Source organism: Prionailurus viverrinus, chromosome C1 (assembly GCF_022837055.1).
Source record: "Prionailurus viverrinus isolate Anna chromosome C1, UM_Priviv_1.0, whole genome shotgun sequence".
In the NCBI taxonomy this organism is placed as follows: Eukaryota; Metazoa; Chordata; class Mammalia; order Carnivora; family Felidae; genus Prionailurus; species Prionailurus viverrinus.
This window is the reverse complement of record NC_062568.1, coordinates 138409434-138668817: the sequence shown is the minus strand read 5'-3', so window position 1 is coordinate 138668817 and position 259384 is coordinate 138409434. Positions and strand designations below refer to the sequence as shown.

Sequence of the window (259384 nt, the reverse complement as noted above, 5' to 3'; positions counted from 1 at the left end):
CCTGAGACCCAAATGACCAGGGCAGGTGAGACCAAGAATATGAAAAATGGGAGATGGACATGCATCTCTCTAGAAGATTGGTACTCAAGGCAGATGTGGCTGCTGCAAAAGATTATGCCACGCCAACTGTACTTAGAGCAAAATGCCTTCTGTCTAATACCTCTCCATGGTTGCTTTTTTCAGAATATTTGTTCCTAGAGATAGAGATCTGTCTTTGTGCAATAGTCCTGTCTGGTATACACGGTCGTATTTAAATAACTGTGCCTCCAGAGTGAAATCAATATTTAGATAACTGTAGATACACACCCCCGAAAGTGTATCTTTGATCTCTTGCTCCAGAATTAAGGCTCTGAACACATCAGAATGAACTTGCTAGCCCACGGGGCTCACATTATGTGGAAAGGATCAGTGGCCACAGAATCTCTGAAGTTGGGAGTTTCTGTTTGCGATTGTGTTTGTACGTGAAAAAACCTGCATAAAGTGGTATTCAAATACTGTAATTTTATAGTGATAGAGACATGCTCACCATATTGCACCTTATGCTATAATTGTAGGTTAAGCAAAAAGCCTGTTTATGTTCCAAAAATAATTCCCAGTCCCTATGCATAAATGCACTCTTTATTCCTCAACAATTTGTAGTAAATGCTAGAAATAGTTCTCTAGTACATTAGTTTTCATGTCTTATCCAGTGCCAAGTATCAAAGATTACATCTGTCATTTTCATTAAAAATTACAATAGAAATTTTAGGAGACTTCAACAAATTTAGCATATGGAAGAATAAAAGTTCATGAGTACCAAAAATTATTTTTTACGTATAGAAAAGAGGATTCTGCCTATTAGAAATTAGCATGTACTATGTATTTACATGGTACTCACACAGGGATAGGCATATAGACCTCTTGAGTTCAGAAATAAATCCATGTGCATATGGAAACTTGCCTTATAATGGATATGGTCCCACAGGTAAGTGGAGAAAGGGTGTGTGGCTTGTGAGGTGGTATTAAGAAAACTAATCAATAGAAAATAGTTAAGTTGGATCTCTACCTCATGCTGTACACAAAGGTGAGTTTGGAAGGTTTAAGGAACTAAAAAGAGAAAGAACTATTTACAGATAATAGAAGAAAACATACGAGAGCATCTCTGTTATCTTGGAGTGGGGAGGAAATTTTTAATAAGACCCCAAAGTCATACACCATAAGGAGGAAAATTATTGAGTTTATTTTCATCCAAAGAACCTATTAAAATACAGGTGATTGGGCAAAGAATATATCTAGAATATATATCATAGATAAAGTTAATCAAAGGATGAGAATTTGGACAAGAAATTTGAAATGTCTAACTCCAACAAATAAATAGCAGTTAGAAGATTCAAGGAACACCAGTACATTAACAAAAAGCAATAACAAAAAGCTAGTTAAGCCAAAAAAGAAATGAGCAAAGAATTTCTATCCATGTAGATTTTATAATTAGTATCTATAGACTGGAGAAACCTGAAAACCAGCAAGAATATAAAGCTATGTTTGACACCACTAGTGCTTAAGGAAAGTAAAAAATAAATGATAGCCCTTTGTACCCATCAGATGGCAAAAAGCAGAGTCACAGAACAACAAACATTGGCAAAAAAGGAGTGAACAGGAACACTCGTCCTCTGGTGGAAGAAGAAACGGTGTGGCCTTTCTGGGGAGCAATCTGTCAATACGTATCCCATGACCTTTCTTCCAACTATGGTGTGTACATCCCAGAAAAACTCTTGTACAAGTCTATAAAAACGCATGCAAAGGATGTTCCTCTGTCGTAGATGCCCATCACCATGGAGTGGGTAACTAACATAACCTGGGTTAGACAATCTTGAACGATGCAACCGTGAGAGAAAAAAAGGTACTAGACACATTCTATGGTACAATATATAACGTTTAAAGACTTCTACGCGTGCCACACAATAGCGTATGTTTTATTTTATTTTTATTTTTTCATGTTTATTTATTTTTGAGAGAGAGAGAAACAGAGTGGGAGCGGGAGAAGGGCAGAGAGAGAGGGAGACACAGAATCCAAAGCAGGTTCCAGGCCCCGAGCTGTCAGCACAGAGCCCGACATGGGGCTCGAACCTATGAACCACGAGATCATGACCTGAGCTAAAGCCAGACACTTAACCGACTGAGCCCCAGTACATATTTTAGAAGAATAGGTGCAAATCCAAAGACACATACCAAACACATTAGAGAGTGTTTGTTGAGAAATCAATGGAGGAGATAGGAATGAGAACCAGAGGAAAAGAGATAAGACTATTAAAATTTAACCAAATTAATATTAAAAGTTTAACATTAATATAGACTAATGCTGCAGAGTACAATAAACTTAACTCTCCACTCAGGAATGTTTAAAAAGGAAAAAATGGACGAATTGTCTGAGGTCACACACCAAGTTAGAAGCAAGGCCTGGGCTCCAGCAGTGTCGATAACCTCATTTACTGAGACCTTGACCTATACTAGTTATTGTGCAAATAGCTCAACATACATAATCTCATTTAATCACACACACACACACACACACACACACACACACACATACACACACACACACAATCATGTTAGTATTCTCATTTTACAGATGAGGAAGCAGAGATTCAGAGAGGTTATATTATTTGCCCAAGGTCACCCAGCTAGTCAGTGGTATGTTTGGGATTTGAATCTAGGTCTATAGGTCTCTGATTCATGTGCTAAATTCCCTGCCATCTGCTCACAATTTGAAGAAATAAGTGAGGTTGCAAAAAACAAATTCATTCTTTCCTACTCCATCCCCCAGTTCTCGAAGACCACTTTGGTTACTGTGGTAGGCTGAATATTGTCTCTCCAGATATGCCCACATCCTAATCTCTAAAACTTCTAAATGCTTCCTGATTGGCAAAAGGGACTTTAAGAATTTTGATATAGGAAGATTATCCTGGATTATTCAGGTTGGCCCTGTGTAATCACAAGGGTACTTCTATGAGGGACATTGGAGGAGGCAGAGGGAGAGGTAGCAGATATGGTGATGGAAGTAGGAGATGGGAGGGATGCCAGGAAGGAGTCATGAGCCGATGGATATAGGCAGAGCCTCTAGAAACAGAATAGGACAAGGAGGTAGGTGCTCCTGTGACTCTCCAGAGGGAAACGACATCTTGATTTTAGCCCTGTAAGGCCATTTCAGACTTCTGACTTCCAGAACTATAAGAAAATAAATTTGTGTTGTTTAAAGCCACTACGTTTATGGCGATTTGTTACAACAGCGATAGAAAACTAATACCTTTGGTAAGATTTCAGACTCACTTTAAGATCTCCAGAGCTGTCAGAGAGGTGGTAGGTACATTTCCAACAAGGTTTAACAACTGGTTAATACCAAACGTGGAATCAGAATCTAGGTCTCTTGATGCCACGGCGCTAGGCTATTTCTGTTGCATCTTTCAAAGGACATACCTAAGTGTCTGGAGTAATAGCAACATGGAATTCAGAGTGAAATAAAATGTAGACATTAAAAGTGTGTGTCTTGTTTCTGAGAGAGCACAAGTTGAAACATCAAGCACAGAGACAAAATAATCCCTGTGGTTTTGTTACAGAGAATAGCCCAAGATACAAAAAGAAACGTCTCTATCCTTAAAGTCCTATACTTGTCTATATGTGAAGTAGAATAACTCAGGTTTGATTCAACTGCTCTAGCAATGCTCTCAACACTTACTTATGGGTTCTTTCTTTTTTTTTTTTTAATTTTTTTTTCAACGTTTTTTATTTATTTTTGGGACAGAGAGAGACAGAGCATGAACGGGGGAGGGGCAGAGAGAGAGGGAGACACAGAATCAGAAACAGGCTCCAGGCTCCGAGCCATCAGCCCAGAGCCCGACGCGGGGCTCGAACTCACGGACCGCGAGATCGTGACCTGAGCTGAAGTCGGACGCTTAACCGACTGTGCCACCCAGGCGCCCCTCTTTTTTTTTTTTTTTAAGTTTCTTTCTTTATTTTGAGAGCGAGAAAAAGTGCGACTTAGGGAGGGGCAGAGAGAGAGGGAGAGAAAGAGAGAATCCCAAGCAGCCTCCGCACTGTCAGCACTGAGCCCGATGAGGGGCTCAAACCCACGAACCATGAAATCAAGACCTGAGCCAAAGTCAGATGCTTAACCTACTGAGCCACCCAGGTGCCCCTACTTATGTGTTCTTAATAAAAATCACTTTCAGGGGCACCTGGGTGGCTCAGTCGGTTAAGCGGCCAACTTCGGCTCAGGTCATGATCTCGCGGTCCATGAGTTCGAGCCCCGCATCGGGCTCTGTGCTGACAGCTCAGAGCCTGGAGCCTGTTTCAGATTCTGTGTCTCCCTCTCTCTGACCCTCCCCCTTTCATGCTTTGTCTCTCTCTGCCTCAAAAATAAATAAACGTTAAAAAAAATTTTTTTAAAAATCACTTTCACAAGGTGAGGACAGGTATAAATAATGCTATTACTGAGATTACCGTAATATTATCAAAAGAAAAAAAAAGGACTTCTGGACTTGAAATCAGAATTAGGTTCAACTTCCAACTCTGCCATTAGCTCTGTGACCTGGGTAAGTCAGTTCACCTCTCTGGGTCTCAGATTCCTCATCCATGCAGGGACCCATATAGTCCATTAGAGTTCTTCCATGCTAGATGATTCGGTGCTCTCTCAGGAGACTGTGCTGTCCCGACACTGGCATGAGGATGGGGGCCGGAGAGAAGCTGGGGTACTTCCTAAGACTCTGGTCCTCTGCTCCGCACTTCATGTCGGTCATGCTGATCCATACAGCTCCACAAGGTCATCTTATGATACACATTTCACAACAGAGGAGACAGAGACTCAGAGAGTTCAAGTAACACACTCAAGTTCATGCAGCAATGTTGGTTAAAACCAGTTCTGTTGGACTCGAAATGCGGTGGTCTACAACACTGTGCCATCTACCATCTCCTCCCCAAAGATAAATAATGTGACTAACACACATTTTTTCAGGTTATAGACATTTCCACACCTATTTGTTCATTCACTCCTATCTGCAACCCTGCAACAGAGCCAAGGCAGGTGAGGAAACCAGCTCAGATATTTTTAAGAAACCTGCCCAAAGTCACAGAGCTAGGAAATGGCAGACATGACACACAGAACTTGGACATGAATTTCTCTCCCACCTTGGTCCTTTGATGTTGCCCCATTACCCTTCTCTGCCACCACTAAAGGGACCTTACCTGAGTAAGTCACTTAATATCTCTAAACTTCAGTTGCTACTACTGTAAGATCTTAATTATAACACGTGCTTCCCAAGCCATCCTGAGGATTACAGAAGTCTGAGAAAGTGCTTTACAAGCTTTTAAGAATATATAAATGGCAGGAGTTTTTCGGCTTCCCCTGAGCGGTCTATTTGTGCCATCTATTTTAGCTTCTTCCTTGAAAGTTTAGAGAGAATGATCATGACACATCAGGAACTAAATGTAATTCTGTAATTCTGTAGCATAGGCTGCAGGCTTACGAAACATGTGTTTGCTATTGTAGTAAGAGAAGAGCCATTAATCAGAGGCTGTCCAAAAAAGACAAGCCTAGCAAATGCTCAGATCATCAGTAACAGCATCTAGGATAATAGCTAGTCCATTAACTGGTAATGAAACCGCAATTTCATGTCACTGCCTTACAATGCCAGGGAAAAATCCGTTTGCCAAGAATGAAGTACCGTATACTACTGACAAAACTGAAACCAAATTAACAGAAAAATTAACAATTCTTCTGTTTCTGTTCATGTCAGCAAGTTCCTACTACATGAATGTACCCATCATATGGATCATATGAGATATAACCTGGGTTTTTTTCATGAGATTGACTTGGCTATTGTTAACCATTACATTTTCTTTCAGAGCGATAATGTAGGTTTTTTGTAAGTAAAGAGGCAATTTCTTTTGCTTTGTCTGAAGTGATGTATGTATTGCCTGCAGAAGAAGCAGGTGAGCTAGAGTAGAGAGAAGATAAAGAGGGGCACCTGGGTGGCTCAGTCAGTTGAATGCCTGACTTTTTAAAAAATATTTCTTTAGTTTTTATTTATTTTTGAGAGAGAAGGACAGAGTGAGTGGGGGAGGGGCAGAGAGAGAGAGGAAGACACAGAATCTGAAGCAGGCTCCAGACTCCGAGTTGCCAGCACAGAGCCCAATGCGGGGCTGGAAGTCATAAACCGTGAGATCATGACCTAAACCGAACTTGGAGGCTTAACCAACTGAGCCACCCAGGTGCCCCATTTTCTGTGCCATTTTATTTTTTATTTTTTTATTTAAAAATTTTTTAAACATTTATTCATTTTTGAGAGAGAGAGACAGAGAGACAGAGACAGAGAGACAGAGCACAAGCAGGGGAGGGGCAGAGAGAGAGAGGGAGACACAGAATTCCAAGCAGGCTCCAGGCTCTGAGCTGCCAGCACAGAGCCTGAGGCGGGGCTCAAACTCATGAACTGTGAGATCATGACCTGAGCCGAAGTTGGACGCTCAACTGACTGAGCCACCCAGGCACCCCCAGTTGAGTGCCTGACTTTTGATTTTGGCTCAGGTCACGATCTCACAGTTTGTGGGTTCGAGCCCCGCATCGGGCTCTGGGTTGACAGTGTGAAGCCTGCTTGGGATTCTCTCTCCCTCTTTCTCTACCCCTCCCCCCCTTCAAAATAAATAAATAAACTTTAAAAACTTTAAAAAAAAAAAGAAAGGAGATAAAGAGGACTCATCACAATAAATGTTTATTTCATGAAAAAAGTTACACTATTTCCATGGTTTTATTAATAACAGAGCCTCAAAATCAATTCTCAAACAAATTTCAAAGTATTGAAATCAGAGACTATACCTTTGGCTGCAATGAATTAAGCTAGTAATAAAAAGAAAAAGGTAAGTAGAAAAATATTCATGTATTTTAAGTAACCCATAGGTCAAAAAGAATTAACAGAATTGAACATCAGAATTCTTTTGAACACTTCTTTGTAATGACAAATGGTGCATATATTCTTCATCTGAGTGACAGTCTCTGGGGTTATTTTTTGCTATCTAAAATGCAGGACATATTTCTGTACAGTTGGAAAAATTGAGCATGGGGCTTTCACACCCTGCTTTGTGAAAACACATTCTGAGAATCAGGATGGAAGCTTTATTTGCCTAATGTTAATAACATCCCATTCTGTCTCAAGTTAATTCTTGTTGGCTAAAAGCTAAGTTTGTATTTTTAAGTAACAGTGGAAGAAAAAATAAATCCAATCACTTTATTCTAGTTTTGTACCATGGGTGTCAATTGCTGAAGGGGGAGAAGGTCTCTTTAATGTGATTTTCTGTATGCCTAATTACATGAGTTTATGAGTAAAGACAGTATGCCAATCAAAATAATTCCTAAACCAGATATATTAAGTATCAGCTTGCTATAATGGGAATAATTTTAGTTAAAAAAATCTTATAATGAATTAGCCAAAAGAACACTTTTAAAAATCCTTTCTTTAATGGAAGACTTACCTGTTGATGAGTTTCTCTGATTACCACTGTAGTCCACTTTGATTATGAATTCATAACTTATATATTGAAAACAAACCACAGATCTACTATGAAAAGATGCTGAAGAATCACAGATGGTGCATTTTAAAAGGATGTTACCAAAATATTTTAATTAGAAATTTTGAAATACGTAGAGTCACTTCAAATTATTTATGGTAACAAGAATCAGGACTAACTTAAATGTATGTACATCCCCAAAGCTGCTGCTTCTATCAAACCTTTTATTATTGTATAGATTCTGGAGGCGGAAGACGTGTCCTGGGGTTTTAACTCTACTGCGACTAGTTACATGCTTAACTTCTCTGAGCACGTTTCCTTTTCCATCATATGGGCACAATGATGATAACTCAAGGGTTCATCTTTACCAGATTCTGTAAAGACTATGAAAATGGTTTATAAATTATAAGTGTTAATTAGTATTAAATGTTCATAAGTAATAAAACATATTTGCTTATCCAAATTCTAATAGAAGTTACTGGTCTTAGAGACAAAGAAAATACTCACATTCTAAGTTCTTCCCTGTTCTATTACAGTATTGAAAAAGCAAAGAAAGGTATTTAGAACACTCAGAAAATGAAAGGCATGGGCTGACTTGGGTGTAACTGCATCTGTGAAACACCAAGGAGCTCTAAAGATTGTCTCCAGATTACTTCTCAAGCTAACTCTACAGGCAATGTGCTAACACAATTTAGTAAAAAATTATATGAATACTCTATCACATGGAGATGATAGATAGTGGTGTGTGTTATTGGGACTGGAAAGATAAATAAGGTAAAATCTCTGTCTTTGAGAGCAAAAAGTAATGACTAGTCCTTAGTCATCTGTCATCAGTTGGGATTATTTTGAAAATTATTCCTCCCCCTCACCTCTCTCTCTCTCTCTCTCTCTCTCTCTCTCTCTCTCTCTCTCCCTGGGTCTGCATGTCTTGCTATGTAGCTGTATACACCTAAATGTATGCATGTATATATGAATATATATGTACAATTGAGTATATGTTCATATATCATCTTAATAGCCTCTGGGATCATTTCCTACCTGCAAAATTACTTGTCCCCAAACAAATTCTAATCTAAGTCTTTTCCACCTCAATAAATGGCACCACCATTTGCCTCGTTGTTCAGACTATAGGGAGCCTTGAAAAATAAGAGTGAAAATAAACATTGTTGAATAAATGAACTTGAAATCAGAAGACAGGATAATAGTTAATAATGATTGAATGTTTATATACCAATATTGCCCATCTCATTTAAACCTCAGAACTAGGGGCGCCTGGGTGGCGCAGTCGGTTAAGCGTCCGACTTCAACCAGGTCACGATCTTGCGGTCCGTGAGTTCGAGCCCCGCGTCAAGCTCTGGGCTGATGGCTCAGAGCCTGGAGCCTGTTTCCGATTCTGTGTCTTCCTCTCTCTGCCCCTCCCCCGTTCATGCTCTGTCTCTCTCTGTCCCAAAAATAAAAAAATAATAAAAAAAAAAGAAAAATAGAAAAAAATAAATAAATAAACCTCAGAACTATGCTGTAAATAGATATTTCTGTCAATCCAATTTGCGGATGAGGAAAGTGAGAATCATAGTTTAAGTAGCTTGTCCAAGGCCATACAGGTAATGTGTGATAAAACCTGAAATTAAAATTTAGATCTGTCTTATGGTAGAAATCATTGTGTGTGTGTGTGTGTGTGTGTGTGTGTGTGTGCGCGCACGCGCGCACATGTGCGCATTTGTGGTGTTCGTGGAAGTATGTGTAATTATTACAAAAAATGTAATAAGGAAAGCAAACTTAAACATCTAATCTGTAATGTAACCTGTGCATATTGATGAGAATCAGATAAAAAGTAAAAGGTCAGATTCATCAAAGGACACATTTTATGGGAATGTGCTAATTCCTTTTTAAGAATAAAGGAATTCAGGGCACGTGGGTGGCTCAGTTGGTTAAGTGTCTGATTTCAGCTCATATCATGATTCCGGGTTTGTGAGTTAGAGCTCCATGTCGGGCTCTGTGCTGACAACTCAGAGCCTGGAGCCTGCTTCAGGTTCTGTGTCTCCCTCTCTCTCTGCCCCTCCTCTGCTCACACTCACTCTCTCTCTCTCTCTCTCTCAAAAATAAATTAAAAAAAAAAAAAACATTTAAAAAAGAGAATAAAGGAAATCATTGAGACATTCTAGTGGACTATCTCACTGTCTTGATATGGTAATTGTTTCCAAAGATAGCCACCATTTTCTCCTCTCTGCATACCCAGGCCACTTCATCCTGAAGAGATGGAGTCTATTTCTCTTCTCTTTGAATAGGGACTGTCCTTGTGACTTGTTTTGTCAAAAATTATATGAAAGAAGTGACTCTTTGACAGATCAAGGCCTAGGCTCTAAGAAACATGGTAGATCCTGTTACTTTTGGAAGGTAGCAGCCATAGAAAGAAGTTCGACTACCATGTTAGAGAAGAGCAGCCACTTGGATGAATAGGTGGGTGCATGGAAGAATGGATGGGTGGATGGATGGATGGATGGATGGAAGGAAGGAAGGAAGGAAGGAAGAATGGGTGGATGGGTAGATAGATAGATAGATAGATAGAAGACAGGTAATAGATAGATAGACTGATAAATAGATACATGGACACTAGGTGTATGGAGAGAAGCCCTGGGTAACAAGAGATTTTAAAGGAAAAGACAGAAGCCCAAGTCAGCCTCCAGCTGATCCAGCACCCCAGATGAGGTACCAGGCTTGCAACTGAAGCTTGTAAATGTTCCGTCTTCAATCGAACCACCCCAGGCAACATCATATGAGCAGACAAGCCATCCCCACTGAGCTCTGCCCCAAAAGCAGAATCATGAGAAAATAGTTGTTACTGCCTATTCTTTTAGTTATGAATTGCTGTGTAACAAACCACCCCAAATTATAAGCAATACATAACTGAAATGCTTAGAAAATTGGTTCATATTATATTTTACATTGAGCAACACAACCAAAAGTCATGAATGTATAATGACTTGCCCAGGTTTTTGATCAAACTAAAGCTAAATAACGACTTCCTATTACTTGCAGGTTAGTGGAAAGTATGAATCTTTTGTCAACATAATGCCTGTTGTGACTTATTTTTGATGTTCAGATTTGGAAATAGCAGGGCTGTGAGCAAACCTCCCATTTACCTCTCTCAAGGGTAATCTACAGATTTTGAAAGGTTAAGATAAAAAAAAAAACAAAAAAACAAAAAACCTGAGTCTTTTGAGAGGTATGATTAAGAAACTGGGATACCCGGGGGCGCCTGGGTGGCTTAGTTGGTTAAGTGTCCAATTTCAGCTTAGGTCATGATCTCACAGCTTGTGAGTTCAAGCCCCACATCAGGCTCTGTACTAACAGCTTAGAGCCTGGAGACTGCTTCCAATTCTGTGTCTCTGTGTGTCTCCCTCTCTCTCTGCCCCTCTCCTGCTTGTGCTCTGTCTCTCCTGTCTCAAAAATAAATAAACATAAAAAAAATTTTTAATGAAAATAAATTTTAAGAAAAGAAACTGGGATATCCAAACAAATTAGAAGTAGGAAATATTCCTCCCAAAGTCTTTTTAAGCTTATTTAGTTAAAAACAGCATAAATTAACTTTAGCAAATCTACAGAGTTTGAAAAGGATAATTTAAAAAGATTTTTAGGGGCGTCTGGGTGACTCAGTCAGTTGAGCGTCCAGCTCTTGTTTGGGCTCAGGTCGTGATCTCACGGTTCATAGATTGAAGTCCCCATGGGGCTCTGCACTGGGATTCTCCCTCTTCCCTCTGCCCCTCCCCCACTCACGTTGTCTCTGTCCCTCTCAAAATAAATAAATAAACTTAAAAAATAAAAAAGTACAAAAGTTTTTTAAAATGTCAAAAATCATTTGACAGTTGCTGCAGACAAGGTCAAGTTAATTTTTTTTGATTCCTGCCAACCTGTGGAAGACGTATATGAGTGAGCTTGAGCCAACCTCCATCCTCAGACTAGGCAAGTCATGATCCCATAGTCGTGAGACTGAGCCCTATGTCAGGGCCCTGTGCTGGGCCTGGAACCTGTTTGAGATTCTCTCTCTCCTTCTCTCTCTCTCTCTGCCCTTCCTTGGCTAGGATGCAAATGTGTGCACATTCTCTCTAAAAATAAATAAATAAATATATATATATATATATATATATGTATATGTATATATATGTATATATATGTATATATATGTATATATATGTATATGTATACATACATATATATACACACACATATATATATATACACACACATATATATATATGTATACACACACACAAACACACACATATATATATGTATTTTTAAAAGAAATTCTGAAGGTAAAAGCCATTTGTCTGGCATATGTGTCACTGCATTTATCATCAAATTTGATGATTGATTAAGAGGCCCCATCCTCTCTCATTAAGTCACATGCATCCCTATAAATGCTACAAGGCTAGCCCAGGAGGAAAATACTCCTCATCAAGGACACATGGGTAGCTGCACTCCCTGCTAGATGCCCTAAAAAAGATCTCTCTATTTGTAGCAGGATATTCAGAAATCCTTTCTAAATTATATTAAGTGACAAAGAAGTTCACATGCCAGAAATCTCTAGCTTTTTGACCCTTCCAAATCTAGTTACACAGTAATCTAACAAACCTAAACTATGTCCTGAAATTTAAGAAATAATCAATATATGCTCCAGGCTCTGAGCTAGAGTACACATATTAAAAGTAAAAACTTTCCACTAAATAAATGAATAAAAGTAGCTAATTCACAAGTTATTTAAACTTCTATCTATAAAACTAGCTGTTTAGATAAGGCTCTCAATCAACTGCAATCAACACAAAAAGTGTTTTTGCTGAGCCAACTACTCTGATATAAAACAGAGTAACAATACATTACATTTTCTTAAATTCTATTTATTTTTATTTCTTTTTAATTTTTTTAATGTTTGTTTATTTTTGAGAGAGAGGGACAGAGCACGAGCAGGGGAGGGGCAGAGAGACAGAGAGGGAGACACAGAATCTGAAGCAGGCTCCAGGCCCTGAGCTGTCAGCACAGAGCCTGATGTGGGGCTCGAACTCATGAGCTGCGAGATCTGACTTGAACTGACGTCAGCTGCTTAACCAACTGAGCCACCCAGGTACCCCAATTCTATTTATTTTTAATAGTTAAAATATTTTTATGGTTCAAAATTCAAATGGGTGTGTAGTATTTTTTAAGCTTATTTATTTATTTTGAGAGAGGGATTGGGGCAGAGAGAGGGAGAGAGAGAACCCCAAGCAGGTTCTGTACTCTCAACATGGAGTCTTACGTGGGGCTCAAACCCATGAACCGTGAGACATGACCTGAGCCAAAATCAAGAGCCAGACACTCAACCAACTGAGCCATCCGGTGCTCCAAACAGGCTTAGTGTTAAAAGTCAAGTTCCTGGGGCGCCTGGGTGGCGCAGTCGGTTAAGCGTCCGACTTCAGCCAGGTCACGATCTCACGGTCCGTGAGTTCGAGCCCCGCGTCGGGCTCTGGGCTGATGGCTCAGAGCCTGGAGCCTGTTTCCGATTCTGTGTCTCCCTCTCTCTCTGCCCCTCCCCCGTTCATGCTCTGTCTCTCTCTGTCCCAAAAATAAATAAACGTTGGAAAAAAAAAAATTAAAAAAAAAAAAAAAAAGTCAAGTTCCTATTCTGTCTACCTACCACCTCATTCCCTTGCCTAGAGTTTCTTGTATAGTATTTATCCTAAGGACATTTTATGCTTTACAGGCATATATTTTCCCCTTCATGTGTTTAAAACTATAAATGGCCACTTTGTATATTGTTTTGCAACACACATTAAGATAAATTATGTTTTTTCTTAACTTTTTTAAAGTTTATTTCTGAGAGTGAGAGCAAGCAGGGAGGGGCAGACAGAGAGGGAAAGAGAGAATCCCAAGAAGGCTCAGCACTGTCAGCATAGAGCCTGATTGCGAGGCTTCAGATCGCAAAGCGTGAGATCGTGACCTGAGCCAAAATCAAGTGACGCTTAACTGACTGAGCCACCCAGATGCCCCAAGATAAATTATGTTTTTAAGCTTCAAAACTCCCTGAGGTGGGTATTATTCTGATATTACAAGTGAAGATACCGAGAAAACATTTATAACACTTGCCCAAAGCAGAGATGAAACCTAGTTCTTCACGTTCCAGTCAACATTCCTTTCACTGTGCTCCAGCATCTTTATTTATTCATTCATCTCTCCATTTATTTAGCAAATACATATATGTACACACACACACACGGCTGCATACCCAATGTGGAACTTGAACTCATGACCCTGAGATCAAGAGTCACGTGCTCTAACCAATGAGCCAGCCAGGCTCCCCCATTTGGCAAACATATATTAAACTCCCTTCATCTGCAAAATATTATGTTAGATGTTTTAAAGTGTATATGTTTTGGTGAGACACAATTTCTTCTTCTGAAGAGCTTAAATTGTACAGTGAAAGTAAAAGATAGATGGTTACAGTATAGTTTTGCAGCTGTACAAATTAATATGGAAGTCCTAAAGAGGAAGCAACTATTTTGCCTTGAGATACCAAAAAAGGTTTCATGGTAGAAATGGCATTTGTGTCACACCTTGAACTGTAAGTACAACAGAAATAACAAACATATCTGTACAATTAAAATGCATGTATTTACAGGGGTTCCTGGCTGGCTCAGTTGGTTAAGTGCTGGATTCTTGACTTCAGTTCAGGTCATGATCTCATGGTCTGTAGGATTGAGCCCCACATCGGGCTCTGAGCTGACACCATGGAGCCTGCTTAGGATCCTCTCCCCGCCCCCCTGCTCTTCCCCCATTCATCCTCTCTCTCAAAATAAATAAGTAAACATTTTTTAAATGGATGTATTTACCAAGTATTATAAGCATGGCAGAGGCATTTAGTTAAGTAAATAAAGAATTTTCCATAAGAATAAAATGTGAAACCCTCCCAAATCATTAATTTGTTCATTTAGTTTTCTTTTACTCAAAATCAGACTTGCATTTTAGTTAAAAAGATGTGCTACTTTATGCAGAATATAGCATATTTTGGACATTGCATGAAAGATTAAAGCACACTAGTCTTGTCTTCCATGTCTTGCAATGACAAAGTAATCAGATCAGCCCTCCCACACAGAACGACTGAAAGAAGTGGAAAAAAATATGCAAACATATGTCTCAAGGCATCAGAGCACTAAAAAGGTAAAGAAAAATTAGGTGGCCAAATTCTAGATGAAGAAACCCAGGGAGTTAAACCAAGTAGTGGGGGCTGCTTTTCTCCAGAGGATATCGGCCATGTCCAGTAGCTACAAGTGAGAGGCTGAGAAGCCCAACAAAGATATAAAAAATTCACATGGTTAGTAGGACAAGATTAGGGTTCAAGACCTGCCAAGGACTGAGGATCCTGATAGCCCATTAACTTTTTATTGGAATCCCAAAGGACCCGTCAGTACAAATAGGGTATTATCCGGGATGGACAGGCCCTTCAGGGACTGATTGATGTTCAGTTTTGAATACATCAATTCCCGACTAGGTATCTGGGTTTGCAAACACAAACCCTCTCTAGAAGAATATGACATCATCTCGAACATCTGTCCCTATAATTTTCTAACACAATTCTCAATGTCCAATAATCAAAAGTTACAAGCCATATGATGAGGCAAATAAAAAAAAAAACACCAAAAAAGAGAAATAGGCCCCACAGGAGATATAAATAATGAATGACCAAATACATACTTTTTAAAAGTTATGATTAAGATGGTTAAAGAAATTGTTTTTAAAAGATTGAGGGGGACGCCTGGGTGGCTCAGTCGGTTAAGCGTCCAACTTCAGCTCAGGTCATGATCTCGCAGTCCATGAGTTGGAGCCCCATGTTGGGCTCTGTGCTGACAGCTCAGAGCCTGGAGCCCGTTTCAGATTCTGTGTCTCCCTCTCTCTCTGACCCTCCCCTGTTCATGCTCTGTCTCTCTCTGTCTCAAAAATAAATAAAACATTAAAAAAATTTAAAAAAAAATAAATAAAAGCTTGAGAGAGTTTTCGGAGAATTAGAAACTTTTTTTTTCCAGGATCTCGAAAGAGGAAGGAAATGCTGCCACATGATGCAATGTGGGTGAACCCTGGAGACATTATACTAAATGAAATAAACCGGTCACAAAAGACAAATACGGTGCGATTCCACTTCTGTGAGGTAAGTACAGTAGTCAAAACCAGAGACAGGAAGTGGAATGGTGGTTGCCAGGGGCTCGGGGAAGGGGGAATAAGGAGCCATTGTTTAGTGGGTATGAAGTTTCCATTTGGAAACATGAAAAAATTCTGGAGATGGATGGTTGTGGTGAAAGCACGACAGTGTGAATGTCCTTCATGCCACTGAACTGTACACATAAATAATGGTTAAAATGTGTGTTATGTATATTTTGCCACAATAAAAAACTATTTTAAGGGAGTGGAAATTCTAGAATTAGAAAAAATAAAATCACTGGAATTAAGAACTCAATGGATAAGTTAAGGGCAGATTGGAATCCCTTAGATTACAGCTGAAGAGGGATTTGTGAGAATGACAATAGATCATAAGAAAACAGCTGGAATAAATCACAGAGAGACAAAGGCTGAAAAATATAGTAAATTATATAAGAGAGAGAGGGGATACAGGGACATCTAACGTATACATGAAGTTCAGAAAAGGAAAAGACGTAAGAGAATAAGGCAGAAGTAATATTTGAAAAGATAACGAGTGACAAATTCCCACTTGATACAAGTACAATGTACACTTAAGAGTAAACAAGCTGGTGGTGCGTCTGGCTGGCTCAGTCTGGTAAGCAACTGACTCTTGATTTCGGCTCAGGTCACGATCTCACGGTTTGTGAGATCGAGCCCTGCATCGGACTCTGTGCAAACAATGCAGAGCCTGCTTGGGATTCTCTCCCTCCCTCTCTATCTCTGTCCCTCCCCTGCTCTGTCTCTACCCCCCTCACTATCTCTCTCAAAATAAATAAACATTAAAAAAAAAAAAAAAGAATAGAAAGAACAATGGACCAAATCAGAGGGCACAGAAAGCAGACTCACATATACATAGACCCTTGGTTTGTTCAAAAGGTAGCACTGCCCATTTGGACAAAATAGGTGAAGGGGATTAAAAAGCAAAACGTTCACTTAGAAAATGAATTAAGACTTTGGGATGTCATGTACAACATAGGAAATATAGTTAATAATATTGTAACAACTTTGGATGCTGACAGATGGTAACTAGACTTATTGTGGTGACCATATTGCAATGTATATAAATATTAAATCACTATGTTGTACACCTGGAACTAATATAATATTGTATGTCAATTCTTCAATAAAAAAAAATTTCTTTTTTGAAAGTAGCACTGCAGAGCATATGAGAAAGGCTGGTGCAGGATTAAGTCAATAGTAATGTGGAAAACACTGAACCATTACCTCTGCCTCACACCATAAACAAAAATCAATCAATTTTACAATCAATCAATCGATTGTAGACTTATATGTGAAAGGTAAAAAAGCTTCCAGAAGAGAGCATGAGAAAATACCAGGATTTGAGAATAGGGAAAAACATCTTCAAGAGGCCCCCAAAAGCAAAACCCAAAAGGGAAAAGATTAATGAATTGGACTCTATTGAAATGATGAATTTAAGTTCATAAAAAGACTCTGTTAAGGTAATAAAAAAGTAGAAGATATTTTCAACCCAGGAAATATGAGTGCACATCCAGAATATATGAAGACCCTAACTGATAAGAAAAGACAGATAAATCAATTAAAAAATGGTTCTCTTGGGGCGCCTGGATGGGTCAGTTGGTTGAGCATCCGATTCTTGATTTCGACTCAGGTCATGATCTCACAGTTTGTGGGTTCAAGCCCTGTATTGGGCTCTGCGCTGACAAAGGGGAGCCTGATGAGGATTCTCGTTCTCTTCCTCTTTTCTCTGACCCTTCTCCACTCACTCTCTCTTTCTTTCTCTCTCAAATACATAAACTTTAAACAGTGGTTTTCTTAAATAGACTCTTCCCAAGAAAAAATATCCAATGACCAATGAACATAGTAAAAGTTCTCAGTCTCATTGAACATCTGGGAAATGCAACACACACATCAGAATATCTAAAATTAAAAACACTGACACCAGTATCAGGTGCTGACAAGCTTATGACACAACAGGAACTTTTATCTCTTTCAAGTGTGGTGTAAATTCGTACAACCACTTTGAAAAACCATTTGCTAAAATAGTCATGCATACCCTAATGACCCTATGAAGCAGGGCTGGCTACATAATTTGTGGGTCTAATGCAGAATAAAAATACAAGGCGTTGCTCAAATAACAGGAGGAAAAAAGTGCTGTTAAAGTTACTAAAACATAAAAATGTTTCCTTTCTTCCACATTCTGTCTGGCATGTCATGATGTTGTTTATTTTCTTTTTAGTGCCATTTTAAGTGAAGAAAAAATAAAATTTTAAATGATTAGCATGAATTTCATCATTGAACTTATTGTGCGATGCCAGTTTTAAGCACAAGTATAAGGACATTTAACCCTGATGTGCAATCACCAAAATTTCCCAACTTGTATTTTATAGCCCATACAAGCACATGCATTTTATTCTACCAAAAACAGTGGATACTGCATAAAACTAACCCTGCCATTTCTATTCACTTCTCCATACACTCACATTCTCTACCTTTGGAAAGACTAAGAGGAAAAGAAACTAGAGTTTGCCCTGTCTTTCCCTTTCCTTCTCTGTCAGCATTTTCAGCGTGAATTGACTAATAAAGGGAAGTTGTGTTTCTTAGAAGACATTGCCTTCTTTCTGCATCTGATACCAGTTCTCAGTCGAAAGAAAGCACGGCCTCTCAAAGCTGTCAGTGCCCCGCTCATAGTTTATAGATGTAACATACTTACCTTAGACTCGTTTTGAGTCTTGTTGAACCCCATGAATATCACTCCCCAGAATTTCAGGCTTGTGGGGCGTTGGCCATATGCCAATGAAGGCACCCAGAGCTCGGAGCACCCATATTGTGCCCTTCTCCTCTGCTTATGCCCATGCTCATTATCTCAACAAACTTCAGTGACAAAACCCAAGTTTCAAGGTAAAATTATTAAGAATTTCAAGATAGTAACAACAAGAGCCTTAAACCAAGTGCAGAGTCCTTGGGAGCAAGCACAGCACCCCATGGGAGTGGACAAGTTGCATGCCCATGAAGCCAGCTCTGCCCAGCAATCTGCCCCCAGATTTATAGGCAATGGAAATGCATGTGTATGTGTACCAAAATACATGCTCAAGGGTATTCATAACATCCTTGTTTCTACTAACCCTAAACTGGAAATAATTCAAATATCTACCAAAATTAAGTGAATAACTATAATAAATATAGTCATAAAATGACATACTATATATATAGCAATTAAAATTGAGGAACTGGGGGTGCCTGGGTGGCTCAGTCGTTTGAGCGACCGACTTCGGCTCCGGTCATGATCTCATGGTCCTTGAGTTCGAGCCCCGTGTTGGGCTCTGTGCTGACAGCTCAGAGCCTGGAGCCTGCTTCAGATTCTGTGTCTCCCTGTCTCTCTGCCTCTCCCCCACTCATGTTCTGTCTCTCTCTGTCTCAGAAATAAATAAACATTAAAAAAAATTTTAATTGAAGAACTGTAGCTCATCCCAATATAGATGACTCACGCAAATACAACAATGAACAAAAGAAGCCAAACACTAAAGAGTACATGCTGTGTGACTCCTTTCATATAAAGTCATCAAACAGCAAAAATGATGCTAGAAGTCAGGATAATGTATATTCCTGGGAAGGAAGGAAGGAAGCATTGACTGGAGGCAAATGAAGATAATACTCTGTTTTTTGACCTGGATGGTAATTACACAGCTGAGTTTATTTTGTGATAGTTTATTGAGCTGAAACTTATAGTTTGTTCACTTTTCTGAATTAAGTCAATACTTAATTCTACCTTCTTTAATTAAAATCTGGCAATATGGGAAAATATGAGACAAAGTATTCCTTTATTTTTATTTATTATAATTCTTCAGTGGAAAGTATGGCTTCATAAAAAATTTTTATTTGACAAAATGTTAATGACAATATATAACATTTTCTATGATGATCATAGAAACTTCTTAGTAAATGAGAACATTACAGACTTTTAACTTTGACACTTAGGAAATTCCTCTTTACTATTTCAAATCACCATCAGACATCTTTACTTTTCTAATGACATTATTTACTTCTGATAGCTGTAGGTTGTTCCATATATATCAAAATATCGTGATAATGGAATGATTCGTGACAATTATTGAGATTTTTGTTAATGTTATTATTTCTTATAAGATTATGATTTTGTCAACATACACATATAGTGATTTCTTAAATTTCTGCTTATAAGTATCATCAATTAAGAAAAAAAAAGAGAATAAAGCTTGATTTCTTTTATGAAATCCAGGTACAAGAGAACAATACTAACAATACAACCAGTCAATGATGACAACAATGTCTTGATTCCTACAACTGTTGAACACATAAAGCATGTGAACCTATAATAACTAGGTTCCCACTTCTAATGAGTTGTTTGTAGGAGTAAGTAACAGTGAGAAACAATCTTTTATTTCTGGTGTAACTTGGAAGAAGGATCTGTGAGAAGCAGAGAAATTCTATAAGATGATTGAACTTTGGCCACAAGAGGGCGTTGTGAGGTACAGAATAGCTCATTCCCAGGCGTTGAAATCTGTGGCCATAAGCCACAAGTACTAACATCATCTCATCTCTAGCTGCAACCATTCCAAATCCTGTACCATTTGCTGTCCTGGACCGAGGAGGGTAAATAAAGGAAAATAGGCAATCGGAGCCCCTGGGTGGCTCACTCAGTTAAGCATCCAGCTCTTGATTTCAGCTCAGGTCATGATCTTATGGTTTGTGAGATTGAGCCCCACATCAAGTTCTGCATTGACAGCTTGGGATTCTCTCTTCTCCTTTCTGTTTGCCCCTCCCTCTGCTCACTCTCTCTCTCAAAATAAACAAATAAATAAACATGTTTTTAAAAAAGATAAATAAGCAATCAATGACAGTACTCTTCCTGTTTGTTGACTCTACTTGATAAATAGCCCTCTTCCTTTTTTAGGACCCAATGTTGAGTATGCATTTTAAACAGCCCATGTGAATATCTTAGGGAATACTGGAATACGTTCCTTTCTCCTATCCTCAATTCTAGTGAATTCCAGTTCTTACCAAAACAATGTTTGACAACAGAACTGTTCTAGAACCATTCCAACCTTTTTGGCCATTAAATGTTACCTATTTATTGGATTAACACTACCCTGCTCTGCATCTTTGTAAGAGAATAAAAAATGCAAATGAAAATTAAAACTGACAAGGTTCTATAACAATTCTGTACCTCTCTAAGGAATGAACAATTATACCATCTCTACACCATATCTGTAATAATATTTAATTATAGTTTTTATATAATTTTTGTATCTTTTTCAAATTCATAGAATTTGTCTATAGAAAACGTATTCAGGTTGTAATGCATTGATAGTTCAAAGTTAACTAGAAGTCAACAAAGAGGAAGTACTTATAATTATGACAAGGCAGGTGATGAAAACCCTTTGACCACATATTATTTAGCCACAAACATGAAAGAAAGAAGCTACCAGATAAAGCTAGCAGTAGGAGTTGTCCATTTTCACTGCTGATGCAAGAATGTACTCAATTCACTGATGTCAATGCTTTCTAAACCACACACACAAGATTTCTTTTTCCTTTTCTCTTTGCCTAAGCTAGATTGTGACATTTAGTAATCAATTCCTTTAATGCCTTCATATAACTAATATTAAGTCTTTTTTTTTAGAGGGTGGAGTTAGATGTTTTACATCTTAAATCAGACAACGGGGAAACAAAGAAGTTAAAACTATCTAAAACTGTCTTCTTCAGTCAGCATGTTGCCTGCAGTGGTTTTGAACGTATGCCCGCAAGTTCTTTGAATCTCCTCCCTTCAAGAAGTAAAGCTTAATTCCTTTCCCCTTGAGTGTATGTTAATTTTAAGGACTAATGTCTAATGATTTGGGTAGAACAGATGTGAAGGTATTCACTTCTGAGATTCAAGTGTAAAAAATCTGCAGCTTTCTCATTGGGAATGTGCTTCTTCTGTCCTGGCTCACTGACTTGGGGAGAAACCACGTCATGTACAGCCCTGTGGAGAGGCCATGTAAGGAGGAACTCAAGCTTCTTGCCAGCATCCAGGGGAGCGAGCTTAGAAATGGAACCCCAACCCAGCCAAGCCTCCATAGCCTGCAGCCCAGCTGACAATTCAGTACAACTATGTGAGAGATCCTGAAAAAGAACCATCAGCTCCAAGTTTCCTGACCCTCAGAAACTGTAAGACAACCAATATTTGTTGTTTTAAAGTTTCTTACGTTTATTTATTTATTTTGAAAGAAAGAAAGCAAGAAGGGGAGGGGCAGAGAGAGAGGGAGAGAGAAAATCCCAAGCAGGCTCCATGCTGTCAGCACAGAACCCGATTGGGGGCCCAAACTCACAAACCATGAGATCATGACCTGAGCCAAAACCGGGAGTCCAACAATTAACTGACTGAACCACCAGGTCCCCCAATATTTGTGGTTTAAAATTGTTATATTGGGGAGTCACTTATTACACAGTAGATAACTACTATAGGTCTTGGTATCTGGAAGTGGGGTGCTGCCAGAACAAAAATCTAAAACGTGAGAGTGGCTTAGGACCTGGACAGTGGGCACTGAGGAGAACAACGAGCCCAAAGTGCCTTGAAGTAGCTATTAATGGATGCCTCAGAGTCTTTGATAAGGCAGGGGGTGAGGGTTGACAGGAAGTTGAAGTAATGTTACTTAAACATCTATTACAATAGATATGTGATTCCAAAATGAGATGTCAGACCATATATACATTTTCAAATAAAATCAGGAGAACCAGTTACAGCACTTTTAAAACCCCTCACCTAATTGGATGATACAGAATGTTGAGCGTAGACTGGAAGGGTGGAATCATAAACAAATTTCACCTATTGAAAAGAGTTTTGGGGACTCCTGGGTAGCTTAGTCGGTTAAGCATCTGACTCTTGATTTCAGCTGAGGTCATGATGCCACAGTTCCTGAGTTCGATTCCCATGTCAGGCTCTGCACTGACAGTGCACAGCTGCTTGTGACTGTCTTTCTCCCTCTCTCTCTCTGCCCCTCCCTGGCTCGTGCTCGCTCACTCTCTCTCTCTCTCTCAAAATAAATAAATAAACTTTAAACAAAAGATTTTTGTCCTTCTTCAAATCAGGTGAAGAAATGTTTATATGGAGCCCCTGAGAGACCTAACCCATGCTCGCCGGGCTGGCATGTGACCCAAGCCTGACACTATGGTGGGATGCAGTGGCCACTGGCCTGACGGTCAGGACAGGGAACACTACTAGATTTGCTGCTGTTGGCTCATTAACAGAGAATGAATGAGAGCCCATCCCGGCAATGTTTTTAGGGGGATGTTGCCTGTTCAACCATGACTTTGGCCAGAGGGCAAGAGATCCTCACAGAGTCTGGGCTTGGGCTGGGCTGCTGGAGATCTAGAAACTAAGAAGGAGTGCCCGTCACCAGCAGAATGAAGAGCACTGCACCCCATGAGAGTTGAGGTCAGATGGGCCAGCAGGTGACTTTTCCTCTCTGATGAAAACATCAGCCACGCAGAGAGGAAAAAGAACGAACGTACCTGTGAAGTAGGAATTTTCTGGTCCCTTTTGCCTTGTCTCTCCCTCTGTGCTTTATAGTGTAATGTTCAGGGGAGACCTGAGGCTGCCTAGGTGGGAAAAGCAACCTACAGTCCCTCCCCGCCAAGGTGGCTAGGAAGCAGCTAGGGAAAGAAGGGGGAGGGAGAGGGCAAGGAAGTCTTACCTTTAAATGAAAACTAAAATTTGGACTAGACATACTAATTTCTGAATCAAGCTCTGTTTTGAAAGTTAAAGCAACGACGGGACCTTCTGTCATTAAGCCCCCTTGAGCTTTCATCTAGCAGCAGGGAAAACACTTATTGAATATATTTTGAAGTGACAGCAGGAGACAAAAATAAAATTGCTTTTCTTATTACATTCCTCAAACCATGCTTATTCGATATACCTGTTATATTTACTATAATGGAAATATTATTCAGGCTGAATTATGAAAGAAATTTTAATGGAAAATTGCATTGCTATCATGAAAAAGTGTGATTATAAATAATGGCCACAATGCCTTACATTTAAAAACCTTTTTTTAAAACGGCTTAAAAATCATCTTCACGTCTATTTTTCATTATCTCTACAACCCTTCATAGTAGTAGCAGAATAAGATATTAATTAAGCACCACATCCAGACACCTACATACACACAAGTATCTAAACTCTCAGAGTTTATAAATCTAGTATAGACTAATATAATAGACTTATAAAGGATCCAGTTCAGCCTGGTCCCTCACCTCTGTATTTCTCCCCACCCAGAATCACTGGATCTGGATCCAGGTCTCCCCTGGCTACCTGGGTCCCTAGGCTTGGTCCAGGACAACTCCAGCCCCGCATCCGAGAGCTACATGTTGCTCCTTGTGTTCTGAATCTGCCTCTGGTGGTAGGTACCACCTCTGATATCTGAGCCCTCACTGATTTCCCAGGTTCTGGCATCTTCCTCTTGGGCTTACAGTTGACTTCTGCCCATCTTCATTCCTTGCCTATATTCCTTTTCTTTTCCAGGACTTCTTCTAAAGCTCGTGTCTGAAGGATTGGAGGTCTGTCCTAGAAAACAGCCCAGGGAGGTGAGCCTTTATAGCCCTTGATAAATCTTCCTCAAGTCTTCATTGTTGTATCTTGCTCAAATCCCAGGACTCCCTGCTACTTCGATGTTGGTTCTGTTGCCAACTATTGGCCTAACTGAACCCAGCTGTAGTTTTTGGAAAGTGTACTTACCCAAAAACCTCAACATGTGGCTAAGCATATTCATCAGGGTCCAGCTCCCCCATGGGTGGGTTTACTGTCAGGTTCTATCTGCTCAAATGAGCCTGTTTCCAATGGAAGTAATTGACATGCTCTACTGAATCTCGATAAGAATGAGTTAACATCTATTAATATCTTATTAAGTTCTAGTCACTGTGTGACTACTGTATTTTTTATTTGGTTCTTACAACACTCTATGAAGCAGGTACTATTGCCTTTTACAAATGAGGAAACTGAGGCACATACTGGTTAGGTAAATTGCCCAATATTAATTGCCCTTAAGCAGAAAAAGCCAGACTGGACTCAACCATGTAGAAGTTTCTAGGAAAATTGATAATTTAATGCATACATATTCAACAGGGAAAGAAGGCATCCAACTGATCCAGGCAATGACACAGAGAAACTTAAACCTTGAATAGAAGAAGGCTAAGTGCATTTTAGGAAGAGGAAAGACAAGTGAGAACAAATTTTCTCACACAGGTAAAAAAAGCTATAAAGAGAAAAAAAAAAAGTTGAGTCTGCTACTGGGCAACATTTGTCAGGAGACACAAGAGAAAAAGAAGAACCTCGAGTTCCCAAAACCCTGGAGAGGGAAGGAAGCCCGACCTTAGCCCTGCTTGGACAAGCGCTGGAATTGACCAAAGTGCTCCAGGAAGCTGTTGGTCTGGCACGTCGAGCACTTTATAACTCACTGTCCAGGAGGGTTTTCTACCACCTAATGAGAAAGAATGTGTGGCGTGGCTGAGTTTGGAGCTGAAGAGAACTAAGGTCCCCAGCAGCCAGGCTCCACCTCAGACTTTGAGAAGATCAACTAGTATTTTCTGAGTTTCTGTTTCCTCAGTTATAAAATGGGAATATTAGCGTCGATCATGCAAGATTAAGATGTTGATGAGAGGTATTTATGAAAATAACCACCACAGTGCCTAGCACAACACAAATGCTTGGCAAATACTGAATGATACCTTGATGATGTGTGGAGAGAGGAGGGGAAAGACCACCATGATGCCAAGAAGAGGATTCTAAGCTGTATGCATAGCTCCTGGCACACAACAGATAAGCGATAAATATTTGTTGAGTGAATGACTGAGTAAAACGAGGAATAAATAAATCCTAGTGACTCCATGTCAAGACCCAGACTATAGTTGCTTATATAAAAGAGGGCAGCATATGTGGTGATATCTGAAGTGCCCCCCAAAGTTGTGTCATCCTCTGTGTCTCATTGGGGCTTCTAGATTTTGCAGGATCTGAGGCGGAGTCCAGTACTGCTGCCACACCGGGATGTCATATAGAATGTTCTGCTTTTCTTTAGCGTATAGGATCCATTCAGAGTAACACATCACATCTGTTCCATTTCAGAACTTCCAAATGTCTAATGAGTATTTTTCCAAGCTTTTCCCTGGAGGTAGGGTGGGTGAAGAAAAGGATAAACTGGTAATTTCATAGCCTAGGTTCCTCAGTTGCTCGAGTAACCTCATGGTCCATATTCACATAGTGGTAAAAGGGTAGCAAACGGCCTAACTTGAATACGGACACATGGAAGTTCTGAAGTGGCATATGTGACATCTATTACTTCCAAAAGATTTGAAAATTCTGAGAGAAACAACAGAATGAGTTTCCAGAGTAGGCAGGGTGGATTAAAGGAAAGTCACTATAGAATAAAGTCATACAAGAAAAATGCTTAGTCACACAGCAACCGTTTTCATCACATTCTGAGAGATGGGCTGTGCTCACTCCATACAAAGAATGAAATAAACTACAACATCATAATAAGCTAAAGATTTTTAATCCTGTGATCTTTTTATAAAGAAGGAACAAAGAATTATGTATACTGATGGCATTTAAGAATATCTGAAACTAGTAAACTAGTAAATGATGCCCATTAATAAAATACCCAAGGCCAGTGATATGGAAAAGGGAAACCAGATACTTTCAGGGACCCACCCTTTGTGTGAGGGCTGAATCCCCACCCTTTGTGTGAGAGCTGAATCCCCAAAGCAAAAATGAATGCTAATGAAGAGAACTGACTATCATCATAGATGACTGGAATCATCATATGCTGGTTGGTTCAATTCCAACTCAAACAGCAGACCAATCTGTGATACTCTAAGATCTTTCTGCAGGCTGGCACCGTGCAACAAATAGCCCATCTGTATTGCTGGGTATGGCACCAATGAGAGCAGATATCTATTTACATAAAGACAGATTTCAACAGCTAAAATGATCCTATATTTGGCATGGCTTACTCATAAAAACTGAGCATTTAACATGCCAGTAGGCTATAATTGGTCCAATGAATTGTTTTCTTCATGCATGGTAAATTTTCATTGTTTTTTCAAGCGGCTAAACCCATAATTTGCAAGGGCTTAATGCTAGCTAACTAGAAAAGTTGTTTTACATGTAGTTGGAGTGTAACAATCTGGCCCTTGATACTCAAAAAATACTTATTATTTCTTTTCAAAATCAAGGGGGGGGGGTTCTCAGTTGTATTTTTTATTTTTACAAAATGTTTTTTTTTTCTTTTTTTTAAAGAGGCATGCACCTTGAAGTCCAGTGGACCTGACTGTAAATTTCTTTCCGGTCCTTACTAGCTGTATAACCATGGTTATTTGTGGGTCTCTTCCTGATCTACACAATAAGGATAGGAACACTCACCTCAACTGTTCTGATGCTAAATGGGACAGAGAGAGAGAGAGAGAGCACTCAGCAACAGCCTGGAAACATTGGAGCACTTGGGCGGCTCAGTTGGTTAAGCTTGGTTTGGGCTCAGGTCATGATCCTGTGGTTAGTGTGTTCCAGACCTACATAGGGCTCTACACGGTCAGTCTACTTAGGATTCTCTCTCTCCCTCTCTTTCTGCCCTTCCCTGCTCATGCCCTCTCTCTCTCTCTCTCTCTCTCAAAAATAAATAAACTTTAAAAATTTTTAATAAAATCTAGAAAAATAGAGTATTAAATAAATATTAGTTACCTCTGCTTTCTTCTTCTCTATGCCCAATGTTCCAAGAGAATCAAATACAATGTTTTTAAATTTTAAAAAGTAGTTTGAAAAAGTATAATCTGACTCTTGGTTGCATCTCAGGTCGTGATCCCAGGGTCAAGGGATCAAGCCCCATGGCAGCTCTGTACTCAGCATGAAGCCTGCTTAAGATATTCTCTCTCTCTCATTCTCTCTCTCTGTCTCTCCCCCTCCATCCCCCTCTGCCCCTCTCTCTCACTCTCATGCTCTCTTTCTCTCTCTAAAATAAAAAAAAATTTTTTTAAAGTAATTTGACCTACATTTAGCACTCAGTCCAAATGGATGTATTTTTCAGGGAGTAGCTCAAACATTTAAATCTTTGTAGCTGTAATGCTAACAGGTATATCCCTAAAGTTAGTACACAAATTGAATTTTTCAGATGTAATTATTAAAAATAATGTTTAAGGGGCACCTGGGTGGATCAGTCAGCTAAGCCTCCGACTTCAGCTCAGGTCATGATCTCACGATTCGTGGGTTTGAGCCCCACGTTGGGCTCTGTGTTGACAGCTCAGAGCCTGGAACCTGCTTCGGATTCTGTGTCTCCCTCTCTCTCTGTCCCTTCCCCACTCATGCTCTGTCTGTCTCTCTCTCTCTGAAAAATAAATAAATATTTAAAAAATAAAAATAATAAAAATAATGTTGAAATCAGAGTTTACACTTTAAAAGAATGCTGTAAAATATCCTTGCTTAGAATAAATAACCACCCCTAATCAGTCTGTTTTATAATTCTGGGTTTCTGTCTCCTCTATGAATACTTGGCCTAAAATGGGATACAGCTCTTCTTGGTTCTTTGTAAGCCAATAATTACATATTTATTCATCAATGTCAGTAGACTTTGAAAAAGAGTATAATGTTTATTATATTTCCTAGATAAAAATATAGTGTCATCAGGAAGCTAGTAATATTTGGTTTATTCAGAATCATGAGGTTATTGTTACATTTCAGTCTTCCATGGAGAATTGCCTGGGGTGTGTGTGTGTGTGTGTGTGTGTGTGTGTTATAACATGAAATATAAGCACAGACTCCATCTAGGATATAGTAGATGTTTAATGACTTTTTGTGGTTGTTGACTTTAGCGAATATTAAGCTATTATCAACCAGTGACACTTCTTGAATTGATTTAATGGGGCAGAATCCCAAGGGTTAGCAAGGGGAAAAATAAGATTGAAGGCATGGAGAGGGTCTTATCCGCTCCAGTCACAGTTGACTTTGGAGTTGTGGGCATTAAAGAGCCCTTGAAGATAAAAATTCACTGCCATGGAACACAATTAAGACATAACAGAAATACTGAAAAATGATGTAGGCAAAGTATAGATTATTGTCTTAATATATTGTTATGGTCTTAATGTGCTGCCCATTGTTCTAATTGCAGCATAAAATCAAAATGATAACAAAAATAAGAGTCAATGATGCGTCAGTCTGATTTTGTAAGGAACTAAACATTAGTAATGGTCATTTAGCAACACATATCAATCATTTGTACCATTGCTTCACAGGTTCTGTTTAATCCAGCTATGAGTTCTGATTTTATTCCAATGGGTAGAGATAAGGAATCATTTCCTAAGGACAATTTAGTTTTAAGTTCTACTAGAAACTGCTGTAAGAAACCTTAAAATATATTGAAATGCCATCTGCTAAACAAATATTCTGGCATGACAAATTTAAACAATGTGAAACCCAAGATACTCAAAATATGATTCAATCATATTACCAATCTTCGTAATATGTTAAAGGAAAGTTTGGAAAATATTCCATTTGAATATATCTAAATTTCTCCCAAATGTCTTTGTTATAACTCCCCCAATATTCATATGTCAATGAGGTCTTTGTGATTTTGTTATTGGAGTTATTAGCTTGTCAGATTGCACTGGTTTTTCTGGGTCTGAAATCATAACATCTGTTTTAGGAGAATAGGAGAGTTGCTGTTTTGTGATTAAAATCACCATTTTTAAATATATCTGTGGTATTCGAATGGCACACTATTTGGAGTCATGAGTGCTATGGAGAGGGTTACTTATCTGCTAATGTATTTTACTTTTTTAATGTTTATTTATTTATTTTTGATATGGGGGAGGGGCAGATAGAGGGAGACAGAGAATCCCAAGCAGGGTTCACGCTGTCAGCACAGAGCCACATGTGGGGCTCAATCTCATGAATCATGAACCATGAGACAATGCACTGAGGTGAAATCAAGAGTAGGAGGCTTAACCAACTGAGCCACCCAGGTGCCCCTGCTAATGTATTTTAAAATAACAAGACAAGAAAAAGTGATTTCTAACTCCCCACTACATGTTCCCTGACATACGTGGGTTTAGTTAGATACCTAACTTACCATCTCATTGGAATTTTATTCTTACTGGATGGTAATTTCTCTTTCACCTAATCTTAAAAAAAAAAAAAAAGGTTTGAAATGGTTTCTATAATCTACTTCATTAAACATCTTCAGTGGAGGAAGAAAGCATTTATCACACCTAATAATGAGTAGGTTTAGTCTGTCAACCCTCCTTTACTTTGTTCTTATTAAGAAATATCACATGGTCACTTACTAAAGAGAGACCAGGTTCATGCATACTCTATTTACAAAACTATAGCAGCTTCTGAAGAGATTGCTGCAGGGTGCTATCTAAATTGATGTTCATACAGCACCTATTTAGCACTTGAACTACAATGGGGCTTGGTGGTGGGGCAGGGCATGTAGTACCTCTTGAAGTCTCTCCACTGCCAATGAACCTGAAGAAAATATTTGCCATGCAGGGCTCTTGCTTTAGAGAAATAGCTCTACTCCTTGCTAAACCAAATGATGTAAGCATATTGAGTGGAAAATGGGTCCATGGGCAAGGTTCCCCAAATTCTCACTCCTTCGATGATCATATTAACTAAGAGATTACAACATTGTTGGGCTCTGACAAGGCTGACCTCAGAAGGCTCAGGCCAAAGCCAAGGGCCTTTGTACTGAATGATCACTGGGGAAATTGTTGGTCCTGCCCTGACACTTCCATGCATACCCCTGATTTTTTGTTTTTTTTTATTCTTTTCTGTATTTTCTTTATTTTATTCTGTCATTTTGTTACGGAACAAGGCTGGAACGCTGGTGGAAAAACCAAGTGGCATTCGGAGATCTTGGTGGATCGGAGATCTATTTGATGCTGGTGGGCTCAGAGGAGACTGTTTCTCCAAAGGTCTGAGCCCAGAATTCAAGTGGGAAGGGAAATTTATAGTTGTCAGCTTCCATAGCTGTGGGGTTTTCGCGTGCACAGCAAACAAAGGAAGAAGAACACAGAGAGGTCTCTAAGCTAGAGACCAGAGTCTGTTTTAGCCCGTCGGCCATCTTTGGCATACTTTATTCACTTCTCCAACATTCCCCCCTTTGATGCCTTTAAAAAAAATGTTTTGGTAGGCATCACCTTTCAGTTTTACAGGTTGATACTCCCGGACGGCTAAGATACGTGCAGTAGTTTGGCGAGCAACAGTGTTTTCAATAAAATGTACCACGGCGTTCAGTATACAGGGGCCGATGGATACAAGTAAAATTATGGAGAGGAGGGGCCCCCGCCAGGGCAGAAAGCCAGGATGCCCAATCGGAGAGATCCCATCCTTTCCATTGATTGATACTTTCCTGTTGTCTACATTGAATTCTTTCCTTGAGTTCCTTAACCTTAATTGTAACTATTCCTGACTAGTTTACAAAATAGCAACATTCCTCCCCCAGAAAGATGCAAGTCCCCCCTTTTTCTGAAGTGAGGAGGTCGAGGGCTCGCCTATTTTGGAGGGTCACTGCCGCCAGAGAGTTTGTTTGGTTTTGTAAGGTTACCAGAGAACCTGCCACCTGTTCCATGTCTTCATTTATCTCTTGAGATAGTCTATGGTATAGTCCTACGGATGAACCTGTGCCCCCTATTCCAGTTCCTATTCCAGTCACAATTCCCGCTCCTATCAGGACAGGTAGCAGGACTGCCCGTTTAGCCCAGGACTTGGGGCTAAAGACTGTTAGGAGCTCATCTTCAGTGTATATGGATATCTCTGGGGTTAAGAAGATGGAATAACATATCTGAGTCCAGTTGGCCTCTAAGCATCGGTAGGCCAAATTAGAACACAGATAGAACACCCCAGGGGTTGAACACAGGGTTGCATTCCTCTTTAAGGTTATATTTCTTCTGCATAGAGAGGCACCGTTCATACCCTCAGGGACTGTACAGATTAGATTGTCGGCATTTGTGAGACAGACCCCAGTGCCCAGGTGTCCAATTAAGACAGAGGTGTTGGTTTTGAGATTTTCAGGAGCTTCCCAGGCCAAAAGGATGGGAGTGGCTAAGTAAGCCCTCTGGCTGAGGGGCAAGTTGAGGGGCAAGGTTTGGGTGTGATTATCTATTTTATAGAGGACTTGTAGAGTAGTGTGGGCCCAATTGGCCCAATTGGAGTGGGGAATTGGTAAGCATCTGATTGAGGCTGCCGGGGGAGTGGTCGCCTTTATGGCTTGTATTACCCTATCCTGGGTATCCATTATAACTTTTTGAAGGGCCCTGTCTTGCACCCCTCCCCCGTCCGAGATCCCCCATTGAGGAAGGTAAGTGTAGCAAGCTCACTTCCCTCTGGAGGCCCTTGTTTTGACATGGGTTCCTGACATTTTGGGTTATCTCTACAGTCCAATACTTAGTCCTTGGGGCACCGAGTGACTGACAGAGAGTGGGTGTTTTTCGCTTGTAGCAATCTTTGTGGAGGGAGGTGAAGGCACTGAACACCCTTGACCCCCTTATTGTCATATAACAATCCTGGGGGCAAAGTGGGTAAGCGGCAGTTGTGAGGGTGAGAGAGGTTATCATAATATATATAGGCAATACTTAATAATCCTCCCATCCAGAGGAGGTATGTGAGACCCAGCATGCGTCTTTTGTCCCATGTCCAGCTTGTTGGTGCAGTCTCTATCAGCCCAACAGTAAGAAGTAAGATCAGGGCTATGGCACCAGTAAGGGGCAAGGGCTGGCAGAGTTGCATCCAAACCCCTGGGCTAGGTTCACACATTGATTCCTCAAGCTTCTGCCATGTGCGGGCCAGCCAGCTTCCAAAGTGTGGCTGGAGCAGGGCTGGAGGTCTCAGGGACCAGTTTCCCTTTTGAGGGTCAGTTTAAGTGTGTTGACTGGATCTGGATCACTTTGCCAGGTTGTGGGTTCTTCGGAGTTGGCCTTCTTAACTCTGGAGTGATGGACCCATGGGGTGATACCTGAAACTTTAGGGGCTGTAGGAGTTGTTAGAATAACAGTATGAGGCCCAGTCCACCGTGCTCTAAGGGGTTCCCTCTTCCAATCTTTGACCCACACAGAGTCTCCTGGCTGAAAGGGTGAATGGAGATCCCTAAGGAAATTGGGGCCCTTTCTGTGGTGTACCTCTGTAACTTATTTAGGACTGCCCCAAGGTCTGGAGCTGTTCTCTTATTCCCTTGTCTCCAGTCTGGTGTAGGTCTCCTGGGAGTTTTCCTAAACATGGGGCAGTGGGGTGTGCCCGTATAGTAACTCAAAAGGGGAGAATCCCAGTGCCCCAGGCATGCATCGGGCACGCAGGAGGGCCAGCGGTAGTAAATCTGGCCATGGGAGATTATCCTCCTGGTGGAACTTAGCCAGGATTTCCTTGAGGGTGCGATTCAACCACTCTCCTTTCCCTGAGCTCTGGGGTTGGTAAGAAGTGTGCAATTTCCAGGTAATGTTGAGGGACTTTGTCAGGGTTTATATAATGTCTGCCACAAATGCAGGTCCGTTAGCACTGTGTATGGTTAAGAGTAGACCAAACTGAGGCACAATCTCCCATAGAAGAGCTTTGGCCACCTCGAGACTTCGTTCCGTTCTGGTTGGGAATGCCTTGACCCACCCCGAATATGTGCAGATTATTACAAGAGGGCACCTGAATCCTTTATTTGGTTGTATGTTGGTCAAGTCCACCTCTAAGTCTTCGAAAGGGGTGGCCCCCATCCTTTGCATACCAGGCGGGGACCATGGGGCAGACCAAGCATTATTTTTGGCACACGTTACACATTGTTCACTGACAGCTTGGCATAATGCTGGCAGCTGGCTGATATAGTAGTTCTTTTTGAGGAGGGCCTCTAGAGCAGTTTTCCCTAGGTGCGTGAGTTGGTGATATTCCTTCACTAGGTGTTTTCCCATAGACGATGGGACAAAGATGTGCCCATTTGGCATGACCCACCATCCCTCTTTGCTTAGTGTGCCCCCTTCTGTCGAGGCCCAACTTCTTTCTTTGTTTGTGAACAGGGGCGGGGAGACTTCCCTCTGGGGCACAAGAGTCATAGTGTAGGTAGGAGTTTTGTCTGGGTCACCACAGGCGGCCACTCTGGCTGTTTTGTTGGCCAGGTGATTTCCTTGAGTTATGGGGTTGTCTCCTTTCCGATGTCCCTTACAGTGTAGGATAGCTACCTTGTCTGGCAGCCACATGGCCTCAAGAAGCTTTAGTATTTCTTCCTTGTTTTTGATAGTTTTCCCTGCAGCAGTAAGGAGCCCTCTTTCTTTAGGGATGGCCCTGTGTACATGCACAGCAGCGAAGGCATACTGGGAATCAGTGTAGATGGTAACTTGTTTACTTTTGCCAAGGATGAGGGCTTAGGTTAAGGCATACAGTTCAGCTCGTTGTGCCAACCATCCTTCCGGCAAAGCCTTGGCTTCCAGAACTTTGGAAGTTGTGGTTAGCATGTATCCTGCTCTTCCGCTGCCCTCTTGTAAATAGCTGCTCCCATTGCTGAACAGGGTGATCTCCTGGCTTGTTATAGGCTGGTCTTGGAGGTCCGGATGGCTGGTGTGGACTTCATCCACTACTTTGGAACAGTCATGGTCGGGTTCTCCCTCCTCCGTGGGAAGGAAGGTGGCCGGGTTTAGTGTTCTTACTGTTTCAAGAGTGACCCTTGGGTTTTCATAGATAAGGCCTTGGTATTGTGTCAGCCAAGAATTGGAGAGGAAATGATGTTCTTGGGTGCCCACGAGGGACATGACCGCGTGTGGGACCTTAACATTAAGTGTTTGTCCCCGTGTGAGTTTGTCTGCCTCCTTGATGAGCAGGACTGTGGCTGCCAGCACTCTGAGGCACAGTGGCCATCCTGAAGCCACAGGATCAAGTTTTTTTTGACAGGTAGGCCACTGGCCATTGCCAAGGCCCCATGCTTTGAGTGAGCACTCCAAGGGCTATTTTGTCCTTTTCATGTACGAAGAGCTTAAAGGGCCTTTCTATGTCAGGCAAACCCAGGGCTGGGGCTCGTCCCAGAGCCAACTTTATTTCTGTGAAAGCGGCCCTTGCCTCCTTAGTCCATGCAAGGGCTCCCGGTCTGGCCCTCCCAACAGGTCATAGAGGGGCATCGCTATGGCTGAGAATCTGGGAACCCAAATGTGACAGAACCCTGTGGCCCCTAAAACTTCACACAAGCCTTGTTTTGTTTGGGGCTGTGGCAGTGTGGTGATAACTTTCTTCCTTTCCGGTCCTAGTTCTCTTTTTCCTTTTGTGAGGAGGAAGCCTAAGTATCCGACCTGATGCTGACAAATCTGTGCCTTTTTCCAAGAAGCCCGGTACCCCGAGTAGGACAGGAGCTGCAGAAGGGCCTTGGTACTTTTCATACAGTCTTCTTGGGTGTCGCTGGCAAGGAGAAGGTCATCTACATATTGGAGGAGGACACACCCTGTGGTTTCCCTCAGAAAGTCAGTGAGGTCTGTAGCTAGTGCTTCCCCAAAAAGAGTGGGCGAGTTCTTGAAACCTTGGGGAAGTCATGTCCAGGTCAGCTGCATCTGGTACCCTGTAATGGGCTCAGTCCATTCAAAGGCAAACAATGGTTGACTTTGAGGAGCCAGGCGGAGGCAGAAGAAAGCAGCCTTTAGGTCGAGGCATGTAAACCATCTGGCTGACCCCAGAATTTGGCTGAGGAGAGTATATGGGTTTGGAACCACTGGGTGTAAGGAAACAGTCACTTTGTTAATGGGCCTCAAATCCTGTACTGGTCGGTATCCTCCTCCTGGCTTCTTGACTGGCAAGAGTGGGGTATTCCAAGCCCATTGGCATTCAATTAGAATACCTGCTTCTCTGAGCTTGGTCAGGTGCTCTTGTATACCCATTCTAGCCTCGAGTGGAAGGGGGTACTGCCTTGTCTCTGAGGTTGGGCTCCAGGGATCAGGTCAACAATGATGGGGGCCCGACTCCAAGCTAGTCCAGGTGGGTTATCTTCAGCCCATATGTAGGGGAATGTAAGCCTGAATTCTGATGGGCTATAGGGTAAGGCCTGGGCACAGAACAGTCTCCATTCTTCTTCCCTTGGCAGGGTAATCGCCAAGACCAGGGTTTCCTTCTGCCTTGGGTTTAATTGGAGGCTAGTATGTCCAGTGGGTTCAAAGGTTATCTGAGCCCCAAGTTTGGAGAGCAGATCCAGGCCCAAGAGAGGGATCAGGCAGTCATGTAAGTAGAGGAACTCATGCCAGACCCCCAAGTTCATATTGTGGCCCCCAAGTTCATATTGTCGAGCTTGACAGAAGGGCTGCTGCATTGCCCATGTCCCAGTAGTCCCAAGTATGGTTGCCATCTTTTGGCTTAAGGGTGCCCACCAGGGAAGTAACATGGAGTATTCAGCCCCAATGTCAACCATTAAAGTTATTGTTCGGATCCCTACCTTCATTTCGACTGTGGGATCATGGGGGCAAAGAGAGAAAGAGCCCGGTCCCCCTCAGTCCAATTCTACCCCAGCCAGACCAACAAGGTTCTCACCTCGAGGTTCCTCCTGATATCGGCTGGGTTTTGAGGGCCCCTTTCAATTTGGACATTCATTCTTCCAGTGTCCCTTTTCTTTGCAGTATGCACATTGCTCCCTTGCTAAGGGGACTCTGGGCTTCCCCCCTTTTGGTAGTTGGGGTCTTCCCATCTTTGCAGCATCTGTTTCTTTTAGTGCTGCTGTGAGAAGGGTGGCCTTCTTTTTTAGTCTGTGACTTCTCTGTTCATGAAACTATTGGCGACCTCAATCAGCTGAGTGATATTCATCCCAGCAAAGCCCTCCAACGTCTGGAGTTTACTTCTGATAACTGGGGCAGCCTGTGCCACAAAAGAGGTATTTACCATCTGTTGACTTTCTGGTGCCTCAGGCTCAAACAGGGTGTATACATGGTATGCTTCACATAATCTTTCATAGTAATCTCCAAGAGACTCCCCAGGGTGCTGCATGACTGACGATATTTTAGTCATGTTCATGGGCTTTTTGGCTCCAGCTCAGACTCCCTGAAGGAGGGCTTCCTGGTATCATCAGATGTGGGCCTGTCCTTCTTCTGTGGTGAAATCCCATGTTGGGCGTTCTTCAGGCATGGCAGCTTGAGCCCAGACAGCAGGGTCATTAATCCCTGGAGGTGAGTGATCTTCTAGGTACTGTCATGTTTCTCTCATTCTTCTTCTTTTTCTTCTGTATTAAACAGAGTACGGAGTAACTTGACAATCTTCCCAAGTCAGTCAGTGGATCTGGAAGAGGGGCTCCATCAGGTTGACCATTGCTTGTGGCTTTTCAGAGTATGATGGAGTGTTGTGTTTCCAACTGAGGAGGTCAGTTGTAGAGAAAGGTTGATAATACATCATGGAATGGCTGGGCTGGACTATTCCATCCTCATTCTGTCTTTCAGGCTCTCTCGTCTCCTTTACAGGCATTTGGAGAGTGTTATGTCTGGGTCTGGGGCTCAGTCTGGCTGCTGGCCCCTGTGGGGAGTGTTCTCCGGTCCGAGAGGGCTGGGGAGATGGGCGGCACCAATTACAGCACCTACTTTGGCCACGGCCACCACGAGAGAGACAGATGGGGGAGGAGTTTCAGGGGCAGCGGGGAGGGAGCTTGGCAAGTCATAAAGAGGTGGAAAGACAATATCTTCCTCCACATCTCCTTTAAATCTTAGAGGAGCAGTGGGTTGCTTCTTTGGCTCCCTGGGTGAGCCTCTGGATAAAGTGGCTGAAACCTTTGCCTGGCTCTGTTTGCTAATGATGAATTGCACCCAAGGCAGGGGATTTCGGGCAGTTTCAAGCCAGGAGTCGATGTATGGAAATTGATCAGGGTGGCCTGCGTTCCCAGTGACTATTAGCCAAACCTGCTGCACCATTTGACCATCTAATGTCCCTTCTGGGGGCCATCTTACATAGAATATGGGCCATTCTAGTTCCCAAAAGGTCCTTAACTTCCTGGGTGTCATTTTCATCCTGTAATCGCCTGAAAATCCCTTTTTAAAATTTTGAGCATGACTTCTAAAACCGTAGGCTTACTCTGTTTTGATCCCATTATTTTCTTTGTCATGTTCAGTGTGGCAAAGACAGACAAAGGGAGGGTATCCTCTCGGATGAAAGGACCAATCAGATACTCCTCTGGTCGCATTCCCGAGGGAAATTTTAGGTGAGGTTTGGCCGTAGTGGACTCAGCTTTGTGACTTGAGATCAGAATCTGATCGGATACCGGCCTAGACCTTATACTCTCATTATGACAGAGGAGAGCCCATTCAGACTCTGTAGACTTTTGGGGACCTTAAAGGTGCCCTTCCATGGAGCCACAAACTCAAATTCGACTGGCAAGCCTGGCTGAGCCGCACATTCTCACACACACACACACACACACACACACACACACCAGAGTCTATTACATTCCCTCCTGCAAAATTTTCTACCTGTGAGACCTATTAAGGCCTCCAGGGATTGATCAGGTCCCCCTTCCACCCTTTTGGGTGGGCCTGACTTCTTTGGGGCCCCAGCCTTACCGGTTCCAATGTCAGGTCCAGGTCTTCACCTACCAGGTCTCTTTGAGTCCAGTGGGAACACAGAGCAGGGCCAGCCTGAGGAACACAGAGCAGGGCCAGCCTGAGGCAACACAGAGCAGGGCCAGCCTGAGGCAATTTTGGAGACTGCCAACATTCAGGCAGGGCATGCCTTCTCCCTTGGGATCCCTCGCTCAGTCACCACTTCGCTGTTGTCCCAAACAGGTGGCAATAATGGGCCAGAGTGGTTGGGTTTCCCGGTCAGGGAACCAAGTATGTTACGGAACCAGGCTGGAATGCTGGTGGAAAAACCAAGCGGCACTCAGAGATATTGGTGGATTGGAGATTTATTTTACACCGGAGAGCTTAGAGGAGACCGTTTCTCCAAAGGTCTGAGCACAGAATGCAAGTGGGGAGGGTAATTTGTGGTCATCAGCTTCCATATCTGTGGGGGTTTTTGCGTGCACAGCAAACAAAGGAAGAAGAACCCGGAGGAGGGCTCTCTAAGCTAGAGACCAGAGTCTGTTTTAGCCCCATCGGCCATCTTTGGCATACTTTATTCACTTCTCCAACAATTTCTATTTTGTCCACTTCTTGAACTCTTCTTTACCACTGTTGAACTGCACTCTGAATCTCTTTACTAGGACATCCCTAGATGCAATGCATATTGGCTGGTATAGGGTTACAGCATCTCCCTCAAGAGATGCTTGGGGACTTATGTACCCCCATGTCACCACTTCTTTAAATGTTTTCTTCTTAGAGGACTCCCTCAACAAACCACCTACAGGAATGCCCATCTTAGGCCTTGCTTCTGAAATACTAGCCTAAGCAATTATTATTATTATTATCATTAATGCAAATAGATCTTAGGCCTTTCACTAGCAACCAAAGATATTTCAAGCACTCAGGTAAAGACAATGCTAATCTATACTGGCTCAAAGAGTCCCTTTCTTGGTTCCACTTCTGGCATGATAGCGTGCAGCTCAGGGTCACTCCTCAGCATAACTAATGAAATTATTTTTAAAATAACCATTTAAAAAATGCTTAACTCCATGGGCATATAAAAATGGAAATGGTCCTATGGGCATACAGCAAATGAGGAAACATTTACTCAAGACTATTTACTGAAACTCCATAAAGCTTCAAGAGCCTGTGGTATTTGAACCAAACTCCATACCCTCCCTCCTTATTTCCAGTTCCTGAGACGAGAACTCCACTCTGGACTAGTACGGACAAGAACACAAGGCTCTGAATTCCCCCAGCTTCTAATTGGAGGGCCATTTCCCTGGGAGGGATAAGACACCAGTATTAACTACTAACTACTGGTTGCTACTTCTAACTAGTTGCTGAGGCAAAGTTCTGGGTAAATACAGCCAAGAGGAGGAGACTCCATCCTTCCACCCAGCTCCCACTCATGGGATAAAGTCTCTATCTTGGGTACAGTAGAACACTGAGGTCCCAAGTGCCCTTGCCTCAACTCATAGGGCAGGGGGTACCATGCCACAGGAGACAAGCCAGGGACACTGAGGCTGTTGCCCCTACATCCACTGAGTTCTCAATTCTTTAAGCTGGGGTTTCCCTTAGGGAGAAGTGAGATATTGTTTCTTCCTTCAGCATCAGAGGTGTGGTTCAAAAATTTTGCCGGGGAGGAAAAGCAGGCCATAGAACCAAAAGCTCAAGATCTCTCCCTAAAGAAACCAATTTCATTTGCAACAGGATATGAAGTTCAAGCCTAAGCGTGCTTTCAAAAACAGTAGAGGTTTTGGTGAAAGACAATTGGGAGGAGATTGAGAGATTCATGAAAGATACAGGCTACACAGTGAACCAAAGAGTTGCTGGAGAAAAATAAACAAACAGTTGGAAGAGATTTCCTGAAGTCTGAATAAACCTCAAACACTGATGTCAGGAACTATCCCTTCAAAGGAGTCCACATTTGATTATATTAGTGTGTGAGGCAATGTAGTCCCCTGAGCATTATTACAAACAATGCAGCAATCAACCAGCAATCAGTGGAGCTACGTGGGCAGGTAACCAGACAGAGAGCCTCCCAATACTACTGTCCTCCCAGAGTGACTGTGAGCATATCCAAGGATGGACCCATGTCAAACATCAGAGGCTTCATTGTGTGTGTGTGTGTGTGTGTGTGTGCTTGTGCGTGCGTGCGTGCGTGCATGGGTGTGTGTGTGTGTAGCAGGGTGGAGGGGAGAGGTGGGGAAGAGACTTCATTAAAGTAATCTAACCAGTCTCTAATCAAGTCAACCAGCCAACAACAACAAGTCCCAGAGGAGGGGAGAGGTGAAGCCAGTATGCAAAGTTGCTATAATACATGATCTAAAATATTCTGTTTCCAAAAAGTATGAGACATACAAAATAAACAGGAAAACATAGATGAAAAGATGCTCAACATCACCCATCAGCAGGGAAATACAAATCAAAACCACAAGGAGATACTACCTCACACTTGTCAGAATGGCTAAAGTTAACAACACAAGAAACAACAGGTGTTTGTGAGGATGCAAAGAAAGGAGAATATGTCTTCTTAATGTTTATTTGCTTTTGAGAGAGAGAGTACAAGCAGGGAGGGGCAGAAAGAGGGGTGGGGGACAGAGGATCTGAAGCAGGCTCTGTGCTGACAGCAGAGAGCCTGATGTGGGGCTCGAACTCACAAACCATGAGATCATGACCTGAACCAAAGTCCTCAACCAACTAAGGACTGAGGTTCCCCAAAAGGAGAATACTTTTGCACTGCTGGTGGGAATGCAAACTGGTGCAGCCACTCTGGAAAACAGAATGGAATTTCCTCAAAAAGTTCAAAATAGAACTACCCTATGACCCAGCAATTACACTGCTAAGTATTTATGCAAAGAATAAAAAAATGCTGATTCAAAAGGGTACATGCACCCCAATATCTATAGCAGCACTATAAACAATAGCCAAATTATGGAAAGAGTCCAAATGTCCATTGACTGATGAATGAATAAAGAAGATGTGCTATGGGGCGCCTGGGTGGCTCAGTCGGTTAAGCGTCCGACTTCAGCTCAGGTCATGGTCTCGCGGTTTGTGAGTTCAAGCCCCGCGTCGGGCTCTGTGCTGACAGCTTGGAGCCTGGAGCCTGTTTCAGATTCTTTGTGTGTGTGTGTCTCTCTCTCTGCCTCTCCCCTGTTCATGCTCTGTCTCTCTCTGTCTTAAAAATAAATAAACGTTAAAAAAAAAAGATGTGCTACACACACACACACACACACACACACACAATGGAATATTACTCAACAATCACAAAGAATGAAATCTTGCCATTTGCAACAAGATGTATGGAACTAGAGTGTATTATGCTAAGTGAAATAAGTCAGTCAGAGAAAGACAAATATGTAATTTCACTCATATGTGGAATTTAAGAAACAAAACACACGAATATTGGAGAAGGGAAGAAAAAATAAAATAAAAACAGAGAGAGAGGCAAACCATAAGACATTGTTTATATAGAAACAAACTGAGGGTTACTGGAGGGGAGGTAGGTGAAAGAATGGGCAAAATGGGTGATGGGCATTAGGGAGGGCATGTGGAGATGAGCACTGCATGTCATATGTAAGTGATGAATCACTAAATTCTACTCCTGAAACCAATACTACACTATATGTTAACTAACTTGAATTTTAAATAATAAAAAGAAGAGAGAGACCAGATGTCAGATTTACCAGAAAGACCTCAAAGAAGCCATTATAAATATGTTTAAAGAACTAAAGGGAACCATGCTTTTAGAAAGAAAGTATGATGACAATGTAACATCATGTAGAAAACATTAATGAAGAGATAGAAATTATGAAAAGAACCAAATGGAAATTCTGGAGTTGAAAAATGCAATAGCTGAAATTTTAAAATTCACTAGACACACTGAATAGAAAATTTGAACTGGCAGAAGAAAGAAGTAGAGAACTCAAAAATAATCAATAGAAATTACACCGTCCAAAGAACAGAGAGAAAAAAAGGATGAATAAAAATGAACAGAACTTCAGAGAAATGTAGGATAGTATTAAGCACACCAAAATATATGTTATGGCAGTACTGGAAGGAGAACAGAGACAGAATGAAGCAGAAAAAATATTTGAAAAATTAATGGCTGAAAACTTCCCAAATTTACTGAAAAATACAAATCTACACATCTGGGGCGTACAAAAAGCTGTAAGAAAGAAACTCAAAGTGATCTATAAATAGACACATCAGAGTAGAAAGGCCAAAGAAAACCTTGAGAACAGCAAGAGAAAAAGGATTACTCACTTATAAGGAAATTCTTAATTAAGAGTCAACTTCTTGTCAGAAACAATGGATGTCTGAAGGCAATGGCATAACATTTTCAAAGTCCTCAAATTTAAAAAACTGTCAACCAAGAATCTTATATCTAGCAAAACTGTTATTCAAAAATGAAGGTGAAAGATATTTGGATGAATGAAAACCAAGAGAACCTGTTGCTAGCAGATCTGCCTTACAAGAAGTACTAAAGCAAATTCAACAGGTTGAAAGCAAGTAACAACAGAAAGTAATCTGAATCCACATACAACAGAAGCAAAGAACACTGGTAAAGGTCATTATGCAACTATCAGAGGATAAATGCTTAGTTCTTATCCATTATTCTCTTAACTGATTTAAAGAGCATAAAGCAATATGTCTGTAATTGTATTGTTGGGCCTGTAACTTTCAGAAACGTAATGTATTTGCCCATAACAAGGAGGACAAGGAGGTGGGGGGAACAAAGCTGTATTGAGCTACAAATTGACTCAAAATGTTACCTTGAGTACACAGGAACAAATATAGAAAACCTAAAATGATAAATAAGATGGTTAATATAACAGAAGCTATAAATTATATACTTGTTCTTTCTTCTCTCCGCTTCTTTAAAAGCCATAAATGTAATAATTATAACAATTTATTTTTGGGTTTATAACATGTATATATTATATATATATATATACATATATATCTATATATGTATATACATAAAGTATATTATTATATAATGATACCACAACAACATAGCAAAGAGAACACAACTATATGGGAATGATGCTTCTACATCTCGCTGGAATTGTTAAAATAATTCTGAGCTGTTTTTAATATATTAAGATGTATATGGTAAGCCGTAAAGCAATTACTAAGGAAATAACTATATAGCAATAAAATCGTTAAAGAAATTAAAATGCAACATTAGGAAACGTTCAGTTAATGCAAAAGTAAGCAGTAAAGGAGAAGTAAATAAACAAGACTTGAGGCATATGGAAAACAACATGGCAAGTGTATCAAACTATATTAATAACAAATGTGAATTGACCAAATAATTCCATTGAAGGCAGAGATTGTCAGACTGGGTTTAAATAAAAAACAAAAAACAACAGGACTCAACTACATGCTGTCTACAGGAGATACAGTTTGTTGCCAAATTATGAATAGATTGAAAGTAAAAGGATGAAAAAAAGATACATCATGCAAATAACAATAAACCTGGAGGGACATTTTAGAATGGTGAAACTATTAATCCATCAGGAAGATATAACAATTATAAACATATATGCACCTAACAAAAATATCAAAGATATGAAATTAAAACTGACAAAAATGAAGGGGCACCTGGGTGTCTCAGTTGGTTAAGCGTCCAACTTCAGCTCAAGTCACTATCTCATAGTTTATGAGTTCAAGCCCCGCATCAGGCTCTGTGCTGACAGCTCAGAGCCTGGAGCCTTCTTCAGATTCTGGGTCTCCCTCTCTCTCTTGTCCCTCCCCCACTTGTGCTCTCTCTCTTTCAGAAGTACGTAAATAAACGCTAAAAAAATAATAAAATAAAACTGACAAAAATAGAGAAATATATATACATAAAACATTCCATATCATTTTTAAGCCCTAGCCAGCATTTATCATAAGTCCAAATGCACAGTTTGGGGAGTACTTGATACAGAATTCATTCTTTTATACATTTTATTTAAAAAAATGAACACACCCGATAGTTTGCAAACTAGAAGGTAAAAAGTTTAAATTCAATAAAACCAAAATAACTGAATTGCTTTTTTTTTCTTCTTAATCAGTAATTTTGGCATTATACAAACACAACTTCAGTTTATTCTTTAGTTGAAAACAAAACAAAATAAAACAAAACAGAAATCACTTGACAGGCTTAGCTCCCTAGGAGATCTTTATATGGCAAAGTACAGGTTTAAAAAAATCCAAGAAAGCCTGAAATTTTATCCTATGGTTATTGCAACTGGATGTATTTAGAAGACATTGATTTTGTTTAATAGCAATTATATTGAGGTTCACCACAAAATTCACCTTTTTAAGGTGTCGTTTAGTATTATGCAGAGTTGTGTAATCATTATCACTATCTAGTATTAGTACATTTCATCACCCCAAAATAAACCCTGTACCCATTAGCAGTTGTTTTCCCACACTTCTCCTGAACCCCTGACACACTACTTTAGTGTGTATGGATTTGCCTATTTTGGATATTTCATATAAATGGAATCATGTGATATGTGGTCTTTTGTGACTGGTTCCTTTCACTGGGCGTGTTTCTGAGGTTCAACTATGTTGTAGCACATATCAATACTTCATTACTTTTTATGGCTAAGAAATATTCAATTATATGGATACACCATAATTTCTTTATCCATTCATCAGTTGATGGATATTTTGGGCTCTTTCTACCTTTTGGTTATTATGAATAATATAGCTATGAACATCCATGTATAGGTTTTTGTGTGGTGATATGTTTTCAATAATCTTGAGGATATTCCTAGGAGTAGAATTGCTAGTTATTCTATGCTCAACATTTTGAGAAGCTTTCAGGCTGTCTTCCAAGGTTTGCATACCATTTTACAATCCCATCAGCAATGTTATAAGGGTTCCAATATCTCCACATCCTCACTGAGACTTGTCACTCTTTTTATTTGAATCATCCTAATGCATTCAAAGTAGTATTTCCTTGTGGTTTTCATTTGCATTTTTCTAATGACTAATGATGTTGAGTATCTTTTCATTTGCTTATTGTCCATTTGTGTATTTTTTTTGAGAAATGTCAATTCAAATATTTTGCTCATTTTAAAATTGGGTTTCTTGTATTTTTTACAAGTCCCTTATCAGATATATGATTTATAAATATTTTCTACCATTCTCTGGGTTGTCTTTTTGCTTTCTCAACATTGATATTTTAATTAATGCTGTCCCTCTCTTTTTATTTACAATGAATGAGAAAGAATACAAAATTTGTACAAATGTATAGATACAAATGCTCTGAAGAAAGGTCAGAAACAGAAAGCAAAGAAATTAGAGTGCTAATCATATCATATCATCCTTAGTGCCATAACACCAAATATGTACTTGAAACAGCAAAATACGTCTATCTGCCATATCCGAAGTCTAAAATCCAGGACTTCTGAACTCAAATCAGTATCTGCTTCAAAAACTTATCAACTGAATCCTTGCACTATGAATATATCCAATGGAGAGCACTCATGGCATTTGAATACTTTGTGTAAGTAGTGTTAAAAAATGCAAAAAGGCTTAGGAAACAGTTACCACCACTTCTGTTTCCCACACATCTGGGAACATAAGACACAAGGGCATTTATTCCACATTAATTAGCAGTTTATTGAGTGCCCACTATCCCCAGGTACCATGTTAGGCCTCGGGATACCAAAGAAGAAACAATATATTTCCTCTTTCAAGGAATTTAGAGAACAGTGAAGAAGCTTGGCCCAATCTCCCAGTAACCACTTCTTCCATCAATCAAGGAAAGCATTTACTAACTACTCACTTCATCTCTAACCACACAGATATATGTAGAAAAACACGTAGACTAGCTGTCTTATTTGAAAACAATAGATTGAGGGCATTAGGGATAATCTACTCAAGACCTCTCATTTTGTGCATGGAAACTCTTAGCTCAAAATGGGTAAGTGACTTGCCAAAGATCATGATAAGAGGTAAATTAATACGTTTCTGGAACTATTCTACCATATTATTCATTTAAACCTTACCACAACCCATTTTTCAAGTAGAAAACTAAGGAACAGAGAAATTAAGTAATAACACAACTCAAACAGCTCATAAGGGCAAAGCCAACCAACATTTGAATCCAAGTAGCCTTGCTACAGAATCCATGCTTTTAGTCACTATGTTAAATAGGTAGCTATTTGTAAAAGTAGTCATGATTTGCTGACTCGTGTTTTTACATGAGTCATATATCTTATATGCTGTCTTTTATGCTAATCATCATAGTTTCTGGCATCTCCAAAGCCAATCCTCTGGTCAAAAATTATCAAAGAAATCTCAAGGTATTATTAAATTTCAACACCGCAAGACACTCAAGTTAGAAAAAAAATGGCCCAATGCCAGTGTGGATGTATATGTTATCAAGAAAGAGGAACTGAAAACATCCACAGCCATGAGAATATAAGTGGTCTTGTAACAAGCAATTTTTAGCTAACTTCAACAAATGTTGCTACTTGTACAGTATTCACTCGTCTTGTCAAATCATCCCCATGTATTCCTTTGCACTTCTCAATCCCAGTCTTTAAATTTGTTGATTCTTCAGTCTAGTAAGAACATGTTAAACTGTGGGACATGAAGGAAACAGAGCTAGGGGTTAAATCCTGAGATAACCCTGAAATATACAGGACAGAGAATATGTGCATTTCAGAAATCTCAGATTGCATTTTATTGCATCTCTTCATTTATCATTTGACAAATATTTATTCTGTGCCTACCACGTGCAAAACACTGTACCAGTTTCTGGGGATACACTAGTACATGTGATGGATGGGGCCCTCATCCTCCTGAGGTCCACAGTCTCACAGTCTTCCTTCAGAGGATGTTAGGGATCTGCCTTTAAGCCATTGTCATCTTTCAACCCACTGGGCCTCTGAATGGTGGCTGGGCTGCAGGAAGTTTAGCAGAGTAACTCAGCAAGGCTAGGAACTGTTAATAGATAATAGCACTATTAGGTATACAGAGTATAGAGGTAAAAAGCATATTGTTTAGAAATGACTATAATACATTGGGTGATTTGCATGAACTCTAAAGTAGTTTACGAATAGAAACTATTTGCATTATGATTGTTATTTACTCAGAATGCACACATCTTTTTGTCCTAGACGACTCTGAAGAGCAAAAGATTATATCCGTTTATTGAATTGATAAATAAGTCCAGGAATTTTGCTCGACAGTCAAGTTCATTCAAAGATAAAGATAAAATTGTAAAATTTCCACCCACCTATATACCTGTTTTCATCCTTCAGGATGCTCCCCTCTCATTTCTACTTGAATTCAAGCTGTGTGTAACTCTTCCACCTACACAGGCCTTTGTCAGCCGCCAGAAGCTATTCTACTCACTAAAACAACAGGTTTCCTTTGAAGCCCTGAGTGCTTTAAGTCACTCATCAGTCTTAATTTCTCTGAGAAGTTTTTCCTACTTTAACCCGCCTTCCCCTCTACCAGTGTAAGCCCGACTACCTTGGCCCCTTGGTTTTGTAATGAAAAAAGAACATCCGGTTTATTATTTTGCTGTCCTTTTTCATAAGGTAGCCAAGTTATATTCGGCTACTATACGGGATAATTGAGTCATAGGTTCTGAGCCAGGTCAATATCCTGTGTTAGGAGGGTCTACCAGGCCCCGTGGTTTGCTCACATATCTGGCTACATACTCGCCTCTATTTTTTTGTTTGTTTGTTTTAAAAACTTTACATTTCTCAAGTGTCCTTTTGCTTTTACATGCTCTGAAAACTATTATAGTTTGGTGGAGAGAGTGAATTGGATGCAAAGAGGTTTGCCAAGATATGTCAGCAGAAGACTAAGTAGGTAATTGGAAAGTGTGTTTGCATTTAGATATGCAGGATTCAGGAGACAAAGCCAAAGAGAAGGGTGTTGTGGGGACAGACTGGAGTTTGGTTAGTTAGTCCTCATTGATTTATTACACTCAGCCGAAGATTCTCTGGAGGAAGGCCTAGAGAATGTGGATCTCAGGAAGAAAAAAGTCACATCCATCATATGGACCAGTGTATCCCCAGAAGCAGGTACACTATTTTGCATAGAATAAATGTTTGTTGGATGATAAATGAGTGAGTGAAATGAAGTATGAGACTTCTTTTCTTATATAGTCCAGGATAGATATGTTAAACACCTTGTAAAATAGAAACTCCTCCCTAGACTGTTAGGGGTCTGACCTAGGTCATATGGCCATAAGACACCAACAGAACCCGAGACTCCAAGTCCTGTGTTCTTTCTGGCACATATTTCTTTCTTCTCCAGCTCTAAAATGTTCTGAATCCTGTTCTTTTATAAGTAACTTTTTTATCATTAATAAACCACAGAACTATATTAGTCCCTACCCTAATATACATTAGTACTCAATGTATATTATAATTAACAGATGACCTAATATTAGGCCAAGAAATGCACGTGCCTGCATGCATACACACACGTACACACAGCTGCTAAGGGGTAAATAAGGGGAGAAATCAGGGGGTGGCTGCTGTTAGACTTGGGTTACTCCCCACCAAATAAATGGAAGGGCTTACTATGGGGAACCTTAGAAACCAGCCACTTTAACACTACCAGGATACCTCTTGTTCAGGTTCCAACATGGTTCATGGATCACATATTGAATCGTTGTAGGGATCCTAGCAAGCACTGTCTCAGTCACTAGCAGAATTCATCAGAGCTTTTGAAGACCACTTTGCAGGAGCTGAGGAGTACCAGCTCTGCTTTAATTGTAGGCTTCCAGCCTGGCTTCACTTGCAAATATTTTCTTAGAAGTCACCTCCTTTTTATGGATAAGAAAGGGACAAAGTCAATAACTGGCTGGCTGCTCTATGGTGGATTCCAATATGTGACCCAGATGACAGTATATATTCTTTAAATGGGATGCATGAGAAACTTTCAAAGAAATATTTGGACAACTTCCCAGAAGACAGATCAGCTGGGGATGCCGGGCATCCTGCTGCAGGAATTGGTGTTTTTCCTTCAAAGAAGAAGCTAGGAGGTCACCTTCATGGCACCTTTCTCATAAGGAAGGGGTGGCAGAGGGGGCAATCAGCATGGTGGGTGGAAAACAGAGTAACTGCTCATGAATATTCTAGACTGGGACCGTGATAAGGGATCAACTCACACTGAAGTGCACAGCAGCCTTGCACAATTGCAGTTTGGATTTCTAGATCAAGCTACTTTATTCTAAACACAGGCACAATGTCCTACTCATCCTGTCCTCAGAATCCCTACCACCGAGCTCATCCTCAGAGGTTATTCTCAGAATTTTCCCCAGGCCCAAGGAAAACTCATGTGAAAGCTCTGAAACCAGTAGATTGAAAAGGTCAGGAAAGCATGGTGAAGTGTTGGCCAAAAATAAAAATTCTTGATCAATGACAATGTGCTCACCCATATATAGCTGAGCTGGGGGGATTCTGACAAACTTTCTGAGAATGCAAAACTGTGAATGACTTCTAATTTCTGTTCTTTTCTTCTGACCTGACATCTCGGTAGAACTAAAAAACTTGAACTATGATGCTGAAACAATATTTAAAAGTAATAATCCAGTTTAGAATTTTAAATTTTTTTTAATGTTTATTTATTTTTGAGACAGAGACAGAGCATGAACGGGGGAGGATCAGAGAGAGGGAGACACAGAATCTGAAACAGGCTCCAGGCTCTGAGCTGTCAGCACAGAGCCGACATGGGGCTCGAACTCATGGACCGCGAGATCATGACCTGAGCCAAAGTCGGCTGCTTAACAAACTGAGCCACCCAGGTGCCCCACTCAGTTTAGAATCTTAAAGCTAGCTGAACTTCCTGAGACCCATGTTCAGTGTGATTCTCCCTCCATCCTACATGGCCCACCAACCCTCCTCTTTAAGATGCTGTATACTATCTGGATATACCTTCCACACTTTAGTACATATCTTTAAGAAAATGACTAATTATATTTATCTTGATATCCCCCCTCACCTCTGTCAAATCCCCAGTGCTTTCTTTTTTACACTCTAGACATTCAATGTTTAATTAATTTAGAGAAAGAGGATTTTTCATTATCATAAATAATTTTTAGAATACAGAATTGGAAAGGAACTGTTAATATTGGATAATATTCTTTCTTCCATTAATCATAAAAATTTTCTCAAGACTCAGAGAAATGAAACTCTTATCAAGGCAGCCACATGGAGCATATCTTACGCTGATGTTACTCACAGATTTTTTTTTTTCAGAGAATCAGCCGTGAAGTGACCTGCCAATATTTTAGACCTCGATTCATCTGGCTGTGGAAATAGTGACTGTCTTTTAATTTTTTTTTTTTTTATCAAAATAACTTAGAGTGTCCCTTAGAGAATTTCAGATACTCCTATAATCCTGTAAGGACTGAACTATTCTAAGACTCCACAGGTCCTGTTTTCAAAGAGATTACAATGTAGTGGTGAAAGTGGGTATAGGCATAAAAAGCCAAACAGTATTTGTGTTTCTCATTATAAAGCCTACCCTGGGATGCCAATAGTTTCCAGTTACTAAATACTTTCTCGTCTTTATGGTCTCATGGAATGTACATAGCATTAAAGTTCTCTGAAAACAGCATTAGAAGTTATTCATCTTTCTTCTAGCTGTAATGCAAGCAGGAGCTTATATGAAGCATCACAGGAGGAAGAAGAAACAAAAGAAACATTCATTGATTGCTACAGTTTCAGAAAAGGATTTCTAGAAGCAATATCACAAATTCAGAAGCCCATTATTCAGTAATAAATGTTGTCATCATGGAGGGTGGCTTTGTTCATGAGAATTAGATGAAAATAAACATATTTATACGCTACATATCAGAGATTAATCCAGGGCTAATGCAGTCTTAATACACTTGATCACTTTAACTTCTTGCTAATGGTACCTTGGGTTACCAAGCATGAGGTCACTTTTTTATTCATCCTATCATTGGAATTGGAATCTTAACACATCATCTAGTTTACAATCTTTTATTTTATACCTGAAGAGACTGACTCCCAAGGATGTTAAGCAATTACTCCCAGTCCACACAGGTAGTGATATTGCTGTAATAGAAGATGGATTATTTGTCCATGGATTTGCAAGGGAAGAGAATATTCCTTTCCAAACATTCAAAGATACACATGGAAAATTAGACATTTTCAATATTTTTTTAAGTTTATTTTGAGAGTGTGCATGGGTGTGCAAACACAAGAGGTTGTGCATGAGAGTGGGGGAGGGGCAGAGGGAGGAAGAGAGAATCCCAAGCAGGCTCAGTGGTGTTAGTGCAAGAGCCCAACGTGGGGCTCAATCCCACTAAATGTGAGATCACGGCCTGAGCCAAAATCAAGAGATGGATGCTTAACCACCTGAGCCACCCAGGTGCCCCAGACATTTTCAATTTTTAATCTCATCGTTTTATCATCAGCATCGCTTACAGCACTCACTTTTTTCCTTGTTTCATATTTAATTCTGTATATTTTTTTAATCTTCTTCTGCAGATAGTAAGCTGTTTGAGCAGCAAACCTAAACCTAATTGGCTTAATTGATGTGTGCATACACAGTATCTCACCCATAAACTCCATAAAATGAATGACCAAATGCAGGAATGCTCTTTCAACCTTGCCTCCAAGACCCAAGAAGAAACACGGCTGCCAACCCAGAATGGAATGGACAAGGAAAGAATAGCGCAGTGCCCGAAAGACAGCCCTCTTAATCCCTTTCAGAGTAATTCGAATTGTAGTCCTAACCTGGACAGTCTGTGGAACACGACATGCTCTCCTAGAACTCGGTTGTGCCATTTCTTCATTCTTACTTACCCAAACCCATCAGATATGCCCCCAGATGCTTAGTCTTTTACAGTCTTCATTTTATTCCTTTGGGAGGTCCCTCTACAAACATTTTTTTTTTAATGGGAATGTGATTGCCATGGCAACTCAGGGATATAAATGCTGCCTAAGGTAATTGAATCATTGCGTTGAAGAGGTTAGTCTGTGCAAATGGACTGAGATGAATCTGGGGTGGGGATGAGAGTGGGGGCTGAGTGAAGATGACAACGTTATCACGTCCCCCGGATTCCTGGGTTTGGATTTTTTGTTTCTCCTGTAAGGCACATTGTCACTTTTCAAACGCGGGGTCCCAACTGCAGAGGGACCCGAGTGGGGCAGTAGATGGGGTGGTCCTGCAGTTTATTAGCGGCAAGACGCTGGTGATGAGTAAAGTGCGGCCCCTCCAACCAGTTCCCTCTTCGCCCCCAGGATAAGGACCTCTGAGAGAGGGGGATGGTATTGGAGTCCCAGAATCCTAATTTAAGCCGCTTGGTTTGGCACAGGGGCTCGGGCCTGTGGCCTAAGCCCTCAGAGTAAAGAAAAGTAAAGCGACTTGTGTCAGAGATAGGTTCCACGTCGTCCACCTGAGCCTTCCCTCAGGGCCCGACACATTATGTAAATAACAAGTTACTCAGGGTGCCCAGGTGAAAAGGCGGGGCGGGGGGGGGGGGCGCTACATAAATACTGTACTTCCAAAGTCTTGCACGGCGCGCCCCGCAGACGCCCCTAAGCCCCTGTCCCTCGCGTGTCTGGAAAAGAGTCCCCGCTCTGTCCAGCCCCGCGTGAGTCGTGTAGCTGGGGGAGGGGGGGGGGGGGTTGCTGCTGCCGGCCGGCCGGAGGCAGTGACCAGCGGGCCGGGGCGGCCACATGGCGCGCTCCGGGCGACGGCAGCCGCGCTTTGTTTCCACCGGCGAGCGGCGAGTCACCGGCCCCCGCGGTCCCGAAGCCCGGCACACGCTCGGGCCAAGGCTGCTGCACATTTCACGGCAGGGGCAGCTCCCGGAGCGGCCGCTGCCTCTTCCCCCTCTCCACCTCTTCCCCCTCCGCCTCGGCCACCACCGCCGCCGCCGCCGCCGCGCAGCGCCGCGGCCGCCGCCTCCGCCTCCCGCCTCCGCCCAGTCCCCTCCTCCTCCACACGCGAACTTAGTCAGCGGTTCGCGCCGCCGCGCGCCGATTGGCCGGCGGAACGCGCCGCGTCACAATGGAGCCGCTTGGAGGCGGCGAGCCCGGCAGCGCTGGGGCTTCCCGCTGAGCCCGCAGCAGCCGTCAGCCGAGAAAGTGCCGGCGCGGGGCCGCCGCCGGCGCGCCCGGAGCGGCGCGGGGCGCACGCGGCGCGGAGCGCGGGCGCCGGGGGCCGGGGTCGCGCAGGTAGGTGGGAGCGGGGCGCCCCCCGCTCCCGGAGGAGGAGCCGAGCCGACCCCGCTGGCGGAGGCGGAGGACGGGGGCGAGGGGACGCAGCAGGTGGGGTTGTCGAGCAGGTGCGGTTACCTGCCCGCGCCTCACCTGCGAGCCGGGCCTGCAGGCAGGTGGCGCGGCCACACACCAGTGGCCGCTCCGCTGCTCCCATGTTTCCGGGAGAAAGGGAGCGAACCCCCCGAGACAACCTCTCCCGGGTGCCGGGGTCATTCGGGGCAAGAGGAGTGGGCGGCCACGACGAGGCGGTCCCCTCTCCACCGCGGCGGTGTCGGCGCCGCACCTGAGTGTGAGTCCTCGGGGTGGTGCGGGAACAGGGTTCTGGTTTCCCAGGCTGGAGTGAACAGACCTCTTCCGAGGGCGTCCTGAGTGAGCACCCCGCGTCTGGTCGCTCTCCTTTGCCCCCTTGCCCTGGCGCTGTTTTTTGACAAACTCGTTGGATACTCATTGTTCGCCTACAGTTTGATGCTGGTGTTGGTGTCCGTTTGCTTGAAGGGGGCGGGGGTGGGGGTGGGGGTCTTGGCTTTTCCACCTCTACCCATGTGGAAAAGCCAAGAGTTTCCTTTTTCTAGGCTACAGTGGAGCAGGTGCTGAGAGGTCAGACGCAGGAGGCTCGGTGTTCGCTCATTACTGTGTTCCCAGCTGACTTCCCAAAGTCCATAGGTTGCCTTGAGTCAGATGACATTTGTGGAAGACTTTTCTTTGTGGTAGCAAGTCTCTCTCTGCAGCTCCCTTTCCCTTCCCAAGAAAAAGACAAACCTAAATTTAAAACAAAAACCTATGCCCGAACTTTCTTGAATACATTTGCCTTGCCTGAAAACTGTTTGTAAAGCTCTGTAAGAAGATAACAGTATGAAGATTTTAAATGGCAAATATGTAGCCAGCTTGAAATGCTCAATTTGTTCCCTGCTTTCTAGGAGAAGATTAAATGGCATGTCTCTTAAACCTAAGCGTAGGGTGGAAGCACACGAAAGAAGTCTCGCTGCAGTAGAATTATTTGACGATTCCAGTACCCTCCATGTGTTCAGGGGTCACCTCCTGAGAACCCAGAATGCTCCTTTGAGTTGTGGGTGCCAAGGTGACTTTCTTTTTCCCCTGGCTTTCCTAGCCAGCAGCTCCACTCTTGAAGAGAATGTAAAATGACAGCTAATCCCCCAAGTAATTGGGCCTGTGTGATCTTAGAATGTAAGCCCTAACATGTCTGATATTACTTTCAGTTCAGGTAATAAATGGGGCAAAGTTGTCACTGACTGTACAGTTGAGTCATGACACTTTTCTTATACCTACTCTCCCCTTAAAATGTTTTTATTATAGCAGAAAACAAATTAAAATGTACATCTTAGAATTAAATTTACTAAACTTGTCAAAAAATTTACTGAAATTATCAAAACTTGTTCTGTTTTTCTTCCACTGGAAAGGTGTTCCAACATGTCCAGCCTCACATGTATATTTTCACATTTGGAGTGATTTCATTTGACTACTTGTTAAGATTTGTTTTTCTAAGATGGTTCCCCACTGCTTCTGAGGATTCTTAGAGTGAAAGCACCAATATTAATTAAAATGGAAAGGGCCCTAATCAATGTAACTTGGAAAAGATACCAGATCCTCCAAGTTTTTTGTTTTTTTAATAGACTTTATTTTTTAGAGCAGTTTTAGGTTCATAGCAAAATTGAGAGTAAAGTGCAGAGGTTTCCCTTAAACTCCCTTCCCCCCACTCATGCATAGCCTGCTACATTATGGACATCCCCCACCAGAGGTACATTTGTTATAATCAGTGAGGCTACACTGACACATCATTATCACCCAAAGTCCATAGTTTACATTAGGGTTCAGTAACATGTATCCACCACTATAATATCAGACTATGATACTGTGTCACAACAGCACTGCCCTAAAAATCCTCTGTGCCCCACCTATTCATCCCTCCCTCCTCTGCTAACGACCACTGATATTTTTACTGTCTCTGGAGGTTTTTTTGCCTTTTCCAGAATGTCATAGTTGGAATCATACAGTCTGTAGCCATTTCAGATTGGCTTCTTGCACTTAGTATTATGGATTTAAGTATCCTCCAGATCTTTTCATGGCTTGACAGCTCATTTCTCTTTAGCACTAAATAGTAGTACACTATCCCTCTAAGGTTTTTTTTTTTTTAATTTATTTTTTTTAATGTTTATTTTTTGAGGCAGGGGGAGGGGCAGAGAGAGGGAGACAGAGGATCCAAAGCAGGCTCTGGGCAATCAGCTGTCAGTAGAGCCTGATGCGGGGCCCGAACTAACAAACCACAAAATCGAGACCTGAGCCGAAGTCTGATGTCTAACTGACTGAGCCACCCAGACACCCCCCTCCAAGTTTTTTTAGACTGGGTGGGTATTTTCTTGCAGTGGCCTGAAACTTGTGATACTATGTTTTATCCTCTTAAAGTTGAAAAGGGCAAATATTTTAATATTTAAAAGGTTCTTGGGGTACCTGCCTGGCTCAATTGGTAGAGCATGCAACTCTTGATCTCAGGGTTGCGAGTTCAAGCCCCACATTGGGTGTGGAGCCTATTTAAAACAAAACAAAACAAAACAAAAACATAAAAATATTAAATATTCTTGCTTTAGCCAAAATCTTTATTTGTAAACAACTTTAAAATTTTTTTCAAAGTCTTATTAATGGTATCTGAGTATTTTTATGTGCCTTTCTAATTTTTTTTTTACCACCCATATCAAAAATAGCCAGTTTAATCTAATCCTTGATTTTCATTTGGTGTCTCTCAAGTTGAATTTCCAAATTTTACTTTTGTTTCTCCTTTCTACCACCCGTCTAGCATACACTGATATTATCAGAAATGAATGCATGCTGAACCTGTCATGTTACTCCAGACTTGGTGGAATGTTTTGCGTTGCCTTCTGCAAAGCATGTCCCTCCCTGTGTCCCCACTTAGAGAATCCTGAATGCTGTGAAGCAATTCAGACCTGTGACCACTCAAAAGGAATTTGGGAGATCAAGTTATATCATAGAATTTTTTTGAGCAGTTGTAAAATGCATTCTAATTTCTGTTGTGTGCATTTTCCTATTCTTGCCTTTTTTTTTATTGTTATTGGCTACTTTTATTTTATTTCCCATCTATATTTTCTTTTTTTTTTTTTCTTTATTTTTTTTGACGTTTATTTATTTTTGAGACAGAGAGAGACAGAGCATGAACAGGGGAGGGGCAGAGAGAGAGGGAGACACAGAATCTGAAACAGGCTCCAGGCTCTGAGCTGTCAGCACAGAGCCCGACGCAGGGCTCGAACTCACGGACCATGAGATCATGACCTGAGCCGAAGTCGGACGCTCAACTGACTGAGCCACCCAGGTGTCCCTCTTTTTTTTTTTTTTAATGTTTGTTTATTTTTGAGAGAGACAGAGCACAAATGGGGGAGGGGCAGAGAGACAGGGAGACAAAGAATCTGAAGCAGGCTCCAGGCTCTGAGCTGTCAGCACAGACTTGACGTGGGGCTCAAACTCATGAACTGTGAGATCATGACCTGAGCTGAAGTCGGACGCTTAACCGACCGAGCCATCCAGGTGCCATGTCCCATCTATATTCTCTAAACTTCCTACATACCTTTATAACAAGTTAGGGTTTTTTTTTTTTTCCCTGATGTTTAATATAATGACTTTGGCCGACATAACCACTTATTTTTCTTTTCTGAATCATGAAGATTGATCTTAAATTAAATGAAGCCTAACTCCAATCATTGAGTCTCTCTGCTGAGTTCTTACCACTGCTCTTCACTTAGAAACTGAGCAAAGAGTAATAACAAACTCCCTATTCTATGAGGTCCTCACATTTAGAATTCTACTCAATTGCAACACAAGTTAAATTCACTTCTTCAATGCTGTTGTGAACCTGTGTAAAAGAAATGAATAAAAATGAGTTGTCAGAGTTTCATCCTTGACCTTTCCTTTTGCCTTTTTGACCTTTCTGCTGTCTTTGATATGGGTCATATGATTCTGCTTATCCCTTTCCAGACTGTGTATCTTCGAGCTTCATCTCCTGCTTCTTCAGTTTCAGAGTTGCTTGTATTCTTTCTTCTTGTCTGTCTCATCCTGTGGCCATGTCCAGGGCTCCATTCTACACTGCTTACTCCTTAGCCGACAGCATCTTTCTCAGAAGCTACCAGCTGCACAGCCTCTATTTGTCTTCTGTTTCTAGCTCTGTGCAGGTGACTGAGCACTCCCTCCGCCCGTCTCTAAAGGAGACTGAATTCTATATTGTTGAGTAGCATATTCCTTTCTCAGTTGTGTAGATTTGAGAGCGTATTTGAACCTTATTTCTTTTCTTCTGTCAAATTCCCTCTCAGCATTTTTACACTGCCCCCGCTTCTCAAATCTATTGCAAATTATAAATAGGAATTCTTCAACTTCTACCTAAGAGCATGGACTTTGCAGACTGAGGGGCCTGATGAACCAGTTGCTGGATTAGATTAACTACCTGAAAAGAGCAGTTGTTTAAACAAAATGTTTCTCTTTAAAAACATTAAAAAAAACACAGAACTTAAACTTAAAACACAAAACTTTGGGGCGCCTGGGTGGCGCAGTCGGTTAAACGTCCGACTTCAGCCAGGTCACGATCTCGCGGTCCGGGAGTTCGAGCCCCGCGTCGGGCTCTGGGCTGATGGCTCGGAGCCTGGAGCCTGTTTCCGATTCTGTGTCTCCTTCTCTCTCTGCCCCTCCCCCGTTCATGCTCTGTCTCTCTCTGTCCCCCAAAAAATAAATAAACGTTGAAAAAAAAATTAAAAAAAAAACAAACACAAAACTTTATGGAGAGACAATCCAGGGCTGGTATAGTGTTTTTACAGTCGTCTGAGACATAGGCTGGTTCCACCTTGTAGATCTAGCATACATCAGGAGAGGCCCTCAACCTCATGGTCCTAGATGAAACCTCAGCCATCATGTGCAGATTCCAAGTAGCAGAAAGGAGGAAAGAAGGAAGGTAGGAAAACGGGGGAAAGGCAAGAGACAATGGTCTCTTACAGAAATTTCCTGGAAGCTGTCATTCACTTCTTGTTACAGCTTACTGGCCAGAACTCAGTGACGTGACCTCACCAATCTGGAACAGAGACTGGAGAATATCATCCTTATTCCTGACAACCTTGTGCCCCGCCAAAATGGAGGAGGTTCGAGGTGCCTGGGTAGCTCATTCGGTTAAGCATCCGACTTCAACTCAGGTCATGATCTTGTGGTTCATGGGTTAGAGCCCTGTGTCAGGCTCTCAGAACTTGGAGCCTGCTTCGGATTCCATGTTTCCCTCTCTCTCTCTGCCCCTCCCTTACTTGTGCTCTGTCTCGGTCTCTCAAAAATAAATAAACGTTAATTTTTTTTTTTTTTTAATGTGGGAGGTTCACATCCTTAGGAAGAAGGAGGGAAGGAACATTACGGTAGCCAAACACCACAGTTATTCTACATCTCTTTTTTTCTTGGCTATTACCCATTTTGTAGGATTCTTAGAATTAAAGGAAATACTAGTGTTAAAGCATCTAATACAGTATCTGGCATAAAACAAGCATTCAGTAAATGATAGTTCATAATTCTCCTTATTCCTTTGGAGTCATGAACTGTCTAGTTTCCCTGTGACCACATCATTGGCATCCAAATCCTATTTTTTTTAAATATGTAAGTATTTGCCCCAGTTGGTAGTATCAGACCACACTCTCTTACCTTGTCATGGGAGGGTGCAATGCATTATTATTTAGTGTCAGCATTTACTTCTTAGCTTAGCCCCTGGCTTAGATTGAAAACATAGCTCTTGTAATCAAATAGACCTGGATGTGAATCCTGTCTCTGCCACTTACTCTGTATGCAACCTTAGCCTCTTGCACCCTCAATTTCCTCATCCGGGGGTAAGAATCAGATAGGAGGATTAGAGTGCCTATGGGGCACCTGGGTGGCTCAGTTGGTTAAGCGTCCGACTTTGGCTCAGGTCATGATCTCGTGGTCTGTGAGTTTGAGCCACGCGTCGGGCTCTGTGCTGACAGCTCAGAGCCTGGAGCTTATTTCAGATTCTGTGTCTTCCTCTCTCTCTGACCCTTCCGTGTTCATGCTCTGTCCCTCTCTGTCTCAAAAATAAATAAACGTTAAAAAAAAAAAAATTAGAGTGCCTAAAAAACTGCCTGATAAAGTAAGTCTAACTTTTTAAAAAATTTGACCTAATCTGTGGAACCTTTCTGAAAATGAACTCTTACTCGTTATTTAAAAACAAACCAGTTTAAAATTGTTCATCTTCCTACATATCCAAATAAGTGTTGTTAAATTGTTACTCAGACTTTTTGAGAACTGTCTCCAAAATCAGTTTAAATCCAAATAGCAAAGTCTTTCCTGTATTTTTTGATCAAAAACAGAATAGCTCAGCCTTAAGCTTCTTCAACTTTGATTTGAATGATTTTTGGCTGATCTGCTCTCAGAAGCTGAAACATATCCACCAATGAGTTCATTTCATAGTATTTTTTTTTTTTTTCCAGCAACTATTTAACAAACAGCTTCTGTGTGCCAGACACTGTGCCGTGTTCTGGGGACAGAAGGTAAGAAAAATGGACATGGCCCCTGCCCCCATAGAGGGGTTACTGGGGGGGACAGATGAATCTATTGTTACAATTAAATTTAAAAAAATTGCCACTACAAAAGCCGTTAAGGAGAAGTACAGGTGCTATACGGAAGCACATGTTCTATGGTCAGAGGTTGAATGGTGACTTTAGGAAGAAAAAATTGGCCAGGGATCTGAAGTAAAGAGATGGTGTGGGAGTGTGGTTGGAAATGAGTGCAGACATGAGATGATGATCTGTCACCATCCCCTAGGCGTGGGTCATAATGTGTCACAGGTTTCCAACACCACTCCAAAGAAGGCATTTCATAATGTGTGGAGCCATCTTTCAAATAAGTGCGTATAATATATAATTTCTCAATGTGATGCTCTGAAAGGGGCTACATAATTCAGAAATAATTTAGTTCTTCTATAATTTATTCATGCTATGTTGGCAAACTTTAAATACAGATACTTTTTTGGATACACCAAGCAGATGAATCTGAGAAAGTTGGCTATAAAGGAGGATCTTTTCAGAGAGGGTCAGAGGGTTGATCTGCATCACCTTAGCAAGTGGAATTTAAAGCCATTTGGCTGAATGGGGGCGATTAGAAAGACTTGGCAGAGGACTAGTTAGCCCATGAAGCAGCAGTGGAAAATGACCACAGGATGGGAGGCATGGGCAGAGTGTTCCAGAGAGCTGGACTGCTCTCTGAGGGCTCAGAGGGCTCAGAGCCCTCTCTGAGGGCTAGACTGCTGTGCCTAGGGTGGCCTATCTCTGGACCAGTAGGCAACCCCAACATCCAGTACCTCCAAGGCTTTTAGGTTTATGTACACGACAACCCAGCTCAGCACATTGGCAGTGGGGCACCACTTTTCCTTGCCCTCCAGCTGAGCTAACTGGGGATTCTTTAGGGGAAATGTCGCCTTTCCAATCCCACTGAGAACCTTGGAGGGTGAGCAGGGAGGCTCTGCTTCCGTGTAGTGTGTTATGGCATGACCGAGCCTTGGGGGCAGAGCCACCTGCCGTTGTACTGCACATTGTTTCTCACTCTGAGTGGATAAATATAAGATGAATTCTGCTCATCTAAAGATTTTTAAAGCTCATCTCTCTAGGCAAAACTAAATGAGTTTGTTCCTGGCCCCATTTCAATGCCGAAATAGGCAGTCCTCACTGAGGAATGACTTGTCTTCCAAAAGCATTTGAGTCATGATGCAGTTTCTCAGATGCCAGTGTTGTGCACAGTGGTCAGATTTGCAGGCTTCCCTGAGAGAGGGTATGCTACGCCAGTGCTGCCCTAAGGGGCCACATGCCTTTCACTTTCACCCTCCCAGGAATACCCTTGGAACTGGGGCTTCCTCTCACTCCACACTTGCCCTCGTATTTGGAATTCCTCCCTCAGTGGCCCACCAACCACGCTCCTACCTCAGGGACTTCTCAGTTGCTGTTCTCTGTCTGGAAATGTTCTTCCCTTGTGATTTGTCTGAATACTTATGATTTGTATGAATACTTCTCCTCAATGAAAGGTCAGCCCCAATTGGACTTCAGAGATACTTTCCCTGGCCCCCTCAGATCGAGTACCCATGCCCCCCACACCTACCCCATAATAGTCTTTCAGATCTTGGTTTATTGTTTGCTTGCTTATTTGTCTTCTACTCCCCTCACCCCCAAAAGAATACAAGTTCTGTTGAAAGTATGGGTCTTGTCTCCCTTGTTTACCGGCTCTTGAGCCTAGTGTACAGTAAGCTTTCTCAACTGCTGCATGTGATATGGGGCAAAAAATTTTACCCCTTTGAGCATAGATTGGGGATAATAGTGCCTGTGCTGCCTGACTCATAGAACAAATGAGGGACCGGAGTCAGTGTACTGAAGATACTTTCTTTTCCCCCAAAACTTGTTATCTGTCTTTAGAGTCCATATTTTTGTAAATAGCAATACTATTTACCCAATTACATAACCCGCAGAAACCTAGAGGTCATTCTGGGCTTCTCCTTGCCTCATTCCCCTCAACTTCTCTTTGTACAATTTGTAGTCAGTTTGTCCAAGGGACACGTACGTCTTTCAGGTTTTTCCCATCTGTACCTTCTTCCATGGCCCCCTTATTGCCTTGAGTCTTTTCCAGGACAACTGCTAATTGTCTTCCAACTGGTAGTTCAGTTTCTAGTCTTCTGTATCCTCCACCCCGCAAATTTATTGTCCACTCTGCAGGAAAGAAATCATTCTGAAAGGCAGATCTCATACCGTGACTGCCCAATTTAATAACCCTTTAATGACTTGCTTTGCCACAGGATCAAGTCCAAGTGCCTTGGTGAACCATATAATAAAGTCTTCCTTTGTCTGCTTCCATAGCTTTCCAGCTTCACCTCTGGCTACCCTGTCGTTTCTAAATCACCAATGCATGCACCATGGACGGTGTGCACAGTCACACTCCCATACCAGCCATCCCAAACTATTTGCAGTGTAGGGAGGAAGGCATGAGGTAGCCAGATGGCTGTATTCCGTGTCTTTGTTCCTTCCCTTTACCTGGGGTGCTGGTATCTTCTTGTCAAACACTTGCCCATCTTTCAAGGGTCAGTTCAAGCAAACCTGTTCTGAAAGACCATTCCAGACACTCTCCGTCTGCCTACCACCCATGAGAGCTCCACATTCCCCTCCTCTTTGCTGCCTCTGAGTTTTGTACACCTGTTATGATACTTAAGCCAGAGAATACTTATGTCACCTCCCAGGTGCTCCTTTATAAGGATTATTTTGCTTATTTCCTGGGCTAGACATCACACTTGGCATGTAAATGGATGTCCGGAAAAGAGTTAGGAATAAAACTCCACGTGCTTATTACTTAGTCCTGGGATTTGTTTGGGTAACATACTTTTGACTAGTATTTGACCCAAATTTGAAAGATCTCCTTGAAGGTATTGTATATATACCTATTGTATATACATATATATACATATATGTATATACATATATACATATATACATATTGTATATATGCTGTTAATAGGTATCAGTTTAATGGTACCTAATTACCTAATTAGGTATTCTAATTAATACCTAATCAGAATATTTTGCCAATGAGCTAGTGTTTATTGAATATTTACTATATTCAGAGTTAACGGATTTGGTAATTTGCAGTGGATGCTTGAGACAGATTTTGCACTTTTCTGAAATAATCCTGGTTTTGTCTTTCTATTAGAAGTCAAAATTTTAGTCAACACAAGCTCTTGGCTTAGAGGCAGTTTAGAGTAGTGTCTCTGAATATATTTTTTCTGGTACCCCTAAGAGGATTTTGAAAAACTATGTGCTTTCCTCATACACTTTAAAACTTTAATATCTAAAATTTTTTATTACTTTTAAATTTTTTTAATTAAAGAAAAATTTTTTAATGTTTTACTTATTTTTGAGAGACAGAGACAGAGCATGAGCAGGGGAGGGGCAGAGAGAGAAGGAGATAGAAATCTGATGCAGGCTCCAGGCTCTGAGCTGTCAGCACAGAGCCCAGCATGGAACTTGAACTCACAGACTGCGAGATCATGACTTGAGGTGAAGTCGGATGCTTAACCGACTGAGCCACCCAGGCACCCTATCATAATTTTAAATAGTTGTGAAAGATGACATTTCTGATATTATAAGTATTGATTTCTTTAAAAAAATATTCTTTGTAATGTACCTAATGGAAGCTAAATTAAATGCCAGTGTGATTTCATATCTACTATAACATCCATCTAAAAAACATACCAACAAGCTCTTCCAGGTGTCAGGAATTTTACATAGTTGTTTCCCTCATGGAACTCATTTCATTTCTCTTTTCCTATACAGCCTAATCGCAATTAAAATTCTTATGTTGGAAATCTTCCACTGATTACTTTTCAAACTCTTGTGACACACACATACACATACCATATATCTTTTGTTGTTGTTGTTCTTTTTTAAATGTTTCTTTATTTTTGAGAGAAGGTTGGGGGAGGGTTGGAAAGAGAGAATCCTAAGCAGGCTCCACACAGCGTAGAGCCCGATGCAGGGCTCCATCTCACGAACCATGAGATCATGACCTGAGCTGAAATCAAGAGTTGGAAGCTTGGGGTGCCTGCGTGGCTCAGTCAGTTGAGTGTCTGACTCGTAATTTCAGCTCAGGTTATGATCCCAGAGTTGTGGGATCCATGGAAGCATTGGGCTCCATGCTGAGTGTGGAGCCTGCTTGGGATTCTCTCTCTCCCTTTCTCTGCCCCTCTGCCCTGCTTGTGCTCGCTCACTGTCTCTTAAAATAAATAAACATTTAAAAACAGGATTCAGACACTCAACTGACTTAGCCACCCAGGTGCCTTTATATATCTTTTTTTTTTTTTTTTTTAAGTTCTTGTGGCAATAGGCTCTGTTTAATATAATTTGTTTTGGATTGAATTGTTATATTTTTACTAGTACACAATTGATCAGAACAAGTAGAATGTTGATGACTCAGTTTTAGGTATAGGTAAAATTTGGGGGAAAATTATCTCTCAGTGAGATGCATGGTTTTAAAAATAGTTTATACATAAATATTACTTATTGCCAGAGTAAGATAACCTGTATAATCAAATCAAGTATTTCTTTTTTTGATGTGGTATTTAAGAAATATTGCTACATAAATAAGTATATTGGGGTGAAGGCAGTGTAATTCTTCTCTATTTTTTAAACTCCTGAGTTACATGCCAAAAGTTATCCAGTGATTGGTCACAAAAAATGATTTTTGGTTTTTCTATTCTATTGCATTCAGTTTCTACTGTCTATTGATTAGGTCTTGGTCTTGCATTTGAAGCAAAGAAATGGAAACTTTCCCCTAACTCCAAAAGGACTTGTTTCTCAGTCATGAAAGTCCTTCACTTTCATAGCATCTGTAATCTTACAGGTAGTTCCAAATCTGCTTGGGTCCTACAGATTTTTACATCCCACAGCAATGTACTGTAAGCAGACTCCTGGAAAGTGAAAGATTTGCCTTTCTTTTAGAATGTGGGAAAAGATAAATGTGAAAAGGAAAAAAAGGAGATGGCTGGAAAGAATCAAGAGGACATCTGGTGTTTTGAAGCACATACTTTTAGACAAGGATTAATTGATGATCTAGAAATAGAATCTACCAGAGTACCCCTCTCTCCAAAAATAAGGACTCCCAAACCTCATGCCCTCTTTAAAGATCAACTGGGTGCTACAGGAAACTTTTCATTCAAATTAAAGGGTCCCTAATAGGCCAATCTAAAGATTTCCTTGTGGTGGGCAGGAACATTCAATAGGGAAACGGAATGGTTAGAGCACATTATTGCTTTCTATATATCTGATGGAAGCTCATTTGATACCAAATGACTTAATCTCCATCATTCATTCTAAGAATATACAAACTCTCCCAGAACATAATTTTTTAGACCTGTTGTTAGACTAAAAAATAGAAATTACAAAAAGATCACGAGACACTTGGCTGATAGTGAGCTGGGTCAGTGGGTGCCTCAATCCTAAGAATAAGTCTCAATCTCATTGTGGAGAAAAAGTGTTTTTCAGAGTTTTATCAAGCATGTAAATTTCTTCCCAGGAGGAGGTTGTGAATTATAGCATGCAAAAAATATTGGTCCCAGGCTACATTTGGGACATTTTTTTTTTTCCTTTACAGGGTATCCCCTGCTCTCCTACCCAAAAGCTTATAGCAGATCTCTGCTGAAGCACTTTACAGGAACCCCCACCACATTACTTATTATATATATGTGTGTACCTCACTTTTAACACACTAAAGCATTTATCCTCCTGCTGACTTGCAGTAGGTGGGGCAGATATCATCTGCATATTATAAATGTGGAAACAGAGTTTGTAAGGGAATAGTCGCTTGTCTAAACAAATCCCACGAGTTAGTGGCATATCTGGTACCTGATGAGGCAGCTTTTTCCACAAATATAGCGCCTGGCTCCTTTTCCCAGATGTGTTACTTTATAAAAGGCTCTAAGGATTGGAAGACTTGCCTTAACGATGAAGTAAAATAGATATGCTTGCAACACACTTAGTAGAGTGCATGGCTCTTAGCAGGCCCCCAGACTTAAAAACAAGAAAAAGAATATATTTGAGGTTTTTTTCTGGCATACTTTATTTTATGGATTAAAAAAAATAATTCATTTGGGTTTTTTTTTTTTTTTTTTTTTTTTTTTTTTTTTTTTCTGAGCACTTAATAGTTGCTAGGCATTGTGCCAGGCACTGGGAATAAATCCAACAGTGAAAAGAGAAAAAACCCTTTTTCATGAAGCATACATCCTAGAGGAGGGAGTATAGATAATAAGCAGATGCAAGATAAAATGTCATGTGCTAAATGCTATGAGAAAAATAAAGCAATTGTAAAGGGCAAAGGGGTGGTTGGTGTGGGGTTTAGATAGGGTGATCCCTGGGTGGGGACTTGAGAAGACCTGAACATTGTGCTCACCTGGTCTGAGTTCAAAGCCTTGACTTCATTTGGGTGGGTTGACTCAAGTCATGGTATTCTAGAGTCACGTGGAAAAGACCTTACAGAGTATATATTGGTTTTTAATTTTATGTTATAGATATCCTTGAAGCTCTTTCCTAGAATAATACACACACACTCATGCATAACATTTTAACATGCCTTGAGATCATCCTTAGATTCCTCTCAAGTTCATATCCCTGGTCTACTTTAGTCCTTTCTTTTTACTAATAAGACATTTAGTCTGAGAAAAGCAAAGTAAAAATTGTCCACAGTGTCACAGTTAGTGGCTGAGTCAAGGACCTAAGATTCCCACAAAGTTGCATGTTGCTTTTTCCACTAAAATCTGTGTTGCTAGAGTGTTAAATTTTCTAAAACAATCATAGTCTATAAAACATCTCCTGCCTTTTTTTTGTATATGCACCATTTTTTTTTTACATAGAGTAAAACCTATGTACTAAAAAACCTTTGTAGTAAAACAAGTAATTTATGTAGCTAGTGTGGCTTTTCTTATTTCCTGACCAGTAACAACATAAATAACATCTTAAGTATCTCAAATGTGTCCTAGGAAGGACTCAAACTGGCAGCAGGAAAGGAAAAAGATCTTGGAATAGCAAGTTTTCTTACAGATGAAACTTTGGCTCATCATGGCTTTAAAGAGCATATAGGCACAGATAATGCCTTTGAAGGTCTCTGAACCTGCGGAAAGCAGGGGGGCTGCATATGGGAAAGGCCTTGTGCCAGTTTCAACAGGGGCAGTGAGTCCCTAAGATGAAACAACAGTCACCCCTACTCCCCACCCAGTGATTTCCTTTTGGGACATTTTATACAAAAACTTGGAAGATACACTTGTCACTTTCAGGAAAGTATTCATTGTATCAACTTATCTTCTCAGCCACACTTCCTTAACAGATGTCTCAACTTTTAGTATTACAAAATAACCAAAAGATTTTAATAGTAATCATCCGCTCTGTGAAATGAGCACATGATTTCCAAAATTGGAGACTGTTATAAAAACTTTGATTTGCACATAAGATTTTCTAATAAAATATATCTGATTTTAAAACCTCAGAAGCCTAGCAAGTCTATCTCCTGTAAATATTGGTACTTATTAAATTGTTAGGCTGTTTTCTACTGTGACTCTCTTAAAGACAAAACCTACTTTTTTTCAGTTAGCTTGCCCATTAATATTGTACTGACAGCCCAGATAGAAGAAACTTGAGCCTTTTCTCTCTTAATCAGTGAAAGGCCCTTTCCCCCTTTTTCCCGTCCCCACCCCCATTTTTGGGTATGCCTAGCCTACTTTTCCATCTGTGTGCCTTGTTACTATGGTGATAGGCACCATAGAAATAGAGAACAAAGCAGATGTAATAAGCATCTCCTACATGGTTTACAATGCTAAAAAGGGATCTAGGTTTTTCAGACATGGCTTGTTCTTTATTGGTGGCAGAACTGGACCAGCTCGGTTGGGGGAGGGGGGATACCTGGGGTTACAGCTGATTTAGGCTCCCATATTCCTGTTGTTCTGTACTTCACCAGACCTTCCATGAGTCTTCAATACTTCACCAGACCTTCTCTGAGTCTTCAAAGTGCAGGAAGAGAAATGGAGTCCTGTAGAGAAGATGCAGTACAGAAATTAGTGCAGTATAGAAATTAGTGCCACAGACTCAATCCACTGAAAAAGACAAATATTTCTGCCAAAGCGTATTACATGAGAGGGAATCTTGAGCTGGTTTTAAGGTTAACCAGTCATTAATCCTATTGCTTGATTTTTCATTGTTCAACTGAATATTTCAGTAGAGAAGATCTGCCAGTTTAGATTTTCCTCCCTTCAAAGTACTTAGTTGTTTTTTTTTTATTTTAAATTACCATCTAGATTACTACCAACAGCTTGCAGTGTTTGATCCCATCCATTGACTTTCTTTAAAATAAGTGGTTAAACTACTAATGTGTGCTTATTGTGTGCTTGCTTTAGAATTACAATTAAATATGTTCTAGATATTGTATAAATGAATGTTTCCCTTAAGGTCTTGGAGAAGATGCCCATAGGTATTTTTTACATTTTTTAAAAGTAACCTATGTGCCTCAAACTCACAACCATGAGGATCAAGAGTCACACGCTGTACGACTGAGCCAGCCAGGTGCCTCCCCATAGGTATTTTTTAACCTTCTACATGCATGTTTATTCTTTTACATATTACATCTTAAGTATCATATTCTTAGATGCCCTAATGAATTACCCAAAGATTAAATAAAATATTCCAGTTACTCAATTCCATCTTCTGGACAATTATTTTTATTTTTTATTCTTTTAATGTTTAAGAGAGAGAGCATGAACAGGGGAGGGACAGAGAGTGGGAGAGAATGAATTCCAAGCAGGCTCTGCACTGTTAGCATGGAGCCTGATGCAGGGCTTGATCCTACGAGCTGTGAGATCATGACCTGAGCCAAAATCAAGAGTCGGATGCTTAACACAGGCCTCCTGGACAATTATTTTTAAGTTTATTGTTATTTTTTAAGTTTTTCTTTTCTAGCATTTTTATATTTAAGGGACATGTACAGGGTAAAATCATTTAGCACAGTGTTTTACATATAGAGTCCCCGGACATGAACACATTTTCGGAGCTAAGGAAGTTCAGTGTTCACCGTACCTACTGCACGGTGGCCTGAAGTTCCTTCTAGCTGCAACTTCTTATTTCTTTGGCTGTGTGACTCCTTTTTTTTTTTTTTTCTCCCTTATGGACCTGTATTTTTCCTATTTTGTCACCTGCCGTAAGGGCTTTTGTGCTGATGTGAAAATATGCTGAGAGGCAACCCCAGACTCTATGAGTTTCTTAAATACCTACACAGTGTACCCCTCCCCACCAAAGCCAGCTTTCCCCCTTTGTGGAATTGAAGACAGCCCTGGAGTGGGAGTTGGGACACTCAGTGCTGACTCTGGCTCAGCCTCCGCCTGGGGTCGGCTTGAAGATACACTTTTAACCTTGTAAAGAGCACACAGACTAGTCATGACACAGCTTAATCAGGAGTACACACAAGGGTTTGAAACCAAAGGTGACATCAGATTTGTTTAGAGAAGTAATGCCAGCAGCTGTATGGAGGATGTGTTAGAGAGATCATCTTGGGAGACCAAGTAGAGCAGTAGAATGGAAGAGAGGAGACTAATAGCAAAGAAACTTGAGAAAGAAGTCATAAGATTAAATGGTCCCATTTCCTTTTGTCACAAGGATCCTTTGGCAATTACTTAAGATAAGTTGTGGTTACTGAAGTTTTATTAGTTTGACTTACTACTCCTAATGTTTCAACCATTTTTCATAGAAGGGATGGATTAAGTTCTCTCCTGATTACTTACTGGGTCCCCCAAATCCTCAAATTTCAGATTACTGGTGAATATACATTATATTAGCAGAACTTTAAAAATCATAACCTCTGCTATAGAATCACTTGTGCCCCCCACACCCAAATTCATATGTTGAAATCTAACCCCCCCCCAAGGGGATGGTGTTAGGAAGTGGGGCCTTTGGGAGGTGATGAGGCCATGAGGGTGGAGCCCTCATAAGAGAATCCAGAGAGCTGCCTTGCCACTCCTATCATGAGGACATGCCAGAGAGGTCACGATAGAGAACATATTTGTCTGTGAACCAAGAGTGAGTTCTTACCACACACCGAATCTTCCGGCATCTTGATATTGGACTTCTCAGCCTCTAGAAGTGTGAGAAATCAATGTTTGTTGACGAAGCCCCTCCCACCCCCATCTATGGTAGTTTGTGACAGCAGCCCGAATGGACTAAGATAGCTTCCAAACATGGATGTCCTGTGACTGGAAATGAGACTTGGGAGAAGGAAGTAACGTTTGTTCTGTGGGAAGAATCATGACTCTGGGCACAGGAGAGGTCCTCTGACACCAGGTGATCATTCCGCGCGGGACAGCTCCTCATCTTCCAGAGGGCCAGAAAAACCTGGGCACACTAGGTGTGTTTTATGGCCTGGGGAGAACAGAGCTTGTCTTTGTAAGGAGTCTACTCCTTTGTGGGAGACTGTTCTCTGATACCTCTGAGGCAGAGGGAGTTTCCATTGCTTTTGATGGTATCATCAATGCGAAGGTAGAAAGTAGGCCAGGTAGAGTGATTTCTATTTTGGCAATTAAGAAGCTGGCATTCTGACAGATTGTGTAGCTTGGCTACAGTCCAGGCAGATGGTGGGCAGGATTCGAGTTCACTCTGCTCAGTCGTTTTGCTCAGACTCTTACTACTACACTTAGTACTGAATGAAGGAGTGCATGAACGAATGCACGTTTCATCTTTTGTTCGGGCCACTGGGGTAAGCTGCTTTTTATTCCTTTCACAGGTCTCTTGGAAGATTACTCCCATTCATGCTAGTTTTGCTTCTAAGAGTTTACCAGTTGTGCAGACTTAGGTAAATCACAACTGCCTCAGTTGCCTTATCTGTGCAGTAAAGATCATCTCACGGAGTTGTTGGAAGCATTAAATAATTGACATAAAGGGTTTAGAAGAAGATTTAGCATATGATTGTGTTCTGATGAGCACCAGCTTCCGTGACTCTTACAATAAACTGCACACATTCAACTGCTTCAGCCTCACATCGGTTCCTTAGGGCCAATGTATTCCCACACTGGGCTTGCTTTGTCTTACATGCCTCGGAGGAACTAGCAGGGCGAGTTCTGCCTGATTCTTTGGATAATTTATAATTTGTCATTTCAGTTAACTAGGCCTAAATGGACTTTTTCCTGGTCATTTTTAAAGTGCAGTCATATTGCTTAATGCTGACAAATTGGGCTTGTATAATTATGGATTGAAGAGGCACACTGTAGACAAATTAGGAGAAAGTAGAGCTGTCTGTCCCAGGACCAGATCAGAAAAGGCTCTGAGTTTTTGTTATAGCCCGAGACTTCTTCAATCTTCACATTCTCCAAAATTCAATCTTGAATTATTCAGCAAATGGACAAGCCAAAACAAAACAAAAAACTATGGTCTCACATTTTTATTTAAAAAAAATTTTTTTTCAACGTCTTTTATTTATTTTTGGGACAGAGAGAGACAGAGCATGAACGGGGGAGGGGCAGAGAGAGAGGGAGACACAGAATCGGAAACAGGCTCCAGGCTCCGAGCCATCAGCCCAGAGCCTGACACGGGGATCGAACTCACGGACCGTGAGATCGTGACCTGGCTGAAGTCGGACGCTTAACCGACTGCGCCACCCAGGCACCCCGGTCTCACATTTTTAATGACTATTTGGAAATAGGTAGACTTTTTAACCTTGAAAAATCTTTCATGCAAATTGATCATCATAGTAACATGAGTTACTCGAAGTAACACGAGTCTAGATGTTATAAAAATCTTTGTTAGAGGTCCTAAAATTCCTTTGTAGGGTTTTTTTTTCTTCCTCTTGTGCATGAAGGTAATGGAATCAGTGATTGGTAGTTTCCTATATGCGAGAAAGTTTATTCTAATAATCTCGTTTTTGGAAAACAGACCATCATTTGAATAATCTCTTGGAGTGTGTGTGTTTATGGAGAGTGAAATGTAAGGATACACAGGGGTTACCTGATATGTGCAGGGGGAGAGGGAGCAGGAGAAGAAAATTCTTGTGTTCTGGTTTCCCCTTTTGATTCTTGTGTTTTTCCTCTCTAGTGAAGTCCTCAGAGATATTACACATGGTGAAGTCTTATAAAAACTTCTCTTTAAACAAAATGTTTCCTTTCCTAATGCGATTCTGCTTTGGTGCCCTTGTCGTCCATGTGCTAGGAATTTTGAAATGCCCTCTGCGTAATTCTGTGATCTTAACCTAATAATTTCATTTGGATTTACCAGGTTTAGCAGCTGTTGTTTTCACCGACTATTGCTAAATTGCATTAATGTCTCAAATTGAAAAACTCTTTTTTTTCCTACCTTGGCCCAAATTATTTAGTTTTATAAAATCTAAGCCTTTTCCCCAACCATTGTAATTTTCATGTATTTGCAAGAAAACTTACAATATTAAAATTCCAATGGACGGCTCAGCTAGGCTGTACATGTCTCCCAGGACACTAGTGCAGCTTGTAGTGTGGTGTGTAGAACAGTGTTTTCTTGATAAAGCCATCTATCCTCTTTTCTTCTGGGAGAACACAAGACCTCAGTTCCATTGTAATTTAAGTAGTCTTTGGTGTGATATGATAAATGCTTGCAGTTTGATATTAATGGTTATTCTTCGGCAAAGAGGACTACAAAATTGAGAAGCCAGAGGCTTTGAAAATGTCCTCGGAGAGCATAAGCTTAGAATGACAACAACTTTGTTGGATAATTCTGCAGTTTTGTTTGGAGGGAATCAGATGGTGAATTTTGCCTTTCCATTTAATTATTTCATGTAACAGGATTTTTTTTTTTAAATAGTTGACAATATATCTTGCTTCCTTTGCAATCTGTTTCTAGGGCTCCTTCAGTTTTTGTGGTTTAATTGCAAGGCAGTGGTTTCTGAAGTCTCAGAAAGAAAAGATATGCTCTTATATTCCTCCCAGGGTTAATTTTGTTGGTTCTGAATCCCATCTGATCTCTATGCTATCATATTCTCACTTTCCCTGTTTGGAGTGTAAATCTTCCTCCTGCATTCAGGATGTGAAGCAATAGTTTTCCTTGTTGTTGGGTCATATGGCCAAACATTTCTGTATCTACAGGTAATGATATGTATCAACAACATGCTCTATCAATTACAAAGGTATTTTTTACATGTGTAATAGCATCTGATTCTGACAATCTGGTGAGGGAAAAGGGGAGATTGGCTGCAGTTAATTCCTATTATATGGATGGGCTCTGAAAAGTCACTCAAACCCAAAATAACACACAAACAGAAGGGCAAGGACAAGGACTCGGGCCTTTTAACACCATGTCCAGTGTTATTTCTGCCCTGTCATACTGTGCCAACATACCCTGGTCTGTGCATGACACATTTCTCATGTAAGGAATTTGGTCAATATACTATGTAAAATTGTTGGGCCAAATTCTCACACCCTTTATAAAACCAAAATATTATTCTTTAGTTCTTTCCCTACTCAGCATTTATTATTGCTCTATATGTGTAGTGAGAGAAGCTTCCTGCTTCCCAGGCTAAGGACATTGTGAGTGAACCATTTAATAAGGAACAACAGGATAGCAGTAAGAGCGATGTCCCAAGGTGACATGACTAAGTGACAAGTTCAGTGGAAGCAACGTAGGAGGTGAGACCTGAGCTGAGCCTTGCAGGATGACATAGAATTTAGAAAGATGGGTGGGGAGGAAACGTCTGACCAGAGGTGTGCAGGAAAGAATGCATGTAATTCTGAAATAATTGTGGATGAAATGGTATGTCCAGGATGCCTCAAGATAATCCTGAGCGTGGGTGTGACATGAATTGAGAATTGTTGAAGCTGGGTGAAGGATACCTGGAGCTTCCATATACTATTATTTATACTTTTGTGTGTGTTTGGAATTGTGCTCCTGGAATAAAAGGGTTTGTTCAAAGGCATAGTGTGAAATGTTGTTGGAAAGGAGGTGGGGGTGAGATTTGGTTAAGAGAGGGTGTTGGAGACTGTACCCTGTAGAGCCTGGGTGAGTACTGGTAGACACTGGTTCATTGACTGGACTAGAGTCTTACTTACCGTGAGGCTAAGGCAGAGTTGGAGTGCAGTCTGGCATCCTTCTCAGAGATGGAAGGATGGCCACAACCGCACTTACATCCGGGTAGGCCCCACCACATCCGATGTGGCATATTGCGTTCTGGGAAGCACATTTAAAGAGGACTTTTTACAAACCCAAGTTTCCATGGTGGGACGTCTCAGGCTCAGAAAAGCATCTCACATCTTCTTGGGAATCTTCCTGGCAGAACACTTCATTAACTTAAGGTTGTCTACCTGGTCAGGGACTTACTTTCCCTTCTGCCAAGCCCCTCTCCTCCTTCCCAAACTCTGTCTCTTGTGGGCCTAAGAATGGGCAGTTGAAGGGAAATAAAATCGTTACCGTGATTCCCCAGTAATATGAAGGGACTTGTGTGTGACAGAAACTAACTTAATCTCCTGGAAGCAGACTTTAACAGCCAAGTGGGTTATACACAGTGGCTCTGAACCATTTGGAAATCCAGACACTTTAGTGTAGCTTTCTGAAGCAAAGTTCCTCCTTCCTTCCTGTTTAAAATATTACTCTACTGCTGAGGAAAAAGAGGAAGGACATATCATAGAAATTTGGATAGTTGGTAGTATTAAGGAATTGTTAATTATTTGGATGTGATTCACTGGCATGCTAGAGTGGACAAGAGCTGATTGTTGTATTTTCAGGAACTTTCCAAGCCAACTGTTAAACACATCCATTAAATAATTAAATTATACAAACTTAAAGTATTAAAAGTGATACTCAAAACTGATCACTTCCTAATTATTTTACTATAATTTGCTGTTATCCATGCTCCTAAGGTTGCTTATGTGTCAGGTGTCTGCATAGTGGAAGTACTATATAACACATTTCTTCTCAGCCCCACGTTCAGCGCCATCATGTTAGTAGCTTGAAATTGGCCATGGTGGAAACAGTTTTGCCATGCAAGTTAGCAAAGACTGTAAATCAGGACCTTTTTTCCCTCCTCGGAGAACTGGTTGTTGAATATCTACCGCACACCATTGTGTATGATTATAGTATTCTGGTTCTGTGTTGTAAAGATTTTTAAAGACTTTAAACCTTTTAGAGATATGTTCTAAAATAGGTCAGATAAAATATGATATCTAGAATTTATTTTAGGTAATCCAGTGGGGCTGGGTATTTTGATTGTTGTATCAGAGTGATGGGCACATGGGCTTCCTTACACTCCTCTCTTTCTTTTATGTATGTTTAAAATTTCCCATAACAAAAAGTTAACCATTAAGGAATGCTACAATGAAAATAAATAAGTTGCCTATACCCAGTAGATAGTCTGGTACCTGTCGGTACTTCAAACTTTGATGCCAACATCTCTTTAATAAAGTATTATACTCTATAGAGCCCTATTTGTAACCGGTTCACATAGACCATTGACTTTTTTTTGTTTAATGTTTATTTATTTTTGAGAGACAGAGAGAGACAGAGCACAAGCGGGAGAAGAACAGAGAGAGAGGAAGACCCAGAATCCGAAGCAGGCTCCAGGCTCTGAGCTGTCAGCACAGGGCCCAATACAGGGCTCGAACTCACGAACCGTGAGATTATGACCTGAGTTGAAGTCAGAAGCTTAACCCACTGAGCCACCCAGGCACCCTTACACCATTGACTTTAAATGTCTGTTTCTTGTTAAATAAAATCAAGAGATCACTATGTGTGGTTTGCCATACCCATAAGGATGGAGGAATCCAGAAGAACCCTCCCTAGGACACTGAAAAGCTCTCTCTTCAAAGTGGGAGAAAAATGCATTTGTTGGATTGCAATCCTGTTTGCAGAACCAGTTGTACAAATAGGGAAAAAATGAATCAAGTTATTGCTCAGAGGGCTACTTCAGATTACATGACAGCTGTGTACCCTTTAGATTTATTTTCAGTCTAGCTGATTTGACTCATTGCTCAAGAAAGGAGTGCTGTCAAGTGAATTGTCTTCTGTGCAGATGACGAGAGCCTTTCTAAACATTGCCTTGCTGATACAAGTGATGTGTTTAGAGTTGTTGGCCTATGAATTAAATTAGATCCAATCCAGTGGCTTAAGAAGCAGAGTGTAGGCTATGTACTGACTGCATTTCACGAAGAGTACACAAACACGATATTTTTTCCTAACACGTATCTAGACACCAAATGGAAAATGTACAGCACAAATTACATAGAATAGATCTCTCTTTCCCTATGTTTGAAGTCCCTTTCATTTCATTCTTTTTTCATTTTCATTCTTTGTTTATTTTTGAGAGAGAAAGACAGAATGCAAGCAGGGGAGGGGCAGAGAGAGAGGGAGGCACAGAATCTGAAGCAAGCTCCATGCTGTCAGCACCGAGCCCGATGCGGGACTCACACCCATGAACTGTGAAATCATGATCCGGGCTGAAGTTGGGCACTTAACTGACTGAGCCACTGAGGTGCCCCCCCCCCATTTCATTCTTAATAGGAACTTAGATTATGGTGATAGTTTCTTCTTGTCTTTGTGTAATAATTCATCCTAACTAAATCCAGTTGCCCAGAAAAAAAAAATTATGTTGAATAAGGGAATGCAAGTGGTCACTTTGATTGTCCCATCATCAACATGGTGAGGATATTATTTGGCTTTATAATGGGGACAGGAAAGGACAGTAAGAACCTTGAGAAAGTAGTCTATAATATCTGTTTTGTAATTTTAACTTATGTGAGTCTCTGGTCTGTGTAGAAATACAAACTTAGACTGTTCTGTAGGTTTAACCACAAAAAAAAAAAAAAATCAAAGTGTCAAGCAATGAAAACAACAGATGTCAAACTCAGGTAACCTGGGTCAGAATACCAGAAGGAAACCTAGACTGAAACAGGAATCGAGAGCAGGAAACCAGAAGTGAGAGTTGCACGGGTAGAACAAGAATCAGGACTCACCCTCCTAAGACGGAGCTAGACAGAGGAATCCCAGGAGAACCTGGGAGAAACTGAGACCTGGCTGCAATTTTCCCCATGTTAATTCCTTTGCAACCACAACGTTCCGTGCCCTGCGTGGTCCCATCACAGTATAGGTCCTGAAAGAATTTCTTCAGAGTCTATAAATGGAAACCATGGTTCAAGATTAAGTTGAAGCATGCAGATGAGACATGATTACTAAGGAAAAACACATGTTAAATTCTTGAAGTATCACGATCACAGGACTATGACTGATTCACTCAGCTATTATTTATTAAGCTCTACTATCTGTGCTAAGTGCTGGGCGTACATCGGTGCACCCTACAGGTAAAAGTCCTGTGTTCTCAGAGCTTACTGCCTAGTGGGTAGATCCAGACAATAGACTAAATAATTATATAGCACATCAAACAGAGATAAATTAGAGAAAAACAAACAGGAAATATTCTCCAGAATTAGATTCCCCAAGGATACATTTTCCAACTCTATCAAAGCTAGCAAAGAGAAGATTGAGAGTTTTAAAAATACAAAACACAGCACATCTGAAATTCCTTCATGTTACTATTAATTCTGTTGATAAACCAAATGTATTCACTGTTTTACAACCAGTAAGTTTAAAGCACAAATGTGAGTTGAAGTACCATGGGAGAGGTAGCAGCTTTTTTTTTTTTTTTTAAACTAAAGTAAAATGAAATAGATACACTTACATATTTTGTGAGAGAGTTAGTAGTTCATGATCAGGAAGACAATGGGACGCCTCCAACAATGAGGCTTTGATGGTGCCCAGGCCTCTCTATGTCCTTCATCTCACCTTCATCAGCTTTCCTACTGGGTTCACTCTTGAGAGCAATACTGAGTCAAAACTTAGCTATGCCAAACCCTTTATAAAGGTATGAAACCTTAGGTTAGCAAATTATCCTTGATTTAAAGCTAAAGAGCAAAATTCACGAGATTGCTCACTGGTCTTCCAGTGAATGTTGGCATATTAACTAACACTTTATGATAAAGTGCCTTTTAGCAGTCGAGCTTTATTCTTTCTTTTCCCCATCTCTCCCAACAGCCAGTACTTACCAGGTTTTCCCTCATAATGCTACTTAAATTGCCTCATCCCTGGTCATTTTCACTGACACTCTCCTATTTGGGTCTTTGCTACTTAATTATTAAATTACTACTGTAGGGGGAGCCTGGGTGGCTCAGTCGGTTGAGTGTCCAACTTCAGCTCAGGTCATGATCTCCCGGTCTGTGAGTTCGAGGCCACCTTGGGCTCTGTGCTGACAGCTCAGAGCCTGGACCCTGCTTCGGGTTCTGTGTCTCCCACTCTCTCTGCCCTTCCCCCGCTCATGCTCGCTCTCTCTCTCTCTCTCTCTCTCTCTCTCTGTCAAAAATAAATGAACATTAAAAAAAAATTTTTTTTTAATTACTACTGTCGGATCCTACCTGGTTCTCTTGCCTTCATTCCGTCTCTCTTCTCCTGCCCCATTTATCTCCCATGCCCCACCAGGTTAGTCTTCCTGAAACATGGCTGGCATTCTGTTTTAGAATCTCTAATGGTTCTCTTTTGTGAGTCAAGTGAAGCCATCCTCTTCATTCTGGAATCTTAACACTAAAAGTCTCACTAGGTCACTTATTTGTGAAGTCATCTCCCTCTGACTAGGAATAGTCTCTCCTCAGGGGACCTGCTACCTCATTGCTCTTCTTATCTCAAGACCTTTCTGTTCTTGCTCTACTGTGACTAGAGTGCTTTCTGATCCAGCTCCTGCATATCCCTACGGGCCCAGGCTGCTTTCTTTAGTCCCTGAACTATGACTTTGTTGACCTTTGTTCGAGGCAAAGCTTTGTACAAGCTTTGGATGGTGAGAAGAACACGATGTTTGGTATCAGTTATGGGATCAAGCTCTTGTTCACAAAATGTGGCTTAGGCTGCTTGTTTTTTCCTCTCTGGGCTGCTATAAAGCCAAGCAAATGATTTGAATGACTTATGGGGAAAAAATGCTCCCTAAACTTTAAAGCATTATGCAGCTGTATCTCATTTCAATCATACTGTGTTTCAACTGTATTGTTTAATTCTTGATAATATATTTTCTTGTTGCCTGATCACTTAGTGTATATTTCCCATCTTCCTAACTTTGATGTGTGTTTTAAGGGTAGATATAAGATGAAATACAAAATAAAATGAATTCTCATTGACAGATTATTATTCCTTTTTGTCTTGTTCGTCTCACACCATAGCAAATGTTTAGTAAAATTTCCCGTGTCGGGAGAATCCAATGAATAAAAGTGTAAAGTTCCAGGTGCTAAAGGAAAGAATAGTATTTGATACAGGGAATGAGAGAGTAACAGGAAGAAAACAAGGTGACCAGAGAGAAAGAGCCCATCTAGGGAACTGGCCTGCCTCAATACTGACTTCTTTCATGGGTCCACTGACAAACTCAGGATTCAACTCCCAGGCAGTCTCTGCAACCTTTTCATACCACAACAGTAGAATTGCCTCGCTTTCTTTTTTTCCCACTTTCTAAAGTTTTTATTTAAATTCCAGTTAACATACAGTGTAATATTAGTTTCAAGTGTACAGTATAGTGAGTCATCAATTCTGTACATCACCCAGTGTTCATCACAACAAGTGCACTCCTTAATTTCCATCACCTGTTTAACCAATCCCCCCAACCACCTCCCTTCTTGTAACCATCAATTTGTTCTCTATAGTTAAGAGTGGCTTTCTTGGTTTGCCTTTCTCTTTTTTCCCCCCTACGACTGTTAGTTTTATTTCTTCAGTTCCACGTATGAGTGCAATCCTACGGTGTTTGTCTTTCTCAGACTGACTTATTTCACTTAGCATATAGTCTCTAGCTCTATTCACGGTTCCAAATGGCAAGATTTAATTCTTTTTCATGAATCTGTAAAAAATCTGTCCATCAGTTGATGGACACTTGGGCTGTTTCCATAATTTTGCTATTGTAGATAATGCCGCTGTAAGTATTGAGGTGCATGGATCCCTTTGAATTAGTATTTCTATATTCTTTGGGTAAATACCTAATAGTTAGAGTTGCCTCACTTTCTTAAGAATAACAGTTCTTGCACAGAGTAGGCTGTCAAATGTTTATTGAGTTCACCATGTACATAATTTTCCTACTGTTATGCATGTATACACACACAGTATGTTTATATGCCCACATATACATGCCAGTGGATTTGTCTGTCACTGCTTGTAATTATCCACATTTTTCTTCCCTTTTAAATTTCATTCTGACATGTAGCAGGAGTGTGTCTGCTTTGTCTGCAGAGTAGCACTGGTACATTTGAAAGGTGTTTGTGTGGTGATTGGGGTGCCTGATCACTTGATAAAGTCATAGGTATTTCCAGGAACTACCTGATGTATTTAAATCGCTAAAAAGTGTCCATAATAATATTGCATTATAATATTATAATTTACTCAAACCCTACTTAAAGTTAATAAGAATAATAATGAGCAAACCAGAATTCATTTTTGCATGGCTATCTTCTAACCCATCTCCCACAGGCAATTTCCTAGGAACAAGAGATATGGTAGTGGTGCGAGGAGTTATGATTCTGCTTAGTGTCCACCACTCGAAGAAAAATACAAACTGTGACAACTCTTGTTGGAAAACACTATCCTTGGACAATAAGAAGAACCATTAGATACTTATAACTCTTACTATGTCTGGGTCACTGAGTCTTAGTACTCATTTAAAAAACAAACTGATCAAGGGGTGCCTGGGTGGCTCAGTCTGTTGAACACCTGACTCTTGATTTTGTCTTAGGTTGTGATCCCAGGGTCGTGAGATTGAGTTCAGTGTCAGGCTCCACGCTGAGAATGGAACTTGCCTGAGATTCTCTCTCTCTCCCTACCTCTCTCCCTTCCTCACATGCTCTCTCTCTTTCTAAATTAAAAAATGTTTTAAACTAAAAAGAAAATGAATCAAACAGTAAAATATAGTCCCTATTTTCAGGGAATTCCTAATTTACAATAGGATAAAGGGAACAATAGTGACCCCAGCAAAACAATTAGGAGAAGTGGGATTTGCTTGTCACATTAGAACCAAATGGCACATTTCTCCAAAGCAAGTCATTAAGGATTTGTGACTGTTTTGTTTCAGAGTAGATTTAGTGACATGGAAAATGCTAGCTTAACCGTGTTCTCCACTCACCAGGCGGGCTGAGTGAGTGCTCACATTTCAGATGATCTAGCCTGGCTACAGGACAAGACATTTGCATAGCAGTTTGGGAAAATTGCCAAACAACAAAATGAAGACTTATGCTTTTGAAATTCCTCTTATTACTGCTTTAATTAAATTGAAGTTTCCAGAGGGATGGACTTTTAAATGAAATTTTAATAGTGCCTCAGCTAATTCCAGTATATTCTTTCATTTTGCTCGGCTTTCACAATGTGATCATACTTGGTTTCACTTCCTGGTTTGTCCACACCAGTCTGTTGTTGCTGGGAAATATTTAAATAAAGCGTTTATGGGAGAAGCATATTGTTTTGCAATGGATGAAAGCATTTGGGTTTGATTTTGATTTAGTTCATGTAGTAGTTTTATAGAACTAAGATTTCTGACGCCTGAACTGGTAAATCGGTTGCCCAAAGAAAACTGTAGGAAAGAAAAAAAAAAAGAAAAAAACCTTTGGTGCTGAAGTTAATTAAGTTACCTTGTGGTGAAGTCGTCTACAGAACTGTTTGATTAGGCACCAGTTGAGAAACAAATGAAATGTTGGCCCATAATTAGAGTAATTGTAACTTGATTTTAAGCAGAGGCTTGATTGCGTGGTGAGTGACATAATGCCTAAGGATTTTTCCAGAAGAAGAGCCTGGTATATTCTCAAACTGATGGCCTGCTTATGGTGTGTTAAACATGGCCACTGGTCCATCTGGCACCATTTTGTGTTGTGTTTTTATTTTTTTTTTAACTTTATTTTTTTTTTATTTTTTTTATTTTTGGGACAGAGAGAGACAGAGCATGAACGGGGGAGGGGCAGAGAGAGAGGGAGACACAGAATGGGAAACAGGCTCCAGGCTTCGAGCCATCAGCCCAGAGCCTGACACGGGGCTCGAACTCACGGGACCGCGAGACCGTGACCTGGCTGAAGTCGGACGCTTAACCGACTGCGCCACCCAGGCGCCCCTGTGTTGTGTTTTTAAAAAGGCTGTGTGTATTACAGCATTGCATCAAGTGGTGAGCTATTAATTCTAAAAGTGATATTTTTACCCCAAAACTTCTACTTTCATCACAATATTCAGGTACTGTCTAGTGTAAAACAAAACAAAAAACTAATCAAATCAATTTCTCTTTTGAAAACACCAATTAAGCAGAAAAGGCTGCTCCCTCAAAATCTAATTGTTCTGTCCAGGTGTACCATTTGACTGGCTAATCTGAAAATTTAATTTTTTTAAGCATAACTATTTTTCTGCTTGAGATTTTAGTTTTGCAGCCCATTTATGTTTAATGAGGTGATCTGATATATACCTTAATATAGAATTAGGGCTCCTGCTCTTGTTGTCAAACCCCCTGCAATGAATTCTCCTGATGCTTTCAGATTAATTTCTCTAATATATACTAACATGCCCTTAAATGTATTTTTTCCATCATTCCCCTATTCAGACACCATCAATGGTTCCCTACTGGTTATATGCTCAAATGTAAATTACTTTCTGCTCTCATAAAAATATTTTGTTATTAATTCTAAAAGTAAAATTAAACTAATATAAAGTGACCCTAAAACAATAATTTCTCAGGCCTGAGCTGTGTCTTGAAAAGTTCTTAGCCTGACGTTGGAGACTTTCTTTACTATCTGACCCTAATCTACTTACGTCTGTTATTTCTGTCTCAAAAATTCTATTCCATCTGTATATGTCTCTTCACTAACTCCTAAAATTCACCTCAGAATCCTCCTACCTTCTTTGTTTGTTCCTTCATTCCTCCGTATAAAATATGTGCTCTATTATTCTTACCCCTTCTACCTCTTATCCCGAAGGATAAGATTTATGCATACATAAATCCTATGCATCTTTCGTGATCCACTCATAACTCCTCTGCCGTAAGTATTATTCCTTTGGTGTATATTGGCCTAAGATGCCACTAAGATGCCCTAAGATGTAATCCAGTTGAGCTTTCTTGTATTCATGCTTTATTTCACTAAAGCATGAGCACCTCTCAAAGGTCAGGTCTGTGTTCGACACCCTTCTATTCCCTTCAACATTTGGGCTGATACTTTGCACCTTTGTCGAAAATAGGTCACGATTGTTGAGGACACCTAGTGTGAGAGTGGATGCAGGATAGGACATCCTATCACACTCTCTGTTGAGGTCCCATCTCTGGCCATGACACAAGTTGGTGGTATATAGGGTCCTCTTTACTTCTACATCTGTTCAGCTAGCAGCAGCTAAGTTGTTGGCTTCCTTGAATGGGTAAGACTTTCCACAATCAAAACAGATGGTGTTGTCAAATATAAACGGAAAAATATTATTTCTTGTGGGTGGTAAGGGGGGAAAAAAAGGACACAGGAAAAAAAACACACCATTAGCTTTCTTGGCACAGTCTTTCTCCCTTTCAAGTTTGGTTGCTAAGAAATGACCGAAGATTCATTTGCTGTGTACAAAGGAGAAACTTAGGTCACTAACCCGGAGATTATGCTTCTTGTGCAGCTGAATTTGTCACTGAGCCAGACAAAGCCCCACCCTGATTTAGAAGTCATGTGTTAAACTTCCAGATGGGGAATGTGACTTCTGTCTCCTGAGAAGCCATCAAAACTCTAAAATTCCCAGGTTCCTCTCCTTTGCTAACATCAAATGAAGCCTCAGAATCCTGCTGGCCTCTGAAGCCCAAAGCCAAACCTGTGTGCAGAAACTCCGCCTGTCACCTTTGCAATGTGGCGCATTCTCCCTGATTCCTAGTAGTTATTTGTGGGTTCCTTTAGAAGCCTGACCTTGCTTTATCACTTCAGTATGCCCTGAGCTGCCTGAAATTATACTTAATGCCATGGCTGAGCTAAACCTCTCTTCTCTGCCGATAGGTCTTGAATCTGCTAAATGTCTCAGGGGCTTCTGCATGTCAAGTGGAATTTGGAGAATTGAAGATGATGCGGTGGTTGTAGGAAGTTGTGGTCTTTGCTCCAAGCAAGGAGGTCTAATTTTAACTCTTTTCCCATTCACTTAATGTTTAATAGCAGCTTCTGCCTGTACGAATACAGGGCCATACAGTGATGAGCATGATACATGTAGACCAGACCTCATAGGCCTTATAGTTTAGTGGGAGAGAAATAAACTTTTTTATTTTGAACAATTTTATTTGAGCCATTGCATGAAGATGTGTGACCAGCACTATGAAAGCAAGGGAGAGAAAACTAAAAGAGCTCGTTGTGACAGGCCTGGTCACAGTGGGCAGGGAAGGCTTCCCTTAGGAAGAAAGTCTGTAAGTCATTGACTCAGGAAGTCCGTGGCTTAATGACTGCTCTTTGGGCCTTGAAGGTGAATTTGACCTTCTAAGTGTGCTGCTTTGCACTCTTCCAAATTGCAACTATTTTGAATAGGAATTAGCCCTCCTGTGACACTGTTCTTAGGCAGTGCTGTGCTACCAGTGGTACCATATGTATTTGGTCTTTGCTCCTGGCACAGAGCTAAAACCCTTGAAATTTCCTGATAGGAGTGCCTTTTGTTGCTCATAATGAGCCCTTCTTAGCCACCTGAGTTTAGGCTAATGAGGTGACTCTGGGCCCCTGGAGAATTTCAGGTTGGGGGCTGGTCACCAGGGGAACCAGCCTTGTGATTAGAGGGTTGGAACTTTTTTTTTTTTAACGTTTTTTTTTTTTTTTTTTTTTTTTGAGAGGGAGAGGGAGACAGAGCATGAGCAGGGGAGAGGCAGAGAGAGAGGGAGACACAGAATCCGAAGCAGGCTCCAGGCTCTGAGCTGTCAGCACAGAGCCCGATGTGGGGCTCGAACTCCAGAGCGACAAGGTCATGACCTGAGCCAAAGTCGTACACAGACTGAGCCACCCTGGAGCCCCAAGGATTGGAACTTTAAATCCGACCTTGGGGGAGCAGGGAGGGGAGAGGGGTTGGAGATGTTTCATTGCCAGTGACCAGTGATTTACACAGGTCAACCATGTCTATGTAATGAAACGTCCATAAACACCCCTAAATGACAGGGTTTGGGGAGCTTCCCGATTGGTGCTTGGGAGGGTGGCACCTTCAGATTGGGCATAGAAGCTCCACACCCACCTCCCCTTCCCCCACCGAGACTACCACCAAATACCATGTGGTGTGCATCTCTTCCTTGATGTTCCTGAGTTGTATCCTTTGATAATAAACCTACTGCTTTGTGTTTTCCTGATTTCTGTGAGTCATTCAAATGAATTGCCAAACTTAAGGAGCGGGTTACAGGAACCCTTGGATCTATTACAAAGTCAGACAGAAGTGTGGGTTGTCTGGGTCCTGGGACTTGTGACTGGGTCTGACATGGGGGCAGTCTTGTGGGACTGAACCCTTAAACCTGTACAGTCTCACGCTATCTCGAGGTAGTGTCAGAATAGGACCGCACAGTAGGACACCCATACAATGTCAGAAAAAAGACATCTTGCCATGTTTACTCTAAATGTGAACCAGACATTTTTCTGCTCTGGCAGAGGATCAAGTGGAAACCAGTGATTTTGACTACCAGCAGCCATTATCCAAGTTGCACACATGAAGCATTAATTTAACACCAAGGTGAAAGTGGACTTTCTACCTGAAACATAGATGCCAGGAGGGCTTGTTCTTTCAAAACTGACCTCTCTCTCTGTTAATGCCCTTGCTGGATGCTTCAGTCTTCCACACCTTCTTCCAGGGAAGAGATAAGCAGTGTCAGCTGACTGGAATGCTGTAAAAGGCCTTCTCTGGGTTATACGTAAGTAGGCATGGCTGCACTTCATTGGCATTGTGAGCCAGAGGTTGTGGGTGTTAACGTTGTCTTTTCCTCTTTCTCCAACTGAAAGAATATAAATGGTCCATTATCAGTCCATTTTTGCAAGGTTGCCTTGGGAAAGAATTTTCTACTTACATTGTTGTCTTCTCACTGTGCAGTTCTGTGTTTGGGCCACAAATTTCTACCTGGACCCCTGGGCCTTTCGGAAATATTCCTTTGACTTTGGTAGTGGGACTTCAATGTTAGGAGGTGTCAGTGACCTTGTAACTCTCACTGTTTTGTTTCCTTGGAACCAAAGTGGTATAAGTAAAGTTCACTTCATGGGTTGTTTTGTTTCGATTTAAGATAATATTCCAAGGCCAAAGGCATCCTCTTTTAAAATTATTTTACTGACAAAAAAAAACCACTGGCTTTCTTTGTAAGAGTTCACCTTTACATTTATGTACCACTTTAATGACTCCAAAGTACTTCCACAATACTTATTTTAACACCAGCATTGACCCATGGGGCCTGTATGATTGTCCATACTGTACAAGGGAGGCCTGGAAGGCCAGATTGGGTGCGTTGATTTGCTAAGCCCATGTAGATGGTGGTGGAGGCAGGCCAGGGACTCATAGTGCACACTTTCCACACTACAGCCATGCAAAACAGCCCCTGCCTCTAATTCTTGCTTGTGGTGGGAATGGAGAAGTGAGGCTTCACTTGATCAGCAACAAGGCCCCAGGGTTGGGGCAACAAGAGGTATAAAAATAAACAAAAGTTGGACAGTTTGCACTTACGTAAAGCTACTCCAGAATACGTATGGGGGGAGCAATCACTCTGTATTCCCAGAATTGACTACCATGGCAATGACTGCTGCTGTCCAGGGAGAAGCAAACTTCTGTAAAAATGCTCAGTATCTGGGAGCATAGACACCGGTAACATGTAGATAGGAACAGAGCTAGAAGCTTTAAAAATCCCTTCTCCTCACAGCGCTAGTCCAAAGTGTATCAGAATCCTCGACACAGGCAGCGTGAGCTGCAGTTAGGAGAGCCATAGCTAACTTGTCAGGTTGAGTGAGTGCCCACAGTGAGCCACAGGGTGAAGCACCCTTTCTTCTGAGTCCAGCTATTCTCAAATGAGTGATGATCACCGAATATGTGACCCAGTCTGCCCAGTCTTTTGGAGTCAAGCCCTGGCATTCCTGGGAAGGAAACAGCAAGAGCCAATAAAACACCAAGAGAAGGTGGATAACACTTGTTCCCATCACATTCCATTGTCAGGCCTCCCAACCCCTCCTTGTGATATTATTTTATCTTTATAATAACAAAAAAAAAAATCAGGAGGTGATATGTTTTAGAAAGAGCTCTCTGGCTGCAATTTGGAAATGGGACCAAGGAGGTCAAGAGAGGAAGACATTCAGTTGTCTTCACCAAAGATTTGATGGGCTTTACCCAAGACAGTGGTAGCAGGAATGCAGAAGGGGCTAGTTTAAGAAAAGAACTTGTAGATTTGAGGGAATAGAGGGAAAGAAGGTTTTGGAGTAGATTCCTGAGCTCTTGATATTACTACCAACCTTCAGCATCATTCACCTGTCAGGCTGGATGTTGCTACCAATATTCAGGGATCCAAGAAGAGCAGGTTTGGTGTGGGTGTGGGCAGAAATGGTGGATTTAGTTTGGGATGTGTTGAGTGCGAGTTGTTCCCACACATCTCAGTGAATAGCCAGGAAGGTGTTAGGGAGATGATTTTTAGGCTCAGAGTTAGGAAGCAGGGTTCACCATATGGTTTTGGGGATCACATATACAGAGGTGGTAGATGACGTTTTCAAGCAGAGGATGTCACCTGAGGAACACATATATGGCACAAGGACCAAATCATGGTGAACTCCGGTGCTTAAGGGAAGGGGTTGTATTAGGACCCTTGCATGGTTTCCAGTTACCTCTCTACCTTCAATTAAAATCAGTGCTTTTGTTAATATGCTTGACCCAATGACTTTCTTTTCTTGCTATGAACCACTTTTACTCTCTTTTTAGCAAGACTGATTTGTTAGTTGCCAATTGTAGACCATTCATTGCTCTCTTTCTAAGAAAACCTACACTGTTGGTCTTTGAGTTCATGTTTTCTCTGGTGCTGTCACTGTTTTCTTTTAAAGACCTCAGTTTTCACCACTCCAGAGGGGTCTTTTCAGATTAGGTGTCCCCCAACTCTAACTGCAATTAATTAACTCAGAGGACAGTGGAATACTGGAAGTGGAGGGTCTATCTATCATTTGGCTTTTCCTCCAATGTGACAAGTAAGTAAAGTCAGGTCAAATGAGGTAAGGTAACTTACTTAACTTATACTGTCAGATCAATGGAAAGCAGGAAGTAGAAACTGGGTCTCCTGACACCTAGTCAGGGGTTTTCTGATAAGCCATACTGCCTTGTGGTCTTGATTCTTCCCTATGCCACTGTGATGGTTACTTTCCTTTATTTAAATATCCAGTCTCATTCCTGCATTCCCTCATCCTCCTGCAGTATACCCCATACAGAGAGGCAGAGCAATGATTTCTCTTATTAAATTAGCTCTCATTTGATATGGATCATTACCTCTGTCCTCTTGGGCCTTAGATGGTCATTTCCATCCCACATATCCAGAGCCCAAGGAAGTAACAAGGCAACTGTACAAAAATGAGTTCATAATTATGAGAGTCTCAGGAACTGATTGATTGATGAGTATAAGTGCCCAGTACGTATGTCCGCTATCACTAAAGCAAATCGTTATGATTACTCTTCTTTAACTACTTCCCAACACACATACAGTCTCTCCACATTCCCACCAACCTCTCCCTCCACCCCAGCTCCCACCCTGACCCTCCAAACCCCCATCTGCCTCTCTCCCCAGCCCTCCTTCACATTAGGCTATCCTTGTTGACACCTTCTGCTAGATTGACCTCTTAAGAAAAGAAGATTAATAAGAGGCTCAAGTACTTTTCAAACCCATCTAAAGTTATTGGTGATTTTTGTAAACATATGGGTGCTTCAATGATTAGTTTAGGGGGAAAAAAGATCTCATAGGCATGCTTACCTAGATAGTCACTGGAAGATTTTTGAATGTGTTAGCTTCATATATGGCTATTTATCTAGGATAAAAGAAAATCTATGCCTTTTCTGGACAAATTAGTAGGATCATATTCTCTCACACAGCCAAATCCTAATTCAAGGTAACAAACAAAATTGATAATTAAATAGTATTTATTATAATCTATGGATTATGGCTAAAGCAAATTTGGCACAGTAGACACTTTGTATTGGTGTGCCTTCTAGGACATTGGGGCCCACACTATATTTAATTTGCATAATCCATTTTGTTAATTTAAAGCAGTCAGAACAGTTTTTATGTTTTACATGGTTATAGGTTCTTTGTGGTAAAATATACATGACATAAGATGTTCATCGTTAACCATTTTTAAGTGTATAGTTCTGTGACAGTAAGTTCATGCACATTGTTGTGCAACTATGGATTTCAAAATATGGCCTTTGCTTGGGTGACATTGGCTCTATCTGACTTGCCTGCAGCATGAATCTTGACTCGAAAGACAGGCACTGCATCAAAAAGTGGGGGTTCCTTGCCCAGGCTAACTTACTTTTGTATCAGCATGTATTGTTTTGTCTTCCCTCTGGGCCATATATTAAATAATTGAGGTAAGTTACATTTATATTTCACAACACTTTCTAATAACTGGAGTCATGTGATAGATTGCAAAATCCAACATACAAATCACTCATTTAGGTGGAGAACGAAACCCCCTAACATCCAGTCTGGTTTCTCTTTACAGGATAAGACTTTAAAGCCAATCTTTAAAAGATTAATTTTGGATAAAGCTGCTACACTGTTAATAAATTACCACTTTTTGAGTGCTTACTTTGTACCTGCTGCTGTGCTAAGCATTTGATTTATGGTTATCTCATTTAATTCTTAAAATAACTCCATTGTCCCTATTTTATAGATGAGAAAATTGATACTTAGCTTATCTAAGATCAAGCAGGTGGTAAATGACCAAGTCAAAGATGGATCTGACCTTAACCATTCTGCTGCAGCTCCCTTCCAGGTCTCTCAAACATTCATGAGAGTTTTATAATAAGAATTAGGCCTAACAAAGGCACTAACATACTAGAAAGTAACAAACATACTGAAGGCATGTGATCCTTCTTTATTAAGTAATTCAGAAGGAATGTCATCTGTAGGGGATATGGTATTAATTTCTTGGAACTGCATTTTAATAGGAAAGCCAGGAAGAAAAGCCTCGTAAAATATCATTTAAATACAGATTCAACTTCAGTTAGTTATTCCTCTTGTCATAAAATTGATGGGGGAATGTTTCTTTGTGAGAAGCTGTGCCTGCAGGGTGCACCCTTGCTCTGGCTATCTGGCATGTCAGTCTTAATTAATTACATAATAGAGGCAGGCAGGATGGAGGGAGCGTTTGTTGATTCTGTATGGGGATGGAGTACTGAGTAATGAGCTGGGAAACCTGCAGAGATCGGATTTTTAGATTGTGTCTTTTGGTTCCTCTAAAAGATAGATTGTAATTTTTTTTTTTTACAGAGAGATGCCACATTCTATATAAAACTCCTTTTTATATAGTTCATTGGAGAGGCGGTGTAGCAGATGGCTCATAGCGCTGGTTGGTGTGAATTTGGGGTTCGCTGTGTGAGCTTGAGCAAGTTTCTTCATTTCTCCAGTCCTCAACTTTCTCACCTTTAGAGCTAAGATCATAATACCTCCCTCACTGAATACATGGTAATGGTAGCCTTCCCTTTTCCATCTCCTACCTCTTAATTCAACAGCTAGTTATTACTAAGAATCTCTTGTGTGTTAGGTCCTGCCCAGGACACTGCACTCTTCAAAGAGCTCAAAGGGAGAGGCTGAAAGGCATCTAACCAGCTCTTTGTGATGCAGTTTAATGGCAGTGTAATAGAACTCTCAGTACTCCCTAAATGCTGAAGAAGCCTGAGGAATGTTTTGAGTACTTTTCTGAGTGGGGGGGAGTGGATAGCAGCATTCATTTTAAACATCTTTTGTGTTTAACGGTCATTTAGTACTTGGTGAACATTAACCCTTTTAGGATTAATTTTAGGGTCAGAAGTGAATTTGATCTAAATACCAGGGTGATTTGCAGTGCATGGCAATTGATATTTATCATTGGGTTAAGAATATGTGGTAATGGATGTAACATTCTTTACAGCGATCCCTATGAGAAGTTACCAATTTTATGAGACTGAAACCATCCAAAAGACATACAGTATTTTGAGCTTGGTCATAGCTCACTGGAATTGTGGAATTACAATACTTACAGAGCATCTAAGATCTGGCATACCCTGAGGAGATGAGAAATATTCTTGCCTTCCCAGGGCCTATGGTCTTGGGGATGGGTGGGAAGGGCAGGTAGGCACAAAACAGCATGATACACACCATCCTTGTTGGGGTGAAAACTCGATACTTCCACTGGTCTTGGTATTATTCCTGTTACATTGTACTTTTCATTTGTACAAAAGAATTGCGAAATCATAACTTGATAAGATATTAAAGCCATTTAGGAGTGCTGTGGCATTTATCCAGTGACCCATCACTGATTCAAAATGACTCACCATCATTATAATGCAGCCAGTCATGGTAAATTGACAGCGGTTCTCCGTTCAGGTTTGTGAGATGTCATGTTTGGTGGTGAAATTGGCAGGTGTAAATTTTTTTCCTTTCTTCCTGAAGAGTGAAGGCTTAGCCTCTGCTTCTGAATCTCTGGATGTATCATGGGGTGATGGAAATGCCAGAGGTTCTGTCCCCTCCCTCTGCTTTGCTTTCTCACCCTTTGAGACTCATCATGTGTGTGGTTGGGTTCACGGACCATTCACAGAGCTGGGTCTCTTCCTCTGTACTTGGTTCCTAACTGGGTGGTAAGACCTGACCTAGTATTATTTGTTCACTCAGTGATTATATACTAAATATTTATGGTGGGAATAGAGGCAAGACTGAAACATGGGGGAACAAGAGATAAGCTAATAATTTGTTACCCTGGGCAGGCTAATGATTTGATGCCACTTCAGACTGTTATTCTTTATATATTTATTCACAACATTTTTTAAGAGGAAAAGCCAAGCCCTGTGTGAGAGGGAAAGGGTAGCCAAAGAACCCCTCAAGTTCCTAGCATCTCAACTGACCAGAAGTAAAATAGCAGACCCCTTCTTTTTCCTTGCAACCACACTCTGTACAATCCCTGAGAAAAGTTCTGGTGGATACTATTCTTATTTAATCTAGTTAAGTTTCCAGAGATGTTTTCAACACCCTGCTGATGAATCTGTACATGCAAGCTGCCGTAACATGCAGGCTTTTAATCTAGCCCTGGAAAGAGATACCGAGAGCAGTCCTGGAGATGTAGATAATAAGATGCTGTCCCACCCAGCACTCAAGGAACTTGAGGCAATAGCTTATTGTATATGATAAAACAGTGGGAGAGAACTGTTAGTGTCATAGGAACACAGATGGAGGTCAAGGTGGCTCATGGAAGTGATTCATGGAGGTGATCAGGATAGGACAGATGGTGAAAGGAAATGTCCCTTTTTTTTTTTTTTTAAATTTTTTTTTTCCCAACGTTTTATTTATTTTTGGGACAGAGAGAGACAGAGCATGAACAGGGGAGGGGTAGAGAGAGAGGGAGACACAGAATCGGAAACAGGCTCCAGGCTCTGAGCCATCAGCCCAGAGCCCGACGCGGGGCTCGAACTCACGGACCGCGAGATCGTGACCTGGCTGAAGTCGGACGCTTAACCGACTGCACCACCCAGGCGCCCCAGGAAATGTCCCTTTTTTAAGTACATCTGGTATTCATAGTTTGAACTTTTCAAACTGATGAAATAGGCTATTATATAACCTAAAGCCTTAAACTTACGGAATTGCCCAAGGCAGGATGAATAAGTGTGATATTGCAGTGACTCTTGCCATATCTGACTTACAAAATGAGATCGGGTTACTATGCAGAGATTTTTGACTTCTTGCTAAACATTAAAGGGAAAGATTTTATTTAACCATCTAAAACACAAATTTGCCCAAATGGAAAGCCAATTTTCAGATCCCAAAGTTTTATAACCGTTCTTTGCTTAACTACAAAGGAGTTCATTTTGTCAGTCTCCCCTATCTCTACTGACCAGAAGGAAATCAGAGCATCCAGACTTCTCTGCTTTCAAAGTAAAAGGCTGGGGGCCTCCTGTTTTTCTGTCATAGTTGATTGTCCCCTATTGTTCTTTAATCCCCAGTCCTTGGGGGGGAGGGGCGGGTATTCCCTTATATGTCCCTCACTAGGAACCTCCCAAAGGGAGATCTTATTTGAGAAAGGCAATTCTTAGTGTTGTGTGTCCTCTCCTAATCTTCCAGAATACGTGTTTTGAGATTATTTTGGAATTGACTTTGTAAGTGAAAGTGAGCACGTCTTGTGTCCTGCCTGGGGAGAGAAAATGTTTTTTTTGGGGGGGGGGGTAGGTGATGCCAGTTTTATAAAACCTATTAGCCTCGAAAGCTGGAGGAGCCACTGACCCCACAGCCCATGTCAGCACGGGTCGGTCAGCGTTACTCTGGCAATCAGAGTCCTGCCTGTTTTTAAGCTGCCTAATGTGGACTATTTATTCTGTTAGAACAAGCATTGTCATTTAGTATTTTCACATTTCATTTTTCTAACTGGTGCTTTTGTTTGGGGCTGAGGAGGAAGAAAGGCGATAACTTTTGCTGTAGTTTCTAAAATTAGTTTGAGTGATTTGGTTTTAGCCTCAGTACAGAAACCGAGCTACATTCTGTTGTTTTTTTTTACTTGGCAGCAGTCACTTCACTCGGAGATGACAAGCTGTCATTGTAAGAGCTGTCGTTACATTTCCGTCTTCTCAGCAAAATACTCCTCTGGTGTAGGTAAATAAATGTTAATGAAATTTGTTAATAAAACATGTTGAAAAGCGTTCATCTCCACTCCATCAAAGAAATGCAAAATAAAGAAACAATAAAATAACTTAGAATGGAATTAGCACAGTTTTGTGTTTTTGGTTTTTTTGTTTTTGTTTTTTTAATGATGATGACCACATCTGGTGAGGGTGCTACTCATATATTGTTTATAGAAAAGAAAATCAGTGTATTTCTTGAGAAACAATTGGTTGTTATATATCAGAGGCCTTAAAATGTTTATGCCCTCTCGCCCATTACTCTCACTTTTAGAGATCTATGCAAAGGAAATCATATGAACAGAGTACAGGGATATTTACAGTATTATTAGTAAAGGGGGGAAAAGGGAAAATCCAAGATTCAGTAAGGAAATATTTTTTTTAACTATGACATACATATGTACTATTACACTCCTAAGAAAAATGATGTTGGGCTCCTTGGGTGGTTCAGTCAGTTAAGTGTCTGACTCTTGGTTTTGGCTCAGGTCATGATCTCAAGGTTCGTGAGATTAAGATTGAGTCTCTCTGTCACCACAGACCTCTCTCTCTCTGCTACTCCCCTGAACGCTGTCTGTCTCTCAAAATAAATAGGGGCCACCTGCATGGCTCAGTCTGTTGGGTGTCTGACTTCAGCTCAGGTCACGAATGATCTCACGGTTCATGGGTTTAAGCCCTGCATCAGGCTCTGTGCAGCCTGCTTGGGATTCTCTCTCTCTCTCTCTCTCTCTCTCTCTCTCTCTCTCTCTCCCCCCCTCCTCCACTCACACTTTCTCTCTCAAAATAAATGAATAAGCTTAAAAATTTATAAATAAATAAACTTTATTATAAAAACAAAAACAAAAATGATGTTCAGGGACATGCCTGGCTGGCTCATTCGGTAAGAGCATATGACTCTTGATCTTGGGGTTGTGAGATCAAGCCCCACATTGAGAATAGAGACGACTTCAAAATAAAATCTTTTTTTTTAATGCTATTTAGAGAAACTGTGACAACACTGAGAAAGCCTATGATAAATAATAGGCAAAAATGTTGTGCCATTGAATTTTACAAATGGCATAGTTTGTGTAAAACTAGCAGGCCAGCAAACAACAACAAAAAAACAAAAACAGTGGCAACAAAAACTGGAGAGAGAAACTATCCCAAATATTGGCTCCCCCACCCCACCACATTTCCTCTTTTTTCTATAAGAAACATGGATATTTTCAATGGGTTTTTTCAATGGGATTTTTCTATTATTTATAAAGTGAGTGGTACCTGAGATATAATGCTTATCTCATTCTCAAGTAAACATTTAATGTTCATATTTTATGCCTTGTAAATTGCTGTGGTGATGACATTAAATTGTAACTTGTGCTAGTCCCTGGGTCACTCCCTGGGTATTAGTCGATAACCTTTGCAAGAGATCAAAAGGTGATCTCTTTAACAACACTCACTTTTTTAGTTACTTTTTGTATGTTTCATAAAGTTATTATAGATGTTGGAAATCTTAGAGCTGCATGAGCGGATAACTTGTCTTGCAGTCTGATGGGTAAAATGTAACAATATGTTTATGATTTCTCTTTAGGAATTTTTCAAATAGAAACTAATTGCAGAGTTTCCAGTTGACCACCATTCATAGGGTAAGACTAACGTTCTGAATTGTGAACACATGGTAAAGATAATTACTCTTAACATTGGTAGCTTGGGGCAAATAGTGAATACTTAGTATGTAAAAAGAGATTGTTATTTCGACCGACATTTTGAATAAAATCTTTTTTACGTTTTTCAGCCAGTTAATAAACAGACAATTAAATCTCTGTACATTTTGGTAAAATGTCATCTTGCTATCCTTTGTTGGTCTTGTATGTTGCAAAATATATGTGGGTATGTTTGATATTTGTCATTTTTTTAAACCTTAAAGATCTGAGGAATTTAATGTCAATGACAGGCTTAGACTCTGTAACTCCATGTCTATAGTTTTCTGGGTTTTGTTCAAGGTAGTGTTTTTTATGCATGGAATCAATTTGCCATGTTTCCATAAGTAAACGATAGCCATGCTTTCCCAAATTACATAAGTCAAAAATAAAAAAGTCCTATTCTCTGTTGCTTCCTAGAAACATCACTTATCTTTTATAATTGTGGCAAATTAATCTTAAATTAGTTCTGTGGCAGAGCTTTTGACCTTGACGTAATGACCGAAGAATTTGTACACTGTGTTAAGTAGCATGACTCTCTAGTATTGTGAATATGACAGATAACTTGAAAAGTGTATCGCCCAGCTCTGAACATATATAATCTAGGTTAAGGAGTGGTGAGGACAGTGCCTCTGTCCTCTAATGTATTGTGAACACTCTTCTTTTTATAGATGAAGGTATAGATCCTTTGATGTCTTCAGTATATCCACATAGCCCTGCTGATCCGCTGAGTTGACTGAGTTTTTAAAAGCTAACATGAGATCAGCTACTTCTCTCCTTAAGGCTCTTCAGTGTCTTTCCCATCACTCCTGGGCTGTTTCTTATCCAAACTCTGTGTATTGTCTGCAGACCCTCTCACTCCTCTGCTTTCCCCAGGTTCCTGACATTCCAGCCTGGGGCCTCCTTTCTGATTACCCATTCATAAGCTTCTTCCTCCTTCTACATGGAATGATCTTCCCCAATATCATTGCATGGCTGGCTCCATTCAGGTCTAAAGAGGCCTTCCCTGTCTGCCCACTCTAAAGGAGCTCTAGGAGCACCTGGGCAGCTCAGTCAGTTGAGCGTCCAACGTCATGACCCTCAGGTCACAATCTCACAGTTCATGAGTTTGAGCCCCACATCGGGCTCGGATTCACTGCTGTCAGCACAGAGCCCCCTTCATATCCTCTGTCTCTCTCTCTCTCTCTCTCTCAAAAATAAACAAACATTTAAAAATGCTTTAAAAATAAATAAAGGAGTTCTATATTCTTCATGGCATTTCTGATTTTATTATGGTTGTCTGTTTGGTTGCCTCTCTTCCCTTTTTCCTCAGTAAGGTCTCTGAGAGCAGGGATCTTTCTGTCTTGCATATCTATATTTCCTGAACCCTCTGAACTCCCCTGGGCACATAATAGGCATTCTACAGACTAAAATCCTGACCTCTCTTTGAGAAATGCTGCTGTTAAGATATTTCACCCATTCTCTTTGGGTATTTTCTTTTCTTTTTTTTTTTTTTTAACGTTTTATTTATTTTTGAGACAGAGAGAGACAGAGCATGAACGGGGGAGGGGCAGAGAGAGGGGGAGACACAGAATGGAAGCAGGCTCCAGGCTCTGAGCCGTCAGCCCAGAGCCCGACGTGGGGCTTGAACTCACGGACCGCGAGATCGTGACCTGAGCTGAAGTCAGACGCTCAACCGACTGAGCCACCCAGGCGCCCCTTTGGGTATTTTCTTTATATAGAATCAGATGTAGTACGTTCTAGGTTTAGCTGTCATCCCACCCATTTGATACTGGTGACAGCATGACATGGTGGTGCTGACTTTCAACTATGCGTGTCTTCTGTCCACAACAGGACTGTAAATCCCATGAAAGCAGAAACAAGGTCTCATATTTTCTCGGTATGCTTTTGTAGTCCTAGCCTCCATAATTGAGTGCATATAAATGTTAAGTTTAGAGAAAGGGTTAAGACTAGTGGCTTAATCATATTTTTAGCATTTCTAGAGCACACTGGTTTGTCCCAAAGCAAAAAAAATAAATAAATAAATAAATCATTTTGATTTATAGTTAAAAATATATATATAACAAAAAAATATTCTGGACTCCATTTGCAAATTAATGTTATGAAACCCTGTTTATTTTGTTAGGAAGAGCCTATTATTAATTAGGACAGGTGGCCAGAATCAATGCTCTCAACCTCCCAGCTCTTTTGAAATTAGGAAATGTGACCATAATTCCATGCCCTGGAGAAGCAATTTAAACACCTCTAAACTTTAGGTTTCTTACTTGTAAAGAGTTGCACTCTGATCTCCATGGTTTCCTCCTGGATTAAATAGCCCATGTGACTCAGCTCTTGTGAAAGTAAGTAACCAGTGGAAAAGCAGTTGTAATGGTGATCTCAGCTATCAGCCAGACATTTGAAAGGAGAGCATGTAGATTCACAAGAGCCAAATTGCATGTTTACTGTGGGTGGTGGGAGGGGGAGGCAAGAAGACATTTTTATTAACAATGAAGATGGTGGAGAAAGGTCTGAGGTGGCCTTCTGTTTACACATTCTAAGAATTATGTAGCCACTGGTGGCTTATGTGCTAGTGTTAATATTATAATGTGACTGCAACTTCTTTCATTTTAAATGGATTCTAGAGAATTTGGTAGCTTACTGAACTCATCAAAGAATTGAGATGTCTTTTCCTAAAAGGACAGTCTCCATCTACGTTAAATAAATCATGTGTTCTGTAACTGTTAGAAACAAGGAAAAGTAAAGCCACGTTTTACTTTTTTAAGTTCAGAACAACTCAGATTTAATAAGGAGTTCTAGAGTTACTGTTTTTTATTTATTGTTGTTATTATTTATTGTTATTGTTACTTGTTTTTTAAGTTCAGAACAACTCAGATTGAATAAGGAGTTCTAGAGTTATTACCATGGTGTTGTCATATTCAGCAAGTGTCTTCTGGGGCTTCAGATGATTAATTTTCCTAGGATTTAGAATATTATTTACGATTGTTTCAGAGACCCATTGCCACTGTACAGCTTTTGGTAAGAAGCTGCAGAATGCTAGTTACGCAGCACATTTTTCCTTTGGTTTCTCTGTGTTATCAACCGTGATGTCAGACTCTTTCCTTGAATTTCTGTGCTCCAGAAACACCGCGTTTCTCTTTTATCTCACTGACCCTGCTTCTTTCTCCCCCTTTGTTCCTCTTGGTCTGAGAGCTCTTCCTCATGGGATTTATTATCTAGGAAAGAGATTTTGTTCTTCATTCACTCAGTTCTTTCTCTCAAAGAGTTAATTCACTTCTATGGCGTATCTACTACTTAAATATTCTTGAGTCCCTATGGTGAATTAAAGATGTCTGTAAATGCTCCAGTTGGGGTCTGTTACCCTTCCATTTAAAAATCTGGGCTGGCCCTGTTACCCTTTTTGAGCACTCAAACATGGCAGAGATGGTGTGGAGTTATTTCTAAGGCTGGAATTTAAGGAAGTGTGTAGCTTCTGCTATTGTGTGCTTGCAGTGTTCCTTAGAACTTAGCTGCCTTGCTGTGGGGCAGCCTAAACAGCCATATGGAGTAGTGGCCGGGCCTCTGGTCATTAGCCTAAGCTGAGCTGTAGACCAGCAGACAACCCAAATGCCAGTCCTGTGACTGAGGCATTTTAGAACTTACAGCCCTCCCAGCATTCCAGTCAACACCATGTGAAACAGAAGAACTGCTTCATCATCCCACAGAATCATGAGAAATGATAAATGGTTGTTTTAGCCACAAAGTTTCGGATTTTTTTTTTTTTTTTGGCATAGCAGTAAAGAACTAAAACAAAAATGTACCCGGAAGTGAGGTGCTGCCGTGACAAAACATCTGGCATTGGCTTTGAGACCAGGTGACAGTGAAGGTCTGAAGGGAAGTAAGACAACTATTAATGGTAGCTGGTAGGGCGATGAAGAAATTGCTTTTTGAGGATATAAAACAGTACCCTTGTTTCATACTGACAGGAAAACTGACAAGACTTGTATCTCCAATAACACGGAAGATGGAAAATGAACCCAATGGATTTGTATATCCAGCTTAGGGGATTTTCTAGCAGAATGTTGGAAGCGTCAAATGACTTTTTTAACCACTCATGACCAAAGTATTGCAAAAGAGAGATAAATTAAAGAAGAAACTGTTCAGATTTTAAGTAGACTTTAGAGGATGTGTTTCCAATCCAGAATTTTCTAGGGTTGTAAATAAAACTGTTTCTCATTCCCTGCTTCTCGACTCAGCGAAAAGGTACTCAAAGTAAGAAATGGCCTCAGGTGGAAAGAACAGATCCAGAGCAATACTGCCAATAAAACTTAATCTCAAGGTACAAATGAAAGCAAGGGCATAGCGGCAAGACCCTATATTATGACTTCAAAAAGATGTAAGTCTGTGCCTCCTGGGGCTTCTTAACTAGATAACAGGGCTTCCAAGGACCTTAAGAATGTTGTCCCACAGCCTCCTCTACTTAATTTAGACGACAAGATCCTGGACTTCAAGCCTGAACTCGATACCAGAGTTGGACGAAATTTTTAGGGGCTTGGAAGAGAGTGAGTGTGCTTTGCATGTAGGAGGACTTCACAACGTTTGTGGGCAGAGAGACCAGGGAAGATTAAGCAGAGCTGCCCATCCTTTGCCACCCCTCCCATTGAGAAGTGACGTTTCCCATTCCCTAGAATCTGGGCTGGATCTATGGCTCCTTTGGCTGATAGAGTGGAGTGGATGTGACACCGTAGCTTTGAGAGCCAGGCCATAAAAGAACTGCAATTTTTCACCTTCGTGCTTGGGATGCACCATCTTGGAACCCAACCACCGTCTATGTGAGGACCCTGAAACAGCCATGAGGAATCTCACTGAAAGTGCCAGCCAGCAGGCAGCTCCAGCTACCCCGCCTGATGAATGAGAACATTCTGGACCTTCCAGCCACTTTGTGCCAGCCAGTACCATGAAGTGAAAGAACCACCCACAGAATCATGAGAAATAAAACACTATTGTTTTTTTAAGCTGTTAGGCTTTAGAATATGCAGAAGAGTTAGCCCAAGTCCTTCCTGTCTACAAGTGGCTGTGTTCTAGTCTCTCTCAGGAAATGCCCAATTACCTTAGATATACCCTGCCTAACATCTGACCATATTATTTCCTGCCTTCTGATATGTTCAATTTTTTATTGTACAAATACTTGTCGTACACCACATGCTAGAAACTGTGGAGGATACGGTAATACCATAGACTCAAAATGTGAATCCATTTGACTCCTGCTTCTCCATGGACCCCTCTGTTTGATGTTGCTAAATGGTGTTGAATTTTCATTTACAGTGACAATTTCATTCATTGCTTTCTTTCCAGTGCATTGCAAAATTTTCCCTCATTGCTTCCAGCCTACGCAATTTAAATACCTTTTGGCTGGGTTCTGTTGTTTCTGATTCCTCTTCAAATCCACCCTGCAAATCTCTATAGCTCAATGACTCTCTGACCTACTGCTTCGCACACCTGGGGTCTCAGGTCTCTGAAGAGTTTGTGGAGTTGCTGGTAGCTGTTACTCGTAGTCTGCAGAGAGGGGGAGGCACTCTAGATACCTAGTGAAACTTCCAGGAAGGGTTAAAAGGACAGTACTTTCCCCAGATATTTCATTGTCAGTCTGTCTTGTGAGCTTTCTCCTCCTGGGGAAATTTGGAGAAAACAAACAAACAGAAAGTACTGGTCTCAGCTAGACCAGTTGAATTGCTTGACCAATCATAGGAGAAGGGCTTGGATTTGAGTTTTTGTTTTTGTTTTACAGAGAGAGTGCACGCAAGTGGGGGAGAAGGGCAGAGGGAGAAAGACAGAGACAGAACCTCAAGCCAGCTTCACATTCAGAATGGACTCCCCCCCCGCCCCCAACCTCCCACCAGGACTCAATCCCACCACCCTGGGATCATGACCTGAGCTGAAATCAGGAGTCAGATGCTCAACCGACTGAGCCACCCAAGTGCCCCTGGATTTGAGGTTTTTTAAACTGCTCCAGGTTGTTCTAATGTGAAGCCAAAACTGAAAACCACTGTCTTAGATTCTCAAAAAATGGTTACTCTACCTACTGGAAGCATCGACATTAACTAGAAATTTGTTAGACACATTCTTGAGGACTACTTCAGACCTAATGAATCAGAAACTCTGAGGGTGGGACCTACCACTCTGCGATTTAATACGCTCTCCAATGATTTTTATGAGCATTAATGTTGAAGATACACTTTACTATGTGAATCTTAATTCCTTCTAGGAAGTCTCAAAACTACAACTAAATTTGGAAAGGGTGTTTGTCACTTGAAAATTACTCCACTGACAAGATCTGAAGCAACTGGTAAGGGACATAAGCTGGCATATCATGTGTCTTGCTAGTGATCATTTAAGTACTTGAGAAATGCTGAACAATCATCAGATCTCTGAAGAACGGTTCAAGGGGTTATTTAGTCTGAAGAAATGGAACAAATTAATCGGGGGTACTGACACACTATTTCCCAGAGAGAGAGCTCCAAGAGGTGAATTTAAACTTCAGTTGGATATACGTTAGACCCAAGAAACCTCTTGTTGAGAAGTAGTACTAAACATTTTGAAGGGATATAAGGCAATCTCTAAATCAATTTGCAGTTAGAGCAGAGAGAAACCCCATTTTGAATTGTTTGGTTATATCCTGCCTGGGGTCAGAGACAGAGATCTTTGAAGTAGTGTCCAGTTCTCCGCATAGAATGACTCTAAATACCATCTGATCATCATTTGTTTATTTTTTCACTGGTTATTTTGGAAAAGCTTTCAAAGTAAAATAAGGACTAGTGGGAAGACAAGATGCCTAACTTGAGTGTTTTTGTTTCAATCCTAGAGACTTTGGGGTGAGATTGTCAAATGAATTCATGTGCTTTGAAAAGCTTTTATGATTTCTTAATGAGGTTTAAAAGCTAAAGGAATGGGATTAGGACCACAAAATCCTTTACTCTTAACATTGTGTCTTTGAACTGATTTAGTGCATTTGTATATTAGAAATAGAGATCTGATTTAGATTGAATCCTCATTGTTTGCAAAAATATGATCTGGAAAAAATTTCCTAGACACACAAACAGTATTAAATTTTGTAATGACAAAGGACAGCTATGCTCTAGCTCTCAAGTTAAAAACTTCCCTTAGAAAAAGTTAACATCATTTAATATATAGGAATGCTTGAGACTTTTCATGCATCATTAGATTTGGATGCTATCTATTTATACATTGAATCTTAGTTCAGTGGAAAATGTTTGGTAGAAAAAGTTCAGCTGAGAAAGTAGATTATATATTATGTTATAGGGGACATTGCAGGAAACTGTACATTTACATCTTTTGTTTTTCAAAAGACTAAAATAGAACCAAGTTACAATGCAACTGTTGGGGTAAATTGATGTCTTAGTCTGTTTGGGCTGCTATAACAAATTACCATGGACTGGGTGACCTAAACAGCAGACATATTTATTTTTCAGTTCCTAGAGATTGGGAAGTTCGAGATCAAGGCACTGCTCTGGCAGATGTTTTGTTTTGTTTTGTTTTTAATGTTTATTCATTTTTGAGAGAGAGAGAGACTGAGCATGAGGGAGGGAGGGGCAGAGAGAAAGGGAGACAGAATCCAGAGCAGCTCCAGGCTCTGAGCTGTCAGCACAGAGCCCGATGCAGGGCTTGAACCCACAGACTGTGAGATCATGACCTGAACTGAAGTTGGCCATTTAACCAATGGTGCATCCAGGTGCACCTAGGCACTGGCAGATTCTAATGAGATCTTACTTCCTAGTTAATAGGTGCCACCTTCTTGCTGTGTCCTCAAATGGTGGAAGGGGCAAGAGAGCCCTGTGGGGTCCATTTTATAAAGGCACTAATCCCACCCTCATGACCTAAGGCTTCACCTCCTAATACTATCACTTTGGGGGTTAGGATTTCAAAATATGTATTTTAGGGGGACAAAATATTTAGTCCACTGCAATTGGGGAAAAGAGGTAAGTATTTAGCTATTTCTTTAATCTTTGAGAGAACTGAGTGGCACAGTTAATTGGATTTAATGACAATGTGATCTTGTTTCCAGTGTGGACGAGGCTTGAGATTTGAGTCTGAAGACCTCCATTCTAACTGGAACTATTTCTTGCCAGTTTTGTCACTTTTTTTTTTTTTTTCCAAAGCCAAGCGGCAAGGGTCGTTTATTGCAGGTTCGAACCTGGTCCCCCACGCACTCGTCGCCGGTGACGCAAGAGGCCACGATCAGGGTTGGTACAGCGCTTTTATAGACAGAGACAAGTAGCACAGGGGAGGTTTTAAATTATGAGGTGCCTGATTGGTTGATTTTTTTTTTTTATTTTTGATTTTTTTTATTTTTATTTTTTTTATGAAATTTATTGGCAAATTGGTTTCCATACAACACCCAGTGCTCATCCCAAAAGGTGCCCTCCTCAATACCCATCACCCACCCTCTCCTCCCTCCCACCCCCCATCAACCCTCAGTTTGTTCTCAGTTTTTAACAGTCTCTTATGCTTTGGCTCTCTCCCATTCTAACCTCTTTTTTTTTTTTTTTTTTCCTTCCCCTCCCCCATGGGTTCCTGTTAAGTTTCTCAGGATCCACATAAGAGTGAAACCATATGGTATCTGTCTTTCTCTGTATGGCTTATTTCACTTAGCATCACACTCTCCAGTTCCATCCACGTTGCTACAAAAGGCCATATTTCATTTTTTCTCATTGCCACGTAGAATTCCATTGTGTATATCAACCACAATTTCTTTATCCATTCATCAGTTGATGGACATTTAGGCTCTTTCCATAATTTGGCTATTGTTGAGAGTGCTGCTATGAACATTGGGGTACAAGTGGCCCTATGCATCAGTACTCCTGTATCCCTTGGATAAATTCCTAGCAGTGCTATTGCTGGGTCATAGGGTAGGTCTATTTTTAATTTTCTGAGGAACCTCCACACTGCTTTCCAGAGCGGCTGCACCAATTTGCATTCCCACCAACAGTGCAAGAGGGTTCCCGTTTCTCCACATCCTCTCCAGCATCTATAGTCTCCTGATTTGTTCATTTTGGCCACTCTGACTGGCGTGAGGTGATACCTGAGTGTGGTTTTGATTTGTATTTCCCTGATAAGGAGCGACGCTGAACATCTTTTCATGTGCCTGTTGGCCATCTGGATGTCTTCTTTAGAGAAGTGTCTATTCATGTTTTCTGCCCATTTCTTCACTGGGTTATTTGTTTTTCGGGTGTGGAGTTTGGTGAGCTCTTTATAGATTTTGGATACTAGCCCTTTGTCCGATATGTCATTTGCGAATATCTTTTCCCATTCCGTTGGTTGCCTTTTAGTTTTGTTGGTTGTTTCCTTTGCTGTGCAGAAGCTTTTTATCTTCATAAGGTCCCAGTAATTCACTTTTGCCTTTGGGGATGTGTCGAGTAAGAGATTGCTACGGCTGAGGTCAGAGAGGTCTTTTCCTGCTTTCTCCTCTAAGGTTTTGATGGTTTCCTGTCTCACATTTAGGTCCTTTATCCATTTTGAGTTTATTTTTGTGAATGGTGTGAGAAAGTGGTCTAGTTTCAACCTTCTGCATGTTGCTGTCCAGTTCTCCCAGCACCATTTGTTAAAGAGGCTGTCTTTTTTCCATTGGATGTTCTTTCCTGCTTTGTCAAAGATGAGTTGGCCATACGTTTGTGGGTCTAGTTCTGGGGTTTCTATTCTATTCCATTGGTCTATGTGTCTGTTTTTGTGCCAAGTTTTGTCACTTTGGACAAGATAACTCCTCTGGGCCTGCTTTATTTCCATGTTTTAAAATGTGAAGAGTAATAATATATCTAATGGTTTATTATATGAAACAAATTAATGTAAATGAAAGTGCTTTGAAAGTAGAAAGACAGATATTAGATTTTAAACAGTATATTTTTATTTGCTCTTATTGACAAGGAACCCCTCAGTGAAAATCTGAGTTAGGTGATTAGAGGGAAAATTTATAGTTCTTAAAAAGGCAAACAGGAAAAAATTCTTTACTAATAAATTTAAGTTAGTATAAATATAGTAAACCTGTAGTTGGTTGTGGTTCTCTAATGGATTAGTTATAGTAGTTTCTCATATTGATTATTTTAAAATATGTGTTTTAAAATAGTACTATAGTTGGAGGTTTGTGACTCTGTTTCATAGAAATACTGTGTTTAAAGTAGAAAATGTGTTTACAATATTTAAAGGAAACTGTGTTGTATAATAAATATCGGGATGGCTGAGAAGCACTCTGGAATTATGTAATATATTCTTTCTGGATATATTATAGACCCAGTGCAATGGAAGAATATGTAAAATGTTTCACACCTCAAATATTTTATCATGCTTGCTGCACATAAATGCAGGTGTGTATCATATGTTGTAAGCCTTTTAAAAATGAATTGTGAATGAGAAACTCATACTCCATTGGTCATATCTAATTATGAATTAGTCACAGCTAGATTGTCGTAGACACTAACTCTGCTTTCTGGCCTGCACAATAATTTGATACGGGATGGCAGTTATAAAGTAGGCTTTGCACATGGATTGGTAAATCCAAAGTAAATTTCAGACATGCCCAACTTTTTGATCTTTGAAAATGATGAGATCACAAGAGTATTATTAAAAATATCTTAAATGCAATTTGGGGTTAGTACACTGAGCTGGGTTTCAAGTACTTAATAAACCCAAAAAGGATTGTATCTTTGGGGCAACTATATAAACATTCCCAGCAGCTCTTCAGAAGTTCCATAGGCACTAAAAAATACAATTTTCATACCAAATTCAAATTTTTATATGTTTTAGAATATCCTCATATTTCAAACTGATCGATATATATGTAATTTAAATTATTGCAAGTGATTGTTTGAAGTAGATGCTAAGAATGGCTTTTATTAACCTACAAGGTTAAAAAAAAGCTAATATAAAGGGTAGCTACATTTAATAATATAACTTCAGAGAATTTCAGCAAATTTCTGAGCTGTGTCTTCAAAAGTTATTAACTTGTGACTATTTCTAATGAAATCAGTAGGCTAAATTTGAAGAGCACAGAGTCTTATTTGGAGAGATGTGTGGTTTTAAATTAGGATGCAGAAACTACATGGTTTGACAGGCCATCTGATAAATGCAAATAAGACCAACTGTGTATGAGGACTGAGTGAGAGAAATTAACATATGTAGGCTGCTTGGAAAAGCTAAGTGTTCATCTAAGTGATGTAAATATGGCATTTTAAAATACATTAACATCTAAGTTTCTGTGGAAACTTCTCTGTAACCTAAAGGAATTCAGGGGCTGAGTATGATCTCATATATGGGTGGGGTCCTGTCTATATATACCTTGCCAAAACGTCCTCTAGTGTGAAAAGTAAACTGATCTATGAAAATCTATTTGCCATATCGTGTCTTATGATGGAGAGGGTCTCTGAAGACAGTGTTTCCAATTTTGTTTGAAATACTGCAGCTATTATAAGATATCTGTGCTTTCTCACAGAATGAAGACAAACACAGAGATGGTGTGTCTAAGAAATTTCAAAAGGTGTCGGCCTCCTGATTGAAGCACAGTCAACTTATTGGATTCATTTTTTTTTTCATCCAGTAAGTGTAAATATTTAAAGTACTTTATTTTGGTCATTGTTGACTTGTGTTCTTTGTTCAATGAATAACCGCTGTCTGAATACCCTTATCTCTATTTGTGTTTATATTCTTTTGCAATTTCAGTCTCATGTCTTAAATGAATTTAACTTTCAGGACCTTTAAGGGGACAAATTCAGCCATAAACTTTGAGGCTGGCGGTGTCCTTAGAGATGATTTGGCATTCTCTTTATCCATTAAAAAAACATGCTGCTGTGATTTTTTTCTTCGTTTTTCTTACTAGATATGTTATTAGACCCAAACGTTTCCTTTTATTTCTCGTACTCTGTGCCATTTTATAGGTTGTCCAGATTTTACTAATTAGCAATTTTTTAAACAATTGATTTATATAAGGTTGAACGTTACATAAATCATTTCTGTAAGGAACACTGCCTGAATACTTTTTAATGTGAAAATGGAAAATCTACCTCTTGTTTTTCTGAGGCAAAAAATAATTTAGTAATAGAGTATACTCTTACTTATTTATCCTATTAGTTATTTGCCATCAAAACATTAACCACGAGTGAGAATCCCCCCATAGTAGCATGTTCTGAGTTTTTCTTCCCTATCCCGTGTTAAGCCACTAGTGTTGCTTCATCAGCTTTTAAATACTCTAAGTTGGACATGAACTTAAGTTACAAAGCAAGAGCTTGGGGGGAAAGGAGATAATGCATTAACTTACAGTTTGTTTTGAATGTAGAACTGGTAGATCCCTCTAATCCTAAGGGATAACTACGTAAAGCAGTGCTTGCTCAAAAGAGGTTCCCCATGGTGGTTGAAACACAACTCTTAGGCTGTAACTGATGCACCAGGTGTGGGACAGGCTGTGGAATAGAGCTTACTCAGACCATTTGGAAGGCATAAAATATGGCTTCTGGTTTTTAATAGCTTGGGATGGAGTCAAGATCCAGGAGGAAACTAGATAGTTGCTTCACAATCTGCCCTAAATACCTTTATAGATCCAGTCTGGCTATCACCAAATGGTGTCTCATCTGAAGGACTTTATAGTGCACAGTTGGGATGGCCTAAGGTTTCAAATGAAACCAGAAGACATTTATATCCTTTGATCAGCCCTGCCTCCCAGATTTTGTCCCTGAGCTAGATCGTACTTGGGTACCTACAAGCATTAGAGTTAAATGCTTATTTTGGATGCTCCCTTCAGTGGTTTTTCTTTTTATTTTCCTCTCCCAGTTTCCGTACTCCTACAAGGGAAAGTCATGATTACGCTAACAGAGCTGAAATGTTTAGCAGACGCCCAGTCATCTTATCACATCCTAAAACCATGGTGGGACGTCTTCTGGTATTACATTACCCTGATCATGCTGCTGGTGGCCGTGCTGGCCGGAGCTCTCCAGCTTACACAGAGCAGGGTTCTGTGCTGTCTTCCATGTAAGGTGGAATTTGACAATCACTGTGCCGTGCCTTGGGACCTCCTGAAAGCCAGCACAAACACATCCTCTGATCCTGGGACACCGCTCCCACTTCCCCTCAGAATCCAGAATGACCTCCACCGACAGCAGTACTCCTACATCGATGCTGTCTGTTACGAGAAACAGCTCCATTGGTTCGCCAAGTTTTTCCCCTACCTGGTGCTCTTGCACACACTCATCTTTGCAGCCTGCAGCAACTTTTGGCTTCACTACCCGAGTACCAGCTCCAGGCTCGAGCATTTTGTGGCCATCCTTCACAAGTGCTTCGACTCCCCATGGACCACGCGTGCCCTGTCCGAAACAGTGGCCGAGCAGTCGGTGAGGCCCCTGACACTCTCCAAGTCCAAGGTTCTGCTTTCGTCCTCAGGGTGTTCAGCCGACGTCGATTCCAGCAAGCAGTCATTGCCCTACCCACAGCCTGGCTTGGAGTCGGCCAGCATAGAAAGCCCAACTTCTAGCGTCCTGGACAAGAAGGAGGGCGAACAGGCCAAAGCCATCTTTGAAAAAGTGAAAAGGTTCCGCATGCACGTGGAGCAGAAGGACATCATTTATAGAGTGTATCTGAAGCAGATCATAGTGAAAGTCATTTTGTTCATCCTCATCATAACTTATGTTCCATATTTCCTAACCTACATCACTCTGGAAATCGACTGTTCCATTGACGTGCAGGCTTTTACAGGATACAAGCGCTACCAGTGTGTCTACTCCTTGGCAGAAATATTCAAGGTCCTGGCTTCATTTTATGTCATTTTGGTTATACTTTACGGTCTCACCTCCTCTTACAGCTTGTGGTGGATGCTGAGGAGTTCTCTGAAGCAATATTCCTTTGAGGCGTTGAGAGAGAAAAGCAACTACAGCGATATCCCTGACGTCAAGAATGACTTCGCCTTCATCCTCCATCTGGCCGATCAATATGATCCTCTTTATTCCAAACGCTTCTCCATATTCCTCTCGGAGGTCAGTGAGAACAAACTAAAACAGATCAACCTCAATAACGAATGGACGGTTGAGAAACTGAAAAGTAAGCTTGTGAAAAATTCCCAGGACAAGGTAGAACTGCACCTTTTTATGCTAAATGGTCTTCCAGACAACGTCTTTGAGCTGACAGAAATCGAAGTGCTCAGCCTGGAGCTTATCCCGGAGGTCAAGCTGCCCTCCACAGTCTCGCAGCTGGTCAACCTCAAGGAGCTTCATGTGTACCATTCGTCCCTGGTGGTAGACCATCCAGCGCTGGGCTTTCTGGAGGAGAATTTAAAAATCCTCCGCCTGAAATTTACTGAAATGGGGAAGATCCCACGCTGGGTATTTCACCTGAGGAATCTCAAAGAACTTTATCTGTCGGGCTGTGTTCTACCTGAGCAGTTGAGTACCATGCAATTGGAGGGCTTTCAGGACTTAAAAAACCTGAGGACCCTCTACTTGAAGAGCAGCCTCTCCCGGATCCCTCAAGTCATTACAGACCTCCTGCCTTCTCTGCAGAAGTTATCCCTTGATAATGAGGGAAGCAAGCTGGTTGTGTTGAACAACTTGAAAAAGATGGTCAATCTGAAAAGCCTAGAGCTTATCAGCTGTGACCTGGAACGCATCCCACACTCCATTTTCAGTCTGAACAATTTGCATGAGTTAGACCTAAAAGAAAATAACCTTAAAACCGTGGAAGAGATCATTAGCTTTCAGCATCTCCAGAACCTTTCCTGCTTAAAGTTGTGGCACAATAACATTGCTTATATTCCTGCCCAGATTGGGGCACTATCTAATCTAGAGCAGCTCTCTTTGAACCATAATAATATTGAGAATCTGCCCCTACAGCTTTTCCTATGCACCAAACTACATTATTTGGATCTAAGCTATAACCATCTGACCTTCATTCCAGAAGAAATCCAGTATCTGAGTAATTTGCAGTACTTTGCCGTGACCAACAACAATGTAAGTATATCTGTTCTTGCCTTCATTTAGCTGGTGTTTTGAGCGTCTGTTGTTGTAGCGTATAATGCAGGTAAAGAAAATGGACTTGTAGTCATACTAAGCATCCTCTGAGCCTGGCCTGTCTGCCACTTACCAGATATGTGACCGTGGGCAAATTACCAAAACACTGAGCATCAGTTTTTAATCTAACTGATAAGTTGTCATGGGGATTTTATAGAAGAAAAAATTATATTTATATTTATATGTATATTTATATTTGTATTTGTATTTATATTTATATTTGTATTTGTATTTGTATTTATATTTATATTTATATTATTTATATTTATATTTATATTTATATTTATATTTATATTTATATTTATAATTTATCTAGTTAAAGCACCAGTTCCTAGCACATAGTAATGCTCAACGAATGTTGTCTTTATTCTCTGTCCCCATTTTTCACATAAACATCACAGCTGAAGTATTTTAAACTAATTGTAACAGAGCTTACTTTTCATTCTGGAAAGATCTTAAGTATTTAGGAAGCTTCATAAAAGTTTTTAGCTTTCCAAATCTGTCACAGGAGAAGAACTTTTTGTTAAAAATACTGGGATCATGAATTATTCATAAATCTTTTTTGTGATGCAGTAAGAAAAACTGGAAATCTACATGCATGTCTAGAAAGACAATTCAAAATGAAAGGCCTGGTTCTATAATGCAACACTAGAGCTTCTTAGAAGCTTTTTCCAGCATCCATACTTTAAAAATGAACCATAATTTGCAACAGTAAAGCCAAGTTAAGGAAAACTTGACTTCACTGAAACAAGAAAAAACAAAATAAATGACTAGTTTCCTAGGTTAAAATGTGAAGGAGGAAGAAAAAGAAAAAAAAAAAAATCATGCTAGCCAAAAGGGCAAGAGAGTGATGGTAATGCCCCTATGGGAAGAAGAAAAATAATCTTCCAGAAATCAGGTCTGCCAAAAGACGAAAGGGGTCTTCCAGTAGTAGAAAATGGGAACTACTTCCTTCTACCCCACCCAAAAAATGTACTATCTCTTAGACTTTTTGTAATTCGCATTTCATGCTAAATATAGCTATGAGCATGCTGTTGGCTAATAAACATATTAATCACCAGACATTATTTTCAAAAACCATGGATTGGAAAAACACCAAAAAGTTGAGGAATGAGAGCAAAATTCATGCCAATTTTTAGAAAATTGATTTGACTCATATATGCAAAAAGCTAGAGCCCATTCTAAAATAAATGAGAAATCTTCAGGTCTTTTTTTTTTTAATGTCTTTTTTTTTTTTTAAGTTTATTTTGAGAGAGAGAGTGAGAAGGAGAGGGGCAGAGAGAGAGGGAGAGAGAGGATTCCAAGCACGCTCGAACTCGCGAACCGTGAGATCATGACCTGAGCTGAAACCAGGAGTCAGACGCTCCATTGACTGAGCCACCCAGGCGCCCCTGAGAAATCTTAAGGACTTAAAGGATTAGGAGGCTGTAAAACTCCTTGAGGGTTGATCTAGATTAGCAGTGTTCATCAGAATTACCTGAAGGGCTTGTTAAAACACTGATTGCTGGACCCCACTCCCAGAGTTTCTGATTCAGCAGGTTTGGTGTGTAGGGTCCAAGAGTTTGCATTTCTACAAAATCCCAGATGAAGCTGATGCTGCTGGTGTGGTGACCATACTTTGAAAACTACAGGTCTAGAGATTTATCATTAGTGTTGTTTAATTATGCAGTAGATTAATATTAATATTTTGGCTATACTTTTCCATTGTTAAATCAAAAATTAAAAAATTATTAATAATTATTTTGAAAGGCACTGGTTCCACTAGTTGTTGTATAGTTATATCACTACATGAATTTTTGAAAGTTGAAGCTGATTAAATTGTTAGCTGGTCATGAATTACTTAAATGTATAGGCAGGTTAATGTTTTTTCCTAGTTTAATGTAATAAAACCTTAAGACCATTGGTACTTTTGACACCAAGTTTATTGACTTCTTTACCATATGTGAAAGAGAAACTAGGTGTGAGTATCAGACACATTTTATTTTGAGTTAGGGAGGATACTTGGTTGACATGTAAAGTCCTATGGTGAAGGCAGTTTATGGCCAAAGTAGAATGATATCTTAGGCTGGGTTGTCTCAGAAGTCTAATAACCAGGGGCACCTGGGTGGCTCAGTCAGGTAAGCATCCAACTTTAGCTCAGGTCATGATCTCATGAGTTCAAGCTCCGCATCAGGCTCTGTGCTGACAGCTCAGAGCCTGGAGCCTGCTTCAGATTCTGTGTCTCTCTCTCTGACCCTTCCCCACTCATGCTGTCTGTCTCTGTCTCTGTCTCTGTCTCTGTCTCTGTCTCTCTCTCTCTCTCTCTCTGAAAAAAAAAAATTTTTTTAAAAGAAGTCTGATAATCAGCAATTGCTAAGCATCCCAGAGCCATAACAATGACCATGACACCTTTGAATGGTTGAAGGACACTGTCCTCAGAACTCTGAAGAGACTTATTTAATCAGGATATGGAGAAAGTGAAACTCACTCAGAAGACAGCAGCCAGGGAGATGAAAAGTTCTCTGATGGAACAGCCTAATAATAGGAAATATTGGAGAGGGAAGGGAAAAGAATAGTCCATGATATTGGTCTTTAAATATTTGTAACACTTAATAGAAAAGAAATCTTCTGGAAAGTAACCATGAGTGTTTGAACCAAGACAAGCAGGAAAAGATTTCTCATATTTCCCGAAATCTTGTCCAAAAATTGAACCTTTGAGAAGGGAGAAATGATTTTTATTTTCTTCTTTTTTTCTAAGTTTATTTATTTATTTTAAGAGAGACAGAGAGAATGAGTGGGGGGGGGGGGAGCAGAAATAGAGAGAGAAGGAATCCCAAGCAGGCTCTGCACTGTCAGCACAGAGTCCAATGAGGGGCTCAATCTCATGAACCATAAGGTCATGACCTGACCTGAAACCAAGAGTCAGATGCTTAACCAACTGAGCAACCCAGGTGCCCTGGTTTTCTTATGAATAAAACTGTCCAGATATGGGTCGTCAACTACTTGGTAGGAATATTGTTAAAGGGAATCAGGGATTCATGCTTCAGTTTCAAGTTTCCTTCTAACTTTGAAATTCTTCAGATTCTATGAGGTAGACCAAAATATTTATTAAAATTAGAAAATAAAACATCAAATTGGATGCATAAATATTTAGGTATGCATAGTCTCAGAAATGTAGTTGATCTCTCCATTTGGAATAGAAATTAGTAAAGATTCCTGAAGGAAGAGGTTTTAAAATACTCTTCTAAAAAGTTGGGGAGTATACCAGGTTCATGGATGGAGGCAACAAATACTCTCTGTGGTTTAGTAGAAAAGACATTTATTGAAATGTCATATTATCACTGAAAAGGCTGAATAATTGAGCTTGGAAAGCAATCAAGCATAGAGTTAGATAGCCAAAAGGCCAAAATTATAGCACAAAAGCAAAATGGTGAGGATACCCTGCCGTTGACCATACCAGCACTGGGCACAGCATTGCCCCTGAAAATTAGATGCTGCTGCTAATGCACCCCTTGCCCTCCCACAAAATAGGTTCTTCATGGTTTCTGCTGCTTTGTGACAGGAGCCCCAATTTAAAGTCCAAGTCTGAGAGCTTATGAACGCCCACCCACACTCAAGCTGTAAGGGAGCTGGGAACACTAGAATCTGGTGTTGTCAGTCCCCCCAGTGGGAAGTGGACTCCGCTTCCCACCAAGATAAGGTAGGGAATTCTCCAGACATTGAAGATACTGGGCATCCCCCAAATGACAGACATTCCCAGAGAGGGCACTCTAGAGTTTCTTCCACAAGGTAGTAATCAGTGTTACCACACAGAACACTAAACACTTCTTTTTGTCATATTTTTTGCTGCAGGATTCCTCAGAGCCTTTAGAATTTGAATATGCATTGTGCTTCTCTAAGAGAGACATGACATGCAATGTTTACCAAACGTATTTGAGCAAGATACTCTTAAATATTTTAGTTTTTTTTTTTATTTTTTAATTTACTTCTTTTGAGAGAGAAGGAGGGAGCACAAGCAGGGGAGAGGCAGAGAGGTAGAGAGAGAGAGAGAGGAATCCAAAGTAGGCTCCACCCAGCCAGGGCACAGCCTAATGTGCAGCTCAAACCTGTGAACCATGAGATCATGACCTGAGCCAAAATCAGGAGTCAGATACTTAACCATCTGAGACACTCAGGCATCCCAAGATTTTATTTTGAAGTAATCTCTACGCCCAGTGTAGGGCTCAAACTTCAACCCCAAGATCAAGAGTGCATGCTCTACTGACTGAATCAGCCAGGCGCCCCAAGATGTTCTTTTTTACAGTAACTCTTGAGAGGAGTGTTCCTGAGGACGGGGGGTTGGGGAAATGTAAAAGGACAGAGGTCATGTGCAGAAGATTACAACAGGCAGGCTCAGATGCAATAAGAGATGAGAGCATTTAGAAGGTGCGTCAGAATGGAGAATGCTTTTAACTTTGCGAGTCAAGTTCAAGTTTGAGTTCATTGGATAGTAGCTGGGGTCAGACTTGAACTGGTTCCTTCAAAAGAGGCTCTGATTGCAGTATTTAGAAGGGTTGGGAGAGTACAATCAAGAAATAAAACCCCATGAAAAGACTTAATCAGTTATGATTTAGAAGTAGGAATATAAATTAAACACAAGAAATGAAGATTTATATCTTAGAGGAACACCATGGGCCAGCGAGTCGGCAAATTACAGCCTGGGACCAAAACCCACCCACCGCTTGAGCTAAGAATGCTTTTTAATTTTTTTTTAAGTTTATCTATTTATTTTGAGAGAGAAAGAGAGCACAAGCAGGGGGAGAGGCAGAGAGAAGAAGAGACAGAATCCTTAGCAGGCTCCACACTATCAACGCAGAGGCAGACACAGGGCTCAAACTCACAAACTGTGAGATCATGACCTGAGCCAAGATCAAGAGTTAGACACAGGGTGCCTGGGTGGCTCAGTCGGTTAAGCCGCTGACTTTGGCTCAGGTCATGATCTCATGGTTTGTGGGTTTGAGGCCCGTTTTGGTCTCTGTGCTGACAGCTCAGAGCCTGGGGCCCCTGTTTTGGATTCTGTGTCTCCCTCCCTCTCTGCCCCTCCCCCACTCATGCTCTGTCTCTCTCTCCTTCAAAAATAAACATTAAAAAACAAAAGAGTCGGACGCTTAACCAGCTGTGCCACCCACGCACCCCTGCTTTTTGAATTTTTATATAGCCTTGACCTACGTATGGTTTTTAAAATTTTTGAATGGTTGGGGGAATTTTTTTTAAATAATATTTTGTCTCACATGAAAATTATATGAAATTCAAATCTCATATAATTTGTCCATATGAATAAATTCCATTTTTCTCATTCAGGGGCCTATACTACAAAAAATTTATACTCAGTTATTATATTTTGAATTTAATCACTGAAAAATGTATGAAATTTTTTCTGTCTTGTTGTAAAAGTATCTACATAATATTTTCAGTTTTGCCTTTTAACACAAAGCCTAAAATATTTACTGGCCTGCTCATGTAGAGAGAAACTTTTCCAACCTCTGCTCTAGTTATTACCCTCATTTACCGAAACTGAAACTGACGCTCAGGATGATGTTCCTGAAGTCTGAAGCTCCTAGTGATGGACCTAGGGTGGAAGGCAGGTGTTCCAGCGCCCGCTCTGGCGCATCACAGGTGCGTCAGACCAAATGCTGTTACGTGGGAAGCAGTGCTGTGTGGGCACGGGGGATGGGAGAAGGGGAGGCAGCGTCTACCTCTAATCCAATGCCAAAGTGTGATTGCATTATGATGGTACCGAAGGTGATGGAGAAGCAAGGAAAAGGAGGACTTCATAGTTTCGCTCAAATCTTAAAAACCACTCCAATTTGCACCCAGGTCTTCCAATTTCGACATTTGTGAATTTAATGCATGTCTTTTCTTAGTGCAAAGACTTCTGGCTGGCAGTAGAAATTCCTTCAGAAAATCGTTTATGCGGTAGTACTCGTTTTTGACATCACTCCTTAGAAATGGAAATATTTCATTTCTGTTTCCTGAAACAATTGGATTTTATGGATTTGGTTAGCATGTTCTGAGATGATGTGTCAATGGCCAGGGAAAAAAACGGGGGGGGGGGGGTGGGGGGAATCTGACATTGAGATGGATTCTGAAATAAGGTCTCAGCCTCTGGAAACAGGGGAGTACTCACTGTCCGTGTCCACAATAGACACAGGAGGAGGACCTTCCTTCCCTGGATGTTCTGGGGGCTCCACTACATTTTGTTAAAGATACTTTGTTGCTGGAGAATTCTAGGATGTAGCTATTCACTTCTGTCTTTTTTTCAGTTGATTTCATAGCTGTGTGTGTGTGTGTGTGTGTGTGTGTGTGTGTATTATAGGTCTATAAAAACATTCTGTTTATGAAGTTTATCATCTCCCTGATACCCTGAAAACATTTCTTATGATCTTATAAAAGAAATCAGTAGTCCATTAGGGTAATTTTTTTTTTTTTTAATTTTTTTTTTCAACGTTTATTTATTTTTGGGACAGAGAGAGACAGAGCATGAACGGGGGAGGGGCAAAGAGAGAGGGAGACACAGAATCGGAAACAGGCTCCAGGCTCTGAGCCATCAGCCCAGAGCCTGACGTGGGGCTCGAACTCACGGACCGCGAGATCGTGACCTGGCTGAAGTCGGACGCTTAACCGACTGCGCCACCCAGGCGCCCCAGGGTAATTTTTTTTATTTTTGGCTTGTGTATATTGTCTAGCAAAGAGCATGTTACATGAATTCAGTATAAAGAAAAGCTATCTAACATTTTTTATAAAATGAATTGGCCCAGGAAAAATATTTTTGGTGTTTTTGTAAGTTTCAGGGCAAACTGTTTTTAAAGGTTTGTAAGTAGATTTTTTTTTCAGTATAAAATTGCTTAATTGAAAGAAAGTCTTGAGTCTCTAACACAGCTCCCCAGCCTCCTTTAACATAATTCAAGTCAGGCAGGTGAATAAGGGTCTTGTGCCTCAGTTGGACGCTGACTCTGAGAGAAAGTCCCTGAGGTGGACACTTGGCACTCAGGAAGCAGCACCACTAACCACAGCTCTTGACTCACTTTCATGACAGCAGCACAGCTGAGGGGCCTCTGATGAGGGCCCGGCCCAGTAGCTCACTCCCATCACATTGTGAAATCCTCCTCCGGTCTTTGAGGGCTGAGAAGTCACTAAAAATGACAAATTTAGAGATTTGAATGTGTGTTTCTTTTGAGAGAGAGGGTGAGCAGGGGAGGGACAGAGAGTAAATCCCAAGCAGGCTCCATGCTCAACCCAGAGCCAGCCGCAAGGCTCGATCTCACAACTGTGAGATCGTGACAGCAAGATCATGACCTGAGCCAGTCTCGAGAGTCCGATGCTTAACCGAGCCACCCAGGTGCCCCACAAATTCAGAAATTTGAAAGAAGATTTGGTGAGAACATGGTAGTGTGCTGATAGCCAGGCAGGACAGTGATGGCAATGGCTTCAGGGTATTTATTCAGTGGAAAGGAATCCAACAAAACAAGGTACTTGCTGGGGATCTGGAAGCTGACTGAAGAAGGGAGATGGGGGAGTCCCTGATACAGCCCTGAGCAGGACACTCCTTCCCAGCCGAGACTAATTATTCACAAAATTGTCTAGTATTTCCTACTTATTAGTCCAGTGCTACTCAAATGGGGGCACTTTGCCCCACAAGAGACTTTTGTCTGAAGACATTTTTTATTATCATGGCCGAGGAGGCGGATAGTCCTGGCATCTAGTAGGCAGAGGCCCGGGATGCTGCTAAACAGTGTATAATACACAGGGCACCCCCCACAAAAGGAATTATCCCACCCAAATTGTCAACGTTGCAGGTTGAAAAACCCTGCATTAGACCAAGGTCCTTAAAGACTCATCTGTCTTCTCAGCACTTTAACCCCAAGACCTAACTGGGAGCCTGGCACAAAAGGAGGATCTCTGCATGCATTTACTGAATACAAATGAGCCAATCCTACCCTCTATTCAACTGGTTTGCCTAAGTCATTGTTTAGACACCAATGGACACTCTCAACTCTGAGCACATTGCAGAGGACAGATTGTTTCCTCTACTTATCCATCGCTGACCCTACTTCTGAGCTGCAGGTATATGACCAGAAGAGGTTGCATTAGAAAGGGGCTACATTTCCCCTGTCACTTATCCCTCTGCTACATGTCTACATTGAAATCCACGGATGTGGGGGTTTACATCTGCATTCTTGAAAGGAGAGTGAAATAGGAGGGAAGATATCTTTCCTTTGCTTATACCTAGTTTTTGACATACAATGATGAGTTATATTGAATGCCATTCTTAGCAATGGTGATCATTCGATCTGTTTTCTAGGATATCCAGCATTGAGTGTATGTGTGGGGAATGGAAGAGAGGGTAATTTCCAATATAATGAGCAGGTTTGAATGCAGTTTGACCATTTTTTAGTTTGTGTAGAGAGTATTTATCCTTCTAAGGAGATAGTTTTGGATGGTCCTGGAAATTCCAGCAGAGGGCTGGCTCGGTGGGGCTATGTTAGCCCAACACAGGAGCAGACTGAGCCCCTGAGTGCCCCTTTCATCCCTTGTCTAACAAAGCCACTTCCTGATCCAAGGAGCCTGCATTACGTTGAAAAGATGCCCCATTCACAGGTACATAAATATGTGGAGTATTGTAGATTGCAGTGTGTGCTGTCCAGCGCTGCCTGGTGCAAACTCACATCTCTGTAGCATGCCAAGAATTGAGAATGCTTACTCTCAGCTCTTCTCTGGATGTCTTGTCCGATAAACTATCTTTCATGTATGCAATGGGGCTCCCTTAGAAATTCACGTGCAACCTACCCACCACGAGGGGGGGCAGCTCCTTTGAGCAGCTGTAGGAGTTGACCTAATTTCAGGCTGTTTATCATATTTTAAATTACTTCTTTGTGTTGCATGATTTAATTGAAACTGCCAGAGAGCAGGAAGAAGGGTAAATATTCACGAGTGTGTATACAGAGGGGAAAGAAATGTGCATGAAATGATATATGATCATATCTTCCTGTTTCTGCTTCTGTTGACTTTTTTCTTTTAACAGAATAAAGTTTTCAGTGTGTAGTCTGAAACCCTGAGAAAGAGCCTTGTGTCTGTACTCACGATGTTTTTGAGGATGTTGCTCATTACATTACACAGTAACTCCGCCTCAAGAATAATTACGATTTTCCTGAAATACTGTTGTTGGTTTTTTTTTTTTCCTTAGGGACAATGAGTATGTGACTAATTAGATTTTATTTGAGACTGCTTGTTAGAATGCTTAGAATCAAGTCTTTTGCCCACCCATATGTACAGCAAGGGTTTGGAAGTTCACGGTAGGTCTCAGTGCTGACTTCATGTCAGGATGTTCTTACTTTTCCTTTATCTTTTCCATCTACTTCGAATGTATCGTCATTGTTCTGTGTATCCCTGTAAATGTCTAGAAGTGTTTTTGGGGAAAGGTAGGGGTATAAATAAATAAATGCGTTATCATAGGCCATGGAAAACCAGTTTCACTGGCTTCTTTTTTTCCCTTTCCAGATTGAGATGCTACCAGATGGGCTGTTTCAGTGCAAAAAGCTGCAGTGTTTACTTTTGGGGAAAAATAGCCTGATGAGTTTGTCCCCTCACGTGGGTGAGCTGTCGAACCTTACTCATCTGGAGCTCATTGGTAATTACCTGGAAACACTCCCTCCTGAACTAGAAGGGTGTCAGTCCCTAAAACGGAGCTGTCTGATTGTCGAGGAGAATTTGCTCAACACTCTTCCTCTCCCTGTAACAGAACGCTTGCAGACGTGCTTAGATAAATGTTGACCGAAAGGGGAAATACCTTTTAAATGTTTGCCCCAGGGCTTTAAACGAGAGCTAAAATTTCCTAAGTTATAACGATGAAAAATGGGTAATAATTATGACTAACTATAACCAGATGTCTTTAAGGCAACTCAGTGTCTAGCCCTACATTAAACAGGTAAAAAGTGTTAACACTGAACTAAAAGTTTTGTGAATCATTGACTTTTAACTTATTAAGATGTGAGAAGTACACTTGGAGGGTGGCATGGGGGACATGAAATTCCTGAGTCTCTCCCTTGCAGTTTTTACCTTGAAGCTTAGGCATTCTTTCATCTCCCTCCCCAATTCCCCGCTACTTACTTATTTGCACACTTGTTTTAACTGACTTCCTGTTTTGGTATTTATCACCTTGCCCATAAATTCATCAATATAAATGTCCTTGGTGTACACTCCACACTCTATGATTTATTCTTAAATATTTTTAGGCAGGGTGTGCATTGTGCTTGGCAGAATTTCTTCTTGGCTTGATTTTTACTTCCTGTCCCAGCTTGCTCGAGTCTTACTCCATCTTGTTTTCTCTCAACAACGGTGAGCCCTAAAAAAAAAAACAAAACAAAACTGTGGTGAACCCTGAGAAAGTGCTTGCCTTTGGCCCTTGCATAGAAAAGGACAGGGTGCTTAGGGCATGTCCTCCTCAGGGTCTCCTAAAAATTCATGTATTCTCTAAAATCTCTTCTTGTGTATCATCAAAGCCTTTTTTATTTGCTAATAATTTTTATATTAAATGTAAAGCATATAAATATTTTCTATTGTATAATCTTGGATTCAAAATCTGTGAGAATAATTTTTGTAAGGTACAGAGAACACATGCATTTCTTTAAGAATTTACTATTAATGTGCTTGGTTTGGGCTACTTACGCGTCTCCTACTTGTGTGCATTCTGATCCAGAATGTTTTTGTACTCTGCAACTCATTACTTTTGGATAACAAAAGCCTTGTGTTTCATGCCCTAAAATATTTGGGGGGTTTCCTTATAAGAGGATGGCCACATCATCTACCTCTCTCTTCCCTAGTTGCTGTGCTATTGTACGGGTACAATTCTTAATTACTTCAAAAACTGTGATGGAGGGGAGAGGTACAGATTTGACTCCTTAAAACTGACTTCAAAACACTTGGAGAAATTAAGACTTAAAGCAAAATACTTTTCTTCTCCAGCTGCATGATCTCTAGATATGATTATAATGTAAAACACTCGGCCTCTATTCAGTATTTAAGAAGAACTCTCAGAGCTCACAAAGAAGTAGATCCATTTAACTGAAATTCATCTCATGCCTTTGTCTGACTTTCCTGGAATACATTTTGCTCTTTTTTTTATAAAGAGCTTTGTGTTTAGCCTTTTATTATCATGCATATTGTAAAATGAATAAAATCAAGTGACTCATTTTTGGGAAAATGTACAGTTTTACTGTGTTTTTCTCCAGCGGGTCTAGGCATGATGATGCCTGTCTCATTTGGGGTGTTAATGATGAAGTAACCTACTAACTGCACCCAGACAAAACTGGAAAACACTATGGATAAAGAGTACTGTAAACATAGAACTGTGATGTATGGTATGTTGTGTCTTGCTTTGCCTGTTCCAGGAAGATGAAGATGAGTCTTGAAATTGTAGCAAAATCTGCAGCCCCCCTCACCCGCCACACACCCCTGAACTGCAGCTCAGAAAAAAGAATTGTCTGCATCAAATGTAATTTGAATAATATTATATAAATCTATTAACACCAGAAGCTGCCTAAAAGGTTATTTTTATTCTGAACGAGACAGAGCAGTGTAAAAATGTTAATTCCTACCAAAACTTGCCTTTAGTCAGAACATTCAAGTTCTCAGGGACCCAGGCCTAACTGACGAAACTTTCTTTCATCTAGGACTTTAGAAAACAGATTCTGACTGTATCTAGGGTTTTTTGTTTTCTTTTTTTTTAACGTAAGTTAATGGCCATTTTAATGTTTCACACTAAAATTGTCAGGCGTACTAATTCCAAAGTTGGCTAGGATTTATCTTAAGTTTTGGCTGTGAATATGATACACGAAGAGGTATCTAAATGGTTTTGGCCATATAATTAGCCATAATATGAAAAATCCCACCCTCCTCCATAAAGAAGAGTTTTCGAAGCAAATTTCAGATTGGCTATCATTCTCACAAACTACATATAACTTCTCCTGCAAAAGTCATTGACTAAATCTTCCTCATCGCTTCTTTCAATTTCTGGAAGCACATTACTATCAGGGTCAATGATAAATATTGTAAGCTGCTTTCCAAACACTGGGGTACAGTTACTGGTGCACGCTTTGTTGTTTGATGCCATGGTTTTTAGATTTCTGTTTAATCCTACATACCAGTGTTGAGGTAGCTTTTCAATTCACACAGCACTGATGGAATGAACTGTGAGGCCACCACTTGACACATGAGGACGTGGTGTTTGATGTCACCTTTACTGCACTCTTGGAACAGGTGTTTATTTTGCAAGTGTTCAAATTCATTTCAGAGGCTTTTCAATGAGGAAAATGCAGTTTGTCCCATCATGAGACTTTAGTTGGCATTTGACTTCCAAGAATGCACAGTGCATGTTCCAAAAAGTCCATGTGGATGTTATTCAGAACAAAGTTGATGGCTTATGCTAGCAATGGCATAGGTTCGTTTTATTTACAGACCTACCCAGACGCACATAGCTAAGCTTGTGCACACATAGGGACACACACACCAGAGCAGTTTTGAGCACTCCTGGTGAGGTATAGTGTTCTTTCCCTAACCTACATAAAGATATGTCTGTGTGGCACATAGATGTGTGTTTTCATTCTTCATCCTCAGTCTTAATTTTTCTCCCGGGATGTCACCGTATTTCACTGTCCCTTAACAAATGTTTGTGTTAAACAGGGTAAGTAGAGATCCGTAGGCTCTCAGCACTGTGGCATAGCTCCAGTTTGTGTGGTAAGCTTACCACTGTGCTATGGTAAGCTGCAGTGAGTTATCTGCATAATTTTATTGTTTGAGAGTGACAATATTTGTTTCTGTTCTTCATGTGTTTCATGATGTAAATTTTGTATGTTTAAAATATTGCATACTGACGGGTTCAGAAACCATTAAAATAATCAAACAGTTATTCTGTGGATTTATAGCTTTATTTCCTTGTATTTCCAATAAAACCCTCCTTCCATCTTTACATTTTCTCTTCGTATTGTCCTAACTGCATAGGTATGTTGTTGTCCTTCTCCACTCACTCACCTCCTTAAATTTGGTCAGCACTTGTACATAACAGAATATATTTGTGCTAGAGAACTTGGAGTCGTACTTGAGCGTGTATTTATTTGGGGGGAAGCCAAGGCCTATAATGATGCCTAATATAGAAGCCCCACTTTACCCATCCCTGCAGTATTTAGAGCTGATTCAATCAATGATCTCTCATGCCTACCAAAAGCATGAGAATATAACTGTAAGTCCACTTGGTTTCCCAGAACTGTATATTGCATCAAAATCTGTGTTTATTTCTTTCTGGAAACAAGAGGAAGGCCGGTGGGAGGGGGAGGAGCTATTTTGTATCCTCACTTGAATTATGAAGACATTATATACATGAAATGGGATAAACTAATGACTGTTGGAAATGCCCTGGATATAATTATATCTTACGTTCAGTCGAATGTGAAAGCAGTGAAAACCTGCGGTCCTATTTAATTGGTTTCCTCTTGTTCCTGATCCATCACTTCTACATCCACTGGGAACTATCTCCTCAGTACCTTTGGTAATGGACTACATTCTCTTCAACTTTATATATATGTGTATATATATATATATATATATATATATATATGAACAATTTCATCAACACTAAAGCATTAACGCAGAGTATATGAGTTAACGTACTGAGTTGAGATGGCTTCCAGTTGACCTTCATTCATATTTCAGCTTTACATTTGACTTGTAGAATACCCCACTGCTGAGAAAAACAATTATGAGTGTCTCCTGCATGTTATATATTATCTCTAACAGAGATGGTGCAATTTAAAAAAATACAAAGGGGCATAGAATTAGAATGGATATGTTTGTGCATATGTGTTGTGTATAAGCCTAAATATTTATGTTTGAAATATTTTTAAAGCTCTTCAAATGTTTCACTCTGAGTGAAATAACGGGCCAATCTCGGGTGGAAACATTTGCTTAGGTTAGCTTCACGGTGAAAGCTAGCATTTATTATTTCATCTTTGTCACGTATTTTCTCAAACACGTACGTGCTCGGGTTTTGCTTCTGGTAATGAATTATTAGAAAATATAAGATCATGTTGTGAGTTGAATGTTTTTGGCCCTCAGCTTTACCATGTAGTAAATCTGCATTTTGGTGGTGAATCCCTTTGCCTGAGATTCAGTGGTTTTTGGTAAACTTTCCTGTTTTAAAGTAGCTTTTGTGTAAAGTAAAGATTCCGTTTTTATAACAAATGGCAAATAAAAAGAGATTAAATGTTGGACGAAGTTCACTGTACTAATTTGTCCCTGTGCAGCTGTACTGTTATGTTGTTCACCAGATGATGGATTTTAGATTTACGTGTGAATCTCCTAACAAGAGTAGGAGTTTTCAAAATATGCTACAATGCTCACAAAATAACAAGCCCCTGGAAAGAGCCAGATTGATTCTAGAATATAATATGTTGGGGCAGGAGGCAGGGAGGGGTGAAATCTGTCACAATCCTAAATAGTTCCCTCTCTCCAATGGTGCTCATCCTTGGGGACCCATGCCCACAAAGCAATCCAGGTTTCCCCCTCTCAGCTCTCATTTCTCCATTTACTGTTAGTTTAGCACTAACGCTGAACAGTGGACCAGAAAAATAAAAAGTAGAGAACTGCGAGGTGAAATTTTGAGGTTTAGTAAAAGAGGAAAAATGGAATTCTTGGGTAGAATAAGCACATGATAGTTTGACCTTTTGGATACAAGACTTTCTGTCTCTCTTTCTCTCAAACTCCTACCTGCCGCCCCCAGCCCACCCACCCTACGCACACACTTTCAGGAACACATTAGATGCCTGATAAAAGCCTTTCCTCTGCTGGAAGACAGAACTCGACATATACTGAACCAGATTATGAAGGAAAATGACTGCTAAAACCAGATGGCCACATTTTTCCCTGGAAACGAAGTACTTCAAGGGAGGCATTCACCCACCTGGAAGCGCTTGAGGAATGGGAGAGACACGGAGGAGAGGAAGCCAGTGTGTGATGTAAGGCGTCAGCAGGCATTCAGGGACTGCTAGGAGCCTTGGGACCCTGGGGTCCTGTGCTGACAGCCTACTGGGCACTGACCAGGCCCCCAAGCATGCTTAAGTGTAGCTTCACATTCTCCGGCATTCCCTTCCACACTACAGAGTGGTTTTTCCAGAATGCAGTGAAGGCCTGATGGCACGGGAGAGGCTGCGCCCACCCATGCCTTTGTGGACTCTCTCCCCTTCTCCTGAGAGCTGCAGGCTCAGTCCGTCTCCTCTCTGAGGTCTAGAGAAAAGCGGTTTCTCCAAAGGCACAGCGTCGCACCTTGAATTCAAGCCCCATGTTTACAGAAGAAAACAGATCTGTAAGCCAAACGAGGATCAGAAAAAAAAGTCATTTTTTAAAAATACGTAGTCTTTTTTAAATAACAAACCTCTTTTCATCCTGTGTGGTCTCATCATCCTCTAGACTAGAATTATGAGTCTTCCCTCCTAAATACCAATGATTCTAGAGAACTGCTTGTGTGCTACTCAGAAGCTTTTCAAATTCGTTCTCATAATAAATACCTTAAATTTTGTATGCCTTTTTACACATGCCTATTGTTTGTGTAGGGCTTGACCCACACCATTTTTTACTCTCTGCCTCCCTCTGCCGCTGAGATGAGAATAAATCAAATAACTTCAAATAGAAGTTGACCAGCATCTACTTCCTCCCCTGTTACTCCATTTCTCCTTGCCTTGCCTTGATCAAATGCAGCCCCCAAGATCTTGAGAATTCCATGGCCCTCCACTGAAGCTCAGTGACTCCATTTCAAATGAGATGTGCTCAGAAAGCCTCATGTAGCACCCGGCACCAGGACCAGACATGTGGGTGCCCTGGGCAGGTAAGAATTTGGCACCCCCTTTAAAAATATGCTTTGAGTATTTATATAATATGCATTTGGTAGAGATAGGGGACTTGGTCTCCTATTAGTAAAAATCATGAACTTTTGGTTCAACTGTCTATTCCTTTCTCCCAAAACAAAACTCCCAAGAATGAGCTAGAGACAGCTGGGGGCAGGAGCTATCAGGCAAATGAGAGCTCTCTGCTCATAGCATTGCTGCTCTGAGTCTCTTCTCCTGGGACTCAGGAGCAGACCAGCCAGCCACTGGGGCTCACCCCTTTGTTCCCTGGAAGTACAGAAATATCCCCTCTCCTGGCCCCCGTCCTCTCCCTCCCCACCCCTCTCTGCTTGTGCTATTTAGCATTTTCCTAATTATGTCCTCCCAAGTTCCATATCCTCACCCGTTACTAAATCCCATCTTTGAGAGTATTAAGTCATACTAAGGATGACGTTTTAGCTTGTACTCACCAAAATAAATCCCTTTCACTTATCAAGATGCTTCCTTCCTAGAATGGGGTTTCTTGTCACAATTTCAAATTCCAAATAAGAGACTTCTTCAATATACTGAATGGTAGTAGGACCAATTTGCGTCCCTTAGGCTGGTGAACCTAAAGAATTACAAATGGAAACCTGAGTTGACTGGTCCCCTAATTCTAATTATTTCAATGACATTTGGCGGTCCATGTAAATTAGTGCCCCAGGCAAATATTTAAACCCCTGGAAGACCGAATGCCACCCCTGTGAGGGGAGCCTCCTTCTAGTCTTTGCCTGAACTGGACTGGGATTCCCATCCTTGTCTTAGTGTCTCAGTAGTGCTTCCCAGAGAAACTACTTAGATCATTATGGAGGGAAGAGAACAGTTCTGTAACCCTCGTCATAATAGAGTCAGTATCCGGCAATTGATCTGTGAAAAGGGAAAGGCTGAAGAAGTAGCCAAGTAAAGGGAGAATTGATTCAGTCTGCTTGAAGAGGCTTGAGGAAAATTTATCGGGCTTGTGATACCTGGGCAGAATGATCCATCAGGAGCCTCATTCATGATTTCAAATTGAGAAAAGATAAAAATCTAATCATTTGTCCCAGATCCTTCAGCTTGGTGCCCATCACTGAAGGGGGAATAGCATAATGGAATACAACAGTAATGTTACTGAACACCTGCCACACGCCAGGTGCTCTACGAGCTTGTTCATGTGCACCGGCTCAATCCAGCCAACAACCTTTTGGTGTACTATTCCTATTTTACAGATGAGAAAACCAACTTGAAAAGTGTAACATTTGCCAAGGTCTCATGACTGTTTCAGAAGAGGAATCCTATTCAACTCACAGGTCTGCAAAGCCTATTTCTACAGAGGTGGAGGTAAAGAACACTTAACCTCAGCCCCACCTCCTCTCTCCCCACCTTGGAGTTTGAAGACTCACAGAGGACTCCGGTTTTCAGAGCTCACTGGTCTCTTCCCATTGCTTTTAGCCCAGTGCCTCCTCCTGCTCGATATCTGTCCTAGTTTGTCCTCTCCTGAGCCAGTGAGTCACTTCCTGTCCATTTTATTTGCTCCCTCATTCCCGAATGCAATCCTAGAATTTTAGAACTTTCCAATCAGAAGGAACCATGTAGACTTTTCTGTAGAGGAAAGCCTAACTGGCTTTTTCAAGATCACAGACCCACCATCAGAGGGAGCTGGCACCTATCTGCATGTCCCCCTGTTGAATACTTTCTGCACTCGCGCTGGCTGGCTCTCAGAAGCACAGCTAATCTATATTTAACCCAAGAGTGGAAGTGCCAAGATTAGCATGCAGGCCTCCTCCCTAACCCCAGTCCTGTGCATTCCCTAACGAGCCGCATTCATTTCAGCTGCATCTTACGTCTCAAGAACAATCCCTCCTGTGCACAGTGCATTACTGGACGCAAAGCACTTTAGGCTCCTGTCCCCATTTCACTTATAAGAAAACGAGGCTCTGAAAGAGACATCCTCAAGTGTTACCATTATTGAGCATCTGCCAGAGACTTCGTAAACTTTAAGGCTTAAAACATATTAAGGCAGGCATTATCTCCATTTATAGAAAAAGAAATCGGTCCAGGCAAGTCAAACAACTTATTATGTCATATATGAGGCTGTATGGTTGGTGGCAGAGCCAGGTTTTGAACTGGGGACTCTATGGCACTAAATCTCCACTTCTTGTATCGTGCACACTGTGAAGGTCCTATGGCAAGTAAGTGATGGGGTTGCGAGGACAGCTGAGGAGTTCGGCATCTCATACGGTTTTCTGCCCTTTATGATGTGCAGACTCTGAATATTCTGGGAAAAAGATAATCTGCACACAGACACACACATATGCACAAACACAGTTTTAAACACCCTTTGGTGTAAATACAAAATTTCATCCAAAGGGCTAATGTATTTTTAAACTTGATGGGTTTTTTTGAAAATGCAGTTTTTATTTAAATGTCCTAACCTAAACTATGGTACCATTCTGAATTTTGAATCCTGTGGGAGATGTTGGATAAAGACCCTCATCTTGTTAAAAAAAAGAAAAGAGTTGTTAACATTTTGGTTTTCGTTTCGAGGTACAGATGAGGCTTGAAGCGAGTTTGGGTTTTACTACAGAACTGCAGTTGAGCTCCCTGAGAGTCCTGATTTATGATAGGGAAATGCTGGCAGGCATTTTAGACTTGCAAAAAGACTACAAATCACAGTTCAGGCTAAATTCGTTCTAAATTCATTCTGCTGATTTAGACATTTGGAGGAGCGGGTTCTGCTGCCCTTACTGAATTCGTGCCATGATCCAGATAAAAAGCTGTGTTCCTCACCCCAAGCTGATGGTGTGTCCCTCCCCGGCTTTGCCTTTTGGCTGAATGCGCTGCTGAGCATGGAAAAAGCCTGAACCCAAGCGAAGAACCCACTCCTTGAAGCACAGATTTCCTTGGCATTTGCTTCTTCAAAATGCCTGCCTTTTAAGGCAAGTGGCACGTCAGGCCCACTGTGAGTCACCCGGATCAGCTGTCTCCATACACACAGTGGGACTGCAGCTCTTGGATGCTGCCTGTGCCCCACCCACCACGGAGCTCTGCTGAGGAAGGGAACATGACTTACCAAATAACTTTGTGCAATCGCATTCGTTGTTTTTCTATTCTTCTAGAAGATGAAAGAAATTGGCCCTCTTCCCTTTTTCTTCTGGTGGTGAGTCTAATTCCTCCAGCTTAGAAAAGAGTGCCCATAGAGAATTTTTTTGCAAGGCTGGAAATGAGCCAGATGGCTTGGGTGCTGCCTTGGATAAGCAGCAAAGGCCCTGGCTAAGCCCGTGACTAGAAGGCCTGCAGGAAATTAACATGCATCTCTTGCAGGGGGAGCCATGACTCAGGGAATTTAGTGGTGCTCAGGATGCTAGAGGCCAGCTCATCAGGGGAGAGAGTATGGGGTCCTTGTGACTTCTGGAATTCAGCATCTACCCTTGCCATGTCACTTCCAGCATGATCTGCATATGTCAGCATGCTCAAGGGCCTGGCCTAACTGAGCCTAATGGGAGGGTGAACTGAGATGTTCTCTAGGGCGCCTACAATTCTAATATTCTCATCTACATAAAATGATCAGTGAGTGGGCTGATGTTAAGTCATTTTCTTAAGAGTTCGAGCATATCATACATTTATTTTTGAGCTTTTGAAACGACTCAGTTTTATGACTTTTTCTCACCAAAGAACCTAAAGCATAATATAGCAAGTGGAGGAGGATGGGATTATTTTCCAGGGCTGTTCTGCCATGCCTCCACATCAGGAGAGCTGGGTGTATGAAGAAGAGGAACTATCTAGGTCAGGGCAGATGGGACATTCCCATGAGGGCCTTCATCGTGCTCAGGTTACAGATCCCAATAATGAGAAATGTCCTGAGCCTGTGCAGGTAAAAAGGTGACCCGTGAGGTTCTTGACCCTCTTGGGCTTTAACACCAAAGCTTGCAATCTGAAGCTGATCCATCACCGCTGACATTGAGCCCAGAGTTTGACTTGGGGCTGATGGATGCCTGCAAGTTTTCAGTTCTCAGGTTTCTGTTGCCTGGGGCTCTGGGTCTAAGTGTCTGAGCGGCAAACAGGCTTCCAGTGGGAGAGACACACACACCCCAGTCTTAGGTGGACTGAGACATGTCCGCTTCTCCCTGCACTTTGGGTACAAATCCAACTGGGTGCCAGCTGCCATGGCAGACTGTGTGTCCTTCAGGCTCACCTGACACATGATAAGCTGCCCTGGAGCTGTGTGCTGTGCACCTCCTCTGTGTCCTGGTGCCCAGCCCTACACTCGGGCTCTCTTGTGTCTAGAAGAAGAGAAAGCAAGATCTTTGCCCTACACAGAGCCAGACTGTGTGCCAGCCGCTGGGAAGGCACTCAGCTCCACGCTTCAGGTGGGATTGGAGTCTCATCTCTACCAGTAACACTTGAATAGCCTTATCTCTCTGAGCCTCAGTGTCCTCTTCTATAAAATTTACTCTATCCTACAGATATTAAGTGTTTGCTTCTAACCAGCCGCTGCCTTAGGTATTGAGGATACAGTGAGATGACGGGGATGAGACAAACCGGGCCCCACCCTCGTGGCAATACGGTTTTAGGAGGATTCCATGAGGTTGTATAAAATGCTTAGCATCTTGTCTGACCCTGGTGGTGCTCACTACTGGTTAGCTCTAATGACTTTTCCTCCAAATGTGGTAGAAAATCTTTTAAAACTTGCCCTTTCCCACCTCAGTCTCGCATATGTATTTCTCTTTGCCTAGAAGTTTCTTCCTTTCTCCCTTTGCCTAGTTAACTCCTGTTCATCCAGTTCTTGGGGTAAACGGTCACTTCCTCAGTGTAGTACCTCCCTGACCAGGTCCCTGTTCAGGTTCCCCTGTCGTGCGTTCTCATGGCAACTGGCACTCTGCTTTGAAGTATCCGTCACTTTGGTAACTACTATTTGTTTCATGTCCGTGTGCCTGACTAGGTTGTAAAACTGGTGTGGACAGCATCCATAGCCACTGGAAGTCTCAGCTCCCAGCTTTGAGATTTTCCATAAGTATCTTCCCATCCTGCCATGTGAAGGCGATGTTCTCTTCCAAATGAGAAAAGTATGCTGGACCAGAAAAAAAAAGTATGCTGGACCCACCAGGAGCACTGGGGCCTTTATTTCCTCCCTCTTTTTTCTGGCCTCATATGAAGGGGAGGGACAGCCAAGAGATGGCTGAAAAAACAGGCCAGGCCCTTGGGCAGCACCTACATCTCCCTGGAGGCAATCAGGTAGCCAAGTCACAGTGCAAAGGATGGCATGCAGCGTTGTCCATTGGTAACAAGACTTACCCATCACCACTCAGGGTGCTGCCGAGAGCAGGGCAGTCTCCTTCGTACCACAGTCACATCCTTACCTGCCCTCCCATAGCCAGGCAGTGTGATTTAAAGGAAAAGGCCTATCTCTTGTAACTAAATAGAAGAATCTTGAAAAAATGAAATCCAATGCCACATGGCCAGAATGGCAGTCACAGAAATGTAACCGTGTTGACTTTTTACTCTCACGCAGCATGGAAGGTGCCCCCAGCCTCAGTACAGCAAACACTGTCATTTGCATGTGACTCAGTGCAAATGTTAATGTTCTTGCCCTTTGGGGCCCTTTGGGACTTAACAAAGCAGTGATGTGACCTGACCCCAATGTTTTTTTGTGGCTTTTTGGCCAGCATCCAAATCCTCTGGGCAGTGCTGGACTTCCCACATGCATTCCAGCAAGCCCACCATATGGAACTGCATGGCAGTCCTCTTTGCCAGGCCTTTCTAAACTTCCATGTCTTTGTCCATGCTGTTCTTTCAGTCGGAAGTTCCTTCCTTCCATAGAAATATGGAATATTATCTATCATCTCTCTCCCTATCATCTATCTGTGTATTGGTCAAACCTCCATTCATGCTTTAAGACTAAGATGAAGTATCATTTTGTCTCCAACACCTTTCCTGACCACCTTCCTTCTCCAAAGTTGGAGTTAGGTGCTTTTATTCTTAATAACTATGTAGTGAAGCTTATTTATAGATTTCCTCCTCACTAAACTGATGACCAAAACCACATCTTGCTCATTTTTTTATGCCCTTTCACCAGCAGAGTGCCCGGCATGTTGCAGAGGGAGAATGAGTAAAAGGCAGAAAGCCAGACATTGGCAGACTATGTCATGGGGCCACTGGGTCAGCCAGAATGCCTAACAGCAAGTGTATGTGCCAGAAACTACAAGGGGGAACCTTTGTGGACAGACCATGAAAATGAAGAGGAATCATTCAAGGCTTGAGGGCAAAGAAATAGCAGGAGGGAGTAGAACTGTGGGTACATTACCTGAAGGTATAATAGGTATGGTGAAATTAAAGCATGAACATCTTGTGCCCATTCTACAGATGGGAAAACTAAGGCTCAAGGAAGTTAGATGTCTTACCAAAGCACACAGAGCTAGTAAGCAAAGGAATCAGCTTCAGCACATCTGACTTCACGGAGTTTGTGCTCTTAGATGCTATGCAAAAGCACAACCAAATCTGCAACCACTACCTTGAACTTTTGTCCATCAGGACTTTGGGGAATGCTCTCTCAGCTGTGTTAAGTTAGACTCCAGAATGTAACTAACCCTCTCCGGGTCCACTTTGGTTTCCTCCTCAATAAAATGAAAGACATTGAGCTAGGTGATCCTAAGGCCAATTTCAGTCTGCTATGATTCTCCATAGAATTCAACGGACTTTCTCGCCTGGAAATCAGCTTGGCCAAAATGCAAGCACATTGGTGTATTGGCCCTAAAAACCTTCTTGTAGGCTGCAATCATGATCCCATAATACAACAAGCCTGTGAAATATTATCTTAGGCGTCTAACTATTCTTCCCAAATAGGCCTTTAAAATATACCCAGACAACAACGTAACTGACAGTATCTTTATCTGAATAGTCATACCTAAGTCCAAGTTTCCACTCCCTCTCCACGGCCTTAGGGACTTCATTCTACCTGTAATTCTGTATCATACTGAAATCAAGTCCAGCAGCAGTCCCCAAACCTGTGACCCTCCCCCCCCCACACACACACACACACATCAATCTCAACCAGATATATGTGTAGTGCTCGGACTTCAGGCTGAATCTGAGGGTAGAACACATCTCAAAATGTGTGTGTGGTTCAGAACGACCTCTGACATGAAAAGTTCCCACCCACAGCACTGAATAACATCCTGTTATTTTCCTCAAATCTATGCAGTAACTCCTTTGATTGGGCTTTCATTTGGAATAATCTGTCCAATGCCATTTTTCGGAAACATGCAGAACAAGATACAATCTCATTATGGTCAGCTACATAGAGTGGACCTTTCAGAGCATAAAGAAACATCTGTCCTCCATCTGCAGTGCCTAGAAAATAGGGCTTTCAATAGAGTACATTGTAGGATGCTAGTGCTTCTAAAAGGGCAAGAAATCCATTTCTACTAAGATCTCAATAAGTATGTCTGACAGAAGATTTTCATCTTACATACCAAAGAGCATTTTCCAAAGAGCATTTCTCATCTGCAAAATGGGAAAGAGTTTTTCCAGAGAGCATTTCAAAGAGCAGAAGCTTTAAGAACATAATCTCTAGATTCAGCCAGACCCAGTTCAAATACTTGTTCTGCCACATAGTAGCTGTATGATCTGGAAAAGTGGCTTAAACCTGACAATTGTAAGTTTTCTCAGGGATGTAAAATAGAGAAAGTAATAATACCTACCCTAGGAGATAATGTTTTCAAAGAGACTGGCTCGAAATAAACATCAGTTCTTGTTTCTGCTTTGTTACCACTGTTGTTCATACCAGAGGCGGAATGGCCTGGTTCCTGCTGCAGCTGAAAGAACACGGGATTTGAAATGAGAAGCCCTGAATTTGCACTCCACTGCTGCCACTTACTAGGTGTGTGACCTTGGGGAAATCACTGAATCTTTCTCAACTCAGCTTCCTCATCTGTAAAACAGGGAGACTAGGTAACTCACCTGTAACAATCATGAGGTGCAAATGAAGTGATTTATGTGCATGTACTTGGCCAGCTGCTGAACTCTGTGTGTATGGACTTATTTGTTATTGGTATATTATGAACTGAATGTTTGTGCCCCCCCCCCCCCCCCCAGTGCAAATGTGGAAACTCTAACCTCCATTGTGATGGTATTAGGAGGTGGGGACCTGCAAGTCATTAGGTGAGGTCATGAGGGTGGAGCCCCCATGATGGGATCAGTGTCCTTATAGAAAGAGGAAGAGGGGCGCCTGACTGACTCAGTTGGAGGAGTCTGTGACCCTTGATGTCGGGGTTGTGAGTTCAAGTCCCACGCTGGATGTAGAGATTACTTAAATAAATAAAAACTTGAAACAGAATGAGAGGAAGAGTCCAGAGTGCTCTCTCTGCGTGTCTTGTGATGGCAAGAAGTCGGCTGTCTATAAGCCAGGAAGAGAGCCCTCACCAAGAACCAAATTGGTGATACCTTGATCTTGGGCTGCCAGCCTCTCGAACTGTGAGAAATGTGTATTGTTTAAGCCACTCAGTCTATGGTATTCTGTTAAAGCAGCCCAAACTGATTGTGACAACAACACTACCAGAACCAAAGAACATATCTAGTTTTGTTTTGTTTTGTTTTGTTTTCTCAGGAATTTTGATTTACAGAAATCTTAGTTGTATGCTCAAGTGATTACAACTGACTTCCACTTAGCCACAAAAGTGAGGATTCTGGGGATGGACTAAGGCATAAAAGTAGAAGGTCTACTTTTCCAACAAAATGTCACCATCTCTGTGTGTTTGTCTTAGCCCTGACCCCTGTGAACATTTAAAATGTGGCCTGGTAAAGAGCCCACATGTCTGAAGAGGTGCTGAGACAGAGAAGGGTTGTCGTCTGTGGTTTCTGCTATTGGGTTTGGTTTTGAGGTTGTAATTGTTCATTTTTTGTGGGGTTTTGTTTGTTTGTTTGTTTCAGATTTCACCTCCCACCCCTTCCTAGAGCATTTAAAACAACTGGCAGTTCAGCCACTCTCCACCCTCCTGGGTACCTGCTCGCCTTTGTCTTTCCAGTAGGGTAGAAGTCATTGGGCTTGGGACTTTGAAATCAGCCAGACTTAAGTTTAAATCTTGCCTCCAAAACTTTCTAGCTGTTTTACTTTGGACAAGTCACTTGACCTTTCTACATCTCAGTTTTCTCATCTGCAAAATGGGAAAGAATAATAATCATCTCCCCAGGTGGTTGGGAAAATTAAATAAAACAGTACCCTGAAAATTCTTAGAGTCATATCTGACACCGGATAGGTCATCCGTTTCCCCTTCCTTTCTCTGAACTCTCTTCTCACCCACTTCTCACTCCTTAATTGACATTTCCCTGGGACCTTTGGTAAGGCAATTGCTAATAGCGTCAATAGCTATGGTGAGCCTGCAAGAGAGTGTCCTGGGGGAACACTTCTAACTTCTAAATTAGAACTCCTGCCCCAAGTCTTTATAAATGCTATGACTTTGGAGTATCTCAGTTAAAACAATATACTCCTATTGAATATATGTGCTAATTGAGTATTTGAAAGCGTGTGTGTGTGTGTGTGTGTGTGTGTGTAAGTTTGGGTATTCACAGAAGATCACATGAATCATGTGAACGATGAAATGAAATGGGGTCAGTTATGTCAAGGGGTTTTTAAATTAAGCCAGAAGGTCATTAAGGAGATGGGCCATATGCATGTTTTCATCTGATAAAACCCTGAATTTTTGAACTGGGCCAAAGTGCAAATATTCCAAAGACTTAGCCTGAATACCTGCAACTTCCTACGTAAGAGACTTTGCTTGGTGATAGCCTTAGTGACTAGGTATATTCAGCCAAGATTGGTTTTATGCCACCAACGCCAATCAAAAAAAATTTTTTTTATTTTGTCAATCAAAAATTTTTCTAAACAATATATGCAGGCATTCCTTTTTGTCTTTTAAATCTTTGGCGGAGGTGGGGGGGGGGTGGTGAGGGAGGCACTATTTGGGTTGCTGCCCAAATCTGTGTTCCCCTGAATTGTAATTCTGAACCCCAAATAAATGCTTTTGTTTTTATTGTAGCTCAGCCTCTTTTCTTAGTTGGCATTTCTGGTGTCTGAAGAAGTGGGATCTGAGGTAATAGCGTCTCACCTCCTGTGCTGATGTTGGACCAGCAAGGTACCTGCTTGAACCTTCTGTGCTCTGTTGTCTCCCCACAGCCTGAGTGCCTGTGGTGAGTTCCCCCGGCTCTGAATCTCCCTAGTTGGTTGAGGTTCTAGCCTTTCTTTTGGTGTCTTTTTGGTGCTGGCTCATACAGAGGACTAACACTTCTCTGACCCAATTCTGTTGCATAGAATTTCTCAGAGGGGAGTCACACATCCCTGTCTGATGCTGGCCAGTACTTGTAGGGGATTAACACTTTCCTGTGAGGATTCTGTTTGGTAAGGCTTCTACAAGGTATTAACGCTCTCCTATCCAGAGTTATCTGGTGAGTACTCTACATTTAAAATTACAACGCTCACAGGGTGCCTGGGTGGCTCAGTGAGTTAGGCGTCCTACTCTGGATGTGACCTCAGATCATGATCTCACAGTTGGGTTCCTGAGTGAGAGGTTCCTTGGGCTCTGCTCTGACAGCACAGAGCCTGCTTCAGATTCTCTTTCTCTCTTTCTGCCCCTCCCCTGCTCCTGCTGTCTCTCAAAATAAATATATAAACTTAAAATAAAATCACAGTGGTCACTTTGGGGATCCTTTGAAATTCTAAAATTAATTTATTTGCGTGTACAACTGGAAAGGGGGTATAAAATCAAGCAAAATAAATGAGAAGCATATTTCAGTTGGTATTTGGAGGGCTCCAAGTAGCCAATCAAATGATTCAAAACTCTCTTCCTTTATGAGAAATGAATTCTGGCTCTCCAAAGACAACTTTGACCTTTCTCAGAGGCTATCCAAACTAGAAAAGCTCTCTGGAGCTCCTGAACCAACCTCTGTCACTACTACTTCTCTGCCTTCTTTCCCCCAACCCCCACCCGTATACCCCAATTTAGCTGAGCTTCATATACCCCAATTTAGCTGAGCTTCTCGCCTATAACAACAAGCTTGAAGCCCGCCCCTGAATCCTCCAGTCATTCAAGCACACTTTGAGATAAAACCTAATGAAGGGGGGTCAGGAACTCCCTCTGTTTCTTATCACCCTTGGACTACAGCTAAATTGTGAGCTATTGCTAAAGAATTGCCTAATACCCTTGAAGACCCTCTAGAGTTGGCTAAAAAAATAAATAATAACAATTTGGTCATTCAGATTTATAATCCTGGTTATTCTGATTTCTACCAACGTATTCGTATGCTTGTAAGTGAAACCCATGCTGGGGAAATTTTAACTTAGTAAATTCACCTTAAAGGGACCCTTAGAAGAGAGGAATCCAAACTTCTGAGAGACAATAGAATGTGCTCCTTGATTGATGTACAGAAGCTTCTAAAAGACACAAATGGCTTCAAAAACAGTTCTATAAGGATCCTTATAACATACAAATAATACAAAAGTCTTTAGTAAAAGACTTGGGCCATCTATGCCAATAACCCTAACGTTTTTTGTCCATCTGCCAAAACCATAATTTGGATCCAACTATTCTTTTTGAGTTTCATACCTGAGACATGGCTAAAATTCAAAACAAAACAAAAAAATAAGAAGCATAAGGTCTTTGCTTCGTTTGCTTATATGTGTATGTTAGAGATATGTGATATTGTTCTACCTCTGGTTGGTATTGCCAGAATTAGTTTGTAAAAGAGCTCTATTTAATTGGCTTGAGAAAAGTCAAGTGCTTATAAATTAAGTATTCTTAAATTTCTCAGAAGTATAAAAAAAAAACTAATGCAATTTTTTTCAAGTTCATATAATCTAAAATAACCTTTGATAAACAAAAGCTAATTCAAGTTTGTTGGTTTAATCCTGTCTTCAGAATTATCGGTGTTAAATATAATGAGATAAACAACTTTTTTTTTTACCTGGATTTACTAATCAAATAAGCTCATTTATCTCTATGATGCACAATTTGTCAACAGTGGAAAAAAACAAATAACTTAAAATGATGATTAGCTGTGTAATAGCTAATCCACGTATAATGACTAAAGACAAGTAATTTAAATAATTATAAATAAAATCAAAGTTTATATTAAGTTAAACTAAATAATGGATATTCATTGGCTTTCTAAATCATCTTTCCAAATAAGATAAACATCAAATGCTAAACATGAGTTGATCTGCTTTTGGCTTTTAAATTTAAATTTTAAAATATTATGAGAAACAATAATTTCAAAAATGAAAAAATGCATGCATGGGGCAGACTGAAAATAGAAAATATGTGTCCATTTATTAAACTCTTATTTTAGTCACTTTCATGGTGTTATAAGTGTATGTACTGGGACCTAATATACACTATATTTCCTACTGTGAAATGATCCAACATGTTTAAAAGCCACTGCTCTTAATATCCCAGTAAATTGATCAACAGAAGGTCTATGTGGCCAGCTGAAAAGGCCAATATCAAAACAACCACCCTTTCTATCCTATAGACATAGTGGTAACTCCTCAAGACCAAGCTGTAATCACTCTTTGATGGGTTTATACTTTGTTGCCTTGTCTTTTCAAATTTTCAGCCAGGCAGCAATCTGTTTAAAAGAACTTCCCCCAGGGCGCCTGGGTGGCTCAGTGGGTTAAGCGTCCGACTTCAGCTCAGGTCATGATCTCAGTCTGAGAGTTTGAGCCCCTTGTTGGGCTATGTGCTTACAGCTTGGAGCCTGGGGCCTGCTTCAGATTCTGTCTCCCTCTCTGCCCCTCTCCTGCTCATGCTCTGTCTCTCTCTGTCTCAAAAATAAATAAAAACATTAAAAAAAAATTAATGAACTTCCCCCATTTCTTACAACTACTTGCAAGGCTGGGAATTCTGGTGGTGGTTTCCCTTGTAAATACAGCTCTGCCATCAGTTTAGGAAGTTGTCCTACCTTTCTAATCTTTCTTCTGCCTAATTCAGAACAACACTCCTCAGCAATGATATGGGGCTCCTATTGTCCTTGCCTGTTTTATCATTCCCATTCTAGCGGAGCAAAGGCAGGATGAGTCTGCTGACAAATAACTCTCACACTGTAATTTCCCTAGAAGTGTATGGTTTACTTTCATGATACTGTATAGAAGGAATTTATATTCATTTAACGCAATGCATAAGGAATTACACCATCCTCTAAGAGTAAATCTGCAATTATTCTGTTAACAACTGCCTTATATCATTTCTTTTCTAGATAAACTTTATAAGTTTTGGAAAAAAAAAAAAAAAAAAAAAAAAAACCACTTGAGGGGCACCTGGGTGGCTCAGTCGGTTGAAAGTCTGACTCTTAATTTCAGCTCAGGTCATGGGATCAAGCCCCACCTCAGGCTCCACCTCAGCATGGAAGATTAGGATTAAGATTAGGATTCTCTCTTTCTCTTTCTCTCCCTCTGTCCCTCTCTCCCATCACACACACTAGATCACTCTCTCAAAACAAAACAAAAACAAACAAAAAACCACTTAAACTAACAAAGTTGAAACTGCCAAAAAGATTTTAAAAAAGAAAGTAACTGTGTCCTAAAGTAAAATGATTGTTTCAAAATAAAAAAGGGAAACAATAAGACAAAACCTAAATACATCTAAAAAGTTGTAGAAGGCTTATAGAAAGGAATATTCAAAAGGAAATTTTATAGTCAAGCTAAGATTTGAGCGGATTTATTTAAATTTTAAAAAGGGAAAATGTTAATATCAAAAATACACTGCTACATTATAATTCAATTTTTCTCTCGGTGAAAAGGATAACATTTCCTTAAATTATGGGAATAATAACTGCCCTTAATAAAAAATTATGAACAAAGACCTTTCTTTACCTTTCGTATAATATATCTACAAAACAAAGATTCTATGTTTTGTCTTCACCAGATCTTTGATTATTCAAGTAAACCAAGTTTTCTGGTATTAAGAGAGTCAAGTTTTGCTTCCAACTATGCAATCCTTTGTATTTGCCTTTGAAATCTTTTATTGTCACTTTGGTCAAAAAAACACTTAAAGATTGCTTTACAATAGGGGTGCCCGGGTGGCTCAGTCGGTTAAGCATCCGACTTTGGCTCAGGTCATGATCTCACAGTTTGTAAGTTTGAGCCCTGCACTGGGTTCTGTGCTGACATGACAGCTCAGGGCCTGGAGCCTGCTTTGGATTCTGTGTCTCCCTCTCTCTCTGCCTCTCCCCTGCTCATGCTCTGTTTCTCTCTGTCTCAAAAATAAATAAAACATTAAGAAATTAAAAAATATATATTGCTTTACAATAATCTTATGATCCTATTTGGTCAAATATTCAAAACCTTTCTGACAAACTTCCCCAAATCGCATTCTAAATAAAGTCTTTTTGACCTAAAAGTAACTGACAATGTCTAGAGGGTCTGGAATTTTTCAAAAGATCTGTTCCCTCTCCTTATAAAAAGAAAAATATTACATTAATTAGGATTATTTGATATGCCCAATTACATGGGAAACGATGTCAAATAAAAAGAAATATGAAACCTTCTTTATGTTGTATTTGTATAAATAGATATTATAAATGTTGTAGAAAGTATATAAAATTCCTAAAACTCTAATAAAAACTGATTTCTTGATGTTTTGTTTTCCAGGTTTAAAGGACCCCCCCTTTCCCCTCTCCTTTCAGCTATCTGTGACTTACCACAATTTGGTACATTGTCTTTACAACAAAGGTTAAAACTTTTATCTTTTTCTCCCAGAGAAAAAGAGTTCTAAAATTCTTGTTAAATATTCTTATTTGTCATGACAAGGTATGTATTTGCATAAGCTCAATAGGAATCTGTTCTTGTAACAGGACACCCAATACTCATAGCCTCTGTTTCTTTGATCCACAGTTGACAAAAGACAATATACTTCACCGTGGTAAGGGCCTAATTGTTTCTATTAAAAATAACAACACTTTAGTTGAGCAACCTTTCACAGTGTGCTCTCGGGGAATGAAAACATTAAACATCACGAACCTTACAACCTGTAGATTTTGTCTATTAGAAAAGACATCTCCAAGGGGCGCCTGGGTGGCGCAGTCGGTTAAGCGTCCGACTTCAGCCAGGTCACGATCTCGCGGTCCGTGAGCTCGAGCCCCGCGTCGGGCTCTGGGCTGATGGCTCAGAGCCTGGAGCCTGTTTCTGATTCTGTGTCTCCCTCTCTCTCTGCCCCTCCCCCGTTCATGCTCTGTCTCTCTCTGTCCCAAAAATAAATAAACGTTGAAAAAAAAAATTTAAAAAAAAAAAAAAAGAAAAGACATCTCCAAAAAGACTCCATTCGGTCTCATTGGCAAGACTCCCAACAAGTACAATTTAACCAATCCTTGTGCCAGAAAATTCCAAGAAATAGGCTCCTAGATTCACATGTCACATCTAAAAAACAAAACAAAACACCAAATCCTGAACAGACCTATACATAACAACTGACCTAAAAATAAAAATTCCAGGAATTGAAACAGATGAAAGCCGAAAGAGACAGCTTTCCCAGGATGAGCCCACCAGGCCTGTATACCATTTTTTCACTGTTGCTTCTACCTTATTTGTTTGTTTCCCCCCTCCTCTTTCTCTTAGAGAAACGATATTCTTATCGACATTTCTCAGTCTACTATAAAAAGAAGAAACCTCTCTGTTAGACCTGTCACCAAAAAACTCTGGTATGTTCACAGTGTCAGAGACCCCTGGGTCTTGCCTATAACTAATTTCTCTTTCATCCCAAATGCTACTATTGATTATACCCACAAGCCTATAAATGTTACCTATTGGGTTATTACAACCAGGTGTTCCCATACCTGCTTCAACCTTTCCCCAGTCATATCTGTACTAGCTCAAGTGAACACGGTACAAAAAGAGTTGCCTACAATGACTCCATTTTTGTACTTCGTAATCAATCTCGTTAAAAAATGAAACTGTACTGTCGCTTCTGTTTTGCCAAAATTAATGTAAGGTTTTACTTCCTTAGATCTGCTCTATCACTTTGAAAATTACTGAACCTTTAGTTAATGAATATTCCATCATTCTTCACAATTTCTTAGATTAATGCCTTATGTCCATGATGTTTATAAAATATTACTTTTCCTAATTGCTCTTTTTATGCTTATCGTCTTGCTAAGGTCACTCTGAAACCTCTACAAGCATCTAATTATGCGCTCCACAAATTGATTCATCTGAAACTCCAGGTGGCTTCATAAAGCCCCAGATGAATAAACTGTCTGAGAACCATTTCCTGACTGCCCCCTTGTTGCTCAAATGTGGCCGGATCCTAATGACAGTGACACCTTAAAACAACCATCAATGATTAAAAATTCTCCCCAACATCAGACATGACTTCCTGGGACAGGTCCATCCCAGCAATGAGGGACTAAGTTATCTATGGTTGAAAAAGTTAACGTCCCATTTATTCTGTGACTAAGAGCTCCACATTTGTCAAGACAGGTTTTCCTTTGGTTTTATTTCCTGTGAGTGCCTTTTCTCTGTGTATCTTTTTGCATTTTCTTTTAAGTTTGCATCATGTCCATATGTCAGCTATTCAAAAATCACTTTAAAAATTGTTAGTGATGTTGGGGAGCACCTGGCTGGCCCAGTCAGTGGAACCTGCAACTCTTGATCTAGGGGTTGTGAGTTCAAAACCCACATGAGGTAATAGAGAAGTTACTTAGAAATAAAACCTTTTAAAAAATATTTGTGATGTTGGAATACATTCTTGATTTATATACCCTACAAACAATTTTGGAGTATACCCTCCAAAACTTTCTAGTATATGGACAAGGGAAATTGTGGCTCTTAAAACTGAAAGCCACTGTTAATAGCCTTAATAGCCAGAAAAAGAGATTCTAACCCTGTGGACTCCTTGCCATAGAATATTTGCAACCACTTTCCTTAAGATTTGTAAAGTAACCATTTGTCACCAATAATGGTAGCAATGTTTATGGAGATCTTCCCAAGTGTCAAGCACCGTGCAATGTACATTTCACACATTTCGAGTTAATTTTCACGAAAACCTAATTACATAATAGAAAACTAAATCTCAGAAAGTTTCCTAGCTAGCAAGTGACAGAGCTGAGATTCAAATCTGTTACAGGTTTATTATAAGGGGCATAAGACTTAGAAGGATTGAGCACATCAATGCATTTAAAGTGCTTAGAACAGTATTGCTTGCAGTAACTCTCTCCGCTCAGTACGAACACTAAGATTCTGGCATCAGGGAGGAATTTTGTAAGTTAGAGATATGACTGAGTCTGCAAAACTACACGAAGTTATTTTGATGAACTGAAATGTGTCCCAGTTATTCTGTGACTAAGAGCTCTACGTTTATCAAGACAGTTTTCCCTTTGTTTTTATTTCCTATGAGTGTCATTTCTAAGAAGATCTCCTGCCACCAGTTCAAAGTGATTTGTGACCCCCTCTACCACCACCATTTTTATGCTTTTTTTATCATAAAGATTCTCAGCATAAAATAAAAGGAAGGTAACATTTTAAAGTGCAGCCATCAGGATGACCACCCACACAAGCACAAGTTTTGCTATTGGATCTTTCCTTTGTGGGTTTTCTTCTGTTTTGTTTCTACCCAAGGGAGATAAGAACAGGTGAAGCGGAGATGCCATTTTCCATTCCTAGGGCATAAAGACAGTCTGAGATCCTCTGTTTCCATTGTGTATAAAAATAGCGACCTCATAACTGCCTACTATATAAAACAAAGGAACAAGTAATATCTGAGCCTGACTGACTGAAAACACACCATGTTTCTGTAGTTGAATGTCAGGTGCATAAAAACATAAAGCAAGAGAAAAAAGTACCTCCCTTTTGCCGCCAGAACCACACTGTCCAGTATGATAGTCACTAGCCATGTGTGGCTATTAAGCTCTTGGATTGCAGCTAGTTTTAATTGAGATGTTAATTGAGTTATTTAGTTGAGGTATAAGATGCACACTGGATTTCTAAGAATTAGTTAAAAACAGAATAAAATACGTCAATATTTTTATGTGGATTACTTGTGGGAAGGATAATACTTTGGGTTAAATAATACCATTAAAATCAATTTTATTGCTTTTCATTTTTTAAAATGTGTATACTAGAAAACAAAATTAACTATGTAGCTTGCATTATATTTGTACTTGGGAGCACTGCTCTCGATTGAAGTCTTAACTCTGCCTTAAGTCTCTAGTACCTTAGAAATATTAATATACATTATTAGTAATATATAACATAAACATATTAATATCGAAGGTGGCTACATTCGAATCTAGAAATAAGTACATTTATTATGTACCTACTAAGAGTACAAAGATTCATAGTACAGAATTCTTGTCCTTAAAAGCAAGTGAACTAAGATTCATTGAGTCCTACTATGAGCCAGGCCCTGGGCAACCTTGCAAGCTAGATATTATCATTTCCACTATACAGCTCAACTCCAGCTTCACAGCCTTCTCTATCTGGGAGCCAGAAAGCTTCTTGCAACCGAAATGAGCATAGGCACTGAGTTCTTCTCTGCACCCTTAGTCATAAATACCCTTCTTCTAACTCTGGCCTATATGTCTCAGTCTTTTGGGGCTACTGTAACCAAATACCATAGACGGGGTGGTTCTACGCACCAATTTTCTCTTACAGTTGTGGGGACTGGAAAACCCAAGATCTGATGCCAGCATGATTAGGTTCTAGTGAGCGCCCTCTTCTGGGTTGCAGACTGCGGACTTCTTGCTGCGTTCCCACCTGGTGGAAGGAGCAGGAAGCTCTTGGGGTCTCTTTTACAAGGGCATTAATCCCATGTGAGAGGGCTCCACCCTCATGACCTAATCACCTTCCAAAGGCCCCACCTCCTAATACCATCACATTGATGATTAAGATTTCAACCTATCAATTTGGGGAGGGGTGTGGATACAAACATTCAGACTATAGCGCTGTGTAACTTTCCCCCAAATGGGTGGGTGGATGTGTGCTTTCTGTATTGTATGTTCCAGTGACCAGACCTTTCTTTACCTTTAAATTTGTGAACTTTGCAATCCCGCATTAGGTAATTAACTGCAGGAGATAATAATGATAATAGTGCCCAGGCTAGGAAAGCACAGAAACTTTACTTCTCAAAATGATTTACTTCTCAGTCACCTTGGTTTCTCACCACATGGCATCACCAGAGGTTACTCTGATTTTTCTTGAAGACAAAAGCTATCATTCTTTTACATCGAGTTCATCTGATAAGTTCTACTGTTTGCAGAGTCACATGTTTTCGTTGTGTCTGTTTGGATTTCCAACTGGTGTCTCAAACTTCACGTGCCCCAAACTGAGTTCCCGAGGTGCCATCCCTCCCCACCTGTTTCCCCTTACGCTATTCTCAGTCTCAGAAGATCGACACTCCACTCTTCCCGGCAACCAGGCTAAAAAACTGGGGAGTTCGCCTTCGCTCTCTTATTTCACACCCACATGTAATCTGCCAGCCTTGACAGCTCTCCCTTCAAAGTAACGTATAGCTACGCTTCAAGCACTTCTCACCACCAAATGCCAATTGCCCTGGTCCAACCCATCATGGGCCCTTCCTTCAGTTACGGCAATGGCGGCCAGACTTTGTCCCCTTTCAGTGTGCTCTCCACATAGCAGCCAGAGTTACCGTAACACATCTTAGATCGTTTCTCCTCTGCTCAAAACCCTCTGAGAGCACCCGCTGGCGAATCCTCTTTGGTGGCTTTCAAAGCCCCCACACGCAGATTTGAGCCATTTTGGACTTCTTGCTGTTTCTCAAAAACAGAGGCAGTCTCCAGCTTCAGGGCCTCCCCACAAAATACTCTTCCTCTGCCATCCACCCAGAACACCTTCATAACGTCCTTCAGACCTCTCCTCCACTGCCTCCTCTCTACTGAGGACTTCCTTGACCAGCATGTTTCACACCTGTAATTGTTCTGCACAAACACTCCCTTCCCTGTTCTGTTTTTTTCCATGACCCTATTGCCGACTACCATACTGTGTCCTCTACTCATTTATCTCCCCCCACAAAGAATTTAAACTCCACAAAAGTGGGGATCCTATTTTATTTATCACTATCTTCCCAGTTCTTTGAACAGTGCCTGCCACAAAATAGATGCTCAATAAGTACTTGTCAGGTGACTGAATGACATTTTCAGATGAGGAAAATGAGGCCCAGAGAAGCTCAGTTGTAGCCCAAGGTCACAGGATTAGTGAGGGCAAGGTCAGGCCTGGGATTTTCCGCCCTCACTCAGTCTACTCTCTCCGTCTGGGTCAGGAGGTAAGAGGGGCAGCCGTGCCTTGGGAGAAGCACACACTGAGGTTCAGATGTGGATTTTGCTGGAAGCGCTGAGCTGAAACAGAAACAACTATTTTGGCAGCATTTTTGACAATCTGTGAGATTAAGGAAAGTAATGTGAAGGTATATGCTGAAGCTTTCCAGCTTTAAGACTGGCTTTAACTATTTTTCTTTCAGCTGTAGCTTTCTGCGGTAATGAATGTACCATATGTCTGTATCTCCAGGTTCTCATACAAATGAGGAAACTAAAAATGCCAGATGATTAAAACAGATTTCTGCTTGTTTCCATGGGAAATCAACTGCTGTGAAACCTTCAGAGATGAGAGAGAGAGAGAGTGTGTTCGGCTCAAGGCGTTCCCTGGTGAGTGGCTGCACTCTGTCTTCAGCCCAGGCCCCAGCTCACAGGTGAGACACTGTCCCAGGCTGCCCGCTGTGCTGGTGGCTGCATGAGACTGCCAAGGTCAGCATGTCTTGTCCAAGTGTCCTTTGAGCGTCCACCACCACGGCCTGCAGTGTCAGGGCCTGGCCAACCGTGCAAGAAAAGGCACCTACTAATGACAAACAGATGCTTAATAATGCAGGTCCCCCAGCCTCAACCTCCCAGTGTGGTCTCAGCTCATGGTGAACCCTCTAGGGAATCTTCTGGTGGTCAGAAGGACGCACCATCAAGGATTCTTGCTGGAAGAGTCACTGTTTCCTACTTGCAACTAGATGGAGCTAATTCAGGGGAGTGGAAGGGGCACTCTGTAAACACAGCCACGTACGCCCTGGGTGGCGGCACCAAAGAAGTCTCCAGGAGGTCGTGATGGTTACTTGTTCCCGTCTGCCCCAGAATTAGCACCAATTTGCCCAAATGAGACAATGCTGAGGAAAAAAGGCTGCAAGAGAGTCCCGTGTTGTCTTGCCACTGGCAATCTCTGGCTTGTCTGGGGAAAATTGGTTCAGGAGCTTACTCTATACTAAGTTGAGAGGGAAAAGATAACCTTTCTCGGCTTTCCTAACCCAGAGTGTAACTCGGGCATGCCAGGGTGAGGCCCAAAGCTGGCTCGTCAGCAGTGATGGAGAATGTAGAGTTTAAATTTGGATTCAGACAGCCCTGAATGCTCACGCCTCTTCTCCAACTTACTAGCTGTGAGAGCTCACAGCACTTGTAGCCAGTTTGAGTCTCTGTAAAGTGGGATGATAATACCTCCACCCCCTCCACGGGGGAGGACAGAATCAGCTAAGTCAAGTAAAAGCACTCACACGGGGTCTGATAGGCAGGGGCTGTGCAGCGCCTGGGGACTTCTCTTTTCTTACCCTCTGTTGCTAGGTTTTACTGCCAACATTGGAAACAGCTTGGTGAGCAACAAGTAGACGGTGACCTCTCTCTTGCCATAACCACCGTCACCAGCACCAGCAGCTTGATTCTCCTCAGAAGTGCTACCAAGGATGTCGACAGTGCAGGGGTCTCCAACTCTTCACATACTCATTTACTTATAACTGCTCAGCCAGGCTTGGCCGTCTTGCTTAGGTAGAATGTTTCTCGGAGAGGCTACGTGGAGGACACTTAGGTTGTCTTCTGCCCAAATAAACCACCAGTAGGACCCCATGGAATTAAGACCATAGGTCATAAAGCATTTCAAATGTCTTGCCCTAAGCTCATTAAAATATTTTGACTCCTCTTTCTTCAAATGACTCACAGGCATGATTCCTTAGCACGGGGCCAACCTAACAGGTTCTGTGTAAGCCAGACCATAGGAAGCAGTAGTGCCATTTTGTGGTCCTGGGGAAGCTTTTAAATCAATCTTTCCATTACAGCCATGATATCCCAAATCATACTCTGGTAACACGCTCTATTTCCGTAGATTCCAGTAATAGCTACTGAATGCCGTCTCTATTCTGTTTCCACCCAACCCAGTCCTGATACTGATACTATCTAGACTTGGCACAGGCTCCACAAGTTGAGTGCAGAGTTCTCCACAGGACGGCCCTCCCTTCAGATGCTAGTCACAAGCCCCCCAGGGATTCCCAAGGCCAACCACTCATCAGTCCAACTGGCTACAAATCTGGAGGTTCCATGACTCCCTCCGGTTTGATAATTCACAAGAATGACTCACAGAACTCAAGAAAGTGCAAAATTATGATTACAGTTGTTTTTGAAGAGAGCTTAGGACAGAACTCAGCTTCTGTGCCCTCTCTCCATGGGGCGAGACTGTGTCTACCCTCTGGGCATTTCTATGAGTTCACCAACTGGGAAGCTCCAATGAGCCTTGATGTCACAGTTTTTACTGGAGTTTCATTATGAAGACAAGATTGATCTTAATTTCTCTCCTCCCCAGTTCCTAGTTCCCCCAACCTGCCCTCCACTCCAGGTCAGGTTGGGCCAAAATCCAACACTCTAATAGCAGGGCTGGCCTTTCTGATGTCCAGCCCACATCCTGAAGCTTTCTAAAGGCCCACATGAGTCATCTCATTAGCTTAACAAAGACACTTCTATCACTTGGGAAATTCCAAGGGCTCTGTGTACCAGGAACCAGGGACAAAGACCAAATATATTCTTTATTATATAATAATCTCTCATGATTATTTACTAAACATAAGGGCTTTGAGTTGAAGTTTTTTCCTGTGGGCAGTGGGAAATCAAGTGATTTCTTGAGCAGCTACTATGGGCCATAAATAATATACATGCTGAGAGCTGTACTTTTTTAGACAATTGCATGGAAGGTGGTCTGGCTGAAGTGAAGACAGGAAGGGGGAGACTAGGAAGGAGGCAGTCACCCTTGTGTAGCCATAAAGCGATGAGAGCTAACATAGGGGAGCACAAGTGGAAATGGAAAATCTGGGGGACATTTGAGAGAGGTTTTGAAGGAAGATTTCAACTTGCCATCTAACTTTTTTTGTTTTCATTTTTATAGAACATCTATTAATCTTTATGTGATTTGACAAAATCTGCATTATTAAAAGACGGGTAATAAAATTTAGGCTTATATCGAATCTGACATATTAAGTTCTATAGTATCTAGAATATTATGTAAGAAATGAGGGGAAAACTGAGGTGGAAACAGGATAAAAGCATCATTATATCTGCAGGTGTGGTCCATAGTGCACAGCACATAAAAATAATCCTAGAGAAAATGCAATTGACTTACTTGGATGAAGCGTTTTTCCTTTTGGGGAAAGGAAGAGGGAGCAAAGAGGGGCAAGAATTCAAAGGCATAAGCAGAATGGTTTCTCCATTTCAAAATGGTAATAAAATATTTAGATCATTGCTCTAGGGCATCTTTGAGAAAAAGAACACCTTGACCAGAGCAGGTTCATTGCATAATTCTTTAGTAATATGTTCAATTTTCAAGTAATGGAGAGGACTTAAAGAATAATTTTACTTTAACTGTGGCTATCTATTTCTCTTCTCGCCCTCTGGGGGTTGATCTGTTTCAGCATCACATGGACTCTTCTCTACACAGTTTCTAGAAAACCAGATTCTTACTCTTGAAACACCTTTGATAAAGGAATCATCAAGAATTTTATCTCCATACAATCAGGGCTAAAATGAACTCCCCTTTCTGTAGCCTTATTTAAGGCTCTTCAGTGCAGGTGGCTCATGAAGATTTCAATTCCTTTATTCAGAGGACAGCAGGTACCACTATAATCTTCTATTGCTTTACACTGAACCCTTCTGATTTCTCTATTTGCTTTTTGTTTTAATTGTTCTATTGTACTGGTGACAGCCTCCTCTTATTGGCCACTCTAGCCCATCTCCTTCAGGGAACCCTGACCATGTAAATACCTGTTTAAAGTTCTTCCACCTACTTCCTATTTCATATGGTAAAACAGAGACCTCATCTAGTCAGTAATATTGAATTAGATGTTTAGCCTTCAGTCCATGATTCAATAGAAGTTTTGTTTCTGAGAATTATTTTCATCTGGCTACAAAACGACATCCCAACAGCTATGGTTGTTCCCAAAGCTAATCCCAAAGCAAATAAGCTTCCTACAAGTGCCACTAATTCAAAGGGAATAATTGGAAGAGGGTCTCTCCGGGCTGCCTTCCTCAGTCTTTACCGTGTTCCACCCAAAGGAGAGCCAATTGTAAAGCCATGTAAACATAGTCATAACAAAAATGAAGGCAGCATGAATGCAACCCAGCGGTGCTAAAAGGAGATGTGGGGTGAACAAGGCATGACTTTGGTAACCAAACAGTTGTTGACCCAAGGACAGTGATGGTCCAATTTCATCACACATCTGTTACACCTTCTGTGGCGATGCAACTGTGGTGAATTGTATGCGTGGCAACATTTTACTATCTTGAGCATTTTCAAGTTTCCACCCCAAAGGGGCAAAGCCAGGACCAATAAACTAGCATGGAGGTCATTATAAAGAATTTTATAATTTATAATTTATCAACATGATAAAATGAAGTCATGCTTCCTCCCGTTGTGTGTCAAGACCAAAACCGTGACAGAGTCAATCCTGGCCATGATAGAACGTGCTGGTATGTCACCAAGGGCTATGATGGAAACTCAGTGACATAGACTCTGTCATTCTTGGAGATTTTCAACCTCGATAACTGCTTAGAATGTACCTGGTTTGGTGAGAAAGAATGAATGCGTTCCTACTTTTAGAAAATTACACATCTCCTTGTTCTGTGCCATGTTTCCATGTGCCACAAATTCATGTGTGTTCCTGAATTGTCATGCCTTCAAGTCATGGGACGTTACTGCAGCGTATGCCATTTTCACTGTTACACATGCAGAGTTCTGTATCTTAACCAGGAGAATCCAGTATCTTGGCTTGAAACCCAATCTCGGTCTGGTCCCTGGTGCCCACCCCTCGGCCATGTGATTCCAGGGCAACGTGGGCTCACCCAGAACAGGTCTTCTCCTCAGATAACTCTGTCATGGGTACCTCCGTCCAGCGCAAGCAGAAAGCAAATCCTGGTTGTGAGAGGCTAGAAGGCAGGCCAAGCTGTGAGCAGTCTGTCTTTCCACCAGTGCTCTCCATTTTGTCTTCATTACAAAATATAACATGATGACCAGAGAAAACTATGGGAAGAGTTAAACTACTTGCTAAAGAAATCCAAGTAATCTTGATAAACTGGCTTCTTTGCGATGAACAGAGCTTTGTGTTCTGAACATTAAAAACTGACAGAAAGATCTTAATATTTTACCTCCTGAGCAAGCTTCAGCACCTCTGTCCTGATTTTTAATGCCATATTTCTATTATTCTTCTGAACAAAAATGTTGCCTCCTCTTGTCTTCGAATGGCTGACCTATTTCTGCTTTAAAATGAACATTGTCAGTTTTTACTCTTCAAACAGACTTTTGAAATGTGTTCTCTTTTGAGTACAAGGCCCTCCCTCCCCTTGTAGATCACAAATTCATGAAGCAGCCGGGGGAATGTTGGGATGAGCCCCTGTATAAATCATGGGGCAGAGAGAACCTGTAACACTGATGTGTTAAAACTGGTTATTTCTTCAGTCATGCAGATTTCAGTAAACAATAAAAGCACTATTTGAAAATTCTGTGTGTACTCTTTTTTCCATAATGTTAATTAAGACACTGAATCACTCACATCAGCAGAAGTTCTGCAACAGGCTGGAAATTTTACATAAGAATTTCTCAAAAAAATAATTTCATGGGTTTCAACTGGTGGGGGGGAGAAATGATTATTTCATGTATCATGGGTGATATGTTACATTGAAATAGAAAGGAAAGAGTAAAAAAACATATATACTTTATTCCTGCAAGAAGCACTTAGTAGGCTTACTTTTTAAAAGAAATTATATATCAAGCTGCAAGATGTTGACTTTTAAGAAAACTGGCAACTGGCACTTCCTCATGTTTATCTATTTTTTTTTAATTTAAAGGAAACACTCCTCCTTTAACTTAATATTAAAATAATTAAGTTAAAAAATAATTTTTGAACCTCAACCATGTGGGAAACAAAAAAATTCCAAGTGTCAAAAAAAGAGAAGATGTCATTATCTGTTTAATATTAATAAAAATTGGCACAATGCACATTTATGATATGTCAGGCAGTTCTAAGACATGTATCAAATCACCTAATCCTCGGAAAGAGGAACCCTTTTGCACTGCTGGTGGAAATGCAAACTGGTGCAGCCCCTCTGGAAAACAGTATGGAGGTTCCTCAAAAAATTAAAAAAAGAACTACCCTATGATCCAGCAATTGCACTACTAAGTATTTATCTGAAGGATACAGGAGTGCTGTTTTGAAGGGGAACATGCACCCCAATGTTGATAGCAGTGCTATGGACAATCACCAAACTATGGAGAGCACCCAAATGTCCATCGAAGGATGAATGGATAAAGAAGATGTGTGTCATATATCTATATCTATATCTATCTATCTATCTATATATATATGAGTATTAGTTGGTGATCAAAAAAATGAAATCTTGCCATTTGCAACAACGTGGATGGAACTAGAATATATAATGCTAAGTGAAATTAGTCAGGGAAAGACAAATATATAAGTTCACTCACATGTGGAATTTAATATACAAAATGGATGAGCATAATGGAAGGGAAGCAAAAATAATATAAAAACAGGGAGCGGGACAAACCGTCAGAGACTCTTAAATAAAGAAAAACTGAGGGTTGCTGGAAGGTTTTTAGCAGGGGGATAGGATAATTAGACAAGAGGCATTAAGAAGGACCCTTGTTGGGATGAGCACTGGGTGTTATATGTAAGAGATTAACCACTGGATTCTACTCCTGAAATCATTATTGCACTACATGCTAACTAACTTGGATGTAAATTTAAAACAATTAATGAAAAAAAAAAAAAAAAAGAGACGCAGGCTGCTTCCTGTAGGCTCCTCACCAGGCAGCAGCATGCAGTGGTATCTCCTCCAGATCTAGGCTGGGGGACTGAGGTAGGCTCCCCTCCCCGCCTCAGGTAAGGCCTGTAAATCCAGCCTGGAACTGGAGGGACAGAAGGAGGAAATTAGGCTGGGAGTAGAAGTGAGGGAAGGAAATGCATGGTTTTCAGATCCTGTGTCCCCTCGTGTGAGAAAAGGCAGCCTCTGGGAAGGAGGTGCTGTTCTGTTTTGGGTGACAGATGAAGGCCTTGGGGTTGGGGTGCCTGACTGGCCAACCCAAGAAAGGAAACGGGGGGAAAGGAAAAAGGAGGAGGAATGATCAGTTTGCTGTAGAAGTTCACTCCTGCTCCATCGTTCTTTCTTCTGTCCTTGAGGAAACTTCTAGAAAGACATTGTATGTTTTCTGTGGATCAAAAATGTCTTTTTCACAGATTCCAGAGAGTCTACCATTATAGACTGAATTTACATTAGATCTGTTCCCTTCTATATTAAAAATCATAGACAAATATTTCTAAGGGGGAGGCACAGATATTTAGAAACTATAGTATAATTTAATTTCTATGTTGTTTTTTTTAACCATTTGAGGATGGAGCTGTACCCAAAGTGGTTGGGGGTGGTCAGTGCTGAGGAGGGCGAAACAAGTTTCTCTCCAGTCTTCCTTAACTTTGGGTTTTGTGGCTTTCCTGAAGGTTCTTCTAGGTACCCCAAACAGCAGTCAAACAAACAGAAATATTTTATTTCAAGGACTAATGTTCCCAGCGCAGAACTGGCTACTGGAAGATTAAAAAAAAAAAAAAAAAATTGCCTAATCCTCACAACACATATCAAGTACTATAGTTATCCTCATTTATTTATGAAGAAACTGAAGCTCAGAGAGGCTAAGCAACTTATCCAAGTTTTCACAGCTATGGCAGGAAAAACATGGTTAATTACTATAAGAGTTTTCAGAAAAGAAAGTGTTAAAGAAGCTTAAGGAAAAAGGGTTCAGATGGGACATTTAAAGACTGATGTAATTTGGAGGGAAGTGAGAGAGAAATGAGAAGGTGCTGGAAAGATATGTACAAAACAGAGGAGGTGGTAAAGAGCTGTAAAGCCACTGAAGGCATGTGCAACTTTGCGGGTCCCCTCAGAGTCAACAAGTGCAACATTTAGGAAAGTGATTTTGCCTGAAAAGTTGGGTCTGTAAGAATTCCGCCGTATACGTTTTTTAAAGAGCAGTGCCAGTTAAAATGAAGGTAAATCCAAATCCTTTCAGTTAAGGAGTTAAAACAATTCCGTGCAGCCGTGTGGGATCCCAGAAAGATCAGAAGATGGATTTGTGTTGACTCCTCTGGAACCTCTAGATTCACTCTAGATGTGAGGAGCAGACAGGCAGGAATCTCCACTCACCTCTTGGCTCTTCAAGGCCTTAACAGGATGAGAGAAAAGTACTCACCCGTCTGCACAAAAGTTGTTCGGCCAAGACCATGCTGACTCCCTCATTTGCCTGTGGAAATAGTGACGGGGCACGAAGAGGTGTGTTTTGCTCTTGCATCTGAAATTTGTACCATATCGCTCGTCTTCAGAACGCTGAACAGATGTAACCTTGCAGAGACTTTTACGTGAACTTTGCTGTCGCTGGTTTTCAGAAATCTTTTGGGGTGTCAGAGCCTGGGCAGCAATCAACAAATGCTCTATAGTAAATTATTTCCTCACCATTCTGAGAAAGATAGTCCTTTCCCCTTCAAGCATTCAGAAATTCCCTTGTCTTCCTACCTCCCATGCTCCCTGGGAGACTGGAGAGGATGAGGGACCAGTCTGAAAAGCATTGTGATGTGACTGTTGGTCTAGACAGGGTCACAATGTGCCCCTCTGGGGACTGTGGCAACTGTGGGTGACTTGAGGGCTGGTATTACAACTCCTGATCATGAAAGATTTAAGTTTGTCCCAGCAAAGAACTGACAACATCACTTCAAAATATTGTTGCTTTTACCTCCTTCTCTGGGTACAAACCTAAAGAGAAACACTCGACATCTATTGTGGATTTGTTTTAGATTATTAGAAGATTTTTCAAATGCATCTTATGTTAGGAGTTCAAGACAAATCAAAACCCTACACAGAAGATCTTATGGTGGCTTAACTGCAACATCTCCCTTCTCAAAAGGGGCTACGTAGTATCTCCCTTCTCTGTCAACGTGGGCTGATGATGGACGTAATTCACCCTTAATGGTCCTGAGATATATTCTTCATAGAAAAATGATGAAGAGCATTATATGTAGGACGATAACAATCTAGAGATAAAAATCCAAAGAAGTAAGAAAAGTGATGTTGATTTCTTTTAAGCATTCTAGAAAAAAATCACATTTTCTAGCAGTGTTTAAAAAAAAAAATCTGCTATTATAAAGCAGAAAGGGAGCATAGGTTTTAGAGTCAGATTCCCTGAATTCTGTTCTTGGCTCTTAGGCAAGTGACATTACCTATCTGTGGCTCAGCCTCCCCATCTGTGAAATGGGGACATTGAGAGTACCTATTTCATAGTGTTGTCACATGGATTAGTGAAATAATACATGTGATATTCTTAAACCATGCCTGGCATGGAGTGCTCAACAAAGCTTAATTTACTACCCTATTTGGGGCTTTCAAATCGCTGTAGCAAGTTATCAGATTACCACATAGGATTTCCAGATTGGGTTCCCCAAGTCCCTAAAAACACTTTCAATCAGAAATTATGTGTTTCAAAGCAGTTTATCTTGCTTTGTTACAGAAGCATTGTTACAGAAAGCATAATTTTGAGTCGTGGTTTAGCCAGTGAAATCAACAGTTCATGTGACATGACATCAGATCAGACTGTTGTCAGAAGCATTTTAGAAGCTGAAGAATATTGGGGACGTTCAAGAAATCTGGATGTTTTCAATCTCCTAAATAAGGCCACAGTGGCTTTCATGTTATGGTTAAAACGGTCCTCCCCTTGGTCACATGAAGAAATTTATCTTATCTGAACTCAAGCCTCTTTCGACATTGCTTTTGGGAGCAATCAGTGCGATTAACTCAGAAGTTTTCCCGTCTCCACCTCACCCCCATATACATGTCCATTGTTTACTATAAGATATTTCCTTTTCATAGAGGATTAAATTTTAAATTTCTTTTAAAAAACAGGATAGACTGCAAAATATTTTCTAATCATTTTAATGAAATGTTCTCATGCTGGACAGAATTCATAGTGCCTTTCTTTGAAATTCCATAATCACAGTGCATCACTTCTAATAGCCCTCTGCTGAATGTTCCTCAGAAACAAGGATGGATAACTGTAAATGCTACAACAGGCTTAGAGAAGCATTCAGAGGAGAGAATAGTCACAAGACCAGGGATGATTCAGGGAGGGACAACACCTAAGGATATAAAGTTATTCTGCCAATGTCCAATTCACAGGGAGGAAAAAGCCAGTTATTGTCAGAATTGTGAAGGATCTGAGATTTGATCCCGTGTAAGCTCAAAGAAATTAGCCTTCCATTGTTTCTTGGAGGGCAGTAGAAGACAGGAAACCCCTGGATCAGATAAAAGTTTATTACTCAGCAAAAGCAGCAGCCAGAGTATTCACATTTTTGTGTCAGTTCCTGGAGTTCCTAACATAGTAATGACAGGTTGTGTTATAGGAGAGGAACCATGAGCTTAGGGAATGTGAACGTTTTCTAATGAGAGTAAGCATGCCTGCCTCTTGCTCTGAAGAGAAAGTGTCTTTATTATACTGGACAATAGGTATGCTTGCCTTTTGCTCCAGGGTGACATTTCCTCTATCTTCAAAGGCTGTTCACTCTACAAGTACCCTTGAATTTGAGTCTGAAAGAAAAAGCAGTCAGTGCCTTGCTTATAAGATATGCGGAATTACTAGAGACCCATGGAGAATTGTCTTCCAACAGTTCTTAATAAATAAACTATTTTATGCCAGCACTTTGAGTACTCAGAATGTATGTTTGTCTTACACCAGTTTCATGTTTCTGAAAGGCTGCCAAAGAACCCAGAAGCTAATAGGAATATGTAAAGGTAGAGCGTCTGACTCAATTTTGGCTCAGGTCATGATCCCAGGGTCGTGGGATTGAACCCCACATAGAGATCCAAGTTGAGCGTCAAGCCAGCTTAAGATTCTCTCTCTCTCTCTGTCCTCATCTTCCTCCTTTGCCCCTCTCCCCTGATCACACTCTCTCAAAGAAAGAAAGAAAGAAAGAAAGAAAGAAAGAGAAAGAAAGGCAAGGAAATATTCTTCAGTGTAAAGGAATAAGGCTACACTATTACCAGTGAGAATGGGTGCTCTTTGTTCTATTAAAGATGACAGATACTCTATTCCAGCTGATGTTTGCAAGGGAAATAGCTACCAAAAATGTCTACCAAGAGGGTTTATCTTGGTAGGCATTAAGTGAATTAATAGGGCTGATGATTTCCTGCTCTTTCCAAAGAAAAAAGGCCATATGAAGGCTCTGCAGTCTTTAACTCTAAAATAGCAATTCAAATATTCTGTTATGAGAGATTACAGTCTTCCTGGAATGTTGGTAGTTGTGACAAAGGAAAACAGTTCCATTGTCAAATAAAGTTAGAGAAATGCTAGGCTCAGCAAAGTTAAACAAGTCTTTTTAACTTGGGACTTCTCAGATTTCTAAACATGTTAACATGTGTTGTGAATCTCCAAAAGAGATATAGTATTCTCCAAGGGATTTGATCATAGACCCCTATTTCTCAGGATACTCCAAGGGGAGAGTTCCAAGGAAAGCTGCTTGCAAATGCCTCCGTGGAGGAATGACCCTAGCTCACTGGCCATGGATGCTGAAAGACAAAGGTGCTTTGGGAAGATGTTCCCTGATGGGTCAGACATGCTCTAGGCAGATTCCCTATGGATAGCAGCAATGGGTACCTTCCTGCTTCTTTTATTAGGTGTTGGCGATTATATTCATCACTGACTAAAATCTAGGGAGGATAAATATGTATCGTTTTGAGATCAATGTGAAAAGTTTTAGCACTAAGTCCTAAGAAATCATCTATTCCAATCCCTTCTTGCGGATGAGACAGACGATGCAAAGATATTAAGAGACTTGTCCCAAATCACAAAGTTAGTCAGTGGCAGAACCACACCTGGAATCCAGGTGTCATTAATCCCAGTTTATGCTCTTTTCACTAATAGCAATAAAATTGACAATTAATGACTGCTATCATTGATACTGAGAAGGATACCAGGCTTTCTTGGTGTTTTGTTTTGTTTTGTTAAACAACAAATAAACAACACGAGTAAAATCAGAGAATTAATAAATGAATTCAAGAAAATGCATCATGCATCAATATGGGTGGTGGCTTTAAGAAGAGATCATCTGGGCGTGGTTATAGTATTTTCTGAGTAAACAAAGCATCTTCCATGACAGTTTTCCAAGGAGAGTCATGTTCATGTCAGTAACAAGAGAATCTTCAATTTCACCTCCCTGGTAGGGTTTCTTGAGCCATCAGATATCCATGCCTCAGAGAGACAGCAGCTTCAGCTTCATAGTCAAAGGGAAGAAGCAATTCCTTAGGCTTGAAATTAAAGGCTTTGTCAAGGCTGATGTCACCGAAATTGGAAACAAATCAATGTTTAAACTGTGATCTGAAACGTTTTATGGTACATTCCATATGCATAATAAGATACAATGCTAACAAACTGGAAATTTTGAGTCCTGGGAAAATTGAGTTACCTTCCTTAGGAGGTATATCTTAATGTTTTGTTTTGTTTTAATAAATTTAATAAATAAATAAATAATAATAAATAAATAAATAAAGCCCCTTAAGAATGTTTCATTATCTTTAGAATAATTCACTTCATAGCTACAGCTAGTCATTTCCAGATTTAATTAATGAGTTAACACATATAAAGTTCTTAGAGCAGTGGCTGTACATGCTTAATAGTGACAGGAAAATATTACTTAGTAATATTATTGTAACAGTGATATTTAGGTACAAAAAATAAAAGCCACTCTTGAGAAGGTCAAACTCATTTTTTGCTTTAAGCTATATATGTAGCATGTGAAAGTTACTTATCATTAGCCCATATGAACAATAATTATTATTTTTTAATTTTTTGACATTTATTTATTTCTGAGAGACAGAGAGAGACAGAGCATGAGTAGGGGAGGGGCAGAGAGAGAGGGAGACACAGAATCCAAAGCAGGCTCCAGGCTCTGAGCTGTCAGCACAGAGCCCAACGCAGGACTCTAACTCACGAACCATAAGACCATGACCTGAGCCAAAGTCGGACACTCAACCAACTGAGCTACCCGGGCACCCCGAACAATAATTCTAAGAATGAGTTTCTCTGGTATATTTCATATTGTGTAAACTCAGAGCTACAGACACTTTATGATCTTTCATTAAGAAGTTTGCTTTCAGTCATAAAATGCTTTTCAATTAAAGAGGAAGCTATAAAATCGCCTCATGAAGACACATTTGGGATGTGAGCATGTTATTGGGAAAAGCACAAACTAATGCAATTGCAAAAACTTCTGAAAAAGGACCTTACTGAATATACTTGATGGATTCAACTTAAAAATAAATATTCATTTTCCGTATGACTGAGTAGTGCTTAAGCAAGAGAACTCTGAAATTAGACTTGCCTGGGTCTAAATCCTAATTCTTCCACTCAATGGTCATATGACCTTTGATTAGTTACTTGTTTAAATGTGCCTCAGTTGTCTTCTCTTCACAGGAGAAAATAATACTGCCTGGATAGCAAGGGTAAAAAAAATCAGACAATGAATAGAAAGCTAGTACTTAGCACACCATATGTACCTAGTAAGTGCTTATTTATTATTACCATTTCCAAAGTATATCACAGATTAGTGGGGTTAACCGCTTCAACCTTATGCGTCTGTGTGTGTTGGGGAGGGCTGCAGGGGGGTAAATAAACAAGACTGATTTTATAAAAATTCTGCCCAAAGTTGTGTAGTATCCTATTTTTAGGTCCTCAGCACCACCACACTCTCCTCTGGCACAATTTCAACTGCCATTTTAGGGTTAAGACCACATTTGACCACATTACCTCTTGGGCAACTTCCTGCTCACACGACATTTTCTAGGGGAGGTTTTATTCTCCTGTCTTAGCATTTTTAATGGCATAGAGACAAGGATTTCAAAACTGTTGCTAAAGGTGATTTTATCTGGCAGCTATTAATTCAGAAAGTGCTAATGGTTGCAACAGTGTTAAGAGCTGAAACTTAAAACAAAGTATTCTGTTAGCTCAGGACCTTCCCACAAAAGCTCAGAAAGGATCTGGGGAGCAGATGTGTATAGGGTGGGTAGAGACTGCTGGGTAAAACGCTGCTGGTGGTTTTGGTTTAGAATTTAGATTTTACTTTCACTATTACTAGGCAGAATCAACTAACATCAAATATAAAATAAAGCAAGCATAGCAGGTTGGTTTTCAAGAACAAACCCAGCATTGAAAAATCAAGGTTTAAGCAGACACATATGTATAATACATAATTTCAATATAAACTCTATGTGCTAAAGGATTCACATTAAAAAAAAAAATTTTTTTTTAATTTTTTTTTCAACGTTTTTATTTATTTTTGGGACAGAGAGAGACAGAGCATGAACGGGGGAGGGGCAGAGAAAGAGGGAGACACAGAATGGGAAACAGGCTCCAGGCCCTGAGCCATCAGCCCAGAGCCCGACGCGGGGCTCGAACTCACGGACCGCGAGATCGTGACCTGGCTGAAGTCGGACGCTTAACCGACTGCGCCACCCAGGCGCCCCTAAAAAAAATTTTTTTAATGTGTATTTATTTTTGAGAGAGAGAAACAGAGTGTGGGGGGGGGAGGGGCAGAGAGAGAGGGAGACAACAGAAACCGAAGCAGGCTCCAGGCTCTGAGCTGTCAGCACAGAGCCCAGCGTGGGCCTTGAACTCACGGACCGTGAGATCATAACCTGAGCCGAAGTCAGACGCTTATCCGAATGAGCCACCCAGGAGTCCCAAGGATTCACATTTTAGAAGCTGAAGTTTTGGGGTTTTTTTAAATAAAACAAAAATTTTAATGTTCATTTTTGAGAGAGACAGAGCACAAGGTGGGGAGGGGCAGAGAGAGAGAGAAGGAGACACAGAATCCGAAGCAGGCTCCAGACCCTGAGCTCTCAGCACAGAGCCAGATGCAGGGCTCGAACCCACAAACTGCGAGATCATGACCTGAGCCAAAGTCGGATGCCTTACCCACTGAGCCACCCAGGCACCCCTAGAGCCTGAAGTTTAATACAAATCACTGTATACTGAAAGTCAGAACCAGTACAAAAAATGGAAACTTTAGAAAACACATTCAACATTTAATGGGAAGTTCTGTGCCAGGTGTTGACATAGGGATGAATAAAGACAAGGTGGTGAAACAAAGCTGTAAAGAGATAAACGGCAGCACACCATGGTAAGTGCTGTGCGAGCGCAGGGAAGGGAGCATTACCCTTGCCCGGAGCCTGCAGAGGTTTCACAGAGAAAATGACTTTTGAAATAAGCTTTCAAGGAATGCGATAGCCCAGCCTGCATTTTCTGGTAGCTAACAACAAAACGATATAAACCACTGCCATACAACCCACTAGAGGGGTTGCAGATATTCTGTCACTAGAACCTTAAGAGAAGTAGGTATTGCTGTTCTAATAGATGGATGGAGAAACTGGGTTCAAAGATTAAGAAGCTCAGGATCAGAGATGGTAAAGAGTAGACCCAGGACGTGAAGCCAGGTCTGTATCATTCTAACTCCCTTACCATGGTTCTGCACTGCCCAGAAAGATCTACTTCAGCTCCCTATTGCCAACCAGTACAGGATCAAGTTGTAACTATCTGGAGTCCAAGTGTGGGAACTCACCCTGAAAGCCCATTGAGAATGTCAAATTTTGGTCTATAAAGAATCGGGTAAATGAAAGGTCAAGGTGGTGGCTCTGTATATATGGTTCACCCGGGCCGCAGTGTCCTCTCTTTTCTCTGAGATTCAATCACATTTAGTTCAAAATGGTTTATTTGGATTCGTGTGCTGCCAGATTCCCTCTCTCAAGCTCTGTCAACACCTTGAAGTCAGGGAATGAGCCTTATACAGTAGTCTCCCCTTAAGGGAGGTTTTGCTTTCTATGGTTTCAGATACCCATACTGTGGTCCAGAAGGATATGACCCTCCTGACAATTTGCAGAAGTTAATAGCAGCCTAACATTACGTCCATGATGCCTACATCACTCACCTCACTTCATCTCATCACGCAGGTATTTTATTAACTCACATCATCACAAGACGAAGAAGGGGGAGTTCAATACAATGTGATATTTTGAGAGAGAGAGAGACCATATTTATATAACTTTATTACAGTATATTGTTGTAAGTGTTCTATTTTATTAATTTTTGTTGATTTCTTACTGTGCCTAATTTATAAATAAAACTTTACTATAGGTATGTATGTTTAGGAAAAAAACATACTATATAGAGGGTTTGTACTATCTGCAGTTTCAGCCACCCACTGGGTGTATGGGAGCATATTCCCCACAGATCATGGGGTTTACTGTACTTCTTTGAGACCCTCAAGGTCCAGCACTCACAGGAGTTGGCTGATTATGGATTTACCTGGTGTTTTTCCTAGGGCTTGGTGAGTGTGGATGTTGATTTGAGTTAGGCTGACTGAGGCAAGTGACCAGACTTAGAGTTTGTGTTCTAAAATAAGAAAAGGTGACCTAAGCAGGATAACATAGCGGTTTGCAGACTAGTGCCTCTCAGACTTCAGAGTGCATGTGAATCACATCACTGCATGTAGACCTACCCAATGCACCCTATTAAAAAGCAGGTAGCAGACAAAAGTATTGTAGTTAAGCATCCGGGGGAGGCAGGAGACTCAACTTGCAGGGTTCATGCCCCATTTCCAAATCTTGTTGCTCTTCCTCATCCTTCTGATTTCAGGTCTATGAAGAGTACAGTAAGCACATATTTATTATAAGCTACCATTGATAGCAGCTACCGTTTATTGCGTATTTATAAAGTGCTTGGCACTGTTCTTGCTGCTTTAAGCATGTTATCTAATTCACACAGCACCCATACCCATATTGCCGATGATGGAAAAATATAAAATTAGCAATAACTCCCACAGGAAGAGTAGGGATTTATTCCTGGTGCACCCCAGTCCAAAGTCTAGGGTGGAGTAGTTAGTTCCTTGCCACTGGGTAATGAGGGAGCGTTTCGGGGATGCCTAAGCTTGAGGTCAGGGTGACAATGGTACAGGAGGACAGAGATGCTCAGAAAGCACTTGCAGAATGAAGCCCTGGATGGGAGGTTTGTGCCCTTAGAGTACTCGCCTCATTGAGTATTTAAATCCAGGTAAGCTATTTAAGAGGCGGAACTACCTCAGATAATATCTGGTAGCGTGCAAGGTGCTCACAATTTTAGCAAATTGCCACAGTCAACTCTGCCTTTTCCAGAGGGACTTTTCAGGAATTTTTACACCTGCTATCTAGGAGAAAGGCCCCACCCTTTCTCCTAGACTTTTGTGTTGATTTAGGTGAATTAAGGCTGTTGTTAGAGTCATCTAAAGCCTACAAGGGTTTAAGGTTGACTTCCACAACAGTACAAGAGTTGGAAAAAGTGTGATAGTTCTCCAAGCAAGTAGGGGGAAAATAGTTAAAAGCTAAGAGAACCGCTTCTGGACAAATTTTCTTTTCATTTTGACTTGGAAATAGAAATGGGGTAAAAGGAAATACCTGCCCTCTTAAGGCTTCCTGTGTAAGAACAAATCAACTACTGAAAGACAATTAGAAACATCAGCCTTTTCCTGACTGCCAGGACAGAGCAATGGGTTAATTTTAGGTACTCTTAGAATAACTGATATTACTAAGGCATCCCTGGAGACTTTATGTAATTTAGTAATCTTGTCTGTACATTTTTCACTGGGCAGAAGATTTTCCATACAGATAGTTGTCAGCTTCTAAGAAGACAGAGTTTGGTTTTCAATCCTGAAATTGGGTGGGAGGAGAACGAGAAGAAAAACATGCTTCAGATCAATCAGTAAGGGAGAACCCCTCCCCCATACTCTTTAAACAACAGGTGGTTTTGACGAGTACCGTCAACTCTTCTATACACAGCTCACAATTGTAGGCGGAGCGCTCAATTTCAGCGTCCCTAGAACCTACTGCTGAGAGACAGGGGAGCCCAGCTGTCAGTGTCCAGGAACATGGGGGTTCCTGCTGGAGAGGAGCCGGGTGTCCTGGGGCTCGTGGGCTTCATGGTGCACGGATACGGGCTTTAACCTTTCTCCTCCGTCTTCCTCAGTGCGCCCCTTCCCATTCTTGTGTTCTTATGGGGTCCTTCTGTTGTCACGAGGGGCGGGAGACGAGGAGGAGGGATTATCTCTACCCAGACCCCAGTCTAGCAGGGGAGTTGCCAGAAGGGCTATTTTTAGTGGTAGCTGCTCCCCTCTAACACCCAGGGGAGGAGCTGCGGCAGTGGAGTGGCCACAGAGCGCAGAAGAGCCTCGGTTTCCCGCGCCCAGTTAGCGATGGGGGAGGTATTAGACGCAGCCCGCTCCCCGGGCAGAGGCCGCCAGGTGGCCGCCTCGGAGGCCGGAGCGGCCCCGCGGGAGAGCGCGGGAGGGTTCGTTTCCCACTTGGAGAAGAAAGCCTCCGGCGGCCGGCGGCAGCCTCGCCGACCAGTCCCGGCGCGGGGTGGTCTCCGCAGGGGAGGAAGTTCCCGGGCACGACGGCCTGCGTCACAGCGGGGCTGGGACCGCGGGGCGGGCGGCGGCGGCGACCCCGGGGCCGGGCGCTGGGCGGCGCTGGCTGCCGCTGGCCCGGCTGCGCGCGGGGCGGCGCTGGAGGCGGCTCCGTCCGCGGCCGGGGAGGCGGAGGGGAGGAGGGCTGCGGGGCTGGGGCGGTAGCTGCGTCCCGGCTCGGAGCCCGCGAACAGGACGAGGAGGAAGACGCCGCCGTGGCCGCGGCCGCAGTGCTCCGGGCGCCACTCGCCCCGAGCAGCGGCCCCGCCGACGACCCCGCTGCCGCTGGCCGCCGCTGAGTCCGACCGGGAGACCGCTCGCCGCTCCCCAGCGCCCTCCCCGCCGACACCCTCGCGCCCAGAGGTAAGGGCGGGGACCGCGGAGGGATGGAGAGGGGCGGCCCGCCGAGGACCGCGGGGCTCGGTCCGCTAGGTGCGCGGGAGCCACCGCTCGCCCCGCCTCGCTCGCGTCCCTGACTGCTCCCGCTCTCGGGCGCGCAGAATATGTGGTCGCCTGCCCACTGTGTGGTCCTTGGAGCCACCCGCTGCCAGGGCTCGGGGACCCGCCAGCCCCTACCCCACCCATCCCACGCCAGCCCCAGCGGCGGGGCCGGGGACCCCAGCCTGGCGCCGAGCACAGAGCGGCCGCCGCAGGTCCTGCGGACTTGGTGGGGGGTGGGGGCACCGGGGGTGGAGGACGAGGAGGAAAGGCGGCCACCACCGGGGCGGTCGTCCTTCTTCCCTACCTGAAAACCTCCGGAGACCCCACAGCCTGGACCTTCTGGTCTGCTCTCCCCAAGCCCCTGAAGTTAGCACTTTCAGGGAGAGAGCAGTCTGATGGTGTCCAACGCGAACGAGAGCGCGGCGCCTGCCCCTTTGCGGGACCGGAGGGGAGAGAGGGTTTAGCCGGATCCGGAGGGCCAGGTGTCTAGGCCGGCGGTTGAGACCCAAGCCAGGGTCGCCGGTCCTTCCCCTCCCAGCAGCGAGGTGGTTAGGGATGGAGTTAGCAACACCGGAACCTTAGGATGTGCTCTGTAGACTCCAATTCCTTTCTTTGCTGCTCAGACAGTTCTTTCCTCCCCCACCTTACGCCTGCCGGTGTGCATCAGATTATAGTTCCTTCAAAAGCTCACACCTTACCTAGCTCTGAATAACCACAGACACCCAGCCCACGTCCCAGGACGGATATTTCAAAGTGTGAAGACCAAACTTCACTTGGTTTCAGATTCTTTTTAAGCATTTGAAACTCTCGGCAAACCAGTTAGGAAAACACCTGCAAGTCCCCATCATCCTTAAAGTAAAAAAAAAATAAAATAAAATAAGAATCTTTGTGGGAGTGCAAATGCTGGACAAGGGGAGGCTTGAGTGACCTTATTTGTCGCAGCTCTATGGAGGAGGAATTAGTCACATACCTCTTATAATGTAAGAAATGGAGCCTCAACCAATGGGCACATTTCCAGACAGGTATGGAGTGGTGTCCTAAGGCATCCATGAGGCTACTTCATGGACAAGTCAGGAAAATGGCATCTAGATGGGACAGGAGGCAAAGTGATGGTAACCCTCTTGTTTGGCACAACACTGCAAAATCACCCTTATGTGTGTATACATTTTTTTCTTCATTTTTAAATTATTTTTCTAAACCCAAAATGTAAGTTGAACTTCCCCAAATTTGCTCAGATCGATAAACCATGTGCTGGATGTGTGGACACAGATGTATACAACTCTAATCTAGTATTTGCATTTCTCCTGACTTGCTCAAATAGTGAAGACCAAGAGTGTAACCCCGATTTACTTTGGAGTGATTCATTTAAATCCTGTCTTGAGGTCAGTTTGTTTTTGAGGGGTGGGACCAGCTTTGCAAGAATGGATATATTTTGATGGTTCACATGATGGATTGACCACAGATCAGTCCTACCGATTTAACAATGGTATCAGAGATAGCAAGCACGTTTAATGATTTCTTAGTAACAAAATTATCAAAGTCTTTGTTAACAGTACTATTCTCTTATTTCCCAGATTGACTAAGTACTTTGTTTCATGGCATGTTTTGGAAGGGAATGCTTTGGGGGGTGGGGGGGATTGATTAGAGAGCGTAAGGGAAAAGACTGAATGATTTTCCACTTATGTGAAGTTTCTCTTTTTAAAACAATATGGAGTTAGCAAGTTTTAAAAATTCCTGAGGTGCCCAATTTTTACCAAGTTGTTTTTATGATTTTGCAATAGTCTGTAGCATTTTTAAGTTAGTCGCCAATAACATTATAATATAGCCCAAGTTTAGAAGCAAATAGGGTGGAAAGTTATACATATTTTTCCACACATTGTGTTAATGATTTAATATGGTACATTGCTATAGTGTAGCTGCTCTAGGTACCTAACATACACTATACTCAGATTCTTACAACAAATGTTTAGGGAGATGGTGACTGTCTACATTTTACAGAAGAGAGTTTGTGACTTGCCCAAGACCAGAGAGCTAACTTAATGTCTGAATGAGGCCAACTCTCCTTAGCCTTAATGATGTACTTTTCTATTATCCAAAGCGGCCTTTCTTATTTCTACATAAATTTACTGTTAATTTGCCGTAATGACTATATGAGGAAACTGAGATTGAAGAAGTAAAATCACCTGTCCATGGTTTTCCATGTAACTAGTATAGAGTAGACTTCAAATTTGGAATCCAGGGCCTTCTGTTTCTCAAACCTGTGTTCTTGCCATTGATCTCTATTGCATGACTGATTAAGAACTTAAGGAAACATTTTACTCTTTTTCATCAGCTGTTCTCATCCACTTGACAATGATGTTCTCAGATAGGCTGCAATACACTCTCAAGTTTTTATATTCCATCCCTGAAGTGCAGGCTGTATCTCCAGCCCTAGATCACTATATGAAATGCACCCATAACCAATGAGGGTGACATTACTATGGACGTATCCTTGAATCCACTTAATTTTTCTTAAAATATAAATCAGTCTAGATTGGCATGGGGGAAAGAGCATGGCCTCAAGATGGGAAAAGCTGGCCAAAAATTTGGCTCTGCTATCAAGGAGGAGTGTAAACGAATTCATGCCGTGGAACTTTTCTGAGCCCCAGTTTCTTTATGTGTAATGAGGTTAATAAAACCTGCTTAGTTGGATTATTTTGTGGACTAAGTGTAACAATCCATATAAAGGACAGCTCCTGTCACCTGGTAGGTGTTCAGTAAGTGGTAAGGATTAACACCCCTGTATCCTAGCACTGATTGAAATTTCTGCTGTATTTAACTCCGTGTATATTTTACATGCACCTAGTGATTAGTCATTGCTATCAGTGATTCATTCTTCAACTATACAAACATCTAATCAAGTGTTTAGCATCTTTAACTTTTGAATCACATCCTTTTTTTGTAGTCCTGACTTAAAAACATTTGCTCACCTAATGCAGTTTTTTCTTTGCTCCATTCTGCATATTTTTTTAGAACTTCACTAGCCATATTTCAGTGAGTTGGAATTTGTAATTTTTGGCAAACACACTTTCCTGTTTTCTGCCTCTCCTGATTTCTCAGCCTTGCTTATCACTCAAGGCACCATGACAATCCCAGTATCTTCCTACCACATACCTCACCCTTGACCAGATCTCTACTAGCTGTATCTTCTTCGAGGCCCAGCCTAAATGCTGCCTCCTTCCTGAGCCCATATACCTCCCATTGCAAATCCTTTCTCAGTTGAGGGCATCTGGGTGATTCAGTCGGTTAAGCGTCCGACTCTTGATTTCAGCTCAGGTCATGATCTCACGGGAGAGTGGGGCTCTGAAGTCATTCTTGGCTTTCTTGTGTTCTGTTCCTTGCTCCAGTTCCCTGGGGATCATAGACTGGGCTTCTGGTGTTCGGTCTCAGAAGCCACGAGCATTAGGGGAGCTTGGCTTCTTTGTATATTGACTTCTTTCAGCATCTGGAGCTCATCGGCTCTGTACGCTCCCTTCCCTTCAAACGACTCATCCTCATCACCTGTAGCTTTTGCTTTGACTATAGTGTTCTTTTTCCTTTCCTTCACCCTCAAACCTCCAGTAATATATTTATTTTTCAGCATCTTTTCTCTTGATTTTTGGAGCTGCACTGAAGCCTCCCTCAGGGCAGAGACCATATCTGCCTTGTGCACGTCTGTATCCACAGCACCTGCACAGTGCCTGAGACATAGCTGCTCAAGATATAGTCACGGGATAAGTATATGGTATATGTGACAGGAACGTTTCTAACCTACTAGCTGGGGATGTATCTTTTCCCCTTTCTATTGCTTTAAATTCTGATTATGAAATTTGATAGTGTAACTAGAAGTTATCCTTCTTAGGGTCATGAAATATGTATATGGAAATACTTCTATGTGTGATTGGAAATTAGGAGCAAAATATGAAGTCAGGACTCCAAAATAAATCCTGGACAAATGTCACTAAATAAGCTAAATATATGAAAGGTCATGAGTCCTATGAGTTCATTCTGTGTATTTGAAGACCTTGTCGCATCAATACAAATTAAGTAGTCTTTCTTAAATATTGTTGAGGCTTAGACAATTGAAGCCACTTTAAATATGTTTTTTTTTTGAAATGGGAAAAATATAATCCAACTTCTGGAAAAAAATATTATAGAGGATTAATCTAATAACACCTTGATTTTTTTCAAAATAACTGTGAGAATAGCTTCATTAGGAAAACACCATCAGGCTAATTTGTATTATTTCCCTTGACCTTAGGTCCAGGATAATGTTATTATCAGCAAAGTTAGGAAATACTGTCCAGCATACACAACTTTGTAGTTAATGCAAAGCTATGTGGATCTGTGTAATCAGAGAGTGGTTAAAGTTGAGGAGCTAGCCGGAGGTATGTCTAGGCTTTGGATCTGAGTTGAGGGCTTAGGCATTTTATCTACGAATCTGGATGGCATAACAGAAAACATGTATCTGATATTTCTTTAAATGGCTTCATGGTGAATAGAGTAGCTTGGTGTTGAAGCAAGGATTAGAAATGAGCTTGGCAAAATTAAAATAAAATAAAAGGAAACAGTCAAAAACAAGCAATAAAATTTACTTAAGGAAAGCATGTGATTATATCTTGAAGAACAATAAACAAGCCTACCATACGAATATGCCAGAGTTTTGTTTGGGTATGTTCATTTCTGTATCACCGGTATTTAGAATAGTGTATTTGTTAACGTTTTATTTTAGTCTGACATATAAGAAAAAAAGGTTTCTGGTATGTCAGCTTGAAAATTCATTCTTGGGGCGCCTGGGTGGCGCAGTCGGTTAAGCGTCCGACTTCAGCCAGGTCACGATCTCGCGGTCCGTGAGTTCGAGCCCCACGTCAGGCTCTGGGCTGATGGCTCAGAGCCTGGAACCTGTTTCCGATTCTGTGTCTCCCTCTCTCTCTGCCCCTCCCCCGTTCATGCTCTGTCTCTCTCTGTCCCAAAAATAAATAAACGTTGAAAAAAAAATTTTTTTTAAAAAAAGAAAATTCATTCTTACTAAGGCCATTTTATAAAAGTAATGGATGGTCAGATACAATTGTGAGACCAAATACAAAATGTGCGTTAAAGGTTACTAGACTCTTGACTTACAGTCAGCAATTAACTGGGTCACTGGGTAGCTGGTTTCCAAGCATAAGTCTTATCCCCACTCCACATTATACAGGAGGCTAGCAAATGTAATAATGATGAAAAAATTAAAGACATAAAAGATTAGAAAGGATGTAGCAAAAATATCTCTCCCTATAACTTTGTGATTAGAAATTAGGATTCCAGAGGCACCTGGGTGGCTCAGTCGGTTGTGTCTGACTCTTGACTTCAGCTCAGGTCATGATCTCATGGTTCATGAGTTCAAGCCCAGCATCAGGCTCCGCATGACAGTGCAGAGCCTGCTTGGGATTCTCTCTGTCTCCCTCTCCCCCACCCCTGCTCATGCTCTCTTTCTCTCAAAAAAAGAAAGAAAGAAAGAAGAGAAGATTCCATAATCTAAGGAATCTACAAAGCAGCTACTAACAATAAGTGCCCCACTAATCTCTAACTGAATTGCAGGTATTCAAAATTTACCAAAAAAGCTTAGAAGTAAATATGTTGTCAAGTCACTATTTCAGTCGGCCCTTGTATGTAAACATGTAGATGATTTTACTTGTCCTGAGAGTGTACCTAACATTATAGTCACATTAATAACATTTTACCTATCAGGACGCCTGGGTGGTTTAGTCGATTGAGCTTCCGACTCTTGATTTGTGCTCAGGTCATGATCCTAGAGTTCTGGGATCAAGTCCTGTGTTGAGCTTCATGCTCAGCGTGGAGCCTGCTTGAGATTCTTTCTCTCTCCCTCTCCCTGACTCATGCTCTCTCTGTCTCTAAAATAATTTTTTTTTAAATAACATCTTACCTATTGACTTTTTTTTCTGCTTGATAGCTTTCCCCATAATGTGATTGCAATACACAGAGCAGCCTACTGTTGACCTAATTAAGGAATTAGGGAGCAAATCAATTAAAGCTAATGATTGCTAGCATCTCTATTACTTATGAATGCCATAATCTGGCTTGTAGGAGAGGGAGAAAACCTTTGATGCCACCTGGATACTGTCTAGTGTGTATCAAATATGTCCTGAGTATAAAAAATCTTTATTGCTTCAAATTTGGAACATAATCTTAAAAGAACAATTATAAAATGTCATATAAGAATACAGATGCTCAGTGACAAGAGAAGCCATATTGTTGGTAGTCATATTTACTAACAACTAAATCGGAAAGTTATACAACATGTCAGAATTTTAATATCTCTAGAGGCCAGGAATCTCGTATTACTCCGCTTGTTTGCTTTCAGTTATTTATAATTTAGGAATACCAAAAAGCAGTACAAAAGCAAAAAAGCTAATTGCCCCTTTTGAAATAATAGATGGGGCTGGGTGAAGAAAAAAATAACTTGCTATCCGGGTAGGATATATAAGCAAATGATTTTACAGCCTCATACTGAGAAAAGGTCATCTCAAAAATAATTTTTCTTTTGGGGCACCTGGGTGGCTCAGTCAGTTAAGCATTCAACTCTTGATTTCAGCTCAAGTCATGATCTCATGATTGAGCATGGAGCTTGCTTGCAATTCTTTCTCTCTCACTCTGTCTCCCCTCCCCCCATACATAAATAAACTTTAAATAATAATAATAATTATTTTTCTTTCTCAGTTATCAGTTATCTATTAAGCTCTTTCAAAAAATAATTGTATCTCAGTATATGTTATTTATCATATAAATCGCATAAGCTAAGCACTGGGGATGACAGTATTTAAAATGGGAAACTTTTTGAGATAAAATTAACTTTATAAAGCGTGTTATAAAATAGTGTTTATAATCATTATTTGAATGTTATGAAGAATAAATTATGTTTGTATATATGATATGTAAATTTAAATTATCACATGATAGTACTTTGTCAAAGATTATTCATTATCTAATTGTTTTCAATGTTTGTTTATTTTGAGAGAGAGCACATGTAGGCACATGTGTGTGCACAGGGAAGGGGCAGAGAGAGACAATCCCAGGTAGGCTTCATGCTCGATCTCATGCAGCTCAGAGCCTGCAGCCTGCTTCAGATTCTGTGTCTCCCTCTCTATGCCCCTCCCCTACTCGCACTCTGCCTCTCTCGCTCAAAAATAAATAAACATTAAAAAATTTTAAAAAAGTGTATATATATATATATATATATATATATCTCAAAGAAATACAACATCCATTGTTTCACATTATTGTAGCATTGCCTAAAATTTACAACCATCATTAGAGAAATAGTTATAATGGTTGTATGAATGCTTATACCATTGAATGGTTATAATTCAATTTTGAACATATCTACAAGCACTTAAACTTTTAGTGTAGATAATGATCTGATCTGTGAGATAAATACAAGGAATTCAGTAACTTCCAATTAAATATACATCTTATCAGAGAACGTATCAATCATACATAAGCTAAAATACAGTTTAACAACTTTATTGAGATATGTTGTATACTATAATACTTGCTTAAAGTATACAATTCAGTGGTTTTTAGTACAGTTACAGAATTCTTCAGTATAATCTAATTTTACAACATTTTCATCACTCCAAAAAGAAACCTGTACCCATTGGCTATCACTCCCCACTGTACCCTCCCACTTCTCTTCCTCCTGAGCTGTCAAAAGACACCAATCTGTTTTCTATATCTATAGATTTGCCTATTGTGCACACATTTCATGTAAATGGTATCCTACAATATGTGATCTTTTGTGAGTGTCTTCTTTCATTTAGCATACATTTGAGGTTTATCCATGTTGTAATATCTATCAGTAGTCCTTGCCTTTGTACTGCCAAACAATATTGTATAGATATGCCATATTTTCTTTATGCATTTATCAGTTGCTAGACATTTAGGTTCTGAGAAATACTCCTATGAATGTTCGTATACAAGTTTCTGTGTGGACATAGGTTTTCATTTCTCTGTTGGATAGATGCATGTAGAAATAGAATTGCTGGGTTGTATGCAACTGTGTGTTTAAAATTTTGATGTAAATGAGTTTGATGTAAATGAGTATAATTTTTGCATCATATCCCAAATTAGAATAAAATCAGGGCTGAGGCATTTAACTGGCTCTTTAATGAAAATTAACAAGATAGTTTAATTTGTCTAAGTATTCATCATCAGAAGTATCCACTGAATTTTGAATTTTAATATAATTCAGCCACAGTTTGCAAAGTACTAGTAAAGTGCAACTAAAATCTCTTTAAATTTTGGAATAACAGTTCTGGTTAAGAAATATGAAAAGGCCTGCTGAAGACTGACTACATAATTATTTGTATATTTTCTGGTTCCTTATCCTTAGTGACCAGGACACCACCCATTAACGCCAAACTTCCCTTTTGTGCATTTTTTTCCTCTTTTTATTGTAGGGTGGAGGGGGATATTTTTCATATTCCCTTAGTCTAGAAGTATGTAAGTGTTTATTAGCTTCTGCCTAAAAAATGTGAACTCCATTCATTTGAAAGTCTACAGTCTTGTTAGTTTCTCTCTGGAAAGAGGGAAAGTCACCTATGAAAGTAAAATACCTCTCATTGGTTAACATTTTTTCCAGGCACTGCTCTTTTGCAGGGGATGGTGATGGAGAGACTACCTTGGTTAATTGGACCCGTTTCAGTCTCTTTAGTACTATTCTTTTAATTCACTGTCCGACCAAGACCTGGCAGAAATTTCCCCTAACCTTTTCTCTTCACACCCTTGTGAAATCACCCAGACAGATTTCCCTTTTCCCTTCCTTTCAAAGTGAATCTATTTGTTTAAACAGGTATTCTCCTAACACACAAAAGACGAACTCCTGCAACCACTGAACCTTCATTCTTAGAGATGTTCTGAGCAAGTGGGAAGCTAACGCTTCATAGGGGCCCAAAGGACTCACTCACCATAAAAGCAGAACACTATAAATAACCACTTCCAGATACAGGCAAATGAACAGAAAACCCCTGAATAAATTCCTACATGCAATTTTAACTTTTAGACAAATGTAAATATATGCACAAACCCACTGCAACCAAGACACAAAATAACTTAAGGCTTCTGTGAATGTTGTCAAAGGATAATTTTCAAAAAGTTGAACATGACTCTTAATATAGAATGAACATGTCGAGGAATTATTCAGGTTCTTAATAAAGAAGCCAGCTGGTTCAAAGAGCGTTCAAGGAACTATCTGAAAAAAGAATGTTAGAATAACATTTCTCAGTTAGATACAAAAATTAGGTAGAGTCCTTCAGGGCTATTAAAACACACACACACACACACACACACACACACACACACACACACACCAGTGTTTGTTTGTTTCCTACTGGACAAAAATCTACAAGTCTGGAATTGAATCAGCAGTAATTAGCAAGTCAAAGAAAGCTATATTCCCTAAATAACCTTTGGGTGAGCCAGTTAAACAGTTCTTTAATATTACCTTGAAAGAGTGTACTGCCTTCCCTTTGTCTCATTTCTAAGTTTTGGATACTTTGTTTCTTAACAATGCATACGTTTGCTCATCCTCAACTTTCTAAGGGCTTTGATTGTTCTTAGTAAAATAACAGACATTCAGCCATGGAGTGTGTCAAATACAAAACACTGGCCATAGAAATCCTCAAACTTCAAACATGGAACAGAAACTTTGGGTTCTACCCTTGACTTCTCTTCTAGGGAATCCTTTGTGTCAGTATACCTCTCTAACCTCATTCTGGGGAGGAGTTCTATTTTAACTTCACCCCCAAGTGCAGCCAATTCTTAGGGCCCAAACTGCTCTCCAGGCTCTCAACTTGGATGACAAGTTATCTAAGTCTCGTAGGGTGAGATTCCTTTCCGATGGCCTTTAGACTTTCACATTGAAGTGCTTAAATTGCAGCAAAAACTCCAAGGCTCAGGAAGAGAAACATACAGGATCTCATTGGCAAACATGCCTTGAGGGTCCTTGATCCAGAGGCTGCCCACAGCTCTGCTTCTTTTGAGTCTCCATTGAAACTTCAAGACCCATTCCACTAGGAATTGGCAAAGTGTGACCCATGTAGTTTGAGGTCTGCAACCTGTTTTTATCTGGCTCACTTGCTGAAATTAGTTTCTACATTTTGGAAGGTTGTTTAAAATTTTTTAAAAAGAATATGCAACACAGATTATATGTGACCTGAAAAGCCTAAATACTTATTGTCTCTCCCTTTATAGAACAAGATTACTTATCTCTTCATTTACTAAAAACAAAAACAAAACAAAACAAAACAACCCCCCCCTCCCCGACTTCATTGTTAGTATGTAACAAACTTCTTGAAAGGGAAAAGCTCCCTAGTAGGCTAATTGAAAGATTTGCTCTTGGTAGGGACATTTTATGGGAGAAAAGAATGGTTAGAAAAGCATTAGATTCAACATCAGAAGAAAATAATATTGGTTAAAGGCTACTAAACGTGGTTGACAGCCGGTCAGCTGTGTGGGTGGTAACTGATTTCCGAGAACAAATCTTAATGTCATTAAAGTTCATGAGACTCAACTACTTAAGCATTGTATCGAGAGCACATTTCTTTCTGGGAGGAGGTTGCAAGTTATATCAGACAAACAGATTAGGAACAATTTTTCTTTTACAAGGCAATGTATTGTATATTTTAAAAGCATACCCAGGATGCAGTAAAAGAAAAGCAGACTCTAGGAACCTCTGACGCCACACTAGCTCTTACGGTTTAATTTAGGACTACACAAATAAGCAGGAAGATGAAAAATTTGGAAGGAAGTCAGAAGACCATCACAAAGAGGATTAAATTAAAACATTGAAAAACTGAATCTATGTGGAAAAAATGAAAAGAATTGGGATGTTTCAGCTCAGATTAAGAGGATGAGGAGAAATGTTACAATTCCAAGGGTATAAAGGGGTCTCCAACTGAGTGTGAAGAGTGATTATGCATCTCTTCTCAAAAGAGGTAAAAATTTAATCTGCGGAATGAGGATGACATCAAGACATCAGCCTTTACACGAATTTTCATAGAGGTTGGGTCTTTAAGATACTTTAAAAATAGAGTAGCATTGGGGCTCTCTGTCATGGGTTGAATATGGTCTTGCCTGAAGGTTTAGCCAGATAATCCCTTGAGATCATGTATTTTTCATTTAAGACTATATTGGGTGCAAACCACCAGACCTGCTATCCTTTGAGGAGATTAAAAACCAGCCATTATCCCTGAAGACTTACTCTGTGGCAGAGGGGGTAAGGTAAACAAATACGTGCATGGCAAAGGTAAGGGACAGTACTACCACAGGGGGACAAGGAAATATTTGCATGTATTGAATTATCCAGAAAGGGAAACAATTAAAAATATGGCTCGGAAGGCGAAGACCTGGACTCGGGGACGGAGCCATCCACATCTGCGGAAAGAGCAATCTAGGCAGAGTGAACAGCAGGTACAAAGGTGTATCCTTGGCATGATGGAGGAACAGCAAGAAGGCCAAAGTGAGAGGAGGGCACTGAGCAAGGGGGAGAGTAGTAGTTGTTAAATGAGGATGTTGTAGGCTCATGGAGTATCTTGTCCACTTCTTCTAAAAAAAAAAATTTTTTTTTTATTTTTAAGTTATCTCTACACCCAGTGTGGGGCTTGAACTCACAACCCAGAGATCAAGAGTCACATGCTCCACCGACTGAGCCAGCGAAGAACCCTCCCCTTTTTAAAATATTTATTTATTTTTGGGAGAATGCAAGAAGGGGAGGGAAAGGGCGAGGGGGACAGAGGATCCAAAGTGGGCTTTGCGCAAACAGCAGCCAGCCCGATGTGGGGCTCAAACTCAGGAACCGTGTGATCCCAACCTGAGCCAAAGTCATGACACTCAACCCACTGAGCCACCTAGATGCCCCAGCAGCCGCCCTCCCCCCCCTTTTTAAAGATTTTATTTTTGTCCACTTCTACTCGGGTGAAATGAGGAGCCATTAGAGGATTGCGAGGAAATGAGGGTCAAAATCTGACTTGACTTTTAAAAGGATCACTCTGGTGGCAGTGTAGAGAAGCCCTTAGCTAATTTTTTGGCCTCAGGGCCTTTCACTCTTAAAAAATTATTTGGGAATGCAAGCTGGTGCAGCCACTCTGGAAAACAGTATGGGGGTTCCTCAAAAAAACTAAAAATAGAACTACCCTACGACCCAGCAATTGCACTACTAGGTATTTATCCAAGGGATACAGGTGTGTCTTTTGAAGGGACACATGCACCCCCATGTTTATAGCAGCACTATCAACAATAGCCAAAGTATGGAAAGAGCCCAAATGTCCATCGATGGATGGATGAATGGATAAAGAAAATGTGGTATGTGTATACACACACACACACACACACACACACACACACACACACACACACACATAATGGAGTATTACTCCGCAATCAAAAAGAATGAAATCTTGCCATTTGCAACTACGTGGATGGAACTAGAGGGTATTAAGCTAAGTGAAATTAGTCAGAGAAAGACAAATATCATACGACTTCACTCATATGAGGACTCTAAGAGACAAAACAGATGGACATAAGGGAAGGGAAACTAATATAAAAACAGGGAGGGGGACAAAACAGAAGAGACTCATAAATATGGAGAACAAACTGAGGGTTACTGGAGGGGGTGTGGGAGGGAGGATGGGCTAAATGGGTAAGGGGCACTAAGGAATCTACTCCTGAAATCATTGTTGCACTATATGCTGACTAATTTGGATGTAAATTTTAAAAAATAAAATTAAAAAAATAAAATGAAGTTATGAAGTAAATCATGGAGACCCTGATAGGAATCCAGGACTCCAAGCTCATAGGCCAGGGTTCTGTCCTCTTCATCAGTAGCTACCAAACATATGAAGGGTATGGATTGTTAAACACACAGATTTCTCTTAACTCTAGAGAACAAACTGATGGTTACCAGAGGGGAAGTGGATGGGGGGATGGGTGAAATAGGTGATGGGGATTAAAGAGTACACTTTTCATGATGAGCACTGAATAATGTATAGAATTGTTGAATTGCTATATTGTACACCTTAAATTAATATAACATTGTAAACTATATTGGAATTTAAAAGCTTATTTAAAAAGTGGGAAAAAATTTTTAAAATTATTGAAATTTTTATATAGTTAAAAAATTATATAAAGACAGAGCTTTGTGTGGTTTATATCTGTAGATATTTACCATATTAGGAATTTAAAACTAAGTTTTTATTTTAAAATAACATTAATAAAGCCACTACATGTTAACACAGAGAACATTTTCTAATGAAAATAACTATATTTTCACCCAAAAAAGAGAAAATGACAGTGTTTACATTTTTACAATTTCCTCAGTGTCTGGCATTCAGTCTGTTCACTATCACATGTCATGTAGCTTCTAGAAAACTCCCTTGTATACCCATGAGAAAATGAGAATTAAAAAAGCAGGTAATGTGTAGTATTCTTTGAACTTACTGATTTCCTGAAAAGGCACACTTTGAGAAACAGAGGCAGAGAAGAGACTAGGTTATAGGAGGCAAGCAGGTAAGCACGGAGACTATTAGGAAGCTGTTGCAGTAAACCACACGAGATATGTTGGTGGCTCAGGTCCTAGTGTAATGAGAAATGTTCCTATTCTGGAGATACTGTAAAGGTGGGCCCGGTAGGTTTGCAGACACAATAGACCTGGATTTGAGAAAATAAAGTCGGAATTCAAGGTTTTGGACCAGAGGAACTGAAATGTAGAAGATGTGGGAAGAGCAGATTTGGGGGTGAAATGAAGGATTGTTTTGGACTGATTGATTTTGAAATGCCTATTAAACACTCAATGGTAAATGTCAAGTCTGCAGCTGAATATCTATTTCTTTTTTAATTTTTTTTAACGTTTATTTATTTTTGAGACAGAGAGAGACAGAGCATGAACAGGGGAGGGGCAGAGAGAGAGGGAGACACAGAATCAGAAACAGGCTCCAGGCTCTGAGCTGTCAGCACAGAGCCCGACGCGGGGCTCAAACTCACGGACCGTGAGATCATGACCTGAGCCGAAGTCGGAAGCTTAACCGACCAAGCCACCCAGGCGCCCCAGCTGAATATCTAAAGCTGGGATTTAAGAGAGGGATTTTTTAATTGCCTTTACATCCCTCTGTACTTTTTTTGTTTGTTTCAAGTTATTATTTAAATTCTAGTTAGTTAACATATAGGGTAATATTGGTTTCAGGAGTAAAATTTAGTGACTTACATGCAACACCCAGTGCTTTTCACAATTGCCTCCTTAAAACCCACCCATCACCCATCTAGCCCATCCCACTCCCACCTCCCTCCATCAACCCTGCATTTGTTCTTTATAATTGAGAGTCTCTTATGGTTTGCTTCTCTCTTTCCCCCTCCTCCCCCTATGTTCATCTGTTTTATTTCTTAAATTGCACATGTGAGTGTAAGTTTTCTGAACATTTCAGAGTCTAAAATCTATTATTTATTCTCTCAGAATTGAAAGTTAGTTTGGCTGGATACTGAACTCTAAATTAACAATTACTTTTGAGGGCACCAGGTAGCTCAGTCAGTTAAGCATCGGACTCTTGATCTCAGCTCAGGTCTTGATCTCAGGGTCGTGAGTTCGAGCCCTGCATTCAAAACAACAACAAAAAACTATTTCACTAAGAGTTCTAAAGTTTTTTTTTTTTTTTAACCATTATCTTCTGGTGTTCAGTGTTGTTACTGAAAAGTCTTATGCTGATTTGAATTTTGTTTCTTTGTATGTACCCTCTAACCTCCTCTCTCACAGAAGCTTTTAGGATCTTCTCTTTATGCCTAAAGTTCTGAAATCTCATGATGGTACAGGTATTTATATGCATTCGTTGTGCTGGACACTTTAGTCAGCCTTTTTAAATATTGAGTCTCATATCCTGCAGTTTGAGGAAATTTTCTTGCAATAATTCCCTGCTCATTTTATCTTTTTACTTTTTACAAATAAGATTTCCATTTTCAGCTATCAGACTCTTTACAAGTACAATTTCTGTTTTCAGCTATCAGATCTGGAATCTATATTTCTGTTTTTTCTTCCCTTTGCCTTTTTGACTTTACAGTGAATTTCCTCCAGGTTGCAACCTAACCCTTAGATTGACTTTTTTATTATCTTATTTTTAATTTCCAAGTTTCTTCTGATGTGTTTATTTTATGGACACAGTATCTTCTGCTAGTGCTCTGAGGATATTAAATATAGGTTGGAGTCTTTTAAGTGTGATCTGTTACAATCTGCTTTGTGTGTTTCTCCTGCTTTTGGTTTTTCTGTGTGTTCATTCACTCTTGATTATGTGTTTGTTTAGATCCGTCTTTCAGGTTGGAGGCATTCCCCAGAGATGGCTGGTAATCTGTAATGGTGTGTTCATATTTAATAATGAAGCATAGAAAGCTGTTTAGGAGTACTGTGGGAGTTGTAGAATTTTTCTACCAAAGAGCTTCATAATAGGTGTTAAGATGGTAAGCAGCCCTTTTCTGGAAGGCTTCCAGTTAGACGTCATTGTGCCAGAATTACAATACCTCACATCTCACTGCCTTTCAAGATCATGTCTACATTATCTTTATCCCTCATGCAACCCATTAGTCTGTGTGTGTGTGTGTGTGTGTGTGTGTGTGTGTGTGTGTGTGTGTTTAATAGTGCATATTGGCTGAACATATAGGCATGTGGTTCTGTTTTATTATTGTAACAAGCACCAGGGCACTAGGACTGGTCTAATACAGTATAGTCAGTAGTAGAGTTTGGTCTAGAACCTTGAACGTCCAGTCTAATGTTCTTTCTACAAGTAATGCTGTTCATACTGTCTATCAGAGCCTCCCTCGGGATAGAAGAGATTTTTCAGAAATCAGACTTTCAGAATTTCAGCTCATTTCATAAATCTGGAGTAGAGCCAGAAGCATTGTTTGAAGCACCAAATTTCATTTATTATCTTGTATTTTAACTCTAAAATGCACATTAAACCACACCCTTGTTGGTTTCAATGTGACACTTTCTTTTCATCCAAAATCTTTGAGTAGAGGGACACCTGGGTGGCTCAGTCGGTTAAGTGTCCGGCTTCAGTTCAGGTCACGATCTCACGGTTTGTGAGTTCGAGCCCCACGTCGGGCTCTGTGCTGACACCTTGGAGCCTGGAACCTGCTTCCAATTCTGTGTCTCCTTCTCTCTCTCTGCCCCTCCCCCACTTGTGCTCTGTCTCTCTCTGTTTATCAAAAATAAATAAAGGTAAAAAAAAATTTTAATCTTTTGAGTGAAGCCAGTGTGCCTGGAAAATAGGCCGTGTGGAACCTATGACTTCTCCCACTCCCTAGCTGGCATGCGTTCACCTCCTCCAGTGTGAGCAGTGTCACATGCAACTAAAGAGTTAAGTTATGAATGCAAGTACTGTCAAAATCTCTGCCTCCTCCATCCCTAATAGTGACAAACAAGAAAGGACATTCTCTCTCATACTAGTAGGAACACAGTCATGTGGATCTATGATGTCAAGAGTTCATCTTCCACATGTCTTGATGCTCCGCTCTTGCTATTGTGTATCCCTCACTGGCATGGTTGAAGATCCTGAATACTAAACCTTCATCCCAGCTTAGAAGAGGGGAGGAGGATATGTTAAGGGTAAACTCCTTGCTTTTAAGGACACAACTCCGAATTGACTATATTTTTTCTCTTTATATTTCACTGGCTAGAACTGAGTCACATGGTCACCCCTGCCTGCAAGGAGGTTGGAACAGGTATTCTCTATTATGTAAAAAGGAGAGACTAGATACTGGAAGGCAATAAGTGATCTCTCCCACAATGGTACTGCTATCTTATAGCTGAAAGCACAAGGAACATAGGAGCACAGCTGCTGACCATGCTGTAGACCTCAGAAAGGCAGCTGTGTTCGTAGATGGCAGCACTCAGACAAACAGCCTTTCCAAAGTGCTGTGTTCTTCACACTAGCAGGTGTAACCACCTGAAGGTGTGGGGTAGGGATGGGCCTTTGTTCTTAAGTTCAGTTACTCAGTTGACCTTATCATTATCATTAAGATCTTCTTAAACTCAAGAGTTTCCTAAAACTCTGTGTCATACTCCAGAGATGCTAGGTGCTGAGTAAGGTCCAGAAGCCACATAGTCTATGGAGGATCTAGCAGATTTGTACACCTGAGACCTCTGTGTTTGCAGATATCTACTTCAAGAACTGGGGCAGGTTGGCATTTTCATGGGGTTTTGTTTCTCTATATCATACAACAAGGACAGATAACAAATGGAATTAGAGATGGTTGATTTGAAAAAACTGGCCTTTTTTTTAAACATTTATTTTTGAGAGACAGAGAGAGACAGAGCATGAGCAGGGGAGGAGCAGAAAGAGGGAGATACAGAATCCAAAGCAGGCCCCAGGCTCTGAGCCATCAACACAGAGCCCGATGTGGGGCTGGAACCCACAAATTGAGATCATGGCCTGAGCCAAAGTCGGACGCCCAACTGACTGAGCCACCCAGGTGCCACAGAAACTGGCCAATCTCGAGGCAAGGGAAAAAATTAGCAAATGTTTTAAAGAGGTCACCACAATTTGGGAGTACTTTTTCGGCACATTCTATGAACATTAGATATAAAGAAACAGAGTAAATAGGATTTTTGAGGATCCAGAATCTTCCCAAGAGAGAAGCCTAGCTAATATTTTCTTAATTAAATAATGAGGTTGATAATTGTCATATTTACTGCCAGGCACTTTTCTAAGTGCACGTAATTTAAAGAAGTTGGCACAGAGCTAGATTTCAAACCCACTATAAATTTCTAGCTGTAAAATTTGCATTGTAACCAGTACATCACGTTGAACAAAATGAACGTAGAGATGACTTTTATTTTTTAGATTAATGTGGTTGTTTATTACTAAACTTAGAGTTCTGGGAATGTAGATGTTCAAAGAGGTAATATATACATATAAGGTAATAACAGGAATATTTTTATTAGTTTTATTGTGGGCATATACTGTTTTGGAATAAGGACTTTATATCACCCTAGATGTGCGCAGCAACTGTAATCACTGAGAAGGAAATTTATAGAAACTATCTTTAAATTTTATATTAAAATACTATTAAAATCATGCTGGTGTCCTGAGTAGGAGCATATCATATCTTCATATGTCCACCTGAGGATGGTAGGGGGCTCAGTAGGCAGTGGCCATTGTGGTTTAGAAGGAAGATGCTTAATATGACCGCATGCCTCTGCAGAGAATTTTAGGGGGTCTAGTCTGCTATAGAAGAGAAGAAAATTTGACACCCAAACTGGAGCCATGTGCAAAGGACCATATCACATTAGAATTTTTTTTAATTTTTATTTTTTAATTAGAGAGAGAGTGCTTGCATGCGCACAAGCAGGAGGTGTGGGCAAAGGGAAAGAGAGAATCTCAAGCAGGCTCCATGTTCCGCAGGGAGCCTGACTCAAGGCTTGATCTCACTACCCTGGGATCCTGACCTGAGTCGAAATCAAGAGTCGGACACTCAAACAACTGAGCCACCCAGGCACCCCTAGAATATTTTATACGCAAAACCAGAAATGTAGGTGAGACAGTAAGGCGTGTTATCAGTGTGAAGGTCAAACATATTTATGGTGAATCTCAGGAATGTAAGCATATGCCTGAGAGCATGTTTACGTTTACCCAGCTGCGTTGAGAGGGTTTTTTTTAATCAAAATATGCTATGCTTTTCCAAAAGCCCCCTTGTGCCACATCCAAATACAAGCAGAATAGATCCCTTATATGAGGGAACCACAAATCTTGAGAACAGTGGTGTTCCTTGATGTTCTTTGGCCACACTACTGTTTGGTTTAACTAACATTTCTGGTAATGGAATTGCCCAAGTCTCCGAATTAGTTTGCTTAGAATTTTTATGTTTCTGCCAGACCTCTTCCTGTTGACATATTCAAACTGAATCAAAATTATTTGTGTGACATCATAAGCAGTGTATAGCATTGGAAAACAGTCTAAGGGTCTGATATATTAATCTATTTGGGTGTGTTTGCTTGGAAACCTGGAATGAAGCCTATTGTAAAATATATTTGTTTTTAGAATATAATCTAAAAAGTTAGAAAATTTGTAACCTCCATGATGTATTAAAACAGCCATCCACCATCTCACAGCAAGAATTTATTTAGTGGAAGTGAGGAAGGTGGAGGAACACAGTGTTTTAAAAATAGACAGCTATGTCCTCACCTTTAAAAAGATTCTACCTAGGGGTTCCTGGGTGTCTCAGTCAGTTAAGTGTCGGACTCTTGATTTCGGCTCAGGTCATGATCTCAGGGCCGTGAGGTTGAGCCCTGGATTGAGCTTTGCACTGGGCATGAAGCCTGCTTAAGATTCTACCCCCCCCCCGCCCCCGCCCCTCCTCTGATCTCTCTCTCTCTTAAAAAAAAAAAAAAAAAAAAAAAGAAAGATTATACCTAAGCACCATCACTGTTTTTATATTAGAGTCACCTATGAACAGGATTAAAGAAATCCTCATTGTCTTTCTAAAACCAAGCTGTGGATATAAAAATTGAACCTGTATATTATTCATTATCAAGATGAACGGTGTTTATTAAAAATAAAGATATACAGTATGCTGAAAATGGGCACTTTTCTAACAGGAAAATGGACTATCCATACTCTGACTTAGCTGTTGGATGAAGTAGATTTTACCCTTTAAATTCTTTAAAGCTAAGTGTTTGACCAAGAGACAGAAGAGCTAAGAGTTTTAAAGGCAGGGAGTTAGGAGCCACTGCCAATGGAAAAGCAAAGAGAAATTAAAAGAAAACACACACTAATATAATACACAGAGGATATATTACACCTTGAGTATATTATAAATTAAAAAAAATCTCTGACATTATAATGTAAGTTAATAGGAAATTTTAAGTGATATCACTACCATTTTTAAAGAAATCTTTCTATAGAGGAAAACACCCTTTCTTGCTAACCATTTCCAAAATTAAATCTAGAAGGAATTCAACTTTCAATTCTATTGTTTCTGTTGTCCATGGAATGTTAGGTTTAGTGACTTTGAAAAACTGGCTCTAAAAACAGATTCCCTGGGTTGTATTGAGGCTTCTCTGCTTACCACTGTGTGACGCCAGGCAGGATATTTAACCTTCCAAAGACTCAGTTTCATCTGTAAGAGCAAGCTAATGGTACCTAGAGCCTCGGAATGTTTGGGGATTAAATAATATGTCACATGTGAAGTGCCAGGCACTGTCTAGGTGCACAGTAAACCTTAGCTCATGTTATGTTGGAAGTGGAGTTTTCCTTTATACATACAGAGATCCTTGCCAGGTAAGATCGGTACTCACCGTTATTCTAAAGTAAAACACCTATAAAATAAAAATAGATTGCAGTTCTATTTACAGTTTAAAGCATCGTCTACATTCAGAGAATGTTCTAGAGAGGCAAATCATCACCTTCTTGTCATGTAAAACCATTACTGCTCAGACAACCAGGTCAGAGGCGAGGCGTGCCAAGATGAGCTACACTCCGCCCACGCAGGATTTATAGTTGGGAGGGGAGATAGATGGGTGTATAAATAACCCAGGAAGGGGAGTGAAGGAGTGAGCAGAGCAGGTAGGGAAGGTGTTGATCTTGGACTGCATATGAAAATACTCAGCCACAGGCTTCCAAAATAGGACACTGCCCTTATGGTCTAAGACCCTTGCAAATCCAGTCGCATGTATTTCTCATGGGAAGGGGGCTGCAGGGAAAGCCTGTCTGTCTTGATGTGGTGATCCGGGGAGAGAGAGGGTCTGAGGTATGTAGTAACTAAATACGTGATTAACTTATTCCTTACAGCTATAAAATATAAATTCATAGAGTACTGAAGTCATTTTAAGTTAAGTGAATTCTGCCTTGATAGGCCCAGAGAAAGTTCTGATTTTTCTTTAAGATTTCATCTGATGCTTGGGTTTACGTTTTATCCCAAGAAGAGGAATCAAGATGTTTTCTAGGGGCACCTGGTGGCTCAGTCAGTTAAGTGTTTGACTTCAGTTCACGTCATGATCTCATGGGTTCATGAGTTCGAACCCCACATCAGGCTCTGGGCTGACAGCTCAGAGCCTGGAGTCTGTGTCTTCCTCTCTCTCTGTCCCTCCCCTCCTCGCTCGCTCATGCTCTCTCTCTCTCTCTCAAAACTAAATAAACATTTAAAAAATTAAATTAAAAAAAAAGATGTTTCTAGAGAGATAGGTCTCAGCCTCAGCTACTCAGCTATTAGAATCACCTGAGAAACTTCATGCCTGGATCTCACTCCAGATATACTGACTTACTTGGACCCAAGTGTTAGTATTTTTAATGCTTTCTAGCTGATTCCAATGTGCAGCCAACATTGAGAGCCGCTACTCTACCTACCCAGGGTTTTGTTTTCCTCAAGATGTTCTAATATAATAAGTTTCACAAGACTGGCTCAGCCCGGATTCTGTGAACAGATTTTCCTATTGGCAGTTTCCAATTTCATATCAGTCCATGTGTTTTCCTTTTGGAAACACATACCGTTTTCTGCTGTTTCAGTGACATTGGCTCAGACCTTAGGCTCTATCTAAGTGGAGCAACAGAGGGCTTTCTCCACTAGCATTCTGCTTCCAGAGAGTCTTGCCTATTTTCACATCTCCATGGCATGACCAACTGACAGGTTTTGTTCTAGAGCCTTCTGTTCAATCATTTAATAACAGGTTCTTCTGGTCTGCCCTAAACGTCTCATGTAAGCAGTGTGAAGTCTGTTTTTATACACAGAGGTGAAGCATCATTGTATTTGGTACCTCAGTCTGTCCATATGCTTCCAGGTTCTTGACTCATCTGTTAGACTCATTAATTCCTTTGTTTATCTCTGTTCATGTAATATTTCTGTGTAGGTTCTGTTTCCACTACTTTTTCATTCAGCAAATATCTCATGAGTGACAAATATGGGCCAGACACTCTCCTAGACGTTACAGACAAAATAGTGTCCAAATCAGGCAAAAATTCCTGCCCTCGTGGGACTTATGTTCAAGTGGGGGGAAACAGAAGAGAAACACATAATTAACAAAAATATGTAGTATGTTCAGAGGGGTTAAATGCTATAAAGAAAAATAAGGCAGGACAGGAGGCACGGAGTGCTGGGGTTGGGCCTGGGTTGTGATACTAAATTGGCTTTGCTGTGTTATCCAAGCAAGAGCTGGTGAAGGCTTGGACCAGAGTAGTAGTGACAGAGATGATGAAAACTGGTTGGAATCTGGGTAAGTTTCAGCAGGGCCTAAAGAAGGCCAGGGACTGAGCCAGGCAGACATCACCAAGAGGAGAATTCCAGGTAGAGAGTACTACAAATGCAAAGTCCCTAAGGCAGGAGTTAACCTGGGATGTTCAAGAAGCTGCAGGAAGGACCAGTGCTGCTGGAGCAAAGTGAGAGTCAAGGAAAGAGGGCTCTGATACTGGTATTGGAAGTGGGAGGGGTGCAGATGGCAGGGGACCTTACAGGCTTTTTGTAAAGATATTGACTTCTTTTTTCTCTCAGCGAAATGGAATTCTTAGAGGGTTTTAAGCAGAGGAGAAACCAGACATTCTAATAGGATCATCTGGCTGCTCCATTGAGACTAATCTGTATGGCTCAGTGGTAGAAGCAGGGAGACCAGTTATGAGACTGTTGGGATAATCTAGTTGAGAGATAATGATGGCTCGGACCAGGATAATGGCAGTAGAGTTGAGTCAGAAACAGTTGAATCTGGATGTGCTTTTGAAGGTAGAATTTGTGGCTCTCAAATAAGTGTCTAATGTTTTTCCACATTCCCCTTAAAAGAGTCTTAAACCCCAGGAAGAGACCCGAGTAATTCTAGTTACAGAAAAGTTTAGGGGTGTCTGGGTGGTTCTTTCGGTTGAGGGTCCGACTCTTGATTTTGGCTCAGGTCATGATCCCACATCGACTCTGTGCTGAGCATGGAGTCTGCTTAAGATTCTCTTGCTCCCTCTGCCCCTCCCTCACTTGTGGATGAGCATGCTCTCTCTTTCTCTAAAAAAGTTTAAAAAACAAAAATAAAAATAAATAATAATTTTTTTTTGTTTTTAAAGTTTAACTTTCAGGGCACCTGGGTGGCTCAGTTGGTTGAGTGTCTGACAGTCACAGTCAGCGAGTTTGAGCCCTGCGTTGAGCTCTGTACTGACAGTGCAGAGCCTCGGGCCTGCTTTGAATTCTGTCTCCCTCTCTCTCTGCCCCTCCCCTGCTCATGTTCTGTTCTCTCTGTCTCTCAAAAATGAATAGGCGTTAAAAAAAATTTTTTTATAATATTTAAAAAGTTTAACTTTCTGGCTCCTGAACACACCAAATTCAGTATCCTGTTGGTTTTTTAAAGGACACCAGCATTGCTGATTTTTTCTACTTCTGATCTACCATAACTTCCCACATTTTCCTGTGCTTGTGCATTGCTGTCATTTGCCACTGAGTATTTTGACCCAAATTATCAATGATCACTATTGTACAGCTGGTGCTTTTCTTCCCTTCTTTGTGGCCTTTACCTGAGTCCCTGGAAGGTAGCTTAGGCAGGCAATAGGAGTAGAGGAAAGAACACAATACTAATATTTTTATTTTTTTTAATTTTTTAAAATGTTTTTATTTATTTTTGAGACAGAGAGAGAGCATGAGCAGGGGAGGGGCAGAGACAGAGGGAGACACAGAATCTGAAGCAGGCTCCAGGCTCCAAGCTGTCAGCACAAAGCCCGATGTGGGGCTCAAACTCACAGACTGTGGCTCTTTAGCCTACTAATCAATCTCTCAGTGGGCCTTTGATGCCTTCTATGCTTCCCCTGTGCCCCTAAGCAGAGAGCAGATAGCATGAGAAAATGCAGAGTGCTGCAAAAGAAATCTGGTGGTTCTCTTCCCCAAAACGAAGTGCTCTTAACTCTAAATTCTGGTATTCACGGAACTATTTCTGTTACCCATTTTTAACAACTGGAAGAATTTCAGAATAAGCATACACTCGTCTTTATTTATTGAGTACTTTTTATGTTCCAGGCACTGTTTTGCACACTGGGAGACAGGAATGAACAAGACAAAGCTCCTGTTTATTATGGAACTGGGCTTATAAATGGGGAGACAGACAATAACACAAGGAAACAGGTGAATACGGTGTAGTGCATCTGACAAAGATAATGCTGTTGAGAAAAGTAACTTAGAATGAAAAAGGGAGTGCTGGGCTGCTGTGCTACTGGCAGTAGCCAGTTAGGATTAGTATTTTAAATAGGGTGACCAGAGAAGGCATCTGATAATAGGACATTTGCACAGAAGCCTAAGGAAGTGAGTGACTCAGTCCCACATCTGGTGGGAAAACGCTCCTTGCTACCGGAAGTCCTTAGGTAGTTTTCTTCTCTCCATGCACTTCCTAAGTGACTGCATCCTGCCCTGTGGCTTTACCCACTTCCTGTCATGTGATAACTACCACATTTGTATCACCAGCCCAGATCTTCCTAACTTGAGCCTCATGTATCCAGCTGTTAATGGAGCCCCATTGGATGTCTGATAGTGGGCTCAGATTTAACACATCTCTAACCAAGCTCATCGCCCCCTCCCCAGACCCGCTCTTGCTGTGGCTTCCCTCTCCCCTAGCAAATGGCAGTTCCATTCTTTCTCAAGTCAAAAACCTTGGTGTCCTCTCCCTCTCACTGAAACCCCATATCCGACCAATCAGATGATCAGGATTACTCATACTGGAGAAAACTAGAAAACGAGGAGACTTGGAAAGTTGGGACAAAGGAATTGGGGTAAAGTAGAAAGCAGAGCAGTAATAGAAGTATCCGCAGGACAGTATTTGGTGCTATGGAGAAAATTGAAGCTAAGGGAATGTGAGCCCTGGAAGGCAGGTTGATATGAAAGCGCATCGTAAGCCAGATGAGACCCTAGGAGAGCTGGAACTTCAGAGTGGTCCACTATGTATGCATGTGTCTCAACATCGAACATTAGCTGGACTTTAGGTACCCACGACAATGTTCACGTAAAGTTCACCTGATGTAGTTTCTGTCCCCTGCCTCTGGAAACTTTGTGGACCTGAATGGGGAAGCCAGAAATCCAGAGTCATAATTTTTAAAAGACTGAATATTTGAACCATTTTGTTTTAGAAAAACCAGTTCTCAGGGCACCTGGGTGAGTTAGTCTGTTAAGCATCTGACTCGCGATTTTTGGCTCAGGTCATGATCTCTCAGTTCATGAGTTCCCGCTCTGCATCAGGCTGCATGCTAACAGTGCAGGGCCTGCTTGGGATTCTCTCCCTCCCTCCCTCTCTCTCAGTGCCTCTGTCTCTCAAAATAAATAAATAAACTTAAAAAAATTAAAAAACAAAAAAAGAGGGGCACCTGAGTGGCTCAGTCGGTTAAGCATCTGACTTCAGCTCGTAGTTGATCTCGTAGTTTGTGGATTTGAGCCCTGTGTCGGGCTCTGAGCTGACAGCCCAGAGCCTGGAATCTGCTTCAGATCCTGTGTGTCTGTCTCTCTGCCCCTCCCCCACTCATGCTCTGTCTCTCTCTGTCTCTCAAAAATGACTAAACGTTAACAAAATTTTTTGAAAAGAAAAAAGAAAAGCCAATTCTCTTTGTGGGCTTACTGCAGTAGAGCAAATATACTTTGCTGGAACATCAGGGAAGGGAAATCCTGATAATTTTATAGGGGCAAGTGGTGGTTAATATCTAAGAGTAGTTAAGTGTGTTGACCAAATTAATTTGAAAAAGAACAATGAAAAGGAAGTAAGTAGTCGCTGTCCTTCTATTTTCATTTGGTATACATTTCCCAGTATTCAAGTTTTCAGTACAGAAGGTTCTTGCTATTTTGCTGCTCTGAGTTCCTGGAAATAACGTGGAGATTCCTCCTGAAAGAGTTTGGAACAGTATAAAGTTGAGGACTGCATTTTCAAACCAAGGGGTTAGTGTCAAATGAAAAGTAGGTATAACCAAAAGTAGAACATTAAAAGCTTTCTGTGGCTCTGGTAAAATTATGTCTTTCCTAGCTGTTTATGATAGACGGGTAAGTCTCTTACCAGTTACACCTTTTTGGAGAGAAGCTGAGTCCTTTCTAACGTCTAAGGAGATCTGACTTCAGAGTGGATTTCTCTCTCAGTGCCAGATTTTAGGCCAGAGTGTGCACATCACAAATATGATTGTCCTGAATTCAGTCCTCAGACACCTAATGCCTCAAATAGGTGTTGTTGCCAGTGGATGACAAGATGAATTTCCCATAAAGGAAGTTGTTAGAGACTGAAATAATTTCTCTCATAAAGTGGAATGAGCTTGGGCACTGGAATTTGACGGAATGGGAAGTTTTGCTATGCCATTCACAGCCTGTGTAACTTTTGAGAAATTATTTGATCTCTCTTTGCACACTTCCTCATCTGTAGAGCAAAGATAATACTACCTCATGGGTATAATGTGGAAGGTCCACAGATAGCACATTTAATGCCTGGTGGTTCAATAGACACAATAATATTAAGTGTTCAATGTTATTGTACTTTTACTTTCCCATTAAAAATGATTCAAAGTTCTGTTTCTTCTGTTTTTATAAAGGATTATTTTTTAGTGTGATACCTCGAGTTAGAACCAAGGCGCCAAACACCAAGGAGTTCTTATTTTGAGTAGTAAAACTCCCGATCGCACTTACCAATTTGGTTGTTCGCTTTATTGCTTGAATTAGTAGCAGTGCTATAGCTCTGCAGTTACTCTGTATCTACAAGTAGTTACTGTAGTTACTGCAGCTACAATTACCTCTTCCATACTCCTCCCCGCCATCCTATGAAGGAAGATACTATCCTATTCTCTATTTTAAAGAAGAAATGGGCACGTGGGTGGCTCAGTCAGTTAAGCGTTCAACTTCAGCTCAGGTCAGGATCTCTTGATCCGTGAGTTCAAGCCCTGCATCAGGCTCTGTGCTGACAGCTCGGAGCCTGGAGCCTGCTTTGGATTCTGTGTCTCCCGCTCTCTGCCCCCTCCCTCACTCACACTCTGTCTCTCAAAAATGAATAAAGGTTAAAAAAAAATTTTTTTTTTAAAGAAAAAACAAAGATTAAGCACCCTGACCGTTGTTATCCTGATCCCAAGTGGCAGAACCAAGATTCACACTCAGGCACTTGGACTTGAGTGCTGTGCCCCTAATCACTGTAACTCTAAAGGAATACTTTAAAACTCTAGTACTACATTAATACGACTATCTGTTCTTGCCTTAATCACCAGGGACGGATCACCTCCAAAAAAGTAGAGGTTGGGCATGCAGAATGTAACCTATTTTATGTTTGTCTTTTCCTATAATAAAACCAGAGCTCCAGAATGTGTGGAAGTTCCATGTCGTTTGCAGAAAAGTAAGTGGGTTGGAGATCATACATATAGCTGAACTTCTAAAGTCATTTAAGATCACATGTCACTGAAGAAAGTCTCATTTGATCCCTGTAGACCCTTTGAGAGTTAATTCTGGGAGGTAAAGAAAAGAAAGGTACAGAATGTTTATTAGATTAGCTTAGTCCTGATTACTATGGTTCTACTCCCTTGGATATTCTCTTTCTTTAATCTGTTTACATGTTTTTTGCCTGTTGCCATGGTAAAGCTCATTCCATGAGTGAGAGACCTCAGTGCTGAAGGAGGTTTTCTTAATGTTAAATCTTGCATTTTCACTTCCACGTTTTATCTTGGTGTTACTAGGGCAACCCAAATAATTTCATTTTCTCTTTGAAGTTGATGCCTTTAAAGCTGTTATACCCTCATGCTGACTCATTCATGTTCTTACTTTTTTTCTAGTTTAATTCCTGCAGCTACTTTCTTTACACAGATGTTTTCTGCTTTTTTGTAGCCAAGATAGATGAGGTCCTGTTGGTATAGTAGTTAAGTATTTGGGGGAATTACAAATCCCACTGAGGATTAGAAAGGAGCTATGGACCTTCTCACCAGAGGGGGGGGAAAAAGCCAGTTTAAGCAATAATGGATGAATGTACAATGGGAAAAGACAGTTTCTTCAATAAATAGTGTTGGGAAAACTGGACAGTGACATACAAAAGAATGAAACTGGACCACCGTCTTATACCACACACAAAAATAAACTCACAATGAGTTAAAGGCTTGAATGTAAGACCTGAAACCATACACTCCTAGAAGAAGGGAGATAAGCTCCTTGACATCAGTCTTGGCAAGGGTTTTTTGAATTTGACACCAAAAGCATAAACAAGTGGAGACTACCTCATACTAAAAACTTCTATATAAGAAAGGAAACCATCAACAAAATTAAAAGACAACCTATGGAATAGAAGAAAATATTTGTAAATCATATATCTGATAAGGGGTTAATATCCAAAATATGTAAAGAACTCATATAATTCAATAGGAAAATGAAGCAGTTCTATTAAAAATGGGCAGATGGTCTGAATAGTTCTTTTTTCCAAAGAAAAGGTACAAATGGCCAACAAGTACATGAAAAGATGCTCAGCATCACTAATCATCAGAGAAATGCAAACCAAAACCACAATGAGATATCACCTCTTGTTATCCATCACTTGTTATAATAATTATTATCAAAACACTTGTTATAACAGTTATTATTAAAACAAGAAATAACAAGTGGTGGAGAGAATATAGAGAAAGGGGAACCTTTGTGCACTATTGGTAGGAATGTAAATTGATATAGGCACTGTGGAAAACTGTGAGGTTCGTGAAAAAATTAAAAATAGAACTATCATATGATCCAGCAATTCCACTTCTGGGTATTTATCTGAAGGAAACAAAAATACTAACTCGAAAAGATACCTACACCCCCACGTACATTGCAGCATTGTTACAATAGCCAAAACATTGAAACAACCTAAATGTCTGTGGCTGGATCAGTGGATAAAGCAAATGTGGTGCATATATGCATACAATGGAATATTATTTTGCCATAAAAAGAAGGAAATCCTGCTATTTGCAACAACGTGCATGGACCTTGGGGCATTATGCTAGTGAACTAAGTGAGACAGAGCAACACAAATACTCTGTGATCTCACTTACATGTGGAATCTAAAACAAAACAAAACTTGTAGATACAGAGAAGAGATGGGTGGTTATCAGAGGCAGGGGTGGGCAAAATGTGTGAAGGGAGTCAAACTTCCAGTTATAAAATAATTAAGTCCTGGGGATGTAATGTACAGCATGGCAACTATAGTTAACAATACTGTATTGTATATTTTAAACTTGCTAAAAGAATAGATCTTAAAAGTCCTCACCACAAGAAAAAAAGTGTAACTCCATGTGGTTAGTGGATATTAACTAAACTTACTTGGACAATCATTTCACAATATAGACACATATATGAAATCATGTTATACACCTAAAGCTAATACAATGTTATATGTCAATTATATCTCAATTTTAAAAAGACATGGTGGATGAAAATATTGAACAAATAGTATCTCTTATCCAAATTTATTTGGGTCTTAGGTTTTGAGTAGCAAGTTGTAAGAGTTGGTATAGCAAGGGATTCATCAAAAAAAATCTGTCCCAATCTATTCTAACTTCAGATTGTGAAAGTTAAGGCACCTGTTTATTTCTGTTTTCATTTTTACCTCATCCCAGGGCAATCTCCTGTTTGGTTTTATATCTGTTGTCTGGAAAGCCTCTTGGCAAAGTACACGCCCGAGTTAAATGGCTAGTTGGCATGCATCATTCCCAGTGCTGGTCTGGCTCACAAGCCCTTTGGGTTTGAAATCATACAAAAAGCTGAGGAGCAAAGAGGAAAGATACCAGATTTTGAATCTCCTTGTTTAACAGATCTGTTGCCCACACATTTGACTATAGCTTCTTTTTGTCTTTTATCCCTAGTTCTTGACACATAATAGTTGGATAGCAAATGTTGAAAGAGGGAGGGAAGGAAGAGAAATCAAGGGGAGGGGGAAGAAAGAAAAGGAAAGGAGGAGGATATATTCGAGGGAAAGAAGACAAGGAGGAAATAAGTAGACCATAGGAGACTATCCTCTGACCAAAGACTGAATTTCTTGTGTGTAACTTGGAAGTCGGCTCCTGAGGGGGAATTCTAGATGGATTTTGAAGAGAGGGGGTGTAGCTCAGTGGTAGAGTGCGCGCTTAGCTTAGATGGATTTTGAGTGAGGTGACTACACTGCAGGCTGGCACGTGTTTGGACAGGTGCAGGAGACAAGAGCAGCCCTAGGCTTTCATGCTTGCCACCTGTGCTCAGTTCCAGGAAGTTACTCAGCAGCCCCCTCACTGGTCATGACTGGCCTACTGAGATTCTAGAAGAATGTTTGCTATTTGTGGTGAGAATTTGGTGAATTCAATACCGAACATAGCCTACCCAGCCAGAACTTTGGGGCATCGTTAGACAGTTAACAAGAGAGTGAAGGCATTGTGTGGGGGATGATTCAAGAGATCCAGTGGTGGGTTGGTTCATGTGTTTAGAAGGCAGTTCAGCAGCAAGGTACAAGGTGAAGCTGAGAAGGTCTACCTTCCTCTACAAAAAGGTTGCTTTGGGTGAATTTTTATGTACACTTTAGAAAGACTTGGTGAGTCTTGGTGCCTTTTGGCATTTCAGTTGCCCACTTGGTCTCAGAATCTGGACCAGCTCAGGCTACCCTTACCCTGTGTCTTCAGACACGGAAAATATCAGCTCTAACCTGATTCAAAATAAACAGAAACAAATCATTTCTGGTGAGTGATGGAAGCCAAAATGATACACCTTAAAGTGGGAACAAAGAGCCGTCATATTATAGACCTTACGTTGTGCCTGAAATGTTCTGGCCCTGGCCTCCAACTTTACCTAGATGACTGTCCCTACCTGTACTTCATCTTTCTGTGCAGGCACCACTTCCCAAGCCCCCAGTGGCTCAGGTACCTCAGTAAATATCAGTGTCCTAAACGTCCACTTCATCAGACTATCACAACTGCGATGAAGTGGTTGTATGTCATTACTTCTGTCTGTCTCTCCACCATAATGTAAGATTCATAAGGACAGGGGTTATATCTGGCTTACTCACTGGTATGTCCACATCAGTGAGCTCAATACCTTGCAGTTTACTTATTTTTGAGAGGGAGAGAGAGAGCATGAGCTGGGGGAGAAGCAGAGAGAAGGAAACACAGAATCCAAAGCAGACTGTAGCCTGTGAGCTGTCAGCACAGAGCCCGACGTGAGGCTCAAGCCATGAGATCATGACCCGAGCCGAAGTTGGATGCTTAACTGACCGAGCCACCCAGGCATCCCAGTACTTCGCAGTTTAAAACTACTCTAGGACTTGCAGAAAGAATGAATAAAGCTGCCAGGCACTGTGATAGGTGCTAGGGATTTAAAGCTTTCAAAGACACTACATCCAGCCTTGAGAAACTGTGCTTCTGAAGTAGGTATCTCCAATGATAATTTATCCTTCTCTCAGTTTCTAGAGGGGAAAGACCAAGGGCGAATCACAATGGTATGGCTTTTTCCACCTCACTTCCCCAAATTCTACCTCTTTGACCACAAGTATCCCAACACAGACTTTGTTTGTATCTAAGGACTGGCATAGAAATGAACCAACCTATCTTTCCACCAATTTCTGTTTCTTTGTTGAAATGGATATTTATTTTGTTTTTACCCAAACAATTTAAATTTATGTCTATGTAGCCATTTATTAGGTTCCTAAAACATTAGTCTGTTAAGTTTTTAACAGGGGTCATCTGAAAATAGGATCAAACATTACAGAAGGAACAAAAACAAACAAATCCCCACAGTTGTTGTTCCATAAACCTTGATTTTCCCCTGGACCTGAGCCACCTAAAAGCCCATCCACCCATTTCTAAGTCCCACTTTACTTCAGAACTTTTTTTTTTTTTAGAGAGAGACAGCAAGCAAGCAGGGTAGGGGCAGAGAGAGAGAGGGAAACACAGAATCTGAAGCAGGCTCCAGGCTCTGAGCTGTCAGCACACAGCCCAACGCAGGGCTCAAACTCATGGACTGTGAGACCACAACCTGAGCCAAAGTTGGACACTCAACCAACTGACCCACCCGGGCGCCCCTACTTCAGAACTTCTGACGGTCTGTCAGCTTTGAAATGTTTGACTTTTAAATGTAAGTTTTTTCTTGTTTCTTCCTTGCTCTTTCCAACTAAATCTAAGGTTTTAGGTAAATTTCTGTGACCTTTCTACACAGCTTCTCATTTTTTTAATGTTGGTGATCACTACATAAAACCTCCCAATTCAACAACCACTGAACTAGTTTTATTCCTTCCAAGCATCCCTAGTCCACCTTTTCATCCTGCTGATGAAACTGCCAAGCAACTTTAGGTAACTAAATGGCACCCTGCAAGTTGACAGATTGTGGGGCTTCAGGGTCTTGTTTTCTAGGTCTTTCTGCCATTTTTGAAAACGCATTTGGCAGGGCTCTCAATGTCTTTGAGATAGTTTTCTCAGGAAGACTTCCTTGGCCCCAAGCCATCTTTCTTTCTAAAATTAGCAACTGCAAGCAAACGATTTTCAAAATACTATAGTTTGTCTACAAAGAGGGCACTGCTTTGGGTCTTATTCCAAGTTGGCTAATGGGTTCTATTCCTCCCACCCCCTGCCCCCACACCACCATTTTCTTTTTGCCGACAAAGTATTCAAATGAGTAAGTCTAGGTCTCACACTTAGACTGGTATTATAACTTTCTTTTTAATTATTTATTTGATGACTCTATACTGAGCACCTATGACATGCCGAAGACTGTTAGGTGATGGGAAAACAATAGAGACCAACATTAATCCAAGAACCATGCAAATGAGTGGAAAATGGAGTCTATGACAGGAGTCCAGGGTGCTCCAAGAGCCTGTGGGCTGGATTTGACCCAGTCAGGGAGATCAGGGTTGGCTCATGGTGCTAGAGCTGAGGTCTGCAGGATGCATAGGAATCTGCAAAGCAAGGGGGGTTGGAAGAACATTCCAGCTTTAGGACTAATACCACAAGGCCCTGCCATTGCTTGAATCTCCTTCATAGTGACGTTTCGAGAGCCATACAGATCACTTGACTTTTGCAATCATGCAATGTATACCACCTTATTTCACTATTTCTTTCTGGTGGGCGGCGGGGGGAGTTTTTTGTTTTCATTTTTTAACTAAAGACTCTATTTAATCTTCAGAAACAGATGTACTTTAACAAGTTGATTCATATTTTCCAAGCATTTCTTTCATTTAAATTTTTGGCACATTCTAGGTCCGAGAGGCAAGTAGCCTTTGACCATGTTCTCCTAGAGCCTTCATATAAAAAAACTTTTATTCCCTCCTTCAGTTTCTAAAATGTGAGCCTCTAGTATTGAATATCATCGTGTTAGATTTTATTTAGCTTTGCTATGAGAAAATAAGAGTTGAAAGAGGGAAGTCCTGTAATGTCTAACTTGGAAAAGATAGGCCATTAAATCAATATGTTAAATTTAGAGCCAAACCCAACAAATATTTTTCCTATAGGCAAAAAGCCTTGCATTAAATATTTATTGGTCGGATGAACAAAAACCTAATATTCAAATTTTAGGTGTATTCACATCCATTTTAATATTCTGACAAAAGTATGGTGGTTGTTAATTTCTTTATGTAGAATTGTTTCTTCCTGGGGGCTGGAGGGCCTGGATTTCATTCCATCGTGGATTTTACTGAGCACATCCAACAGGAAAGACAAACCAAGAGCTAACTTTTTCAAAACAACCTTTTTGAAAAGCCCCTAAGAGGATTAACAGTTAATGTTTTTTTTACTGTTGTAAAATCTTCTCTTAAAAGAGAAATTTTAGGGGTGCATTGGTGGCTCATTCAGTTAAGTGTCCAACTCTTGATTTCAGCTCAGGTCATGATCTCATGGTTCATGAGTTTGAGCCCCACATCAGCATGGAGTCTGCTTGGGATTCTCTCTCTTTCCCTCCCTCCCTTTCTGCTGCTCCCTTATGCTGTCTTTCTAAATAAATAAACATTTTTTAAAAAGAGAGATTTTAAATGGTAGATTCTTGCAAAGATGAGCTTAATAAAAAAGGCCATAAAAATATTCATACTACAAATCTATTAGTCTTTCAGTCTCTCACTTTAAGTCCCAATCTTTTGTTTCCTGAGCAGTGTTACTTTGTTTCCTAGTTGTTAGATTTAACATAGCTGGAACTTTTAAATCTTACCAAGAAAGAGAGAGAGAGAGAGAGAGAGAGAGAGAGAGAGAGAGAGAGAGAAAGAAAGAAAGAAAGAAAGAAAGAAAGAAAGAAAGAAGAAAGAAAGAGAAAGAGGAAGGGGAGAGGGAGGGAGGGAGGAAGGAGGGGAGGAAGGAAAAGAAAAAGAAAGAAAGGAAGGAAGAAAGAAAGGAGGGAGGGAGGAAAGAAGAAAGAGAAAGAAAGAAAGAAAGAAAAGAGAAAAAAGAAAGAGAGGAAGGAAGGAAGGAAAGGAGGAAGGAAGAAAAGAAAACAAAAGAAAAGAAAAGAAGAAAAAGCAAGCAAGCTTAGTGGGAAAGTTTTCATAATAAGTTTTTCAGCTGCCTGTTGCACTTTTGCTGACTGTTTTTAAAAGTATCAATCCCTCTAAAGAAGACATCCGGATGGCCAACAGGCATGTGAAAAGATGCTCAATGTCACTCCTCATCAGGGAAATACAAATCAAAACCACACTCAGATATCACCTCACACCAGTCAGAGTGGCCAATATGAACAAATCAGGAGACTATAGATGCTGGAGAGGATGTGGAGAAACGGGAACCCTCTTGCACTGTTGGTGGGAATGCAAACTGGTGCAGCCACTCTGCAAACCAGTGTGGAGGTTCCTCAAAAAATTAAAAATAGACCTACCCTATGACCCAGCAATAGCACTGCTAGGAATTTACCCAAGGGATACAGGAGTACTGATGCATAGGGGCACTTGTACCCCAATGTTTATAGCAGCACTTTCATCAATAGCCAAATTATGGAAAGAGCCTAAATGTCCATCAACTGATGAATGGATAAAGAAATTGTGGTTTATATACACAATGGAATACTACAAGGCAATGAGAAAGAATGAAATATGGCCCTTTGTAGCAACATGGACAGAACTGGAGTGTTATGATAAGTGAAATAAGCCATACAGAGAAAGACAGATACCATATGTTTTCACTCTTATGTGGATCCTGAGAAACTTAACAGAAACCCATGGGGGAGGGGAAGGAGAAAAAAAAAAAAAAAGAGGTTAGAGTGGGAGAGAGCCAAAGCATAAGAGACTCTTAAAAACTGAGAACGAACTGAGGGTTGATGGGGGGTGGGAAGGAGGAGAGGGTGGGTAATGAGTATTGAGGAGGGCACCTTTTGGGATGAGCACTGGGTGTTGTATGGAAACCAATTTGACAATAAATTTCATATATTGAAAAAATAAAATAAAAAAAAATAAAAGTATCAATCTATGTTTATGAAAAGTATTTGTAAAACAGCCAAACTGCCTATTGGAATAGACAAGGCAACTTTCCCCCATAGGATCGCTAAGAATTTAACTCAAAACTATGGAGCATTTTGGGTCCTGGAGCTAACAATACGAAATGAAAGATGGCCTCTGCCTTTTCAGACTACTTTAAACTCCAAAAAGTGAAAACTAAGTAGGAACCTTCAGTTTTAATGTTCTGAAGGGCAGGAGCCATCCTGTCTTCTCCACCATCCTCTCCTTGCTTTCCTTTTGTTAGAAAGAAAGTTGCCTTCCAGGTAGACCTACCACTGATCCTACATGCATTTTGTCTGGACTCTCTGACCTGCACCATATGTTCATGGTGCTTCTGCTGCTTAGAACTATTGCTCTTTCTTGGCTCAGGGGGTAAAACTGGACTGGAGATAAATTTCTTTTTGTTAGAAAGAAAGTTGCCTTCCAGGTAGACCTACCACTGATCCTACATGCATTTTGTCTGGACTCTCTGACCTGCACCAAATGTTCATGGTGCTTCTGCTGCTTAGAACTATTGCGCTTTCTTGGCTCAGGGGGTAAAACTGGACTGGAGATAAATTTCTTTTTGTCCATTGAAGGAAGAAGATAGTCTTCAAAACAGTCATTATGGATTTGCTCAGTTGAATCCTAGACTTAGTTTTTGGATGTCAGGACTGATAAGATGAGCTGAAATCTTTTCTCAATCACATATAAATGATATCAAGAGTTGGAGGGGAAACACACAATCTTCTCAAGGGTTTAGAATCCTGTCAGGGAAGGGGTGGAGGCTGACATGTACAGTGTGCCTCCTGCAAGACTGTTTCTGGTTTAAGGGAGAGAGAAATGACATGAAACAGAAGTGACCAAGAATGCCAGTGGGATGCAGGGAGCTGGAGCCATGTTTCTCGGAGAGACTTTTAGTAAATTCTGAATGACAGAGATGAGGAAGGCCTTGATATCCTTTATGATCGCTTTTTGAGACTGTTAGATCACAAGTTAGTCTCATTTTAGAAAATGTTTCTGAATCCAAATTTACTTGAAATGCACAGAATAAACCTTAAATTATTATTACTGTCATATAGATGAAGCTGAAGCTCTTGGACAGAAATTCCCAAAGAAAGCAAAGCCTTCTTTTGAGATCTCACTAAGATTTAGAAGGGCACTATTCCAAACCATTATATCATAAACAAGACTATTATGTTTGGATCTGTTTTCTGTCTCTTGTTTCTTAATAGAGCAATGTTCTGATAAGGGAGTCACAAAAGTTGGCCATTGGATACAAGCTAAACCTAAGAAATCATTATCGATCGACACATCCTCTTTAGCACCAGTGACAGAACATTGTGCATTAAAATTGCAATGATCCTTAACTTTGAAATTATAAATTATTCCTGACTCTTTTCTTCTTCTCACTCTCTTCATAGTGCATGTTCTTTGAATAATCACTATTTATAATGTGAATAGTTAATGGTAATAGTCATTTATTGCAGTGTCAAACTTTATAACAGGATAATAATAGAAGAAAGAATTTGGTCTTTACTACAAAATGCTTGAATGGGTGTGTGTATCTTTGTGTATGCTTGTATATGGGGGCCTGGTTTGATTTACCAAATAGGAATGGAGGGTCCACTCTAAGGCATTGTGTTGTTTTCTAGAAGACACAGATATAAACAAGATATACACTCCAGCTTCAGTGAAATAGAAATAACCTCTTTAAATGCACCACTGGCACAGGGAACACTAATCAGTCACATTTACAAAGCAGATCACTTACAATTCATGCTTTTATAAGAATTTCTTTAATACACATTCTCCCATGAGAGTCCATGTGGGTGAAGGCAGGTACCTTGTCCTCTGTTTTGTTCACTTGCATTCCCCTAGCACAGGACCTGACATATTTTACGGTTTCATTATTCTACAGCAAGTGCATAAGTAAATGAAGGTAATCTGTGCTTGTGAGAGAAAAAAATCCGCTGTTGATCATCATATATACTAAATTTTTAGTGGATTCAGAAGCTTCTGGCTACAGTATAGATAACTGTGGAAACTATCATGTGAAGCAAAGTCCTTGAGATGTATGGCCTGAAGTACAATGATTAAAGGGATTTTTCTTTAATATGTGAAAGGTATAATGAGGAAGAGAAGATATGATATCTCTCTTTAAGAATGAGAATTGCTAGGTAGGAGTAATTTTTGCTTCCCACCACCACCACCACCCTTAGACAAAAGGGCAAGCTCAATTTGAATATTTTTGAAATAATGTGATTGGGCCATTAATTTAATGTATGACATTGTAGAAATATGCAAGGAGTTAATAATACAGAAGTATCCACTGGGTTCCAAGTTTCACTTGCCTCTTTCGATTCCTTCTGACTGCAAAGTTCTTGCTTTATGGGGCTGTAAGGGCAGTAGAGTTCAAGAATCACTTAAATGTATTAATAATAGGTTTTTTAGAAATTTCCTGCTATCAAATAGGGATATGAAAAGAGAAGTTGAATACAGGAGAACTTCTACTTAAACTGTTTGTTTCCTAGTATATTTTAATTGTTTTGCATTTGAGTCATCATGATGTAGTTTTAACTAGGAGCTGTATGGGGTAAGGTTTGGTTAGAAGTCATGGCTCACCCTTGGCCGTGTTCCTTGGGCATGAGTCACCTAATCTGTCAACTCAGGTTTTTCACTCTTAAAATGAGAGTTATGGACGAGATGACCTCTGAAGTGCCATTCAGGTTCTAAAATTTTATAACTCATTTCTTACTTCCTTTTAATTAGATATATTTCTATAGAACCATGTAATTATGATCTTGTTTGGTGGACTTTTCTAGAGATATTTTGTCATGTGTGCCACAACTACAGAATAAAATACAATCTAGAGTCACGTTCTCCCAAGAGAGAAGGGTATCATTTTTAGGAATTGGAAAATTTGGCATTTTCTCATTTTTTATTTCCATCTTTGCACTGCTAGAAGAAAAGCAGTTTGCTTTATTTTTATGATTGATGTTTTGAGCATATCTTGAGGACTTTATTTTGATTTATGGAACCTTTGGGTACAGCTGAGAAGAATCCCTAAATAAATCAAAGTATTTCTGTGCTCTTCCTCACTTGCACTCCTGTTCCACAGTAGCCTCAGGACACCAGCTGATGTCCTGGCCTTGCACCATGGGATCTTCCTCCCATAACATTATCCAGAGACACCCTTTGCCTTTACAGTGATTATTTCTAAAGCTAAAGGCAATTGTACTTCCCTTTCCTCATTAAAATTACCATGTATCCACTATTTACTCAGCAAATACTGAGTGCCTACTATATGTCAAGCATTATTTTCTAAATAGTTGAGATACGTCAACGTATAGAGTAGAACTGAAAAGAAAGTACCTGCCCTCATGAAACTTATATTCTGGTAGGAGACAGACCATAAAGGAGCACAATATGTTTTGGTAGATTGGATGTAGGATATAAGAGACAAAGAAGAATCAAGGATGACTCCAAGGTTTTTGGCCTAAGCAACTGGAAAGATGGAGTTGCCATATTTCCTAGAGATAGGAAAGTTACAAGAAAAATAGGGCTGTGTGGGGTTGGGGGAAATAGGAATAAGGGAAGGGACCTGGAGTTGGTTTGGGACATACCGCATTTAATGTGTCTGGTGAATATCCAGATGGAGATGTCAAGTAGACAGTTGGGTCCATGAGCCTGGATTCAGGTTTGAATTTGTGTTTAGTTTGGATGCTATTTAAAGCAGTGTGACTAGGGGCACCTTGTGTGGCTCCATCAGTTAAGTGTCCAACTTTGGCTCAGGTCATGATCTCACAGTTCATGGGTTCGATCCCCACATTGGGCTCTGTGCTGACAGCTCAGAGCCTGGAGCCTGCCTCAGATTCTGTGTCTCCTGCTCTCTCTCTGCCCCTTCCCCACTCATGCTCTGTCTCTCTCTCTCTCAAAAATAAACATTTAAAAAATTGAAAAAAACTAAAGCACTGTGACTAGATGTGATCGCCAGAGGATGAATGACTTTGGGAAGAGAAGAGGTCCAAAGACTAAGCCCTGAGCACTCCAAAGTCAGAGGTGAAGGAGAAGAGGAAGAAACAGCAAAAGGGTTAAAGAAGGAACAGCCAGGGAAGGAGGAGGAAAACCTAACAGCTATGGCGTCTTGAAAGTCAAGTAAAGGATGGTCAGATTCTGCCCATGCTGCTTATATGTTCGTAGAGCAAATAGGTGAGGCCTGAGCATTGGCCATTAGATAGGTTTAGCAACATAGATGAAGCATATATGTGGATTTCTTCTCTGTAGAATCCATATTGCATGTGCTCAGGAATTATTGAACTTTTTTTTTTTTAACTTTTTTTTTTTAACATTTATTCATTTTTGAGAGACAGAGACAGAGCATGAGTGGGGAAGGGAAAGAGAGAGGAAACACAGAATCTGAAGCAGGCTCCAGGCTCTAAGCTGTCAGTACAGAGCCCGATGCAGGGCTTGAACTCATGAACTATGAGATCATGACCTGAGCTGAAGTCAGACACTCAACCGACTGAGCCACCCAGGCGCCCCAGGAATTATTGAACTTTTAAATTCATTTTTGTAATGGTTCACTCACCACATTACTGTAATTTGGAATTGGCTCTTGTTCCCTTGAACGATGTCTGTCTAAAGGTAATGCCATTTTCCAACTGCCAAAAAACTGTGGAACAAAGCAAATGTTGGCTGTATCCAACTGATAGGCATTGGAGAGCAGTGTTAGCAATCAGGTTTGAATCAAATAGAGTAGGTTTCATATTCTTAGAGCCAAGGGTTAATAGAGCAGAATTTGTTCTGTGTAATTAATTCTGGAGAAAATAATAAAACTCTCCTGAGAGGGAGGAGGACAGATTGTTCAGGAAGAGCCAAATAAATGAAAGAAAGAAACTCTGGGTTTGCAACTAACTTTACCAATATTCTTTACCAGAGGATTATATCATATGATCTTCTGAGAAGTAAATTTTATAAAGCCATTAAAATGGCTTTCGGAAATAAATATTTCTAGTAAAGGAAATGCACGTGGATTTCTGCAAAAGGACACAGAAGCAGCTCTATAACATAATGTAAAATTTATATAATTTTAATTAGGACTCCAGAATCTCATGATTGAAATGCAATGCCATATTTCCAAAGGCATTTTTTAATTAGGTAAACTAAGCTCTTACATAATAAGTTGGAAATCAAAGTTGGACAAAATTCCAAAATAGAAAAAAGTTAAATAGAAATAAAATTATGCTGATTGATCTCTAGGGGAAAAGACTATATTTAAACCCAAGCAGTTGATTCAGTGGTGACTCCCTGAGCTTGAAACAGTAACTCTTGAAATGGTAACAAATCCATTGGAAGCCACAATAGTAATGAAAGAGAAGTCCAGGGTAGCCACTGATAATGCAGGTCTTCAGAGCTGCTGAAATTTTTGAAAGAATACAAAATAAATTTTTGTTTTCAATCAGCAAGCACAAGGTCCATCTGCTCTCTCTTTAGTTTTTGGAGTTGTTTAATCAACTTCTTTATCCCCACCCTTTTGTTGCGTCAAAAATAATTACAAGGATGAGCCCTGTGATATGTTAAAATAATAAAGTCTCTGTGTGTGTAGGGTAGATCTGTGTATGTACATTCACGTGGAGTATGTGTGTACACGCATATATGGCATGGCCATAAACATGGACACATACATACACTTACCCAAAAGCGGTGAAGTGTGTTAAGAGCTCTAACAAAAAGGCTGTGTCATCTTGGCCGGCAGCTTCTCTAAAAACCCATCTTAGTTAGGTTGTGCCAGTATGGGGAGGCAGTACATACTATTTAAGTTTCTTAGATTCCTTAGTTTGTCTTTATTTTCCACATTAAAAAGACTAATGCCTGTGAAGGCAATGTAGCCAAGGACTCAGAGAACATGGCCTTTGCTGAGTGCCTATGCTTTGCTTTCTCAACAAGAGCTGTCGATGAAAGAACAGTGAGCCTCTACCTCAGTGCTTCTCAAAGTGTGGTTGATGGAACCCTGGTGGCCTAAACCGGGAGTCCACAAGGTCAAAACTATTTTGTCATGCTCAGATTTATTTTTATTTTTTTATTTTTTATTTTTGCCTTTTTCGCTTATGGTGCCAAAGCAGTGGTGGGTAAAGCACCTTAGCACGAACCAAGATAGAGGTATCAGACTGTGCTGTGGTGATTACATTCTTCATTAGCATACACTTACAACTTAAATGCTAGTTTTATTTAGTCTCCTCATTGATGCATTAAAATTATTTAAATAACTCATAAGCCTTGGCTACACACTGTATTAATGTGCTGTACGATGAAGGAGAAGAATACATAAAGCATTTCTGGTACATTCCACAGTACAGCGGTTGTCTCAAGGAAAAGTCCTCATTTGAGTTGAAAGTTGAGTTAGCTCCTTTATCGTATTATGTCACTTTTACTTGAATAAAACAACTGATTACTCAGACTTTAGCCTGTGGAAGATATTTTCTCGAATTGAATGAAGTGAGCGTAATGCTTTAAGGAAAACATCTGATACCATTTGCTACCACAAACTTCAAACTTTCAGGTGGTGATTAGAATTTTGGAAAAATTCCCATTCCTTAAAACTTTTCTTGTGAAAGCAGTAATGATATTAATGAATGTGATGGTTTTTTTTACATAATTTGTCAACATTTGGAAGATCTGCATAACTCAGCAATCCAATATTTTCCAGATGACCAAATACCAACATATCATGAAGTTTGAAAAGTTTGTTGATATAGTTTTCAGATTCCATATTGCAACTAACTAGGTCAGTTTGATATCAAAAGTTAATATCCACAATTATATGAAAAGGCTGTTAAGATACTCTATTTTCCAACTGCCTATCTATTGGATTCATAAATTTCGATCAAAATAACATTGCAACAGACAGAATGCAGAAGCAGATACGATAATCTAGCTATCTTCCATTAAGCCAAATGTTAAAGAGATTTGCAAAAGTGGAAAGCCATGCTTCTCTCTCTCTCTCTCTCTTTTTTTTTTTTTTTTGTTACTGTTTTGGAGACTAGTTATAATCAACATGTAATGGGTTTATTTTTAACTTAGTGTATATATTTAAACTTTCTTGGTTTAAATTTCTAATACAGTAAATATTAAGTGGTGTGATCCACATAAAAAAATGCTCCCTGGGGCGCCTGGGTGGCTCAGTCGGTTGAGCGTCCGACTTCGGCTCAGGTCATGATCGCACGGTTCGTGGGTTCGAGCCTTGCGTCGGGCTCTGTGCTGACAGCTCAGAGCCCGGAGCCTGTTTCAGATTCTGTGTCTCCCTCTCTCTATGCCCCTCCCCAACTCATGTTCTGTCTCCCTCTGTCTCAAAAATAAATTAACATTAAAAAAATAAAAAATAAAAAATAAAATTTAAAAAAATGCTCCTTGAGGTCCTTCTACATTTCAGAGGGTGAAAGTGACCTGAGATCAAAACATTTGAAAGCCACTGCTTTACATTGGTGCATTTTATTCCTGAGATTGGTCCTTACTTCAAAGAACAAGCCCAGTTCCTCCAAAGGTGTACAGGAACTCACCATGAAGGAAACAACCACCAAATCTGTCAAAGAATGTGGACTAGCACACAGGTATACTGCCCTCGTTAGCACTGTCACTGCAGCTGGCTGGGGTCACCTCCAATCTCATTTGGGTGAGCAGAGCTCCATGAACAAGCATCTGAATTCAGTCATTCACTTACTCAACAGCAGTTGTTCAGGCCCTGCTCCTGTTTGCCAGGTGCTGTGGTCAGTGATGGGAATGCAAAATGGAATGAGACAATGTGGCTCAGTCGGTTGAGCGTCTGACTCTTGATTTTGGCTCAGGTCATGATCTTGTGTGTTTGTGAGATCAAGCCCCACATGGGGCTCTGTGCTGACATCGCAGAGCCTGCTTTGGAAGCAGAACTCGGAAGTTAAGATGAGTTAGAGCCTCTGTGACTGTCACTGGCCCAACCGTGAGTAGGAAACACTTGGGGCAGTGAGGTTGTAATGACTCACTGGGAAGCAAAGCAGTCATGAAGTGTTAGGAAATATGAACTAGTCTGAAATGTCAAGGACACTAGGAATCTGCAAAGTTCTTAATTTAGCTTGTATGGCTTACCTGCAACATATGTTTTGAGAACGCACATGCATAGCATATAGGTTCTTCCTTCAAGAAGCTTGCAGCCTAGTGGTAGTAATAGAATGAAGTTAGGGAAGTCGTGTTTTGATAAAATGAGAAAATTGTATCAAATGCTGCATGGATGTCAAGTAGGCAGGTCACAGATGAGAGCGGCAGCAGGCAGTTGAAATTTTCAACACTGTGTTAAGGAATAAGCCTAGAAGGAAGACAGATTGCCGCTTTAGGAAGTCAGCTAAAGCAACAAGACAGAATGGATAATTAAAATCGTTTCCAAAGATAACCGCCTGTGAACTCAAAGAGGAGGCTTGGCTTGGCTGTGGGCTGTTTATTGTACAGCCCTCAATTCAGTATGAGGGAAGGGAAGATCCACAAAATAAACAAGGCTTGGGAGAAGAAGCAGCAAAACACAGCCTTGCTCTTGCTCTGTAATTAGGACTGAGTAATAAGGACAGGTGCAGAGAGCTAGATTCTTGGATCCAAAGGTGGCAAAAGGGAGAGAAATTTTCTTTTTGTCCCACACTGGCTACCCTTATTGTCATAAGAACAGAACATTTCTTCTCACGTAGCAGGGTGATGAACTTCAAGTCCCGGACCATAGGAAAGGCAGTGGGACTGAGCCATGAGAAAGGACAACACAGTCTAAGAAGGATGTGTCTCTTTCTCCTTTTTCCTGGAGCCTCAGTTGCATCCTACTCATTTATCTTCTGTCGTTGAGATAGAGATAGGCGTTTCCAAGGACAACTCATTTCTCAGAGCAGAAAATCAGGATAAATGTGAGGTTCACGGTGAAATATGCAGAATACAGAAAATAGAGAAAAATAAATCAAGTCAAAAGCACAGGCACAGGATGCCTGAGTGGCTCAGTTGGTTGAACATCTGACTCTTGATTTCGGCTCAGGTCATGATCTTGTGGGTTCATGAGATCAAGCCCCACATGGTGCTCTGTGCTAACATCGCAGAGCCTGCTTGGGATTCTCTCTCTCCCTCTCTCTGTCCCTCCCCACTCGTGCTTTCTCTCTCTCAGAAATAAACAGTAAAAGAAAAGAAAAGGAAAGGAAAGGAAAGGAAAGGAAAGGAAAGGAAAGAAAAAAGAAAAGAAAAGAAAAAAGAAAAGAAAAGAAAAAGAAAAGAAAGGAATGTTTTACAAAGCACGGGGACAAAAAATGGGAAGCAAGAAAAAGTGAAGTCCTTTGCAAACCATCCCCTCCCCCTACCAGAACCACAACCACAACCAATGAGGTCCTTCCATCTTACAAGACCAGGGCCAGGTGGCAAAGCAGTCTGCCTTCCCAGGGGGCAAGTAAATGCTTTACAAATAGAGACTAGTAAATAATTAACACAAACCAATGCTGAGATTACATTTAAAATAGTTTAAAGCAGCAACCCAGGATGCTAAGATAAATAACAGAAGCGTTTCAAAGGCTGGGCTCTGTTCTCTCTGGCATCTTCATGTTTTGTTTAGGGGAAGGGAAGGTCCAGGAAATAATGGTCTGCTCTGGCCATGGTCTTTCTGGTCATGCGGAGCCAAAGGCAACCCACTTATGGGATAATAGTCAAGTATTTGCCATTTCCGTGTGGGGCTTATTTCCTCTACCAGTGGCGTTATTCAATGGTTTCATAAAACACCAAGGTGCCTTGACAACTCCTGGACTAATTCAGGTCACTGCTTCTCATGGGTTGAAGCAGCACGTCAAATGCTGTTAATGCGGTGTGTTGTACATGAAGAGAAATTAATTCACAGCCTTTCCTTTCTCAGAAACATGATTCCGGTGACAGAATTCCGGCAGTTCTCTGAGCAGCAGCCTGCCTTCCGTGTGCTGAAACCATGGTGGGATGTGTTTACCGACTACCTTTCGGTAGCTATGCTGATGATCGGTGTGTTCGGATGTACTCTGCAGGTAGGTGCCTAGACTCACATCAAAATGGGAGCCAGAGCAAGACACTGGGCTGTTGAAACCTTTAAAAAGAGCTGGTGGTATGATTTTCAGCCATGTAAATACTAGTTGTCCTGCTCTACTTGTGTATGGTGTTTGTAGTCATGGAAGGGAGCCCAAAACATATTCACTGCACTTTCATATATGTATATATATTTGTATAAAACTAAATAAACTGGCCATCAAGTGTTCTACTATGATAGGGGCATCCATAAAGCACTAAGAGAGTGCAGAGGAGGGGCCCGTGGCTTGGGAATAAGAGAAAAGGTGATGGTTGTATTAAAACTTGGAGAACCAACTGTATTAAGGGAGACGGAGCCAGGGGTAGAAAAAGATGCCAGGAAGGAGACAGAAAGCTTGAAGTCATGGGTGTGAGGAAGAACATGACACCTTTGGGAAACTGTCAGTAGGGCTGGCACTCACTGGGTGTCATCAGCGTGACAGTTGAAGCCATGCCTGTGAATGGAGTCACCCGGGAGAATGTGGAGAGAGAGATGACGTCAGGAATACCAACGTGTGAGCAAAGGAAAAAGGGGTGCCTCTGAGGGAGACTGAGAAGGGGCAGCCGTATGGAGAGGTGGAACCCAGGAGAGAGTGGAAAGACACATGTGGTCAACGATGGCAGGCATACAACTCACTCACGGACTAAGGAGAAACAAGTAGCACCTGGGTCATTCGAAATCATAGTTTGAGTGGTTGGAAAAGTGAATGGAAATTAAAGACTGGCGTAGGTGTGACTTTCAGGTCGATCAGCTGAGAGGAAGAAAAACTTGGAAGAAAGGGAAATATCTAGAAGTGGTGCAGAGTGGAAACAAAGGCCTTTTAAAATTTGATTTTAATAATGGTTAACACATAATGCTTCCTAAGTGACAGGTACTCTTCTGAATACTTGACACATATTTTAACTCATTTCATCCTCATGGCAACAGTGAGATATCGGTGCTATTATTATCCCCACTTACAGAGAGACAACAAAGGCACTGAGAGATTAGGGAAATCTCCAAGGTGAGTGGCAAAACCTTTACTGAGACCCAGGCAGTTTGGCCTGTGTGTTAAACACCATGCCCCTTTGTATTTGTAGGCCGAAAACATTTGGCCTCTCTCTACCCCCCAAAAAAGGATACCAGTGAAAATTCAGAATTTGAAAGACAGAACAGACATACATTCATTTATAAATAAAACAAGTAGTTGTTGAAGAACCTACTGTGTTCCAGGCACTGTCCTAGGTGCTAAGAATTATCAGTGCAGGAGAAAAAAGACAAATACCCCAGCCATATAGACTTTAAATTCTATGGGAAAACAAAATAAGCAAAACCAGCTCATAAATTATATATATTAGAAGGTAATAAGGACAATGAAAAAGAAAATACAGCATCCGTGGATGGTGTCAGCAGGTGATATTAGGAGTTGCAATTCTTATGTAGGAAGCCTTCACTGGGAAGGTGACTTCTGATGAAGGAAGTGTGGGAGCAGACCACTCGAATGTCCAGGGAAGAGCGTCCCCGGCAGAGGGAACAACAAAAGCAAAAGACACATGGACAGAGTGTTCACAGACTCCTTGCCCTTCTCCAGGAGAACTTGACATTTGACTTCTTCAGCTTTCTAGCTCTGTTTCCCTGGAGACCTGATAAAAGTAGAATGTTAGCTGTGTTACTAGGCAACGTTGCTTGTGATATAAATGACTACTGTTTGGTCAACTGCATCTGGACTGGAAGAATGATAAATGCTTGGTAGGAAGCCACACCACCGGACTTCTGTGATTGTGGTGACACCTATAACAGGGCATGTCCCTTGACACACAGAAAGTGTATCTATTGAGTTACACCAGAGATTAGTCTCTTTGGAGCATAATAAGCCTTTTAAGCCAGGGTAAATGCAGACCCCCATGTCCAGTGGATCTCTTTTCCTTGTGCCTGAGATGATCCGGAGAGGAGGGGCCTGGGGAGAGACGAGGTCCTGGGCAGGGTGTGGATTCCACACAGACAGTTAAGAAGGTTCCTCCAAAGGTAGAAAGCCTGATGCCACATTGCTGGCAAGCTGTGACTTTAATCCTGGATCTTTCTAAGTGATTCTGGTACCACATGAGTGTTAGGATAATCTTAAAGTTCGAATGTTGAGATAAACCTAGAAGGACCCCTGGTGATGTTATAAGCCTGAAGCAGGGATGTCCCTGGCATGCTGAAGAAAGCCAGGCCAGTGGGCTAGAGCAGAGTGAGCTAGGCACAGAGTAGAAGAATAAGGCCTGAGAGGCAATAGTTGCAGATCACACAGGGCTTGGTAGGTCCCTGTAAAGGTTTGGGCCTTGCTCTGAGCGAGATGGAACATGTTTTGAGGTTCAGGCAGAGGAGTGTCATTATCTAACTTGTATTTCAACAAGACCACTCTAGTTGTGAAGAATACAGTAGAGGGGGCAAGGACAGAAGCAGGGAGGTTTAGAAGGCTAATTTCAGAAGGCTAGTGCAGGGGCACCTGGGTGGCTCAGTCATTTAAACCTCCAACTCTTGATTTCGGCTCTGGTCATGAGCCAAGGGTCATCTGATTGAGCCCTATGTCAGGCTCTGCACTGTGTGTGGAACCTGCTTAGGATTCTCTCTCTTGGGCACGTGGTGGCTCAGTCAGTTGAGCCTTGGACTGCAGCTCAGGTCGTGATCTCACTGTTCATGAGTTCGAGCTTCACATCAGGCTCCATGCTGACAGCTCAGAGCCTGGAGCCTGCTTTGGATTCTGTGTCTCCATCTCTCTCTGCCCATCCCTCTCTACCTCTCTCTCTCTCAAAAATAAATAAACATTGAAAAACAATTCTCTCTCTCTCCCTCTGCCCCTCTCCCTCACTCACATGCTCTCTCTCTAAAAAAATAATAATTAATTAATTAATTAATTAATTAAATTTTAAAAATCATTAAAAAGAAGAAGAAGAAGGCTAGTGCAATAAAATCCAGGCAAGACATGAATCAGATGGCTTGCACCAGGATTGAAGCAGTGGTTCTGGACATATTTTTAAGGAAAAGCTGTAAGATTTGCTGAAACATTGAATGTGATGTATGAGGGGAAAAAAATCATGACTAAAATTTTTAGGCCTGAACAACTGGAAAAAGCTTGTTTTTGAGCATAAGTTTGAGTTATATGTTAGATATCCAAGTAGACCTGTTAAGTCAGAAGTTGGATAGAAGACTCAGGAAGGAGCTCAGGGTAAGTGAAGGATGGTCGTCTTCACAGAGGAGGAGGTGATGGATCCAGGATCCAGTGGCAGGACAACCCTTGATTTGGGGGGAGGGGGCATCTTCCACCACAATGGGAATGATGGCTACAGATGCATTTGGTTGGAGGGGCAGGGGCGAGGCACAGAAAGATGAGAGTTTGCACCTAATAGCTTCTGTGAGGTAGAAAGCAACACATCTGGAGAGAGCTTGTGAGGGTGTGGGAGGCCATAGGATGTGGCAAGAAAGGAGGCCTGGAGTAGGGTCCTTGAGGAGAAAGGCAAATATTTAGAATGGCCAGTTTGGGAAGTCACAGAGGGAGGTGACATAGATCAGCAGGAGGACTCTGTGCCTGTTTTACTTTATTACCATGGCAGGGCCTGGAATCGTTTCTCTTGTTGGCATATCCCATGGCAGGATGAAATGCAGAAAAGAGAAACCACACAGACTATCCATAAAAACTAGTAGTTAACCTGGAACAAAATGAAAACAAGAGCAAGAACCGATGAAAATATCTACAGTGAACATCCTTTAAGAAGTGCACCCATAGCAAGTTCAGAAGGGACAAGTGAGTTCAAGCACAACTGGAGCACCTGTTCCTGTGTCATGGTCAGAATTCTGTTCCTGGAGCACAGCTCTGTTGCATCTTTCTGCTGTGCTGTAGCTCTTGGAACTCCCCACCTAGCACCCCACCCAGCATCACCGCGTATCAGATACTGACCTAACCTGGTCCCTTCACACACAGGCCTGTTTCATTCTCATAGTCTTTAGAAGAAAACGGACCCCAGTTATCTAGATATGGGAAGTATAGTCTGAGAAGTCAAGGCTGTAAACAATGTGAAATGCCTCAAAGGAAGATTGTGTCAGAATATGAAGGTTACCAGTCTCAGAATTCGTAGGAGGTGGACCATTTGATTCAACAACATCCCCAAGTACCCACAATATGTCAGGCATTGTGTAGAGTGCTAGACACTGAAAGAGAAATATAATACAGCCCCTGACCTCAGATTGCTAGTAGTCAAAAGACCATAGAAATCCATAAGCAATGCCACTCAGCATGTAAGCACCTCAATGGTGATAGACTTCAAGAGCATTAAATATGGTGTCATCTCAGCTGCTGGAAGTTAGGAACTTGAGGAAATGAAAATTGAACTCAGTCTCAATGAATAAATATACAAAACTAATATATATATGTATATATACACACATATATACATATGTATATATGTGTGTATATATATGTGTATTAATATATATATACACATATATATGTGTGTGTGTATATATATATGTGTGTATATACATGTATATACATATATATGTATATATATATGTGTGTATATATATATATTTAAAGGAGTGGAAGGAAAAATCAGCACAAACAAAAGATTTAGTATGATCATTTCACAAAGCCCTCATTGATGAGTATCAATGGCGTTATAGAGGGCGTCTCATGGTGGGTGGGATATTCCTGCATAGCAGAGGAATTGTCTTATCTCCAATGCTAATCGCATCTGCATTGAGTAACCCTGATAAGGGAACCTGTTCTAGAATCTGCATGTATTTTAGCTCCCAGAATGAAACTGTAAAAGTAAATTAGTCCCATTTTTCAGATGAGAATTTTTATCTGAAAGGTTAGGTGACTTGTCCCAAAGCCAAGAGGGATACAGTGGATTTTCCAATCTGCTGTTGATTTTCCAGAATGGGTCTTTTCATGAACGCTGTGCACACTGCTCTGGAATAGTATGGAAGCATTACAACTGCACAGATCATATGGCCAAATTTTGGATTGTGACACAGGATCTTAAGTATAAAAACAAGGGCAAAATGGCCAAAAGGGAAAATAGAAAGTTAGAAAAAGAAGGAATTTCCTGAATTACATCTTAGATTTTCTCAAAGATGATTCACTGTACACCTACTATAAGAAAGAATAACTTTTAACCTATAGTAAACATTAAAGAAACAAGAAATAAAATATGGTATAAATTACTTAAAGTAAAACCATCTCATATATCCATATTACACATGAAAGTAATATTCTTTAGGGGGAGAATTTGCACTCTTATTTTAGTTCTGATATCATAATCCTCTGAAATTGACTTGATGACTGATAACTTCATAAACAAAAGGTTCTCTGTGAAGCTCAAATTCCCTTCCCATTCCCAAGGCAATAATTTAAATAATCATAAAATCTTATCATAAAATGTGTTTTTATGCCTTGGGTTTCCCTTTGTAAAATGAAAGTGTGATAATTTTTTCCGATCTTATTTACAAAACAAGTTACTCTTATGGTTCAAAAACATGACAAAGCAAAAAATCAAAGGTAGGGTTACAAGAGTGCTCAGTGGTGGTAAGAGTCTCTTTGACTCTTCAAATGGCTTTGTCCAGTGGCAAGTTGATTATCTGTTTATTCCTATAATATTGTGTTCATATAGGTTTAACACTATGCATTTTGAAACTACTGGGGAAAGGAAGAAGTTGTCATCTATCAATAAGTTGTTATCAGTGTTCATTCTTTTTTGCTCTGATGTAAAAGGATTGTCGTCAACACTCTGGTCTTACTCTTCTGACAAATATTTGTCCATTTCCAAGCAAGTAGCTATTTTCAAGGCTGCCATGGAATAAGAGAATGTATAAAGAGCATTCCTTAGATTACGTCCGTCCACATAAGAAGCAAATGTAAACTCATTGTGAACCGGGAGACTGTGCATATCCTATTCCTGTATAGTCATACACCCTTAAGGACCAGTAGTGTAAACACCCAACTTTTTGCTATAAACAACACTATTCAAAAACTCAACACACTCAATAAAATGGAACAAATCCTGAAAGGTCAACACATTGCTTCCTGGAAAAATAAGATTGCTTTAGATCTCTGCTCAGTGACTCCAGGTTATCTTATTATGACCAAATCCAAAACAGCCCCCAGGCAGGCTGTTCCAAATATAGAGTTAGTAGTTAGAAACCAGAAACAGGAACTGGAAGAAACAAGCCCCCTGGAAGCCCAAGGGGACTGCTTTGTGACTGTTACACAAGAAAGACATTTCCTGCTTTCTGAATTAGGAAAGAAAAAAAAGCCAAGAGAATGATTTCAATGACTTGAAAGCACCTACCAAAAAATCCTCGGGGACTTAACCCAATCCCCAGGAGCAGTCCGGCCAGCAGAGTTACACTGGAGAAGAGTTTGGGACATCTGGCTTATTGGTGGGAATTGAGTCCCACCTTGATTTTTTGGTACATATTGAAGGTAAGTTCCACCTCTCTGAGTCACAGCCATCCGTGTCAAGTGCACGACAATGGCCTTCAGGTGAAAATGCTTACAGGCAGTTCCCAGGAAAGTACAGGTGGTAAAAATTGTAGACTCCAGAATGATTTCAAAAGAGTTCACTTTGATAATGTGCCCTGAGTTCTGGCTTCTGTCTCCTTCCCCCATTCTCTGTCCCATACTGTCTGGATTTCTAGTTGATCTTTTTCTTTTGTCAAATTTGAATTTAAAAATGGAGACTCAGAAATTCTTACTTAGCCTGTTGTGTTTGGTGAAATTCAGAGTCCTGGTGAAAGAGCAGATGGCACTAATGGGTAGGCTCGAAATGAAACCCTCATCTAAGATCATGTTTTATGAAGTTTCTGTGTACCCTCATGTCATCATTCTGCTCTGAGTCTTTGGGGAATATAAACAGAAATCATTTGGTGGCAAAAATAATTTTAAAGAGCACCCTTTCCCATCTCTGTAAGATGGTGGTGGGTCCTGTAAGAGAAGCACTATTTCAAAGTCCCTGTTACATCTAAGTAACAAAAATATGTCTTAGTTAGGACTTCCTTGTTATGGTGGTTTATTCAGACTGATACTTTTGATCTTCCCTAGAACATGACTCTTGTCATCTTTCACCTTGACAACTGAATATGCAGTGAATCCCTGGCCACCAGAATAATATATGAGTGTCTTTCACCTCATCCTCTTGGGTTTAACATGGGGTATGAATCTAAATGCTTTTCTTAGGTCGTCTAATGCCGTCCAATGCCAGTCAGTGAAGGAGGAACATTTCCCTTTATCTCACTATTATTGATTGTTATGATCGTGTTGCCTATTGATTGTTTAATAATACACCTTTCCCCTCAATAGCACAGCACTGATAGGCTTTAGGATTTTTTGTGGGTTTTTTTTTTCTTCCTATAAGAAGCAAAGGAGATTTAGTCTCTGTTGTTGAGCCTGGATTGTAATTCACCAAGACCTATGTTTAAAGGTCTCTGTTGAGTAGGTTTGCTCTGATATGGAGGGCATGATCTTGTATTTCTAATCAGGGTCCTGAACTTGGAGACCCTCCCCAGTCCTCTAATCCTCCCAACCAAACACCGACTAGCCCTCCCCTGCCCTCACTTGGTTCCTCTTCAAGTCCCCTTCTTCCATTTCACTGAGGACACCACACTGATGACATGTGGGTCATCTCAGCCACACAGGGGCCCTGAGATCAAAAGATTTGGCTAGCACTGGGACTGCATTTTAATTGTAAGGCTAGGAAATTTCTAGTTTATATCTGGAGTCTTCTGTTTAATATAAAGAGTGCTTGCTGTGTCTTCTCCCTCTGTGGTAATGTTTTCTCTATAAACTCTTACATTTTTGTTATATTTAAAATTTCTGTTGTTTGGGAACATTTAGCCTTTGTATAGTTAAAAAAATTTACCCAGTATTATTGTTTTGTGCTCACTTTTTAAAATATGTAATAAAACACTCCCAACTAGAAGATTTAACAAAAAAATAAGATACCATTCAAAATAGCACCAAACCTATCATGTATGTAGGAATTAAGCTAACAAAGGATACACAGGAACTTCACAGAAAACTTTAAAATGTCTAGTAAATGACATAAGAGACAATTTTAATTAAGGGGAAGATATTATGTGCCCTTAGCACAGAATTGATATTACAAAGAGGTCCAGTCCCCATGAATTATTTTATGAAATAAAAGCAATATTAATAAAATTCCAGCTTGATTTTTTGAGAAATTTGATAAACTTATACCAAAATTTATATGACAAGTGCTCATTGGGGGGGGGGGGGGGGGTTAGAATGGCACAGGGGAATAAAGAAAGAGATGGAGGGGGAAGAGGAGGGGAGAGAGGAGGGAGGAAGAAAGGGGCTTTGCGTGAACTGATAATATACTGTGCACTGAAGAATATGGGTAATTCAAGCCTCTGCCCTTGAGGTTCCCCTCTCCCTAACACACACACACACACACACACACACACACACACACACACACATGCATACACGCGCGCACACACACATTCAGCCCACCCCAACTATATAAACTAATTTATTCAAATGTTCTTTATAGAATATGAGTCAGGTGCTCCATTTAAATCTCATCCTTTTTCTTTCTTTCAGTTATAAACTTCTAAATCTCTGTACAAATATTTCTATTGGATTTCATAAGCTGGAAATTTCTTAACTCCAAGTTTTACAAATAGAAGAATCACTAACTCTAAGATTTATCATCCTTTTGTTTCAAAAGCAAAAATCTAGTAACATAAATTCCTAGTAACATAAATTCCATAAGACCATGCCTCATCTGTCAGATTTATCCTATATCCCCATGACCGAGAGCAGTAACAGGCAGGTGTGAGTGCTCACCAGAAGCCATCCTGCGGAATGAAGGGGTGAGTGAGCAAGGAAGAGTAGATGAGACATGTTTTGCCATGTGCTAAGGTACAGTGAGCATCCAACAGCCGTGGGAAGGAGCTGAGACCTTTGAATCACAAAGATACTATACTCATTTGTGGGTGTTTCACACCGTAACTTCAGAGACTGTGACCAGTACAAGAGAGGGAACCCACGGCCCCTGTCTGAGGCCTGATGGAAGTACACTTAGCCTAAAGTTGAGAAGATTGAAGGGAACATGAGAATAGACAGCAGACACCTGAAGGGCTGCCTTGTGGAAAGTTGAAATGGCTTAAACCATTCCATGTGTCCTAGAACACCAAATAGAACCAATAGCAGAAGTTTTAGGAAAGAAGATTTGGGCTGAGTAGAAACTCAGACTCTCAAAAAGTCAAGAACTTTCTGAAAATGTCATGCAAAGTAGTGAGTTTTCTCTTCTTAGAGATGCCCTTCCAGAAAGTGAATGGCTCAAGAATCCATGTGTCATGCAAACAATGTTCCTTTGTTCTCTACATATAATAAATAGTGCCAAGCAGTGAGGTTAGGTGGTGATAAAACATGACAAGTCCCTGGGAAAAAAAATGAAAAATGTAAAGTGCAACATTAGATATAAGTGAATTGTGAAAAGTAAAGCCATGTTAGGAGAGTGACAAGTGTCCTACTCTAGGGTGGTCAAGGAAGTTCTCTCTGAAAAGGTGCCATTTGAGCAGAATTAAAGGAACTGAAAGAAGGAGGTGTGTAGGTATCTAGAGGAAGAAAATGCCAGACAGGAAACAGAGGAGGACAGTGTTCCAGGTACAGAGAGAGAACAGGGAGTATGGTCTCTTGCAGTTTTTCTTGCTTGGATCCTCTTTATAAGGCTTGACATCACTATTAACCTAAAGTGAGCATTACCACTAATGCCTTGGAGCACTGTGCTCCTGCAAATAGCATGTCTTAGGTTGACGCTTCCAGATTTAAGTCGACTCCGACATCAGACGTAAGACAAAGAATTTAATCCTACAGCATTTGGAACCTAGGACCTTATGAACTGCTAAAGCAATTAGCATGACCCTTTGTTGACACTTCAGCCACAGTGTGTGGCAGAAAATGTCAAGAGCATATCTCATCACACCTACTTCAAGTTACTAAAAGACTTCAAGTTGCTAAAAGGCAGGGTGCGTGTCTAATTCATCTTTGTGCTGCCCACCTGCATGTCTTAGACTTGACATACACTCAAGAAATGTGTTGAGTGGATGCATTAATATGCTTCAGCAGCTCTAAGGATTCAGTGACTGTCATAATAATAAAAACAATTATATGAACTTGCAATTTAAAACTGAACCAAAAACTGACAGAGGAAAGTTTGTGTGGGGTAATTAATAAGGAGGTGATAAAAATCAGATCTTCCCCCAAAAGTAGAAAAAGAAGCCAGTAGCAAATAATTTTCCTTTAGTAATATCAGAGAGTAACCACAACCTTCTAGAACTGGATGAGACTGGGGGAGCACCATCCTTAGAATAATTAGCATAAACCCAGTGACAAAGAAGTAAGACTGGCTCTGTGTCTGAGCAACAAACTTGGGGGGAAAAAGTCCTTTGAGGATGTTTTGCAATAATGGACTAGAAAGAGATCAACACACCCTGACTTATAGGTGGTTATGTGGCTTCATGTGTTAGAAAACTAGAGCCAAAATTTGTATACAAAAAAATAGCATGCTGTTAGAGCAAAGAAATTTATAGAAATTGAGGCACCTCAGCAGAGCAAGTTATAGAGTCAATCCAGTGAGACCAATGGAGTATATTTTACAGACTGAAAATTTGTTATGTTTGGCATGTGTGGTGGTTTTTTAATACAATTGTAGTTGACTGTCATGGTGAAAACCAGGTTTTTCTTATCTAGACAATTGCCCATTTATTCAGATGTTGTACAGAGAAGTATACTGCCAGCATCCCAAAATAAACCATATTATGAGCAGTGATTAAGTTCCAAAGCAATATTAATACTTGACCTTCTACCCAGGGATTGGATTTTATGAGCTTCCCTAAGAGTCTAAAAACCTCCATGTTATTTTGTGGGAAAATGGTTTCTTCATTCTAAACAACCAGTTTTCAAATGGACTTTTGAGGGTTTTTTTTTTATATTCATTAACTCTTTAGTATACGTTAGTCTTTCAGGGGGTTTTAAAAATTAACATTTACTGGTTCTTGAGTAACGGTGATACTTCCATGATATCGGTTTATTCTGTTCTTTGAAGTTTGTAGTCCCGCACTAATTAAGTTTCTCTAAAAAATAAAAATAGAATTTCAGAATTAGAGGAGAATTTAGAGGTGAGTTAATATAAGTTCCCATCCAATATAGAAATCTCTTCTATAACATCCTTGACAGATTAATACCTAGTTCCTATTTGAGTATATGTGGTGATAGGGAGAAGTGTTTTGTTCAATGAAATTTTTGCCATGAAACTGCAAGTAAATCAGTACTGGCTGTTGACTAGGTGCCCGGGACTGTGTTAGGTACTATGGGGGATACAAAATAATTAAGGCTCCGTCTCCTTAAGGAATAGTTGAAGAAGCAAAATAACAGACTTTCATTATACCGTTTTGTTTGCTATGCTGTGTTACATGCTAAGTTTTGACAACACAAAACTTGCTCTTGACTCTGAAGGTGTTTAAACTGTTGCAAAGATAAACATTCACATACATCCTTCTAAAACGCAAGATAATTGCTGCAGTGTGTGTGCATGTGCGTGTGTGTGTATGCGTGCATGCTATATGGTCATATTTCAACGACCAGTTATTGCAATGACTACAAAGCAGGAAAAACAGTTAAGTCTACCTGGGGAAATCAAGTTTGTCTACATTCTATATAGGATGATTTAAATTATATTCCTGGGGGAAGAAAGTATTACGCTGTGTTACAGAAAATAAGACTTGTGAGGCAAAGTAAAATTTAATTATATGTTCCCTTGGAAGATTATAGCAAATAAAGACTCTTAGATTTTTTATTTAACAGTACTTCTTCTTCCTAAAGAATAAAGGAGTAAAGGCTTTTAAATATGCATAGTGAGTTTTCATCAGGTAATAATAGCAAGGTCTAAACATTAGCTTTCTCTAAGAAGTAAACTTTGCTAACTGGCAAATTAGGGTCAGCTATTTTTAAATTGAGCTGTGTCTCCCTACTCAAAATATATTAGTCTGTAAGAGCTGGTGAGATTCTTTGCACTGATACCTTAAGCTAAGGCTGTGTAACTTTAAGTTCAAATATGTTAGCTTATGTTTTGTGATGTTGATGTTAACTTTTTAAAGTTTTTGTTTGTTTGTTTGTTTTTTGGGGGGAAGAGAGAGAGAGGTAGAGAGAGAGAGAGAGACAGAGAGAGAGAATTCCAAGCAGGCCCCATGCTGTCAGAGCAGAGCCTGATCTGGGGCTCAATCCCACAAACCATAATCAAGAGTCGGACACTTAACCAATGAGCCACCCAGGTGCCCCGATGTTAACTTTTAAAATGTAGTTACTGTGGGTGATGTATGGAATTGTTGAAATACTATATTGTATGCCTGAAACTAATATAACACTGTATATTAACGGGAATTAAAATTAAAACCTAATTTTAAAAAAAGAGGGAAAAAAATTAAAATGTGGGTGCAAGATGTTGGGCTCAGAAATGCCTACGGCAAAATTAGGAAATATGGTAGAAACATATCTTCTAGTTCACTTTTGTGCATGATCATACTGGTTAGTCATTTAGTTTTATATTTTTAGAAATTCTGCACTATCAGGGCACCTGTGTGGCTCAGCGGGTTGAGCGTCCAACTCTTGACTTCGGCTCAGTTCATTATCTCAGTGTGTGAGAGCGAGCCCTGAACCGGGCTCTGCACTGAGAGCAAGGGACCTGCTTGGGATTCTCTCTCTCCCTTTCTGCCTCTCCTGCTCACTCTCTCTCTCTCCTTCTCTCTCTCAAAATAAATAAATAAACACTATAACAAAACAAAAAATTCTGCACCATTAACCACAAATCTTCTGTCTAATAAACAGGCCATCAATTACATCACCATTTTAACAGAAAACATGAACTCTCCCATAGGTTTTTAGGTGAAACACATGGTTTTTCTGAGCCTCAGTTTTATTCAATGAGCAGGATTGGCATCATTTCCATTTCACAGTTTATTGTGAAAAAAATGGTGGTAAAATAGAAATGTATTCTTTTTAGTCTCTTTAACTATAGACTTCAAATGCCTTCATCTGGTGCATTTCCTTCAGCCCTAGGTGTGATTAGTTGGGTCTCTGGCAAACAGATTGAGAAAGGTCTAAGAGAAAGGACCAAATGCTCAATTCTTCCCTCTCCCAGAGGACCCTACAGGAGCTATATGGACAGAGGACAAGACCAGGCAAAAGAACATTTGATAAAAGAAAAAAAAAGAACATGTAATAAAAGAACATTTGATAAAAGCCCCACTCTGTCCCCAAACTCACTATATCAATCTCCTGGTGAGCTAAGCCAGGCCTCAGATAAGTCACAAGGCCTTCCTTTGCCTAACCACTGAAGGCTATGTGATCTGGGGTAAGAGGAGGGGGAGGGCAGCTCAAGAAGCTGCCTTATCCTCTTTCCCTGCACTTTAATCCCTGCCTGTCCAGAGTTGGAAAGGGCAAGGAAGACACTGAGATCGGGACAGTGGGGGGAGGAGATTGATTGTCGATTCTCCCTAAAGCCAGGGGGAGAACTTGTCTGAGCTATCCTCCCCAGGCCCTCCGAGGAGGTGGTCCACTTCCAACAGAGGCATTTCCAGAGCCATCATATCACATCAGCTTGAAGAAAGAAGAGAGACTTCAAAGTGGTGACCCCCAAGGGAAGCTCTAAAGAGAGTCCAGAAGAACTCATCTTGAGAGCTCATGCCACTTGAACTCAGAGCCTTCACCCCTTATGAGCACCAAGATTCACTACTTTTCCTTGAATGCAGCTATCTCCACTAACCCCATTTCTCCTAGAAAGAAGGAAGGAGGAACAAAGGAGAATCTTGAGTTGTACCCTGAGGTCAACCACCTAGATAACTCAGAAAAAGACCCATCACTGAAATTCATCCTATATGGTAAAAGATCCATTTGCCTGGAATGTATGGAACCTTTCTTATCCAAATTAATGATATTTCTGGAGTCCAGATAGGTTAGCTTCCAAAAAGCATGATGATTAAAAACAACTTTTTTCCTTACCATCCAACATACCTAAATGAATAACACTTGCCTTGACTTTTGCCTTTCCGGCAAGCTTTCCAGGATGTCACAACAAGGCACAGGCATTTTCTCGTAAACTATACCATCAGTTCCCTCCCATAGATTGACCACAGCCTTGACATCATTCACTTGATGAGCAATTTATTCTTTGATTATTAGAGTAAATTAGTTTTTGTTTAGTAAAACAGTTTTTTGTTTGTGTGTGGATGCTTCCATTGTTTAGAATTCTGCATCTTTATACTGGTTGTACATTGTGTGGACCATCCAGAGGATTTGTTTCTCTTTGGACCCCCCCCCCCCCCAGTTTCTCTCCTCTTCCTTCAGCTCACAGTTTATCAGAGAACTGCAGTGTGTCCAGGGATAAGTCATGTTGAGTACAGAACTAGGATTTCAGTCCCTGGAGATTGCTTTAAAAAGAGCTTTCCCTTCATTATTTCAAGAGCATAATTATAAATATTTTAAATTTCTCAAGCAACTGAAACAGTCTCCATTATGAATCATTAACTGTAAGTTCCTAATGTTTATCCAGTTTTTTTATATTCACTAAATCTTCTCACATGGTTTTGGCTTTAAAATGAATACTTTCCACTTAAATCTTGAATTGCAGTGGATCAAATAATGCACTAGTCCACTTGGCTTATAGGAAAATGCCATGGAGCAAAATGAAAGCAGTTTTGAATCGGACCCATTCCTTCATTTTTGAATTCTCTTTTCCAATTCCTTTTGTATCCTAGAGCAGCTGACCTCAAAGAGGGAAAAGAAAACACAAGGTAAATACAACTAGGATACAGAAATTGAGAGCATCCTTGATGGCTGGAAAGTCTCAGGCTAATCAATGGTTTAAAAATATATAACATTTATAGTATATAATCCTTCCCTCAAAAAGTCAGTATGTCTGTATTTACAGTGGTAAGAGAATCACCTTTGTTAAGTGAAGTGTCGAATGTATACATGATCCTAATGGAGGCATGATGGTTTCTTTTTCATTTGGGAATAAAGGGATAGTGCCTCGCAAATCTTGGCCCCTTCTTTGTGTATCTTAAATGAGTAAGCACTTAGCTCCAGCTTTACGAATCACTAGGCAGACATCACCTGGCAATTTGGAAGATGTGTGAAATGAATTGTTTCATCTCAGAGGAAAGTAGCTAGAAGCCAAATATTTCCTGATGCTCACTGGCATCTGATCTTATAAATGCATGTGTTTGCGATTGTAGTTTGTTTTCCTTAGGTGAGAACATGTGTTTGTCTATTTGCCTCATATTTATTACGTACCTAATTTGTGCCAGGCAGTGTTAATAAGGATGGAGCCCACGTTTAAAGAGCTTCTTGGTCTAGGAGGGAAAATGATAATAAACAATTATGCCAGGTTTCCTTAGGTGCTATGATGGGGGGAAACCTGGGCTTAAAAGACTTCCAGTTCTGTTTGACTGTATACCCTTGTTCTGTATAGTAATGACTCAAGAAATGAGGCTTTATGGGGCGCCTGGGTGGCGCAGTTGGTTAAGCGTCCGACTTCAGCCAGGTCACGATCTCGCGGTCCGTGAGTTCGAGCCCCGCGTCAGGCTCTGGGCTGATGGCTCAGAGCCTGGAGCCTGTTTCCGATTCTGTGTCTCCCTCTCTCTCTGCCCCTCCCCCGTTCATGCTCTGTCTCTCTCTGTCCCAAAAATAAATAAACGTTGAAAAAAAAAAATTTAAAAAAAAAAAAAAAAAAGAAATGAGGCTTTAACTTTTTCAGTGGTTAATTTTTCCACCAGACCAGTGGCACTTAATTCCCTCAAGCTTAGACATTTCTGATAATGCTTAACTTGAGAAGATGTACTTGCTGTCTGGGATTCCCTCGTGTACAGATGCACCCTTTAGCAAGTGTACTATTGCTGTACCTTGCCACCGAGAGAATTCATAAACTCAGATATCCAAATTTCAGTCACTCATCCCTCTGATCCCTTGGAGTTATTCTCAAATAAAATAAATTCAACTATGCCTCAGAGGTGCCAGAGGATGACCTTTTTTTTCCCTTTTCCTTTTCCTGTTGTTATTGAGAAAATGAGCAACCGATAAAAACAGGCATTTCACTCGGCCCTTTTGTGTTTTTAATAAACACCTTAAAACTGGGCAATTTGCTTGAGGCTGGTGTTGTTTTGTTTTGTTTTTTTCCCCTCTCTTTCCTCTTACTATCTGGGTATATACTTCCTCCATACACAGGGTATTATTTCCTGTCCACGATAAAAGTCTTAAACGCCATCCTTGAAGAGAAGGCCGGTGCCCTGCGCACAGCAGGCCGGGAACCTCACACCCTTGCAGCAGCCACATGTCCCCAACTCCCCTGGAGACTGGGACCTGGTTTGTGCTGGTGAGAGCGTTGCTGCGTGTGGCGCTCGGGGGTGCCTGTGTCTGTGCTGCCGCGGTCACCGCCCCACATACACACGTTCTGGGCTTGTGAACAAGGCATTTGCTGAGAAAGAAAGCATTTAGATGTTCCCCCCTTGAGAACCATCTTTTCTACCTTTTCAGTTCCTTTTCTTTCTCACCAAGATTTGTGTGTACCGAAAATATTTTCAGTAGTTAGCCCTGAAACAAAATCTGCATTTTCAGAGTGAATCCTGTCACTGACAGAGGCAAATATTGCATCTCTTGAGAATAGGTGTTTTCTTTATCTTCTAGCACCTTGTTTCTGGGGGAGTAAGTGTGTACGCTCACTGATGACTTAGAAATGTGAAAATTCATTTCCTTCCCTTGGTTCTCCATCCCTTCTCCAAGAAGGAGGTAGGGTGCCTCAGAGAGGAAGAGCTGCACTCGACCTTTATCATGTTTTCTCTTTCCCTTCCCAAGTGCAATCCTTTATTCCTGCCTCTACAACCACGAGGTTCTGACTTGACCCTCCCGTAACCACCACGTCCAGTAGCTTTGAGGGGCAGATGGAGGTGCTCCAACCCCATGAAGCCTTCCCCACTGACGCCAAGCCTGAGTGTTCATTGTACTTACCACACCGTTCATTTGCTGTAGATCCTGCCTTATTTGCACCCCTGCTTGACTTTTTATATGACTCTTTATGCCACTCCCATCAGATTATAACTACTTTTAGAACAGCAAACCTTGGTTATGTCTCCTTGATTTCCCTGTGATGCTTTGCATAGAGTAGATATTCAAGAAGTTTTAGTTGATAAAACTAAAAGTGTTCTATCCTAGTGTCTCTGAACAAGTCTGAGGAATAGGTCTTTAGGATCTGTTTCTTGCAAGGCCATTCTTGGGTTACCAGAGATTGTTTTGATCTGTCAGACTGGGAGAAATTTGGATGATTAGCTGCAGGGTAGAACCCTTTGGAATCAACTGTATTTGAATCTATGGAGCGGAGAGAGGATAAAGTTAATCACTTTTATATTGGCTCATCTGCCTTTCTGTGGCTGCCATCTAACTAACTAGAGCATAACCCAGTTAAAGCACTATCTCTTTTTTTTTTTTAATTTTTTTTTCAATGTTTTTATTTATTTTTGGGACAGAGAGAGACAGAGCATGAACGGGGGAGGGGCAGAGAGAGAGGGAGACACAGAATCGGAAACAGGCTCCAGGCTCTGAGCCATCAGCCCAGAGCCTGATGCGGGGCTCGAATTCACAGACCGCGAGATAATGACCTGGCTGAAGTTGGACGCTTAACCGACTGAGCCACCCAGGCGCCCCAAAGCACTATCTCTTTAAAGAGTCAACCACAGGGGTGCCTGGGTGGCTCAGTCGGTTAAGCCTCTGACTTCAGCTCAGTTCATGATCTCATGGTTAATGAGTTGGAGCCCCATCAGGCTCTGTGCTGTCATAGCGGAGCCTGCTTTGGATCCTCTGTCTCACTCTCTCTGCCCCTCCCCCCCTCTTTAAATAAACATTTAAAAACAAAGAGAAAGGGAGAAAGAAAAAAAAAGAAAAGAGAAAGAAGAAAGAAAAGAGAGAGAGAAAGGAAAGAGAAAGAAAGGAAGTAAGAAAGAAAGGAAGGAAGAAAGAAAAGGAAAGGAAAGAAAAGAAAAAAGAAAAGATGGAGGAAAAGCAAACGAAGGAAGGAAGAATCAACCACAATCTAAAGAATACGTCTGGATCATAAGTTAGCATATTGGAATGACACCTGCCTTTTTATCACATGCATCAAATGTTCTCACTTCTTTCAGTGATAACATAGTCATAACTATGACTTAAAGTCTAAACCAGAGAAATAATTTTTGGGTTATAGTACAAAGAAAAAGAGTAATGTACTTAATTGTTGAGGTTGTAGGAAAATAAGTACTCTCATATGCTGTGACAGTGGGAGATGTATAAAGTAAGTCAGCCTTTTTTTTTTTTTTTTTTGGTGGGGAGAGGAATTTGGCATCATAGATGTGCCTTGTTTGGCACTACCCGAGCAATGTGGTTCTTCATAATGTTAGTCTTAAGACTAAATTTTTATACTAGAATGCACATACACTCTTTTCCTTCTGGAAAAGATACTAAAGCAAGTGTTATACTTCAAAACATTCCCTCTGTTGAGTGTATATAGCCATGATAAAGTGTAAAAAGAGATAACGAAAATGCATACATGGACTCAAAAACAAGACCAACATTTGTGTGGAGCAGGAACAGAATACTGAGTGAGGCTGAAGCAGCTGCCGGGCTGTTAGCCAAAAGCAGACAGTAGCAGCCAGGGGCTCAGCTCCTGCCAGCAAGGGGAGCTAAAAATGCACCGAGCAAGATAAGAGACTGGAGCCTGGTCACTGTTTGAAGCCAAAGGCCCCCACTCCCAAAAGGAAGCTGAAAAGAATGGCGAGTAACTGGATGGCGGACTGACACTTCTGAGGAAACTGTGCCTCCAGCTGGGAGCTGAGCCAGCCTGCCTGCTGTATCCTGACCGGATCCATGGGATCCTGATATTACAGTGGAATGTCAAAATACCGTGATAAGACCTAATGGTGGGTTGGGGGGCTGGGGGTTGGGTGCAGGGAACCGCAAAAGAGCGCTCAAGAGATGGTGGGAAACAGTTTCATCTCCCAACCAGCCTACCACCCAGAGCACAGGAAGAAAACTATGCTAAGAAAAGGCTCTCAGCAAAATTAGCCTTTGGAATACTGATTCACCTGAGATGAAACTAAATTTTGAAACAGTGAAGTTCAAATAAATATACTTACAGTGGTCAAAGAGATAAAAGCATAACGATTAAAAAATGGGTACATATGACATAAGAGCAAATGGCTATAAAACATTTAGAAATTTTGAGCCTGGGTGACTCAGTTGGTCAAGCATCCAACTGCTGGGCTCAGGTCATGACCTCATGGTTCTTGGGATGCAGCCCCACATTGGGCCCTGCACTGGCAGCATAGCCTGCTTAGGATTCTCTCTCTCCCCCTCCCCCACTCGCTCTCACACTCTCTCTCTCAAAATAATTTTTTTTAAATGTTTATTTATTTTTGAGAAAGAGAGGGCACAAGCAGGGGAGGCGTGGAGAAAGAGAGACAGACACAGAATCTGAAGTAGACTCCAGGCTGTGAGCTGTCAGCACAGAGCCTGACACGGGGCTCAAACTCATGAACAGGGAGATCATAACCTGAACCAAGTCAGATGCTTAATCGACTGAGCCACCCAGGTGCCCCATCAAAATAAATATATATATGGTTTTTTTTTAATTTTTTTTTCAACGTTTTTATTTATTTTTGGGACAGAGAGAGACCCAGCATGAATGGGGGAGGGGCAGAGAGAGAGGGAGACACAGTATTGGAAACAGGCTCCAGGCTCTGAGCCATCAGCCCAGAGCCCGACGCGGGGCTCAAACTCACGGACCGCGAGATCGTGACCTGGCTGAAGTCGGATGCTTAACCGACTGCGCCACCCAGGCGCCCCATATATATTTTTTTAATTTAGAAGTTTGGGGATGAAAAAAGTCACTGAGCTTAAAAATATGAAAAATAAGACTGTACTCAGCTGCAGAAAGAAGTAATGAATTAGATAAGCATTCTGAGTTTACCCAGATCCCAGCAGAGAGAGGCAGAGATTAAAAAGCACACACACACTCCCATGGATGATCGATTGAGAGACTCTAACATACCTCTAATAGGAATTACAGGAAAAAATGGAAGAAATGATGGAGCAAGTGTGGAAGTCATATTTAAAGAGATTTTGCTGAAATTTTCCAAAATTGAAGAAAGTTGAGTCCTTAGCTATAGATATTGAGCAGGATTAATCCACACACATTCAAAATGAAAGTGAAATTGTAGAAGACCTGGTATTAAAGGTAAAATCTTAAAAGTTATCATAGGGAGGGGCGCCTGGGTGGCGCAGTCGGTTAAGCGTCCGACTTCAGCCAGGTCACGATCTCGCGGTCCGTGAGTTCGAGCCCCGCGTCGGGCTCTGGGCTGATGGCTCAGAGCCTGGAGCCTGTTTCCGATTCTGTGTCTCCCTCTCTCTCTGCCCCTCCCCCGTTCATGCTCTGTCTCTCTCTGTCCCAAAAATAAATAAACGTTGAAAAAAAAAAATTTAAAAAAAAAAAAAAAAAAGAAAAAAAAAAAGTTATCATAGGGAAGGAGATTGCCCACTAAAGGACAAATGCGGAGTGACAGCAGACTTCCCAGCAGTGAAAATACAGGCCAGAAGAAGATGGAATAGTATTTTAATGTGCTGAAGGGGAATTACTGCCAACAGAGAATTTTATAACTTATGAAACTATTCAAGAATGAAAGCAATAGAGGCACCTGGGTGGCTCAGTCAGCTAAGCATCTAAGTTCGGCTCAGATCATGATCTCACAGTTTGTGAGTTTGAGACCCACATGAGGCTCTCTGCTGACAGTGTAGAGCTACTTTGGATCCTCTGACTCCCTCTGTCTGTCACTCCCCCGCTAGCTCATGCACACTGTCTCTCAAAAATAAACAAACATTAAACAAAAAAAAGAATGAAATCAATAGGGACATGTTCTGACATACAAGTATATGAGTTTTCTATCCACAGACCTTTATTAAAAGAATTATTAAGGGATATTACTTCAACTAAAAGGAAAATGAACCCAGAGAGAAGATACAGTATCTAAGAAAACTGGTGAGCACATGACTTAATAAATATGTAAATAAACACAATCACCTCTAGGTCATTTTTTAAAATGTGTGTTTCAGAAGAAAAGTAAAACCCCAACAATAACAAAATGTGATAGTTCAGTGGGTAGTTAAAATGTGCTTGGAGTGGGATTGCAATAGTGAAAAATTTTAAAGCGTATATTCTAAGAAATTATAGGTAGTATCTTTCTAAAACTACAGTCTACACCTTACTAACCCAGCTGAGGCAGGATGGCAAATAAGAGATGTGGAAAATGTTAACAGTGCAGGGGAAGGCAGAAATAAATCCAAAGACCAGTAAATATACAAATATGAGTGAGCAAAGTAATTAATGGATTTAATTCACTTGTAAAAAGAGAGAAATGATTTGTTTGGATTTTTTTTTAATCCATAAAAGACATACCCAAAAAATAAAATCACAGACAGGGGTGCAAAGTAGATTGAAGAATAATATTAAAACAAAAAAAAAAGCTGGTGGGACACTGTCAATATTAGACACATTTAGCCTTGCCATCTTCAAGAATGCACTCTTTATCAGAACAAGATACATACGTGAGTTTTAAAAGATGTGTAAATTCTTGTAGTCACCACCACAGACAGGATACAGAGGAATCCCAACACCCTAAGGAATTCCCCTGTGCTGAAACTCTGGAGGGAACCCCCGGCAACTGCCCACAACTTCTCTGTCCTGTTTTACAGAATGCCGTGTAAAGTCAGATGGCACATAATTTTTTTAACACTGGCATTGGTTTCAACAGAAAAATTGCCTAAGTGCATGTCGTCATTGGAATGTTTTTAAATTATAGCATATCCACACTATGAATTCTGGTGGTCCTTAAAATGAAGTAGAGCCCTATGTGCCAATGTGTTAAGATCTTCAGGACTTATAATGAAAGTGAAAAGCTCGAGGTGCATGAACAGTCTATATAGTAAGATCCCATGTGTTTATATGTCATATATATGCAAATACACAGATATAGATCTGGAAGAGTGTACACCAGACTTAGCCGGGCTTACTAAGGAATGGCACAAGGGTAGAAAGGGAGAAAGGAGGAATCTACCTTCTGTGTTAAAGATAAGTATTCATGGGGCGCCTGTGTGTCTCAGTTTGTTAAGCGTCCATCCAACTCTTGATTTCGGCTGAGGTCATGATCTCACAGTTCATGGGATTGAGCCCAGCATAGGCCTCCATGCTGAGCATGGAGCCTGATTAAGAGTCTCTCTCTTTCTCTCCCTCTCCCTTTGCCCCTGTCCCACTTACTCACATCCTCTCTCATGTTCTCTCTCCCAGAAAAAAAGTGTTAAAAAAATGATTAGAAAGAAGATTTATGATAGTGAATAATAAAACTATTTAGGCATAACTTGACATTAAGTATCCAACATCTATGTGAAGAAAGCTATAAAACACTCCTGAAAGGCATAAAATTGGGTGAAAACAAATGAAAACACACCATGAAGGAGGAGAATCAATGCCATGAAGATGTCAGTTCTTCTTAAATTAATTTATAAATGTAATTTAGTCCCAATAAAAATGCCACCAAGGTGTTGTTGTTTTCTGGATCTAGACAAGTTGATTTTAAAGTTCATCGTGAAAGACAAGCATGAGAGTGAGCACTTACCACACCAATTACTGCTGTGCTTGACCTTGAAGGGGTTCTTTTTTTTTTTAATGTTTATTTATTTTTAAGAGAGAGCCACTGAGTGTGAGCAGGGGAGAGGTAGAGAGAGAGGGGGACACAGAATCCAAAGCTGTCAGCACAGAGCCCGATGCAGGGCTCAAACTCGTGAACTGTGAGATCATGACCTGAGCTGAAGTCGGATGATTAACCAACTGAGCCACCCAGGCGCCCCGACCTTGAAGGACTTCTTGTTCTTCTATTCCTCACATAATATCTGGCATAAGTAGATACTCCAAGATGGCTGACCTCTCCTGAGGGCACGCATACAACACTCCACTTTCATGTTCTGTCTGCCCTACCCCACTGCCATCAATGCCATTTATATCTGTGGCATGTAATAGATAAGCTGGCCCTTCTTCATGTTGCTCTTTGTTATTTCAAGCAGCTTCTCTGAAGCTAAGTGGTTTTGTTTTGTTCTGTTTTGCTTTTACCCTCAGCTCTTTTGGTGTCTCATTCATGCCAATATGATACTTTTTCAACTTGTTACCGCAGGTGGGTTCTGCTTTGTACTGCATTGCTTTTCTAGAAATTGTGTAAGTTAAGTAGATCTTATTTTTACATTATACAGTAAATGCTATAATCCTAACAAAGTACTGGGAATCAAATCGCTATCATCAAAGGTATATCATACAATCAAAGATGGAGGAATGAACAGTAATGATTTAAAATAGTGAAAATTACTATTAAAAGGTCCCAATTTCCATTGACCATGCAGGGCATTTCAATAGGTGATAAAGTATTTCAACATATTCCACTTAATATTCCACTTAATTCCACTCTTTGTGGGTATAAATTTGACAATTACAATGTTAAATATTTGATTCTTTTCTTAGATATGAGCAGCACGTCAGGCGTGGTTTAGATGGCTTGTTTCCTTTCCTAAGGCGGCCTGAATGTTTACTTTATTTCTCTTGAAAACACACTGAGTTCCTTCCCCCTACCAAAAACAGCTGTTGTGTTATCTCAAAATAATTTACCAGTGGGAATGTATGAATCCAAATTTCACTGAGCCCACTTCTGAAACCTTTAGGTTTCTTTTCCAGAACTATTTCCTAGATATCACAGTGATGGAAGACTTTTGCATGAATAGTTTTATTCCTCCAGGTTCTTTAATTGCAAGACCTTGAGGGTCATAGTATACATTTTTATCACCTAGATATCAGCTGCTCCTTAGGATCCAGAGCCTAATGGATCAAATTGCAGTCCATAGCCCCATGACCCTCTCCAAGTTCTACAGACTCCTGGAAGGGTTTGGTTCTTATGGTTCTCATTCCTACTTCCGTGGAAACAGTTTAGATGATAGACTATTACCATCCCTGGCAAATTCTCCCCATCTGTACAGTTTGGATCCAGGCATGAAATCTTCCTTTTTGTTGTGATTTTTACAAAATTTACTCACAAAAGCTGTGTGTGTGCGTGTGTGTGTGTGTGTGTGTATGTGTATGTTCTGTAGCAGATTATACCAAAGTTTCGGGGAAGATTGAAAGGTATTTATATCTCAAAATAGAAATATGGGGCACCTGGGTGGCTCAGTCAGTTAAGCTCCTGACTTCGGCTCAGGTCATGATCTCGTGGTCTGTGAGTTTGAGCCCCGCATCAGGCTCTGTACTGACAGCTCAGAGCCTGGAGCCTGCTTCAGATTCTCTGTCTCCCTCTCTCTCTGCCCCTCCCCTGCTCACACTCTGTCTGTCTCTCTCAAAAATAAATAAACATTTTTTAAAAATGTAAAAAGAAAGAAAAGAAATAATGAGCATATACTCCAGCCTCCTTCCATGTTGCCTGACCTATTTTGTTTGATTCTAGCCCCTCTCTGCTTTGCTGACTCACCACTTCCCACCTCCAAACCTGTTCATCCCCAGATAAAGTAGGGTTGGCCATTGTTGTTGCCATGGCTTCACCTGACCTTTGCTCTCAGTGATCACATTCTGTGTCCCTCTCCTCCTTGTTTCCAAGCTAACTTAGATATTTTCCTTAATATAGATGATTTTATTCAAGAATTATTCTCATATCCACCTTTAGGATAGTAACTTTCTCACCTTGCTATATTTTGAGTTAGATTCTCTTGCTCATCCTGCTTTTTCAATCTTTTTCTCTTCCCCTACCCCATTTCTTCCCCCTCCAGTCTCTCTTTCCCTTCACAAACACACATTGTAGCTCCTGGTCTCAAGCCCTTTTCCTCCAAAGGCATTCTGAGGGTTGCTCCTAAATAAAAATGGACTTCCTCTGCATTGTGATGTGTGTGTACAAGCTGGTGGTGATGGTCTGAGCCTTAGTGTTTCGTGGAGGGCTTTCTCCCTACCCACCCCCCAGGTGCTCTCCCTTAGTCCTGCACCAGCAGCCTGAGACCCTGATATTCCTTTGAAATTTGTGTTCTAGCCTCTCAGTAAGGCTTGTTTGGTTCTCTAACCTTTAAATTACTGGATAAAGGTAAAGAGAAAAGAGGTATGTAGATTTAAATAGCAAATTTCTCAAAAGAGCAAGAAAAGTGAAACAAAAAATTTCAAGTTCTTATAAGCTGCTGTTTTTTTACAAAAGATACCACAAAAACACCCTTTACCATTTGTTGTTTTTGCTGCTGCCTTATTTTTGTCTGTCTTTCCCTTTTTTACTGTACCTTTGAAAATATAGATTCTTCTCCGGTTCTTCTCAATGCTAGAATGTTCACAAATTCTATGTCTATTAAACACGGCGGGGGTAACTTCCTCTCACCTGTGGCCGTTTTACTATTCCAGTCTTCATGCTCTTACTGTTGGACTCCTTAACCTGCCCTGTTCCTTTTCATCCTTTTCAATCCAGGTTCCTGGATTAGGCAACCTGCCATCACATTCTTTGGGAATTCTCCTCTGAGTTGCGTCTCTGCTGGAGTCTTCTATGAAATGTTCTCTCAGCAGCTCGAGCAGCTATTGTTCTTAGCAAGTGAACACCAGTATTTTTTTTTTTTTTACTCTCTGCTCACTTCTGAATAGTTAACAGCTGCTGAAAAATAGAACACCATCCTTACCCTCCTGGAATTTAATAAGTAGGCACCTTTTTAAAATTCTGTCTCTGTGAAGATTGAAAGAGAAATAGGGCATCAGAAGGCTGAAAGGAACTTGGGGAGATCAACTGGGCTGTTCTCCGTGAAGCCCTCAAAGAAGAAGCTGGGTGAGATGGGAAGATGTGTGGAATTAGAAGAACACAAGTCTGTAAACAAAAGACAGGTTTAAATTCCTGCGCTACCATTTCCTAGCTATGTGAACTTGGGCAAGTCACTTCCGTTCAGTTGGGTTTCTTCTTCTGTAGAAGGGAGAGAATATGACCTGCCTCCCTGGCATGGCAGATGTTAGCCAGTCAGGGACCTTTGTGCAGAATCTAAAAATGTATCCCCGCTGTGTGACCATAGGTAGCCCCAGGAGGATGGAGCTCCCATCCTGCTGAGGGAAACACAGCAGGATTTCAGCCCACCCTTGCCCCCTTAGCTCTGCACCCTCTCGTGCCCTGCATATCCTAAAACCCTACACAAGCTCCAGAGGTCTGTCATCTTCCACCATTAGGAACAAGCCTGGGGAAGCACTGGGCAGGGGGACAGTAATGGGGTCTGCTGGTTGCTTGGCAGGGAGTTAGCACTGAAGAAGGTGTCCGCCTTTTTACCTTCTAACTGGTCTTGCTTTCACAAGTGGATTCTCCTGTGTTTTCATCACAACACTGACAATGCCTTATTAACATACTGGCTCAAATGTGTCCCTCTTGGGGAAGGTCCTCGGGGAAGCGCTCCCTGTCCCTGCTCAGCTCTGGCCCCCACCTACTGCTTACTACACAGACCATTACAGCATCCAGTGAGACCACTAATGGGAAAACATCCAGAACCTGACCCCAAACTGAACTGCTTACTTGTCTCTCTTCTGTATTCCTTAAGGATAGTCTGGCATTCTAGGCTTCCTCCTATTTTCGATCCCAGGGTTTTCCAAGGTAGAGTGTTTGACCCCCCAGAAGTGCAAAAGATGCTCCACTGAAAGGTGAGATAAAGACAAAAACTTTTAGATAGGCATACCTCATTTTATTGCACTTCCCTTGATTGTCCTCTGCAAATACTGTGTTTTTCACAAATGGAAGATTTGTGGCAATCCTGTGTTGGGCAAGTCTGTTGGCGCCACTTTTCCAACATTTACTTGCTTTGGGTCTCGGTGTCACATTGTAGTTTGTGCAAGGTTTCAAACTTCTCCGTTCTTATTATTATTTGCTGTGGCGATCTGTGATCAGTGATTATGACTTGCTGAAAGCTCAGATGATGGTTCGTATTTTTTTGACATAACACTTTCACACTCTTCATAGACTATAGTATAGTGTAAATATGCACTGGGAAACCAAAAATGTCATTTGACTCACTGTGTTGCAGTATTTGCTTTGTTGTGGTGGTCTGGAACTGAACCTGCAATATCTTCAAGGTATGCCTGTATTTATTTTAGGCTTAAAGGGAAGGGAATTAAGCTTTTCTAATATTTCACATATGAATTGACAGAACTTTATGGTTATAATTTTGAATAGAAATAAATATACCGGGTGGGCACGCTCAACATTTTTCCCTGACATGGGTAAGTGATAAAAATGTTCGAAGACCACCACTCTATTCTCACACCTCTGTAGCCAACAAATTCTGGTAAAATGCAGACCCATTTATTATTCTTCCCTGCTGCTTTTGTGGGTTTTTTTTTTTTTTGGTATAATTTATTGTCAAATTGGCTTCCATACAACACCCACTGTTCATCCCAGCAGTGCCCTCCTCAATGCCCATCACCCATTTTCCCTCTTCCCTGCTTCTTTTGATTGACATAATATGTAATTGCTCCCTGCTTAATCTTCCAGGACAGAACTTATAAATTTTTTTTAATGTTTATTTATTTTTCCGAGAGAGAGAGAGACAAAGCGTGAGCAGGGGAGGGACAGAGAGAGAGAGGGAGACACAGAATCGGAAGCAGGCTCCAGGCACCTGGAACCTGATGTCAGCACAGAGCCTGATACGGGGCTCCAACTCACAAACCGTGAGATCATGACCTGAGCCAGAGTTGGACGCTTAACCGATTGAGCCACCCAGGTGTCCCAGGACAGAACTTTTATAACTCTTGTAGAGAGACTTCCTCTCTCTCCCTAGCCTCATTCTTTCACTGTTATCTGCACAGGGTATTGAAGAAGTAAGCTTTTTTTCCCCCTAAAACATAATTTGCATAAGGTAATTTGTTACTTACAATAAAGTAAAATTGGTATCTTTTTTGTTTAATTCTAGAAATTCGGTAAAATAAAATAAGAATGTGGGCTCTGGGTGCAGGTGGCCTGAGTGACTTAACCTTTCTGTGCCTTTCTCCTCATCTGTGAAACGGGAATAATAAGAGTACCCGCCTCATCAGATTAAGGTGACAATGAAAAGAATGATTACCTGTGACATTCTTAGAATAGGGTCAGTTGCATATTAAACACAGCAGAAGTTTTCTGCTGTCACCCACTATAATCACCATCCGTATTTTCATCCCTCGGAGAGAGATGGGCCACACCCAGACATACGGAACTCTGAACTGGAACTACCAGTGTCAGTTCTGGATTCACCCACTTTCTCAGCAAATACATACTGGTGTTCTCCTTTGTACTGGGTGCTCTGCGAAGTGCTGGATGCTCCACTCCATTGTCAGACCTCGTACTTCTCTCCGGTGGCTTGTATCTCCCATGCCATCAACGCGTGGTCACATCCCCATGCCACAGCAGCCCACTTGGCAACGGATTCAGTTTCTGCTTCTATAATCCATAGAAAAGGCTTTGCTGTTTATGACCAAAATCACTAAGTATTTTGCTGTTGCAGAATCACTGAATGCTATGGTTTTCCAGCCATTTGACATCTTACAGTACAAATAGATCTTCCCTGCTATTTATTGACATGTTATTGCTGTCGATTCCTTGGGTGGTTATTCTCCCTCTACACCGTTTGCTTGTTGTTCAAAGAGTTCCACCTACATGGACTTCTTCGTAGGGACAATTCCTCCTGGTTGATTCAAAGAGGACGCTGCCTTACATTCCCTCATATTCAGAAAGTATGCGTGCACTATCTCTTACCCAAATTTCAATGTCTGGGGCTACTGGACATTTTTAGGGCTTACTATTTTTTTCGATGAATTGAAGTATTGGTACAGGAATAAAAGTTGTTGAGGTAATATTTTTTATAAAAAGCCAGCAAGTTTAAACCTAATTATTTTACTGTGGAACACTTCTGTATTGTTCCATATCTTTCTGCAGAGAGATGAAATGGCTTTCATAAAAGCTTAGTAAATTCCCATTGTAATAAGGCCATTTGCGCTCCTGTGCATGCAGTTCGGGGTATGGGTAGAAAGTAAAGGGGAAATGATAAAGACAAATTCTTCCACATTCCCTCCTTCCAATCCTTTTAATTCTCATACATAAGTTTATGTCATCTCAGAAGCCATCCGATTCAGGATTGAGCCTGATAAGGGGTGACTAGCTGGCTCAGTCAGGAGAACATGTGATTCCTCATGTTGAGGTCATGAGTTCAAGCCCCATGTTGGGCATAAATCTTGCTTAAGAAAAGATTGAGTCTGATAAGGACATGTACTTCCCAGTGATTGATTCTCCCAGGCTCCAGTGAGGGAAGAAATGCAAAATTTTAAAACACACAAATATTCTTTAGATATTTATTTTGTTGTGAGTTGTTCTAAGTCCTAGCAGAACCGCTGTGTTTTATGTCATGACTTACACATGCTGAACAAAGTCAGACATTTCACTTTCCCACCATGTGGGCTGAGGATAAAATCCTGGTGCCGGAATCGAACGTTGTATTCTCCAGGCAAAGGAAATGGACATTTATTGGATGTTATTGCTGCCCTCTCCACACTAATGACATTATCAAAGCTCTTTGAGTAATATAATTTGAAAATATTACTTCTGTGTTTCAGGTCATGCAAGACAAGATAATCTGCCTTCCAAAAAGGGTTCAGCCTTCTCAGAACCACTCTTCCATTTCAAATGTCTCTCAGGCAGTTGCCAGCACCACCCCACTGCCTCCCCCTAAACCATCTCCTACTAACCCCGCCACTGTGGAAATGAAAGGACTAAAGACAGATTTGGACCTTCAGCAGTACAGTTTCATAAACCAGATGTGTTACGAGCGAGCCCTCCACTGGTATGCCAAGTATTTCCCTTACCTTGTGCTCATCCATACCCTGGTCTTCATGCTCTGCAGCAACTTCTGGTTCAAATTCCCTGGCTCCAGCTCCAAAATAGAACATTTCATCTCGATCCTGGGTAAGTGTTTTGACTCTCCGTGGACCACCCGGGCTTTATCTGAAGTGTCTGGGGAGGATTCCGAAGAAAAGGACAACAGGAAGAACAACATGAGCAGGTCCAACACCATCCAGTCTGGTCCGGAAGGCAGCCTGGTCAACGCTCAGTCACTAAAGTCGATTCCCGAGAAGTTTGTGGTCGACAAGTCCACGGCGGGAGCACTGGATAAGAAGGAAGGTGAGCAGGCAAAGGCCTTATTTGAGAAGGTGAAGAAGTTCAGGCTGCATGTAGAAGAAGGTGATATCCTATATGCTATGTATGTTCGCCAGACTGTACTTAAGGTTATAAAGTTCCTGATCATCATTGCCTATAATAGCGCCCTGGTTTCCAAAGTTCAATTTACAGTGGACTGTAACGTTGACATTCAGGACATGACTGGATATAAAAACTTTTCTTGTAATCATACCATGGCCCATCTGTTCTCAAAACTGTCCTTTTGCTATCTGTGTTTTGTGAGTATCTATGGACTGACGTGCCTTTACACCTTATACTGGCTGTTCTATCGTTCTCTCCGGGAATACTCTTTCGAGTATGTCCGGCAGGAGACTGGAATCGATGATATTCCCGATGTGAAAAATGACTTTGCTTTTATGCTTCATATGATAGATCAGTATGACCCTCTGTATTCCAAGAGATTTGCGGTGTTCCTATCTGAAGTGAGTGAGAACAAATTAAAGCAGCTGAACTTAAATAACGAGTGGACTCCTGACAAACTGAGGCAGAAGCTCCAGACGAATGCCCATAACCGGCTAGAATTGCCTCTCATCATGCTCTCTGGCCTTCCAGACACGGTTTTTGAAATCACAGAGTTGCAGTCTTTAAAGCTTGAAATCATTAAGAACGTAATGATACCAGCCACCATCGCACAGCTAGACAATCTCCAAGAGCTCTCGCTGCACCAGTGCTCAGTCAAAATCCACAGTGCAGCGCTCTCTTTCCTGAAGGAAAACCTCAAGGTCTTGAGCGTCAAGTTTGATGACATGAGAGAGCTGCCGCCCTGGATGTATGGGCTCCGGAATCTGGAAGAGCTCTACCTGGTTGGGTCTCTAAGTCACGATATTTCCAAAAATGTCACTCTTGAGTCTCTGCGGGATCTCAAAAGCCTTAAAATTCTCTCTATCAAAAGCAACGTTTCCAAAATCCCTCAGGCCGTGGTGGACGTGTCCAGCCATCTGCAGAAGATGTGCATACACAACGACGGCACCAAGCTGGTGATGCTCAACAATTTAAAGAAGATGACCAATCTGACGGAGCTAGAGCTGGTCCACTGCGACCTGGAGCGCATTCCCCATGCCGTGTTTAGTCTGCTCAGCCTCCAGGAATTGGACCTCAAAGAAAACAATCTGAAATCTATAGAAGAAATCGTTAGCTTCCAGCACTTGAGAAAGTTGACAGTGCTCAAACTGTGGCACAACAGCATCACCTACATCCCGGAGCATATCAAGAAACTCACCAGCCTGGAGCGCCTGGCCTTCAGTCATAACAAAATAGAGGTGCTCCCTTCCCACCTCTTCCTATGCAACAAAATCCGATACTTGGACTTATCCTACAATGACATTCGGTTTATCCCACCTGAAATCGGAGTTCTACAAAGTTTACAGTACTTTTCCATCACCTGTAACAAAGTGGAGAGCCTTCCGGATGAACTTTACTTCTGCAAGAAACTTAAAACTCTGAAGATTGGGAAAAACAGCCTATCTGTACTTTCCCCGAAAATCGGAAATTTGTTATTTCTTTCCTACTTAGACGTTAAAGGCAATCACTTTGAAATTCTCCCGCCTGAACTGGGCGACTGCCGGGCTCTGAAGCGAGCTGGGTTAGTTGTTGAAGATGCTCTGTTTGAAACTCTGCCTTCTGACGTCCGGGAACAAATGAAAGCAGAATAACTTATTTTTCTTTAGAGCTTGACTGACACATGCTTCTACCAAATACAGTATCAATAATTAGGTAGTCTTAATGCCTTTCCTATTTTATTTTATTTTTTTTCTCTTTCACACAAAACAAAATGTACACAGAGATTGAGCAAGGAGTATGTATTTTTTAATAAAAATTTAATTGTATTTTCTCAACATTAATATTTTAAAGTTTTATTTGTCCTGGAACCTAATGTATCTATTATTGTTTTCTACTGACAGGAACAGGTGGTTCCATCTGTTTTTTGTTTTGTTTTGTTTTTTGGGGGTTTTTTTGTTTTTTTCCTTTTTTTTTCCATTCTTGTGAAAGGGAGGGAATTTTGAGTTGCATGCTTTTGGTATTTTTTAAATAGTCATTTTGCCAAGGTCATTTTTAGCTTGTTTACACCTGTACAGAGTCCTTGTTTTGTTTTCATTGTGTATGTACCAAGGAATTTCAGCTAGTTTATTGTAATACCAGCTGCCTTCTCCATTGGCCAAGTCCTTCATCCTACAGAAAATTTTTCTCTGGAGTGTAAATTCACATAAGTGCATTGTCACAGACGAGTGTTCTTAAAATTTCTCCTCCTCTCCAAAAGAACCCTAAATTGTGTTATTTCATATACCTGACAGTGAAAGTTATCCTTAGACTAGGATTTTGTGAGTGAAGACAATAATCTTCCATGGTTGGCTTCCTCGAATCGGTCATTTGTAATCTAACTGATCAGCGTTTTCAACGACGTTTCAAAAATATCATTTAAAAGCAAAATACAGAGGCCCTCCCCGCCCCTCGCCTTTTAATCTTAATATTGCTATGTAGTACTGGTGAACAACCTTAGAGAAGCTAGATTTATTTTAATTAAAATAGATAATTAAATTTAAAAATCAGAATCAGAAGCCTGGTTTTTAAGTAATTTAATAATCTCTGATATCTTGATATGTGGGTACATCAGATGGAAAAAAAAATCGCTGCGAAAGCACTCTGTTAAAGGGCTGGCGCACTGTAGTCAGGCGCCCTGATTGCCCTGGGCGGTGTGGGGTGGTCATCTATTCAGATTCTGCCTGTTACACAAAATACCCATATATACAGAAATGGAGCTCCCTTAATCCTGCCCTTGCCGCAGATGCCAGTGATGCAAGCACAGGAACTTTCTGCTCTCTTTTGGCTTAAAATAAGCATCTCATCTAAAATGGTTCTTTTACTTTTGTTTTAAAGGGGCGAATAAATAGCTAAGCGGATGTCACTCAACTAATTTTTGCTTGATGGTCAGCAGAGCTTTTATTTATCTTTGTATTTAAACCAACATAGTATGCATCTTGGGCAAAATCCATCACTGATTCTTACTCTGTTAGAACAGGAAAATGAAAAGACTATTTGTGCCCTCAATCCAGGAACAGTATTACCAATCATGGGATTTTTGTTTTACGTAGTAAATCCATACGGACTGTTTCCGGAACTCTAGTCTGATCTAAGAAAGTTTTGTGACTTAACAGCGCAAGAAAATAGGAAGATGATTTGGGGGTTTCAGAACACTGCTTTTAGAATTTGCTCCTTGGTCCTAGTGATTTTGCTCAGTGCTGCTTCGAGTCGTATACAGAACATAACTACAGAAACTCCTCAACGGATACATGTACCTCAGTCGTGTTTTAAATGTTATGAGATGTCATGGAGTGAAGGATTTGGGAAAGAGATGCTTTTCATTTGTTTAATAATGAAATCACATAGTCCAAAGTGCTTTACTGTTTCTGCTCTGTGTTAAAGTGTTCAAATGGTGATTTTGTATAACTGATTTATTTCCCACTGGAACTGAAATGATATGTTTAAAATAGTAACATGGTTATATTTCTTGTATGATAAAATATTCAATTCCAGAATATGGTTAGGATCCTGATTATGAACAATGTGTTGTATTTAGAAACATAGCCCTATTTTGTTTTAAGCAAACAAAAGACCTGGAAGATTCTCCATGGCCGAGCGTGACAAAAGTACCCCGTTGAAAGGTAAGCTTAAATAACTACTGGTAAAACACTGGGTGCACTATATTTCTGGACAAAATTTATAGTTATTTTCTATGTCACCCTTCAAAAGGGATCTATTCAGGTTAAAAATCATATTTATGCTGAAGTGTTTATCTGGTGTTAATTCATAATCTCATATGGGTTCATAATTGAAGTAAGGCACTAATAAGTAGTTTTCTCACTTGTAATAATTTGTTCACAATTCCAAGAGACTTTGATCTGCTTTCTTAATGATGTCACAGGCTGACCCCAAACGTAAATTCTAAATAACATCCAGTAAATCGGTATTGCTCTATGACTTTATGTTTTAACTAAGAAGGAAAATTCATAGATGTTTCTATTCGATTTTATAAAAATTCAAAAGTCTCAAATGTCATCTTGAGTCTCAATTTTCTGACTCTGGCCCTTCTTAATATTGTAAGTTTTTGTTCACATTTATAAGCAAAAAGTATTCAATTACGTTTAGCCTTTAAATGGGAAACTCAGGTAAACGAACTGCTGACTTTTCTAAAGTCCTTTAATGGATCAACTCAGTGTAAAAGGGGTATTTACCTAATCCCTTTCTGTATTTTACAAGTGCTCTTGCTAACAAGGAACAAACTAGCTCTATTTCTCCAACCTCTATAGGATTCATGAGAAACTGCTTATGTAAATATAAAAGCACCATATGTAATCATAACTCCTATAGCTGCTTGACGCCCATGATGGGTATGCTTTTTGGTCAGTTTTAATGGTTAAGTATCGAACAGGTTATTTGTCTGGTGATGGTCTGGTTGAAACAGAGCATAAAAGTATATCCCAATGGAACTCACACCTAAGGAGACCACACCTCAGAAATTAGTCATGTGTTAGGTTTTTGTTTTGTTTTGTTCTTAACACAACATTTTTAATATAAATGTTCTTGATACAGTGAAACCTGTTACTTACAATTGTAAACTTTTTCTTATTGTTCACGCACCTCTTCCCTGCTGTTACATTTCCTATGTAGCTACTGTAAAGAATTCGAACAATTCACATGGCATCCTGTTCAGCAGGCACTGCGTTTTCAGAAAGCCTTGGAAAATATGCCTGCTATGAGTATTTTGTTCATTCAGAGGTTCTACTTTATTTGCCTCTCACGCCGTCTTCATGAAAGAGCATCTTAAACCTCCTGGATTCTTTCTTGGGCTACTTGGTATGAGGAGAGCCCAAGTTCTTGCAATATGCTATCTTATGATCTCTGATATTAAGAAAGAGAAGACAAGTTCTTTACATCTCTTCTTACCATTTCCCCCAAGAAGAGTTTTGCTGTTGTTTATTTTTCTAATTCTTTTTTTAAAAAGTCCATTTATAAGTAGTTTATTTTACTTTCCAATTTCATGCCAAATACCTGATCCATAGTAATGATGTATTTACTTAAACAGTGAACATTCATGATCCATCTTTATGAAAATGGTCAGCAGTACTTAGTAGTGAATACATAAGATACATTTTAATATAATTTCTACTCGTGTTCTATTAATTCTGAAAGTGACCACGCTGGTCAAGCAGTTCACATTTTTGGTAGGATCTCAATAGTTCACAGTAGGGTCCAATAGCAGCCTTAAGTCAGTAAAACAAAGGAACAAAACAGAGCAGTGAGCAGTGAGGGGGATGCCTCAAGAGTCCGTAAGGTATTCTCATCTTCTCTTGTCTATTCAGACACGTTGTAGGAAAATTTGGACAGTCTCAGCCAGGCCTGCCATTGATTTTTCAGATTTAGGCCTCAGTGACATGCTTCTTTTTTTTTTTAATTTTTTTTCAACGTTTTTTATTTATTTTTGGGACAGAGAGAGACAGAGCATGAACAGGGGAGGGGCAGAGAGAGAGGGAGACACAGAATCGGAAACAGGCTCCGAGGCATCAGCCCAGAGCCTGACGCGGGGCTCGAACTCACGGACCGCGAGATCGTGACCTGGCTGAAGTCGGACGCTTAACCGACTGCGCCACCCAGGCGCCCCCTCAGTGACATGCTTCTCATACAAGTTCATACTGGCTTTCAAACTAGGTGTCCACTCTTACTCCTTTCTCCCAGAGCCACACACTGACAAAAGTTAACATCCTGAAGTTCATTCTGGGGAAAGGAAAGAGTGTCCTCCCGCCCCCAAGGAATTTTTTTTTTTTTTTTTAAATCAGAAGACCTTGAAAAAGGGTACTTTGAAGAGCTTAATTTGTTGGCCGTGTTAAGTAACAGTTCCTCTGCATGGTTTTTAACGTGGTATAAATTGGCTTTCTGCGGAATACTAGTCTCTCTCCCACCTGATCCTGCCTCTTCAATGAGTATCTTTACTGGGGTTGAAACTCATAATGCCTTATGTGCTCACTCAGTTGTTTGTTTGTTTGTTCTTCCTACGACTTGTTTTCTCTCACTGTCTCTATGTGTTCAGATTGTGTCAAATGCTGGTAAACCTCTAAGATTGTCAAGGAAATGCTTGAAAGTTGATTTGTCACAGTGCGAATTCATGATAAAATGTCTTAGTGTTATTTGGCTATGTAGTACATAGGAACGGAAAATAACTTAAATAAAGACATTTTTGTAATTTAAAATTGAGGTTTGTCCCTTATTCGATTGTAGAAATCATATTTATCTTTTGCATTTCTCTGGTGTTTTGCATGTTGTGTTGCCAAGGCTCTCCGTACTCTGCAGGAAGTAGGCTGCCTGGATCCTTCCACTTCGTGTCCAGCCTGTTTCTGCAATTGTGACTAATTATTTCCTTCCTTAATTCACTGCACTGCATCTACCTAAGGTGCCCCTGGAGTTTCATTTGGGCAATTAGCACATTAATATGTAATCTGGGGTGCAATTTCTGTGCATTTGCCAGATCAGATTGTACAATTGCTGTCCAGCCCAGCTTTCAGTAAATACTTTTATGGTCATGATCGTGGTTACTTAAAGGAATCAGAATGGTTCTCAGTTAGGATGCCTCCCCTTGTTAACCACGTACACACCAGGCTTATGGAAGCCCTTTTTAGGAAAAGTGAATACACCACTTATACATAAGAAAACCGCGATTGGTAACTTTTGAAGCTAATTTGTCACTTAACGTATTTTTCTATAGTCATCTATGACTCGTTATTTTACTGATGATCAACTGATAGTCCTTTGGAGAAAGACTATTGAGACTAGGAAGGATTCTGAGTTGGGGAGAGGCCCTGTGAATGTGGGCATCAGATTGTGTGTGAGCTCGAGAAAGTTTGGACACAAGAGCAGAGAAATACAATAGAATAGACACAGCTGGTGATTTCAGTGCAATTTGTACATACGAAAAAGACTATCCACTGGTACCTTCTAATGTCCCATCTTCTGGTCCTTTCGTTTATACAGAATAGTGAGATAAACACTGGAATTAAATAAATTCATTCACTGTTGGTCAGGCTAGTAAGATATAAGCATTTTTGTTTGGGTGCAGAAGTCTGTAAGAGGAAAGTCACTGAAGGCAATTTTTGACTCAGTGGGGGTACTTACATGGCCATAGGCCTCCATATTTATAAATCTAAGTTTGAATGTTATCCTAAATATCCAAGTAGTAAAAAAAGTGAAAGGCTGAATTATTTTTGTGTGTAAATCTTTGAATGCAGGCTATACTTTACATTTCATATTTGAACAAAGCAACGTACAACCACATATAAGATTGGGCCCACAATAGATGACAGTTTTTTCAAAGTTAAAATATTTTGCATAAAAGACACAGCATGAAGCAAAGGTAATATCACCAAATGTAAACCAAATTGGCCATTCTGATTATTTTGATTTAGGGATTCCTGTTAGAAAGTTTGGGAACAAGTAGAAAATGGGCTCTCTCTTTAATTTTTTAATCTTTCAAGGAATTTATTTTATATCGACTCAAGCTACATCTAGACATCACCATTAAAAACAAAGTGTCTTAGTAGCAGTTATCAGGTAATAATAGATCTTGGGAAAAGCGACACAAAAGGGGTAGCATGTAAATTTTATGTTTTATATCTCCTCCATAGTCTAAGAAAAAAATAAGAAACTTCTAGCAGTGATTTTGCTATAAAAAAAATTTTTTTGTAACGTTTCTTCAATCTTCATTGCACAGGTTCTTGGGATTCCTTTCTGATTTCATATGGTCTTTGCGGAGTAATTTTGTTAAATCATACTCTAGGGGGCGCCTGGGTGGCTCAGTCGGTTAATTGTCCAACTCTTGGTTTCAGCTCAGGTAATGACCTCATGGTTTATGAGTTCAAGCCTCCTGTGGAGCTCAATGCCGACAGCTCAGAGCCTGCTTTGGATTCTCTCTCTCCCTCTCTCTCTGCGCCTCCCGTGCTTGCTCTCTCTCTCAAAATAAATAAACATTTTTAAAAAATCATACTCTAACATTTGGACAGGGCTATTAACTGACAGCCTTGGGGCTGTGAAGGGACATCATCCCTGTCCAAACTGGTTCTGGGACGCACACGTTCCTTAGGGCTGCCGTAACAAACTACCACACACAGGTGGCTTCCACAAACAAATATATCGCCTTACAGTTCTAGATCAAGATGCTAGCCGGGTTGGTGGCTGCTAAGGGCTGTAAGGGAAAATCTGCTCCACGCCTCTCTCCTGTCTCTTGGTGGTGTGTTGGCAATCTTTGGCAATCCTTGACTTGTAGATGGATCCCTGAATGTCTGCCTTCGTCTTCAATTGGCGTCCTCCCTGTGTGTGTCTACCTCTGTGTTCAAACTTCCCCTTCTTATAAGGATTCCATCGTACTGATTAGGGCCCATCCTAATAATTTCGTCTTGATAATCTGCAAAGACCCTATTTCCAAATGCTTAGGACTTTATCATTCTGAGGATGTTGAAGAGCAAGAATTCCTGTTCTCTTCCAGGTCCCTGGCCTAAGAATCAAATTGATACGAGAAAAAAAAATTTTAGGAGAAAAAAAATGTTGATAGCATATGTATGGGGAATACACAGACTGGAAACTCCAAAGACAGTCAGGAAAAACGAGATCTGTATGTCATCATGAACTAAGGAGAAGAGGATAGAGGTCTGGGACTTTGAAGGGAAGGAATGCCATTCACAAGGCAGTAAGACAAGCAGATGTTTAGTAATTAGATGTTTGCTCTGCCATATAGATAGGTCACTCAGATAAAATTTATCTGTTAATAACCCTTACTCTGGGAAAGACCGCAATTTATATTCTTCTATTTAGTTAAAGGAGGGGCAAAATTTTTCTCTTGAGCCTGCAGGGTCTCAACTCCCTTCAACTGAAAATAATCTTCATGCCAAAGTGGCCCATCTTGGGACAGCCTGTCCTTGGCCACTGCGGGGGACACCATTCAATCCATTACTCTAGACAAGATACTTCACTTTCTTGATAAAGCTATTATATTCCAGGTTTATTAGAAACAGAGAATTTGGAGCCCTTAAAGATTGGTTAGTTAGGAGGTTTTCAAATAGTGTTCCAAGAAACTCTAATGCTCCAACAAAGTATCTCAGGAGGATTCGGAGACTAGTTAGAGCTCCTGGTTTCATACCTGTTCCAATTACTATTGCCCTGTAACAAGCCATCCCAAAACTTGGCAGGTTAAAACAACTCTTTCATGATAACTCCCAGATTCCATGGGTATGGAATTTGGAGGGCATAGCAAAAACATATCAAACATAGCAGAGCATATCTCTGCTCCACAGTGTCTGGAATCTCATTTGGGAAGACTCAATGGCTGGGAGCTAGAATCATCTGGAGTCATCTTCACTCCTACCTCTGGCATTTGCTTCTGGCTGTTGGCTATAACCTCAGCTGGTCCTCTCCACACAGCCTGAGCCTTCACACAGCTTGTCAGCTTCAGGGGAATCAGAGGCATTATGTGATACCCTAGGGCTCCGAACAGACTATTCTAGTAGGCAGAAAGGATGCTGTATCACCTTACTCTTGTGACATCACTACTGCCATATTCTATTGGTTGAGACAGTTGTAAATCTTGCCCAGTTTAGGAGTAGGGGAGAGGGACTACACACCCCACCTTTCAATAAGAGGTGTGTCAGGATTGTAAGAATACGTGGAACAAAAAATGTGGCATCTGTGAAGATTACAATCTGTGACACTATCCACACCAGTCTCTTCAACCATTAAGCACCACCTCTCGCTGACACTCTAACATTCACGAGCAACTGTATATAATAAATACAGGATCCACAGAAGCCAAATAACACTGATAAATTTTACACACTCCTTTAGCAGATCCAATGATTATTAAAGAAAGCCCGAAAACTGAGCCAGCTAATATTTCCTTCACCCCTTTCCTCTGTTTCTTCTTTTTTTGGACAAGCTGGGAGAGCCTGGCAGAGTTTGTTATGAATTTACTGCAAGGAAGTCATCATTTCATTTTATGGAATTGCATCTTAAGAAATCATCAACTTTTGGGGCACCTGGCTGCCTCTGTCGGTAGAGTATGCGACTCTTGATCTTGGGGTCCTGAGTTTGAGCCCCACGTTGTGAGTTCACAAAAATAAATTGCACAGCTCTTAAAAATATTCTTTTTAACCGTCGACTTTTTGACGATTAAAGCAAGGTGCTTTCACAAAACTTTCCTGACTATCCTATGTCTCTCCCAATGTCAGCCAAAACTTCGTATGGTGCTGGGAGATGCACGTGTACACGCACACACCCCTGCTCTGTGACTTAAAGCAATCGGAGGAAAAGTCTCATCAGAGTCTGTGTGGAAAAGTGGAGAGACGTGGGGCGACCCGCTAGCCACGTCCCTCTCTGCCGCCCCAGCCCAGCTCCCTGCCCTCCCCTCCCGACGCACCCGCCCAGGGAGCCGCCCACCCCTTGCTTCGCAACAGCCTTGTCTTGTTACCTCGCATCCTTTCAGCTCAGGAGGAACGTTTAGGGTTGGGGAACGTTTTCTAGGAAACAATTACTCATGAGCAAAGGGACCAGAAAAGTCCCAGAGATGTGCTCCAGCAGACAGGGTAAACTAATGACTCGCAGCTGGGCAGCCTGCCCCGTCGGGCCGATGTGAACCGAGGGTGTGTAAGGCTGCCTCGGGATCGGTGCCCTCCCTCCAGCCTACTCATCGTCAAACCACGCACCGCTCCCCTCGCTCGTGTTCGCTCTCGTAAAATCCACCAGCGTGCTCAGTTCATCCGGAAAGAATAACTCTTCAATGGCATGCCTTCCTTCCGTCATAAGCTTGTACCGCGGAGGTCAGCTGCAGTCGGAATGGGTCTTAAGACTTGGGTGAAATTGGTTATACCCTCCGCTCCACGCCCTTTGCATTCCCTTGCCCTCCCCCAAAACCTTGACAAATTTCCGGTATGTTTATGGTTTCAGGCCACCGGCTCTGAGCCTCTGTTACTGTGGAATGTCTTGAGCGCATCACCTCACCGTTCCAAGTGTTGGATCCCCCTTCCAGACCTGAAAGAGGAGTCGGCCCTGGTCCTTGACTTCCCCCAACACACACACCAGGCGTGGGTGCGTTTTGGAGACTCTAGTGGAGGTTTGGGGAGAGAGCAGAGCATTCAGGACAGCCATGCAAGCCACTTTCCAGCCTCATATTTGTAAAAGCCCTCAGCCTGTCCACGGAATTCTTCGACCACCCCCACCCCTCCCCCCCTCTTCTCTGCCCCACCCCCAAGCTCAAAGTCCTCGGTCCAGAGCTGGGCAGTTTAACTTTCTCTATTCTTCCGCCGCCTTCCTCTATCCACCTCCTCGCTCATCTCTTCCACCCTGGCAGCTTGTCCAAGATTTTCTCAGCACAATTCCGTTAAAAGGAATGCTGGTGTCTGCTGTTAAACTGTTTCATCAGCCAGTTTGCTACAAACCCTTGCTCTGGGCTGCACCTGACTATGCCTCCTGTCTTCTTCAAAATTACCTGGCCTTTCTCCAACCCTCTGAATGTGCCAAATCTCCAAGTTTCATCCTCAGCCCTTTGTCCCCCTTTGGCCCTCCCAGGAACCCTTAGTGACCTCATGACTTTCAGGGTGACGTCGGCTGCCTTCCTATAGCAGCTCCCAGATCTGTGCCCTTGGTTACCACTGGTCTCTGCATCCCACTTCAGCAGCCTTCTGGGCATTTCCTCCTGTCCTGTCATCTCAGGTTGCATGTATAGGAGAAAAGCAACCTTATCTAAGCACAACTATTGGCAACAGCCTCCACAGCGTGCTGTCCCTCCATCCTTGCTTTCTCCTCTTCTCCATTGCTGGACTGGTTTTCCAGAATGTAATTCTGATCTTATTGCTTCCTCCGCTCAAAACCTGCTGTCTTCTTAATCCAGTCTGTAGACCTTAGCCTGTGTTTCAAGGTTTACCATAATCTAGGTCTGACCTACGTTTCCAACACAAGCCCCGGAATCCAGCGTGAATTCAAATCCTCTCTGTCCATTTACCTGATGCATAACCTTGGGACAGTGAATATAAATTCTTTGGTCTCTGTGTATGTTAAAAACATGCATATTTGGCCCCTCTCAGGAAATACTAAAATGTTATGTATCCCAATGTTGATAATACCTCAAATTCTGTCCTTGCTAAATTGTAAATCTATTTTCACAGTTTATCACCAGTCCTGGTCTCAATCAAGGTAAAGACAATCTGTGCTTGGAGCGCCTGGCTGGTTCAGTAGGTAGAGCATGAGACTTTTGATCTCAGGGTGGTGAGTTCCAACCCCACATGGGGTGTAGAGATTACTTAAAAATAAAAACAATCTTAAAAAAAAAAGAAAAGAAAAGATGGGGCACCTGGGTGGCTCCGTTGGTTAAGCAACTGACTTCGGCTCGTGTCATGATCTCACTGCTTGTGGGTTCGAGCCCCGCGTCGGGCTCTGTGCTGACAGCTTGGAGCCTGGAGCCTGCTTCAGATTCTGTGTCCCTCTCTCTCTGCCCACTCGTGCTGTCTCTCTCTCTCTCTCTCTCATAAGTAAATAAACATTAAAAAATAAATAAAAGACAATCTGTGCTCTTGAAATTCTACCAGTATCCTCAGCCATAAGTCATAGCTATTTGCAGGGCCTCTATGATATGGCCTAAGGTTTAATAGCAAGAGAATACAATGAAGTGACTATGTAATCATATGTATAGTCAGCCAAGTGGATGGTTAGCTATATCCTGCAGCAGTTACTGGACTGTGAGGAGACATGGATGGAGTTAGGGAGCAATGACTTATTCCCTTTTCTCCAGGAGTTCAAATGCTGACAGGTAGTTGGAAATACAGGGGGTAAGGGCTGGAGCCAAAAGTCTTGCTGCCTCGTAGCATCCGAATTAAAGCCAGAATTGACCTCTCACCTGTGTTACTGTCCGGATGTGTGTATTGGAGCAAATCACTTAGCTCCTTGAGTCACGGTCTCCTCCTCTGTAAAATGGGCAGCAGGTAGGGGGTACCCCCCTTAAGCGCTGTGGTGATGCTTAGGGTGTGATGCATACAATGTGCCCAGCTCAGCGCTTGCACTCAGGAGTTTTGCCAGTATCATGATGACTGTGGACTGAGCTCTGGGGAATGTAAGAAATACCATACAGTATTGTACATTTTCCAAAAGCCAACTCGTATTTGGACGTGCTAGGCATTGTCTTAGAGGCAGTAAGCTTGTAGCTTTGGCCTCAAGGAGCCGGTGCATCCCAGGAGAGTCACAGGTGAGCAGTGCCAGGGGGCCACGTGACGAGTGGTGTAGCAAGTGTGAAAGTGCAGTACTCTGGAAACACACGCTCTTTTTCCACTAACCACATTTACCGAGCACACTGCAGGTAGCAGACACTCTTCTAGGTGCTGAGGGATCAAAAATGAAGATGATCCCTGCTTTGAAGCACTTTCTAATCCAATAGGAAAAGACAACCAAGTATTCAATAGCAATAATGTGTCACAAGAGCTCATGCTACACGTGAGGGCAAGGGTGCGGTCACATTCACCTCGTGACTGGAAAGCTTTCTGGGAGTGAACCTGAGCTGAGTCTTGACGCATGTGACCCCCCAAGCAAAAATGAGAAGACTGTGGGGAAAGAGCTTTTTGCAAGGGCACAGAAACCTGCAAGACCACCCAGTGTCATTGGAGGGCTTAGGGCCAGGGAAGAATCATGAACCATGGCACTGATGAAAGGTGAAGATGAAGAGACATGGTGGAGCCACTGGCACGCACCCTGCCCGTGTCACCCAAGCCCGGGAGCCCTTGGGCTTATCCTTCAGGCAATGGGAAAGGGCAAAGAATTTCAACCCATCCTCCTTTACGTTCAAAGCCCAGATAATCCTACCACATCTATCAGAGAATTTCCTCCCTGTTTTCAAATCCTTGTAAAAAGAAAACACTACCATCTGGTCTTGCAGAAAACCAAAAGCTGCAAGGAGAAGCCAAGCATCGGCAGACTGACAATGCCCAGAACAAACTTGGCTGTGCATAACGAGACTCACGAACAATGTGTTGCTTGAACTTGTCCTTGGCATTAGGACGCCTCAGGGAAACCACCCAGAGGACTCATTCTCTGTCCCTGCCTCTTCCTCTTCTTTCACACCCTAGTTTCTTCCTTTGCTTTGCTGCCATTTTTTTTTAATAGCCCAGCTAATTGCAGGAAATTTGCCCTGTTGAGAGTTTGGAAAGTCATAAAGGAAACCACTCAATTAAATTGAACTCTGAGTGTAATTCTCATGACATAACTCGCCTCCTTCCTCTGCCCCTGCCCCTCAGGTTTTGGTCATTTGGAGGTGCCATTGGTTGATCTCAGGGCACACGAGGATGTACACACTTTGTATCTGCCACCCTCTCTGAAGCCCACTCCTGGGCGAGCCCAGGCTGCCTGTTTGAGTCACGTGGGCTGGATGGTCCAGACCAGGAGAAGTGGAAGAGGACGTGGCTCGGCTCAGCCAAGTGTCCCCGTCTGACCTCTTGCTCTTTTTCTGTCCCCAGAGGAAAGGTGGAGCTTTCCTGCCCACAGAACTTAATTTCCTTTTCCCGTTCTTTGCAACACTGCATTCCTGTCCTACCTCCTGGGGAGAATGGGACTTGGTGTATCCTGCGGACAGCACTCAATAGAATCCTTTTTTTCTCAAAACCGAGGCCTTTGATGGGCCTCCAGGGAAAACTGCAGGTAGAAAAGCTAGAGGTCGTCCCCCTCCTCTGCTGGTACCATTTCTTAGTGTATTTCTCACTCCCTTGCCTCCCCCCAGGGTGAGGCTCAGAATCTGGCTGGACCCCAGTGAGCCTGCCACAAGTGGGAGCATCTCTGGTCACCTGCCTTCTCCCTGACCAGAGCCTTGGAGCCCCTCCCTCCTCCAGTCGCTTTCAGACACAGAGGAAGCATGGCACCTCTGAGCATCACATCGTGCTGGCAGCGGCTGTCCAGAGGGACCAGGTGATTCAACCTGGAAGTGGGGGGAGTTCATGCCCCGTGGGGTTTACTTGAACCAAAGACAGAAAGGAGACCCCAGGGCGCTAGCAATGTATTCTGCTCCCTTCTTTCCTCCTATGGATCATCCCTATGCTCAGCTGTTTGGTATGCCCTGCTAGAGCATCCCATGCTAGCAAGGGACTGGCTGTGTTGTATCATGAAGCTGTGACCAACCCATTAACCAGTATTCACTTTCCTCTTTCCCGGCCTTGATTGTCCTTTTCTCTCATTTTTGTAACCCTGCCATTGCACCTCCCAAAGAAGCATGAGCAGGTAAGTTTTGCCTCAGTCTGTTTTCTAGGGAACCCACTACCGTGGCTCACTGACCTCAAAATAACACTCTGGACCCATTAATTTGGTTGCTTTTCTCCTAGGTCATCCTGGGCAGGTTTATATTCACCTCTGCCCATCAAACTCTAAAACCCCAAAGGAAGGGCATTCTTTATTTCTGCACTGGAGAAATTCAGATCTACAGATCTCTAGAAAACATTTAGTCAGAAGGAGAACCATCCATCACAGCACTATTAACAAGGGGGGTTGGGGGGAGACAGAAATAATCCAAGCTTCCAAAAAACAGAGTGATTTTTTTGAAATGGTACCTTTATAGAATAAAACACTAGATAGACATTAAAAATTATGTTACAGGCATGTTTATTGCCACATTAACATTCATGATGTGTTAATCGAAAAAAATCAAAGTACAGTATGACCTCACTTTTGCAAGAAATAAAAATACATATATCTGTGATTTTAAAAATTGGGGGAAGTTACATGCCAAATACAAACAGAATATGTCATTTGGTAGTAGGATTATGAATGAGTTCTCCTTAAGTCCTTATATGTATCAGTATTTTTAATTTTTTTCCTCTAAGAAATACATATTAATTGTGTTTTTTGGTTTTTTGTTTTGTTTTTGTTTTGTTTTGTTTTTTTTTAGTTAAAAGGAAAAATGTATCCTGGGCCTGCTGCTCAAAAATGCACACTCTGCCAGCAACATGCTGTAACTTTAGAAGGAAAATGAGATGAAGACTCCAGAGAGACTCTGGAAGGCTAATAATAACAGTTAAGTTTTTATAGTATTTTATTTTGGGGTGAAAATTCTCAAGAGGATATGACTTGACATTGTTCCAATGATACACATGTGTTCAAGTATAAAGGTCCTATGTCTATAGCTCTAACAAGAGAAAGGATCCATATTGCCATTGTAACTATCTTTTGTGAGGAAGCTCATAAAGAACACCCATGTATTTCATTATTATAGTTAATCATTGTACTATTCTTTAAAACATGGGTTGCTCCTTGAATACTTTTTGTGTGTGTGTGTTTTAACTCTTGAGAATTTCAAAGAATAACCCATTGCATTTGCACAGGTTGGGGCAAATGGTGGGCAGTCCATATGGTCCACTAAGCTTTGTCTGTTTCCCAGACACTATCCTGGGTCCTGGGGAATATGGAACTGAAGACGTGTATTCTTCCCTCGACGTGTTGGTGGGGGATGTGGACCAGTGAACTGACATCTGTGGCTGATAATAGTGGGCATGCTGTGGCCGGAGTTCTGTGAGCCACAGAAGGGCATGCCATCCAGACTCGAGATATGAGTGGTCAGGAGACACTTCCCCAGAGCAGGTGACATCTGAGCTGTATGTTGAAGGATGTGTGGAAATTAGCCAAAGAAAAGGAGAAGGGCCTTCTAAGCATCAGCTCAGAGAAGTAGAAGGGAGCACACCCAGGGACTGGAAAAAGCGAAATCTGTTGATCAGTGCTATCTAGATGGAAAAGTTCCATACCTCTGCTGTCCAAAACAGGAGCCACAAGATAACATGTGGCTATTGAACAAGAGAACTGAATTTTTTTTTTTAATTTTTTTTTCAACGTTTATTTATTTTTGGGACAGAGAGAGACAGAGCATGAACGGGGGAGGGGCAGAGAGAGAGGGAGACACAGAATCGGAAACAGGCTCCAGGCTCTGAGCCATCAGCCCAGAGCCCGACGCGGGGCTCGAACCCACGGACCGCGAGATCGTGACCTGGCTGAAGTCGGACGCTTAACTGACTGCGCCACCCAGGCGCCCCAAGAGAACTGAATTTTAATTTTCTTTTTTTAATTTAAATTTAAATAGCCACATGTGGCTACTGTATTTTTTACATCACTTTATTGAGGCATGCTTTGATGTGATTTAATGTGAGGTCCTGGAGCAAATGGTCAAGAAAGAACTCTTGAGATATTTTCGGTACAAAAAAGGTGGTTTTTTTAAGGCACAGGGATAGGAACCAAGGGCAGAAATAGCTAGCTGCTAGTTTTCTGTTGGGGTAGAGACAAAGAAGTTCCCAAAAGATTTTCATGGGTTAGAGAGGCCTTACAGGATCCTGGAGACCTGGCTATCATCAAGCTAAGATTGCTTTTTGCCTTTAGAAAAGCCTTAAGACAGTTGGGAGTTCCTGGAGGAATGTCCTACACTGCCTGTCCCAAGTATTTGTCGATGGGCTGCAAGTTTTAAGGAAATTTAATTTTACTACGTTTCCTTTTGCCTTTGTTCTCCACATCATGATTAACATACCAAAAAATTGTACAGAATCAATACAACTTGATAAGTTTGGAGGTAAGTATATACCTGTGAAATCATCACCACCATCTATGCCCTAAACACCTCCATCGCCTCCAAGGGTTTGCTCCTGCCGTCTTATTTATTATTATTCTATGTGTGTGATAAGAACACTTCACGGAAGATATACTCTGGCTACAGTATTGAACAGCACAACAGCGGTGAGATCTGCTGCTAGATCTTTTTCGTCATTTTTTTCTGGTAAGTTTCATTTTCATTCTAAAGGTGAAAAGGAGCC

The 259384-nt window shown here is 41.0% G+C and overlaps 2 protein-coding genes, 1 long non-coding RNA gene and 1 pseudogene across 22 annotated transcripts; 2 read left to right on the top strand and 2 right to left on the bottom strand.

Moving 5' to 3' along the window:
• The first annotated feature begins 53417 nt into the window (after positions 1-53417).
• Positions 53418-152026, top strand: LRRC8B (leucine rich repeat containing 8 VRAC subunit B). Of its 20 annotated transcripts, XR_007154785.1 has the most exons (11): positions 59978-60037; positions 95442-95496; positions 107027-107130; positions 108358-110522; positions 120099-120228; positions 134271-134363; positions 136519-136669; positions 142086-142168; positions 146988-147168; positions 150184-150382; positions 151499-152026. XR_007154785.1 is itself a non-coding variant. In XM_047871028.1 (7 exons), the coding sequence occupies exons 6-7, from the start codon at positions 108384-108386 to the stop codon at positions 120369-120371; spliced, it is 2412 nt and encodes an 803-aa protein (XP_047726984.1). In that variant the 5' UTR covers positions 93806-93851; positions 95442-95496; positions 101315-101872; positions 103704-103787; positions 107027-107130; positions 108358-108383; the 3' UTR covers positions 120372-123504. The 20 variants fall into 20 exon arrangements, 7 of the variants coding, with proteins under 7 accessions (XP_047726981.1, XP_047726982.1, XP_047726978.1 ...); XR_007154782.1 differs by having other exon boundaries at positions 136519-136614; positions 150184-152026; XR_007154787.1 differs by having other exon boundaries at positions 146988-147124; positions 150184-152026.
• On the bottom strand, positions 125756-134554 carry LOC125172650 (uncharacterized). Its single transcript, XR_007154793.1, has 4 exons — positions 134444-134554; positions 134185-134298; positions 126940-127079; positions 125756-125950 (listed from the first exon to the last, which is right to left on the bottom strand). It is a non-coding gene; the product is annotated as an uncharacterized LOC125172650 (long non-coding RNA).
• LOC125171723 (palmitoyltransferase ZDHHC6-like) lies at positions 150140-151397 on the bottom strand (annotated as a pseudogene).
• A 13418-nt stretch (positions 152027-165444) lies between the features above and the next one.
• On the top strand, positions 165445-247777 carry LRRC8C (leucine rich repeat containing 8 VRAC subunit C). Its single transcript, XM_047872279.1, has 3 exons — positions 165445-165663; positions 211011-211152; positions 240914-247777. The coding sequence occupies exons 2-3, from the start codon at positions 211015-211017 to the stop codon at positions 243185-243187; spliced, it is 2412 nt and encodes an 803-aa protein (XP_047728235.1). The 5' UTR covers positions 165445-165663; positions 211011-211014; the 3' UTR covers positions 243188-247777.
• Positions 247778-259384: the final 11607 nt, after the last annotated feature.

Excerpts from the sequence above, each read along its gene's own strand:
- LRRC8B (XM_047871025.1), top strand. The coding sequence starts at position 108,384 with ATGATTACGCTAACAGAGCTGAAATGTTTAGCAGACGCCCAGTCATCT. Across the intron at positions 110,523-120,098 it reads TTGCCGTGACCAACAACAAT|ATTGAGATGCTACCAGATGG; the intron begins GTAAGTATATCT and ends TTCCCTTTCCAG.
- LRRC8C (XM_047872279.1), top strand. The coding sequence starts at position 211,015 with ATGATTCCGGTGACAGAATTCCGGCAGTTCTCTGAGCAGCAGCCTGCC. Across the intron at positions 211,153-240,913 it reads TGTTCGGATGTACTCTGCAG|GTCATGCAAGACAAGATAAT; the intron begins GTAGGTGCCTAG and ends TCTGTGTTTCAG.